Below are 245596 nucleotides of genomic sequence, written 5' to 3'. Positions count from 1 at the left end.
TGCATTTGACCTATATTTCCTGACCAATAATTTGTGGTTAAGACAGTTAAAAGCTTAGTGTTTAGCCCTTTTTATTTTGCCCAGAAGTGTACTTTCTATGTTATCTCTTTTTAAAATTGTCCTTTTTAATGTCATTTCTAGACAATGCCACTTTTCAGGTTATTACTCCCCCCCCCATCCCCCTTTCATGACCCAATTTTACAGAGAGCACAAAGACAATTGTCTCTTAAAAATCCTTAAATATGCTGTGAGTGTTGGAGGTACTGCTGGCAGTTTAACCATTGTGTTGCCATGACAACACCGCATCCATCAAAGTGGTGCACCAGTAAAATTCTTGTTTCCCCCATTACAATCACAGATCATCGTATAGCAGGTGTCTCTGCAGCACAGAGATATAAAACGACTGTAAAACACGTCAGTGCCAATGATCAGGTCATGAGTGTAGCGGAAGAAAGGGAGGATTGAGAGGGTAATGTATGCGTGCTTGTGTGGGTGCGAAGACTCCGTGGGTGACTTTGCATGCCACTAGGAGAAGGTCACTCATGCTGGGCTTCCCAGCTGTACAGCTTTATTATTATGAGCAAACATGAAGCAACTAAATCTATTACGCTCTGCTCTATTTGTTTTTATTGAAAGTAATTGAACTCATGCCTTCCCATAAATGCTATAGAGTGGATGGCTGTTTCATCTAATGTATTGCATCAATGCATTTCATAAATATTCTTGGACTTTTATGGTTTCCATGGTATATATATTAGTTTTTCTTGGTTTCCGTGTGAAATAATGCTTAGATGTAACTTTCTAAATTGTTAGGTTTTCTGGAAATATCCATAAACTTTTTTCGAGTAGTGGGTGCATTAATCACGGTTATTTGTGAGGGAAATACTCTGTTCTTCCCACCCAAAACCCACACAAAGTATTAATTTTCTTATTTTTCTCCCCTCTTAATCATTGCTGCACTTTATAATGTTCCCTCTGTTGGTTTTATTCAAAATCCCTCCAGGTCTTTTTTCTTTTTTGAAGATTCAGACCTCATATTCACCTATCTACTGTTGCATGCAAAACAAACATTTGTTGAGAGAGATCACTTTGTTTATGCACATTTAGAGGGTAAACGTACAACAATGCAAAAAAGGCTGCAAAAAATAATCTCTTGATAAAACAAATTGGCTGGAGGTTATTAATTAAACTATAATTTTATTCAGTTTAACTTTATTTATTATTATCTCAAAGTGGAGACAAGTTTTAGTCTCTGGTGTCCCCAGAATGTGTCTGTGTCTGTGAAGTTTCAGCACAAAATACCCCACTAATCATATATTATAGCTTGTCAAATTTGCCCCTATTTGGGTGCGAGCAAAAACATGCCATTTTTGTGTGTGTCCCTTTAATGATCTACTGGTCCCGGCCCACTTTCCAGAAGAGGGCGGAGCTTTAACAGCTTGCACTTCGGTTGCTCAACAACAACAAAGCTGGAGAATCTCACGCAGCCAAAATGAGGATTGTCAGTAATGGTGTTCAGCCTTACATTGTTCAAACCAGAGTCGACACTGATGGAGAGACTCAGGAAGAAGTTACAATATTTAGAATGAAACTGGATGTTTCTGAACAGTTAGTGGATAAATTTATGTAGTTGCTGTGGAGTTGATTCAACTTATAGGCTAGCATGTGGCGTCATGTTAATCTTTTGCGCAAATCCAGTGTTAAACTGACCCTCGTTTGTGAAGCAGTCCAGCGTAAAATGACGGCATGGCAACAACACTCTACTATAACAGCTCTTCCTCTTCTCTAAAGCAGCCCAACATGGCCTCGCCCCCTGGTTTATATACATTTTAGGTTTAGTGATGTCCCTATGAGTGATGTCACTAACCCGGGAAAAAGCTTGTTGTAGTCCTTAAACAGAGAATTCTTTAAAAGAAAATATCTCCCTTTGCATTGAACTTTGAGCATCACAACTTTCAGATGTTGTTTATGCTCAAACAGCAACATTACACACTAAATAAAGTTAAAAAAGTGAAATCATTATCAACCACCCCTTTTAAGATGCTGTAAATTAAGTGTTATTTTTAACACATAAAATGTCCCTAGTACCTGACAGGACCTTTATGTTCTGAGAAATCACACATTCTTAGGCTCTGTGAACAGCAAAACAGTATTTTTTTCCCATCAAAATGACATATGTGCTATAGGCCTTTTCTAAGTTTTAAATTCAACTTGTTATTCTCTCTACAAAGTTTAATATCCAGCCTTGATCTCAGTGGAACATGGCATTCATTAGAGATCTTGTAGTTCGAATTTGTAACAATTCGTTTGAATCGATTCAAATCGATTGGACCTTTTCAATGAATCAGTTAAAGGATTAATTCACCCAAAAATTTAAATAATGTAATTTATTACTCACCGTCATGCTGTTCCACACCCGTAAGACCTTGTTTATCTTCAGAACACAAATTAAAATATTTTTGTTGAAATCCGATGGCTCAGTGAGGCCTGCATAGCCAGCAATGACACTTCCTCTCTCAAGATCCATTAATGTACTATAAACATATTTAAATCAGTTCATGTGAGCACATGGTTCAATATTAATATTATAAAGCACTGAGAATATTTTTGGTGCGCCAAAAAAACAAAATAACGACTTATATAGTGATGGCCGATTTCAAAACACTGCTTCAGGAAGCTTCGGAACATAATGAATCAGTATGTCGAATCATGATTCGGATCGCGTGTCAAACTGCCAAACTGCTGAAATCACGTGACACGCTGATTCATAACGCTCCGAAACTTCCTGAAGCAGTGTTTTGAAATCGGCCATCACTATATAAGTCGTTATTTAGTTTTTTTTTGGCGCACCAAAAATATTCTCATTGCTTTATAATATTAATATTGAACCACTGTACTCACATTAACTGATTTAAATATGTTTTTAGTACCTTTATTGATCTTGAGAGAGGAAATGTCATTGCTCCCCACGCAGGCCTCACGGAGCCATCGGATTTTCAACAAAAATAATATTTGTTTTCCGAAGATTAATGAAGGTCTTATGGGTGTGGAACGGCATGAGGGTAAGTAATAAATGACAGAATTTACATTTTTGGGTGAACTAACCCTTTAATCCCATTCACAAACACAATCGGTTCTAAAGTTTAATTCACTCTGTATAACACTGTATAAAAATCAGTGAATAATTACTTAGTTTCTGTTCCTCACAACAACACTGTTGTGTGGATATAATAACCACTGAGTTTTACACATTGTGAACTACTACTACTATTACTACTGGTCTATATTTTGTGGAAAAATTGAATAGCATAACTAAACAAAAAGCATTTATTTATAGTTTTATAGTTAGGTTTTATTTCACACATTATTATTATATTATTATTATTAGAGTTATAGAGCGCTATTTTAATGGTTCATTTCGCCACATATGTCACAAATTGCTTTCACTTGTTATTTATTAATTATCATTATTATTTCTGTGTTGCCAGGTTCGCACTAAGGCAGCAGTGACGCCCAGTTTGTTGGCTGCGGGGTGCGTGAGCGCTTGGAGACGTAGCGCTGCGCGTGGGTCGCTACGAGGGGTGTGTGCGCGCGTGACACTATACTCCTCAACACTGATTAGACATCACATATCAACCTACGGCGGGTCACGGAGCATCGCATCACTCACCCTGGAAACCAACGCTATTAAACGGCATCCTCGCAGTTGTGCCAGTCAATCCGTTTGAACAGCGCTCATTCGCGAATACACCCTGCTCCGGAGGTGGCTTCTAATACCGGACAATGAAACTGACCCATAGCCGCAGATAGGGATGGATCCAAGAGTGTGGAGGATGCTCGCCCTGCTCGGTGTGTTTGCAGTCTTGCTGGAGGTAAGACGCGCCTTTAGTGCTATTCAAATACAACTAAATGGCTTTGTTACATTTGCTACGACCATGTGTGCTTTTACCTTTTTTGTATTGCTTTGAGCCGGTAACATTAATGCAGCATGATTTCAAAGTGCACCTTTTTTGGTCAAATCTAGCTCAGCATCTAATATCTGTCATTGTGCAATATAACACTCACATGCTGTTTAATGGATTCAAGCAAAGCCACCTCCCTCTAATAGAGGATCTGACATGCTGTAGAGAGGAAATGTCGCTTAAATGATACACACATGGAGACTTAATTCAGTTTTCATTTGAGATCTTCATTTTTTTGGTCTACTTTATCCTTTTTAAATGCATACAAACCAGTGCTTGCAATCCACAATGATTCCTTGGCAAAAATACAACACATTGACCCATATTCTGCTGTAAAACTAATGAGTTTGGTGAGTGTGCTAGAACAAAATTATTGACCCACACACACATAATGGTATTTCACGGGATGTGGAGAAGAATTCAGTATCAAAATTTTTTGAAAAGAATGGTTGATTTTTGGGTATACTAGAGAGGATATCTACACATAGGAGTCTCAAAACTCAGCACAGAAGACAAAGAAACATCCAGTTGTGAAAGATTGAACAGAAATGCTTTGAACAAGATTTAAGTCTCTTTTTTTTGTACTAATATCTGCTAAACCATTCCTAAATGGCTCGTTTTTTAGCATAACATAAAGAAATGGGCATCGGCATTATTCAACAGCTAGATAACTGATCTCATTTCACATTCACTACAGAGCTGGAGTATCTTAACATCTGTTTGGGCGGTGAAACAACAGCACTATGGGAAGGAATTAATGAGTAATATGACTGCCGTGCTCCATTAGAGACTTTATGCACCTCTTGATTATGAAAATTTTACAGCACCAACAAATCTGTTGAAAGGCTTTGCTTCTGAGATCGTGTAATAACACCGGAATGATTTTATATATCCGCTTGCATTTTGCAATTGTGTGCAATTGCAATTAGACTCCTGAGATACAGAGCAGCAGCACTGGATATGTGCTGTAGGCTAGACATCAAGGTTGTTGTGTGCCTTCCTCTGTTTCCAGCTGTCAGTAAGACACACCTGGTCATATGTTCATTCATCTGTGCTATACTCCATTACCACAGTCTGTTCCTTGTATAGGTGTCATTTAAGATGCAAAGCCAATAGGATGTAAAAAACAAAGATGCTGCTTTAAATCAAGGGCTTTTTGATGTGTATTTTGCTATTTCAGGGAAAGGAACATAATCAAGGACAGCGTAAGTCTGGCCTCAGTTGCTGCTGTGGAATGAGAATGACAGATGCAATTATGGCCGTAACTGACCAGAGTGTGTTGATATGAGCATAAATATCAGAGTGCATAACTGGAGCTTGTTATCTATAATGCAATTATCCCTGCTGGTGGTGCTAAACCCCCAGATCAGTTTATTGGTCGTAAATTAATGAAGTAAATCAATACCATGTTTTCATCTACAGATGTGTTTGATAAAATGACTCTGCAGTGCAGCATAGAAGCAAAAAGGTTTCAAAGGAATAGTTTCTTTCAAAATTGAGAATATTGTTATTATTTACTCACCCTAATGTCTTTCTATACCTGTATGGAACACAAAAGAAGTTTAACAGAATGACTGATCTGCTCTTTTCCGTGCAACGAAAGGGCTGTCAAGCTCCAAAAAGCATCATAAAAGTGGTCCATATGACTCATGCTGTATATTGTATACATCTTCTGAAGCCATTTGTTAGCTTTGTGTTTGGAATTTAAGTGACTGAAAATCTTGCGTTGAAAGTATTGCTTGAAAGCCATCAACATTCACTGTCGTTGTATGGAAAAAAAGAACCTTGGGCTTTATGCTATAAATAACTCCTTTTGTGTTCCACAGATAAAAGAAAATCATACTAGTTTTGAAAGACATGAGGGTGGATAATTGATGATTATTTATAGATGAACTACTCTATTATATATTTTTGAAGACCTGGTAAACCTAAAAGAAGTTTAAATATTCTTAAGGGTCAGTGATGAATGCTAGGTCAAATGTAGGATTACAAGCTGCATGGTTTCTAATGCTCTGTGAGAAATCAGTTGGGAGAACAGAGTCCAATTGGTTCTGGAAAAACTCAACCCTTTATAGCTGTTTTCCTGCTTCACTGAAATCTCTCATTGAGTTTCAAGTCACAGAAGCAGCTTGAGTTCTTTCTTACTGCCACAATGACACTCTATCAGCAACCCTCAGATTTCTAGGGTGAACTCAACCTTGACAGGTGCCCAAATTTTAGCTGAATGGTTTGAAAACCCAGTGCCAGATTTCATCACCAAATTAGTAGCTTGATTTTCAACTGAATATTGAGAAGTTAATATATATCAGGACAATTAAGTTCACCCAAAAATGAAAGTTCTATCATTAATTACTCACCCTCATGTTGTTCCAAACCTGTAAGTCTTCCGTTCATATTCGGAACACAAATAAAGGTATTTTTTAATAAAATCTGAGCAATTTCTGTCCCTCCATTGACAGCTACGCAACTACCACTTTGATGCTTCAAAACGTTCATAAAGAAATTGTAAAAATAATCCATATGAATATAACGGTTTAATCCAATTTTTCTGAACTTATTGGTTCTTGCGGAAGCTCAAACGTGCTGCGTAACACGCGGGAATAAACCTCATTGGTTCTCACGCATCAAGCAAGCATGCTTGAGCTTCCGTTTACCATTTTTGATCTGTATGTTCATGAATGTTTATAGGCCTATGTGAATAAAAGCCTAAATTCAATCTGTTCAGCATATAAAGCAATCATGTCTCTTAAGAAAAATTGGACTAAACCACTTGGATACACATATGGATTAATTTTACGATCACTTTATGAACTTTTTGAAGCATTAAAGTGGTAGTTGCATAGCTGTCTATGGAGGGACAGAAATCGGTCAGATTTTCTTAAAAAAATCTTAATTTGTGTTTCACGATTTGTGTTTCGAGATGAACGAAAGTCTTACAGGTTTGTAACGACATGAGGGTGAGTAAGTGATGACAGAATTTTCATTTTTGGGTGAACCCTTTAAAGCATAGTCAATTGAGTATTCACCAAGATTTTAATGTGCATTTTATTTGATATTAGGTTTCCTAAAGAGTGTATAATCAGACTAGTTTCATGATTCTTCTTGGTCTCATGTTCAAATGTTAAAATAATTCAAATTAAATGTACATTTTGCTGTTTATCGCTGTGTTATATTGATAAAAAATATAAATGAACATGATTAAATAGCAGTTTTGTGTTTAGTGGAAAACATGCGTTGATTATTTTTAAGAAAATTTTTACAGACTTTATATTAAAGCCACCTAAATATAGGGCCCTATAATACACCCGGTGCAATGCGACGCAAGGCGCAGCGCAAATGTGTTTGCTAGTTTGCTCCCGGCGCCTTTTGCATTTTCCCGTTCAGCGCCACGTCCTTTAATTAGTAAATGCATTTGTGCCAGTTAGTGCGCCCATGGGTGTGCTGGTCTAAAAAAGAGGTGTGTTCAGGCGCATTGCTATTTTAAGGAGCTGAAAATAGACTGCGCCATAGACCAACTCAATCCTGGTCTAAAGTCTAAAGTCAATGGCGCAATATTTTTTTGTTAGAGCGCGTTGGTAGAAACTGCACCTCTGGGCGCGTCCACAGTGCGCGTTGACTTTGCTTATTACACACAGGGATGCGCATCACACAAACATGCCAAATATTAAAAACAAAAGGATTACAGTGTAAAAGAATATTATTGTGTAGGCTACATAAATATAAAAATGTAATGATGAATAGTCATTGTGTGTATTAGAATTAGGCTACCTATTTTCAATTCAGCCTATTACTACTTATAATGAGGAACGAAATTGGCTAATTAATTGAACAATTGTGCCAATACACACATATATATATATATATTAACTGACTCATCGCCAACAAATTCCGCCATGTAAATAGCAATCCGCCATGGCGCGAGCGCATCTCACTCTTAAAGGGAATGGGAGATGACACTCTGATTGGTTTATTGAACGTTACGCCCATTACTCATTAAGAGAATAGGGACAACCCATTTCAAAAACAGACCGTTTTTCCGTCGTTAAAATAGCAAAAGTGGATTTGGACACGCCCTGAGTGCACCTGCGCCGTGCGCTTTACACTTTGCGTTTAGATCGTTAAAATAGGGCCCATAGTGTGTAAAGGCCATTTTCCCCATTTACCCATTTTTTCTTCCATTGTAAGACAGCAGTTACCTTTAAATATTAAGATGATAACTCATGTCCTAATTGCTCTTCAGTCACAGTGCAGTACGAGAAAATGCAGCAATAAAATGTCAGTTAAAATATTAACCGATATTATCTTGGTTCCCTGTCAGGAGTGACTCTCACAGCATCCTCTGAGCCAGGCAGAAACGGAATGTACCGCTGTTCAAATGTGTGTCACGTCTAAGAAGATAAAACTTCACTTTTCCAGACAAACAGACACTTTAGTGTTCCGAACAAATCAATTCATAATTCTGTCAGCTTTCTGCATTTGAACTCAGTTTCATTTTTTCTTCCCTTCAGGTGAATGGTGAAGACAGCTACCTGAATGCAGTGCAGAATACAGGTGAGCCAATATATGTCCTCTCTGTTTTAGACCCCATGTACACCTGCTATTAACATTCTTTTCAGAAGATCCAATACATGTAAAGAGAGTTTTGTTATGATCACTCAAACCACATTCAGAGGTGGTCAAAAATGCATGTGACCCAACTGCATTTGTTGTGTAAATGCTAATCCGTCCAAATGTGTCCCAGACAACATTAAAGACCTTCCTATTCATCACCACTGTGCTAACATAAGAGATTTAAACTTTGTTTCGGACTTAAAGGAAAAAATTGGAAAAGCCTAAATTGACTGTTGTATGCAATGACGGATAGTTTGATTTGCATAAATGCTAAAAGAAAATAAATATATCGATCATATAAAGCACCATTATTTCATTTAGTACAGGTATAGTATTAAAATAACTGTGCATTTTGCTTTTGCGACAATAATTAAATTCAAGTGTATTTGAGAATATGGTGTGCAAACATTGCTGCACTTCATCAACATGCAGTACCATACTGAAACCGTAAGTGATTTGTTCGTGATATCATTTGTCATAAAATCAGAGACCCTCCATTCAAAATCACAAGTAGTCACACATTTGAGATGCATGTAAAAACCAGGGATAAATAGTAATGTGTATCACCTGGAAACTCGTAATTGGATCACTCTAAACGGATGTTAATTCCTGGTGTAAACGCTATTAAATTCTCCATTAAATTTCATTTATTTTTTTGCAAAAGAATATATTTATTGAAGAGATTGCAGATTTGCTCCTTGTTTGATGGTTCAGGTGGTATTAGTGGAGAAACATCCTCATTCTAGAAAGCGTTTGATTGCGCAAAAATCTGTGTAGTGCAAGATGAGTCATCAATATTTTTGGTTGATTTTCCCAGAAGATTTTTCATTTTAAATGTGAATATCTGCTTAAAGTTACACTTTTATCATATATACTGTAGATGGCTTCAAAGTACTAAAAGCCACAGAACGCAATTTTCATTTCATGGTCTATAAAGAAGACACAGTCTCACTTTCATCTTTCATGCATTTACAGATGTATGAACAATTAAAAACAAATGCTTGTTTAGAGTTACATTCCACTATATCTCATTCAATCAGTTCTGGCTGTATTAGTAATGAGCCGATGAAGATGAATTTGCAATGGGTTGTCTTGTATAAATAATTCATCAATTCCTCTCCAAAATGTGACATTTACACCACATCACCGTGTGCTGGTCGCTATATATCGCCAGTGTGGATGCTTAATAAGGGCATCCACCCTGTGATGGTGTCCCATCTTTCTGAGCCGTGTCAGATTTTCTCCCTCATCTCGAACTCATATACTTTGACAGCGTGAAATTCCCCAGTACCAATCCCGAAGTGCTAATGACTGTCAGTGCTTTGATGTCACTGCATCAAGACAGATAAACAGCTCGCCCCGGACCAGCCAATCAGACAGCTTTATGGTGCCGGGAAAACGGAAAGGGCTCAGATTGAGCGATTTGGTTTTCTTTTCTCATTGAAAACATAAACCGTGCCCGAAGCATCCCTTATACATCAAAAGAAATGGGTCAGCCTATGATTTTATAGTTCCCTTGAAAGTTGCATGGTTAGATTGCTTCCTATATATCTAGGTAGCATGCCACAGTGGACCAAAAAAAAAAGTTATTTTGATATGAGATATGTCCTTTGAAACAATGTGCAAAGTCTTTGTTGTGCAACACAGAATGTCTTGCACTGAAGATTTGTACATGAAACAGTTGCCATAAGAGAACTCATTTCTGGTTTATTTTGCAAAAAAAAGAAAAGTCAATGCCCTGAATTCCCTGATGTTCTTATGTTGTTTCCTGTCACCCATTGGTGCCCCACCATGCATCTGCTCCCACATTCGCTTAACACGCCAAAGCACGTTATGTGAACCGTATCAAATATTCATTGTGGTGGGGAAATGGATTATTTGGGGAGGGAGAATGAGCTCTCCTATGGCGCAGAGAGAGCGTGTGTGTCCAAGTACGCCATACGGATGCTTTGCGTAAATGACTTGATTTCTGCTGCCATTCGTTCTGCCAGTGTGCTTCCATTAGTTTGGAGCGGCACAGAGGGTGTCAGTGGCTGAAGGTGAATGAATTCCAGCCAAAGAGCTCTAATACAATGCTCTGCATTATTTATTTGTCTTTTGTTTTTTCTTATTATTTTTAATGATTGTTTTGCTTATTTTTTGCACTCACTGTTAACTGCATATTGTCTAGAAGTTCTATTATATCTAAGCTATTTTATCTGATTGTTCTGATTTGATTGCCTGTAGATTTTTTTTTGTGCAACAAAATTTAAATTCTATGTGTTTGTTAGCTTTGTCTGTATTGCCCATGCTTTGATTGAATTACTTATGTCCTCCAATTTTGATAGTTGACACATAAGGTAATTTTTTAAATAATTCTTTTTGGAATACAACATCAAAACCTCGCAGAAAAGACTCTCTCAGCTTCGCTCCCTCTTCTGTGCCAGTCTTTGCTTTCTCAAACAGCTTTGATGTTTCATCCCCCACCTTATGTGTCAGATCCTCGCGTGTTTGCTTCAGAATGGAGAAGAATGTCAGTATAAGATGATTTCACAAGAATTTTTTGTTTCTTGTTTTCAAAGAGCGTGATGTGTTCATTTATCAGATCCATGGTAGAGCATGCATCCTACATGCATCTCTCTCTCTCTGTTTCCCCATAGCGTCCCCTCCCCCGACCTTTTCCATGTCTTTGGAGTCATTAACACCTGGAGATCAGCCATTTTTTTCTTGCACTGTAATGGAATTGGATCGAAATGTCTGAGCCTGTGTTGAATAAGCATGGCCGACTCTTGGTGCTGGTCCTGATGCCCGGGCGCCTCTGTTTTACACTCTTTTATTACCTGACCTTCCCTGTGATTCCTGTTAAAATCTCTGCTTCTTTTTATCATCATATGTACTATTCCATCACACAGAAGATGTCTGTCTCCTCTGTTCTCTTTTATAAAAGGATCCAAACATCAGCCTAATGTATCAGTCTTAAAGACATAGTTCACACTGTGCTTAACCCCGGGATATTGTCTTTCTAAACACTGCATTTAACCCCGGGTAAAGGAACATTTCACACTTGTAATTTAGAAGCAGAGTTAGTTTTACCCGGGGTTATGACACCTTGCTCCGGAGCAGGGTTGACACTTTTGCTGTGTTTACCCCGCATTGAGGTGCCAAACTTGCACAATGTGAAACAATGCGGTGTTAGAATGTTACAGCCAGATGCTTAGCAACAGACAACCAATCACATACTTGTATTTGCCTGCTTTGGACAGTCACAGAAACACTGCGCATTGTATATAAATAGTAAATTCAGAGTTTGAGAGGAAAAATGTCAAATGCTGCCAGAAAACACAACAATTTGAGTGAAGAAGAGACCTTTTCATAGTCCTTACATTTAGTGTTGGGCGATATTACCAAAAATTTGTATCACGGTATTTTTCAAAATTATATCGGTTTCACGGTATATGACAGTATTTTTTTCCCCTATGCATGAATGGGCATTAACCACATTTTCTACTGATTGAGAGAGGAAGTACTGCAGTAGATTGACTACTCTGCCCTGTTTTACTGTCATGATGAGTGAATATTGTAGAAAAAATCCACACTAGAGTTAATACAGGTTTACAAAGCCCTACAAAATGATGCTGTGAGGAGACAACAACCATTAAAACACAGACCTGCAACACAATCATTACAGACACATGAATATTTAAGCAGAACTAAGTAACTTTTTTTTACCTTCATAAATAGTTTTCTAAGTCCTTACGATAGTTAATTGACTTGTAGTGGTGTGTTTGAGGCGAGCACTAACCCCCTCTGGCACGTCTAAGCCAGAATACAGCACTTGCAACTTGAGCTGCACCGACCTGAAACAATCTCGCCTCACGTTCACGCGAGAGTGACAAAATGCTTTACGGTAATTCAAAAGCAATGTATATATTATGACTTTATAAGACAATTTCGAAAATTACCCACCTCCATCGAGTGTACTGTATTTGCAAATTACCCACCTCCTCTTTCTTGTACTGTATTTGCAAAACTACTGCGCTGGCGAGTGTTGTAGTCGTTGTAGTCCAGAGCTGCGCTTGGAGTATTTATGACAGTGTCATTCACTGAAGGAAACTGTAGGGGGAGCTTCGCGAATCTTGCTTAGTTCTGCTTTAAAATATGACCATGGAGATAGAATAAAAAAAAGAGTTGAGGGCACCTTAAGCATTTTAAAAATCTAACCCTAAATAACAACAATCTGCCAAAATGAGGGAGAAACACGGAAGAACATTTTAATTGTCTAAGGATATTTTCAGTACATTTAAGAGCACTACAGTCTCTGAACAAATGACACACGTAAGTTTAACACAGAAAGAATCAAGCAGTTAAATTTTTGCCCATTCTTCTTTGAATTGTCAGTCTATTTCTGTGTAGCAGAATAACCCATCGTGTCATCGCGGTCGTGATCAGACGTACAGTTCAGTGTCGTTTGCATAACGTTACATTTCATTTAAAGAATGGTTCATGTTTAGAGCACCAGAGTATATGAAATTGGTCCATAAAAAACTTAAACATGCTCGCTCCAGTCTATATAATATGATCCATTTGTTAATCTCATCACGGCGCTCCATGCAGAAACCGCTCTCTCTCGCGCGCCACATGTTGGTTGAATTCTCCTCTGTAATCAAGGGCTGAATCCGAAATCGCCCCCTATAACCTCAAATAGGGCATTATTTGAGGGGACAGCCATTTGTAGTGGTGTCCGAAACCATAGTGGACGTTATTGAGTGCACTCATTCAATCTCACATTGCACCTCAATAACGAGTGTACACACAACGGCTGTCCGAATTCAGTCACCCGTTTTCATTCACTCTTTGAAGTGAGCAATATAAGTGGATAACGTAGGGAATAGTGAATGAGGCTTTAGGGGGTGATTTCGGACTTACCATAGGCTGTGATGTGATCTCAGCTGTGCTCTCACTACAGTGCAGCAGTGAAACGGGACCCCCCCCCCTCAAACAGTGACGCTGCGCCGCGTTCCGAACGTTGGTTAACCGACACATACCAGTATTGCGTTATCATCAAAATTCATATCATAACAAAAATAAATATCGTATTCAGTATGAACCGGTATACCGCCCAGTACTACTTACATTTATAGTCCGAAATGTCCATACAGTATAGTACAGTCGGCAATGCAGGATGCACAATGCTAGAGCTATGTAAGCAGGTTGCATGCTGCGTTTATCCGATCAGTGACACTGACACCACAAATATGCAAATAAGAATGTTAACCCAGGGTTTAGGAATGTACAATGTGAAACATCAGCTTATGAATACCCAGGATTAATTGTTAACCCCAGGTAAATAATGAGCAGTGTGAAATGTGAAGCAAGATAACCCAGGATTCCATTTATCCAGTGCTTTAGAATGACTATAACTATTTAAGGTGTGAAAAGCCCTCAAGAATGGAAATTATATCATTATTTATTTACCCTTATGTGATTCCAGTTGTGTGGAACACAATTGTTTTTTAAAGAATCTTCCATATAATGTCAGTTTATCATGACCAAGGGCTGTAAAATTCCAAAAAGCGTAATAAATTCACCATAAATTCTAAAAGCAATATCAAATATAGCACCTATTGTGCAGGATGGATGTTGGTTACATCAAATGTCAATGATAATGTGATAATGAGACTGCAACATAAGTTTGTTTCAAGAGCTGCAGTGAATAATGAATAAATACTTTTATATATTACATTTATGGTTTATTATCTGATTACTATATAAAAATTAATGGGGTGTTGATGTGCGGTTGGTGTCCTGGGTGGTTACAAAGTGGTTAGTAAGTCAAACAATCCACACTAAGCTTCTATGATATTCTGTTCTATAGATTAGACTCAAATTCTTCCTTCAATATTCACTACCTTTAAAAAGTACTAAAAAGTCTGTAAGAATTGTTTTTGAAAGAAATTACTTTTATTCAGCAAGGGGGCATTAAATGAATCAAACGTAGCAGTAAAGACATGTATAATGTTATAAAAGATTTCTATTTCAAATAAATGCTGAACTTTCCATTCATCAGAAAAAAAATTAAGCAGCAACATTGATAATAATAAGAAATGTTTCTTGCAAATCAGCATATCAGAATGATTTCTGAAGAATCATGTGACACTGAAGACTGTAGTAATAATGCTGAAAATTCAGCTTTGCCATCACAGGAATAAATGACATTTTAAAACATTTAAAATAGACAACTGGTCTTTTAAATTGTAATATTGTTTCAAAATATTACTGTCTTCATTTTTTCAAATACATGCAGCCTTTCAAAAAATCTCACAGATCCCAAACCTTTGAACAGTAAGTCTGTTTTTTAGAGCATAAACACTTTATTAGCTTAATGCTTAAAACAAGATAGCTACTTTGCCAATGGTGTAAGATAACCTTAATTAAAGAAATATTCTCTTAAAGCAAGTCTTACTGTCTGACACAATTTTGCTTCTCAAGTAAATTAATCTTGTTTTAAGGATGCTTAGATATTTTACTGTAAAGCAAGACAAAATACTAATTAGGATAAAAATGAATGTAAAAAGCAATCAAAAGCTATTTATTCTGTGTCACTCTCTAGGGATGAAATATTTTTCGGTTTGTTCCAGACACTTTATCGACAGCATTATGGCGTTTCCTGCCCACACATCTTTATGCATCCAATTAAGCAAAAAACGCAGTCAACGATTTCCCTGAGGTTGGCACAACTCTTTCTGAGAGCGCTCTCTGTCATCCTGTTTTAATATGTCTAATTCAGCTCTGCCCTGATTGCAGTGAGTCTGTCTGAGCTTGCAGATGGAGACATTAATCTACTGCTGCTCTTTACACACACACACACACACACACACACACACACTGTTCCTCTGTAATATATGTTTTTCTGATATCACTTGAATACAGACAGCCTGGCTCAGAAATTGCAGTCGCATGAGTATGCAGACAAAGAAGACTGCAGACGTGCCATTCGTGACTGTGATTAACAGCCTGTTCTTCCCACTGCCAGTGATGTGTTTTCAAAGGCAAATGGAAGGTGGAGGAGCCTTCATATCTACAGAGCTTTCTAGTGACAGGCTGGGAATGACATTCTGCTGAGTCATGTAGTGCTGGATTCTGGAACTTAAGAAATTGTGGGTTAACGGAGGATTATGGGAAGTGAAAGATCACAGCCTCTCCATCCTTCTCTGACTGTCTTTGGGTCCAACTCATAACAAAGTTCCTCAAAAACTGCAGACAAACATGGAAAATCTGCTGACATCTCTTGGAGGCTTTTTTTGTGTAATATCTGCAGCATTTCACAGTCCATATGGACCTCACCATCTAAACTCTCCATGAGTTCTTCCCATAGTTCTGCTCTCCTCCCCACCATGTGTTCAGTTATCCGGCAAGAGAGGCATTTGTGTCAAAAACTCAAGCCCTTTAGCGAAGTAAAGTTGTGTTCAAACTGTTTGAAAGTTTAGAACAGCACCACTAATAATCTTTCCTTCACATTATCTAGCCATTCACAGTGTGTGTAATGTTGTTTTGTGCGAAATGCAATTTGGTCTTGATTTTCACAGCACTACAACACTAAAATTGAGTTAACATAATCGGGTTTGAGTTCTGAAAAAAAAAAAAAAAGGCTATGATTTCCCATCCAGCTTGCTATGATCCAGCCATAATCATGTGAGGACTTTTTTCAATCATTTCTTCGTTTCTTTGTTTTTTCCCTCTAAGTTTTTTTCCTCATTGTTCCGAATGAACTCTTTGTAAAGCTGCTTTGGAACAATGTGCACTGTGAAAAGGAACAGCTGTGTAAAAAAACAATTGAATTATGTTTCGCATTTTTGTCCCTTCACTTACTTTGTTTTCGTTGTGTTGCATTGGGTATCCCCACCCACAGAGAAATCTCATTGGTCCAAAATCCTGGTCTATATTAAACATCAGATACACTCAGTTTGGCTGTGAATGTGTCACATCATGCAGATTTTTTTCTTTCAGTTTGGACAGACAAATTACTTGTCACTGGAAGCTTGTCAGTTCGTACCTGCTGGGATACATTGTAAGTGACAGTATAATTGCTAGGCATGGCAGATGTCTATCCATGAATAAAGCTTTGTGATAATTTCAGATTCATTGACTTCTTGTTCCTTATACTTTGTCAAAATGGATATTGTAGCTCGATTTTACTCCAGAAATATCACATTTAGATGGCATATGGTGTGAAGATTCACATTTTGAGTTTGTCAAAATTGCGACATTTATAGTATAAATGCTAATCCACACTGATGCATCCATCAAAGAACTGTATTCTCAGACCGCCTACTCATCTGTCAATCAAAAGCTGCTTTGAAACGAGGTTTTGTTCTTAAAAGAAAATAACTATCTGATCTAAAAAAATAGTGATTGATATGTGTGTAGTCTTAGAAAACCGAGCCTTAGAAACCACAACCACCTGAGTCCATAACAATAATTGTGCCTTTAAATCTAGTACGGGTGGTGTAGCTCTTGCTGGTGAGTCTCAAGTAGGGCAGGTCAGTGAGAGTTCGGCTCCCTGCCGCTTTATTGGCTGCTCATCTTGGCTTCTCAGCACCTGCTTAGAGCACAGCCTTGTCTAATCCCTCGTCCTTTATGCTGGAAAAGGAGGCTGTATAAGGGATCCAGATGCCCAACTTCTCCCTCTTTTCAATCTCCAGCCCAGGGGCTGAGGATTCATTGGCTTGGAGGCCAAGGTGGGTGTTCTAGAGAGATAAACAAAAGGGCTGCTGTTAAAATATAAAACATGGGCAGAAAAGCCATATTGAAAGGCCACATGTGCAGAGCTCTACATATTGGCAATTTATACAACAAGGATTAATATTTTGGACTCTAATGACAGAAGGGGATTTTGCTGGATAGCAAGCACTCTTGGAACTAAACCTGAAACTTTTTTTTTTTTTTTTTTGCATGCAGATCAATAGTTCCTTCTTCAAATCTTAGAAAACTCACAATAAATCACTGACAGAATTTTCTGATTAATTTTTGACACATCTTTACAGCCTATATTTTTCAGGAGTCATGTTTAAATGAAAATTACATTTCTTTGTGTGCTTTTCAACCCCTTAAATATAAGGTATGTCACTGTATTCTGTGCCATGCTGCCTATTAGCACATGTAAAAAATAAAATCAATATTTTATATTTTTAGTTTATTTCCTCCCCTATTTCTCCTGCTATTATGTTTTGTTACTTTGGCTTTGTTCAGACAGACAGGAAACATATTATTTTTGTTTGTTTGTTGTTGTCTGAACAGTAAAATACACATGAAATGCAAAGTTATAATGTTTAAAATCTGATTAAAATATATATTGGAATATGGAATAAGTTTTTCAGAATGTCAGGTCATTTTTTTCATTAAAAGTTCAATATTGTCTGGAGACATGTCCAAAGATGCTCATTTTGCTCACTTCTTCCTAAAAAAAAGGGTAAAATAATTATATTTTATTCATATTAATATTTATATGTATTAATAATATATCATGAATAATAGTAATAATAATGTATTTAATAATACAAACCCGATTGCAAAAAAGTTGGGACGCTGTACAAATTGTGAATCAATTGTGAATGCAATAATTTACAAATCTCATAGGCCGCATTTACACTGCAAGTCTTAATGCACAGATCCTATCTTTTGACCATATCCGATTTTTTTTGGATGACGTGCTTACATTTCTTTTAAAAGTGACCTGTATCGGATGTGTCCTTTTTACACTGCACTTGGCGAAACGTACCAAAAATAGCCTATTTGACATCACAAATCAATTTCAATGGTACATTGAGCTTAATTTATTGACATGAATTCATATAGAAACCCTTTTAATGCAATAGTTACATCCCTGCATAAAAATAATACAAATTCTTCACAACACTATACGTACGCAGCTCCGCTGGAAGCGTGCGAGTTGAAGAATACTCGGGCACGGGTAGATATTCACAGCTTCATGGGCTCGAATCCGCCATTCTATACTAGTTTAGTTTTACTAGTTTTTTTTTTAATTTTTTTATATCATTAAAACAAATGCATTCATCAGTGATTGTATATCAAGGGCAATTGCAAGTTTGTGTGCTTTTTATTTTGTGGTTTCAATGGAACGAATAGGGACTGAAGCGCACGTCTGTGCACGAGCCGTCGTCACTGACAACAGTGACAACGAACACTCAGTGTGATTTCAAGAGTCAGATCGCCTTTTATTTAACACAAACAAATGCAATTAATAATCTGCCAGTCAACTAGAGATGTTCCGTTTGTTATAGGTATGTCTGTACCACGAAATATTAAAAAATGGGAGGAAAAAATCGGAATTGGGTCACTTGAGCCGTGCAGTGTAAATGGGGCCATAAACTTATATTTTATTCACAATAGAATATAGATAACATATCAAATGTTGAAAAGTGAGACATTTTGAAATGTCATGCCAAATTTTGGCTCATTTTGGATTTCATGAGAGCTACACATTCCAAAAAAGTTGGGACAGGTAGCAATAAGAGGCCAGAAAAGTTAAATGTACATATAAGGAACAGCTGGAGGACCAATTTGCAACTTATTAGGTCAATTGACAACATGATTGGGTATAAAAAGATCTCTCAGAAATCAAGATGGGCAGAGGATCACCAATTCCCCCAATGCTGTGGCGAAGTGAAGCAATATCAGAAAGGAGTTTCTCAGAGAAAAATTGCAAAGAGTTTGAAGTTATCATCATCTACAGTGCACAATATCATCCAAAGATTCAGAGAATCTGGAACAATCTCTGTGCGTAAGGGTCAAGGCCGGAAAACCATACTGGATGCCCATGATCTTCGAGCCCGGCACTGCATCACATACAGGAATGCTACTGTAATGGAAATCACAACATGGGCTCAGGAATACTTCCAGAAACACAATCCACAATCCACCGTGCCATTCGCTGTTGCCAGCTAAAACTCTATAAGTCAAAAAAGAAGCCATATCTAAACATGATCCAGAAGCGCAGGCATTTTCTCTGGGCCAAGGCTCATTTAAAATGGACTGTGGCAAAGTGGAAAACTGTTCTGTGGTCAGACGAATCAAAATTTGAAGTTCTTAAGGGAAAACTGGGACGCCATGTCATCCGGACTAAAGAGGACAAGGACAACCCAAGTTGTTATGAGCGCTCAGTTCAGAAGCCTGCATCTCTGATGGTATGGGGTTGCATGAGTGTGTGTGGCATGGGCAGCTTACACATCTGGAAAGGCACCATCAATGCTGAAAGGTATATCCAAGTTCTAGAACAACATATGCTCCCATCCAGACGTCGTCTCTTTCAGGGAAGACCTTGCATTTTCCAACATGACAATGCCAGACCACATACTGCATCAATTACAACATCATGGCTGCGTAGAAGAAGGATCTGGGTACTGAAATGGCCAGCCTGCAGTCCAGATCTTTCACCCATAGAAAACATTTGGCGTATCATAAAGAGGAAGATGCAACAAAGAAGACGTAAGACAGTTGAGCAACTAGAAGCCTGTATTAGACAAGAATGGGACAACATTCCTATTCCTAAACTTGAGCAACTTGTGTCCTCAGTCCCCAGACGTTTGCAGACTGTTATAAAAAGAAGAGGGGATGCCACACAGTGGTAAACATGGCCTTGTCCCAACTTTTTTGAGATGTGTGGATGCCATGAAATTTAATATCAACTTATTTTTCCATTAAAATTATACATTTTCTCAGTTTAAACATTTGATATGTCATCTATGTTGTATTCTGAATAAAATATTGAAATTTGAAACTTCCACATCATTGCATTCTGTTTTTATTCACAATTTGTACAGTGTCCCAACTTATTTGGAATCGGGTTTGTAATAATAATAATGATAATATATTGTTAATATTTTATCTTTATAAATATTCCTAAAATTTCACTGAATTGTGAGTAGTGAATGAGTGAACAAGTCAGTGGTTTTGAATACAAATTCGGTGCGTCATACATTAAACTGACATTAATTTTCTCTTGTGCACCTCATGTGTCAAGCATCGCAGCAAGATGTCATGATGGACATAAGCGTAGATTAAATTTCCATTTTTCTGGCCTTTCTTTCAACACCGATTGTTTTGAATGAGAAATTCTCTTGGTATCATGTTCATATTATGTACAGTAGATATACCAGATATTGACTACTCTCTGAACAAACAGATCAGATTTCATCACTTGCAAAATGCAAGTGCGAACAGTCAGCCTTGAAGATGGGATTTGAAAACTAAATCGGATTTGTCTACAGTATAAAATCCTTTTTCTCTGTTTTTTTCCAGTTCCTCTGTCCTGCTCTGAGGGCTTCACTGAGCTGGGTTATTACAACGGCACCGTTTCTCAGACTGACTCAGGTTCACCCTGTCTGAAGTGGACTGAATTCCCAGATTACGTGCAGCAGTATCCGGGCAGGGGTCTGGGAGAGCACAATTTTTGTCGAAATCCTGACCGTGAGTCCAACCCATGGTGCTTTTTCAGACAGAGCTCAGGGGCCATTGGTTGGGCCTACTGCGATTGCCACCAAGGTGCGTACTATTGTACAGTATTTTCAATTAAAGTTCTGCTATGTGAGTTTATAATATTATATTTATATATTATATACTTATAATATTCCTTAAGGAGGTGTTCCACTAGCCAAATCGAAACAACCCATTGTTGCTTTTTCTAAAATCTCATGCTCTCAGTCATGCTCACTGATTACTGTAAGTACAATTTTAAGAACAATCTTAAAATTGCAATAATGTGTTTTGGCAAATCGATTTGAAATTTGTCATAATAACAACAGAAATACCAGCAATTCAGAGTACTTTTACCCCATGAATCCCTTTGGATTTTGCTGTGGAATATTCAGCGCTGTTTTATTTTATTCATTTTAGAATCTCAGAAAAACACAATCAGTGTATGTGGTTTTGCGACTGCTGAGGAAAATGTTTGTGTCAGATCCATTAACTCTTCAGGGAGTTTAGTCACTGTTAAAGCTTCCCCGCGGAGAGAAACATGGGCGCTTATGACTGAAAATCAGCTAGTGAGACGTCAGCCTTTGAAGTTAGAAACTTCTAACATTCTTCAGCTGATAAATATGTGTTTTTAGTACGTCTTTGTGTACTGTTGTCTTACTTCCCTTTCTGTCTCTCTTGGAGGATTGTTGTGTTTTGCATCGACTGTATATTTAGAAATCAATGGTTGATATTCTTGACTTGACAATACTCTATGTATCTCAGGAAAATTAGATGGTAAAAAAACATCATCGTTCTGTGTGCAGTGGAGACAAATGGTGGCTGTGACTTTGCCAAGTACGATGTGTTCCTGGATCAACATTCTGTTCCTGTTATCAAGCAATCAAATATTACTGTTAGGTTTAGGGCTGGGATTAGAGGCATGAATACTTTGATAAGAACAAAAAAGCCTTTTTATAAGTCACATCTGATTTTAGGAGTTTATGCTGAGCGATCTGAATAAACTATTGGCACCACTAATACTCTGCACGTCTCTGTAAAGAACTGTTAATTTCCATGTACAAATTCAGTTCTATAAAAGATAAAATGCTATTTTGGGCAGTTTTTTGAAGAATTTTTTTTTTATCCTCCCTGTAAGGAATAAAATGGCCTTGATTGTTTTTCAGTAAGATTTTTAACTTACTGTTAATTCTTATTAAATTCTACAAAATAGTCAGGAATGAGAATACTGGTTGTAAATAGGTTTATTTACAGGTTTACAGACTTGGACATGGTCACTTTCTAACAATTCCCTAGAAACCACCCAGAACACCCTAACCATTTCATATCAATATGCTAAAAAATAGTTTTGCATGGGTTATGTTCAGAATCTTTCTATGCTTATTTCCTTTAATCTTTTTTATTATTATTTCTTATATATATGTGTATGTATGTATATATCTTACCTGTTCAGGAGCGGTCAGGTTAGCGGGAGGTTCGTCCTTAAAGAGTGGCCGACTGGAGGTCTACCTGAACGGCCAGTGGGGGTCAGTTTGTGACACGCATTGGACAGACCGAGATGCCAGTGTGGTTTGCCGACAGCTTGGACTGGGGTATGGGAATTTATCTTTACTTCTATTTAGGGCTGTCAATTTAACTATATGTAGAATTCAGAAAACCTTGTTATCAGTGACACCAGTGGCTGGTAAGTGAACTGCAGCCAGCAACTTATTGCTCGTGCTCGCGATTGCACTTGTACACATGACATGCAAGTCACTGAATGTGATTCAGTGCCCCGATGTACTCACGTTGAAGTTCTTTTTTGTTCTTTGCTGTTGCTGTTTTCATATCATTGCATCCTGTTCATATCGTTGCATCCAGACACCGTCCATGCTGCTGAGAGTGGCATTTACATGAATGTAATATATACTGCATGCTTTCTTCAGTAACAAAATAAACATACAACATAAATGACAACTGTGAGAAAACAGCAGTTAAGAAAGCATCTGATCATGGCGATGTGGATATGTTAATTGCAATTCATCGGCATCATGTCTACAGATGAGGTAATTAAAATTACACTGTTGTGATAGTTTGAATATAAAGTATGTTTGAGACTACAGACTATATTGATCTGGCTATATGAGACTATACTTTGAATTAATACCTTTTCTTTTCATGACACATTGACATTACAGTACAGGGGTGTGTTTCCCGAAAGCATTGTTAGTCAACTGTGGTCATAAGTCCCATTGAACTCTATTGGTAACGACGGAACTTGCGACCATAGTTCGCTTTGGGAAACGCACCCCAGAATAGTGTTTTTGACATTATCCTCCTGAGCATTGTATAAGCACTCATTTCATGTGTCATTGAACAGAAGAGAGGCTCTCGGGAGTGCGCATAAAGGTTACATCCTTTGGATTTTCCCAGAAAAACTGACCTGAGACCTTCACTGGCTTTCATAAACAACCTACTGTAGGAATTCGGGGAAGGTCTAATTTTTTAAGTTTCATTTACAAGCTGTTCACACATTGGCAATACAAAAAGCAATGAATACATGAAAATTCTTACATGTAGCCCCTTTAATTTGCTGTGTACAATTAAGTACAATTAATTAAAGATAATGTGAAAAATGATGCGTTCACTGCCACAGTAAGGTAATATCTTTGAATATACTAATTGTTTTTTCCTCAACAAATATTGAAATATGTGATTATTTGCAGATAATTTGATTAATTAGTCATGCAATTAATTCAATCCTACTTTATTTGAAAACCTGTGACTGTCAGATCTGATTTACCCATATAATAATGGATCTGTGCTCCTCAGTGTGGTCAAAGTATGGATACTTATATTTAAATTTAAATGATTTATTAAAATTTACATGTCTTTGTCTTTACTATATCTATTTTTGATTTAGCCTTTATAAAATTAGCTAAAAGTGGGTGGAAAGCCTTATGTCTCTGAACAGTAGAGAAGATAATTGGTGCTTCTTTCTTTCTTTCTCTCTTCATAATTCCTTTTGTTTGTTGTAGTGAGATTGGCACAGCTCTCCAGCATTCATATTTTGGCCCCGGCTCTGGGCTTTTTCACTATGCCCGCCTTGGCTGCCGTGGTGATGAGAAATCCCTGCTGGAGTGCAGAAGCAGGAAGTTTGTTACTAGTGACTGTAACCATGGAAACGAGGCTGGAGTTGTGTGCGCACCACCTGAAGGTCAGTGTGCTTTCTGTGAGAGTGAAGCTAATGACCTTTTAAGTGACAAGTGCTGTAAACATCCCTGCATCTAGATGCCCTTGCAAAACCTTAAAGCTGCCGTGAAACAGAAAAAGTGTTTAAACAGCTCACAAAGATCATCAGGGTTACTCAATGTCTGGTTCTGAGAATTCAGTTTCTGCCTCCATGTCTGCTCTGTAAGTGTATAAAGAAGATTGCTCCCATTATAATGAACAAAGCGGTCTGCAATTGCTTATAATGCAAGTATTTTTTTTTTATGTTGTGTCGTGCTTCACCTCGTTGTTTGCTTCCAGTCCAGACCGGGTGTAAAGCTTGCTAATTAAATTACATTCAGTTGCAGATTAATTCACTAAAGTTTTTGCACTACTACTACTTTATTATGCTTTCATCTACCGATAACTATTCTCAGCTATTCCACCTTTAATTTTCATTCCACGGATTTTGCTCTAAAATGTGAAAAAAGTCTTTGACACTATGATTTTTGTTGAAGTGTGTGATATAAATATGAGGTTGGTCTGGGACATTGCTGTAATTGTTGGTTAATGCACATTTTAACTCAACTGCTCTCAATCACATCATTATCTATAGGACACAGATGTTCCTGCTGTATTTGTAGCCAATGAGCGTGCATGCTCAGTCTTCAAACACATGAGTAGTATTTGCCTTAGCAGTGCAGCACTCTTTCAGAAACCCTCCACCTTCCCCAGCTCCACCTGTATAGATCTGCTATGGGTAATTCATGTACGCTATATTGTACAGCAGCAGCATGTCTTACTTGCTCACAGCAGCGTGTCGCGTATGTATTGGCAGTAGCAAATCCCGTACTTGCTCTGCAGCAACAGCAGCAGCAGCAATAATCAACAGCAGCAGCAGCGTAGCAGATGTATTCCGCCAAGACCAAACATATCAACATTGTCATACCCATTACCATGCCAAACACTCAGAGAGTTGTCATGACAGAACTTTTATTCAGCAAACGTCAAATCAATAATACAAATGTAAATAAAATCAAAAATGCACCTATTCTGATTGAGAACAAAGATCAATGGCTGTCTGGCCCTTCTGGCATCCCATACCTCCATGTCTGTCTGGAGCTGACTGGAGATTGTTCTTTATGTATTTGATGATGTCAGCCTCAGACGATTCTGGATTTGACTGCTGTACAGCACCTGTATGAAGATGGAACAAATGTATCACTCATTTTAAGACATTATAAACTACAGCATTAATTAGAAGATTTTCAGCCACCATCACTCATACTAACATACTGTAGCAATCCACAAAATAATTAAAGCTCTCTAAACAAGCATGGATAACCACCTAGATCAGTAATCCTCACTATTTCTTCCAAGTAAGCCACACCAGCGGGATAAAGTCAACAAGCAAGTCGCCACAATAAAAAAACATGCATGGAAATACATATCTGCCTAGTACAATATGCAATGCATTTAGCCACTGCCATTCTAATAATACAAAACTGTTAAGGTGTACAAGTTAATTTGAAGGTGGGGTAAGTAGATTTTCAAAACTGCTGTTGGACATAAACATAAAAAAAAAACCCATCAAATTGATGTAAAAAAAAAAATTGGTGTCAATTTAACATCCACACACTGATGTCCAATTGATGTCGGAAAAAAAACATCAAATTGGCGTCAAAAAATTGGTGTCAATTTGACGTCCACACACTGATGTCCAATTGATGTCGAAAAAAAAAAAATTTACGTCAATTTTTTTATGTCAATTTGACGTCCATACACTGATGTCCAATTGATGTCGGAAAAAAAAACATCAAATTGGCGTCAAAAAAATTAGTGTCAATTTGACGTCCACACACTGATGTCCAATTGATGTAAAAAAAAAAAAAATCAAATTGACATCAATTTGACGTCCACACACTGATGTCCAATTGATGTCGGAAAAAAAAACATCAAATTGACGTCAATTTGACGTCCACACACTGATGTCCAATTGATGTACGAAAAAAACATCAAATTGACGTCAATTTGACATCCACACACTGATGTCCAATTGATGTCGGAAAAAATACCCATCAAATTGGCTTCAAAAAATTAGTCTCAATTTGACGTCCACACACTGATGTCCAATTGATGTCGAAAAAAAAAAAATTTACGTCAATTTTTTTATGTCAATTTGACGTCCATACACTGATGTCCAATTGATGTCGGAAAAAAAAACATCAAATTGGCGTCAAAAAAATTAGTGTCAATTTGACGTCCACACACTGATGTCCAATTGATGTAAAAAAAAAAAAAATCAAATTGACATCAATTTGACGTCCACACACTGATGTCCAATTGATGTCGGAAAAAAAAACATCAAATTGACGTCAATTTGACGTCCACACACTGATGTCCAATTGATGTACGAAAAAAACATCAAATTGACGTCAATTTGACATCCACACACTGATGTCCAATTGATGTCGGAAAAAATACCCATCAAATTGGCTTCAAAAAATTAGTCTCAATTTGACGTCCACACACTGATGTCCAATTGATGTAGAAAAAAAAATCAAATTGACATCAATTTGACGTCCACACACTGATGTCCAATTGATGTCGAAAAAAAAAAAAATTACGTCAATTTTTTGATGTCAATTTGACGTCCACACACTCATGTCCAATTGATGTCGGAAAAAAAACATCAAATTGGCGTCAAAAAAATTGGTGTCAATTTGACGTCCACACACTGATGTCCAAGTGATGTTAAAAAAAACCCATCAAATTGACGTCAATTTTTTTATGTCAATTTGACGTCCACACACTGATGTCCAATTGATGTTGAAAAAAAAAACATCAAATTGGCATAAAAAAAATTGATTAATAAAAAAAATACATAAAAAATATGCTAATTAGCCCCGCCTCCATTCACTCACACAAGCTCAGAGATCCACTCGGTGAACTTAACGCTCAATGATTTTGCTTTTTACAACACTGGACACATAACGGTAATTAATATGATTAGCCTTTTGCTTGACTATGTTATAAAACAGCTAATAATGTGCTAATGGTACACAAACCATGTTCCCGTTCGTGAATCAGCTGTCTTCCAAATATCAGTATCGTTAGAAATGCTTTGAACAAATCAAAACGTCAGTGGAGAAAAGAATATTCATCATAACATTGTAATATACATCATATGCCCAATATATTGCTTAATTCACCCCCATTTTTCATATCAACAGAAAATATACCGGGATAACCTGGCTTCTCGAGACTCCCTTGCTTCAGAGCGGTCAAAGTTAATGATATGCTAAAGCCCACCGGCACATTTACGTGATTGGTTACAAGGTAGATTGTGAAGTCAGAAACACCAGTGATTTCAAGCGTGTTTTCGAAACTGTCTTTAGATCACTGCAGTTTTAAAGAGAAAATACTTTGCAATGGTGTTGACAAATGAATTTGCAAATGGTTTGTATAGACCCCTTAAAAGTCTGTAAACATTGCAACGTTTCCTGGTGGGCGGGGCTTAGCTGGAGGCAAAAAGAGGCGCTGGATGCAATGTTGACAAGCATAAGCTAGCATGTTTTAGGAGGGATTTATTAAACATGGATGCAGAAGAAGGTTCAGAACTGTCCGAATATGTACAGTCACTTACTCTGCGGGACCGTGACAGCTGTTAAGTTTTGGATATTTCCAAGACAACATATGAATTACTTTCGGGTGGTTCGGGGAATTTTTTCAAGGCTTATTGTCTAATGTAACCTAACGTTGGGCTAACTATGTTTATGGCTAGCAATGTGGATTATTTTAAGAGACCATTCAAAGGATGGCACACACATCTATCGCTGTATGTTTGTTTAACATTTAAGCTAGCTAGTGCGCTGAAGGTCGGCGACTTTTCACCTATAAAACAGAAACTTGCTGATTTGTACTGATAAAACCAACACATCTTTACATATGCATCGATTATTTTACCTGATATGAAGTGTGCACTGCAAACACGAGTATTATTTATGATCGTCTCCGTCCAGTCTGTATGCCGTATTGCATTCAACCACAATTATCTTCTTGATTTCTATGAAGGAATGTCTGCTGGGATCTGGTAAAACTTTAGTTTTGAACCAAAAGTGCTGTTCCTTCTATTCTGGCTGCCAAAAACACAACAATACGACATTTTAAAGTCAAAACCTCAAACTTTTAGCGCGCCTGCTATTAGTTCTTCCTTATGTTTTGCCTCCAGCTAGAGCGGTGACGTCACAGTGACGTAGGCGATTAAGGGGTCATTAAAGCATATTAAAAACACTACATAGACATATAACAATATTAAAAACTTGCTTTTCACCGCAGGGGGACTTTAATATAAAAACAAATGAAAAATTACTATATCCACTGGCTACCCTGCATTTTCTAAAAGTGGCCCTCGAGCAACATCATTTGAGTATCTCTGATCTACATGAATACTAAGACAAAAACAGCAGGGTGTGTGATGGAACATCATAAGGACTATTATGTTATTTTTGAATTCCCGCTATTGCAGCTTCTCTGTCCATTCATATTGACTTACTAAATCGTCGCTCTCTGAAATTAGAAATTTTAATGAAACATTTCAGTGGGGGCTTATACTTTCTTTGATGGAATCAAAAGAGCCATACTGTCTTTTGTAGAAAGGAACAAAAGGGAAGAAAAAAAAGAGAAAATAGGTTGGAAAGCAAATCAATGGCATCTGAACTCATGATTGCCTGCTGAGAGCTTTATTGAAGACACAGTCTGAGGACACACGGACAGATGTGCACTGTGCTGGGTTACCAGGGCAGCAAAAGATGTGATTTAGCCCTTAAATGGGAAAAAAATGGCTGCATATAATGTTTTCCTGATATGAATTATTATTATATCTGAAATATTACTGGCAACTGTGCATATATCTAACTGTAGTGGTTCTGGTTTTGCTTCAGGACCCAGATTTTACATTGGAACAAAAATACAGTAAAAAGATTATTATATTATATTATATTATATTTTAAAGTATAATTAATTCCTGTGATGTCAAAGCTGAATTTTCAGCATCATTATTCCAGTCTTCAGTGTCACGTGATCCTTCAGAATTCATTCTAATATGCTGATTTGCTGCTTAAGAAACTTTTTTTTCAGGATTCTTTGATGAATAGAAAATGTAAAAGAACAGCATTTTTTTGTGATAGAAATATTTGTATCATTATAAATGTCTTTACTGTCATTTTTGAACTGTTTAATGCACCCTTGCTTAATAAAAGTTTTAATTTCTTGAAAAAACAAATCTTACTAACCCATAATTTTAATACATATACAAATAAAGTACTTATATCAACAGCAGATTTCTCCATGAACCAGTATTTAATGTAACCTAGGTAATATTCCTTTTATTTTTTATGTTTTACCTAAAAGTTCATACTTTATTTTGCATTATTATGGTTAGTTGTATTTAGCATAATTTTTTTTCACTGTCTTTTGCGACCCTATTAGAAAACACCTGCTCTGTGCACCTTATTGCACAGAGAGAGAGAGTGTTACATGCAGAGCATTCTGGGTGTCACTACATATATTGATGTGTTTGTGGCTTTGGGTCATGATTCTTGGTTTGCTCGCTCAGGTAATGGACCGCCACTGCGGTTGGTTGGTGGGGAGGAGGACTTTGAGGGACGAGTTGAGGTCTTCCATGATGGGCACTGGGGGACCATTTGCGATGATCAGTGGGATGACATGGATGCTGAGGTGGTCTGCAGGCAGCTCGGACTGGGGTGAGTTCAATGCACAACTTCACAGGCTTCACAGAGACAAGAACTAAACAGAGCGTTACTGACAGACTGGGAAGAGAGGTGCTGTAACAGTGAAAAATATGTGAAAAATATTGTTTTTTCAACTTTCAAGCGTGAAAACCTATTCAATTAGTCCCCCAAAACAAAATCAACACTATAAAAGGGCATTATATGGCCTCTTTAAAGAGTCAGTAGTACATGTTCATCTTCACAACACACACAAAACTTAGGAGCTCTTGTGAGGTATTTTCTTCCCTGTGTGCTCTTATCTCGATGAGAGAAAGATTGAATTATTTATTTTGCGCTGTTGTATTTTTTGCTCTCTTAAACCATCTCCATCATGTTGTTCTAGCAGTTGTAGAGAATAAAGACTGTGAGATGGCACATGATATGAGCACAGACTCGCACTGCTGCTGCAGAGATGATACGCACAACTTCAGTTACTACAGCATTTGTATGATCACTTTGTCAGTTATAGTTACAACAAAAAATATGTTAGCTTTCAAACTGAATGTGTAGTAAGAAGCAGTTTAAAGGTTTAAAATGCTATACTTAGTGCTTCTCAGGGCCTCTTGGTTTCCCACTGAAGCTAAGCAGGGTTAAGCCTGGTCAGCACCTGGATGGGCGACCACTGAAGAGGTGTTAGTGAGGCCAGCAGGGGGTGCTCACCCTGAGCTCTGTGTTGCTCCTAATGTTCCAGTATAGTAGTGCAGAAAGTCTTCAGCAAAAAGGCACCATCCTTCTGATAAGATGTTAAATTAAGGGTCCTAAGTGTCTGTAGTCAGTAAAAATCCCCATGGCGTTTCTTGAAAAAAAAAAAAGAGTTAGGCTGTAACTCTGGCATCAGCCTCTATCCATCATGGCTTCTTAATCAACCCCATATATACACACACACACACACACACACACACACACACACACACACACACACACACACACACACACACACACACACACACACACACACACACACACACACACACAGGCTGACTACATCACTCTGTCTTATCTCTTCTGATAAAGCACTTTTATTCATTTATTTATATATTTATTAAAATTGAGTCCTGCATATTAGAGGAGTAGTATTTGACATAAAAAACACCAGCAAAATAAGAAAACAGCTTCATCAGTTTTACAACACATGCTGCAAATACTCACAACACAACCAAATACCAGTCTGCAAATAGCACAAAGCTCAACATGCTGCAACTGAAGAAAAGACATGTAAATGGAAAAAAGAACCAGGGAATTAAGAAAATGTCTTCATCAGGTTGACAACACATGTGCTGCAAATACTCACAACATAACCAAATACAGAAACATGCTGCAAATACTCACAAAGCAACCAAATACAGAAACGCACTGCAAATACTCACAACTCAACCAAATACAGAAACACGCTGCAAATACTCACAACGCAACCAAATACAGAAACGCACTGCAAAAACAGAAATGCATGGCAAATACTCACAAAGCAACCAAATACAGAAACATGCTGAAAATTCTCAAAAAGCAACCAAATACAGAAACGCACTGCAAATACTCACTACGCGACCAAATACAGAAACGCACTGCAAATACTCACTACGCGACCAAATACAGAAACGCACTGCAAATACTCAAAGCAACCAAATACAGAAACGCACTGCAAATACTCACTACGCGACCAAATACAGAAACACGCTGCAAATACTCACTACGCGACCAAATACAGAAACACGCTGCAAATACTCACAAAGCAACCAAATACAGAAACGCACTGCAAATACTCACAAAGCAACCAAATACAGAAACACGCTGCAAATACTCACAAAGCAACAAAATACAGAAACGCACTGCAAATACTCACAACGCAACCAAATACAGAAACACGCTGCAAATACTCAAAGCAACCAAATACAGAAACGCACTGCAAATACTCACTACGCGACCAAATACAGAAACACGCTGCAAATACTCACTACGCGACCAAATACAGAAACACGCTGCAAATACTCACTACGCGACCAAATACAGAAACACGCTGCAAATACTCACAAAGCAACCAAATACAGAAACGCACTGCAAATACTCACAAAGCAACCAAATACAGAAAAATGCTGCAAATACTCACAAAGCAACAAAATACAGAAACGCACTGCAAATACTCACAAAGCAACAAAATACAGAAACGCACTGCAAATACTCACAAAGCAACAAAATACAGAAACGCACTGCAAATACTCACAAAGCAACCAAATACAGAAACATGCTGAAAATTCTCAAAAAGCAACCAAATACAGAAACGCACTGCAAATACTCACTACGCGACCAAATACAGAAACACGCTGCAAATACTCACTACGCGACCAAATACAGAAACACGCTGCAAATACTCACAAAGCAACCAAATACAGAAACGCACTGCAAATACTCACAAAGCAACCAAATACAGAAACACGCTGCAAATACTCACAAAGCAACAAAATACAGAAACGCACTGCAAATACTCACAATGCAACCAAATACAGAAACACGCTGCAAATACTCACAAAGCAACCAAATACAGAAACACGCTGCAAATACTCACAAAGCAACCAAATACAGAAACGCACTGCAAATACAACTCAACCAAATACAGAAACACGCTGCAAATACTCACAAAGCAACCAAATACAGAAACGCACTGCAAATACTCAAAGCAACCAAATACAGAAACGCACTGCAAATACTCAAAGCAACCAAATACAGAAACGCACTGCAAATACTCAAAGCAACCAAATACAGAAACGCACTGCAAATACTCAAAGCAACCAAATACAGAAACGCACTGCAAATACTCAAAGCAACCAAATACAGAAACACGCTGCAAATACTCACAAAGCAACCAAATACAGAAACGCACTGCAAATACAACTCAACCAAATACAGAAACGCGCTGCAAATACTCACAAAGCAACCAAATACAGAAACATGCTGCAAATACTCACAAAGCAACCAAATACAGAAACGTGCTGCAAATTCTCACAAAGCAACCAAATACAGAAACGCACTGCAAATACTCACAAAGCAACCAAATACAGAAACGCACTGCAAATACTCACAAAGCAACCAAATACAGAAACATGCTGCAAATACTCACAATGCAACCAAATACAGAAACGCACTGCAAATACTCACAGCGCAACCAAATACAGAAACAAATGCCCTGCAAATAGTCACAACACAACCAAATACAGAAACATGCTGTAAATACTCACAACGCAACCAAATACAGAAATGCGCTGCAAATACTCACAGCACAACCAAATACAGAAGCAAATGCCCTGCAAATAGTCACAACGCAACCAAATACAGAAACGCGCTGCAAATACTCACAACACAACTAAATACAGAAACGTGCTGTAAATACTCACAGCGCAACTAAATACAGAAATGTGCTGCATATAGCACAAAGCTCAATGTGCTGAAATTGAAGAAAACGCATGCAAATAGAAAAGCCAACAGCAAATTAAGAACAAGTGTTGTCTATGACCTAAAAGGTGAATTTTTTTCCTGATCGTATGTGCGTTGCGAGTATTTGCAGCATTGAGCTTTCTTGGCCATTGTACAAATAACCTGTAAAGTCTACTTCTTTTTTGACCATTTATATGTCTTTGTGTGTGTGTGTCTAGGGGCATCCCCAAAGCCTGGTCATGGGCTCATTTCGGGCAGGGCAGTGGGCCGATCCAACTGGATGCAGTACAGTGCACAGGCAATGAGCTCTCTTTGGATGAGTGCCGTCACAGCGGATGGGAACAACACAACTGTGACCATATGGAAGATGCTGGGGTGTCATGCAACCCATATACAGGTCTCGTCCTATACATAGACACACACATACAAACACTTACCGGATTCTGATTGGTCAACCGCAATATTCTTTACAATTGACCCTAGTAAACTTAGTTTTCCCTAGTTTAATAGCTCTTGTATCACTCCATGCTTTCTTTCTTCTCTCATTAAAAAATAATTTCAGCTCAACTCAATATTTTATGTCTGCTTATTTATTTTTCTGTTAAGTAGTTGTGTAAATGGAATAATGTACAGCAAACAAAATAAACCCTTTCAGGATGACACAAGACTCATGTATGTTGTAATTTCCCACTGGCAATACAGAAACTGTCCAGAGAGGAAATGTTTTTTTGCATATGTATTCAGATGGCGTGGTGAGACTGGTAGACGGTGATAACCCATGGGAAGGTCGTCTGGAAGTATATCACTCCGGGGACTGGGGCACAGTGTGTGATGACAGCTGGACAGAGCAGCATGCACAGGTGGTCTGCAGACAGCTGGGATTCAGGTGCTATTCTTTAATCCTCCAGTAGCTGTGAATATACAGTAGCTATATTGCTTAAAACTGAGGAATGATATACTGTCAGATGAATTTGAACAGTTGGGCCTTGATTTACTGATTTCATATGAAGGACATAAAATAATGCACTTAATTTTAAATATACAGTATGTTCACAAGTTTGGGGTGAGTTAAGATTTTTTGGTGTTGTTGAAAATTGTCTCTTTTGCTCACCAAACCTGCATTTGTTGTAATAAAAAACACAGTAAAAACACAATTTTGTGAAATATTATTACAATTTTTGCTATGTTATTACTATTTGAATATTTTAAAATGTAATTTATTCCTGTGATGGCAAAATCATAGGAATAAATTTTCAGCATCATTACGCCAGTCAACAATGTCACATGATCCTTCAGAAATCATTCTAATATGCTTATTTGGTTCTCAAGAAACATTTCTTATTATTATCAATGTTCTAAAACAGTTGTGCTGATTAATATTTTTGTGGGAACTATGCCATTGTTTTTAGGATTATTTGATGAATAGAAAGTTCAAAAGATACAAAATAGATTTTTTTGTAACATTGTAAAAGTCTTTGCTGTCAATTTAATGCATCCTTGCTGAATAAAAATATAAATAAGGTAACACGTTATTTTAAGGTGATGTAGTTACACGTTACTACATGTACTTACAAGTAACTAACCCTAAACCAAACCCTAACCATAACTCTATAGTACATGTAGTTAATATTACTCATTACTTATTTAAATAAGTACAATGTAACTACATTTTCTTAATTTTGTGGAATTCTAAGTGGACTATGGCTGCGTCTGAAATTGCGTACTTTTCTACTTTATAATTTATATTACTCATAAAAGAGTAGGCAAATAGTATCTGGATAACCTGCTACAATGGACCCTTTACTATCCCATGAGGCCACGGGAAATGATTTGTGAATGGCAGAGAAGCGAGGCAACTGACGCTGGTAGATCACTTGATAATGACAACATGGCAAATGTAATATGTCCAAAACACGTTCATACTACATACATTCATGGCGTTCGCAAAGCAAGTGCTTATTCAATTAGAGTATGCGATTTAAATAGATTAACAATCTGGTAATCTGTTAGTACATTAACTTGTGCATGCAATTAAGTTTGCATGTTTTTTATAGACACAAACCTTCAGTAAATCCGTGCCCAGTTACAGCAAACTCCTTAAGTTAGGAAATCCTCAGTCATAATTTTAAGAATATTATCACTATTAACTTCTTAACTTAAGCGGTTTGTTTTGCAAATGGCTGCAGAGGATTAGTAATTAAATTCTCTTAGAAGTGTCCTACTCAACAATAGTGAGTGTTCAATGTGGGTGTCCATATTCTCTATATGTTCTATATGCATACATAGAGTATTTTGTGGGAGATTTTCAAGTGGCTTTATGTTATTGGGAATTTATCATGAGTGTGTGTGTGTGTCCACGTAGGGGCGGTGCGGAGGTCGCCCCCGCTGGTGCGTTTGGAGAAGGAACGGGGCTGATTCTGCTGGACGATGTGGAGTGTGAGGGGAGTGAGAGCTCTTTACTGGAGTGTAAACATAGTGTGTGGGGTCGACACGATTGTTCTCATAGCGAAGATGTTGGAATACTCTGCCACAGGGTAGAAAACAATGAGGTCCCACTGGCTCCTGAAAGTACTGGTAAGTTATCTTGAACACACACCAACATACGCATCAGTGTGCGTGAGTAAGGCTTTGTGTGAGGTATAGATACATTTTGCTGATAGACTTCTCTGTCTGTGCCACTTTGACCCTTTCTGAAATTCAGAGGGGTTTTAAATGTCATTTGTTGACAGAGGCCGGAAATAAATGCAGCCATTGTAGTTTCCCCAGCTCTCGCTTTTATTGATAAAAACTTCCATTTGAATTTCAATAAAGTATTGTGTAGCCCTTGGCGACCACAACACTACCTTTGACATTTGACGGTGTAACATTAGACAAACATGATTTTTTTTTCCCCAGCCAAACAAACACCATTTCAATTTAAACTCCATTATCATATAACAACACTGCTCTTTTTGCTTCCAGCCTGTGACATTTTGGATTTGTTTGAATAGGTATGTTTGAAATAATAGGTTCAATAGACAAGATTTTATAAAGATGTGTGTTGCTGTGGAGGAGTTATAGTTGCTTATACAGCTGTTGTTAGGACAATGTTGAATGTTCCGTCAGTGTTGCTGTGATTGAAAGATGACAAAGTACATCAGAATGAGAAAATTCATGATTTTATTGGATCTAAAAAAGGTAGCCTTTTGTTTAAATCTTACAATGTCTCTTTGTATAATAAAAAAAATCTGAGTTTCCACCTTAGAGGGAAAAATAAAATGGTATACTGTAATTGACTATTTCTCATAAATTCAGAATTTTATTTCTCATTATTATGACTTTTTACACTACCGTTCAAAATTTGGGGCTCAGTATTTTTTTTTTTTTTTAAAGAAATTAATACTGGTATTCAGCAAGAACACATTAAATTGATCAGATGCGACAGTAATAATATTTATAATGTTATAACTTATCATTTATAATGTTAAAAGATATAAATTTCAAATAAATGTTATTCATTTGAGCTGTCTTTTAAGAATCCTGGAAAATCCTGTTATGCAGAAAATAATAAGAGATGTTTCTTTAGCAGCAAATCAGCATATTAGAAAGATTTCTCAAGGATCGTGTGACACTGAAGACTAAGTAATGATGCTGAATATTCAGCTTTGCCATCAGAGGAATAAATTCAAATATAATTTTAAATTGTAACATGAAAAAATCTTACTGCCTCCAAACTTTTGAATGATAATGTATATAACAATGTATTTTTTAAATTAATTACAATTTCATCTTTATTTTTTCATAATTGATTATATATCTCATAATAATCGCCTTATGCTGTAATTATGGCTTAATGTAACTTAATATCTCAATATGTGACTTTATCCCTTTTAATGTTATTGTAAACTTTATCTCACAATTAACAGAAGGTAGAAACAGACATACAGGTTAAAGGTTTACTCAGAATAAAATGTAAACCATAAAAGCAGACATGCTAATCCTCAAATCTCTTCCTTTTTATCTTTTCATTTTTACAGATATTAACTGTACACAATGCTATAATATATAATATACCTGTTGTTAGGTTTTGGAACCAACACAAGGGGGAGCAAACACATTGTTTACTAGCTGGTATTAGTTACTAGCTTGTGCACTACAACCCTTCCATCTCCTTAAACCATTTACTAATGACTTAAGTGCTACACGTAGCTCACGGCAGCGCAGGGTGTATAGCAATGGGTTGATGCCTGAGTTCAGCAGACATAGAGTACTGCAGAAAGCAAATGCTCTTTTTTGTGGTTTTGAAAGCTCGGCCATAACTACATCTGTCATCATGAAGGAAAGGACAGGCAGCCAACACACTAACAGAATCACAATTATACAGCTAAAAGTCTTTGCCAAATGGATGTCCATGCGCATACGTGCAAGCCCTGGATGTTCAGCATTCATGTTGGCTTCATGTTGGTGGGCCCACCACACTATCAGGGCATAGGCTATCAGTATGAGGACGATCACCACCAACACAAGACTGGCAAAGAATGCCAGGTAGGAACGATCCACGTATGGAAAGAGATTGGAGCACGATAGAGAAGTATTACAACTCCAGCCCATCAGAGGAAGGAAGGAAATGAGGAAAGCCACGGCCCATAATATCACAATACCCACCAAGGCTCTTTTACGTGTCAGTTGCATCTTGTAGGTGATAGGCTTGTAGATTGCATAATAGCGGTCAACTGCCATCAAAAGCAGACTTCCAACTGAGCCCGTAAATGCTATGGTCACACCACTCAGCCTAAGCAGATACTTTGTTCTCTGAAAAGAGTCGTCCGATTTAAAAAGGTGGAAATCCAGGAAGGCGATGGTGAAACAGCAGCATGCAATAGTGTCAGCCAGTGCCAAGCTGGCCATAAACTGGTATGACGGATGTCGCTGCAGGTTCCCAGAGCTGGCTATGACAACCAGAACAAGCACATTGACCAGGAGGCTGAAGGGTGCGATCATGAGACAGATTGTGCCGATGGCCGTCTTCTCTGCGCTGTTTAGCACCATGTAGACATTTGTGCAGTTTTCCATTTTAGTGATAAATCTGTTTGCTTGCAGTCAAATCTGTGAAAAAAAGTGTATTTTATTATTTTAGATTTCCACAATTTGCTATTGTAATTATTTTCTAGTTTTACTTACCCGTATGAATCAGTTATGAAATGCTTGTTCCTTATTGTGTTTTGTGGTCTTTGTCAATTCTAACCTTGTATACGCATGTTGTACAGGGGAAAAAAAACCCTACATGTTGCCATTTCCTTTGTGGTTTTTAAAAAAATAGAAGCTAAGCATCTGCAAAGTTTAATCTCTTAACTAACTGCCTTAGGCACATTAATAATAATAATAATAATAATAATAATAATTAAAAATGTGTGTATGTGTATTTATAGCTAGACAAATTGACAGACAGACAGACAGTTTCAAGTCCTTTTTAAAGGAACACTCCACTTTTTTTGAAAATAGGCTCATTTTCCAACTCCCCTAGAGTTAAACAGTTGAGTTTTACCGTTTTCGAATCCATTCAGCCGATCTCCGGTTGTACTAAGACCGACAGAAAATAAAAAGTTGCGATTTTCTGGGCTGATATGGCTAGGAACTATACTCTCTTACGGCAGCAAAGTTCCTTGATTATTACGCCTGAATGAGAGTATAGTTCCTAGCCATATCAGCCTAGAAAATCGCAACTTTTTATTTTCTGTCGGTCTTAGTACACGATTTAACTACAGAAGAGTCAAGTTTTAAATACGAAAAATATCAAAACTCTTTGGTCATTTTTAAGCGCGATGCTAACGGTCTAATCAGATTCAATGAACTATGCTAAGCTATGCTAAAAGTGGTACCGCCAGAACCGGAGATCGGCTGAATGGATTCGAAAACGGTAAAACTCAACTGTTTAACTCTAGGGGAGTTGGAAAATGAGCCTATTTTCAAAAAAAGTGGAGTGTTCCTTTAAGACTGCGCTTATGGGATGTAGTGGATAGGTTATTGTGGTTGTCAATATAAAGGCTTACACTTTCACACACTGAAACTGTATTTATATGTGTGTGCAGGTAGGGGTGTTAAACATTACAGATTAAAAGGAGAGGTTGATAAATTAGAGATATTCAAGACGTTATATTCAATTCACTGATGAATTGTATACAGTAAGACCATGAATGTGTATTAAGAAAGTAATTAATGCCCATTTTGATGTCATGAGGACACTATGAATTGCTTGCATTTAGTTTTTCTAAAAACAGAAACACTATTACTAGGTATTTCACTGACATAAATTTACGTGCCTGCACATCATGTTTTTTTTAAGCTAAACCGCTAGTAACAGATCCTTTTAATGATGACATTACAAAAAAAGATTAAGACGGATGTGGTTTTTCCATCTAAAACCGAATATGGTCTGCAGTCACACGAAATGTACTAAATCATTTCAGTTCATTCCATATACATATATATATACATACATATATATATATATATATATATATATATATATATATATATATATATGTATATATATATATATATATGTATATACATAAACACCCATCAGGCATAACATTATGACCACTTACAGATGAAGTAAATAACACTGATTATCTCTTCATCACGGCACCTGTTAGTGGGTGGGATATATTAGGCAGCAAGTGAACATTTTGTCCTCAAAGATGATGTGTTAGAAGCCATAAAAATGGGCAAGCGAAAGGATTTGAGCGAGTTTGACAAGGGCCACATTGTGATGGCTAGACAACTGGGTCAGAGCATCTCCAAAACTGCAGCTCTTGTGGGGTGTTCCTGGTCTGCAGTGATCAGTAGCTTCAGTAGCTATTAAAAGTGGTCCAAGGAAGGAGCAGTGGTGAACCGGCGACAGTGTCATGGGCGGCCAAGACTCACTGATGCACGTGGGGAGCGAAGGCTGGCCCGTGTGGTCCGATCCAACAGACGAGCTACTGTAGCTCAAATTGCTCAAGAAGTTAATGCTGGTTCTGATAGAAAGGTGTCAGAATACACAGTGTATCGCAGTTTGTTGTGTATGGGGCTGCATAGCCGCAGACCAGTCAGGGTGCCCATGCTGACCCTAGTCCACCGTGAAAGTGCCAACAGTGGGCATGTGAGCATCAGAACTGGACCACGGAGCAATGGAAGAAGGTGGCTGGTCTGATGAACCACGTTTTCTTTTACATCACGTGGATGGCCGGGTGTTACCTGGGGAACACATGGCACCAGGATGCACTATGGGAAGAAGGCAAGCTGGCGGATGCAGTGCAGTGTGATGCTTTGGGCAATGTTCTGGTGGGAAACCTTGAGTCCTGCCATCCATGTGGATGTTATTTTGACACGTACCACCTTGCTAAGCATTGTTGCAGACCATGTACACCCTTTCATGGAAACAGTATTCCCTGATGGCTTTGGCCTCTTTCAGCAGGATAATGTGACAAAGCAAAAATGGTTCAGGAATGGTTTGAGGAGCACAACAATAAGTTTGAGGTGTTGACATGGCCTCCAAATTCCCCAGATCTCAATCCAATCGAACGTCTGTGGGATGTGCTGAACAAAGAAGTCCGATCCATGGAGGCTCCACCTCGCAACTTACAGGACTTAAAGGATCTGCTGATAACATCTTGGTGCAGATACCACAGAACACCTTCAGGGGTCTAGTGAAGTCCATGCCTTGACAGCTCAGGGCTGTTTTGGCAGTAGAAGTGGGACCAACACAATATTAGGAAGGTGGTCATAATGTTACGCCTGATTGGTGTGTGTGTAATATATATATACATACTTCACATACTAAGTCACCAAATATAAGGTCTAATAGCTCTTTTGCTTTCTTTTCTGTGGTTTCAGGTCCTCTGGTACGATTGGCAGGTGGCGACGATAGAAAAGAGGGCAGAGTGGAGGTGTTTCTTAATGGAGAGTGGGGCAGTGTCTGTGATCATGGCTGGAATGATGTCAGTGCTGCTGTTGTCTGCAGACAGCTTGGATTCACGTAGGGAACAATTTGCAACACCTTAGCTCAAAATCATCTCATAATAGTACTGTGATATATGATTTATTATATCTTCTCAGGCATGATGAATGGAGATAGCTTGGTAAAGAAAAAGAGAAAAGTCTTTAAATGTTTTTTTTTTTTTTTTACTCTCTATGGCAGTGGGGTGTCAAAAGCGCGACCTATGGGTTATTTCGGAGCAGGGAAGGGGACCATCCATCTGACCAATGTGAGGTGCACTGGGAAAGAGTCGTTCCTCGGAGAGTGCCCTTCTAAAGGAAAAGACAGCCACACTTGTAAGCACGGACAGGATGCAGGTGTAGTGTGTGATTATTTGCCAGAGCCAGAGGCTGACATAGCAGTGGTGGGCACACACACCTGCGGTTTGAGAGCTGGCGCTGAGAGACGCAGCAAGAGGATTGTGGGAGGATACAAATCTCTCAGGTAAGCAGTCATCTAAATTTTACTGCTGTGGAATCAGTTCTAGAACACATGTTGTGCATATTTGTTCAAAATGGATTGCAAATACAAGTTGTTTTAAGATGCACTAGTACCCTCTTACGCCTGTTTCACACATAATCTGTCTGCAGTGTGTATGCGTTGCGTATTTTTTTACGCACCCATTAACGGATTAGAGCGTTCACACTGCACGTGGTTGCGGTCCGTCATTGCGTTCCAGGAGCGGTGCGTCTGCAGCAGTGCAGCGATCGTTTACGTACCGAGTCTATTTTTGTGTGTGGGCAAAATGAACATGGATTGACCTGAAATTGTAAAAAAAAATAAAAAAGAAGAAATTATGCACATTTAAACTACTTTGTACATTTAGTACATTACATGAAGATTTTTTTTTTTTTAATGATTTAACGTCATGCCAGCAACAAGCTATATTGATGCCAAAAGGAAACATTTCAATTTCACAGTTCAGTTGTATCATTTCAAATCGTCACTTTGCAGCTAAATGTCATTAGCATGTAGGTGTATACATTTAAGTTTACGCATTAAATAGCTCGTTGTACATACATTTGTATGTCTAATTAGTATGCTACATGTCATTTATATAGGGCAGACCGTGAAGTAGTTATAAAACGTCTTTATGTATCAATGTACATCTAAATAAGTATGTTGAAAGTGTACATAATGTATAAATCTGGAGTATGCGTTACAATTTTGATGAATTTCGCCGAAACTCGGAACAGTCTCATAGCGCACTGCAAACGTGTGCTGTGTGAAAGCACAATGGCTGCTTCCTGCTTCAGCAACACATACGCACTGCATACGGACCGCACACGCACTGCATATGGATAATGTGTGAAACAGGCGTTAGAAAAAGGTTCAGTGGAGTTCCATACAGAACTCTAGGGACTCGATTTTAAAGAACGCATAATGTCCAAAAGGTTCTATATAGGAGAAATGTCTCAAATTATTGCATACTTTAATGTTTAACAGGTATTTCATTTTTTTTTCTAGTGATGAAGTATGTTTACAAGTTGTTTTGTTCATAAAATTTAAAATGAATCAAAACTAAATTAATTCATTAAAACTAAATCCATTAAATGGTCCCATGATGGGAACCCCTAAAAGGTTGTGTATATACTGGTATGAAGTGCCAGACAGAACCCTTTAAAGGTGACCTATTGTGCAAAATTAACTTTTATGTGTGTCCACAGTGTGTGTAAGCAACCACCATATAATGGTAAAAACCTACCCGCTCCCCATAAATCATAAACAGTCTCTCCAAACGAGTGGTTCCAGATTTCCCCCTGCAGAAGACGAACTGCAATGTCATGTGAGCGTGCTGCGATAGAGATGATAACCAAAACCAAACAAGTGTTTTGTTAGTAGCCGACCGAGTTGTACAGGCTCCAACCTCTTCTGAATAGGGGGTGAGGAGCAGCAGCTCATTTGCATTTAAAGATACCTGCACAAAAATAGCATGTTTTACCTTCAACTCAAAAATGAGCATTTACAACATGGTATAATAAATTATCTTCACAGACACATTCTGGGGACACCTGAGACTTATATTACATCTTGTAAAATGGGGCTTAATAGGTCCCCTTTAAAGGGTTAGTTCACCCAAAAATGATAATTCTGTCATTTATTACTCACCCTCATGCCGTTCCACACCCGTAAGACCTTCGTTAATCTTCATAATACAAATTAAGATATTTTAGTTGAAATCCGATGGCTCCGTGAGGCCTTCATAGGGAGCAATGACATTTCCTCTGTCAAGATCATAAAGGTACTAAAAACATATTTAAATCAGTTCATGTGAGTACAGTGGTTCAATATTAATATTATAAAGCAACGAGAATATTTTTGGTGCACCAAAAAAAAAAAAAAAAAAACGACTTATAAAGTGATAGCCGAAAACACTGCTTCAGGAAGCATCTGAGCATAATGAATCAGTGTATCGAATCTGCTGTTCGGAGCGCCAAAGTCACATGATTTCAGCCGTTGGCAGTTTGACATGCGATCTGAATCATGATTCGACATACTGATTCATTTACGCTCCGAAGCTTCCTGAAGCAGTTTTTTTAAATCGGCCATCACTAAATAAGTCGTTATTTTTTTTTTTTTTTTTGGTGCACTTTGGTCGCTTTATAATATTAAAATTGAACCACTGTGCTCACATGAACTGATTTAAATATGTTTTTAGTACATTAATGGATCTTGAGAGAGGAAGTGTCATTGCTCCCTATGGAGGCCTCACGGAGCCATCGGATTTCAACAAAAATATCTTAATTTGTGTTCTGAAGATTAACGAAGGTCTTACTGGTGTGGAACGGCATGACGGTAAGTAATAAATGACAGAATTTTCATTTTTGGGTGAATTAACCCTTTAAGGTTCTATATAGAACCTTTTCTTAAATTAAATTTTAAAAATGATAATTGTTTTCTCTCAGCTTTCCAAATGCCCTCATCTGCAATTGGTCAATTAAACAGATTGTCTCACGCTAAACTCATGACATTGCAGTGTTATAGATAACTAAAATTTAAACTATTTAAAAAAACACTTTTGGTCATTGAAATAAAGCTGAAATATATTAAAACTTTAATATTGCAATAAGCTGAAATAAATTCTTTTAAGTCTTGATCATTTCTTTTTATTGAAAAAATAAAATTCTGGCACTCTACTGTTCCCTCCCAAATGAATATGATTGTCTATTTCTTGTACATATGATATCCAACAGGGGTGACTGGCCCTGGCAGGCGTCCCTGTGGCTCAGATCTCAGTCTAAAGGGATTCAGCCTCTGTGTGGAGCCACTCTCATCAACTCCTGCTGGCTGCTCACTGCAGCTCACTGCTTCAAACGGTAAGAGAGACACCTGCTGGACATCAGTGGTATTAGCTGCCCAGGTTCCTTAACTATAGCCTCAAGGGCCAAATTCGACGCCATAATAATTTTTCAACTCAATGATTTTGATTAAGTCACTGAGAGTGCAAAAATAAAAAGCACTCTGCAATCTTGAAAATTATATCAAGCACAAATATCTGCACTGCGAAGTACAAAATAATTTTTTTTCACTGGCTTACTTAATGATTTATTGTACATTTCTAAATGTATTGTTTTTCCTATGTGGGTTGAATATATAGGTTTTAACAGTTTAATTTTCTTCAGTTACCTCATTTGTCCTTAAATTGCTAAAACCTGATAATTATTCTGATAATTATTTCTGGTCCTCAATAAAAGTAGTTGAAGAACACTGGCATATGTATTTCAGATGTCATCTGGCACAAATACATTTGAAAAACTTTTCATTTAAATATAAAAATTTGTAAAGCTTAAATTTACCAAGATTCCAATAGTATTTACATTACTGTTTAAACGTTTTGGGTCAAATGTAAAAAATAATACTTTATATTATAAATTAATACTTTTATCTTAGCAAGGATGCATAAAATCAATCAGTAAAAAAATTATAATGTCAAAAAAGATTTATGTAAAAAAAAGAAAATCTTCAAAGAATCCTGAAAAAAATCAGTTTCCACAAAAATATTAGGCAGCACAACATTGATAATGATAAATGCTTCTTGGGCACCAAATCAGCATATTAGAATGATTTCTGAAGGATCATGTGACATTGAAGACTGCAGTAACAATGCTGAAAATTCAGCTTTGTCATCTCAGGAATAAATTACATTTTAAAACATTAAAATAGAAAACAGTTATTTTAAATTCTAGAATATTTCACAATATTACAGTGTTCAAATTATTAATCTAATAAATGTAGCCTTGATGAGCATAAGAAACTTCCTTCAGAAACAATAAACAAATCTTACCGACCACAAACCTTTGAGTGATAGTGCATGAATTTATGTAGCAGTGGAATGATTGAAATAGCAGTGAATCATCTGTAATATGAATGAATGTCTTGATTCTACAGGTTTGGCAGTGATGCTTCACGGTACGTAGTGAAGCTTGGGGATTATCACACACGGGAGCAGGATGATTTTGAACGTGTGCTCTCTCCAGAGCGCATAGAGGTGCACAGGAAGTACCGAACAGAGAGCTGGGAGCATGACGTGGCTCTGATCCGGCTGAAGGGCGCCGAGGGGAAGTGCGTGGCCTTTAACCCTCATACTAACGCCGCCTGCCTGCCTGCACCTGGCAGCAAGTGGGGCAAGAGACCTGCGTCTTGTGTCATCACTGGCTGGGGAATGACAGGTAATGTTGAGTTGTTCTTAAATTGACACAATACTGGCATGTCATAACATATTTATTTTTTATATATATTTTTTATTTGTTTTATATACACTACCATTCAAAAGTTTGTAATCTTTAAGATTTTTTTTTTGTTACATTTTTGAAAGATGTCTCTTATGCACACCATATTTATTTGATTAAAAAACAGTAATTACAGTAATATTGTGAAATATTATTACAATTTAAAACAATTGTTTTCTATTTTAATATATTTAATTTTATGCAATTTATTCCTAAGATGACAAAGCTGATTTTTCAGCAGACAGTTCTCCAGTGTCACATGATCCTACAGAAATCATTCTAATAAGCTGATTTGCTGCTTAAGAAAAATTTCTTATAATTATCAATGTTGAAAACAATTTTTTGCTCACTAGCCACTGTGGCTGGTGGTTTCCCAAAGTTACTAGCCACTCAGCATTTTCACTGGCCACAATTTTGACATTAATACCTGCTGAAAAACTGCCATATAGACATTTTTAATATTATTTCATAATTTGGCAGCAGATATATTAGGCTGCTGTCACTTTAAGACCTGATGCACGGATCCATTATACTGTTACACGTGTTTTCTTTCTCAACTGTTTACGTTCACTTAAACATATACTGACTATATTATGTGAATACTAGCCAAGACCGGCATTTTGACATTATTTTGTGTGTATTTGACTGTTTAAGCACAATAAGCAGCGAATACAACTCAATTTAGTACTGAGAGGCTGCTTTGTGTGTGCACTTTGGGTGTTAGCACAAAATTTGCGTGAATGACTAATATTGTGCGCAAAACACGCAATCCCATGCGAAAATGAAAGCCCTGTAGCATGAGGGCAGCTGGTATTGTGTATCTATTCTGCGGAAAATTAGTATTGGAAGCGTTTCGGATATTTCAGTATCTCGATATGCATCGAAAAATAGATATTTTTGACAACACTACATTGCACTTAGTTGATTATTTCAGATGCCTTTTTAATTAAAAGGCTACATTTGAAAAAAAAAAAGTATATTATTTATAAAATTCAACCCGACAATGTGGCTAGTAGGAGTGATGATGCTGAAATCTGCTGAAATCCACCTGCATTTGGCGGGTGTTAATGTCAAGCCTTGTTTCTGGATGTATTATTTTGTATAACAAATAAAAAATCTTTAGTTTGGAATGACATGAAGGACATAAATGTCATTTTGACATAACTGTCCCTTTAAATGTGTTGCAAATGGTGTTTCACCATTTGTTTTCCCCTTATTTTTCAGACACCGAGCATCCCAGCACTCTTCTTCAGGCCTGGGTTCCTCTTCTGCCCTCCTGGCAATGTAAGAAACGCTATGGCGAGCGTTTCACTAGCCACGACATGCTGTGTGCTGGAAGCATGACGTCTGACCTCAGAAAGCATGCTGACAGCTGCCAGGGCGACAGCGGGGGTCCGCTAGTGTGTCAGGGCGAGGCAGGGCGCTGGGTACTGACAGGGGTCATTTCCTGGGGTCACGGATGCGGTGACCCCTCGTACCCAGGTGTGTATTCACGGGTCAGCCGTTACCTGTCCTGGATCGAACAGGTGACGCACAGCACCGCCCCTCTCCAGCACTGAAGCACCACTCTCTCAGAAAACCACCCTCCCGTCACACTTCGGAGAACCAGGACTCTATGAAAGGAAAAACAAGAGCCTGAGAGAGTTTAACACCTGCTATATGCTTTGAACACCCTGGATCTTAATTCCTCTGTATTCTATCTGTACAATTCAATTTTATGTCATTAGCATTTAGAGATTAGGATCTTTCTTTGCTCACAGACTGAGTCTGGGAAGGTTTTCATTCATCTAGGACACTGTAGAATGACCAGTGTGACGTTAAAGAGACAGTTCACCTCAGAAATAATGGTTGGTCATCATTTAATCACCTTCTAGTTTTAAACCCGTATTTGGGGTTAGTAAATCATGATAGAATTAAAATTTTTGGGCGAACTGTTCCTTTAAAAGAGTGTGCGACATGTGATTCTACTGTGCATTTAAAATGTTTCTAGAGCCATCCAGAGGCTGCAGTGCATGTTAATGTATGTATTGTATTTAAAAGCCATTTGATGCAGCTGCCCAGACCTTCCGCATGGTATAGAATGGTAGCATAAGCTCTGCAAAAGCAGGTTTATTTTTTATTCTGTGGGGTGGAAGAGAACGAAATGGATTCTTCTACTATTCTTATTTAACAGAAGGCTTGAACTGCACCTCTAATCTTCATGGAAACATTTTCAGTGTTGTGGATTAGACAAGTAAAATGAATCATGTAAGCATTTTTAGATAGCGACATTCGAAGTGATCTTTAAAGCCATGTGTCTTCTATATGTGTCATACATTTAATACAGTTTTAAAATCATGTACAGTAAATCATGATATTTAACTTTTCAAATTGGCATTCATTTACCAAGTATGCTCTGTGTCAGTATTGAGGCATTAACATAAGGCTCTTTAAGACAAATGACAAAATATGTTGTTTTGTTTTGTCTCAGTCCAAGTAGAAGTTTTAGGGCATAGTTGGCATTTTAGTATCATAATAGCGAATAACCTAAAGTGACTTTTCTCTTATTTGTCATGGTGATTTATTCAATGTGTGTCATTATGTAAAAGTAGTACGGCAATTGATAATGGGGTTTGTCCATTCAAAGGGTGAAATCAAGAGGATTTTCTTTAGGACTGACCATATTTTGGTTGACAGTCAGTATAATGAGATTTTATTTTGTAGCATATCTTAACAGTTCCTGTACTTTGTTCTGTGAACTGTGTGTTTTCATCCAGTGGGTGGCGATATTGTGTTTTTTACTCAATTCTGTTTTGTGCTGATTCTAGATTGAAGATTCTTCAGTCTGTTTCTTATTTTAAAACCCCCTTTTGACTGTTTCTTCACAAATTCCATCAAAATGACTGAATAGAATTCATGCGAAGAATGACAGATTTTTGTATTTCATTTGAAGAGAAAAATGTAAGCAACAAGGGCTCTTTAAAATTGGTCATAAAGAGAGGCAATGGGCAAATGTATAGGAAGTGACATCACAGATGATGGCTGAGAATGTAAAAGCCAAGAGCTTCATATACATCCAAATTTGTAAGGTCAGTTTTATTGTGTATTTGTGGTGATTGCACATTTAGACATGATGCAAATCGGAATAGCTATTTCCAGTTGTGCAAAATACAGGCTGGGTGAAAATAATATGATATTTAAAGTTTTCAAAATTGTAAGGAAGTCTAAATCATGCTTTATTCATGCAACAAATATTAACAGAATCTCACTCTAAAACACTGACTCAATTTACTACGAGATCTGAAATTACTTTTAAAAAGATAGTTCTTAAGATTAAAAAGTTATATTCAGCCTGCTTCATAATTAATGCATATTGTCGCACAAATTCTTCTAATAATCTGATATTGCCTGCTAAATTAGTTAACAGGCATATATTATTCATGTATTCTTAATGTAAGTGGAGCAATGCCTTCCAATATGCCCGAATATTTTTATGGCATTATATATTGCTATAAAAACCAGGACTACACATTAAATGGTGGATTTTCAAGAAACAGGAACAGTTTAGATCTCAAAGCACTACTGTTTTTTTGCTTAGTAGGTCTCGTAGGTACATTCTGGAGATGTATTAAATAGAAACTGGACTGTATCAAGTGCTTCTTCTCTCTGAAGACTAACTTCGTTTTGTGTTTTGGATGGTGCCTGCTTAGATCTTCAAAAGCCATTTCAGAAGTAAACTATGCTGGCCTCTCAGAAGACTGCTTAATCACTGCATCAGAGCTTTGGGACTCTTCATCAAGGGCCGTGATAAGGAGCTCATCTCCCTGACACTAGAGAGGGTTGATGTCTGTTGCATGTCATGCAAGCATCTGTTTGTATGTTGATGATGTTCTCAGTCATTACTAAGTCTTTGACTTTCTGTAAAAAAAAATAAAAAAAAATGCTTTGAATATTTTAATGTGTGACAAGTGCCAAAATAAAGTGACCTCTTCTTGTGGCATTGGCATTGTATTGTTTCACATGGTTTAATTATTTATTTATATTTATTAAAATACATTTTTCTTGAATTTAATATGAATTTTAATTAGATTGTAACAGGACCTGCCACTGCAACAAATGTTCTTGCACTTCAAAAATAACATGTCATTAAAACAATGGCACAAAATAAATAAATGAAAGAATCTTTGCCTCAAAGCAATAAATAACCTAACTTTCATAGTTTAATAGTCATATATATATATATATATATATATATATGTATATACTTTTTGTGTTTTTTGCATGAGAACCCTGATGGCTCGTTCACACCAAGAACAATAACTATAACGTTAACTATATTTGCGTCCACACAAGCAAATTATTTTAAGCTCATGCTGCAGTTTCAAGGTGTGCAGTACATGTTCTTGATGCCGTTCTTGATGCTTTTACACGTCTTTAACCAGCAGATGTCCTCAGCATGCTATGTTTCGAGTGAATAGCTAGTGTAATCGATCTAATTTAATAGTGAATTTAGTTAATGAAGTCAATATAAAAACAACGGCTAGTCATTGTCACTGCAACTTCAAAGGAAGCTAGGCTGTCAGTGTTTTATCATTGAACAGCTGGAAAAAAATCATTCTGAAAGTGATCCCAACGATATCGTTTCTCTGTCGTCGACATAGAGTGGTGTAGTGTGGTCAGTGCTTAATAATGAATAGTTGATGCCAACTTAAATACATATCACTATATGTTCTAGACAGCATCTGATTGGACAAATATCTTTCTCGTGCAGTATGAGTCATCAATATTTTTGGTCTTTTCTGGGAAGACTACTATGGTTTTTGTCAAATTGTAAGAATTCACACACACACACACACACACACACACACACACACACACACACACACACACACACACACACACACACACACACACACACACACACATGTAAACTTTCACTAAAAGACTTCCTTCCGCCGTAAAAAAAATAGTCCCTGACCGTGAACAGCAACATAAGTTACATTAATACGCCATTAGATGGCGGCAAACACTGTCTTTGAGTGTTTCAGTCAGCAGCAAAGACTTTTACATTGAAAAGACTGAATTGTTGTGAACACGGAACAAGACACAACTGACAAATGCTTTGACTAGCGCTGTCAGTCATGGAAAACCCCTTAACTGTTGAAAGGACAAGATAATACATCGGACATATAAACAGATTTTGTATTATGAACATAGGACTGACTGACCTGAAGGAAAATGCTAAATCTGAATGCAGGTAATAAACTCGCTCACTCGATCTCTTCTACATAATACAGTAAGCTTAAATGAACAATATCAATTGAGAACATAAAGTTTACGTTGCTAAAAGTGGTTGCTAAGGGTGTAAGAACCGTTGGGTGAAACGGTCATAACCGTGTTTTATCGTGAATAAAACACAGCTATTGACCAATCAGAATCAAGGACAGGAACTAACCGTTTATATATAACGTTATATAGTTCCTGTCCATAAATGATGTGTTTAAGTGATAAATTAAAAACCAAAATTAATATATATATATTAATTTTGGTTTTTAATTTATCACTTAAACACATCATTTAACTGATATATCTAGCTTATCATCCTGTAAAAGGAACCTAGTATAGGTACCATAACATGACAGGGGTGTAGTGTATGGATGGAGGAGCTCAAACTTCGGGCTGTTTTGTAAAGAACCCTCCCCGCGCGCCCGTCAGCTGCTCTGCTCCTGCTCATTCCGTGCGGGCTGAAGATGGCGGAGCAGCGCGAGCGGCGCAGGATGCGCTCACGAGACATCAAAGTTCTTTCTGTGGCGTCCAGTTGATTCGGATTCTCGCGACCGCTCTCAAAGCGGGCATTTAAAACGGTAAGGGGATGCGTTATGAGTGCTGTGTTCCAAGGGGCTGTTTCTGGAAACGCACACACTGGTTTGGCATTGACTTCAGTTGCAATGTGGCAGTCCGATAGATGCAGGAACATCTCGCTTTCAGCCTAGCAATGCGTGAGGACCAGAGTGTTGCGTGACATGCTCGATGAACTGGGTATGTACTACTACGCGATTGTTTGTAGACTGAACACAAATCAGTGCTATTGTTTGCAAAGTTGCAATGTTTACAGTTAGCTTGAGACTATCAAATTCTAATCACCCAATACAATAGGTGCAGGAGAGACCTGTCAAAATGTTTGTCTCTAGAAAGGGTTTTTGTAGTTTGTGTTGAGCTTTTATAACTTAGTAATGGAAATCTAGGGGCTGTTGATATATGTTAAAATGTTTTTTTTTTTTTTTGTAGCAGAGATTGACCGATATTGCCTTTTTATGACCGATAACAATTATTTTTGTTTAAGTGTCTGATAAATTATATAAATAACCGTTTTTTAATTGTTGACAATAATAATGATTAGACTACAAAAATGGATATTGGATTATAAATAATTGATAAATAATAAAAATAGTCCTATTGTCTTGTGATCTAGATGTTCGCAATTTATTTTCATTGTTGTTTTACACTTGTCTTTTTACATTTTTCTTACTTGAGAATAATTGGCTGTTGTCATTGTGTAATGTTCCAAAAATCATACATTAAGTTGTTGAGAGACTCAACAAATGGTGGGATTTATCAGTAGCCGACTAAAAAGAACCAATAACCGATTAATTGTAAAAGCGTGAGTATCGGTATTGTAAATTAAAATATTGTTTAAACCAGTTATTAGTCTACCTCTATTATAAATGATCTTTTGTCGCAGTTATCCCCATGTAATTCAAAGCACAAAAAAACCTGTTGATGTATATTTGTGGTGAAACATACAACCTGGAATTGTTTGCTGTGGCCATTTGGGGTGTTGCCAGCGGTTGCAGTCTGATATTCTGCCAAGGTATGCGTGTGAAGTTTTCTCTTGATGTGTTTATTTTGTCTGTGTTTTGCACATCAAAAAATGTTTTAGGGAAAAAAGCCAAGTTGATAATATTTGTTGTCATTCTAACATAAGAATATCACTTAAATGACATATTTCAAAGCACAAGGGTCTGTTTGCTTTTGAGATGCTTGTCAAATTTCTACGTTTTGAGGGAATAACTGGACTGTATGATTAGGAAGGCATCTGTTTTCTTACCTGTGAAGGCTCACGGCAAGATAGTTTCACTGGCTGTGCATCTGAACACGTCCATTTCTGTGATTTTATGCCATTGATTCTGAGATGTATAAAAATTAAGTGTCATTTAATGTGCTACTGATAAGATGTTTGCGGTTTCACATAAAATGAATCTAGAGTGGAAAGACACAAAAGACTATTGAAGTTTTGAAAGAAATGACTACTGTTGCTGGTGGAGTGATGGCACATTTGAAATGAAATTATGAAAATCGTTTTTTAGACATTTTAGCTTCGACTCGGTAATTACATTCGGCAGCTATTGAAGTAGGAGAAGAGAGAAATAAAAGAGCTTCCGCCTCCTTTGAAATGAACCTATTAATGCCTCTCATTCGACTGAGGAACCCAATGAGTGCTGGTCAGAGAGCTGAAGATGAATACTAGTCATTGAGTGCCTCATTGATGTCCTTGATGAGTCAGATATAATTAAACATTGTTGCTCGTGGGCTTCATTCTCCAGACTGTAATTTGCTTCATGAAGAGCTTAATCAGTGCTCAATAAAAGTGGAGCCAAACCTGTGTAGGTGCCTACTGTGTAAATAGATCTACCTTGTCTACACATGACAGCAACCTCCTTTAATCTGTCATACCCTCGATGCACATTAAACATATGCACACACTCTTCTCAATTAATTTCCTTTTTTGGAATGCACCGCCATGCACAATTAATATGAATGCTAGTCATAAGCTTACTTGTGTCCAGTCGACATCAAGTGGAATGTCACAATAGGTAAGTCAACAAAGATGTTTTTTTTCGTTGTAAATAGAGCAAAACCTTTAGTATATGAAAGCTAATCCTTACTACAAGCCCTCAGGTTGTAGTCATTCATTGTTTGATTTGGCTCTTGGCTTTTAAGAGACACATTCCCATGATTAGTGGCTGATAACGACATGATAATGTCAGTTCTGTTTTTGTGATGTAACCTTAAAAATTGGCCAGTGTTGTTTAGAGCATGCATAATTGCTATATTTAATGGAACTAAACAAAGTGAGGTGTGTTTGTATGTGTTCAATTAATTCAAATTCAATAGTGTAGTACCCACAGTGCACCCATTGTCTGATAATAATTAATTTGTTGACTATTGTTCCATAGTTTGAAAATTTTCATTGATGTTTCGGAGTTTGTTTTGTAAGTGTGTTTGTGTGGTGGTATTGTTTGTGGTGTGGAATGCTGCAATGCCTGGTTTCAGTCCTAACCAATATCCATAAAAGGTTCCTCCTTCAGTTCCCAAAGACTGAGTTGCTCAATGAGGTGCTGAATTCTCAGAACGTTGATTTCCATTTGAATTTATTAACTATTTTGTTGGATTCAGTTTCTGTGTTCTTAAAGGCAGTTGAATTCACGATTGCAGTAATTAGTTCAAAAATGTGCATATGTAAACGTCACAGATATGCCTCTGACACAAAGGCTGTTTCAAAATGTAGGCTACATGATTATGCTGTTTACTTAAGATTTCTTTTGGTAAAATTGCAACAAAGAGTTTCATGTGTCCTTCACAGATAAGACTAACTCACAATTCAAATGCTGATTATAAACATACTTGTATATAAAGTTATTGATATTAAGTAGTTGGGTTTAATTAAAAATGCACTGTTTTACCTATAGTAATGTTTGGCTATGTATTTTATGCTATCATGTTGTTAGCTTAGCAGCATGCTAATGCCTAAAGATGCATTCACACCATGTCGGAATTAGATTACGACTTGTAAAAAGCGTTCACATCCTAGTAGAACTTGTACTTACAACTTGTAAACCTGACTTGTACCTCCTGGCTGCTGCAGATTCACCTTTAATAGTTTTAGATTTAGATTTTACCATTAATAGTTTTGCCATACACCTAATTATGTTGTCATCACATAATCACGATATTTACGACATGGCGTGAATGCAGCATAACTCCTGGGTGTTTAGGTTCTATTGTGCGCACAAAGCAGTTAAACACACTGGAGTTAGACATTAGCACGTTGCTAAGCTAACAACATATTACTATAAAAACACATAGCACACACAAATATTGGATAAAATAGTAAATTTAATCTGAACACTTTCGTATCAACAATGCCCAAGTGAAGTCTTGTTTAAAAATGTGGAAAGTATGAATTCTTGAATGATACATGGGTTGTGACATTGGAAGTGGCGTGTTGATTTAAACCATGGCGGAAACAGTGATTCATAATATAATATATAATATAAAGCAACAATATTTATAAATAGTGATCAGTGAGCAGAAAGTCTGTGTTGAATGGTGTAAAGTTAAAGGGATAGTTCACCCAAAAATAAAAATTTGATGTTTATCTGCTTACCCCCCCCCCGGGCATCCAAGATGCAGGTGACTTTGTTTCTTCAGTAGAACACAAATGATGATTTTTAACTCCAACCCCTGCAGTCTGTGAGTCATATAATGCATTGAAACAGTAACACCATCTATGAGAATAAAAAAACATGCACAGACAAATCCAACAAGTCCACAACACATTGAGGTCCTAAGACATGAAACGATCAGTTTGTGTGAGAAACCGAACAGTATTTATATATATATTTTTTTAACCTCTAATACACCACTATGTCCAACTGCCTTGAACATCCGGTGTGTGAGGTCTGAATGCACTCTGACACCGGAAATGATCTCTCGCACTCATTGACGTATACGACATCAGAGCGCGTTTTCAGACCTCACACACCGGATGCTCAAGGCAGTTGGACATTGTGGGTGAACTATCCCTTTAATCGCTCAAATTTTACGGTTTGCTCTATGTAACAAAGACCAGTTGTAATACAGTACTATTTATAAATAATCATTTTTATTATTTTGAATTTAGATGTAGTTATTTGTGTAATTGGTCACAATTTAGTTGCTTCAGTGTTCTGTTTTGGACTCGAATACGTGACATCCTAATAGTGAAGGTCTGACTCAGTGGAATGAGCTTCCCACATGCACTTGAAAAGCAGCATCTGATGCACAGTTCCATTTCAGTAAGGATGCTGCCTTAGAAGGCAGCTCGAACAGAGCCTGTGTCTTATATCCAGTTATTAAGACTAAACATCCTTATGGCTTGAGTGTCAGCATGATATGTTTAGTAAAATGCCAAACATTGGGGAAAATAACCCAGAAGGTCTAGACTAGTATTTTAGCTGCCTGTTGTTTTCTGTAGGATATGACATTTTACTGTAAATCTGACTATAGAGGTTTCCATTTAAATTTGGATCTCTTGGTAGTACGGATGATGACTCTTTCTTCATTTTAAATAGTCCAAAGATTTCCATTGCCTTATTCACTTAAAGTTAATGTTTTGTAATTATAGCCATTATTTTGTGTTCTGTAAATGGCTGAGAGTTAGGGTTGGGCGATATATCGCATGCGATTGTCACGCGCATTTCATCAGTAAAGCCGGTTCCCTGATTGCCGCTAAATCGCCATTACTTGCTTTCAAATGGAGCGCCATTTAATAGACAGAGCCGTAGTTCACTGACAAGCTACGCAATATCGCGTTCATTATCGAAGGCAATTCATCTGCGATATGAACGCAATATTGCGTAGCTTGTCAGTGATCTACTAATTGTAAATAATCCTTTTGTTTTCTTATCAGAGCTGCAAACCCCTCATGATGGAGCCATCATGAGCATCTAGTGGAACATTCACATTTAAACCAACAGGTGAAAATGTCAGTTCAGTTTTGAGGATCAAGAGGCTAACAATAGAATGCATGCAGGAAGGCAGAGGTAGCGTCTTGAAGTCTACTAGACGAGTGCGTCCTGTCCCCAGGCAGTAGTCTCCAAGCATTGCTAGCTGACTGTTTCAGCTCTCCGAGAAGGAAGTTAGGAATGGTTGGTAGCAATGTTGAAAAACCCGGTGGGGGGGAGGGTGGCGGGCTGCTCCATGGGGAGCCAAGAGCTGTCTGGTCAGGGATCAAATTCTCGCACTGTTGGCTTGCTCGCATCCATAATTCATGTGCTTTTTTACTTGCCGAGGAAAATGGAAAATGTGCTGTGCTTTTTCCTCCAACTCTCTCCCACTCTCTTGCTCTTGTATTTGCTTTTGTCCTTTCATTTAATCAGCCCGTTCCAACTATTCTCTCTGACATGAAAGAGTCCGCTTGAAAGCAGGCATTATTTGCTGGGAAATCCATAGATTTTTGGGTTTGTTGGATTTTCATTTTTCTGCCCATACTCATTCCTGTGGCTCTCTGCTGACTTATTTTCCTTCACATTGCTCACTAACATGCTTTCATATAGGTCAGGGATGTGCAAAACGATGTATTTTCAAAATAGGCTAGCCTGTGAGTTGCACGAGTGACCAGTCGACTAATGACCTGACCCTTATCGCACGGGTAATAATTTCTTAGGATGTGTTTTTGTGTTCAAACACAACTAGACTTGGACTGTTTTTAACTTTGCATGGTGCTTAAAAATGCAATGTTTGTGGTGGGATGTTCAAAAAAAGCGTGAGCACAAATAGCTCAGTTGTGTTCACTTTACACCATGTCAGAATTACCGGAAATATGCAATTCCGATTTGTTAGTGTTCACATCAAAGTAACGCACAATATGGCGGAATAAGTCCCACCTTCTAAATAAGAGCCAATCGCCGATTGGTAAAGTCATTGCGTCACTGCAGTGGTCGTTAGAAGCACCGGTTTCTATAGAAACAGACGCTAGCCTCCGAAATGAGGCACGAGATGCGCATTTAGGTCTGCGCATGCGCATTAGCTTGATCCAACCTAAAAATACTTTTTTTTTTTTTTGTCATGATTTGAGCATTTGGAAAAAAAAATTATGAGACAGTTGTTTTCAGATTTCATTGGTGATTTCAAATATGAAATTTAATTGAAAGCTTGGCAAACAGCTTTGGAGAATTTTATGTTTCCCCATTCAAAGAGATAGGAGTTGCACTTGGATGCCCGAGAGGCGTTTCAAAGATGGCCGCCGAGTGACTTGTCTTAAAGGGACTTTGGTTCACATCCTTGTACAACTTGTAAACTTTCAATTTTCTGAGAGCTCTGCACTCAAAATGGCATGGCTTCAGCATTAAAATGTAATTAAGCAATTATTTCATAATATTTCTGTCTAATATTTCCTATAATTGACTATTGTTAATGCCTTAATAATGCAAGAATAATCTGAAAATAACAAATGACAAAAAATACTGTTGAATGACAATCTAGTGTGCTCTATAAATAAACTATTTACCAGCCAAGTTTATTAATAAAGCATTTGCAAAACATCTATTACATTTTATATTGTGGTTTTGTCAATTGATTACACATACTACTCAGATTCAAACATTAATAGTGTTGCCATAGAAATGCATAATTCCAAGGACGTGAACAGATCCGAGTAGAATACTCCGGTTGTCATCTATTAATTACAATCTAGCATGAATGGAGCATTTGGCATTAGCATGTTGCTAAGCTAACAATGTGATAATCTGAACATTAAAATACACACACAAAAATCCCTCCACCAGCCAAACTCCTCACTATCGGTTGCTTCTTATCCCAGCCAGGGATAAGGGGGAGTACCAAATTCCTGGGTTCGGACCAAATTCCGAGCACAGAGCCCTCCCCTTGGACAGCACGCTAAACACACATACTCTGATTATTTGTAAGTGTGAACTTGTGAAGTACATCACGGAGACATCTATTTGATGTCTGCATTTACATCTGCAAGATGTATTTGCACATTTGCAACATGTCTCTAAGAGGTTTCCTGTCAGACGTTAAATAGACATTTAGAAAACGTCTTTAAGATGTTTATGTTTTAGAATGTATTTAATACTGCTTTTTCTGAGGCGTTTATCAGATGTTTGAACACAACAGATGTTTTCCAGATGAAGTTCTCTTTAGCATACATCTTAGAAGCGTGCATGTGCTATCTGGGACATACATCTGTAATAGAGTTATAGTTTTACACACAGATGAAAGCCAGGGCCCTTTTTGCATCACTTTTCTTTTTTTGAGAGGGCTTTATGGAATAAAGATGTTTACGCTCCCTCAAAATGAGATATTCTGTGTCCTAGAAACCTCCATCTTGTCAGATACGGAGTCTGCATTAAGCACAGCAGGGAGTGTATTTTTCTCTCCAAAATCTGTTAACTCAGATAAATCCATTTTCATTCAGTTCAATGGTTTTATGTTGGCAGAGAAATCATTTTTTCTGCTTTTTATCAAATCGATTACCCATTCAGGCTTGTTTGACCATCTGCAAAAGCTAACATGGCCATCTGCTGATATCGTCATAATAAGATCCACACACAGAATGTTAGAACTCTGTTTCTGTCACACTTAGGGATGTGCGAGACTAGTCAATTAAACGATACTGCTGCGGCTAGTCGACTTTGAAATACTTGTCATTTTACCTCAGATTTTGTATGCGTTTGTTTTCTTTATGGCTCTCGTAGTGGGTTCAGTTAGCCCAAGATTTACTCACCCTAAGCCTAGGTGTATAGGACTTTCTTCTTTCTGATGAACACAATCGGAGATATTTTAATAAATATCCTGACGCATCTGAGCTTTATAATGGCAGTGAACGGGACCAACAAGTATGAGCTGAAGAAAGTGTCTCCATCCACATCCATCAATCATAAACATACTCCACATGGCTCCGGGGGGTTAATAAAGGCCTTCTGAAGCGAAGCGATGCATTTGTGTAAAAAACATATTCATATTTAACAAGTTATGAAGTAAAATATCTAGCTTTCACCAGACCGCCTTCCATGTTCAAGTTAGAAAATAGTCATTGTGCACATAATCTCACGGCAGGTAAACCCCAGCAGCGTTTCATAATCAGATCAGACTGTGTTGTGATTGCTTATGGAGACCGTATGTTATTGACTCAAAATGTTTTCCTCATAGTCTCAAAGTTTAATGAAATCAGAATGATCATCTCCTTGGCCCAGTGGGTGAGTAAAACTCTATAGGTCAAAAAAGAAGCCATATCTAAACATTATCCAGAAGCACAGGCGTTTTCTCTGGGCCAAGGCTAATTTAAAATGGACTGTTGCAAAGTGGAAAACTGTTCTGTGGTCAGACAAATCAAAATTTGAAGTTCTTTTTGGAAAACTGGGACGCCATGCCATCCGGACTAAAGAGGACAAGGACAACCCAAGTTGTTATCAGCGCTCAGTTCAGAAGCCTGCATCTCTGATGGTATGGGGTTGCATGAGTGCATGTGGCATGAGCAGCTTACACATCTGGAAAGGCACCATCAATGCTGAAAGGTATATCCAAGTTCTAGAACAACATATGCTCCCATCCAGACGTTGTCTCTTTCAGGGAAGACCTTGCATTTTCCAACATGACAGTGCCAGACCACATATAATCAATTACAACATCATGGCTGCGTAGAAGAAGGATCCGGGCACTGAAATGGCCAGCCTGCAGTCCAGATCTTTCACCCATAGAAAACATTTGGCGTATCATAAAGAGGAAGTTTATCAGCGAATAGATCTACTGTAGAACAGAATTCCCTTTTCCTCTAACCCAGGGGAGTGGATTGATCTGTCACCCTGGGTTACCTGTGAATGTTCAACTTCCAGTGCTCTTGGAAGGCAAGGAGGCAAAAATTGTTCCTGTTTACAGTTAGTACACACTTACACATTCATTTAAACAGTGTTGGGAAGCTAATTTGAAACAAGCTGCAAGTTTCTCAGAATTTAAAGTACTACAATCAAACTACCATGTAACATTATAAAAAGTACTAACAAAACCAACCTGGACTCATCAGAAAACGAGATGGCGAATTTGTACTATGTAAAATCTTACAATTTTAATTTTAAATTACTTGAAGGTCTGGTCTACCCCTAAACCTAACATCCAGTGGGGCGTAAGCAGATCATACAAAATTATATGAATACGAATTCATGCATATTAGCCACTAATTTGCCAAAACATAAATCTAGAAACGATTTGCCATGATAGTGTTGAACAAAACATACTAACTATTGTACATTGAAGCATTTTAGAGGGCAATATTTTTTTGAATATATAAAAATTGGATGATAAAATTTAGCAAATTAGGTAATTGCATTCAATTTGAACTGATAAATGTACACCACTGTAAATATACAAACCCGATTCCAAAAAAGTTGACACTGTACACATTGTGAATAAAAAAGGAATGCAATAATTTACAAATCTCATGAACTTATATTTTATTCACAATAGAATATAGATAACATATCAAATGTTGAAAGTGAGACATTTTGAAATGTCATGCCAAATATTGGCTCATTTTGGATTTCATGAGAGCTACACATTCCAAAAAAGTTTGGACAGGTAGCAATAAGAGGCTGGAAAAGTTAAATGTACATATAAGGAACAGCTGGAGGACCAATTTGCAACTTATTAGGTCAATTGGCAACATGATTGGGTATAAAAAGATCTCTCAGAAATCAAGATGGGCAGAGGATCACCAATTCCCCCAATGCTGTGGCGAAAAATAGTGGAGCAATATCAGAAAGGAGTTTCTCAGAGAAAAATTGCAAAGAGTTTGAAGTTATCATTATCTGCAGTGCATAATATCATCCAAAGATTCACAGAATCTGGAACAATCTCTGTGCGTAAGCGTCAAGGCTGGAAAACCAAACTGGATGCCCGTGATCTTTGGGCCATTAGACGGCACTGCATCACATACAGGAATGCTACTGTAATGGAAATCACAACATTGGGCTCAGGAATACTTCCAGAAAACATTGTCGGTGAACACAATCCACCGTGCCATTCGCCGTTGCCGACTAAAACTCTATAGGTCAAAAAAGAAGCCATATCTAAACATTATCCAGAAGCACAGGCGTTTTCTCTGGGCCAAGGCTAATTTAAAATGGACTGTTGCAAAGTGGAAAACTGTTCTGTGGTCAGACAAATCAAAATTTGAAGTTCTTTTGGAAAACTGGGACGCCATGCCATCCGGACTAAAGAGGACAAGGACAACCCAAGTTGTTATCAGCGCTCAGTTCAGAAGCCTGCATCTCTGATGGTATGGGGTTGCATGAGTGCATGTGGCATGAGCAGCTTACACATCTGGAAAGGCACCATCAATGCTGAAAGGTATATCCAAGTTCTAGAACAACATATGCTCCCATCCAGACGTTGTCTCTTTCAGGGAAGACCTTGCATTTTCCAACATGACAGTGCCAGACCACATATAATCAATTACAACATCATGGCTGCGTAGAAGAAGGATCCGGGCACTGAAATGGCCAGCCTGCAGTCCAGATCTTTCACCCATAGAAAACATTTGGCGTATCATAAAGAGGAAGTTTATCAGCGAATAGATCTACTGTAGAACAGAATTCCCTTTTCCTCTAACCCAGGGGAGTGGATTGATCTGTCACCCTGGGTTACCTGTGAATGTTCAACTTCCAGTGCTCTTGGAAGGCAAGGAGGCAAAAATTGTTCCTGTTTACAGTTAGTACACACTTACACATTCATTTAAACAGTGTTGGGAAGCTAATTTGAAACAAGCTGCAAGTTTCTCAGAATTTAAAGTACTACAATCAAACTACCATGTAACATTATAAAAAGTACTAACAAAACCAACCTGGACTCATCAGAAAACGAGATGGCGAATTTGTACTATGTAAAATCTTACAATTTTAATTTTAAATTACTTGAAGGTCTGGTCTACCCCTAAACCTAACATCCAGTGGGGCGTAAGCAGATCATACAAAATTATATGAATACGAATTCATGCATATTAGCCACTAATTTGCCAAAACATAAATCTAGAAACGATTTGCCATGATAGTGTTGAACAAAACATACTAACTATTGTACATTGAAGCATTTTAGAGGGCAATATTTTTTTGAATATATAAAAATTGGATGATAAAATTTAGCAAATTAGGTAATTGCATTCAATTTGAACTGATAAATGTACACCACTGTAAATATACAAACCCGATTCCAAAAAAGTTGACACTGTACACATTGTGAATAAAAAAGGAATGCAATAATTTACAAATCTCATGAACTTATATTTTATTCACAATAGAATATAGATAACATATCAAATGTTGAAAGTGAGACATTTTGAAATGTCATGCCAAATATTGGCTCATTTTGGATTTCATGAGAGCTACACATTCCAAAAAAGTTTGGACAGGTAGCAATAAGAGGCTGGAAAAGTTAAATGTACATATAAGGAACAGCTGGAGGACCAATTTGCAACTTATTAGGTCAATTGGCAACATGATTGGGTATAAAAAGATCTCTCAGAAATCAAGATGGGCAGAGGATCACCAATTCCCCCAATGCTGTGGCGAAAAATAGTGGAGCAATATCAGAAAGGAGTTTCTCAGAGAAAAATTGCAAAGAGTTTGAAGTTATCATTATCTGCAGTGCATAATATCATCCAAAGATTCACAGAATCTGGAACAATCTCTGTGCGTAAGGGTCAAGGCTGGAAAACCAAACTGGATGCCCGTGATCTTTGGGCCATTAGACGGCACTGCATCACATACAGGAATGCTACTGTAATGGAAATCACAACATTGGGCTCAGGAATACTTCCAGAAAACATTGTCGGTGAACACAATCCACCGTGCCATTCGCCGTTGCCGACTAAAACTCTATAGGTCAAAAAAGAAGCCATATCTAAACATTATCCAGAAGCACAGGCGTTTTCTCTGGGCCAAGGCTAATTTAAAATGGACTGTTGCAAAGTGGAAAACTGTTCTGTGGTCAGACAAATCAAAATTTGAAGTTCTTTTTGGAAAACTGGGACGCCATGCCATCCGGACTAAAGAGGACAAGGACAACCCAAGTTGTTATCAGCGCTCAGTTCAGAAGCCTGCATCTCTGATGGTATGGGGTTGCATGAGTGCATGTGGCATGAGCAGCTTACACATCTGGAAAGGCACCATCAATGCTGAAAGGTATATCCAAGTTCTAGAACAACATATGCTCCCATCCAGACGTTGTCTCTTTCAGGGAAGACCTTGCATTTTCCAACATGACAGTGCCAGACCACATATAATCAATTACAACATCATGGCTGCGTAGAAGAAGGATCCGGGCACTGAAATGGCCAGCCTGCAGTCCAGATCTTTCACCCATAGAAAACATTTGGCGTATCATAAAGAGGAAGATGCAACAAAGAAGACCTAAGACAGTTGAGCAATTTGTACAGTGTCTGAATTTTTTTGGAATCAGGTTTGTATCTAGGAAACCTAGAAAGCACCTAACTAATGTAATAGAATCAAAAACAGCAAATAACAGTTTTTGACTCAATATTTTGGTACCAAAAACAAGACAGCTCAACCAGTAAATCGATTATTTGAACCTGTTCATTTAAATGAACCATCTGAACAAAGGCATTATAAAGCCTCGTTTACACTCAAAGGGAGCAAATAGGATGATGCTAATGTTTATGCTATTGTTTGCTAGTAGACGTTGATAATTGACTGTAACTGTATCAGGTTAGATAGTCAGCACATCACGTCACTGCTCATTTGCTTGGGTATGAATACTGCTTATCTTGTTTTATGATTTATCTTTTGTTTTATTTTGTTTTATGACCTGTGGTCAATTCGCCAGCTCTTATTGAACTGAATGACTTCCAGTTGCTTTGTGGACACAATCGCTGTCAGTGTAAACACCCCTTGACGTGGATATATTCAGATGCTCTCCACATTTGTTATTTCATTACCATTGGGTATGTCATCTTTTGTTTAAAGTGCCCATTAGGACAACCCATTTAGAACTGCTTTTCATTAACCAAAGGGCCTTTCTGCATTCATCACTGAATGACACTCCACCTTCTACAAAACCATTAGTTTATTTGTTTGGTGGGTCTGTATGTATCTTCATTCCCTTAAAATGTCTGGGATTTAAATGACTGGAGGTTTTCTTCATGCTGGATTGCTTTCAGTCCTGCATCATTTCCTTGTTATGTACTTTGGACTGAAGGCACTTCAAAGACTGTCATCTTCATGCCATAAATGGAAATCCCTCATTATGGTCTCTCATGTTTCTCGGCCATCATTTATCACTCTGTTTTCTGTCAGAGAAATCTGAAAACATTAATGCAGGATATATTGCAAAGCATGAAGCATTTGTTGTTGATTTCTGTTTTTCCACAGTTAATCCAAATCGCTTTTATAAACCAAGATAGATACATGCACCCAGCCTCATGGTCTGTCAGTGCCAGTCACGTAGTTCATTTATTCTCTGTTAGCCAGCACACGAATCATAATTATCTCAGTATTTATGCATCAAGGGAGCTTAATCTTTGATGTTGTTTCTACATCATGGGATAGACTGATAACTTTTCCGGAATTCTTAAAAAAAATGTTATGAATGCACCATCTCCCATTTGTCTGATGTAACTAGAAGTGAATCTTTCTAAATGTTCTTGAAATAACACACTAAGAATTTTAGTTCTGGAGCTCCAAAAAATATTAGGGTCAGTCAGTTCTCCCACGGTAGCAAATCCTGTTTTACTGTTCCAGCTGCACTTTTGCACGTCTTCAGCTGTGATGTCTTCATCTTAAAGGGATAGTTGACCCAAAAATTGATATCCTCTCATCACTTACTCAACCTCATGTCATTCCAGATCAGTATGTTTTTCTTTTTTCTGTGGACCACAAAACAAGATGTTTTTTATGTTTCCTTTTGTTCATACAATTATGTTGTTTGAAGCAGTTTTTAAAATATATTTTGTGCTTCAAAGAAATCATACAGGTTTGTATGGAAGCTTGTTTCTTCCACTGAATTAACAAAAAGGTAATTACGGCTTTTTATCTCGCAATTCAGAATTTTTTATCGCAATTGCGAGTTTATATCTAGCAATTCTGACTTTTTTCTCAGAATTGTGTGATTATAAAGTCGCAATTAGTGTTGTCACGATACCAAAATTTAGACTTCGATACGATACCCAACTTAAATATCATGATACCAATACTTAAAAGATACTACTGCAAAAACCTAAAACAGCAGGAAAAGTGTGCTGGCTGATACTTCTGGATTTGAGCTTCATTTCCATGAAGTTAGAGTTAGATTTAATATTTTTTAAATTATTTTTGACAGTAAGATTATTGTAAAAATTGTATTACTGTAAATAAAGCAATGTTATTAAAGCATAAATTGGTTTAAAATAACTGTATATACCCTTCACATATTTGAAGACACATATCTCGCAATCCTGACTTTATAACTCGCAATTGCGAGTTTATATCTCACAATTCTGAGAAAAGAAGTCAGAATCGAGAAAAATATGAGAAAAAAGTCAGAATTGTGAGTTTACATCTCACAAATCACAATTTTGACATAACTCGCAATTCTGACTTTATTTCTAGCAATAGTTTATATTTTGTGTTTATGACATTATAACTCACAATTGCAAGTATATATCTTGCAATATTGAGAAAAGGATTTAGTATTGTGTGATGTAAACTCACAATTGTGAGAAAAAAAGTCCGAATTGTAAGATTAATAAATTGGAATTACCTTTTTTATTTTTTATTTAGTGCCAGGAACAAGCTTCCATAGGTTTGGAATGACATGAGTTTCAGTAAATTTCATAGAATTTTCACTTTTGGGTGAGCTGTCTTTTTAATTATTAGGGTTTGCCACTTAATAACATACAGAATTGTTGTTTTCTCAGTACTCTAATGGATCTCTTTCATGCAAACAGATGATATTTTGTTTTGTCTTGATCTGGAACATGTGCCTATGGGGCTGACCTCTGCACAGAGAGCAAACACTGATTATTGTGCTGCACAATACCGCTTCGACTTGTTTTGAAGCAGTACTAGCCATTAATTATAAAGATGGAGTGTATGAGGTGCACAAATTTGCATAAATTTGCATCTTTAATCCCATGGCTAACTTTTTTTTATACATGTAATTTGATGGATTGTTAAGTGTGCACACAGACCTTGGTTACAGTGTAGTTCATTCTAAAATGGCACAAAAGATTTATACTCTGTGCAAGGAACAACATTCGGCGGCTCACGGGTGCCCACTACGATCTTGTAGCACATCATATTTTTTTTAATCATCTGGCGCAACATTTGAACTGGACAATTTGTCCTCTGTGCCATTTATCTGGTGAAAAATTAGAAAGAAACACACACAAAAAAGACTCCCTCCATTTTCTCATTCAGTGTAATAGGATACTCCACTTTTCTTTAGTCTTTCTGCATCCACAATGAGATTCCCTCTCTCATGCTGCCTTTTGAGTAGCGGCATTAGCCGAGGGCTCTGTCACTGCAGGATTGTGTGAAATGATATGCTTTGAATTTGAAGCAGGTGCTTTAGATTTTAATAAAAGGTCGGATGAGGATAAATGCATTGTGGTCAACAGTTAGGTTAAAGGTTGTGGCTGTCGAGTAACAGTTGGAATGATTGCTTGTTTTAAATTCTTCGGTCACAATGGTGCCCCTATCATAATGGTTAAATGTGGAGGTTTGCAGCTGCGGGGCGTCCCACAGGGCCTCTAAATCCCCCTGCCTGTGCTTAGACTGAGCCGAGCATCTCTCCGAATACCCGTAATGCTCTGCCTGTCTCCTGGGGCGCAATCAACTGCAACTGGCCCATAATCTCATAAAGAGAGTGAGAGAGAGAGTGCTTCAAACCCAGCGTCATATTATGAAAATCTTCACCTGTGGTTTTTGGCATGGAGTCTCGCAGCCACGCTGTGCATGTGTCATAACAGCGGATACACCTTGTCATTCAGAGTTTTCAGCACTGTGAGAACATAGAGTTCACTAGATAAATTATGTATGAGTTATGAACATACTTTGAGAGTGAAGCTGTACTTTCGAAGGAGATGTCTTGATCGTGTACTTCTAAACATTAAAGATGTTGTCTAGGTCTTGCGGAGCTCTACTCTGACTTTGCCGCATCTGCTCTGGTTTGCTGTCTTTAGCTGTGTCCTCCTGTGCCCCACAGTAGTAATAACTCTTCGGCGAGCTATAGTTGCTGTCAGTGACAGGATGGAAAGCTTGCCAGATTCAACCTCAGGCCTGGGTTATGGGAGGTCGTCCAACAACCGGTTTTCTATGGCATATTTCCATAGGGCCTCCACAAAGAAACTGATTAAAGGTGTTCTGCTGCGCTTTGAGAAACAGGCGACAGGACTTGAGCTCAGGCCCGACAGCTGTTGTCAGCTGCTTTAATGAATTTCTTCAAGGCACAGAGGATAACTTTCTATGTTCTCTTTACTTTCAGTTTTTTTCATGCGTATTTGAAGTCGATAATAAGGAAGCATCTGTTGTCCTTGTAAAACAAAGAAGTGGTCTTCTTTAAGCTAAGGACCCCAGAGAGATGGAGCAGGGATCCCACATTTGTTATTGTAATGCATAAAATTGCATGCATGTTATTACCATATTAATGTATTATATCATACTTTATGATTTTGACATTGCACATCATTAATGATCATTTTAATGGATTGCAGAGTCATTCACTTGCACATTATATTTTAAATTTGCTTAATACATTTTAATTTGGGTGGGCCAATGAAATAGCTTTTAAAGTTACTTTAACATTGTATTATATATACATACACTACTTTTCAAAACTTTGAGGTCTGTAAGATTTTTAAAAACATTTTTTGAAAGAAGTCTCTTATATGCTCACTGGCTGCATTTAAGTGATCAAAAATACAAAAAAACCCAGTAATATTGTGAAATATTTTTACAATTAAAAATAATGGTTTTCTATTTGAATATATTTTTAAATGTAATTCATTCCTTTGATGCAAAGCTGAATTTTCAGCATCATTACTCCAGTCTTGGAGTAATGATTCATACAGTGATACATGATAAAAATCATTTTAATATGCTGATTTGGTGCTTTATAAAATCTTTTTTTATTTTCAGTGTTTAAAACAGTTGTGCTGGTTTCTTTGATGAATAGACACAGTGAACTGTAGTGTATATGAATAATGTTTTGTCTAAAATATTTAAAATTTCAAGAATCTCATTTATTTACTTATTAGTTTATATATATATATGTATACACTGCTCAAAACAATTAAAGGAACACTTTTTTAATCAGAGAATAGCATCAAGTCAGTTAAACTCCTAGGATATTGATCTGGTCAAGTAGCAGAGGGGGTTGTTAATCAGTTTCAGCTGCTTTGGTGTTAAAGGTGCCCTCGAACGAAAAATTGAATTTATCTTGGCATAGTCAAATAACAAGAGTTCAGTACATGGAAATGACATACAGTGAGTCTCAAACTCCATTGTTTCCTCCTCCTTATATAAATCTCATTTGTTTAAAAGACCTCCGGAAAACAGGCGAATCTCAACATAACACCGACTGTTACATAACAGTCGGGGTGTACGCCCCCAATATTTGCATATGCCAGCCCATGATCCCAACATTATGAAAGGCATTAGACAAGGGCAGCCAGTAACATCTGGATCTGCACAGGTGAATCATCAGACCAGGTAAGCAAGCAAGGACAATAGCAAAAAATGGCAGATGGAGTAATAATAACTGACATGATCCATGATATCATGATATTTTTAGTGATATTTGTAAATTGTCTTTCTAAATGTTTCGTTAGCATGTTGCTAATGTACCGTTAAATGTGGTTAAAGGTACCATCGTTTATTACTGTATTCACGGAGACGAGAGCCGTTGCTATTTTCATTATTAAACTCTTGCAGTCTGTATAATTCATAAACACAACTTCATTCTTTATAAATCTCTCCAACAGTGTAGCATTAGCCATTAGCCACGGAGCATAGCCTCAAACTCATTCAGAATCAAATGTAAATATAACAGTATGAGACGACCCCCAAAACAGGAATGGTTTTACAAGTGGAGCCCACTGACATTTTTTCCCCTGCTCAACTTTTCCGACTATTTTTCACTAGTTTTGCATTTGGCTCGGGTCAGTGTCCCTACTGGTAGCATGAGGCGATACCTGTACCCTACAGAGGTTGCACAGGCAGGCCAACTCTTCCAGGATGGCACATCAATACGTACCATTGCCAGATGGTTTGCTGTGTCTCCATTGGTGGTGGGTCAGTGATGGTCTGGGAAGACATATTCATGGAGGGACGCATAGACCTCTACAGGCTAGACAATGGCACCCTGACTGCCATTAGGTATCGGGATGAAATCCTTGGACCCATTGTCAGACCCTACTCTGGTGCAGTGGGTCCTGGGTTCCTCCTGGTGCATGACAATGGCCGGCTTCATGTGGCGAGAGTATGCAGGCAGTTCCTGGAGGATGGAGCCTCCACGCTCGCCTGACCTAAATCCAATAGAACACCTTTGGAACATTATGTTTTGGTCCATCCGACGACGTTAGGTTGCACCTCAGACTGTCCAGGAGCTGTTAGGAGCATGCCCCGACATTGTCAGACATGCATACAAGCACCTACAAACTACTGAGTACCATTTTGAGTTGCTGCTATGAAATTTCAGCAAAATTGACTAGCCTGCTGTATTATTTTTCCCCATTGAGATCTGATGTGTTTTCAAAGTGTTCCTTTAATTTTTTTTGAGCAGTGTATAAAAGATTCAATCCCTCTCTTCCAATCACCTGTCATATAGAGACCACTTTTCATGATCCATTCAATTTCGGATGACTTCAGTCAAGTCCCGCCCTATATTTTTTGCTTGTTGAATATCTAGGAATTCTTCTTCCTCTCCATTACAGAAGTAAAATAAGTTGCAAATGCTGTTTCCTGTTGACTGCAGTTGAAAATGCTGCTAGCATTATTGTGAATGTGACACTGCATAATAAGTATCATAACCGATACTGCCCAGTTCCTGAATAAAAACAGTTGATTTCCTCAACGTTATTTTTAGATAGAGATGTTTTAAAATTCATGAAACGCTGTTCACTGAACCCTCCCAGGACTTAATTAACTTCATTCCATTGTTTGAGACTTGGAGACTGAATCAGCAAAGCCATGGTTAACCATCAACTTGGCCCTTCATGTGCCACAATCTTGTGTGTCCTTTCACATGCTAACAAATTTAACACATGCCACCAGCTCTGGTTAATCTATTCAGCCCTCTCTTGCTTGGATCTCTTGCTCGGAGCGTGGATCTTTTTCCTTCATGAATCGGAATGCTAAACGCTTTACCCCGGAGTTCAGCAGAGGTGCCTCGTATAGGATTTCCGCCAGGCTGCTTGACCCCATTAGGTTTCATTTCTGGTGCCTAAGCTCACAAGGGAACACTAGCCACATTGATGCATACAGCGTACATTGACTTATTGTTCACAGAGACTCAGAGATTAACCTCTCAGTCCAACACGCCTGAGGGGGGGGGGGTCTTATCTGAACCGTGAGAAAACTGGAAGCCATTGTTGGCTTCTCTTTAGTGGAGCTATGTCTGCGGTTAAATGCCTTTTTTATTTTGTCCCTTTTACCTTTTTATTTATCTGCACAAGGCTCCGTAATTCTTCTGTAGGACTATTAAAAAATGCAGTGGGCAAGACCACAATGTGTATTTAATTTAATTGAATGTGGAATTTCTCCAGACCCTGCAGTGAATTATTAAATTATAGCAGTCTGTTGTCTGGAGATCTTCTGATATGTTATGTAGGTTATATGTCTGGATGTTTAGTGAACTTGATGGTTAATGTTTCATTTTTGATGGCTCAGCCAATTAAAAAAATCATTGAATGCTTGCTATCTTATATATAGCTGTTCCCCAAAATGATATTGTTAATGTGTAGCTAGTAGTCTTTCTTATGTGTAATTTATCTCAAAGATCTGAGAAGTTGTAGGTAACTATCTTGTTTTACTGGATATTGCACCATTTATCAAGATGAAAAGTCTCTAGTTGTTAGCAAGATGAAGTGGAAATCTGCTTCCAGCTCTTAATGTATCCATCGGCTTTCTTTAAATGTAAACCTGTCTGGATATAGGAATGGGCATAAAATGGCTTATTAGTCCACATTACTGTCATCTGTTGCTCACAGGTCTGGGTTTTATGTTCTTAACACAGGATAATGGTTTTCAGTGCATTGGCCTTGGATATAAGTGGGTTCCAAATGACAAGCCTGCTGTAAATTCCAGGTTTGCACTTCTCGTGTTGCTTAGGAGCTGAATCGATACTAAAACAGTTAGCTACTATTCTGAGAAATGTCTGTTTATTCCTGTCAGTGAGATATAACTTGCTGTTACTTTGTGTATTTAGAGATTCCGATCATTTTTGTTGTATGGGTGGTTGACAGTTAAGCATGAATCAGATCATAGATAATATAAAAACAAGAAATGTTGCATTCTCATTTCCAGTCATTATTCAACTGAAATCAAGGCTCTAAGCATACTAATTAGGGATTTTTTTTTAATCACTATTCCTATTTTTTGTTCATTTGACAGGTCAAACTATAATTAAAATTCAATTGACAGTTTTTTTTTATTTATTTTTCCATAATAATACCCCCCCCCCCCATACTTTTCGGTTTGTTCTGTACTTTTCTTTTTTATAGTATATCACTACAGAAAAAGGAGGTTGAATTGTGGATTGATGAGAGATGTTTATGCACTCTATTAGAAAAATGTGTGAGTGATGAGCAGTAGGTGTGTTCTTGCTCTTTACTGCCATTTATGGTCGAAGGATCCTATCTGAGAAAACACATTGCTGAATTTGAACTTGAATATAGAAAGTGGATCACTGAACAGTTGCGTGTTCAGTCAGTGACAGATTGCTCTATTCAGTGTCCACTAATGAGAAATCATGTATTGTACCTTGCTATAATGCAACATGGTTTTTTTTTGTGCCTTTTGTTTTGATCTCAAGGGTTTTTTTTGTGTCCTGTTTTATTTGACGCCTGTTTAATACACACACATGTCTAATAATAAAAGTTTTTCATGGCATAGACCCAATAGTCTTATATTCGGCCATTTAAAAAAAAAAAAAAAAAAAATTTGATTGACATGATTGTTGTGTTTTCTATTTGAGAGGTTTTTGATTAAATGTTATATGAATATATAAGAGAATTATTTATAATAATATTTTTTATATTTTATATAAACATATTTCTTAATATAATTAATTCTATAGACATATTAGCAGTCGGTAAGATTTTTTTTTTTTTTAAAGGTTAAAAAAATACAAAAAACAAACAAACAAAAAAACACTTCTCTCATGCTTACCAAAGGCTACATTTATTAGTTTAAAATGCCATAAGAACAGTAATATTTTGAAATATTATTAAAATTTCAAATATTTTCTATATTTTTATATATAAAATATATATATATATATATATATATATATATATATAATATAGAGAATTGCATGAATAGAAAGTTCAAAAGAAAAGCATTTATTTGAAATACATATATTTTGTAACATTATACAGTAAATGTATTTTACTGCCACTTTTGATCAAAATCCTTGCAGAATTAATTATAAATCTTTAAAAAAAAAAAAAAAAAAAAAATTGTACTGACCTCAAACTTTTGAAAGGTAATGTATATGTATTGTGTATATAAGTGGCAGTGGAAAAGTTAGGAAAAACACAAGCATCATATCTTCTTCCACTGTCACTTTAAACTCACTTTTGACCTTAGTCTTATAATTGTTACTATTCTCACTTTTGACATCAGTCTCAGCATCTCTCTTTGTCATTGCATGTTTCCTACTTCTTTCTGCATGGGTGGAAACTTGACATGGAGATGAAATTCATTGGTGCCAGCTGCCAAACTCTTAAATGCCCTCCAGTCCAGACAGCTGCCTCTAACCCACTGACTACACTGATGTCCTCAAAACCTCTTAAACTCAGAGAATCCTCAGTGTTCATATCCGTCTCCATAATATCGCATCAGACTGACGGAACCACCAACCTGAACATCAAAGAGTGGAGGGGAGAGTATTATTAAATTTGATGACTGCATATGATGACAACCCACTCTTGTTTGAGTCCTTTTAAATTGAAGAATCTCTTTCCTGGAAAATATTATAAGCAGAACTGGAATTTTAAATTTGCCCTCAGCATTTAGCTGCACCATTTTAAGAAATACCATAAAAAATCTCTCATGTCCTCGATTCCATACATCAAAAACATGTTTTCTAGACACCATGCAGAGAAACAGTGTGTCAAATGGCATATCAGAGCAGCTATTATTCCATCTCTCCACCTCCTTCCTACACAGTTCACAAAGAAACACCCCCCCCACCCCCACCCCCCCCTCCTTCGTATTTCTGTATATTAAAATAAAGTATCACGCAATACGATCTCAGACTAGATAGCTGCAGGGTTGTTTTGTCAAAGTTTGCCATGATAGATGCTGAAAACTGGGCTTTAGGCCATCAGGGAGATAGGGAACTTGTCAATAAAAGCTCTTCCCTGCTGTGAACCTTGTCAGTGTTTTGACACTCTGTTGCAATATTCAGATTCTTGCACTGCAACAGTTTTACTTCTGTCATCGACCATAGATTTGTTTTGCATGTTGTCCCACATACATAACACAATATTTGCCCAAAATTTGCCTTTTTTTTTTGCACAAAGGATGTTTGAATATTTGTTGTACACTTGGTCTAGACTTGTGTATGTGTGTGTGGTGTAGGGAGAAGTTATGGCATCATTGCACAATGCTTTATTGCAAAGCGTCCCACTCCTATAGTTGCTATTATTTCAAAATGTTGTCATTTTGACAAACTTTCAGAAAGAGGTAAAATGATAAGCCTGCCTTTTGCAAGAACATGGCATGTGGGAGTCGGCCTGCCACCATTAGGATTTTGTTAGTGGTTTCCTGCAATTCAGTGTGTGAAACACTTTGATTTGTATGAAATGGCTCCCATTCATTCTGTAATTCTTGGTTTGTCTCTCCTAAAATCATGCTTAGAATATTAGAAAATCGAAAGAATATTTCACCCAAAAAAAGGAAAGTTCTATCATCATACTCCACCGTCATGTCATTCCAAACCTGCATGACATTTTCTTCTGCTGAACACAAAATAAATAATTTTGTTCATACAATTAAAGTCAATAGGGTCCAAACAACAACAGTGTTGTTGTTATTGTTTAAATTAAAACTAAATCTTTTAAAAGTAGTTTTTGTTATTTGAAATAAAGCTAAAATAAAATATTATATATATATATTTATATATATATATATATATATATGTGTGTGTGTGTATATATATAATACAAAAATTAAAGCACATAATAAACTTAAATTAAAAATGAACTGAAAATATAAAAATAAAAGCTAATTCAAAATAAAAATAAATACTATAATAGTATATAAACTGAAATAGCACTGATGGGCAAAAAAAAAAAAGAGAGACAGAGACAGACATATTTTCAAAATATCTTTTGTGTTCCACAGAAGAAACGAAGTCAAACAGGATTGTAACCGCATGAAGGTGAGTAAATAATATTTATTTTTGGGTGAACTATCCCTTTAAGCTCATGCAATGTAGCATGATTTAGCACATAAAACCATTACTGTCACCGCTATCCATATTTCAAGTCTACAGTGGCTCTGTAGCTGTTGACTCTGTCGTGTTAATATGAAATTCAGTCTTGGGCTGTCTTTCTCTGTCCATCTTCCTCTAGTGTCTCTTCTTCATCCAGCTGTTGAGTTAATTGGTTTTCCCTCCAGCCTATGAAGGAAAGTAATGAGACTGTGGTTGGTACGACAGGACCCTCCGGCAGCAATCTACTGGGGAAAAACTTAATTTTTCAGTGCTGTTCCTTCTCATTCCTCAGCTCACCGATTCCATCACGAAACCAATTCACACTGTTTCCCGTCCCCTCCCTACCTCATTACTCTCCCCTCTTCGCCTGACGTGTATTTTCACATTTCACGTCAACTTTTTTCCTTTGTCGCTTCCGTTAGCAATCAGAGCTGGGCTTTAATTAGAAGTACACAGTGTTTGATTGCTTGAACATGCACAGAACCGTTCGAAGTGCTGTAATAATGATGCTCTGTCGCTGCTTGCCAACACCTACAACAGATGTTATCACCCCCTGTTCCGGAGGCTGTTTTTTTTTCCCCAAGCGCAAACTTAAAAGGAAGAAAAATTAGATGAGCACCTCTTAACCCGGCAGAACACCTAAGGGTCTTTCTCAATTCACGGCTTGCACCGCCCTCTGCTTTGCCCAACTGCGTTGATGGCGAAACGTCCTTCCTTAGGAACTCAATGGGATTACATGCCTGCCAGTGTCGACAGGTCTCACATCAGTGGTAAACTGTTTCCTAATGAGACGCTAATTACAGCCTGATAAGGTCAAAGCCGCAAGGTCTCGTCGTAATTAGCAAAATATTCAGCATTTGAGTTCTCAGTGTAGTTGAAGATAAATGAGAATATTAATATGGGCATTGAAGGGTATGATTTGCTCAAGGTGAGCTCAGCCTTTGACAGGACCAGCATACGAAATTGCGCTCGTAAAAATGCTCTGGTCGCATTCGCCACAATAGCTGTTGACAAGCTGACAAATTAGATCTTTACATTGTAGGCCTTTCTTGAAAAAACAACTTTTTGGAACCGTAAATCATTGTAATGCCTGCCCAATTGTTTGTACCTGCTTAGCAGTCTGTCTTGAATTAACATTGTGTCTGAAAGAAACTGTAAAATGCTTTGTTCATTTTGATGAGTGTATTTGAAGTGTTCACAGGATGACCAGCAAAATTTGTCTAGGTGCTGTTCTTAAATTAATAGGTGTTTTGGAATAAAGAAACAGTTTGACATTTAGATTTATGAATTTAAGGGATAGTTTACCCAATAAAATTTGTCACATTTACCCTGATGTCATTACAAACCATTTTGACAGACATTTTGAAAAAGTCTTTTGACCATATGTTTTGGACTGCATTGATTTTCATTGATTGACGAAAACTGTTAAAATAATTGAAATAACTAAATATAGTCTATCTTGTATGCAGTTAAAATATCTGATTTTGTGTTTCGCAGAAGAAAGAAAGGCCCTGTTTACAATAGTGTGTTTATTTTAAAACGCCATTTTAAAATAAAAACAATCCTCATTTATACTGGTGTTTCCACTGCGTTTCAGAAACAATCTCCATCCACACTACATGACGCATAAAAAAACGCATGTCACATGACCATTCATGCACACTATGTGTTTACAAGTGTAAATGGTTACCTTTTGCGCATGAAGGCAGCTACCATATTATAAAATTCAGAGTTTACCTGCACAATAGCTGCTAAAAAGGACCACAAAGTCAGCAATGCATTCCAGTTCCGTCTCCATGTTATTGTTTACATGGTCGTCGAGACTGGTATGTTACAGAGCCGTTGAGAGAGACGGCTCTGGCCTGTGCTTCCAAAAAACATTGTAAGCCTAAGTTGATCATATAGCCACCAATGGTCTCTATGATTAACTCAGGCTTACAATGCTTTTGGGTAATGTAGCCCTGATTTGTTATTGTTGTGTTCTGGTAGCGTAATGTGCCACGCCTTTGTTTTCTAAAGTTTTCGTTTTGGTCCGATTACACTGAAACTCAACCCCAGAGTTTTCAAACTAAAACTGGGTCAGCAGCATTTTTGAAAGTCTCCATTTTTGAGGGTTGAAAATGCCGTAGTAGTGTAGACGACAGGCGACAAAAGCTATGTGTTTTAAAACGTAAACACACTAGTGTAAACAGGGGCTAAATGATGACAGAATTTAATTTTTTATGTAAACAATTCTTGTAAATTACTTTTTATATTACTTACTTGGTATATATTTCTCAAAAATAGTAGAAATTTGATGTAAAGGCTCTTTCATACCGAACACTAAAAAATAAAGCGAGGCGTATTTCTGACGAACAGAGCTTTCACAACGAATGCGAAACGATAGATCTTCTTCGCGCTAGTTCACGCCTGCATGCTAGGTGGCGCTGACCGGCAATGCTTTTTTCCTCATGTATGTATCTTGTAGGTTTTCCTGTTTGCCTTTAACATCATCTGCTGCACCACATGCAGCATTAAATTAAGATAAATAAAGCTTGGTACTTCACCAGAAACATAAAATATCTAAAATGCTTATGAGAATACCTCATAAAATGTAATGAGACGTATAATTAGCAGATCTAGAGTGAATGTGCTTTCTGACTCATAACACTTGCGCATGTGGAAAAAAACTGACAGTGCTCTTCAGGTTGCATAATTCAGTGGAAAATGAATAGAAATTATATTCCGTTTACAGAAATATACAAGTAAACAGACACCATTGATAACAAGAACTCAACATCCATTCTCTTCTCTCTTCTTGGATACTTTTCTTCTGTGTTTACCAGTGTTCACCGGTTTTCAAAACCGCGCCACCAATCTTGCCCTTTTGTGCAACAACAAGCTGAGCAGGTATGTGATCTAAGCTCAAATCTAATTGGTCGGCCTGGTTTTGCAACAGGGAAAAATTTTCGGGGAAAAAGAGCACTTTTTCACACTGTGATTGTTTGCATCCGGTGTGAATAGCCTCATAAAGATCCATTGTTTTGATTCAAGAGCGCCATCGCGCCGAACATGTGCGCCGAATTATCGCGTTCAGTGTGAAAGGCCCTTAACATGATGTGGTTTGTTCTGAGAAAAGTTTGCAGATTTCACTAGATCACAATGCAGCTCCTGTATATAAAATTACATTCCATCTTCTAAACTTCACCAGACAAGGAAACATCTCATTTCCTTTGGCCTGCATACTGTAGCAGTGCTGGAAAAATCACATACAAGTGCTGCTGAGCATCTTTTCCTTTTTTTTTCTCCTCCCCCCTTTCCATCCCTCCTTCCTTTTCTTTTCCCCTTGGTTTAATGCGTTAAAAAGCAAGAGACTTTGGCACCGCTTTGACAGGCCGACAAGTGCAATACCTTCATTGGAGGAGATAAAAGGAGTCTGGTGTCCAGCTTGTACGGAGGAGGCACGGATGAGCTTGTTTCTGAGCACTTCAGCTTACAGTCATGATGTGGGAGAAAAAAAAGAGACACATTGAGCTTCTTGTGTTGAGTTTCAGGCCAAGCCTGGGAGGGTACCGTCTCTGGCAGCGCTTAATTTTCGCACCATTGCATCCAAGGTTGTGCGTGAGAGAGTTTGTGGGAGAGTGTGTGCCAATGTGAAAATCAAATGGGAATCCAGACCTCTCTAGTCTTCCTCCCGGGCCCTGACAGCGCTCTGCAGGGCAGTTTCGACTCACACATCAAAAGCGCTCCAACCAGACGGAAATGACTGAAGCAATTTCTGTTGCGAGAAAATTACACAAGGACGAAATGTTTACTCAGACGTGGAGCGGAATAGAGATAAAATGAAGCCGAATGACTCCTCGTACCTGTTTCGGGAGCTGATTGCAGCCTGTTCTGTTTAGGTAGGGCTTTATGGATCTCACTGGGATCTGACAGTATGACCTTCAGTGAAGTGAATAGTCTAATGGCCTGTGAAGGACAGTGGACTGAAATGGGAGGCAAGAAAGTGTGAACCTGGTGGGACAGCGCATTTATCAAAAGCCCTAAACCTTGAATCTAAACGTAGTCTGCTCTGCAGAGAGCTTGTGCCCTGAGGCCTATCACAGCATCAGCCATAACTGTCTAGAAAAGATGGATAGAGAAGATCAGCCTGTCGTAGGGTCTGTGAAATAGGAAACATCTTCAGTAATATATTGATTGAATGTCAGATTTCACTTTGTAATCTAATGAAATGCTTTGTGATGTGTTTTCTAAATTATCAATGCATAAAATTAGATATTTTAAGTTAGACATTTTGAGGGATTGTATGTTGAGATCATAGACTGTAAAAATAGATGGATGACGTCAAGGGCTTAGATTTGGTTTCAACTTTGGGGGGGTTGAACGTTGGTATGGTTGTATTGTATTTGGGGGTTGTAACTGATGGCTTTGAATATTGGGGGGGTTACCTCCCCCCATCCCCCCCCACAAACTACACCCCTGGATGACGTACCTTTAGACTCTTCCATTATGGAAAAGTGAAGCTGCCAAGGTCCCAATATGGCGCTGACATCTTGGAGCCCAAGTCTGCGCAGTAGTGAGAGTGAAGTGGAGCCCTGCCCACACTCCTGCAGAATCTGTTAGTACAGTTCAACTCATTATGTCGGCGTGAAATAAACAATTGTGGAAATGTAGAAATTAAAGTTAAAGTTCCAATCTCCTCCCAAAGATCCCAAAAAAGCCAGTTGGTGCCTCAGAGACTACTTTGCTCAGAGAAGCAGCCAATCTCAGCTGTCAATCAATCAATTGAAATAACCAAAACCAAACTTGTTTTAAAAACGAACACTTGGACTTATATCAACGTGATAAAAACTACCTAAAATGACAGAAACCATCTTTTAAAAAAAATGTAAAATCTGATTGTTTCATTTTTCTCACATCCCATTTGATTACATGGAGAGGGCGGGGTTACCTATACTGCATCCAGTCACGTGGGGGTGATCGAAATGTTTTGGCTTCACTTTTCAGGACTTGTGTGGCACACTTGGCTCAGATGTGTTCATAATATATAAAAGTTTTTATTGTTAGTATTGTTTAAGTTGTTGGTTGGAATAAGAAGTAAATGGATGTCTTTGACCATTGCACCACATTTTAAGATGTCAAGGTAAAAAAAAATGCATCTTAAGATGCCTATTGAGGGTAAAAAAAAAAAGGGTGAACTTTTAAAAACGTATGTCCGGTAAGCACCTATAGCCTGGGGCACACCAAGATGAAGTCAAAGAGCTAGCGGCAATGAAAGCCAACTGTGTTGTCGCCTCTCGTTGGCTTCATCTTAGGCAAAAAGCTACACTTGAACACACCAAAAGGACAAAAGGCGACTGTCAACTAGCATGTGCGTTCTGTGCCTGCGTGCAAGTAAATATCTGTCTATATAAGTAAAGTAAATATCTGTCTATTTCTGGAGACCGAAACTAGGACTGCAGAAATACAAACCATAAACAAAGCAGTGCTTGCTTACCGTTTTAAATATCAATCACGCTGATCACTTTCTTCATTCCAGCCGGCTCATGGTATTATGAAAATATTTGTGCATTCGAATGCTCAGGTAAGATGATGTAAAATTATAATAGCCTTCTGTCTGTAACATCTTGAATTCTTTGCTCACTTTCAGCACTTTTGCTTATTCTCTAGCACTGACTCGTTTGCTAAGCTAAACAGCCAATCAGAGTTCTCTCTCTCAACGATGGCCGGACGGCAAGGTGTATCCTTGCCTTCAGTCTTTGAATTTGCTCAAATTATTTGAAGATTAGTTGCATACAATAGACAATGCATTTAAATATTGTTACATATTTGTAAACCTATCTCTTGGAGGGATGCTTGATTCTGGGATTTCTAACTTTGCAGTGTAGGAACAGATTCTATTGCTGATATATGTTGCTAAATAAAGTGCTTTAGGAATGATGGGGTCCTTGTTTTCACTGCATTCACAAACCTTGTATGTGTAGAGAATATAAACCTCTTCATGCAAAATTCAAAAGCATGCTTAGCTCTAGATCTGAGATAATAATTGCACATTCAATTATTTAACGGTCTCTGGAAATGTATTTGTTTCTCTGGGAAAACAGAACCACTCAGAAAGAATATGTCTCATCAGTTAGGCATCAAAGTCTACCGCAGGTCAATGTAATTAAACTGATTTTATGTGTGTGCGTTAGATTTATTACCTAAGGTTGTGGTCTTCCACTTAATTGACACCTAATCTAAAATGCAAACAGCAAGTTGGGTGAAGCCACCAATTAAGAATCAGAGGTTTGATGTCAAGAATGAGATCCACTGACTGAACGGCTGCCATATGGAGGCACCATTTTGAAGTCACATTAGCCTTGAGCTCATTCAAGCCATCTTGTGTTTACGTCAAATTTAGCAGTCGAAGAGATTCTCTCACAGCTTCAGTCTGAGTGCTTTAGTTTAATGGTCCTTGCGAAATATTGCTAACTTAACTTAGTTAAACAGACAGAAATACAGAAATACCCCAGCTGGTGGGTTGTGACCCTCCTGAAAGTCCTGAACTTTTCCAGCAAAATTTCCATCACATTTTAATCTATGCATTGTGTGTTCCATGGTGGAAACTATATTATGAACATTTATGGAATAAAATTGCAACATTTGACTCATTTCATAGCATTTTTTAAATATTTTTACACTTTTTGCATAATTTGACAGAAATAGAAAATGATACAATGTTTTTATATTTATTAAATGTATTTATTTTATAATGTTTATTAATTTATTAATTTTTAATAAATGAATAATTATTAATAATACAACAATTTTGTATGGAAATGATGACTGTGGGACTCTACCTTTTTAAATATCAATGTTTTGATTTTATTTTTATTAAACTTAAAATTCTTTCAAGTCTAGAATAATGGCAAAACAAAATCAATACACAAGTGGCATTTGAAAAGTAGCGTAAATAAATAATGATGGCATGGAAAACACTGACGAATCTATTAACCACACAAATACATTAAACCAGCTCAAACACAGGCAATCTGTACTTCTCACGCTTACAACAGGCCTTTGATAATATTTAAAAGACTTGGTCCATTCTCATGGCACCCACTGCTTGGTGAAAGTGCGTTACACACAGATTGGACCAGTGCTCTGCAATAAGGGGCCCATTCAGACGCCAGCTTTGCCGTTGTGCCTCTCTGCTCTCATTAAGCGACCTGTCAGTCACGGCACCGCTGGAACTCCACACGTCGGCGTGGGATACCTCGCCCCTCATACCGCTGGCCGGAACGACACTCGGCATCATGAAGTGGGAAGCAGAATTAATGAATCGCAAACGTCTTTGAATTATAATGTTTAAAGGGGGTGGCCTTCTCTAATAAATCTTATGCTTCTGTGGCGGCAGGTAATTGAACCTCCCCTGGCCCCATTACCTGAGGTCGCATGAATATGAGGGCATGAATATGGATCAAATTGGAGAAATGGTTGCAGCGTGTGCTCGTCTGACTGACAGGCGAGGATGGTGTCTTGAGATGCCGCCCTTGACCTGCATTTGCATTCTCATTTGACAGAGCGCGACAGGCGATGAAGGACGCTTGTGTTTTGAGTGCCGTGATTTCTGTCCATAATGAAGTGACTGATTTGTGTGGGTGTTTCTTCAAGTATGAGCACTTTTCTTTGTCCCAGGAGTTGATTTTTATTAAAAGTGAAGGTTACATTAAAACTGTCATGCAAAGTTTTATTTTCACTACTTTTCAAATACCTTTTATGTATAAATATTATGATTTACTCTTCTTATAGATCTAAAGTATTCAATTTCACACACAGTAAAATACCATTTCAATATTTATTGTGTGAAAATGATTACACTGTCATTCAAACTTTTGTACTGGCTTCATTTATTTGATCAAAAAAAGTTATATTTTAAAATATCTTTTATAATACAACTGTATTACTGTATTTTCATATGCAATTTATTCATGTGCTCAAGAAATAATTCTTATTGCTATCAACAGTTGTGCTGCTTAATATTTATTTGCAAACCATGATTTTCTTCAGGACTCTTTAATGAATAGAAGGTTCAAAAGAACATTTATTTGAGATATACTCAGAAAAAAAGAAACGTCCTCCCACTTTCAACTACTTTTTTTCCCAGCAAATTTCTTATTATTGGTAAATAATTATATGAACATAAAAAGATTCAACAATTGAGACATAAACGAGACAGGTTCAAATGTTTCCACCAGCTGGACTGAGAAAGATTTGTCAGTTCTCGTGAGATGTTACTCCACTCCTCCACCAAGATGCTTGCAAGTTTTCGAACACATCACACGTGGTTTGGCACTGTAAGGATGATCAGCTGTCCTTCCTGCCTCCCTGTATCACTGTCTTAGGTGTCTTACATTGCGGTCATTGCAGTTTATTGCTCTGTCCACATCTGTTGTCCTCATGCCTCCCTGCAGAAGGACTATGGCACGTTAACGCAGATGATCAGGAACCCTGGGCATCTTTCTTCTGGTGTTTTTCAGTGTCAGAAGAAAGGTCTCTTTAATGTAAAGTTATTGGAACTTTGACAAATTTTCTTCCGCCTGTAAACTGTTAGTGCCTTAAGGATTGTTCCACAGGTGCATGTGCAAAAATTAAAATACAGTATCCTAAAAAAGGGACGTTTATTTTTTGCCGATTTTAGATTTTTTTTTTTTTTTTTTTTTTTTGTAACCATGTACAAGACTTTGTCACTTTTGATCAATTTGTTGAATTAAATTATTAATTTCTTTGAAAACAGAAATCTTACTAACCCCAAACTTTTTAACAGTTTCAATTCTGGTGCCTTTTCCACCATAACCAACAATTTTGCTACTAATAAGATTTTATCAAAAGCTAGTGTACAAGGCATGTTTGAAGAGCTATTAGACATACGAGGAAAGTAAAGGTAAATATGACTGTAATTTTATCAAATTATGTTAAAAGTTTGTTCTAAAAGTTCAAGGGCTAAAAATATCCATAGTTAAAGAAACATAAGTAAATTAACAGATTTGAGGCGGTTAGTTATGAGGACAATGTCGTTATGACGGATTGATCGTTTTACTCTTACCGAGCCTTTAAAGGGATAGTTCACTCAAAAATGAAAATTCTGTCCTAATTTACTCACCCTCATGTCTTTCCAAACCCGTAAGACTTTCATTCATCTTTGGAACACAAATGAAGATCTTTTTGATGAAATCTGAGCAATTTCTGTCCCTCTGTTGACAGCTTTGCATTTGCATTTTAACGCTTCAAAAAGATCATAAAGAAAACAAATCCACATGAATCGAGCAGTTTAGTCCAAATTTTCTGAAGGGACAAAATCACTTTATATGATTTATATTTATATGATGAATTTTAGGCTTTTATTCACATATAAACATTCATCAACTCAAACATCAGTTTTGGTAAATGCAGCATGTTTCAGCTTCTGCAAGAACCAATAAGGTTTGATCTCGCGCATCAAGCAAGTACGGTTGAGCTTCTGTTTGTGTTCGCATTCAATCCGAATCTCAGAAATCTCTCAAGTTTCATTAAAATATCTTCATTTTAGTTCTGAAGATGAACAAAAGTCTTACAGGTTTGAATCCACATGAGGGTGAGTAAATAATGACAAACTTTCATTTTTGGATGAACTATCCCTTTACAAGTACAGCTAAAATTGGTTTTGTTTTCTAGGTAGTTGAGATCTGTTCCTAATTTTTTCCTTTTAATTATAAAGCCAGAAAAGGACAGTCTTTTTCACGTACACTCATTTACTCTGAGCTTAAGTGGTTTCTTGACTTTTCTTTTTTTATTTTACACCTCACAGAATGTGATCAACTTTTTTTTTTTTAAAAGTTTTAAAGTCATTTCTCACTTTTCAATGAGATGTCTTGTCAGTGTCTTTAAATTCAATTGCTCTGCTGCATTGTGAGAATCAGTATGTTTTTTTTTTTTTCTTATTACTGAAGCTAATAGATTCTCTAGGTCATTCTCAAGGTGAATTTCTGTTTATCTGCTGGAGGCACATCTACTCAATTGGAATTGGCTGAGTGCTCGAACTCAAGTGATTAATAATGTGTGCATATAGCAGGCACTTGATGTAATGACACAATATCAAGTACAATATAAGGCCAAATAATTTCACAGAATATAAAGCCAAATACATTCACAGTCAGTGTAAACCTTAGTAGCTTAAAAAGATATCATCTGCACAAAATAATAAATGATAGATTTATAACGGTATATACTAAAGCCCTATTCGGACAGAAGTAGTTTTCATGTAGGATGTTAGAGAAATTCCTGTTCCACAGGCGTACTTTGTGATTTTTCCATGTCTTTGTTTTTCTCACACAACTGTTTTTCGGCAAACTCAATGGTCCTCTGAGAAATCTAGTCTAAATGTGAAAGTCTGTGATTGACAATATCGTATTATACTAACGCTTGTTTTTGACCTATCTGAGCTACGGTTTACATACCAATCTTCATGCATTTCAATATATATGGTATCCGATGAAAAAATACAATTATAAAATTAATTATTATTAGTGTCAGCTAAGATACTTGTCTAGATGTCTGTGCTCACTTACAGTATGTGGGTTTATTATAAACATCCACTTCTATAAACTCATGTAAAGTTTATTTAAATAGTTTTAATAATCAATTAAAGTTATATCAATAAAATATATGCCTCATAAATGATGCATGCGAGCACAGCAGATGATTTTTGTAGCGCCCATGTCTAGAATACACACACTCCCACCTCTGTAATAAACACAGAGATGTTTAGTCCCATCCAAATCGGTATATGAAATCACAGACATTTGGTGATAAGAATTGTAACTCAAACATTGTTTAAAAAACTAGTCCCATCCGTATAGGGCTTTGAGTTATATTTGAGGTTTTTGTTCACTTCAGTTACAAGCACTAATATACACACTGCATACCTTGCTGGTAATGGAGGCATTCTCTAATTAATTCCCTCATGATTTTTTCACATCAATACGCTCAGTATTAAGAGCTACTTAGCTTGAGTGTCTGCAAACAGTTCTGCTAACTGGAGATTCATGATTGGGGTACAGATATATTATAGAGTGAATATTATAAGCCCGCAATGCTGTCACCTAAATGTTTCTCTTGGATAAGGACCAATCATATTTAGTTAGTGGTCAAATTGAAATGCCTTATATACTTATTTTTTTACATGACAAACATACAATTCACTCCAAAATGAAACTCACTATCTCAACCTCATGTGTTTTTTTTTTTCTTTTTCTTCTATTTTTTTTGCACAGAAAAACAAAACAAAAACAAATATATATGAAGATAAACGATTATTTCAGCCTTCATTCTGACCCTCTGTCTGAAATTATCCTTCTTTTAAGGGGGCGGCTCCTTCAAAGCTTGTCAGTAAACGGCCATTCGCTAAAGTCATTACATAGAAAACAGTATCAATGGCAACTCGCTATTGCATGTGTCAAAGCGAATATTCTTTCCCTCTTCCATTTGTCCTGTTGACAGACTCAAGCTGAATGCCCATCAGCATACTGTAGTCAGTGTAGACGGCATCAGTGATTATAATGGGTTGGATGTGATGCAACGCTCACATCCAGTGTAGGCAAGTCAACATTAAAGGTGCCATCGAATTGAAAATTGAATTTACCTCGGCAAAGTTGAATAACAAGAGTTCAGTACATGGAAATGACATACAGTGAGTCTCAAACACCATTGTTTCCTCCTCCTTATGTAAATCTCATTTGTTTAAAAGACCTCCGAAGAACAGGCGAATCTCAACATAACACCGACTGTTACGTAACAGTCGGGGTGTACGCCCCCAATATTTGCATATGCCAGACCATGATCCCAACATTATGAAAGGCATTAGACAAGGGCAGCCAGTAACATCTGGATCTGCACAGGTGAATCATCAGACTAGGTAAGCAAGCAACGACAACAGCGAAAAATGGCAGATGGAGTAATAATAACTGACATGATCCATGATATCATGATATTTTTAGTGATCTTTGTAAATTGTCTTTCTAAATGTTTCGTTAGCATGTTCCTAATGTACTGTTAAATGTGGTTAAAGTTACCATTGTTTCTTACTGTATTCACGGAGACAAGAGCTGTCGCTATTTTCATTTTTAAACACTTGCAGTCTGTATAATTCATAAACACAACTACATTCTTTATAAATCTCTCCAACAGTGTAGCATTAGCCGTTAGCCACGGAGCATAGCCTCAAACTCATTCAGAATCAAATGTAAACATCCAAATAAATACAATACTCACATAATCCGACGCATGCATGACGAACACTTTGTAAAGATCCATTTTGAGGGTTATATTAGCTGTGTGAACTTTATGCAATGGTAGAGTCGAGAGCTCGGGAGGGGGCGGAGAGCGCGAGCAATTAAAGGGGCCGCAGCCTAAAAAATTAATTTAAAAAAAATCTATGGGGTATTTTGAGCTGCAACTTCACAGACATATTCAGGGGACACCTTAGACTTATATTACATCTTGTAAAAAAAACGTTCGATGGCACCTTTAAAGTGACTGAATGACAGTGGGCGAGGCCTATAGTGAGATGATGTATAACTATCCAACGATGTCTTGCTCTGGAGGCAGTCATATGCAAATGTACTGTATTTGCCCAAATGACATCACGTCACCCAGTATCAGAATGCGCGTTTTTGAAGCTTGATTAAATTTTGTTGTACATCATGATGATTTATATAAGGACTGTTTAGTCAATAATGTCGTTACATGCTGTGGTTGATCAGAATTTATTTGAAATCATTAATCTTTTTATTTACATTTTTTAAATTTCTTAATCATCATTAAGAAATGTCTTGCTTTGTTCATGAAACACAAGCAGAACGACTATTTTGTACCTGCGGATACTTAAGCAATTATTTCTAACATTAGTGGCTCCTTTTTTCCCCCACCCTGCAGAAACAATGGTAGAGATTTGAACGTCAGCAGGTTAAAAATAGCTCGGTGTAAAAGTGGTTTGCTGTAAGAACATATCCTCCACCACCGGGAGATGCGGCTAATGGAACACATGCTAAAGCCGTCATGTTGGCATATTGGCGCTAATGGACTCTCTGTGTGTTCTGGTCTCCTTTGTTTGAGTGTCCCGCAATCTCTCATGACATTCAGAGATTTAGCCTTCAACAAATCATTACACACCACCTGTGCACATCAGTCGGTCTAGTTTCATCCTGCTCCAGCTAAATTTTTCACTAATATTTAATAGAACAAAACCAGCACATGATGTACTCTACTTTTATCTTTGTATTTCGTCTTTTCGAAGAATATTTAATCAGACTTAAATATTAAAATTCCAAGAGTGTGCCTGGTAGTGTGTGTGTGGTTGTTCCTCTGTATTTTGTCTGTGATTGCATGCTGCTGAATGGACTCATTATCTTCATTACAGTGTGCATTGCAAAATAGTGCTGTCTTCATATTTGTTAGTCAGATTTGTGGCCATTAGATATTTATACATTATTCAGACAGTACAAAGTTGCACAGAACAATTTGTCAAAGCACACAAAAAACTCCCATTATGATAAACACCACTGTGGATTTTCATTTACTGTATCTTGGATGTTGAAGAGATGCATTTGAGTAGTTTATTTTAGGAAGATGATGCAAATTAAGACACATATAAGCACAAATAACACAATAAGCACAGAGGTTGACTTGACCTTCCATTTCCTGTCTGGACCAGAAGAATTCAGTGAGGTTTAACATTTCTTCCTTGATTAAAATAACCATATTTATTTCAGATATCATTATTGGATACTATATCTGAAATGTAAAGAAGTGCAACAGTGTAGCAATGTTTCGAATGTTTATTGTTGCATAATGAATTTTACACACCAATTTTAACTGTAAAATACTACGCAGTATATAGTATACTGCACAGTATGCAGTAGGCTTGTATTCCAGCCTTTGACAGTGAAAGCGATATGGCTCAGTGGTTTCTGAGAGACGGCTTGTCAAGCTGTTAGCTGTTTTTATAATTGCTTCATAAGACTTACTTCCAGTGCTCTTTAAAGGAATAGTTCACCCGAAAATGAACATTTTGTCATCATTTACTCACCCTCATGTCATTCAAACTCCATATTATTATCTTTCTTCAATGAACCATAGAATGTCTGTACTTCTGTCTGCAGAGTGGACAAAAGCACCATAGAAGTACTATATGACTTTTGCATTATATTACATTATATGTTTGTTGTCCCAGGTTTGACATCATATGTCAGAAATTTGAGAACTAAAACAAAGTGGTCATAAGGGGGTCATCATGACATAAAGATGAGTAAAAGGACTATTGTAGTTGTTTTATGGAACAATCAGACTGTTTATGAGTCTGTCTGAAGCTCTAGTCTGGCCTGATAATGAGGGATGAATAAGGAGAGAGGGAGGTAAAGAAAGTTTAGAGTATGTAGTGTTGTTTTACTGCATGTTACGGCTGATTCAGGCTGACAAGCCAGTACATGTTATTTTTATCTGGTCTTTTCCTTTCACTCTGTCTGTCGTATGTGCTCACACACACACACACACACTCTCTGCAGTGCGCACACAACATACAAACCGCCTGTGCCGTTCTTTATGGGTTTAATTTGCTTTTGCTTTACATCAGAGGTCTAATGTGTAATAATGTTTGTGTCTGTAAAATGAAGGGAAGAGAAAACCAGAGAAAAAAAGAGGAACATATATGCATATATACATTTTCCACTGAGCTGCTTTGTCTACTGCTATAAACTGGTCTGACCTATAGTAATGCATCCCTCCACAACTACACAGTTCTGTTATGGATTTTATAATCAGATCCAGCCCAAACATTTCCCCAGATTCTGTTACCATGAGCCTAGTTGAAGTATGCTGTGAGGGATTATGGGTAAAGAAGTAATGGCCAATTGAATTCCTTACGTTTTCAGCATTTCTCAGCACTGGATGTCCCTCAGGTTGTGTGCTCTGTTTCAAAACTTTATATACACTGGACTTGAGGTGAAAGTGCCACCTGGGAAGCTTCTATAAGGACTGTCACATCTGTCAGTCTTCAGCTCTGACTATTTCCTGTGGCGGCACAGGGAAAATGTAACCTATTCCTCTTAGAGCGCTAGTGGTGATTTGTAATGTTTCTATAATTCATTCTTTTCCCTAAAACGTAGAGTATGTGATTTTATTCAGGATTAATTATACATGCTTGGTGTTCTCCTGCTGTGTCTCGGCTTAAAGCTGGCTAAAACGAAATGATGGTTTTTCTCTTTTCTTGAGCTGAACTCTGTTCAATAGCTTTTTAGTCAAAAATAGAAACACTCACTCTGCATTTAAAAGACAAGCTGATAGTGAATATAAGGTTTTGTGATACTTATTGGCTTAAAGGCAGCCGTTTTACATCAGTTGTCACTCTTTATTTCAATTTTATTTATAAGAAGTTCTATTGGTGCAAATGAAGGGGCTGTCAAGATTGATGTTCGACTTCCTCTGAGGCTTCTGGAAAGCCATATGTTCTCCTTCAGTTGACACAGACAACCCCACAGTTTGCGGCTTTCCCCTCCGTCCTGCTAATTAAAGGGATGGCTCACCCAAAAATGAAAATTCTTTCATTTGCTCAACCTCGTATTGTTCTTAACCTGTTAGACCTTCATTCTTCTGTGAGATATTTTGAAAGTGTTTTCTCGTCTGTAATATGAAAGTCAGTGGGATTAAATGTTGTTTTGAAACCCAAGGGCTTCATTGTGTGGACAAATTCAGCATTATTCAAAATATCTTTTGTTTTATAAGGGGAAGGGTTACCATAATGTGTTGCTATTTCTTTAACTTAATATTGCTGTAGATGGTGACACAATGACTCAAAATCTTAAAATAGGTTAAAAAAATGGCAGAGACTGATAAGTACCAGAAACAATTTATGGTGCGTTCCATTTTTCCTTGGAAGTGGGAAATTCATATTTCCCAGTAGGAACTTTTAACTGGAATACCCCCTTAAGTCAGACTTGTGACTGGGAAACTCGGGGGAACTGCAACAAATCCAACTTCAGAATCCAAAATGGCTGCTCAGTGCATCAACTGTACTGAAACGATAGTAATATGTTGTTTATTATCATGTCTGTTTGTCTGTGTCTTTATGGACATGATACTTCAGCATTATCAGTGCAAAATATTGCTTTTTTTTGTTTGTATTTCGACAAACAAAAGTTTGCCTGGACGTGTCCATCTTAGATTTCTGACCTGTGTACTGGAACGCGGTCAACTCTACTCTGACACCATTCCCAAATCCGACATCCGATCTTGGAACACAGCATCACACTAGTGTTCAACAGTTTTGGGGTCAGCATAAACATTTTGAAAGAAGACTCTTATGCTGACAGATGCTGCATTTTTTTTTTTTTTTCAAATCAAAATACACTAATATTCTCAAATATTATGACAATATAAAATATACTGTTTTCTATTTTAATATATTTTAAATTAAAATATTCCTGTGATGGCAAAGCTGGCCTTTCAGCAGCCATTACTCTAGACTTCAGTGTCACATGATCCTTTAGAAATCATTCTAATATGCTGATGTGGTGTTCAAGAAACATTTCATATTATTATCAGTGTTGAAAACAATTGTGCTGCTTAATATTTTTGTGAAAATGCTGACATAAGTATTCTTTAGAACTGTTTCCTTTTACGTTTGTACAAGTTTAGCTACATCTCTGGAATTTTAGTCCCCCTCACTGGCCTTTTTCACACATTCTCAGCTGAATATAAGGCTCTTGTGCCAGTTTGTTTTTTGTTCCATGTTTACAGATTTCAGAGGGCTATTAGATGTTTAGAGCTGTTAGTCTAACGTAAAACCATTACCTCAGCTAACATCACTGCCCTGCTTACATACAGCCTGAGGTTAACCTATGGCCAAAGCCCAAGTACTGTTTACATCACTCTGTGGTCTGTGAGCTAAACTTAGCCTGCACAATCCATTGATTTCACCCCCAAAATCCTTCCAAATATTTGTATAACTATCACCGCCGTTTTATAGTTGTTAAGTAGAGTGAAGGCAGAGTAAGATGTGCACACAGCTATGTATAAAACCTCTCTGACTGCCTTTTTTTTTTCTTTTCTTTCTCAATATCTCCCGGTAGCAAAGGTTTGGCCATTTTGTTAACCTTGACCTGTTTCATGTTTCCTTCTGGTGGGTATTATTAGCCACATGTATGTTCCTTTGGTGGTACTGATGTGTTTTGCGGTAGTTGGTTGATTCACACATCACACAGACAGGTCTGTGCTAAACATCTGTTTGAGTTATATTTAGTGAGATATCCAAATTTGAAGAGCTTGAAGGACATAAAAGGTCATTTGTTGCTCCATGTGTTTCTTCTTGAAGTAAGCACCTTGATCTCCTTTAAAAGACCACACATGCACAGCCATCGTTACTTGGTTTGATTTGCTGATCAAACCTTGTGTTCAAATCAAAATTGGTTGACCTGTGGTCATATTTATTTTAATATGTATATTATTACATGTATTTTTATTGTATTTATGTAAATTAAATATTTTTATACAATATTTTCTGCATTTGTTGGTTGCTTTTGACTCTTGTAAGAGAACCATCAACAGTCTTGGAAATTACACAAACCTGGCTAGATAAAAGTAATTATTTTGTCTCTCCCAGATGACCTCTCTGCGTAAAGCAGCAGAAGTTACTGGTTCTAATGATTATCCGGTTTCCTGGGCTGAGTGAAGTGGAGAAGAGTGAGAGTGTATTTTGGGCAGAGCCCAACAGGTGAACTTGATTTTCAAAAGCCCCAGATTACGTGGATCTGTCTCGAGAGCATCCACTTCAAAGACACACCAGCAGACTTTATTAAAGACTAATGTGCATGCATCGGCTCTGAGACGTCAACAGACTGGAAGTGATTTTTCTGTTTACCTTCAAGCTGGATTCCCCAGTAGACTTGATCTTGAAATGCTTAAAGAGCAGTTCAGCCAGAAAATGAAAATTCTGTCATCATTTGCTCATCCTAATATTACTTGAAACCCATGTGAACCCATGAAAACTGTTTTTTTTTTCTCCCCATGAAAGCGTAGTGGTTATGTGAATCTGAGTGAAAGATTGTGAAAAAGAACACACCCCTCTCAATATGATATGTGCACTATATTACACGTCTTCTGAAGATATACACTAAAAAAGATTAGTAATATGCATACCCAAATAAGAATTGAACACTGTGGCGCAGAGGGCAACACTTATATTTTACTATATTCATCTTCATAAGACTTGGAATATAGCGCACAAGTCATTAGTAACTACTTTTATGGTAGTTTTTGTCCTTGAAAGGCCCTGCAGGACAACTTATGACTTAATTGTGTGGAAGGAAGCAAAAAGATTTTTTTCATTTTGTGTTCCATGGAAGAAAGAATGTAATGAATTAGTAATTGAATCATTTTAAAACTGATGTAATTTTCTTTAAACCCTTAAAGGGGTCATGACATCAAATTTGCCTTTATCTTTTGACATATAAGAAGTCTTTGAACCATTAAAACATCCTGCAAGGTTCATAGCTTAAAACATCCTCCTCATTATAAACAAAGCATTTATTTAATCAAGCTCCAAAAACAGGATATCTGATGTCACACTGGCAAATACATTTGCATATTACTGCCTCTAAAGCAAGACAATGACTGATAGTTATACATCATATGCCCCGCCCACTGGCGTTCAGTCGCTTAACGCATTTCTCTACATTGGATGCTAGCATTGTTGCTTCAAAAAGCAAATAGAACCCATTATAATCATTGACGCTGTCTACACTGGATACAGTATGCAGATGCACGTTCAGTTGAGTCTGACAGCAGGACAAATAGAAGAATGAAAGATCATTCGCTTTGACACATCCAGTTTAAACAGCTCCTTTGCGTCTCTGTATAGAATTTAGAAAGATCCCAGAAAGAAATAAGTGGATGTGTTATTTTAATGGCGTCCTAGAGCTTGTCAGATGATTATGTTTGTTCGGAGCATTTGTTTTGTAAATGAGGCACTGTATAATGGAGTAAGTAAATTATATCATAATGCTTTGTCTGTAAATTGTGGTTTTATATAATGTTTTCAAAACACTTACTCACGTGCAATAGTGAATGGGCGTTGATACTGTTTCCTGCTCATTGACGTTAGCCAATCATAACAGTGGCTGTTTACTGACCGCCCCTTAAAAACTGCTTATTTCAGTCAGAGGATCAGAATGAAGGTTGAAAATAATAGTTTCCCTGCATATATTTGTTTTTTTGGGCAAACATCATGTTAAATGAACATATTAAAATATTGAAAAAAAAAATCCATGTCATGACCCCTTTAAAGATGTGCAATTAGTTTGTATTTAATTAATGCAGTTAAAAAGGAAACTGCATTTTGAGTGTGTAATGCAACAGCACTGAAACATGACGGATTATACTCAAGGTGTCATAACAGATGGTTGCAGCTTTCTTGCATGTTCTGAGCAGAAGGAAACTCGCACCTTAGACCAAAGGATAATGGAATGCCAGTTGCACCAGCTCGCTGTAGGTCCTCCTGCTGTGAATATGGAGATGGCAGGCAGCCTTGGGCACCCCTCATTTACACACACACACCCCGCTAGATAATCTCATGGGAGAGCCGGGGCCTGTTTGATCCCATCCAACAAGGCGCAGCAGGCAGGGGGTATAATCAACCAGCTCAGCTATCCCTCCATTTCCTACCTCTCCCTCTCTTCCTCCTTTCATCCCTCTTCTTTTGTCAGTGCATAGTGATGGATAGGGCGCTCGTGGCAGAGTTCTAGCGATTTCTGTTTTTTTGATCAAGACTTGGTGCTGGAGATGCATCACAAAAAAAAGAGTGATTTTATGTGGAATGATGCCTTGATAGTCTTGTTATTTCGGGAAGCTAAAAATGTCTGCTGTAGGTAAATTAAATGTTGTATCTGTTGGGTGAGAATGTCTTTGCTCCAGGTTTTATAGATTAAAGAGCTTATTTTAGGTATAACAAAATGTATAACAGTGTTGAAAGCATATTTAATGTTTGAATTATATACTCATATGTTTGCATATACTGTTATTTACATAACTGCCATTTATTCTCAAGTGAGAAATGTGTAGCATTTTAAACCGTTAGATAGGCCAAAATAGATAGGGATTCATAATTATTAATTTATTATAAAATTATGATTGTTGTTTTAATAAAATAAAAAGATAAAAGATTCATAAAAAAGATAATAAATAAAAATGTTTGCAACCATGTACAGTAGTTATGTTTGCAACAAATTATTATTACTAATACTACTACTTATATCTTATTGTTATTAATCTTTATGAAATTAAGAGCGTTGTTATTATAAGTGTTGTTATTAAAACAATAATGCATATTTTATTTATATTGTATTGTCAAAAAGCAGAAATAATCTAAATAAAAATTAGTTCTGTAAATGCTTATTGGACACTTAAAGATAAAATTAAATGATATTGGGGTGAACTGTATAAAAATATATATAAACTGGCCACTCTCTACCATTATTGGTTATGTTTTTCAGTCTCTTTCAGTCTCTTGACTTTCATTTGGCTTTTCTCTGAAACGTAAAATTTACAGCCACCTTTTAAATATTTACTGATGCCTCTTAAAGAAGAAACTGGTTATTTTCAAGTCCATTTCCTCTCTATAACAGCCACTAATGTTCTGCCAGTGGGAGAAAGCCGACAGAATGCTTTGAGTCTATCAGCCTGTCATGAATATTTCAGCGTTTCATCCAGTTCTAGAATGGCCCGATAGCCTTTCAGGGGAGCCGTTGTCTGCTGCTCACCATCCAAATTATGAAGCGCTGATTACAGTAGATGTTTTTGAATGAAAGTCAGCTGTAGAAGTCAAAGAAGTCATTGAGTAAGTTTTTCAAGGAATAGAAATCATTTTGAGCTAGGCTATTCCCGTAGCGATGCTTCAAAACTGACATTCACACTTTGGCATATGTTCATTTACAGTTTCTGTTAAGGTTCTCAGTTAAAATTTCTCTCAATGAGTGTTATTGTGAAAATATTATGAGTGTCACCATCTTATTCAAATCTTTAAGTTGACTTGTCTTTTGTGATCTTTGAATAATGCTTTTGGATATTTGTTGCAGGTTAGCAGGTCATTTGTTTTGTCAGGTTATATCTTGCACACAGTATTAGCCTTTATCTCACAAATTACTGAACCTTAATGAAGAGAACGTAACGGATACACTTTCCATAAAGCAAAATGTCAGATTTTGCCTTAAAGATATTGAATTCATTCATCCATGATGCTGAAGTACTGTTCTGTGTTGTCATGGCGACAGATTTAACACTTGTTCCCATGACTCTAATAATGTGTTAGTAACCTAGCACTCATCCCCCATGCCCAAGTGGTTAGAATTTAAGAAATCAATATTTTTTTTATTTTCTATAAGTATTCAAGCATTTGAATGTGTCTGATGTCATGTGTAACATTTATTTTTAAGGCTCGCTATTTGATCTGGTCAAATTATATAAAGCATTCCTGAAGCTTTCAATGCTTTTGTATATTGTTGGGTAATTATAATATATATAATTTGCTGGCATCAGGGAGCTGCTGTCAGTATGCAGGGTATTGAAATCGCTTTTGAATGCGTGCTCGTGATTTAGACCCTGATTACACTAGTGCGTTTTTAATAAACATGATTGGGCTAGTTTGAGTAGCAATTGGGTGAGTTTTGTTGTGAAAACCTGGCAACCCTGGTGCCACGCCTTCATTTTCAAAAGTGTCTGTTTTGGTCCGTTTATACTGAAACACAACCCCGGAGTTTTTAAACTAAAATGGGGTCTGCAGCGTTTTCGAAAGCCTCAGTTTTCAATGGCTGAAAATGCCAGAGTAGTGTAAATAACAGGTGTAACCATAGCAAAAGTTGTGTGTTTTAAAGGTGCCCTAGAAATAAAAATTGAATTTATCTTGGCATAGTTAAATAACAAGAGTTCAGTACATGGAAATTACATACAGTGAGTCTAAAACTCCATTGTTTCCTCCTTCTTATAGAAATCTCATTTGTTTAAAAGACCTCTGAAAAACAGGCGAATCTCAACATAACACCGGGGTGTACGCCCCCAATATTTGCATATGCCAGCCCATGATCGAGGAATTACACTAGCGCAGAACGTCTGGATGTGCACAGCTGAATCGTCAGACTAGGTAAGCAAACAAGAACAACAGCAAAAAATGGCAGATGGAGCAATAATAACTGACATGATCCATGATATCATGATAGTGATATTTGTAAACTGTCTTTCTAAATGTTTCGTTAACATGTTGCTAATGTACTGTTAAATGTGGTTAAAGTTACCATTGTTTCTTACTGTATTCACGGAGACAAGAGCCGTCGTTATTTTCATTATTAAACACTTACAGTCTGTATAATTCATAAACAACTTAATTCTTTATAAATCTCTCCAACAGTGTAGCATTAGCCGTTAGCCACGGATCACAGCCTCAAATTCATTCAGAATCAAATGTTAACATCCAAATAAATACAATACTCACATAATCCGATGCATGCATGCAGTATGCATGACAAACACTTTGTAAAGATCCATTTTGAGGGTTAAATTAGCTGTGTAAACTTTGTTTATGCACTGTTTAAGGCAAGCGCGAGCTCCGTGGGTGGGGAGCGTGAGCATTTAAAGGGGCCGCAACCTGAATCGGCGCATTTCTAATTATGCCTCAAAATAGGCAGTTAAAAAAATTAATTGAAAAAAAATCTATGGGGTATTTTGAGCTGAAACTTCAGACACATTCAGGGGACACCTTAGACTTATATTACATCTTGTAAAAAAATGTTCGATGGCACCTTTAAAACAAAAACACACAGGGCCTTAGTGTAAACAGGGCCTTACTTTCGCTTAGAGATAAGATATTTGTCAATAATGCTGAGGATTTGTTGTGCACCAAATCCTCCGACATCATCCTGTCAGTCATCTTTCCTTCAATCTTCACGTTCAAGATAATGAAATCTGATGTACTGTAATGTCACCGACTACCTACAAGTTTAACCATGTCCGCTGTAGAATGCATTAGTAATTTTCTGTGCCTTTCCACAGTTGGATTTAGGCTTCAGGCACATCCATAATTCTAATTCTAATGTAAAGCTTTGAATACACTGTAAGTCGCCTTGAATAAAAGCGCCTGCCAGCGCCAAATCCATGAATGTAAATGTAAATGTTGTACCAATACAGTGTTCATTTATTGATCTCATGCAGTAGAATCAATTGTGAAAGTCTATTTCTAAATGAATATGTGAAATCTGATTCTCCAACCTAGACAATAATGGATGAGTCACTAAATATTTATGAGTGGAAAGGAATTCTATGCATTTGCTAAGGTGTTCTTAGCAGTTTTAAACCTATTTTTATGCTGTTGCTAGGGTATTGATAGGTAGTTTCTTACTGGCCTAAAATAGACCACTCTCAGTTCTTTGTGATGCTCTTGTCCCATATATGTGGCTAGGTTCGAGTTGGGTCAGTGGGATTGTTTTCACCAGTTTTAACATCTGCCAGGAAAAATTGAAGTCTTCACTTTACTTCAGTAAATAAATAAAAATAATTGCACAAATCACTGAGCTGAAGTTTAAGTTATAATAACAATATGGTCCACTTCATTCTACTTAAATTCTACTAACTATAAGTAACTTTTTTTTAAGAACATGTCAACTAACTCTCATTTGAGTATTAGTAGACTGACTGATTAGGGTTCAGGTTAGTATAATAAGTTGACTTATAGTCAGTTGGGGGTATGTTAGCAGATATTAAGCAGACAGTCTACTAATACTCTAATGAGAGTTAGTTGACGTGTAGCTGCAAAGTTAATTATAGTTAGTAGAATGTCTAAAGTGGACCATCGAAATAGTGTTACCAGAATCTAATGCCAATTATGTTAAGATATTATCCATAATGGGAAAACATCCTCTCTTGGAAAGCCTCTCCTGTAGAAGTGGGCCAAAGGCAGAGCAAGAGATCTACCATACATTCATGCTGTGTTTGGATAGGAACTGGACAGGAGTGGGAGGACAGATTTATGTGGCCTTTTACACAGTACTCTGTGTGCTTGTGTTAATAAACACCCTCAGAACACTGGTGATTGTCAGAGAGGAGGACAGAGGTGGGGTGTATTTTGTTGTTTTGTTCCAGTTTGTCAACAGTCTTCGCTAGTTTTCATTTAGAAAGGCAGAGTATTACTAATACGTTCATTTTGTGGGTGGATGGTACATGCAAATTTAGTTACAAAACAAGTCCAGCAACGTTTATTACTGCTGTAGCTGAGAAACAGAGAATTAGAATGGCTATTCCTGGACTGACATGGATTTGTTTGACTCAAGGGGTCAAGGTTTGGTTGGTTAGCATGTAAGATTAACACCTACTGTAAAAACATATATTTATATATAAATTGTAGCATATACAGTGGCATGAAAAAGTATGTGAACCCCTTGCAGAATCTGTGAAAATGAGAATTATTTTAATAAAATAAGAGGGATAATAAAAAAATGCATGTTATTTTTTGTTTAGTACTGTCCTGAGTAAGATATTTTACATAAAAGATGTTTGCATTTAGTTTAGTTGCATTCACAAGACAAAACAATAGCTGAATTTATTAAAATAACCCCATTCATAAGTATGTGAACCATTGATTCTCAATACTGTGTGTGGTTACCTGATGATCCACGACTGTTTTTGTGTTTTGTGATGGTTGTTCGTGAAACTCTTGTTTGTCCTGAGCAGTTAAACTGAGCTCCGTTCTTCAGAAAAATCCTCTAGCTGAAAAACAATGATATTTAAACAAAATAAGAAAAATTGTGACATCTTCATCCTGTTCAAAAGTTTTCACACCCCGACTCTTAATGCATCGTGTTTCCTTCTGGAGCATCAGTGAACCTTTTTTGAACCTTTTTAATAGTTGAGTTTGAGTCCTTCAGTTGTCCTCAGTATGAAAACACAGATCTCAAAATCCTACAGTCACTGCTGGAAAGGGTTCAAATATGCAAAAATGCTTGAAAACTGATGAATCTGCAGGACCTGGAGGATTTTTCTGAAGAATGGGGCTCAGTTTAACTGCTCAGGACAAACAAGAGACTCATGAACAACCATCACAAAACATAAAAACAGTTGTGGATCATCAGGTAACCAGAATCAATGGTTCACATACTTATGAATGGGGTTATTTTAATAAATTCAGCTATTGTTTTGTCTTGTGAACTAAATGCAAACATCTTTTATGTAAAATATCTTACTCAGGAACATATATTATCCCTCTTATTTTATTAAAATAATATTATCCCTCTTATTTTATTAAAATAATTTTCATTTTCACAGATTCTGCAAGGGGTTCACATACTTTTTCATGCCACTGTATATAGTTTTTGTACATTTGTTAAAAGTCTCATATGTTCCCTGCATTTATTTGATCAAAAACAGTAATATTATGAAATATTATTACAGCTTAAAATAGCTGATTTTTATTTTAATGTTTTAAAATGCAATTTATTTCTGTGATGGCAAAGCTACATACAAAGCATCATTACTCCAGTCTTCAGTGTCACACTTTATTTTTCAGAAATTATTATAAATTATGCTGATTTGAAGAAAAAAATACATATTTCTTATCATATTTTATTTCTTTTTTGATTTGATATTCTTTTTTGAAAGTTTTTTTTTTTTTGATGAATTAAAAGTTCAAGAACAGCATTTATTTGAAATACATTTTTTGTAACAATGTAAAAGTCTTTACTGTCACGTTTGATCAATTTAATGCATCCTTGCTAAATAAAAGTATAATAATAAAAAAAAAAAAACTTTCTGACACCAGTCTTTGTGTATATATAAATATGTGTTTACATTGTGTTGCTAACAGAGTTATACTTAATTTAGGCAAACTCTGAGAGAGAGAAAGTCTTAATTTCTCTAGTTTTTATTGATAAAATGCGCCCCCTGTCCACCTTCTTTACAGGAAGCTGTTGAGATTGTCCTAACCTCGGTGCCGTCTGCTTACAGATTGAAGATGACAGCAGTGGGATGCGTCTGCTCTTTGTTCTGTCACCTCTCATGGCTGCTTCAGGAAGCTGCCTGTGTCTTTTTGTCATCCGCACTCTGATGTGGGTATACAAAGGTGTTGAGGATCACATTTGTCTGAGGAGTTATGTGAAAATGAAAGTGGTCACACAAGGTCTCCCTGGGAGTGCGTGTCTCAGGGCAAACAGGTCTGGAATCAGACTGTTACTGTACTTGCAACACAATAGATATTCCTTGTACTTTTTTGGATTAAAATATCCAAAAAACACTAGAACAATGTTATATTTTGATGACTTGTGTACTTACATGATCCTAAATGTTTCCAAGAATATGTAAATTCAGAGAAAAAAGCAATTTTAACCAGCACTGTGTTTGTGGGTCGCCTATCAATAACATCATACCCGCAATACCCTCAGTTCAGGGGCGTTTCCTCCGAGTAGGCAAGGGAGGCAGTGCCTCCTCAAAAAAAAAAAAAAAAATGAGAAAATAATCCATATTACATATAAAACAACACAAATATTACAAATTATGACATTAAAAAGAGCGCAAGTCACGTGTATTTCTTAAGGAGCACAGCCCAACAGCGACACCCGCAGGTAAAGTTACACAGAGGAGTCATGCCGTACTCGGTTACTAACGTAACCTCGGTTCCCTGAGATACGGAACGAGTACTGCGTATGGGGAAAGGTCTCCCTTTTTCCCCGCTGCTGAAGCCTTTTTCAATAACGCAGTGTAACTGCACCGTCATTGGTTCACTCATAGACAAGTTGTTGAACCAATGGCGGCGCGGCATAGCTGCGCGGCCTATGGCGACAAAGCGCGCGAATATTCCCGCCGAAATGGGCGGGGTATAGGGCTATATAAGCAGGCGTTTCGCCATAGGATTTCAGTGTCAATCGACTGAAGCGACGACCCTGAGCCGCAGCCTCGTGGCACGGCAAGTGACGCAGTACTCGTTCCGTATCTCAGGGAACCGAGGTTACGTTAGTAACCGAGTACGTTCCCTTTCGATACTTCACTCGTACTGCGTATGGGGAACGAATTCAACCACGCCGTGCCACGGCTGGGAACGATATAGCTTGCATTTGGCCACCCAGAGGGGGTAAAAAGGACAAGCGGAGGCAAAGCCTAACCGAACCCATGGTTACACTGAAGGAAGATACTTCCTATGGTGGCGTGAAGCGGGACCTGTTGGAAGCCGCTAATCACACCGACAGGACCCGAGCTTGTAAGGTCGGGACATCGAGGTGATAGAACCTGACAAAGGTGGACGGCGAAGACCAGCCGGCCGCCTCACAGATGTCTTGGATGGAAACTCCGTTGGACCAAGCCCACGAGGAAGCCATTCCTCTAGTGGAGTGGGCCCTGACTCCTATGGGGCAATTAGTGCCCAGTGAGGAGTAGCACAGGTTAATAGCATCCACTATCCAACGGGAAATGCGTTGTTTCGAGACCGGAGACCCTTTGGTGCGGCCGCCAAAACAAACAAAGAGCTGATCCGACAGTCTGAAAGACTGTGATCGGTCTATGTAGGTCCTCAATGCCCTGACTGGGCAGAGTAGCTGCAGCTCTGGTTCGTCCGCCGAGGGAGGAAGAGCAGAGAGCGAGATGACCTGAGCTCTAAACGGAGTTGAGAGCACTTTAGGGACGTAGCCATGCCTAGGTTTCAGAACGACCTTAGAGTCACCAGGCCCGAATTCGAGGCATGCAGGGTTCACAGAGAGGGCCTGCAAATCGCCAACACGCTTTACCGATGCTAGTGCTAGTAGCAGAGCGGTTTTTAGTGTTAGGGGCCTGAGGTCGGCTGAACCCATTGGTTCAAATGGGGCTCCTTTCAAGGCCCTGAGGACCAACGAGAGGTCCCAGGAGGGAATAGTGAGAGGGCGAGGAGGATTCAAACGCCTAGCACCTCTCAAAAAACGGATCACGAGCCCGTTTCGTCCCACCGATTGGCCAGCAATAGGAGCGTGGAACGCTGCAATGGCTGCTACGTAAACCTTAAGCGTGGAAGGGGAGCGCCCCATTTCCAAGCGTTCTTGGAGGAAAGACAGTATGGAAGATACGTCACTCTCCACAGGGTCTATGTTGCGTGTTGAACACCAATCAACAAAGACTGACCACTTCTGGTCGTAGAGGCGCCTCGTAGATGGGGCTCTAGCCTGAGAAATGGTATTTAGGACGTCCTCGGGAGGCTAGTCGGCTCCCATCGAGGGACCAGAGGTGCAGAGCCCAGAGCTGCGGCTGTGGGTGCCAGATTGTTCTGTTTGCCTGAGAGAGGAGGTCCCGTCTCAGGGGAATCGGCCACGGGGCTCTTAGAGAGAGCCTGAATAGCTCTGAGGACCAAACCTGGTTCCTCCAGAGCGGGGCCACCAGAAGGACTCTGTGCTGGTCTTCTCTGATACGCCTGATGACCTGGGGGATCAGTGCGATCGGAGGGAAAGCATAAAGGAGCGTGCTGGGCCATGTGTGGGCCAGAGCATCTACTTCCTTCGAGAAAAATGTTGGGCAATGAGAGTTGTCTTCTGAGGCGAAGAGGTCTACCTCTGCCTTCCCGAAGAACTCCCAGATCGTGAGGACCACTTGGGGGTGGAGCATCCACTCGTCGGAGGGGATGTTGCTCCGTGACAACATGTCCGCACCCAGATTGTTCCTGCCAGGAACATGAGTCGCTCTGAGCGACTGAAGCCTCGGAAGAGCCCATTCCAGCAGTCGTTTCGCCAGAGCGCATAAGCGGCTGGACGAAAGACCGCCTTGGTGGTTCAGGTATGACACCACCGTCATACTGTCTGACCGAACTAGAACATGACGTCCCGTCAAGTAAGCCTGAAAGAACTGAAGGGCTTTCATCACTGCTAGCATCTCTAGACAGTTGATGTGTAGATGGCTTTCCTCGTGGCTCCACGAGCCGAAGGCCGGTCTGCCCTCGCACACAGCGCCCCAGCCCAAGTTGGAGGCGTCTGTTGAGAGCACCGTCCTCCGTGAGACCGCCTGTAAGGGGACTCCGCGTTGGAACCATACTGGATCCATCCAAGGTTTCAGGGCTAGAAGACAGGCCCGATTGACCTTGAGACATAGGCGGCCGTGCCGCCATGCGCTGGGAGGAACCCGGAACTTCAACCAGTACTGAAGAGGCCGCATCCGAAGAAGGCCTAGCTGCAGCACCGGGGAGGCGGAAGCCATCAGCCCTAGCAGCCTCTGGAAAAACTTCAGAGGGAGATAGGCTTTGTTCGTGACAGATGCCGTGAGCTGCTGAATTGCCAGGGCGCGCTCTGGCGAGACTACTGCCGTCATACGGACCGAGTCGAAAACTGCTCCCAGAAACGAAATTCGTTGAGTGGGGCATAGCGAGCTCTTGGCTAAGTTGACCCTGAGACCCAGGCATTGTAGATGGCTGAGGAGCACGGATCTGTGGCGTTCCAGCTCGTCTCGCGAACGGGCTAAGATGAGCCAGTCGTCGAGGTAATTCAGAACCCGGATTCCCATCTGTCTCAGAGGGGAAAGCGCCGCGTCCATGCACTTGGTGAAAGTGCGGGGAGCCAGAGACAGCCCGAAGGGCAGGGACCGTATATTGGTATGCCACCCCTTCGTATGCGAATCTCAAGAATCGTCTGTGACGGGGGCTATCTGGATGTGAAAATACGCATCCTTCAGGTCCAGCGAGCAGAACCAGTCCTCGGGGCAAATGTGCGCGAGGATCTGCTTCAGCGTCAGCATTTTGAACTTCCGTCTCATGAGGGAGTGATTCAAAAGCCTGAGGTCTAGGATGGGTCTGAGACCGCCATCCTTTTTGGGGACCAGAAAGTAGCGGCTGTAAAAGCCTGTCTCGCTCTCTGACGGAGGAACCATTTCCACAGCTCCTTTTTCCAGCAACGACATGACTTCAGCCCGGAGGACATGAGCGTCGTCCGGATTGACCGATGTTTGAAGCACCCCGGCGAAGCGGGGGGGCCGTCGTGCAAACTGGAGCGAGTAGCCCTGGTTTACGATCCCCATGACCCATTCTGACACATCGGGGATGGCCTGCCAGGCCTCGGCCCGAGTGGCTAGGGGTTGAATAATGTTGGGTGACAGACCGCCGTTGAGAGGGTCGTACACCGCGAGGGGTGGAAGAGGAAATTTGCTCTTTTTGTGATGAGGTAAAAATTTGTCCGCCGTGAAAACGGCGTTTAGGTGGGCGCAACAGGTGTGGGCCCAGCTGTCACCTGGAGTATGTTTCCCACGCCCGGAAATAAACGAGGCGGAGGGGAAATTACCCGTGGGAGCTTTTGGGGTGGTCCGGTCGTAACGGGACGGTCCCCCATCCTCTTCCTGTCCGACGAATCAGGACGACTTCGGAGGCACCGGGTCCAGCACAATCCTGGGCCGGGGTCCCTGGCGCCTCGGGAAGGGAGGGCGCTTCGCAGGGCGCGAGCGCTGGCGATGCTCCTGGGGCGGCGCTGCCTGTGTTGCAGGTGGGGCTGGTTTTGTTCTGCTGAGCCGGCGCAGTCCTGGGGCGGCTAGACGCAGAAGCGGAGCTGGAGCGCTTGGGCAAGAAATGCCTCATAGCCTGAGACGATTTCTGCGCGGCAGTAAAGCGCTCAGTGAAGCCATCCACTGCAGGCCCGAAGAGACCAGAAGGCGAGACCGGGGCGTCTAAGAAGGCCGTCTTGTCTAGGTCTTTGATCTCCGTTAGGTTGAGCCACAGGTGGCGCTCCAACACGACCAGGCTGGCCATGGAACGACCGATGGCCTGGGCCGTAGCCTTCGTAGCTCGCAGGGCAAGATCCGTGGCGCTGCGGAGATCTTTGAAGGCTGGCGCGTCGATTCCAGACTCATCCAGAGAGCGGAGGAGTTTGGCCTGGAATGCTTGAAATATGGCCATGGTGTGGAGCGCAGAGGCAGCTTGGCCCGCCGAGTGTAAGCCCGTCCAGCCAGAGTAGAGGTGGTCCGACAGGGCTTGGAAGGAAGGGCCCTCTTCGTCTTCCAACCCACAGCCGCGGGAGGACAGAGGTGAGGCAGCCACCGCTTCATCTAGGGGTGGCAAGCGCTCGTATCCCTTCTCCTCGGCGCCGTCGACGGCGGTGAGGGCGGAGCGGTGCGTAGTGTGGAGGCGGGCAGAGTAAGGAGCGCGCCACGACTTCGTCAGCTCTTCGTGGACCTCAGGAAAGAAGGGCGCTGAACGCTGGCGAGGTGCTTGGCGGCGGCCTGGCAGAAACCATTCGTCCAGGCGGCTGCGGGACGGCTCCTCTGGAGGGGCCCACTCGAGGTCCAGCTCTTCAACGGCTCTGAACAGGATGCGGAAGAGCTCGGCATCCATGCCCTGGCCATGCTCGATGGGTTCCAAGGGAGGCGGTGGAGCGGGGTCTTCCGGCTCGCCAGCCCATCCTTCCGCTTCGGAAGCCGCAAGAGACATGGAGTCGTCTTGTTCGTCGTCTGTTCCCCCGAATGAGACGAGGTCACTCGCTTCTGCGGAGGGACGCTGCTCAGGGCGAGAGAACAGAACTGGAGAGAGTTCCCTGGGAGGAGAGGGCGAGGCACGCGGGGGCTGGGCCGGCGTGAGCTCGCTCAACTCCTGGCGCTGAGTCGCTCTACCCCGCTGTCTTTTCCTCGCCGGACCGCGGGAGGAAGGAGACGGGAGGGCGCGAGCGGCGAGATCGCCCTCAGTGAAGAAGGCGACCCGCGAGCGCAGGGAAGCGAGACTCATACACTCGCAGTGCGGGCATGAGTCTCCAGCGAGCGCGCCGTCTGCGTGGGGCTTGCCCAGGCAAGCGACACACTCGCTGTGTCCATCGTCGTCGTGCAGGGGGGCCCTGCAAGTACCACATGAGTGGCGGGGCATCGTGAGACGCCGCTGCCGTGAAAACGGCAATTGGGTGGCTCTTTTTAGAGCGGCGAGGGCCGCGGAAGCTCTTAAAGCGGTGAAAAACCGCTGGAAATCGCTCTTTTAGAGCGGCGTTTAAGCCGCGGATGAAGCTCTCAGGCGGCGCGCCGGATGGCGGCAGGGGACGCACAGGAAGCGGCCGGAAGCGGGAAGCGGGAGGCGGCGGCTCGGCGACGGCGCTAGAAGCTGCAGTCCGCGAGGGCGCCGGCGCTTTCTTCCACCGGCGAGTCCAGGCGAGTCCGCTGCGGGAGCCTCTTCAGACGGCGGCGAGAGCAGAAGGCGGCGAGCTTCTTCGGCTTCAGGCGGAGATCAGCGAAGAGAAGTAGATGTCGTCGCTGAAGGAGAAAACACTGAAATCCTATGGCGAAACGCCTGCTTATATAGCCCTATACCCCGCCCATTTCGGCGGGAATATTCGCGCGCTTTGTCGCCATAGGCCGCGCAGCTATGCCGCGCCGCCATTGGTTCAACAACTTGTCTATGAGTGAACCAATGACGGTGCAGTTACACTGCGTTATTGAAAAAGGCTTCAGCAGCGGGGAAAAAGGGAGACCTTTCCCCATACGCAGTACGAGTGAAGTATCGAAAGGGAACTCCCTTTCCTCTCATAGGAATCTATAGAAAATCATCAGAACCCCGGCGTGTGGTGGGTTTTGTGGGGGGGTAATTGACAATGAATGGGGGAAAGTCACGTGAGAGGAGGCAATGTCTCCATCGCGCTATGATTGGATGTAATTGGTTATGATTGGTTTGTGCGATAAATCCCGCCTCTCGTTGACGTGCGCTTTCCGCGCGTAGGTTTGTTTGACTGAACAAATAATGGCGTCAATCGGAAGACTAACTGAAAAGTAAGTAAACATATCACCCAGTTAAATGTCACGTCAAAATCAAACTTGAAATGGACTGAAAGCATGATGACTGCGGGGGTTTTTAGTGCAATCAGCTTGGTGAAATAAAAAATGCAATTTGTGTCTGTGACAGACGGTGTTAATGGAGCATGACTGACGATCCAAAATATTCTAGGTTGATAAAAGGCTTGGACCCGGACACTGCGTTCCTTACGTCACGACTTAACACGCGGATAACTTTCAACAAACAAATGTATCTAATATGATCAAAGAGCACCGCTTTACCCCACATACGCTTGACCGGAAAGGGAAGAACTTGACTGCAGCATAATAAAAGCTCCGCTGCTCTCATTAGCAATCGCTCCATGAGAAACGCTCCTCGTTTCTGCTCACACAGCACTCGGCTCTGCTCTGCTTCAAGCTACAGTAACGTTAATAATCTCATCCATGAACATGATTTCTGCCCGAGTCCCAATTCTTTTCCACCGATTGTAGACGTGGAGACAACACCTCCCATGATTCCGCAAAATCAAGGTATCATCAAGCTACGCCTTTGTTTTGAATAAGCGACCTCTAGCGGCTTTTTTTTTTTTTTTAAATTCCATTGACTTATATTGATATATTCGCCATTCAAAAGTAACTGACAGCGATTGTCGTTGCAACATTTGCATACTGTATTGAAATCATAAGTCACATTGATTCTCATGCACATTTATAAGGAAAACAGGACAGATGAGCCTTAACAATTACAAAATTCAGTGCAGCATTTTCATTTATTCTCTTAAAACATAAGCTTACCTAAAAATTTTAACATATTAATTTTAATATATGTCTTTTGCTTTATTTGAGGAAATGCAAACTTAGTTACTTCTGCTCAAGTGGCACTGAGCACAAGCAGTATAACAATTTGTTCCCAGGGCTTGCATGCATACATCTACAAGCATATATATATATATATATATATATAATATATATATACAGCAGTAAGCCACTTGAGGCACTTTATTACAGCGATTTTACCAAGGCAAGGGGATGTTCCCCCCCCTTAAAACTCCATCTGAAATGTGGTAAAAGCACAGTCATAAACTTATTTTACTTTGTTTTCTTTCATAAAATGACTGAAAAAGCAATATGACTAAGACGTCAGAGTTTAATAAATAATACGATATTGTAGACTGGATTAATATAAATTCAGCTGATGCGCAGTCAGTTTGAACTGAATTCACTCAATGAGATTCTAGAGACAGAACTGTTTTATAATTTGCATTATGAGCAGCACGATTTGCTCTTTGGCTCCATCAATCACAGTTATGACTCCTCTGTACCCTGTGGTCAGAGATTTTTTCCTCTGTATATGAAGAGATGGAATCGTAGCTCAAGTTCATTAGAGCAGATCCTGTGTCCGATGATTGCCTCCGACATGGGACGAGTAGTTTTCTGTGAGTGGAAAACACCTTTGGTAGATAAAAATCATATCCTCCTCTGACCCTGTCCAGGAGCCTGTCTTTTCCTTTGTCCGGGCATTTTAATTGACAGCATCTGGCTGTAGTCCCATTCCACCACTGCAGGAGTCTTCAGCCCAACCTCACACTGTCACATTGTTTCACAGGGACGTAATTAAGGCTTATCCTTTGCAATGATGGCAGAGAACCTTTTACTCCATCTCATCAGTCTCTTATACCACAAAGAGGGGTGTTTTTAAGATGCAGGATATGAAATTCCTATAACTTCCAGTGGACATCAAGTTGTCATAAATGTGATCAAAATGGCCAGACTTTGCAAGCAGATGCTAGATTTCTCTTTAAGGTTGTTGAAAGTACCCATAAGTCTGATATATTGTTTTGTGAGTTTGTCAGTTGTGCATACTTGCCTTTAAATTTCAAATGAGTTTCACCGTTGGGTAAACAACACCGTATAATAGAGCGGCTTTCTTTTGGTAACACTGCTTATATTTTGTATGAAGACATTTTCCTTGGAATATTGTTGAATATATGAATATAAGATTTTGGGGCTTTTCACACTGAACTTAACCCTGGGTTACCATCTTTCTAAACCCTGAGCAAAGGCCACTTGTGGTGGCAAATGCTGTAACTGGAATTTGTTTTTGTTTTTCCAGTGACTTAAAAACAGCCACAAGCAGTTATTAAAAGGATCCTGTGTAAACTGTATTCCTCCAATCAGTGTAACTGACAATATGCAAATAAGAATGTTAAACTGGGGTTTACAAATGCACAGTGTGAAATCTTGAAACCTGAATATCTAGGATTAATTACTAACCCAGGGGAGAATATAACTGTGTGAAACAACACATGATTATGTATGCATTACATTTTTAGCTTTTTATTTACAGGCAGACAGGAAAGTGGGGTAGGAAAGTGACGTGACCCGTGAGATTGAACCTGTGAGACTGAACCAACAGTTTTTACAATATACACTATCATTCAAAAGTGGAAGAACTGTAAGATTTTTTTGATTGCACTTTATTTTGAATGTCCACTTTAGACATTCTACTAACTAAAAGTCATTTTGTACGTACATGTCAACTAACTCTCATTAGAGTATTAGTAGACTGTTTTGTTTAGGGTTTGGGTTAGTAGAATAAGTTGACACAAATTCACTTATAGTCAGTACAATGTCTGTTGAGGGACCATCAAAAGAAAGTGTTCGCAGCAGAAAGTCTAATGACTGGCAGATGACATAGTTGCAAAGTTACTTATAGTTAGTCGAATGTCTAAAGTGGACATTCGAAATAAAGTGATACCGAGTTTTAAAGTCTTCTATGCTTACCAAGGCAGTTGTGCTGCTTAGTATTTTTGTGGGAACCCTGACATATTTTTCTTTTTTTTCAAGAGTCTTTAGTGAATAGAAATTTCAAAAGTTTATTTGAAATAAAATCGATAACAGTGCTTATATTTTGTAAGAAGACATATTTTCTTTGGAATACTGTTGCAGTTCATCATGAATAATAATATTTTGGTTCTTTTCACACTGAATTTAACCCTGGGATAGCATCTTTCTAAACCCTTAACAAGCATAACATACCCTTAACATATAAGTCCATATGGTGGCGACAAATGCTCTAACTGAAATTTGTTTTTGGTTTTGTACATTTAATTTTTAAACAATTTAATGCAAGTATTAAGTTCCTTCAAAAAACAAAATCCAACTGACTCAAAACATTTGAACTGTAGTATATATCCTTTTGCATTACCTTACACCACAACTACGACAAGGTAAACGGTTTCATGCGTGAAAAGCCCGTTTTAGTCAATTACTGTCTTGAATGATCTGCATTTCCCAGCTGTGTAACCCATGATAGGCTGTCCGACCCTTAGATAAGCTCCAGTACCTGTCTGGCTTGAGCAATTCACTCATAGCATGCTAGAAAAGCAGTGAGTTGGCCTTTCCTCTGTCGCTTTGTCTTTTAAAGGAAATCAGTTTCCCTCAACAGAAGCCTTGATATCTGGAAATACAGAGAAAATCACCCCATGACTGCATGATCTTCCTATATAATCCAGCCTTTTTTGGGGAAAAAAGTGAACTTGTAAAAAAAAGTTTGAAAAAAGTGTCGGGATGTTTTCATATGCCCATGGTGGTTGATTGAAATTCTCAGATCGGGGTTTAAAATGGATGCCATTAAAATCCTTTGTAGGAGATTGATGTCTTGCTGTTGTTGGTGTGTGTTTTTGCTGTCTTTTGCACTTTTATTTTTAGTGCATTCAAAGGGACGAGGAGATAGTGCTTGCCGCCCCTAAAGGTTTAATCACAGATAGCATTTGATTTTGAATGGTGGGTGAGAGGATATCATTTTCTCTTCTCAGAGGTTCAGCTCTTAGCTTTGGGCTCTTAGAAGTGGTTCATGGATTTTGTCAAAAGAGAGGCTCTTTGAGCACATTTTATGCCTTTGTTCTCAAGGCTGCTCACATTGCCACTAACACTTGACATTTTGAATGTTAACCAGTTCCAGTGAAAACACTTCAGATCTGACAAAATTATTATCAGCTTCTCCAAGCGTGTGTGCAGAGATTTACACAGTGTCACATATGCAAATGTTGGCATAGACTCTCATGTTACTGTTGATGTATTTGTTATTTGTGGCAGCAAATTATTTTGAGACTTGTTGAACAGTTGTCTCCTAGATGTTTCCATTGTTGTGACGATTACAGCTGAAGTAATCTGTGAATTAGATGGACTTTTAGGGATGTTGACTCTTTTTAATGAGCCCACCCAAGCTGTCTTTTAACTTTCTAATCTGGGTGGTGCATATTAGGAAAAAAAAAGAAAAATAAAATTTTATTTTAGCCAATAGGTTTCAGCTACGTCAGGAACGTTAAGTAATACCAAAGTCCCTTTAAGACAAGTCATTTCACTCGGCGGCCATCTTTGAAACGCCTCTCGGGCATCCTGGGCATCATGCAATCTCTTTGAATGGGGAAACATCAAATTCTCCAAAACTGTTCGCCAACCTTACGATTAAATTTCATATTTGAAATCACCAATGAAATCTAACAACAACCGGCTCATAAATTTAGTTTCTAAACGCTCGAATCATGACCAAAAAACTGTATTTTTCAGGCTGGATCAAGCTAATGCGCATGCGCAGACCTAAATGCGCGTCTCTTCGGAGGCGCGCGTCTGACTGTTTCTATAGTAACCGGTGATTCTAACGGCCGCTGAAGTGATGCGATGACTTTACCAGTTGGCGATTGGCTCTTATTTAGAAGGCGGGACTTATTCCGCCATATTGCGCGTTACACTTTCTCCCATTCAAAACAATACGAGTGACACGTCTTGTGTTATTCTATAGTCTTTGGTAATACTAGGGGTGGCATTCTCATCAAGAAAGCAACTGATTGGGCACTGCAAAATGAGTCATCTGTGTGTGTATATGTACACATATGTACTAAAACTGTTTCTTTGGGTTCCACCTCAATTAAACACACAATGTCTGTCCGTGTGCATCTATTTAATGCCAAGTGAAAATGACTAATCTTGTAAGACTAACTTGACTAACTTGTGGCTACTGAAATGTTTGAAAACCATGTTGACAAGTATAGCATTTTTATATTTTAAAAGAATTTGAAGATTCCCTCTGACCGTCTGTTTTGACTTTCTTTTTTGGGGAATTGGGTTGAAGCCTTAATTAAGGGGATCAAACCTTAATCCTTCTCATAATTTGTACCCTTCTCAGAAGAGATTTACAAGTAGCTGTAAATCTTTGATTTACAATGCAAATTTACTAGCGGCCCATCTGTGCTTTATCTTTTCTAATATGTCTGTTGCCATGGAGGATTTATGAACTGTGTACTTTAATTTCCTTTTTTCCCTTTCATCAAGTTTGTCCAGCTTCTTTTGTCCTTCGGCACAATATTCATGGCGTTTGACCACAGAAAATTACTTTTGTATTAGTATTTGCTCTTGTTATGAGACATTCATAAATGGAAAGGCTTTTACTCTGATATCATTCAAGACAAAAAATAAAAAATTTGCTTTCTGTTGAGAATCCTTTTTTTCAGTTCTTTAATCAATTCATTTTCTTTGTTGAACTCTAAAATTCTATTTAAAACCTTCATTTTGGACGATGTCTTTTATGAAAAATTCCATGCATTGCATGACTGAGTTTAGCATTTAAGATTTGATTAACACACATACTGGTAATCAGCATGGGACTTTTTCAAGCAGTTAGCCATGAAATGTTATATAGTCTCAGGCGTACATACAGAGCTGCTAATCTTGTTCTTCTTATAAGCGTGATTTCATATTTTCCCCCAATTATCCGTCTTCACTCTAGCTCTGTTTGAGAACCTTGAGCTGTCTCGATGTCTAGCACCTACTGTACATAGGCAGAATCTTAACTATGATGGAACCTGATATAATTGGCTGATTTAAAACACCCTGCATAGGCAGCAACTCTCTTAAGTCACTCAGCTCAAATAACGCTAGTAAAGAGCATAAGATTAATCTAAACCTTTCTGTTGATTCCTAGAGTTTGACATTAACATTTTACTGTACTTCTGGCAGGACACACAGTCAGGCAGCTATTTTCCATGTAGGTAACAGGCAAATTCTGCTTATACTGTCTCTAGTAATTCTATAAGCAGAAAAATACATAATACACACATACAGTAGTATTGGGTGAAATAGTCCAGTTTGATAGTATTAAAGGGGTCATGAACTGCATTTTTTTATTTTATATTGTTTCCTGGGGTGCACTTCACATCAAAAATGGTCATGATTTAGAAATTAAAGGCCATTTTTTTTAACCTGATTTTAGCCCTCTGATTTGAACGCTCTGTTGGAAGGGGCGTGTCTGCTGTGAGACTTAAATGAAAACGCCCACTTCTGTGATTGGCTAACACCTTTGCATAAGAAATAAGTATTACTCATGGAACTCTCTCAAAATCTTTTCTACATTTTTACTATTACAGCTGTTGAGATTAACTAATCGTGAAAAGTGTTTGTTAAAGCATTATATTTAGATCTCCTCCCATGGCATGAAAGGTTGCAGCGATGAGTACTGTAGCTGATGACAGACGTGTCTGTTGAGCGCATTAATGCAGTGATCTTGTCATTTCAACTTGATTTCTGCACTCTCACAAATTATTTCATCATAACTAACATTACAAACACTATGTAAATAAGAGATTCTTTGTGCAGTTTAGAGAGCGTTATTGATTATAATGGGAGTTTTGGAAAGAGTCCAGAGCTCAGTCGCTAATAAACTCGATCTGTGTGATTGACAGCTTCAGCGATTATAAAAGAAGGGTTCTTTGATTGCTTTCTGTATATAATTTCATCTCAATTTAAATAACAGATTATTTTCATGCTACTAAGAGAAACAATATGAAGTTGATTTAGTCACTGACTTGATTTACTGACGCGTAAACAGCAATAAACGATTTTGAGACAAAGAATGTCTGTCTGTACATGAATCATTCAGTGCTTCCCACACATAGACTTTACTTGGGCGGACACCCACGTATAATAACGGCCGCCCAATTATATTCGGAGACACAGTTTTGCTTTTATTATTTTTATCCTCTTATACTTTTATATCCACGCAAGATAATGAAACCATCCGCGATCGATTAACTAGTCGTTTCGTACCTGCTCGTTATGTGTGCGTCAGAACTGTTTACTCCCGCTGACATTCAAACGGGCGCTGAATTTTGCAAAGTCACAAGGGGGCGCTGTTGCGCTTTCTACAGGCTCGCACAACAGCGCTTCAGACTGCTTCCAAGTGATTCTCAATCAATGAAAAGTGCAGATTTATTCCAAGCGATTGCTAATGAACTCAAGTTGATGAATTATTACAATGTCTACTTTATGGCCTTTACATAAAATGTTTTAGACGATTGTAAGAATCTGAAGGATCAGCCTGCAATAGTACAGACATTTCAAAATAAGAGTCCCGGTGTATTTCGGGCTTGTTTATAATTAAAAGTCACACGCTAAGTTTTTTCTTTTGGGCATTATTGGTATTTTGGTTACACTATAAATTGTATTTAATTTGATTTACATTTAATTCATAGTAAATTATTGTAGTCTCACCTACAGAAAGAAAAGACTAAGAACATTATTTGACACATATATTATTCATTTTATAAATTTTACTAGTAAAATCTGTGTCCCATTCACTGAAAGAGACACTGTATGACAGCAAGGAGAACATAGGAAAATGTGAACCATTTAAATACTGTAATTTTGCATAATTTACAATGCATAATAATGCATAATATTAGTATGTAATTAAATGTAATATGTTATTTAATTAAAACTAATTTCATAAATTTCATAAATAAAAATACTGTTAAAAATCACACATTGTTTGTTTGTCACATGTAGTAGACCATTTTTGTGCCGTGGGTAATAAGAGGATTTTTCGCCCGGCTACCACCGCAAGTATATTTCAAACCTGTGGGAAGCACTGATCATTACATATCAGAAATCACTGATCACAGATTAGGCATAAGAATTAACACGGTCACGTGTTGTGGCATTACTGCATCGAAAATTGTGACTAATTTACCAAAAAAATACATAGTGAAATGTACTGAACAAACAAATAATGCTCTACGGAGACATTTTGAAAATAAATAAGCACTTTCCTAGCATTAGGATCCTTTGGAAGGTAATGTTATTTCAAGTCCAATGATCCTGTATCTCTCTTCTCATCTCACTAATGCGGCAGTGGGCGGGGCCAAAGACGCATTGATCTAATTCTGTAGAGGAGGTCTTTCGTCGCTCCATTACATCATAATGTGACAAAATCCGAAATGAGACGTTTTTCGAAGATTGGTTTCAATAAAAACTAAAAACTACAGGATGTTTTAATACTACAATGACCTCTTACATGTCAAAAGATCATGGGAATTTTGATTTCTCATTTCATGACCCCTTTAAACTATTGTTAGCAATGCTTTGCAGTATTGAATGAATAAAGTATGTTTTACAATAGCATTCTGGGATTGCCTTATTTGTGAAGGATTCATACAATATGGCATTTTTGCCAAAAGAATGTTTCTTGGAAAGTATCATAATAATATAACATTTTTGTTAATTTAAATAAAGCTAAAATAAAATATAAATAATATAAAATTAATAAATTTATAAATAAAATAACAAATAAATAATAACAAAATTACTAAAATTAAAATAAAAAGGTAAAAATAAAAGCTAATTCAAAATATTAATAAAAACTATAAGTTAGCTTGTCTCTCTTTCATACTCTCCCTCTTCTTCTCTTTCTTTCTTCTCTCACTTTCCCTAAATCATTAAGCCTGATTATACTGGGTCGATGACTTGAATTGATTAACTGCTGATTTCTAACAGCTCCCCCTGGCTGTGAGGTGGACACGTGCTATAAATCAGAAAACTCAAGCCATTCTAGCTAATAGAATATCCAACTCGGGCCTGGCATTAAAAGGATTACTGTTCTTCATCTGCCCGCTCCTGAGAGCCCGAACCAAACCACCGAGAGGCCGTTAGCATCCAACCTTGGAGAAATCCAGCTCTTAATACAATATCCCAGAGATGGAGGGTGTAGAGGAGGGGTGGAGTGATTGATCCTTCACCATGGAGATTTTGTAAAGGAGGAAGGGAAGCTTAAAGCAAGAAGATTGGAATTGATTTTAGTTCTTAATGCTGCGCTGAGTTTGATTTATATTCCTCTGATGGAATGATTACCTGCTTCACTTGTCTTTTGTTTGTCTGCATTAATGTGTTTATGAGGGACTGTTGAGAGGAGGGAGAGATACTGTCAGTTGCTCCGTCTGTGAATGGAGGCTGACAGCTCTAATAGCTGTTTGTGTTTTTGTGTCTGTCTGAGGGAGTGTTCTCTAAAATGGATTTGACAGCCGTTACGGGTGTGTACGCCACTGTGGTCATCTTTTATTTGACTGACAGCTGTATCAGGGTGGGGAGGTAGAGATGGGCAGGTGAATCATTGTGGGCTTTGACTCCTATATGTTCCACAGAAATATCCATGACCTTGTAGCTACATATCCACCGCAGGCTTGTTCTAACGTAGACCCAGGGAGGAAGATGTCCACCATCATGCCTGAGCTAGTATTGATTTGGATGCAATGTCTCGCACAAATATGAAACAGTGTTCCATTCTCTGCACAGTTAGACAGGTCTTCCTGAGCATGATGTGCCATGTGATTGCATCCATTAGGGATGTCAAAATACACTTATTTTGGTCAATACTGAAATAAAAAATGTAAGTATTTCTACAGTAAAGAGACTCATTTTGGCACTCAAGGACAGTCACAGCAGTCAAGTCTAGTTTTGAATATGTGCTGTCAAACCAGCTATACTATACATAAAGTTTTAATATATATATATATATATATATATATATATATATATATATATATATATATATATATATATATATATATATATATATATATATATTATACCATTCAAGATTTTGAAGTCTGTAAGATTTTTTCACACAAGTTTCGTATGGTCACCAAGGCTCAAAATGTATAGCAAAATGATTTGCTTGAAAATACAGCAATATTGTGAAATATTATTACAATTTAAAATTACTTTAATATATTTTAAAAATCAATTTATTCCTGTGATGGCAAAGCTGAATTTTCAGCTTCATTACTCCAGTTTTCAGTGTCACGTGATCCTTCAGAAATCATTGTAATATACTGATTTGCTGCTCAAGAAATGTTTCTTATTAATCATCAACATTGATAAAAGTTGTGCTCAATGTTTGTTTTTTGTTTTTTTGTTGTTTTTTTTCAGAATTCTTTGAGGAATAGAAAGTTCAAAATAACAGCATTTATTTGAAATATATTCATAATAAACATAAATGTCTTTACTGTCACTTTTGATTCATTACTGACCCCAGACTTTTGAATGGTAGTGTATATAATTTTTTGTATTTTATATTGGATGTATATCTAATATTTTTTTGTTGGGATGCACGATATATCGGCCATCATATCGTTATCGGCCAATATATGTTCATTTTTAATGTTAATGTTTTAATGTTAAGAAAATTTGGCCGATATATTAAAATTATGGTTTTAAATTGCTTGAAATATGATTGGAGTCATTTCAAAAAGGAAAATACATTTAAGTGCAATATGTGCAGTGCAAGTCTGTCATATAGGCAACTTAAAATTATAATAAGAACATTATAATTGTGTGCTTGGGACATGGCTTTTAATGTGAAATTTTTGTCTTTGTAATCAGGCTCTCATTACATAAAATTTGGATTTAGATTCATTGGTCAATATATCGGTTATCGGCTTTCAAATATAAAGAATTATCGGTTTTCGTATCGGCCAAAATTTTCATATTTGTTGCATCCATAATTTTTGGTAATTCAAGAGATTTCCAGTGAGTTTCTTATATATTAGTATAACAGACCAGGACTGGGCTCCCAGTTTATAACCTGTAAATTAATAGCATAATTTCATTAGCTTTAATTTATGGTTTTCAATTTTTTTCAAATTGGTATTGTGAATCACTGCTCATGCCATTGTGACATCCCTATTTTCCTTGCAATAGACCAAAATGCCCATTTCGGTCAGAATAATATATTGCCATTGTTTTATGTAAGTGAAGTTGTTATGCTCGTGTTTTTTTTTTTTTTGTCTGGGTTTGGTTTTACTTCACAGTGTTCTCAAGAGCCTGGCAAATGACCTCAGGGCAAGCAAAGCGCATTCCAGTGTTATGTTAAAAGTGCTACAATTACGAATACATCATGTACAAACCAGCTTTGAGCTATTACAAGCTATTTTCTTGTACGGACATGCTGACACATGTTCTTTCCTAAAAAACCCAAACATGCACACTGTCTCCTCTACAGCCCTCCTACTACTTCCACTCTTTCACCATCATTTATTTTCACCTTCTCTCAGCTCTCTGCAGCTCATCGTTTCAAAAAGAAGCCGTTCATAATGTTAAGAGTGTGTGTGAGTGTCTGTCTGTGTGTGTACTGGCAGTATTAGGCAGCATTAACTTCGGCCCGGATGAAAACACTCTTGACAGGGGATTGGTGAATATCAGTTCTTGAGGTGCCAGCAGATTTTTTTTATTTTTTTTTTATGTGGCGGTCAGATTACTGTGTGTGTGAAGAAAATCTGACTGAGCCAGGATGACTCCTGCAAAAGCCAGGTTAATGTCAACATCAAACAGCACCCCATTTTACTACAGAAATATATTTCAGGGTGAAATTGAAAATTGAAATTGAAAATGTAGAGTTGATTTAATGTTGACTTCCAATACATTTGACTCTTTATTTACCCACGTCACTCTCTTTCATGCACTGTTACACACTCATTCCTTCTGTTGGGCATATTAATCTTATCTGTACCATGCTACTCTTTCCCATAAACTCTTCAGAGTTGTCTAACAGAGGTGTCTTACTTAGATTACCTAATTATACTTCCTCACTTTCATATTAGCACCTTATCTCTCACTGAATCTTTTCCTTTCTCACACTTTTGGAAGTCTTTTGATGAATAATCTGAGTAATGGAGACCTATTTAACTCTAATCTTCCACTGTTAAATATTTATTAATGGTTAATGAGAGCGGTTATCTTGGCTTTTTAGAAGATAGAGAGATGGAAGATTAAACTCCTTATTCTGTAACATTTGCCATCTGCTCTTTTTTTTACATTCTGTCCATCATACATGCTCAACATAAACAGTGTTTTTTCTTTTTTTTTTTGCAAATGAAATGTACAACCATGTATCCCACTTTATTCAACAGCCATATTTTTATTTAGGGTCTCTGAAGTCTAGAACCAGCAGAACCTCTATAAAATGGCTTTTTATTTCTTTCGGTGAGTGCACTGACTCCTGTGCCTCCAAATTATGTAGTGATTTAGTGGTTAGCACATTAAACGGTACATTGAGCTATGGTGCTCACATGTACAATAAGAGTTTGAATCTGGCTTGCAACATTTTGCTTTTTTTTTGCCATCTTTTTATTTTTTGTCCTTTCACTTTTGTGAATAAAAAATCCTGCATATAGTTGTAATAGCGTATAATATTACAATAATATTTTAACACACTATATATACTGTATATATATTATATATACAGTATATATATATATATATATATATATATATATATATATATATATATATATATATATATATATATATATATATATATATATATATATATATATATATATATATATATATATATATATATATATATATATATATATATATATATATATATATATATATATATATATATATATATATATATATATATATATATATATATATATATATATATAATATATATATACTGTATATATAGTATATACATAAATATATGTATATATATATATGTGTGTGTGTATAATATATATATATATATATATATATATATATACACACACACACATATATTATTATATTATATATTAATAATATATATTTACAACATTTTTAGTGGAGGCATAGCACTGAATATGAATAAATTGTAAATATGAATATAAAATTGAACAAAATGGAATAAAAATATTACATTAACATTACTGCAATGTATTTTAAAACACAAGATGTTCACAATATATATGGAGGCATTTTGCAAAAGGGAATTTGCTAAATTGTATCATGTAAGAGTATGTAGTATGTGATTTTATGAATGGCTTTTCTTCATCAGTTAAATGACAGGCATAATTGTTTGAATCACAGCTCTCACGGCTCCTGCTGAATTCATTATCATCATATTACCTGTGGATCAAATAGCAGCCAGAGGGCATGTGACACTTTGTCTTTATATAAAGCCAATAAGACATTCTACAGAGCTGTTGGCTTCCAGCAGTCATAAGGAACAGTGTCCCATAGAGCTGTTCTCCTGTTGGCCAGACACACTAGCAAAGCAGAAACCCTATACCGACCGGGATAATGATTTCCTAGTGGAAGGAAAGGAGCCATAAGTCAACACTGAAGTCAAACGGAATATGTGTGCTGAATCACTCAAAGTGTTTCTGAGTGCCGTGGGAAGAGAGCACGCTAAGGACTCTTGAAGAATGTCATCTGCTTATGCGTGTCGTGACGCTGGCGGCCCTCAGGCACCCCTCTGGCTGAACTGATTCTGCCCTTCTGCGTTAAACTCTGTAGAGCTGCACTACAAAGCTCTCGCTCCACGCTGTGGTCACAGGCTGCACTGCTTCTGCATCTCCAAAAGCCTCTTTGACTAGACCATTTGCAGCAAAAGCTTACATATGAAGTAAAGAAACATCCTCAGATGTTAAGGCACCAGCATTGTGGTGCATTTTGTTCCTGTCATAGAGTTTGTTCTGTATCAAAGATATTCTTGGCAACTGGAAAGATCCATTTTCATGGTACAGTATAATATAATATTAAACTGCTAAGTCAGCTTATGTTTTATCTCTGAAATTCTTCATGCTCAGCCATTCTGCTTTTTTTTCGGAGATTAATCATTGAAATGTGCCACATTAATGGAACTGGATCTCTGGTGCAGAAACTACTTCACGTCCAAAGCTTGTTCTGCACTTTTTAACTAATAAAGGCATTGAGAAAATTTTAAGCCATTACTTAATGGAAGCTTAATGCAGTGTGTCAAACATAATGATTTTTTTCCTGTGCCCTTTGAATGCACCTGCCCTTAAATTACATTTCATGTGTTCTTAATTTATTCAAATAAAGGCAATGCTAGCAAAGGCTAATATTGCAGCGTTAAAGGCGATAATGCCATTGGCAGGGCGACTTGTTTGGGTCGTCGCTTGGCCTACTTAACTAGAACTCTATTTCTCATGGCATCAGGTTTCTCTGCAGTATCTACAGGTATGTGTTGGATCTACCAAACTTAATCACATTTGATATCGAGGACGACAGCTTGTGATAAACAGACTATGCACCATACTGACATTTCATACTCGACGCCCTCTTCTTTTGTATACACGTAGCACATGCACTAGCACTCTCACACATTTCCAGTCACACCTGAAAGCCTATATCGGGGGATGGTATGGGGTGGAGTTATTTTGGGATCCCTGGGAAAAGGTCTCATGTAGACAGTAAGGGAGATTTGATGATGGGTACACTGAGTGTTAATAGGGCAGGGGTGTGTTTTTGTGAGTATGTGTTTATGTGTGTCATCTAATGGAAAAATCAGCAGATGGTTTGTCTACATTACTCTCTCTGTGGAGATACTGTGTGGCCTCTTCTTGTCTGTGTTGGCCCCTCAGATGGGGAAAAGCTCTTCGACCTGAAGTTTTAAAGGTTAAGAAAGTGCACGGTACAGTTCAGATAGCAGCACAACTCCATTCTGAAATCCCACATTTATTTTGTGACTCTTTTTGTGAGTGTTTAAGTACAGGGTGGATTTCCTGTATATGCTATGACCATGAGTATATACCTAGAGCTTATCTAGAGTCTAGACATCGTAAAAAGTCTCCTCGTAATATCATTAAAGGATTAGTTTACCCAAAAGGAATATTGTCATTAATGAGTGTGTTTACATACACATCTGAACACCGGCTAATAATCTGACAGCTTGTAAAGTCACTCATGGTTTAAATGCATTAAACAATTTAAGAAAATGGATCGTGCACCAAGATTTTTACACTGATTTTGATCTGCATATATATTTTACCAATGATCTGATGTGTTTCGGTTTCATGCATTGTCTAGTTTAAATAATAAATAGATTTTTTTATGGTTATGAGCATATTGTTGTGCATGTAAATTCTTTTTTTTTTTTTTCCATTCTAAATGCCATTCTAAAGTTGCATGAATAATGTATTGATCACTCTTGCAGTGAATGGGGACTGGAACATCACAGTACTTTTGTTTCCTTTTTGAAGCTGTAAAACTTCAGTCATCACTTATTGTAACTGCATTGAAAAGAGCAAACAGTATATTTCTCCCTTTGTTTCCCTCCCTCCCAAAATGGACAAAAGTCAAACAGGTGCTTTCAGAATGATATCAGGGTGACAGAATTTTCATTTTTGGATAAATATATCTTTAAATGCTGGGATGCACTACATGACTTTTACACTCCACGGTTTTCTGCAAATCTGTCAACCTAGACTGTCCAAAATCTGCAGAATGGCTCTCACAGTCAGCAAGTAGCTTCGACCTCTTCATACTGAAAATCGTGGCAAAAATCATAGAAAAAGTTGTGTAGCGTATTCTAGCCTTAAAGTAAACAGACTTAGTTCTAATCCTTCTAACCTTTTCATTTTTTGTTTTTCCCCCATTCTCATTTTTCTTTCAGGATGAACAGGTGGTTCTGCTAGATGACGTTTCCCTAACGCCTTGTTTGTTCAGTCAGATGCATGAAGTGGCAGAAGGCTTTAAGCCAAAGCAACAACACTCTAAAGAACAAACAGATGAGCTGTGTTTTCACATGATGCCTCCAGCTTTTTACGAGTAGGGTCATTATATGGACGGGAAGAATACGATACAAAAAGAGAGACACCGGAGCGGCGAATCCGTCGCAGGCTATGGGGGCCATGGTGACCTAGATTCAATGGTTGTTTCCTGGCAGGGAAAATTCATTGCCGTCTAATCCCTGCCCTCTTTTTATTCTACCTCCCTACCAGAGTGAGGCGCCACCCTCTCTCTGTCCCTGCCACCCACTTGGCCAAGACAGCTATGGCTGGAGTGAGGAAGTTGGCACGAGTATTCAGGCATCAAGGTCTCCACCGCCTGATCCTTGCTCTCATTCTTTTCTGTCTGCTCTCCATGGCCTACCTGGCTTATCACGTCAGTGCTGGACCCAAGATCAAGGAGGCCCCTCTGCCGCTACCACTGGGGGACTGTGTAGCTACATCGGTTGTTGGTGGCGGACAAAGGGCTCCACTGTTCCTGCCATCTCAGATCAGCCAACGGCGACACTCACCGAGGACAGCAGACACCTCTCGGACGGAGCCTGTGGTGTTACTCTTCGTGGAAAGCATCTATTCCCAACTCGGACAAGAGATCGTTGCCATTTTAGAGTCAAGTCGCTTTCACTACCGCACTGAAATTGCACCGGGGAAGGGCGACATGCCTTCTCTGGCTTGGCGAGGTCGTGGCCGATACACACTCATCGTCTATGAGAATCTGCTCAAGTACGTCAACTTGGACTCATGGAATCGCCAGTTACTGGATAAATACTGCCAAGACTATGGAGTGGGAATCATTGGCTTCTACCGGGCAAATGAAAACTCACCATCCAGCGCTCAGCTCAGAGGCTTCCCTCTGTTTTTGCGTTCAAACCTGCCACTTTGGGATTACAGAGTCAACCCTGCTGCTCCCCTACTCTACATCACCAAACCTAATGAGCTGGAACCTGGCCCTCTACCTGCAGACAACTGGACCACTTTCCTGTCCAACCACAGCACCTATGAGCCTGTGCTGTTAGCTAGCCCCAGACCAGCAGAACCTAATCAGCTCCCAACACACTCACACCAACAGAGAGTGCTGCTAGCTACTGTTGTGCAGGACCTAGGTCTTCATGATGGCATCCAGCGGGTGTTTTTTGGTGGAAGCTTGTCTTTTTGGCTGCACAAGCTGCTGTTTGTGGATGCTGTGGGTTATTTAACTGGCAGGAGGCTCAGCCTCTCACTGGACAGATTTTTGCTGGTGGATGTGGATGACATCTTTGTTGGGAAGGAGGGCACACGCATGAAAGTGGCGGATGTTGAGGTAAGAAACTAGCATCATTGTTACTATTGCTCGTACTTTCAGCTGATTTATACTTTCGCCTGGCTCAGCAGCACGAGTCTCCCTTGACTGCGCGCACCTCCCCATATGGACAATTCGTTTATATTTGACGTACTCGCCATTGTACTGTTCTTTGAAATGACAAGGGGCGACTCCGTAATTGTCCTCTAAACCTTCAGAAATCAGTGGTGAGAAGTAGTATGGTGTTTAATGATGTTTGTTTTAGTACACTTCAACAAAACCACACATAAGAATCATGTAAAACCCAGTAAACCTTGAGATTATTACTTGTGACATTAGAACAAAATAAATGGATATGAGAACATTAAACAATGATCTCTTTAATATTTTGTAATTTCACTAAACATTTTCATTTTATTTTGTGAACATTTTTATTAAACATTTACCTTTATTTATTTTCTTCTATTGTAGACTCATTTTGTAAATGGTGAAGAATTAATTTAGATGTGCAAACTGGGTGCCGGTACAGATGACATGCACACTCGCCAGATTCACCCCAAAGTCATGCATCTTCGGAAGAGGAGCTGTGCACAAAGTTACAAAAAAACCCATGCACACTGCCATGCAAAATCGGTTCGCGTGCAAAAAGCCACGAACTTGCGGAAGCGTCGAGTATAAATCAGGCTTTAGTAGTAGGGCTGCATGATTTGGGGGGAAAATTGATTTGCAATTTAAATGTAATTAAGATATAAAATTTGAAAAATGCTCCAGGTTTGCTGTAATGCACAATTTGGTCAATAATTTTTTGATTACATATTGGTATGACTGTAAAATTACAATACTAATATTTATTACAGTCTTAATTTTTTAATTTTCAAACGTTCAACCATTGAGTTGTGATTTCAGTGGCTTGTTGAGGTGTGCTATTTCAAACAAACAGCTGAGAAAAAAACGTTTTTGTCAATACTTCATCCGGATCGGATTCAGAACAATGATAAAAATATAGATTTGAATAGATCATCAATACCCCAAAAGCTTGCACAGCTGTATATTTTCCTCTGCGTGGGATTGTCTTTTTTTTTCTCAGTAACTTTAGGCAGTTTCGATTTATATGCTGTTGAATGTGCGATGATCACATTAGCTTGCTTGTGCATTAGCAACTTCTATCCGCTCCTTCTGATTTGCACAGATCATCTTCTTAGCTTGTTTTTGGATCCGGCAGGATTTAAGATTATGATTTTTTTTTTTTTTTTTCCCATGGTGAGTGAAAACAATCCCATAGAGTGGCATTGAGCCAAAGAATTCAACAATATCTAGTGACCGGAACATCATAGAGACTTGGGGGTGGGCAGATTTGACTTTAGTCAGTATGCAACCTCTCAGACACCCTAGAAACCACCCAGATCACCCTAGCAAAATCATCTAAGCAACCATATAGGAAAACCCTGGCAACCACCAGTCTTATTGTTGTGAGAAAATGAAAAAAGAAAATCTAGTTTGTTGATACGAAATTGTCTGTTTGTGATAGGGTTGATAGGAAATCAGACATCAATCAGACCTGACCCAGTTTGTCTTCCATCAAAGGTATCTTTTGTTTGAATAATCCAAGCTCTTTACTCTCTGAGCTTCTCTCTGACTGCCGTCACACTCCCAGAGCTCCTCCATGACTGAATTGAAGCTAATGAATTAGCACGCTTAATACGGATCAGGGAGATGTATTCTCTCTGCCGTTGTTTGTAGAGAGCTGTGATTATTGTGCGAGAGGGAGAGGTTGTTTGTAATGCAGTGGAGCATGGTATTCTTTTTCTTTCTTTCTCTCTCTCTCTCTCTCTCTCTCTCTCTCTCTCTCTCTCTCTCTCTCTCTCTCTCTCTCTCTCTCTCTCTCTCTCTCTCTCTCTCTCTCTCTCTCTCTCTCTCTCATCTCCTCAGAGTGAAAGAAGGCTCTTGCTGAAGGCTAGCATGGGGCTAATTAGACTGGCTCACTTTTTAATTTGAGCAGATAAGTTCTCATAGGGGTTCTGTGTGGCCCACCACACCAAAAGCAATGTCATGCCTGAGGTTTTCAGTTTCACATTCCTCTCTCATTTTTCTCTTTCCCTTGCTTTCACCTCAAGTAAAAGCAAATTTTTTCATCTTTTGTTCTATCCTTATTATTTCTTCTCACCCTTTATCTTCATTGCCTTTCTTGTCCCTGCAAGATCTGTCCTCTTTTATCCACTTATAACATAATAATATACTTGATATTACTAGGACTGCCAGTATAGACTATGTAATGGTAGAAATGTGTCAGCCTGAGACTTTTATACTATGCTAGATATATTTGTGTGGCTGTTAATGCTGCTTTATGTTATTTACACTTGAAAACGACAAAACAAATATTGAGTAATGCAAAAATAATGATAAAATATGTCCCAAGGAGTCAGGGTGAGGAAAATCCTGAATTTAAAGTTTAGCTGTTTATGGTTGTTTGCCACAGTAATATACAGTAGAACTGAAATGTGCGGTCACAGTTTCAAATGTGACTCATCCAGTCAGAACGGAATACAAAACTTTTTTTTGTTTTATTTCAAAATTAATATTGAATCTTACTATTAACTTTTTTGTTGTTGTTGAATTCCAGCAAATATAACTGTTTTGCAAGTTATGATCACTGTGACTCACATTGTGATACATTCATAACTCCCACCATTAATTGTAACCTACAGTAGCTTCATATACCCCAAAACAAAAATCTTAACCCACAATAACTGCTCATTGTGTGTCATATAAACTCTATAAAATTATATATACTGAACATGTTGAATTTTTTTCTTCATCTTTTCTCTAGGCGCTGCTTCACACACAAAATAAACTTCGTTCTCTTGTACCTAATTTCACCTTCAATCTGGGATTCTCTGGAAAGTTCTTTCATACAGGTATGATAAAGTTGTTGTTGCATAAGTTAAACTGATAAAATCTATCTCCACCTCTACACATGTATTCATTGTCTCTTTCTGGTCTCGCTCTTTAGGTACAGATGAGGAAGATGAGGGTGACGACACACTGCTCCGACACCGGCAGGAGTTCTGGTGGTTCCCGCACATGTGGAGTCACATGCAGCCTCATCTCTTCCACAACGTCAGCGTGCTTGCAGAACAGATGAGACTTAATAGACAGTTTGCACAGGTCAGAATCTGCCCTGATACATGCCAAATAAAATGTTGCTGAATTCTTGATTCTCATTGGTGTATACAGGACTTGACATTAAAGGTGCCCTAGAATCAAATATTGAATTTACCTTGGCATAGTTAAATAACAAGAGTTCAGTACATGGAAATGTCATACAGTGAGTCTCAAACTCCATTGTTTCCTGCTTCTTATATAAATCTCATTTGTTTAAAAGACCTCCGAAGAACAGGCGAATCTCAACATAACACCGACTGTTACGCAACATAACTCTGTTATGTGCGATTTAAAGGGGCCGCAGCCTGAATCGGTGCATAGTTAATGATGCCCCAAAAATTAATTAAAAAAAATCTATGGGGTATTTTGAGCTGAAACTTCACAGACATCTTGTAAAAACTGGTTCTAGGGCACCTTTAACACCCGCCAACCCGCCAAATGAGGGTGGATTTCAGCAGTGTGTAACGCAGTCACTCTTGCCAGGTTGAATTTTATATATAAAATATATAATTTTTTTAATTGTAGTCTTTTAAAAATGCATCTGAAATAATAAATAAAGTGCAATGTAGTGGTCAAAAATATTTTTTTCAATACATATCCATACTGAAACATCTGAAATGCTTCCAATACTAATTTTCCACAGAATAGATACACGATACCAGCTGCGCAACAGTGAGTTGACACGCAAACCCGCCTCCCCTCACTCACTTGTTTCATTTGCTTCGGATGAATATTGTTGGTGTTACAGGGCTTGAATTTCGGCATGGTATTGCATGTTTTGCGCATAATTTTACTCATTCCCGCAGATTTTGTGTGCACATCTAAAATGTGCGCACATAAAGCCGCCTCTTAGTACTAAATTGAGTTCTTTTCGCTGCTTATTGCGCTAAAACAGTCAAATACACAAAAAACAATGTCAAAATGGCAGTCTTGGCGAGTATTTATGTAAACACAGTCAGATATGTTTTAAGTGAACGTAAACAGTTGAGAAACAAAACTTATGTGTAACAGTATAATGGATCTGTGCATCAGGTCTTAAAGTGACAGCAGCCTAATATACCTGCTGCCAAATTATGAGACGATATTAAAAATATCTATATGGCAGTTTTTCCCCATGGTATCAATGTTAAAATTGTGGCCAGTGAAAATGCTGAGTGGCTAGTAACTTTGGAAAACCACTATCCACAGTGGCTAGTGAGCAAAAAAGTTCATGTCAAGCCCTGAGTGTGTATATATTGCACAAGAATTTGTTTGATTTTGCATGGCTACAAAGTAATTCCAGGTTGTCTCTTTTAGGAGCATGGGATCCCCACAGACATGGGTTACGCTGTAGCCCCCCATCACTCAGGTGTGTACCCCGTGCACAGTCAGCTTTATGAGGCCTGGAAGAGTGTATGGAGCATCAAGGTGACCAGCACAGAGGAGTATCCTCATCTCAGGCCTGCCCGTTACCGCAGGGGATTCATACACAACGGCATACAGGTAGAAACCTGTTCACCTAACCTCAAAATTGTTTCTCAGGGGTGTTTACATAACATGTTTGGTTGCATCTAGTAAAAACAGCTAGACTGAATTCAAAAGAATGCAGGGATACATTTTTTTACTTGATGCCAAAAACGTCCATCTGAATGTTTGTGACTTCAAAAGTGGTGCTTTAAAGGGGATGAATTTAAATACGTGGCTCATGATAGCTGTCTAACAGCTAACGCTGTCAACAATGGCAGGTATTAATGTGTCAATCATAAACTATGACAGAGTTTTGCCTTTTGGGTATGCTGGCACAGCTTAAACTCACAGAAAATGGGCTTGGTATCTAGCAGTGGAATATCTTTTTAAAAATAGCGATAACACATTAAGGTTCTGCTTATCAAAATGAGTTAATGCAGTAAACTAATAACAATACTTTTACAGCATATATTAATCAAGAGTAATGCTAAATTCTATACACTAAAGTTTGGAATAATTAAGATTTTTTTAATGTTTTTGTAAGAAGTCTCTTATGCTGACCAAGGTTAAATTTATTTGATCAGAAATACAGTAAAAATGTTATTACAGTTTAAATGAACTGTTTTTTATTTTAATATATTTTAAAATATAATTTGTTCCTGTGATGGCAAAGCTGAATTTCCAGCATCATTACTCCAGTCTACAGCGTCACATGATATTTCAAAAAGCGTTGTAATTATGCTGATTTGCTGCTCAATTATTAATAATGGTTCTAATGGCTCTTATTATTATCAGTTATTCTCTCTCTCTTTATTTCTTTTTTAAATCTTATTTACCCCAAACTTTTGAATGGTAGGGGATCATGCTTTCCACACATTAAGCAGCAAAAAAAAAAAAAAAGAAAGAAAAAAAAAGGCCAGTAATGCATTTTGCTCTTTTTAATTTTTAATATGCATTTTTAGTTTCAAGATAGTTAAAAATAATTAAATACTAATTATATTATAAATAATAAATATATATTATAAGTAATAAATAATTATAATAGTTAATAAAAATTAACAAACATGAAGTAACAATATTCTATTGTTTAGGTACTAAAAATCTGTTTATTTTTTAGTACCCGATACCTACTGCATTAACTAATATTAACAAAACAGATTTAAAATAAATTATATATAAGAAAATATTTCCTAAGATTATATTCATTTCTGTTAGTGTGATTTGACTAATAAGTTGTGTGTGGTTTTGTGTATCAGGTTCTCCCCCGGCAGACGTGTGGACTTTTCACGCACACCATCTTCTATAAAGATTATCCAGGAGGCCCTCAGGAGCTGGACAAAAGCATCCGTGGCGGAGAGCTGTTTCTTACAGTGCTGCTCAATCCGGTTAGTGTCACACCCACAAAGACACTCTAACCCAAATAATTATGTATTACGACAAATGTTTCTTTTTTTGACCCACTTGTCCCCGTCCTCTCCCATGGGTAGGTTAGTATATTCATGACTCACTTGTCAAACTACGGCAACGACCGGCTGGGCCTGTACACCTTTGAGTCATTGGTGAGGTTTGTGCAGTGCTGGACTCACCTGCGCCTGCAGACGCTGCCTCCCATCAGACTCGCTCACAAATACTTCCAGATTTTCCCAGATGAGAGAGACCCCTTGTGGCAGGTTTGTGCCCTTACATTTTCTTGGTTATTACTGAGCCTCTTCTTATGTTATGAAGGCTGTGTGCCAAGGAAATCATATTTCACAAAATCAATAATAACGTGAACAATATAAAAAATATATATACAGCAATATTTTATACATTATAATATGTAATTCTCAGTTAATTTAGTTTCATTGCACATATATATACATATATATATGTGTATATATATATATATATATATGTATATATATATATATATGTATATATATGTATATGAAGTTTCGATGTTTTGTTTGAAATTGCATATTTTCTTTTTTCTCAATAACAAACATTAATTACCTGTGGATCCTCTGTTAAAGACCCTTGAATTAAAATGTTGTTTACATAATGAACAGGAAAAACTACTTGTTACAAGTGATTTGTAATTTGTATTAGTCTCATATTAATTTATGCTCACATTATACTTACAAATACTCCCCCCTGATAAACAGAACCCATGTCATGACAAGAGACACAAAGACATCTGGTCCAAAGAGAAGACCTGTGACAGATTGCCGAAATTTCTAGTGATTGGCCCTCAGAAGACAGGTAACACAAAACAGCTAAATCTTTTTTTTTTTTTTGGTTAGATATGCATTCCATTTTGAACATAAATGTGAGGTCATTTGCAGTAACAGAAGCATGAACCCATGTTGTTTGTCAGTAATTTAAACCAAAGAAACTAAACATAAGAAACTAAAATACAATTCAACAATTAGCCAGGCTTTATGATGTAGAACACATTTGGCATACAGGAGTCACGGAACACAGAACGTTCCCAAGAAATGTGATTAATATTTGATTAAAACAGTTTGATGCAGAACTGTGTTCTGGTATCATGACCTTTCCGTAGGAACTACTGCACTGCACTCGTTTCTTGCCCTTCATCCTGCCATTACCAGCAGTTTCTCCAGCACCGTCACCTTTGAGGAGGTGCAGTTCTTCAGCGGACCAAACTACCAGCGTGGCATTGACTGGTAACCATGGAAACTCCATCCATGCCTCATGTTCTTTGTTTCATTTGCAAAGCCTCGCTCACTCACATCACACTGCCAGAAATTTGTGGATAACATGTGTCATACATTTTTATATTTTTGTGAGTATATTGTGCCTTAGAAAGCATGACTATTGTTATTAATGCTCATATTTTGGTTAAAGTATTACATTTGTCCTTGAAAAGTAATAGCATGCCTCTTCTGAACCAAAGTAATCAGACATGTGCTTTTGCATTGTAGACCAAACAATGGTCAAATAATTTCAGGAAACTTTTATTGAAGGAAAGGCCCATCTTTTTTTGATTTGGACCACCAAGCACATGCATACAAACAACAGACAATGCATCAAAATAAACAACATAATAATTCTCTTAGTGAATTTCCCTCTTAAAGGGTTAGTTCACCCAAAAAGGAAAATTCTGTCATTAATTACTCACTCTCATGTCGTTCTACACCCATAAGACCTTCGTTCCTCTTCGGAACACAAATTAAGATATTTTTGATGAAATCCGATAGTTCAGTGAGGCTTCTATTCCCAGCAAGTTAGCACTTTCAGATGCCCAGAAAAATACTCAAAACATATTTAAAACAGTTTTTACAGTTTTTACCTTAATATTATAATGTGATGAGAATACTTTTTGTGCACCAAAACGACTTTTCAACAATATCTAGTGATGGCCATTTTCAAAACACTTTGAATCTTTTGTTTCGAATCAGTGGTTCGGAGCACCAAAGTCACGTGATTTCAGCAGTCTGACACATGATCCGAATCACTGATTCAAAACAAAAGCATTCGAAGCAGTGATTTGAAATCAGCCATCACTATATGAAGGTGAGTCATAAATGACATTAATTTCATTTTTGGGTGAACTAACCCTTTAATATTTTATTGGTATACGATCTGCCATTTGCTTCATTCTGCAGGCTAATTCTGTCCCTCTGTCTTGTCTCAGGTATATGGATTTTTTCCCCATACCCTCGAATGTGAGCACAGACTTCCTGTTTGAGAAGAGTGCAAACTACTTTGACACTGAAACTGCTCCAAAGAGAGCAGCCGCCCTGTTACCAAGAGCCAAAATCATCTCAATACTGATCAACCCCGCTGACCGGGCATATTCCTGGTACCAGGTGCGTATGTACTGTATACATAAGAAACAGAAGGATCAAGGTTTAAGTGGTTAGTTAGGATAACTCGGTTAGCCCCTGCTGGTAAATGTCTGATGTCAAATTGACTTTGGAGTGGAAATGTTTCCATCTGCTGCCTTTGATGGGACTCTTGTCTCTAGAGTCATTATTTACATGACATTTAAGGCTCAGATGATTAGTTCAAAAAAACACCTCGCAACAGAACTTAATGCCCATAAGAAATGATGGCAGATTCCACATCACATGCAACTGCCAGTGATAGAGATAGGAATGCTAAAGACCCCAATATACCCAAAAATGAAAATTATCCCATAATTTACTCACCCTCAAGCCATCCTAGGTGTATATTAAATGATATCCTGGCTCTTCCCTGCTTTGTAATGGCATTGATTAGTTGATTAGTTGGCATTGAGTTTTTGAAGCTCCAAAAAGCGCATCCATTTATCATAAAAGTGATCCATATGACTCCAGTGGGTTAATAAATGCCTTCTTAAGCGAAGCGATGGGTTTTTTGTAAGAGAAATATGCAAATTTAAAACTATAATGTTTGGCTTCAGGCATCGGCCGTATGTGCGATCACAAGAGAGTCCAGTTCCAGAGGAAGGGCGACCTCTGACCCGACGTATGACGTAGGCGTAGCATACACTAAGGTGAGAATGGACAAATGCGGAAGCACAGAGGATAGAGCAAAACAAAATGCTGGTCATGAATTAGAAGTCTAAAATGAGAATATTTAAAGAAAAATATTTGATTTCGATGAGGTGCCCTAGATTCAAAAATTGAATTTACCTCGGCATAGTTAAATAACAAGAGTTCAGTACATGGAAAAGACATACAGTGAGTCTCAAGCTCCATTGTCTCCTCCTTCTTATATAAATCTCATTTGTTTAAAAGACCTCCAAAGAACAGGCGAATCTCAACATAATACCGACTGTTACGTAACAGTTGGGGTGTGCACCCCCAATATTTGCATATGCCAGCTCATGATTGAGGCATTACAGAAGGGCAGCCAGTATTAAAGTCTGGATGAAAGGCATTAGACAAGGGCAGAACGTCTGGATGTGCACAGATGAATAAACAGACTAGGTAAGCAAGCAAGGACAATAGCAAAAAATGGCAGATGGAGCAATAATAACTGACATGATTCATGATAACATGATATTTTTAGTGATATTTGTAAATTGTCTTTCTAAATGTTTTGTTAGCATGTTGCTAATGTACTGTTAAATGTGGTTAAAGTTACCATCGTTTCTTACTGTATTCACGGAGACAAGAGCCGTCGCTATTTTCATTTTTAAACACTTGCAGTCTGTATAATGCATAAACACTCTCCAAAACTCTCCAAAAGTGTAGCATTAGCCATTAGCCACGGAGCACAGCCTCAAACTCATTCAGAATCAAATGTAAACATCAAAATAAACACTGTACTTACGCGATTAGACATGCTGTATAACAAACACTTTGTAAAGATCCATTTTGAGGGTTATATTAGCTGTGTGAACTTTTTTTTATGTTGTTCAAGGCAAGCGTGAGCTCTTGGGGCGTGGAGCACCAGATTTAAAGGGCCACACACCCGGAATCGGCTCATTTATAATGATGCCCCAAAATAGGCAGATAAAAAATTAATTTAAAAAAAATCTATGGGGTATTTTGAGCTGAAACTTCACAGACACATTCAGGGGACACCTTAGACTTATATTACATCTTTTAAAAAAAAATTCTAGGGCACCTTTAAGAGAAGAGGAACTACGTCATACGTTGGGTCAGAGGTCACCCTTCCGCCGGAACTCGACTCTCTCTTTATTTTATATATCTCAGATTGTGTTTGGCTGAAAGAAGAAAGACATATACACATAGTATGGCTTGAGGGGGAGTAAATTATGGGATAATTTTCATTTCGAAGAACATCAATCATCAATTCATCAATCGAAGAACAAACTGGTGTTATGTAATTTCGAACAAAATCAGGCCAAAACAAAGTTTGCTCGGAGTTCGTTTCAGGAATTTGAAACGGCTTGCAAAGCAAACTTTCCAGAAAAATGTGCGATGGCTGGAAAACACCTTTGTACGATTTTTTTGTCTGTGGCAATACATAACAAGTAGGTGTGCTCTGAGGCTCCGCCTTCTTTGGCATGGAAATCTTCACCAGTTCATTTCTTCTGTTCGGTCCGTCAAGGTCAGACATCTGCATGTAAAAACATGCACACACTAGAGAGCTGCCTTATAGTAGAAAATGAAGTTGTAATTCAAATCGAAAGCAACACACTGTTTTTAACATTTAATACTGTAAAGCTGCTTGCTTTAAAGCAATATATTGTATAAAGTGCTATATAAATAAACGTGAAGTGAGTCGACTACTGTGCAGAATTTCAGGGCTTCTGCAAATACACAGTATCCACGTTGATAGGATCAGTGTGGGTGGTGTTGCGATGTTCGCTAACAGTATACCTCTGGTCACGTATTTCAAACTTTTTTTTTGACCTCCTAAGCAAAGAATGAAAAAGAACATCACTGTGAGTATATCGGGGCCTTAATGGATAGCGTTACCTCCTCGGTAGTGACAGATCAGAAGAAAACTACATCTGTTTAATTTCTCTGCTGTCACTCTCTCTCTAGCATCAAAGGGCTCATCAGGATCCTGTGGCGCTAAACTACACGTTTCATGAGGTGATCTCTGCTGGGCCGTCCTCCCCCGCAGCTCTGCTGTCTCTGCACCGCCGCTGCCTGCAGCCTGGAGCCTACAGCAGCCATCTGGAGCGCTGGTTACATCACTACCAACCCAGTCAGGTGTGTGTACACAAAAACCGACAGCTGACTTCTGGAACTAGTTACACCACTATTAACCTAGCCAGGTGTGAACACAAAAGATTTACCTCTTAAAAGAATTCTTTTCATCTTAGTCAGCAGCTATGTCATGCTATGATGTAACTATCCTTCTTTTCAGTTCTGCATGTCCAAACATGTCTAAATAGACAATGTCACAGCAGCTAAAACACACAACACTGGTTCAGTTAGATAAACATAAAAATTGAAAATTGAAGTTGACACTTGTACCAACAGCTTTACATTATGATGAGAAATAACCTGGAATATTCAGACAAACAAGTATGTTTGAGTCTTCAGTGAACCCACACTCGTTCAAAAATCTCATAGCGTTCCTAAACAGGTGTGTTGAGCTGCATCAGTGTGTGTGATGTGTGTTTTATCCTGTGAACAGCTGTTGATCGTGGATGGTGTGCAGCTGCGTTCCAGTCCTGTTCAGGTGATGGATGGGATTCAGAAGTTCCTTGGAGTCACACCGTACTACAACTACACACAGGCTTTGATGTACGAGCTCTCTTTATTGCACACCCTCTCGCTGGAGTCCAAGAGCATTTAATAAAACTATATTTATTACAAAACTGATACAGTAGCTCCGATTCTAATTTATCACATTTTAATTAAAGGTACACTATGTAACTTTAAAAAAAAAAAAAAAGCATGCTTTTTTGCAAATGAACATTGTTTTGGTTGTGCTTCGGCTATCCTGCTGCTCATAAAACATTCACTACTAGGCTTAAGAGATATAACCAGTTTAGATGGAAAGAATGGTAAGCTGACTAGCTGAAGAAGTTACTGTGGCTTTACCCATTAATAGACACGGTACTTCCTTGAAAATGAATTCCAGCGCAGCGCTACAACAACCTATAATGAAATGACCCTTCACAATAGATAATGCTTACAATTTATCTGTTCAAAAAAAATCCCTTTTTCACCTGTTGAGTCATAAAAACGCCATCTCCGCATCGCTTTTACAACATTTCAAATCGCTCAGTTCTCGCCATCTTCGAAAAGCCAAGCCAATGTTGATTCTTGTTTTATTACGAGCTCTGTCACATTGCCAGCACACTCTCAAGAGCTCCACAAAAGTTGGAAATTCAGCTACTCCATTTCAACCTTTCTCGCTCGTCGTGACAGCTAACCTATTCCACTCCCACACCATACATGCGTCAAAGTAGCCGGAGCAACTTTTCTCTATTTACGGATATGAAGAGACATACGAAACTGTTCCGACAGGTCTAAAACACTTATGATAGGCTTACCATAGTGAATCAGGGTAAGACAAAACACGTTTTTGAAGAAGGATTCATGATGTTTTGACTCATTTAAATGTTAATTTTGATCAACAAAAATGTTACATAGTGTACCTTTCAAATGTGTCCTTAACAAAATTGCTAACAAATGATGCTAAAGCTTTTCTCAGAACTAACATCATTTTCCCATAAACATCATTTATTGCTTAAAGGGTTAGTACACCCAAAAATGAAATGTCTTACATTAATTAATCACCCTCATGTCATTCCACACCCATAAGACCTTCATCTTAAGAACACAAAAAAGTTGAACCACTGTAGTTACATGAACTGTTTTAAATGTTTTTAGTAGCTTTCTGGGCATTGAAAAGGGGAGTGTAATTGCTGTCAATGCAGGCCTCACTGAGCCATCGGATTTTATCAAAAAATATCTTAATTTGTGTTCCAAAGATGAACGAAGGTCTTACGGGTTTGGAACGACATGAGGGTGAGTAATAAATGACAGAATTATCATTTTTGGGTGAACTAACCCTTTAAGTCTAAGAATGTATGTACATTAATGATTAGTTTTATTTATTTATTTTTTTAAAGTAACCAGCTCTTTGCTCTGTTGAAAGGTTTGACGAGAGTAAAGGTTTCTGGTGTCAGAAACTGGAGGCAGGACGCACTCGCTGTCTGGGAAAAAGCAAAGGAAGGAAATATCCAGACATGAGCCTGGAGGTACAACTCACTTCTCAATGTTAGAGCTCCAGATATGGAGATAAGATTTATATTCTCTAACTGAACAAATATAGACATTGCATTTCAATTACAGCCAGTGTTTTCCTCTCTATAATTCAGCTGCACAGTTGAGAAAGATGAAGGAACAGAATGTATAAGATCTATTTTGAGGGTGTAGAAAGAGTCAGTTAGAAATGAAGTGGGAATAGAGCAAGCTGGATTTCAATAGCAGCTTGCATTCGGTTATTGAGTGCTGATCAGAGTGCGTTGCAGTATTTGGTCACATAATTTTCACCTGGAGTTTTCCTCCATTTCCAGTCTATTGTGTAAATGCTCAAAGTTTCTTCTGGGTGATCAGTGAAGTTCAATCAGTGTGTTTTTTTTATTTGAACGTGTTTGTACATTTTGCATGTATAGAAGCACATTTCTGTCACTTAAGAAAAAATGGAAATCATAAATAAACATCTTTGGTAATTATAATTATGAGGAAAAAGTTTAATTATTAGGTAAAAGTCATGAAATAAAAAGTTTTCAGTTTTGACTTTTGATCTCAAATATACGGAAGAGGATTAGGGCAAAGCAATAATAAAAAAAATAAAACCATTTCGAGATTAAAGTTGTTAAATTTTGCGAAAAAACTCGTTAAATTTTGAGAAAAAAGTTGAAATAAAATGTTGAGAATAAACTCGTTAAATTACGAGAACAAATTTGTTAAATTACGACTTTATTCTCATAATTTAATGAGTTTATTCTCAACTTTTTATCTCGACTTTTTTCTCGAAATTTAATCTCAACTTTAATCTCGAAATGTTTTTTTTTTTTTTTTGCTGCACATTGTTTATGCTGTAATTGAAGTCAGTTTCATGATTTAAACCTTTTGTGTCATAATTTTGACTGTCATAATCTCAATTTTTCAACATAATCTCTTTATGACTTAGTATGTCAGTTTCGACTTTGTCATTGTGACTTTTTATAATTTAAACTCAATTTTACTTGTCATACTTGACTTTTTAAATCTCAATTTTGACTGTCATAATTTCTGCTTTAATTGAATTTCAAAATTCTGATTTATCTCATTATGACTTTTTTATATATGTCATAATTAAGACTTAGTATCACATATATCTGACTTTTATCTTATGATTTAGTATCTAATAAATTTGACTTGTAATAATTAAGATTTTATCTCATAATTTAGACTTTTTATTTCATAATTATGACTTAAGGCCTGTTCACACCAAGGACAATGACTTTGACGATAACAATAAAGATATAGTTCTGAAAAACGTTCTAAATATAAAATACTAGCAGCATCCACATCACAACTATCATGATAACGGCACAGAGAAACTGTATTTTTTCCCAGCTGATTAACGATAAAAGACATTGACAGCCAATCAGAATTAGAGCCTGAGCATTTAAAGCAGCAGATGACAAAACTGCAGTGCATGCTTTGAATCAACAGATCGACATCTTCCACTGGTGCAAATACTAATATAGTTATCATTCCTGGTGTGAACAGGCCTTTATTTTCTTATACTTTTGATGTATATGTCATAAATGACTTGTCATAATTTTGATTTACCAAAGCATGATTTTTGTTTCTTCCATATATACGTGTGACTCACATTCTGTTTTCTTCCCATCTCTCCAGTCAAGGGTGTTTCTGTCGGAATATTACCGCGAGCAGAACGTGGAGTTACTCAGGTTGTTGAAACGTCTGGGTCAGCCTCTGCCCATTTGGCTCAGAGACGAACTGCACAACGCCAGCTGGAGCTGACAAGAACCTATATAAAGAGAACCACGGCAGAACCCAGCTCCACATAGGAGAACTCAGGGCCGTGTGCGGCAGGAGCCAAAAGAGGACTGACCCCTCTCGCCCTCCTTACTCCGCACAGGCTCTGACAGCGGAGACGGCCGGATCACGCTGTCAGTCTGAATGAAGCCCTCAGAGTCAGAGGAGTAGCCCTCAACCTCGTTATGGGAACTTGTAGTGGATGTTTATGGATTCACAGATATGGACATGGGAGTGACCTGATTGGACAGCTTTAAAAAGACTTTAAAAAGAGTGGTTTAAAATCCATTGTGAACTTGTTGTTTTGAAATGCAAATATAGTCTTCTAGGAAGAGAGGGAATTGCACAGAACTTCTAGGAGATTGGGAACATTTTGTGGAAATACCCATGAAAAGGAGGGACTATGAGAGGATTATTTAAATTTTATTCTCAAAAGAAAAAACTTTAACTCTGCCAAGCAGAGAAGTATTTAAATATGTGTATCATAAATTTCAGCCATCTTGCTGCCTTTCAAAAAACAGTTACTGTTAAGTGATTTCTGTTTGAGGTCAACCCAAGGAGCTAAAAAGATGATTCCAGGATTATACATGTGGCACCAAATTTTCGACTATCTTCACTTCCTTTCAAAAGTTTGGGGTTGGTAAGATTTTTAAATGTTTATAAAAGAAGTCAAGGCTGCATTTATTTGACCAAGAAATACAGTAAAATATTGCAAAATAATATTACAATTCAAAGAAGTGTTTTCTATTTTTAATATATTTTAAAATGTAATTTATTCTTGTAATAGCAAGCAGCCGTTACTCCAGTCTTCAGTGTCACATGATCATTCTAATGTGCTTATTTAGAGCTAAAAACCAATCTTATTCTTATCAATATTGAAAACAGTTGTGGAAATGGTTTACTTCTGGATTCTTTTGTAATGTATTTAGTGTCACTTGATCAATATAATGCATCCTCGCTGAATAAAAGTGTTAAAAAACCCCTAAATCTTACTGAACCCAAACTTTTGAAAAGTAGTGTAGCCAATCAGTGCAGACCCAAAGCGAAACATTTTTATCTGTGCCAAACTAAACAAGGAAAAAAAATATTTTTTTTTTTACAGTATGCTGCAGACTTTTGCCAGTGAGTGAATGTGAATTTTGTGTATGTGTAGCAACAGTTTGGTATGTAAATGAATTCACAGGAATGTGATCCCACGTCATGTCTGGTGTTTAAGTATACACATATTGGGAAATAAAGGCACAGAATGGAGACGAGCAACTCGGTTTCCTCTTCTTTAAAGAGTAAAGTAGGGTGAACTAGAGGGGTGAGTATCTTATCTCTGTTCCTGCAGTCTGCTTTATCAGATGAAAGGAAGAGTAGAGAGAGTTTGATTAATCACCACCCAGAAACAAGAGACTCGCCCTCCATTTGAGAGCTTTGGGGCCTAGCTGCTTGACTGCAGGAAACAAAGCCCTTAAATAAAACTTGCTCAGGTCCGCTGGGAACCGCCACAGACAGTACACTGCGTGCTGGAGGGTAGAGGAAGGAAAATAAATGATGTGAACTCTAAAGTGCCTATGCATCGGATTGCAGACCCATGCTATTGATGCAGCAAATGCTGCTTGTATTAAAGTATTACTTTGGAGATGTTTATAGCACATCTTTATAGCTGAACACCTACAAAAAAATTGCAGTCCAATTCTCAGTACATTAAACATGGACATATGTGGTAAAGTTTATGGTTGTTGGTTCATAAAGCACTGTGGACTCATAAAGGCAACAACCAGAACATTGAGATGTTAATGCTTCTTTCAAAACTATTATTGCTGTAGCTTTTCCTACATTAATCAGCATTACATTACTGGATTAAAGGTGCATTCGGTTGCAATAGTTTTTTCAACCCTATTGTGAGGTACGAGTGAAACGGCTTCTCAAACAAGAAAAAATGTAGGGCGGAACTTGATTTTGTCCATCGGGAATTGATTGGATCATTGTGGTTTGCCATTGCTGTGATGTCATGTGAGTGACAGGTTGTCCCGCCCTCGTGCCAGTGGTCTTGTCAGAGAAGAGATGATGCTGAGGGAGGGGAAGTTCTTTTAAAGATTAAGAGGGCACATGAATTAAAAATAATGTGCACAGATAAATCATTTCTAAAACTACTGAAATATTCCATAAAAAATATGAGATATCCATTTTGATTTCATGGTGACTTTAAACAGAATGAGATGATCAAGTAAGTGTGCAGGGCTAGATCATAACGGTTTCGGCACTATTAAAAGACTTCATATTAAAGCTCTTTATATTACCTGACTTTCTATTAATGCAATACAGTGATTAAACCATATGTGGTCTTGATTTACAATAAGTGATTATATTATACATTAACCATTGATTAATTTCAACAAAAGAAAACAAAATCTCTGAAATCAAGGATTTTGTCAAACGTTTAGTGAAACATCATGGGTCAAGTCATTTCAACATGTGCAAAAAGGCCTACGGTAGTGGCCAAAAGTGATGTTCGGATGGGATATTTGTTTTTAATGACCCTTACAAGTTCGATTAAACCATCAAAATATGAGGAAAATATTTTAAATATGAGGGAAGAACAAAACACTAAACTTTGTTAAAGGGTTAGTTCACTCAAAAATGAAAAATCATTAAGAGTGAACTTTGAACAGTGGCTCAAAGTATTGATGAACACGGAAGCGCAGAGGATAGAGCAAAACAAAACACCGGTACCCAATTAGAAGTCTAAAACGAGAATTTTTAAAGAGAAATGTTGGAAGATTTCAATATATGAAGAGGAGCTTGTTGCCCAGCCCTACCGCGAGAGGCGTCTAAGCTTACGATACTCCCACATCGGGTCAGAGGTCACTCTTCTTACTTGACTTGCATTACTGGAAGCCAGTGATCATAATTTAAAGTTATAAATACAGATATTTTTCTTACAAAAACGCATCACTTCAGAAGGCCTTTATTAACCCCCTGGAGTCATATGGATTGCTTTTATGATGGATGGATGCTTTTTTTGGGCTTCAAAATCTAGGGTAGCATTCACTCCCATTATAAAGCTTGGAAGAGCCAGGATATTCCTCAATATAACTGTGTTTGGCTGATAGAAGAAAGTCATATACACCGAGGATGCCTTGAAGGTGAGCAAATTATGGGATGATTTTCATTTTTGGGTGAACTAACCCTTTAAGCCTTGTCCCAGATGTTTGCATGTGTTCATAATTTCTTTGTATGACACCATGGCCAAAATTATTTCCACACAATTTGGCATGTTTCATTGCGTTATCTCAAATAAAACAATTGACTCCAAGCACAAGCAATATACTTACAAAAGCATATCTTTTAATATTTAAATAAAGGGTCAATTTTCCTATGTCAGACATCACTTTTGGCCATTACCGTACATTGAGGGAGGGCGACCCGCAACACAGGCTACATAATTAAAACACTTTTTATAGAAAACCATTATGAGTACAGCCTTCATCTCGTCTAAGTATGAACCATTCAGATGACAGTTCACAAAAAACTATTTATTTCTTAATCTGTAAAACTTTTTAAATTCGCACCAAACTACTAAATGTTCCATGAGGCCTGGAAGGAAAGTCATATTGAGGTGAAGTTAATCTTTCACAATAAGACCAGTGACACAAATCAAAGCAGTAATGTTGATTGCACAAACAAAAACACAGAATCTGCTGCAGAAATGCTCTTTTTATTAAATACTTTCCAGATCAAGATTCAATAATAACAAAGCTATGATGAAGACCTACTAACATTCAGACAAACACTTGATAGTTGTCATTTCATGGTTTTATTAAATGTATGATCATGCAAAAATCCAGCATCCATGTTTAAACTCCGAGTATATACGAAGCCCAATAGTATACCATTACAATGCAATAGATTTACTTAGAATGAGGGGAGCATACCAAGCAGAGGCTTTTGTTTTATATATTTTTTCACTATTTTCTACATTTTTTTTTTTTCATTTTTAATATGGTACATCACTTATAATTCCCAATGGAGTGATTTTCATGTCGAGATGCAAATACTATGAGATTTTTTTTCCCTTTTTTTTATTAAGTAAACACAGACAGTGGAAAAAAAAAAAAAAGATTCATCAAGAAAAGTAGACATGCATATTTGCCGGTTTATTTAAACTGCGTTTGATTTCTCCTGTCATTGGACGGGTGGGCCAGAAGACTCATACGTCCGCCGTCTGGCCCAGCTTTCAGGGGTTGGATATTTATTTCGCTAAATCTACCAGCAAGTGACTCCTCATCTCAATCCCTTTCGCTTCATGGAGCTGAAGATGTAAATCATGTACAGTAAAAGGAACTCTTGGATGGGTTTAAATATAAATGAAAAGAATAAAAAGTGTAGATCTAGTTTGGCCAGGCAAGGCAGCAGTTCCCCATAGCACAAACAAAGGAAAAAGAAAAAAACAGCAATAATAATAATAATAACAGTTTAAAAAATGCAGGAAATAAGCGCGAGACACAAAAAGGACGTGAAAACAGCATCATCATCATCATCATCATCATCACATATAATCTGACGGCATCACTACTTACTTAAAAGACATTGTCGTTAAGGTGATAAACGCACACACACACACACGCACACGTGCGGAGGTATAGTCCTGATATGTCACGATGCCCAGCACACATGTATTTACAGACCGATACAAAAGACTGATGTGTTTCAAGGAGACGGGGTGAGGTGAATTGGTAGTTTTTGTTGTTTTTTTTCCACACGTTATATATTGCGTCAAACGAAACTATACTAAAATCTATCTAAAGACAAAACCGTAGCAGTGATGAAAAGCATCCGTGCAACTACAGACGAACTCAACGTATTAATCACTTGTGAAAATCAAACCCTCACTTCTAAGTTAAGTAACAGTAATATTAAAACGGAGTTTAAATAGTCAGTGCCATAAAACCTGCGTAATATAGTTTTGTGGTGAAATCTAACAAACCGCTGTGAATTTGAATCGTACAAACATTTTAAACAACGTAACTGTGGCAACTGGACGCATTGTAAGTGTTTCGATTTCCACACCCGCTCCTTGTGATGGGATGAACTGAATGGCATGTATTTACAGAGCACGCACAGCCCCGTCACCGACATGAACCACGACTACGACAACACTGAGAACAGGGTGAGTTAGACACGTCCAACATTACTAAAACAACAGTACTTTTACAATGCAGCTGTGTGGGTGTTCAGAAGGAACGGTGAGTTTTAAAGGAGTCTTAATCACAACATACTTGAATACTAAAGCTATTTAGTTTGTAAAAATGACTAGTCCTCTTTGAGCTCAGACCTGAAGATTTAGTCATTAAGTTTGGAAGATGGGAATGAAGTTCATGTCTGACTATCACAGTACATTCTGCCTGCGTGTATAAAGGCAGTGGTTTGTCTATGGCCTAACAAAACAGTAAGGACAAATCTACTGGTCAGCGTTTAATTGTGTACTCTGTGCTGTTCATTTGGGCTTTCGTCATATTAAATCTACATGGGGGGTTCAGTTTATACAAGTTCCGATCGCACACACACCCACACGAACATACCGAGCGCGGTCAGGAACGACATCTTTCCCTAAACCTGGATGGCGAGAGTTTATATCTCCTTTAAATATCTCTGTATATCTTTACATGTTTATTTAGATTAACTTAACAATAAAACAGTCTTAAAAATTCAAACTGAACACAAAATACTTGTGTTATGTCAGTCCAAGAAAAAAAAGAAAAAAAAAAAAAGAAGGAAAATCAAGAGTTCCACATTAACACAAGAGATTACTAAAACCTGGGCCGCACAATCCTTCTTCTCAGACCCGGGTTACATAAAAAGCCAACACCGAACTTAAAACACTCCTTAAAAAGACTAAAAACTACACTTTGGTTCTTTTTTGATATGAAGAACTTCTGAACATTTTCAATGCCTCGCTCCTGGATTAGACAACACCTTCCCTTAATTTGCGTAACATTTTGTGTCCAAAAATCTGCAAAGTATACAAGAATGATTGTGATGACAAACCTGTAAACTTTAGAAGCTTTTGGGCGCTAGTCCATTTTGTGATTTTTTTTTTTTTTTTTTTTTTTTTAAGTTTAGCCCCCCCACCCTCCCAACTCCCGTCCTGGTTTACTTACATAAATGCTTTTTCAAACTTGATTGTAGCTTCTGGTTCAGCTAGTGATTTTTACAATAAACAGTATATTTATGAATTCATAGATCAGTACTTACAACACCTTCTGAACATCTTTAACGGGCAAAAAAAAAGATGGTTCCGTGGGAAAAGGACAAAACAGCACCCCCATGTGGGTGTCAGATACATGCACCGTCCCTTGGGCGGGGCCACAGCCGCGGCCAGCTCCCGTTGGTCAAAGATTGGACAGGATAGGTGGTGTTGACAGTTGAACTGGATGTTGTCAGAGTTCCTCACTGGTGTGTCTGTAACTTTAAGAGCTGTCATCCAGCTGGCCTTCACGTGCCCGTCCAGCCACAAAGAAGAAACATTCCCATTATCTCGAGAATCCAGGTAAACTAGAAGAAATAAAGAAAACAAGTTTCTGTGAATGGAAATGTGCATCATTCTTAATGCATGCGGTCAAAACAAATCTGTTTGCGGCAAATTTTACTTCCTTAATCAGGAAGTAAAATTTCTCACATTAGCAACATTTTGGGGGCAAAACTGGTTTACTGTCTATTGTCAATAGTGTAGAAATATACGAAGCACTTTCAAACCAAGCATCTTTCTGCGGCAATTCCACGTGGCCGACTTGAACCCATTTCACAATCTGCAAGGGGAAATCCTTCACCCTCATGTGAAATTCCCAATCATGTGAATTTCTATTAAAATGACAGGCAGAATAATAAATGTGACTGCATCTTTAGAGTAAAGAAAATTTATAACATAATTAGTTAGATACTTTTTAAGGGGTTATACAATATTGTAATGCATTACTTTTAAGGGGGACATATTTTACATCTTGTAAATAGGGGCATAATAAGTCTCCTTTGTCCCCAGAGTGCGTCTGAAGTTTTAGCTCAAAATACCCCACAGATAATTTAATTACAGCATGTTAAAATAAAAAAAAAATGCAAAAATGCTGCGTTTTTGAGTGTGTCCCTTTAAACGCAAATAAGCTGTTGCTCCCGACCGGCCCCCTTTCCAGAAGAGGGCCGTGTTTCAAGAACTGGCAACAACAAAACAGTACAAGCTCACGCACCAAAAATGTCAGAAAGGGTGTTCATGTGTAATTTTTAAAGGGTTAGTTCACCCAAAAATGAAAATTCTGTCATTTATTACTTACCCTCATGTCGTTTCACACCCGCAAGACCTTCGTTAATCTTTGGAACACAAATTAAGATATTTTAGTTACCGATGGCTCCGTGAGGCCTCCATAGGGAGCAATGTCACTTCCTTTGTCAAGATCCATAAAGGTAGTAAAAACATATTTAAATCGGTTCATGTGAGTACAGTGGTTCAATATTAATATTATAAAGCGACAAGAATACTTTTGGTAATCCAAAAAAACAAAATAACGACTTCAGAAAGCATCGGAGCGTTATGAATCAGTGTATCGAACCATGAATCGGATCGCGGGTCAAACCGCCAAACTGCTGAAATCACGTGACTTTGGTGCTCCGAACAGCTGATTCGACACACTGATTCATTTATGCTCCGAAAAAATATTCTTGTCGCTTTATAATATTAATATTGAACCACTGTACTCACATGAACTGATTTAAATATGTTTTTAGTACCTTTATGGATCTTGACAAAGGAAGTGACATTGCTCCCTATGGAGGCCTCACGGAGCCATCGGATTTCAACTAAAATATCTTAATTTGTGTTCCAAAGATTAATGAAGGTCTTACGGGTGTGAAACGACATGTGGGTGAGTAATAAATGACAGAATTTTCATTTTTGGGTGAACGATCCCTTTAACTAGGAAACTCTTGTTTACGATAACAAGTCGGCGTTCTGATGTAGAACCTGGAAGCGCTGCACTATCTACAACGTAAACAGTGTAAGAGAATGACAGGAAAGAGAAGAAATTGTTGAATAAGTCGTTATTTTTGTTTTGTTTTTCTGCACCAAGTATTTTCCTCGTCCCTTCATAAAATTAAGGATGAACCACTGTAGTCACACGGACTATTTTAATGATGCCTTTACTACCTTTGTGGGCCTTGAAAGTGGTAATTAAATTGCTGTCTATGGAGGAGTCAAAGAGCTCTTGGATTTCATCAAAAATATCTCAATTTGTGTTCCGAAGCTGAACTAAGCCCTTACAGGTTTGGAATGACATGAGGGCGAGTAATTAATGACATAATTTACATTTTCGGGTGAATCCACCCTTTAAATGTCAGGAAAAAAATGTAGGATGTTTTTACCTGTCCTGTGCAGTTCACTGTAAGGGGGCGGCTGGTGCCCCTGAGCAGTGGAAGTGGACATTAAGCCACTTGCTATCACGGCGGTGCCACACACGCGTCTCCTCCGACTGGCAGCTACGTGGGCGGCCCTGGCTGTCGATGTACTGCGTCAGCCGGATATAAGCAATGCAGGCAGCGTCCTCCCCGATGAGATGAACGTGAGGATTGAGGATAGTGGTGTGCACGGGCTTGTTGTTCTTACTCAACACTGGAAAAGTTCAAACACATTGATCGTATATCAAATATGGCTAATAGTTATGTCTTACATGAATGATTATTTAGGGTAAAATAACTATACTCATAGTTAGACATGACTCACGGTGCTCAAAGTAAAACTTGTGGAAGTCCATCCCCTCAACCAGGTTCCCCAGAGCTTCAGGCTCAAAAGAGGTCAGACCAGGATCACAGATTCTTCTGTGGTACATAAGAATGTTTACAGTGAAGCAATTTAATTTTGAAGTCCGGATACAACTGGATATTACCAGCATTTCATGGCTAGATACAATATTCTCTCAAAATAACAGGAGCATCTGTTCACAGACTACAGATCAGCCTGGGACTGAGAAATATTGTATAGGCCTGTTTGTTCATTTTTAATATAAAATTCAACTTAAAGCTTTGTATATAAATTCATACGACGACCTACAATTTTCAAAGTATCTTTGTTCCAAAAGTGTAGAGATGCCAGTGTTGCAGTCATGTGCAGGTGGGCTGTACTTACGTGTATGCTTCAAAATCTCCATTGTTGACAGCTTCAATCAACTGCTCCGTGATCTTTATAATCTCCTGCTTACGAGCTACTCGAACAGAACGGGTGAAAGATGAGGGATGATGGAGGGAGAGGAAATTAAATGATGAAAAAAGCAAAAAAAGCAACAAAGGAAAGTTAATAAGCACAACCTACACTGCAGATTCCTGCAAAAATGTCATAATAATGCCTACTGACACCAAGAGTGAAAGTGACATAAAACTGCAAATAAACAATTCATAACTCAAATGTTTTATTCTGTTAAAAAATATACATATGCCTAAATAAAAATAAAATGTGCTGAAAATACTCAGAAACCAGCTTCGCGTTTATCGGGAATGTCAGTACTGGTCACATGACACAAAAGCTTGTACCTTATTGGGTGGCGAGTTTCGGTGCGTTCACGACATGTCGTATTTACTGTAATTACAGACCAACTGGATGTTCTACTCAAAGGTGTTCATCTCCACGCAATTATACATTTCTGTTAATTCCAAAAGGAATCCATTTAATATAGACACAAATGTAATAAAACAAATAAGTCATTATGCAAATGCCTTATTAATAAACTTTTAAAGTTATTTAGCAGGACATTGTTATCCAATTCTGTTCTAGCTATAGTAAACTATTATTGTATGTCTTTTGTTTATTTTCAAATCTTAAATTATTTCATCTTAGGCAATTATTGAAGTGTTTCAGAGTGTCAAAGTCAGAATGTTGTAATTACGGTAATTCTGACATGCCGTGAACTCACCTTTTTTTCCACTGAGGAAAAAAAATGACTAAAAATGTGCAAATTTTCTCACACTCTGTGATGGGGACAGCAGAAATGCATATTTTCAATTTAAATGCTTGAGTTCAATGTAAATAGGCCTTTATAGTGTGTAAATACGCATTTGGATCAACGTGTTCTCCGTTAAACTACTAAAAATCAACCCTCTAAAACACCCGTCACAACCTTGACACACAATACAAACTGCCCACTGTGACATCTGATATGATGTCACTACCTAATTCTATTAGTAAGAAGAATTTGACTTCCTGTTGACATCCTCTGTGTGTGTATGTGTGTGTGTGTGTGTCCTTGTCTACCCCACACACTTACACTGAGCTGCGGACACACTCGCTGTGATACCGCCGACCCCATGGACTGAGGCGCAGGGGCCAGAATGAGTGCGCTCTAACTCTGGACATGAGGCATGTTCTGAACTGTTCCATGCCAAGCGTTTAACGTCATGCACGGGGACGGCTGCAACACACAATGCAGCACACGCAACAGTGAGGTGATGATGCATGCAGAAAGAGAGAGGACGCATGAACACATGAGTATGAAGTACAACATCACATGGGGATGGGTGTTTTGAGCTGTTTCATAAAAGTGGTTAGTATATTCAGCAGGTTTATTCTTTTTTGGAGCAAATCAATCCCTTGTCCTTTTGTATAAAAAGATCAGCATGAACATTTGGCTAAATTTCGCCTTGTGTATTCATATGGGTTTGGAACAACAGGAAAGTGGGTAAATGATGATTTTTGGGTCAACAATTCCTTTAATGCCTTATATAAAAGTATATCTGCAATATAGTCATTTGTTGTACTTCATAAACATGTTAGAATGTACATAAAGGGATAAATAAAAAAGAATGGAAAAGTTCAAAATGGAAATATGACGACAAAATGTAGACAATGAATCTATCACTTATGAAGCAGGTAACAGGAGGAAGAAGGGAGGATGGAGGAAATTGCTGAAGACAGATGGTGACAGATGTTAAAAGGAGAGAGAACAGGTGTGGATGAGGGCCTGTATGATGTGTTGCAGCTGCAGTGTTGCTTGGACACAGAATCAGTCAATTTTTGTTTCTTATACCATAACTCTTATGTTATTTTATCCATGGTCAGCCACCTAACAGAAGCCTTAAAGGGACAGTTCACCCAAAAAAGAAAATTCTGTCATCATTTACTTGTTCTCATGTCGTTCCAAACAAACAAGACTTTCGTTCATCTTCAGAACACAAATTCAGCAATTTCTGTCCCTCCATTGACAGTCTCCGCAACTACCACTTTGACGCATCGTGAAACGAATCCATATGAATTGAGTCGTTTAGTACAAATTTTCTGAAGAGATTGAATTTAGGCTTATATTCACATGTAAACATTGATCAGCGAACATAAACAGACCGAACCTGCGTGACGTGCGAGAACAAGCCTCTTCTGGAAGCTCAAATCTGCTGCATAACATGAGAATTAACTTTATTGGTTCTCGCACACGTCAAACAAATATGCTTGAGCTTCCATTTACCACAACTGATGTGTGTATATGTGCATAAAAGCCTAAATTCAAGCTGTTCAGCGAATAAAGCGTTCGAGTCTCTTCAGAAAATTTGGACTAAACTAGAGCCCTGTGCGGGACTGATTTCCTTAACCCACACCCGGCCGCTCCCGCTGAATATCTGACCAGGACCGCCCGCTCCCGCAACCCGCGTGTTCCACTCCCGCCCACGCCCGCAAAGTTTGTGTCCATTCCCGCCCGCTCCCGCGGACTTTCTCTCAGAGCTTGTAAAAAAAAGGCCTAAACAGATACTCTCAGACTAAATTCGTTCAAGTTATCATCCAGAATAACAGACTTTAAACATGATTGCGTTTAAATAAGATGAAGTAGCCGCAAAACCAAAGCACCACACGTGATAAAAACATTGGGTATTTTTGTATTAGCGTTATAAAACATTAACCGTAACAAAACCACAACTAGCGGCACCTCAGTTTTTAAACGCAGGCTACTGCATACACCGAACGATTAACTAAACAAGCAGTTTAAATAACAGTGTAAGTAAATAAGCCAAAGCGCAATACGAAATAACTTTAACTTATTAAATAAACACATATACTTTAAACAAATTAAATACAAAATGAAATAAATAAAATAAATAGAATGCCTTGCTTAAAAGGCCATTGCAAAGAACATAAATAATACTAATAAATAAATAAATAAAAATAACGTAGCCTACTTAAACGAATGATCACTGGGCCTTGCATTGCTTACTCCATATTACTATGAGGGAAAAGTAGCCTATATTGCTGACTGACTGCGGTCGCAGACTTGTGCGTCTTTCTTCCGCCACTGCATGCCCTCTCTGACGGTGCACTAGATCATGTGAAAATGCTCAAAATAAAACTCGCAAATTTTAAGAATTGTTTCCAAGTGTATTCTTTGTCTTGCTTTGCTTTTGTCAAGTAAAGAGCCGCTTCAATTTTCTTCTCAACTTCATTTGTTGACTCCATTTCTATTACACGCCAAATACCACAAATTGGTAGTTGCGTAGCTGTCAATGGAGGGACAGTCTTTCAGATTTCGCTAAAAATATCTTCATTTGTGTTTCGAAGTTGAACAGAAGTCTTGCAGGTTTGGAACAACATGAGGGTGAGTAAGTGATGACAGAATTTTTACTTTTGGGTGAACTATCCCTTTAACTTATTTGTCAGTTCCATTTTTTTTTTTTTTTTTTAATAGTAAAATAAGTGTTTATTTCAGCAATTTTACTATTTTATGCATGTACAGTACTGTATCTGTGTTCTCTCCACCAGCCTGCTCTCTGGATTTCATTATTATTTTTCTTTCAACTGGATTTAAAATGTTATTGTATATAATAGTTTTGATCATATATGGTACCATTTAATTTTTTTTTAAGAAGTCTCTTACACATCAAAAATTCAGTAAAAATAGTTATATTGTGAAATATTATTACAATTTACAATAACTGTTTTCTATTTTAATGTATTTTAAAATATAATTGTATTCATGTGATGGCAAAGCTGAATTTTCAGCATCATTACTCCAGTTTTCTGTGTCACAGGATCCTTCAGAAATCATTCTAATATGCTGATTTGTAATTTATTAAGAGATCCTTGCTGAATACAAGTCTTACTGACCCCATACAGTACATTTGAAAAGTAGTTTATGTAAATGACTTTGGTCATTTGCCAAACCCAGTTGAAGAAATATAATAAAATAATTGAAAATTGAAAACAAGCATTAGAATTCAACAAGGACTATGAACGATAATAGAACAAAATAAAAGCTCAGATACTCAGAGGCCTATTTCAGGTTTTCCTTAAGGTCAGCAACACATCAGAGACTACGTGGAGTATTGTTACATCAACCAGTGAGAAATTAAATCACAAATATGTAGCTTAGATCTGGGAATCTATTGAAATGTGTGTATGTGCAAAAAAAGCATATTAACATTTACGACTGTTCGAGACTTCAGTCACAAATCAGGGAGAAGAATGTAGGAAAAATCAGGAGCAGAACATCTAAAAGCTACTAAAGGGCATTTTCTGGTCTGTACACGTTACAACAGACAGATCTGTATATAGTACAGTTGAGTAGCATGCATCAGGGGGTGAATACATTTGTGAGCAGAAAAGGGGATCAACAACTGTGACATACTGTTCTACACGGAAAACAAGTGACCCATATATGATAGTATGCTTAAAGGGATAGTTCACCCAAAAATGAAAATTTGATGTTTATCTGCTTACCCCCAGTGCATCCAAGATGTAGGTGACTTTTTTTCTTTAGTCGAATGCAAATTATGATTTTTAACTGCAACCGCTGCCGTCTGTCAGTCAAATAATAGCAGTGATTGGGAACTTCAACTATAACAGTAAATAAAACTTGCTTAGACAAATCCAAATTAAACCCTGCGGCTCGTGACGACACATTAATGTCCTAAGACACGAAACGATCGGTTTGTGCGAGAAACCGAACATTATTTATATAATTTTTACCTTTAATACACCACTTTGTCCAACTTCGTTCAGCTTCCTGTTAGTGAGGTCAAAAAACGCGTTCTGAAGACGGAAGTGATGTTTCGCCCATATACTTCAATGAGATCACTTCCGTTGTCAGAGCGCGATCAGACCTCACTAGCCGAATGCTGAATGAAGTTGGACATAGTGGTGTTTTAGAGGTAAAAAATTATATAAATACTGTTCGGTTTCTCACACAAACCGATCGTTTCGTGTCTTAGGACATCAATGTGCCCTCACGAGCCACAGGGTTTAATTTGGATTTGTCTATGGAAGTTTTTTCGACTCTTATTGTTCAAGATCCCAATCACTGCTATTATTTGACTGACAGACGGCAGCGGTTGCAGTTAAAAATTATAATTTGCGTTCGACTGAAGAAAAAGTCCTCTACATCTTGGATGCCCTGGGGGTAAGCAGATAAACATCAATTTTCATTTTTGGGTGAACTATCCCTTTAAGGGCAGAAAGGCTGGAGTTGTGGGGGGTGGGGGACAAAAAGGTCTCGACTTGAAGGTTTAAGGAGGGATTGAAGGTGCCCAGGTGGTACGAGAGGATCTTGACTTACTGGCAGGAGAGCCCTGTGGTGAAGCCACCAGAGCGGGCGGCTCTTCCCCGGCACTGCACTGACTCATCACGGCACTGTCACTGCTCGCTCCCTGCGCACTCTCGGCTGGCACAGCCCCAAAACCACACGACACCAGGAGGAAAAACACACACATCTCTCATGTCCTTCACCAGCCGAAACAAACTAACATAGACACCACACCAACGCTGACACGCAATCATGACTAAATAGCTTAACGGTCACGAAGACGCTGAATGGGATGCGTTTAGATGAGCTGTTCTCAATAAAAGAAGCACTGTGTTTATGGGAACAGGACTACAGGTGATGATCCTGGATTTTCCAGCAGTTATGAGTGATGGTGTGACGCAGGTCTGTATCTATGGGTGTGGCGAAGCCGAGCCGTGTTTGTTGTGCTTGGACAACAGCGCGCTCAGAGATTGTTTCTCCAGGCTCCGCGCCAATTTCCTGTCCTCATCACCTAACCTCAGACGTGACGGAGCTAATGATAAGGCTCTTTAAACCGCTATTGTCTGTCCAGGCTCGGAGTGAATAAGGAGAGGAAATGAATTCGAGCCTGGCCCTTTTCGTGACAGAAAACTGTAATCGGCGAGAGTCCCTCGGGAAAAACAGTCCGGTTCACAACATGCTAATGAATTTACAAGACACGGCACATCAACAAACATCTAAATAAGTGGGGTGAAAAACACAGGACACACAAACACACAAAATCTACAAGGAAACCTACTGAGACACCGACAGCTTAAAAACAGATGCTGTGTATATATATTTAAATTGGTTTGAATCATTTGAATGCGGCTGGAAATTCATGTGCGTGACAATGACAAATTGTGTGAATGATCTGACAAAGAAATGCTTATTAAAGCCCTATTCGGATGGGACTAGTTTTCCCTGAGGATGTCAGGTAAATTTGTGTTTTGCAATTTTATTTAAGTTTGAATTGAACACGTCTATGTTTTTCCTCACACAGCTATCGCTATCTTAAAGAAATCTAATCCCGTCCGGATAGGAATGTTTGTGAATGTGTTGGGTTTTTTCCCACAATGAATTTGCCCTCATTATATTATAGCTAAATCTCTCTGGTGCACCTTTACTTTGGACCCTTTGCTTATGTTGTATCTCTAAACTAGTAATTTAGCTGTAAACTTTTTAGATGTTTTGTGCCATCATGCATGTTTATGTGTAAAGCACAACCCCGTCTCAATGCCCTCTTACTGTAATTCCCCTCCTGTCCGTCCGGCAGCACGCATTCATGGCCCTGCCTTCAAATTACAAAGTCTCAGCTGTCTCCGCAGCCTCACGTTTCATATTTCAAACGGCTGTTGACTGATGTGAGATGTATATTGTTAAATCAAAGGCTTTTTTGGCACTGCAGTACCGGAAGTGCTCGGAGAGGAGAGGGATTACTCTTCTGACACGAGCACCGGGAGCTGGAACGCCACAGTGCTGAAGGCATGCAGAGAACAGGAGAGAAGATCTGTGTACCTTTCCTACCTTTCATATCCTCTTCCTCAGTGGTATTACAGCTCTCTGTGGAGCCCTGGGGACACAAACAGACAAAAAACATACAAGACAAACAAAACATGAGACGTGAAGGAATAGTAATGAATAGCATTAAGTCTCTGAAAACAGTTTCAGAATTAGGGGTGGGAATCTTCAGGCAACTCGCGATTCGATTCAGTGTTCTTGAATCAGAGAATGATTCTCAAACAGTGCAGGCCCACTAATCTTTTGCAAAATAAAATAAAATAACCAAGATTTAACTTGTTTTTTAATTTAGACAGAGCCATTATAAAATAATTGAGCTTTTTAGCAACAGCACAGTTTCGCAGTCTATTCCAAGTTATACAATTATTATTATCATTATTAATAAAACTCACGATTCAACTGATTATTGATACATCTTTTTTTTTTTGCAAGAGTGAAAACTCTCAAATCTTTTGCAAGTTATTTATTTTACTTCATCATATTAAAGGGATAGTTCACCCAAAAATGAAAATTTGATGTTTATCTGCTTACCCCCAGTGCATCCAAGATGTAGGTGACTTTTTTTCTTCAGTCAAACGCAAATTATGATTTTTAACTGCAACCGCTGCCGTCTGTCAGTCAAATAATAGCAGTAGATGGGAACTTCAACTATAACAGTAAATAAAACTTGCTTAGACAAATCAAAATTAAAACCTGCGGCTCGTGACGACACATTGATGTCCTAAGACACGAAACGATCGGTTTGTGCAAGAAACCGAACATTATTTATATAATTTTTACCTTTAATACACCACTATGTCCAACTTCGTTCAGCTTCCTGTTAGTGAGGTCAAAAAACGCGTTGTGATGACGGAAGTGATGTCTCGCCGATATACTTCAATGAGCACGAGACATCACTAGCCGGAAGCTGAACGAAGTTGGACATAGTGGTGTATTAGAGGTAAAAAATTATATAAATAATGTTCGGTTTCTCGCACAAACCGATCGTTTCGTGTCTTAGGACATCAATGTGCCCTCACGAGCCACAGGGTTTAATTTGGATTTGTCTATGGAAGTTTTTTCGACTCTTATTGTTCAAGATCCCAATCACTGCTATTATTTGACTGACAGACGGCAGCGGTTGCAGTTAAAAACCATAATTTGCGTTCGACTGAAGAAAAAAAGTCATCTACATATTGGATGCCCTGGGGGTAAGCAGATAAACATCACAATTTCATTTTTGGGTGAACTATCCCTTTAATTAATTAAATATTATTATATCTTTTGAAAGTAAAAATAAATATAACAATATATTAAAATCAAGTTAAGAATTTCATTTGATCAGCCTAGATTCATTTAGAAAGAACCACAATAGTGCAATTCGTGAATTGTTCTCCCACCCCTATTCCAAAAGCTCCTGAAAATTGTACCTTGGGGCCATCGGCAGGGTTGTGCACAACTGTAGTTTGCGGCTCCTGTAAAATTGAATAAGATTTCATATTATGATTAAAGTAGGTAAGACTCGCATCCACAACGATCTGGTTAAAGACAACATCCTCCAGGAATACACGCGCATACTTTTAAAGCTATCACAAAATAAGGATTTTGAGATCAAATAAAGAAATAATGATGTAAACAGACAAATACTTTATGTGGAAACGAACACAAGGGTAAGGTACATTATGAGCTTGATGAACGTTCACAGCTCACTACAGAAAATCGACCACATGTGTACACTTATAAAAATAATAAATGGCATGCGTCACATGGATCTAAAGATGCAGTTTCTCAAATTCAACTAAAATATTCTGCCAGAACCACAGGGATAGAGAATCATAAACAAGTTAAAAATAGGCCTTGAAGTAAAGCAATTTCTGGATTATACTGTATGCTTTATATGTTTTCTCAGATTAACTTCCAGTTATTTTTCCCAAATGTTATGACCCATCTGAACCCTCAAAAAAGTGAAAAATACTTCATATTATTCCAATTGCCGCTTCTGTTGTCTTGTATGTTTCAGATAGCCCAGTGGTTGCTAGCTGTCCATCAACACTGTGGAGGCATTTGGAGGCCTCGGGAGGGGTCGGGGGTTAACTTGTGCTCTTAATGGATTGTTTTGGAGGTCCCAGGATGCTCTTTGCTCAGCTATATGGGCAGTCGAGCAAACAAGGCCCATCTGAAGTGTCAATCCACTTTCCTTTTCCTAAATCTCCAAGGGACACTGCTAGTTTCCAACACGGCCAAACGGCAGACAGCCTTCTGTGTGGGACACTGCATCTTTACTGTGACTGGTTTATGCACATAAATGTATGCTGAAATCCATACATTTATGCTACTCTGTATGGTGACTTGGATCAAATTCTTGTCTTTATAGGTTATTTTTAAGCACCATGTATATACAATAAGTGCAATGTCAAAGACATCTTGTCCGATGACTATATTTTGCTTGTACTTGTAATTGCGGTGTGTACGCCTTCAGAGGCAAACTAAGGACAAGAGGAGTGCAGAAGGACATAAACCAGCAGCATACGGACAAGAACAAATCACTCCTAATGATATGTTTATAAAACACCACAATTATGTGTACCAGACGTGCTTTGAAAGGACATGAGAGCACAAAAAAAAAAAAAAAATCAACTCATAAGGGAGGAATGACTAGGACATCTAGTGCACAGCAAACTACAGGTTTGAGTAGGGCTGTAAAATCGATTAATCGCGATTAATCGCATCTAACATAAGTTTGTGCTTATATAATATATGTGTGTGTCTGTGTATATACAGTGTATACACACACACACACACATACATATATATGTGTGTGTACACATGTATGCATATATATAAGCACAAACTTTTATGTTAGATGCGATTAATCGCAATTAAACGATTTCACAGCCCTATAGGTCTGAGGTATTTAGTACATGCAAAAACTGACATGCACCAAGTACTACAGCAAAAATGTATTATGGGATACGGTCAGATGAGTATATGGGTTACAAAGAGTGTTGAATGTAGATGAGGTACCATCGGTGTAGAAGAGGCCGTGTTGCTTTCTTTCATGGCGTTCACTACAGCGCTCACTACACTGTTTTTAGTGTTGTTTGTCTGGGGCTGAAATAGAGAGGACAGATTGAACTTCCTTTTCAGAAGGATGACATCACTATGGAAATGATTGGAGCCGATCCTCCTGTGAGTAAACGATTTTATGCCAGTCACGGCAGTTAAAAAAAAAATAAAAAAAATCACACAACAGATGAATAACATATGCCAGGAAGATGACTGTACAGAGTTATCCATCATTCAGACAGAGGGCGACGATTACTAATGGACATTTCAAGGTACCTTATAGTTGCTGTCAAAATCATTATAATACAGTCTGATAACTAGACCGCTCAGGCAACACATGGGTTGTACTACTACTAATTTGTAAAAATGACTTCAAAGCGCAAGACTTCTATAGCAAAGCTGTACTGCTTAAGTTGCCAATATACTTTTATTAAATTGTGGTGATTAAATTAAAACATCTGTGGATTTACCTTGACTCCATCTGCCTTTTTGTTGAGTAAACTTTTGCATGCTGAAGGGAACAGAGAAAAACCAAATTACTGCATACAGCGTGAGTGACAAAACCAACAGAATGTTCACATCTGCACATATTTCAAATGAATCCCATATAAAACATTTAACAAACTGCTGGCTTGCATTCCGTCATTCATTAGCATACAGGGTTTGGGAGGTAATGCTGACTAGAATCATTTTTCACCACAGGAGAAATTACTCATAGATCTTTATATATCAGTTTAAGCCAAAGATATATGAAGCTTTGGGAGATGAAGATAAAAAGTAACTTATAAATAAATAACTTACTGCAAATGAGAAATTCATTTTGGTGAAATTAACTTTAAAGGGGTCACATCTTGAGGGATCAAAATTTCCCTTGATCTTTAAAGAGAGTTTGCTGAACTACTGTACTGTGTGAAAACATATTGTAACCTCAAACTCAAACTTTTCACCAGTTAGAAACAGTTTCTTAAAACTCAATATTTTAGAAACGATTAGCTGAGTATTTCATTCAACAGTTTGTACAGCACACTTCATTCTTTTGTGAAAGTCACAATTAGAGATATGCAAAAATACATATAAATAAAAATATACTACAGTTCAAGGGTTTGGGGTCAGTAAATAGTTTTTTCGTTGTTACAAAAGAATTCCATTTCAAATAAATCCTGTTCTTTTGAACTTTCAATTAATCAAAAAATCCTAAAAATGTATGTATCATGGTTTCCACAAAAATTTTGAAAATATTGAAAGATTGAATATAGTACGAAACAACCAAATTGGCATATTAGAATGATTTCTAAAAGATCACGTGACACTAAAGTAATGGGTGCTGAAAATTCAGCTTTGCCATAACAAGAATAAAATGTTATAATATATTAAAATACATAATTATTTTAAATTGTAATAATATTTCACAATATTACTGTTTTTACTGTATTTCTGATCAAATAAATACAGCCTTAATGAGCATAAAAGACTTCTTTCAAAAACATTTTACTGACCTCAAACTTTTGAAAAGGTAGCTTATTCATAAATACATATAAAATCATTAAGTAGGTGCAGCGAAATGCTGTTTCACATTTCACATTTGAGCGGGTATTTATGAAAGGTTTAGCTGCAAACAAAAAAAAAAGAAGAAGAAGAAGAAGAAGAAAAAAGGAATTAATTTTAATGGTCAGAGCCAGGGTGGAAAATGGTCCTTATGCCCATTTTGGTAGCAAAAAAACAAACAAACAAAAATAGCACTCCTAATATTTTAAGAGTAGGGATCTCTTATAATATTAGTAGTGATTTTTTTGCCACCAAAATGGGGGGAAAAATAAAAATAAATAAATAAAAATGCATGATATAACCCCTTTAAAATTAACTAACTGCATAGACTTGGAATAAATTACCCATTTTATTCCATTTTTCACCAATCTCAGAGCAGATAGAGAGAATGAATTTGTTTCTCCATTTGCGGCCGCACACATAATGAGGGAAAATCATGGCTAATGTATGCAATTGATTTTTCCTTTAACTGCAACTGTTATTTCCCAGAGGGCATGTTTGAGAGGTCTTGAGTCAGTGTAGGGGAAATGGCCCCCGATATACTTCAGAGTCCCTCAGAGAACAATCAAATGGACTTGCGTAAGGCCTATAAAACCTCAATCATGGAAAAAAACCTAAAAACTCAAGTTTCACATTCGGTATTCCTGGTAAGCGCCTTACCTTCCATAAACAAATGGGAAGAAAAGATGGCAAGGTTAAGAAGACAAAAACCCATTTAGAAGCAGAGGACAAGCTGGAAGATAGCAGGCATTGTTTGCATTGCAGGCCTGCTTTCATGCTTCACTAATCATGAGGTGAGAGGTGCTGGTGGTGGATGCAATTCACCATACGGTCAGCCATGCAGTGTCAACGGGATTAAACCACGAGTCCCATAATGCAATGCACTGATGGAGTCATAAAGCTAGACCTCAACTCATTACCGTTCCACTGTCTCTCATATATCTAACTATGTCTCATAGGATTCACAGACTTTGATTGGGAAAGCTGAGCCAGCAGTCTTCCGTTATACTGCGGAACAATCAGATGGATTTGGGACCCCAGGACGGCCACGCTGCAGTCATACCACTATTAATGCTGAGTAGAAATAAATTATATAAAGGAAGAAGAAATTAACTCATTTTCAAACAGTGCAAAACAAAGTGCAGTAACCTTCCTTAATTAAAAAAAATAAAAATAATACATCGTTATATTGTGCAAAACAGGTTATAAAAGGTTAAAAACGATCATGTGGCATCCTAATGCAGTTTAAATAACAGGGGTGAACAGATACATTTCAATGCACTTGATCACAAAATTTAATAACTACTTATAATTGCATAATGCATTTAATGTTAAAACTTATTTTGCAATTTTTTCAAACTATTTTCCATTATATGCAATCTACATCTTTTGCACGTTTAATTGTCCCTACATGTTTTAAGCATCGGTTTATAATAATAGCAAAATAATTGAATTGTGATTCATTTTCAAATGAAAATAATCAAAGTGAGATCAAATATTCACACCCCTATTATATAATGCTTCAGGCTTGAAAAGAGAAAAAAGGTCTTTAAGGCAGCAGATTGAGCTGGTAAAATCAATTACAACAGCCACTAAACATTCAATACACCTTTAAATCAGACCTGTGCAAGCAACAAATTAAATATTATAGATTTAACAGGAGACATAGCAGACACACTAACATGCCTTATCTTCTTAATCTATTGGTCAGTAAGTCTTAGCTTGGTCATATAATGAAAAGCTCTTAAAAAAAGAATGAAGAAACATTGATGAAATGTCATTACTGGTTATTGGTTAACATTGTACATATTCAACTGGAGAAATGGCTTTAGCAATAACAGAATATAAAGAGTTATAAACACTTACAGTACTAGTTGAAGCCAAGAACTGATGGAGAGCATTGATTGGACGGCTCAAAAGAACATTAAAGGAATATTCCAGGTTAAATACAACTTTAAACTCTTAGGTTTGTCCTTCAGTTTGTAAAAAGAGAATGGAAATGCATTACAAATAAACTGAGATTTGTGGTAATTGAGGCCACAGATGCTGTCCATATAATAAAATAATATAAAGCCAAAAATGAAATTTCTGTTATTAATGACTCACCCTCATGTCGTTCCAAACCCGTAAGACCTTCATTCATCTTCAGAATACAAATTATGATATTTCTGATTAAATCCGAGAGGTTTCTGAGCCACACATAGGCAGCAACGTCATTGTACCTTTCAAGGCTTAAAGACATTGTTAAAATAGTCCACGTGACTACAGTGGTTCGGTCTCCTGTGTTGTTCACGTTGTAAGCACAGTGCGACGCTTCTGTGTTTACGTCAGAACGCCAGTAAAATGTGTGGTTCAGAAACCTCTTGGATTTCATCAAAAATATCATAATTTGCGTTCTGAAGATGAACGAAGGTCTTACGGGTTTGGAACGACATGAGGGTGAGTAATTAATGACAGAAATGTCATTTTTTGGGTGAACTAACCCTTTAAGAATAGTTATTTGTATTTTTACACATTTTATGAATTGTACTTTTCAAACAGTGAGCCAAGAGTGCATTTTCCTGGCAGCATCCAGATCGCATACAACTTTAATGGGAATGCTAATGGATAGCTTTCTATAGGCATTTTAGAGCTCCTTGGGGAATTTTATGGATACAGAAAATCCTGCGGAAAGAGTAAAAAGAAGTACGGTAGAACGCTAATCCTAACACATCATATAACTACTGAAACAACCAAAACAGTACATATTAACAGGTTCAACAAGACAGCAAAGAGCTCTTATTTGTTTTCCATAATCCTGAGGGATCTGCAAGGATCTGATCTTTTCTTAATTGTTCTCCTTTGACCATTTCGTACATATGAAATATTCTCACCATGCTGACAGCTGCTCAGACACAGCTTGTTGAAGATGGCAGCTGGCTGACATTTACTGAATCTGACAGACTGCTGTCCTAGAGAGTGTAACAATTCAATTTGACCAGACAACACAACTGGAACCAGAGACCTCTTCTCCACTTTCTCCTGACTCAGAGACACTGTCAACAGTGTCGTCCATCTGCCCTCCAGGGGGCCTCCTTCCCCGCAGACCACCTGGCGCTCACCGGATACATGCGCCAGCTACATCGGGTCTGACGACTGGCAGCAAGCCAACCCCGCTCCTGCCCGTCCATGTAGTTAAGCCCCTGCGCTCTTGGCGAGGGGAGCAGGAAGAGTTGAGAGGAAGAGTGGTAGGGCAATGGTGGCTTGGCTAGGCTGCACGGGTCTGCTTTAGTTAACAACACAGGACACGGATCTAAGAACCTCCAAAGCTCCATCCCACCCAAACCTCATGATTCTCCATGAGGTGGAGGAGGACAGACACGTGACCGGGGTCCTGTATCTTCAGCTAAAGCAGACTTCACTTAAATGCTATTTAACCCAATAGCACAAAACACCAGAAAGCTGATCAGCAGGGAAGGAGGGGGCCAAAAAGGGCTGAAGCAATTTAACCGAGAGGAGCAGAGCGAGAAAGACAGAGAGAAAAAGAGAAAGTCTAATCAAAGGAGAAGCAGCGGCATTCGCATTTTTTTTTTTTTTTACTCCATGCAGACAATAATGCATGCAAGCCTATAATGGGTCTCGTGGTGGCTGTGGTGTGCTGTGGTATTGATTGGATTGTTTTGCCTAGAGCCGCTATGTGTAAACTGAACTGGGGACAGTTGCAAGATGAAATGAGACATTGTTTGTTCACGCATATAAAAAGAGCCAATCTATGCCGACAGATAAATAGACTTTTTGAAAGCTGAACAAAAGCTAAGATGCTTCAAATGTCAGTATTAGGGTCATTCTCAAAATTTGGTACACTCTCCAAAAATGCTGGGTTAAAAACAAAACCCAAGTTGGGTTGAAAATGGGCAAACCCAGCAATTGTGTTGTTTTAACCCAGTGAATGGGTTATTTTAACCGAGCGGTTGGGTTAAATGTTTACCCAACCTGCTGGGTAGTTTTATTTAACTCAACTATTGTTTAAAAATGACTGTATTGCTTGTTTAAAATGAACCCAATGTATGTTGGACATTAATATCTAGTAATACATTAAATTAATGAACATTTATTATTATGTTTAATGAATAATAATTAAACATTTATTAAATTGCTTGTTAACAAATGTTCACCTTTTTATTGTTGCCTCTAGTAATTATATGTCTGATTTTTAATTTCCAACCTATTTTGGGTTCATTTTAAGCCAGCCATATAGTAATTTTTAAACAATAGTCGAGTTAAATAAAACCGCCCAGCACGTTGGGCAAACATTTAACCCAACCACTGGGTTAAAACAAGACTATCACTGAGTTTGTCCATTTTCAACCCAGCTTGGGTTGTTTTTAACCCAGCATTTTTCAGAGTGTAACAAACATTGATCACAAAGAAAAAGATTTAAAATAATTAAGAAATCCCATACAAAATTAAATCAACTATAACCGAATACTATAAATACTAGAAAATGGTTTTAATTTAGATTTTTTTTTTTTTTAAAGTTGAATTTGCCAGATGCCCAGAACTCAACTTCTATGAACTCTAGTTACAGCAAAAGGTGATTTTTCCACTACGTCGAGCAATTAATTTTAATTATTTATTTCATTGATTAGTGGAGGGAAGATAATTGAACCTGCTCTAACACTTGTAGGATTAAAAGCTAGAGTAGCTAGATGAATGTTAAAGTTACATGGTCATGTAAAAGCAAAGCAGTAAAAAAAACACGGCTGAAAAAATGACATGCTATTTCATAAACTCTTACACATCGCTCAAATGCATGACGTGTATCTGTGAGAGATGATAACTCAGCGGGCCACTATCCTTTTAAATGTGAGAACTTCTCTTAGACTATACAGCAGATGTTGCTAATGAGAGTGGAGACTGAAGTAAACCAAATAATTTATGCAAGTGATGACAAGAGAGGCAGGCTTCTCATTGGATGCATGCTGGTTGGATAGAGCAGAGGGAGGGTGGGGGTTTGAAGGAATTGTGGAGGGGGCTCGCTGGTCCCCCTGGTGGCGAGGTGAGGAGATGCACTCTCACATACCTTCCTGTGCAAGCGCGGCAGTGCTTGTGGTGGGAGCAGCAGGGCTGGTATGCTGCCGGCCCACTATTGGACAGAGAGGCGTTGAGTTGGGAGAAGCTATGGAATTTTTTCAAACCCTCTACTGAACAAGTTACCATTGTTTTTTATAAGGAATTAATGTCTAGAATATCTGTCTCTAAAACAAGCTAAAGCTCTCAAACCTGCATTATCAAAAACAAAAAGATATACCTGCACAAACCATAAACATTGTCTGTTCAGGAAGTAAACTGCAAATGTTAACAATTAAACAAATGAAGAAGAAACTTATTGATATTCCTTTACTGTTATCCTCAAGCCTCAGAGAGAAAACCTTAACAGCTCAAAGAACTCTTGGAGCAGAAAAATCTAAAACTTTATTCTCCTGTAATCCAAAGCTCTAGATGCTAAGTGAATTTTCCCTCAATTAAATTACTGAGCCAGCCTTTAGAGATCTTTTTAATAGTGAAAAACTGGAGCAAGACTTCAAGAGGTGGGCCAAGTTCATCCATGACTTTGCACTTTCCTACCTGATCCCAGGAGAATGAGGAAACTCACCTGAGAAGTTTCTAGAAACCAGCATAGTAGTAAGAATGGCTCCCTGAACAAAGACAGAGAAAAATAGAGTGTTTAGTCCATGGCAACAGGAATTTCAGCACTAATTACCCAAGGGATGAAGACTGGAGTTAGTCTAAGGGCCCTTCAAACCCATGCCGTACCTTGAGTTTTCTGCGGGCGTTGAACTTGCGCAAGCACTCCACAGTCTCTTGGCGATGCATCATGGATGCCACTGTGGACCGTTGCTGAAACAAGCAAATGCAAGAAGAAGAAAAATATTGCACATCAGCGTTATTGAGGTATTTGAACCAATTAAAGGAATAGTTCACCCAAAAAGGAACGTTCTTTCGTTATTTACCCATCCTCATGATTTACCCATCCCGTATGATTTTTGTTCTTCCATGGAACACAAAAGAGGATATTTTAATAATATACTTGTTGCTTTTCCAATTCAATGAATAGTGCACTTTCAGGCTTCAAGAAGAATTCAAAAGTGCCATAAAAGTAGTTCATACAACTGATTGGGGCAGTTGTGGCCTAATGGTTAGAGAGTTGGACTTGGTTGTGGGATCGAGTCTCAGTACCGGCAGGATATGTAGGTAGGGGGGAGTGAATGAGCAGCGCTCTCTTCCACTCTCAATACCCACAACCAAGGTGCCCTTGAGTAATGCAACTAACCCCCAATCACTCCCTGGGCACCGCAGCAAAAATGGCTGCCTACTGCTCCGGGTGTGTGTGCACTTGGATGGGTGAAATGCATTTGGGAAGCACAAATTCCTGTCTGGACTCAGAAAATAGAACAGAGTTGTTTGGACCACATTTATGATGCTTCTTAGGGCTGCACGAAAAACTGATGATCATGATTATTTTGCTCAGAAAATCGACTGTTCAAATCAAGAGAACGTCAACAAGCAAACTGAAGGAATTCAGACTGACTGCTTAAATAATGGAGCAAATACCAGTAAATTGACTAGTGTAGATTGACTATCACCTTGAATGATTCATTTAATTACTCTCCTCATAAATTTTGCATCTGAAAGGGAAACTCCTACAAATGCATATGCAATAAGGTCAGCTTAAAAAAATGGCATGCCTCTTCGGTGCAAATTTTTCACTGCGTGTCTTTAGTAAATCCTGCCAGGAGTTTTTTAACAGCAAAAGAGGGTTTGCGCTGGCGCAAGCTGTTAGTAAATCTGGCCCCATGTTTTCAAATCATCAGCTTTTTTTTTCTTTTTCCAGTGCAAAGATGGCATTGTGCACACTGCTGCCAGTTTAGGAAGATTAAGTAAAACAGTGCGTGAAAAATGTATCCATATAATTAATCGAGAAAAAAAGAAATGGTGATCACGATCAATCATGCAGCCAGAATGCTTTTGCACCATTTTTTGACATTTGAAGTCTCCAGTCCCAATTCATTGTAGTTGCAAAGAAAAGAGCGACAGGCACATTACAAAAAATTTCATGTATGACATACTCAAAAGTCAGATAATGTCAAATAATGACAATTTTCATATATGAGTGAACTATTCCTTTAAGCACCTCAAACGTCAAAACAAACAACCTATTCGCAGAGCTCAAATATGTGGAATGTGACCGCGTGTAAGACTGCACTTCACATTAAACTCTAAAAGAGCTCAGATCATTCCCAACGGATCTTTCTTGCTCGGGGCTTGCGGTAAATGTAGTCTTCGGCAAAGATAACTTACGCAGACCCATGGGTGCTTGAGGGCCTGCTCTGCTGTGATTCTCTTAGCTGGGTTGATGGTCAGCATTTGGTTGATGAGGTTCTTAGCCTCGGGGGTGACCGTGTCCCACTCCGGAGAAGGAAACTGTGGGGGAAAGAATCGTGAGTGAGTGTTAGATATGCAATCTAAATGCAGGAGAATGCCTAGAGTGCTTTTCACACCACAAGACGTACTGACACACATACAGAGCAGTCTGAATCGAGGCCTAATGAAATTAAACCTATCACAAGGCAGCGTACAGGATTCAATGAGTCACGGCAGTCAGGCCTCCTACAGCCGGCCTATTCGGCACGGCTGGTGCACGAAACATGTTGCTTGCGCATTTCACACCTCATGGCTTCATTGCAGCCCATAACTAGAGAAAATTGCAGTTGTAATTAGCCAATAAAAAGCTGTGTCTGTATCAGTGTTGAATGTGTGTCACACCTCCTTTTTCGTACCAGGAGATCTTAATGTGGCCGTTACAAATCCTTTGTCTGTTCCAAGAAAACCCTGGGCAGGTTCCAGGAAGTATAATTTGTTTGCGCATCAAGCTGTGTTGCATCAGCTAAAACGAGCATGTGGATTGTACTTAGAAACACTGCAGGTGCTCATAAGACCTTACACAGAGTGATTTAGCTGCGCTTTTGGCTCAGGACACTGTTAATACATGTCATGGGTGGGGCGTTTTTGCACTGCTGTGCGCTGCTTCAGCAAAGACGGCCACTCAGGACTGCGGACGGCGCATCCAAATGTGACCACAATGCCGGAAGGCGCGGTGACAGAAGCTCGTAATGAATGATGAGGCTCAACTACACCTCATTGATTGTGATCACGTGACAAAGGTTACAAAAGTACAAAACAGAAGCTCATGGTAAGGTTTCCTAATTCAATTCTTAAGGCATATACTGTGTGATAATAGCACTGTGCCAACCTGTAGAGATTTAGAATAAGATTCATGCCATGGCAGATATATAAACATTGTTACCGTTATTTACTTTACACGTGATACCAACAAAGAAAAATGCAAAAAATAAAAAGTGGAGGAATCATCCAATCAGAATTTAGAGCCAGAACTATCTTTATAATATTTATTGCCTTCTGTTACATATGCACTACCATGCAAAAGTTTGCAAAAGTCAGTAAGATTTTTTTTTTGAAAGAAATTAATATAATGTAATATAATTTAATGTTACAAAAATTTATATTTTAAATTAATGCTGTTCTTTTGAACTTTCTATTCATCAAAGAATCAATGTATCACAGTTTCCATAAAAATATTACTATTATTGATATTGATAATGCTTTTGAGCACCAAATCAGCATATTAGAATGATTTCTGAAGGATCATGTGACACTGAAGACCGGAGTAATGATGCTGAAAATTCAGCTTTGCCATCAGAGGAATAAATTATATTTTAATTATTTAATTATTTAAATGAAAAGCAGTACTTTTAAATTGTGACAATATTTCATAATATTACCGTTTTTAATGTATTTTTGATTAAATAAGTGCAGCTGGTGTGAGGATAATAGACTTATTTTAAAAAAAAATTACAAAAAAAAATGTACCGACCCCCAACTTTTGCAACACTTATTTGTCATGATTCACAACAGGTTACGATTCCTGATATAAACCATTTTGTGGTTGGATTGTTTAATATATTTTGTGATAAAAGATTTGTCACATCTCCTCCCCTGACCAGACCTGACACTGTGACCACTAAAACCATCTAACCATCATTTTCACAAAAGGCCACAGTTATAATAATCTCCTCCCTTTTTTATTTTAAACACCCATTTTAACAGAATGAATAATCTCTCTGGGGCAGTCACTCGCTTCATGTCCTGCGACATACATCTGAGGGTGTGACACAGTGATGCAATTGATGAACAATTTAAAAACGCACCACACATATACGCAAACAAACAAGCACATACACTCTAGGACAAGGCAGTTGTTTCTAAGCAAAGCCCATCTCTCTGCAATGCGTCAGGGAGGGCCTGACATAATCAATAACAGCACCAGTAGTTCTAAATCGCACCCAATCAGAAATTAAACAGGCCGTTGGACCACAGTAAGTGTCGCAGAGACCTTGCGACATCTGTTGTAATCAAATAATTGTGGAGCAATTAAGCAATGAGCTGCAATTTAATTGTATTATTTTATATTTCTTTTATTTTTAATAGGATAATTAGAAAAAAAAGAATAATTAATTAAAGGCTGAATTTTATAAAATAAAAGGTTATTTTATAAAAAAAACTTTTTTTTACATAAAATAAAATTCCAGCTCATTGATTAGTTGTTAGATCATTTGTTGATTACATTTTATTTTATTTGTGTCTCTAAGCTTTAATAAATGATTTTATTTCCACCTCTTGGCCCATTATTGCCATAGGTTTAAACATTTCTTGCACAGCTCTCCCTCTTGAATTTTATTCCAAGTGATTTCACAAACGTTCACAGGAAATGTTAACGGTATCCTGCTGGGAAATTCCAGGGATTTTCTGAAAGGATGTAGAGGCCTTGTGATGTGCAGTCTAAAATTAAACAAGCCTCACTAGACTGATTTATGACTTAATAAATTCACATAGATTGGACTAATTAGAAACATCCCAAAATATGATTTAAAAGTAAAACATGGCTTCAAAAATTGATGCAAGTTTGACAGAAATGTGGCCAAAAGAAATATGGAAGGCAAAAACTTCCACATTCACTCCTAGTGAATGCCCCCATTTAAAGACTTGATGGTGCATTCAAAGACCAATCAGATGAAGGGGGTTTTCGAGTGGAACTGCTACAGACAGGGACAGTGAGAGTGTGGCTGCACTGGTGGACAAATGTACTTACATCATAAGCTCCAGCCTTGATCTGTTGGTATAACTTGTGTTGATCTTCATCCCAAAATGGAGGGTAGCCCACTAGTAGAATGTACAAGATTACACCTGTAAAAGAAATGGAAAACAAGAGAGAAAGAAACAATAACCTTATACTGTTAAATATTTGATTGATTGGATGACAGACATTCTGAGGTATTTTCAGCATGGTTATGAAGCTGTTCCACTGATTGCATTACAGTACGTTTATACCATGGTCTGTCAGAATACTCCATTCTGATTGTCTGGAAAGTGTGAGTTCAAACCATGTAATGCACAGGTAGCTCCAGTCAGTTTAATCACGATCTATATCAATGAGCTGCTTTCATTGAAGCACATGCGCGCGCGCACACACAGAGATCAGAGATTGTGATACACACACACAGATACATTCAGGAGCACAGAAACTTGTCGTCAACATTGCCCCAGGACTTTTATTAATAAATTAGCTTCGCTACTGAATTGCTACATTATATTACTCAGCAAAGAAGTGGTAATGTTGCTGATTTTAAAGTAATTAAACTCACAGCTTCATTGTTTATAGAGACACTGCACAGGTCATGCAGGTCATTCATCTCTCTCTCTCTCTCTCTCTCTCTCTCTCTCTCAATAATTCAATCAAATAAATGTAATCTTACCGCAGAATGCTATATCAAATGAGTCGTAGATATAAATTAACTTTCATTTTAACCCTTCCAGTAAAATTTTGTGGTTCAAACATTTAACTAGTCAGTGTTTGCAAGTAACCATGGTATAAGCGGGATAATCCACAGCTAGTTGTGCATTACACAATTTTAATGCACTGCAAGTTAACTATTACAACTGGATTGTAAATGGAATACAATTTATTAGACAAAGGAATACCATATTTACATCCAAATAGTAACATGGTTTTACATGGAACTAAACACTGTTGACTAGTACTTAATAATTTACGTAAAAAGAAAGTGTAGTTTGTGTGCCTTGTTACTGCATGTGTAACCTGCAACATGAACCCCCTTTTTGTTACACTGTAATTATACATTTAAGTACTGAATGATATTAAGTAACTACATGTACTTACAATAAGGTTAGGATTAGGGTTTGGTTTGGTAATTGTGCATAATTTACAGTTATTACAATAGTATCCAGTGTAACATATGTAACAATGACACTGTAAAATAAAGTGTAGCAAATCATATATTGCAAAAGATTGTGTTGACAGACAGGTCTACAGTGCACCTGCACTATATTTTCTGCTGAGTTCAGTATGCGACACACATCAAAAATAGGTTCGGCACTGAAACTCTACTTGCAGTGCTCTGCAGCATTCATGCAGTGTGAATACTGCAACCTGTTAATATAGGAAGCAGTTCAAGCAAACTGAATATGCATGAGGTCTAATGATTAAGGACCCTGTTGAAGACTCACCACAGGCCCAGATGTCCACAGGTTTGCCGTAGGGATCCTTCCTCAACACCTCTGGAGACAGGTAGCCAGGTGTGCCAGCAAAACCTAAGACAAAACAGCAAAGAAGTTGGAAAGTGACCATTCTTCACTCTGAGTATAACATAAAGTGGATGCAAACTGCAGACTCCTGTAGGCGATGTAGTTCAGCCAATTAATATTTACTGAAATGCTAATAATTCCAAGCATGTGTGTGTGCGTGTGGATAGTTTTTCCATTCGCCAGAACCATTCAGATCCAAAATGATGATGTGCTGAGATTGCTACCTCCCTCCAGCACTGGCAAGGCTGAAGAGGGCTGGAAATAGATGGGTTTTAAACAGCTGCCCACTGTGGTAAAATAATTCTGCGCTGTCCAATCATATAGCTTGTATATAACAATTATACCACCCACAGAGCTTTGCTCGTCACAAAGCTTAGGTATACATCAGTCAAAACAAGATGATTACCTATTTAAAACTAAAGAAAGCTGTACTGATACTTGATTGGCATAAAGCAGAATGGAAGCAGAATTAACTAGCTGCCAGTAGGGGGCCACAAGGCCTGAGAGAAGCCTGAATGATGATTTTATCCAGGAAAGGCAGCTGTTGAGGGACATTTTCAGAGCTAAAGGATCTTTCACACACCAACAGAAATGATGTGTGAAAGGGAAACATGAAATGGGCAAAGATTGGCATTTAGCACGGCCAGAAAATGAGCCTTTGTGGCCATTCCAATCCATTTCAGACTGGAGGTAATGGAGCGGGAAATGTCGGAACATCCTTTTAAGATAATCTGAAAGAAGTTTACGAGGGAATCAGCACAGTTGTGTGGGTAAAATGTCTGAAAAGTCCTCACAAACATAGTAAATCCTGTCAAATTTAATAGACTAGTAGTAAACAAGAAGTATACCTGTATACTGCAGAACAGTGGTCGCCAACCCGTCAATCGCAATCGACTGGTCGATCTTTAACACTGTTCCAGTAGCTCGCGAAAATAACAGAAATGCATTAAATTTCTCCAGTCTTTGTACTGTATTTTTGTATTTATTTTTTTGTTATTTTCTGGAGCTACTGGGACAGACAGATAAAGGTAAACAGCCCACATTATGACTGAGTCTGTAAACGGCCGTTAACAGAGACGCTGAAGACGGACACGAAGAGGAGAAAATTCTGTAACTTAGCACGCAGAGCAGCTCACTGTTCACGATGCTCGAAATAGGAAGAAAATATAAATATTGAATTGGGGGTGAGGGAATATGAATTCATCTCTAAAAGGAGATCAGTCTTCAGGAAGATTTCGATGGAAATGGCATTTTATTTTCCTCTTACCTCCGAATAAAGTAGCTAATTATTAGCGCATTCAGCTTTGTTTACAGTGGTAACCAAGGAAACGCTGTATCACTGTTGCTCCATAAGCACCACCTGCTGTCAGAGAGTGAATCTGCGTCTCATTCAGCTTGCTGTTTTTGTTTCATGCTTTTTTTTGTGTCTGTAGCATTTATAATTTCACAAAGATAAAGTCAGACCGTTGTGTTTTTGCTTTAAATCTTGAAATTAAATTTAATTCAAATAAAAAACAACTGCTCATGCAACCCTCGTAGCATCTTTGCTTGCATTGTGATTAAAAATCAGCGATTCCCTCTAATTTGAAATGGCTGTTTTTTTATTTTTTCATAATAATATTAATAATAAATATCTGCACCCAGTATCAGAATTGGCCAATTTGCTTGTAAAAATAAGAAAATAAATCAGAATCTACATTGAGCACGAAAAAAATACTAAATACAATCTAGGCTGTCTTTTTCTGTCAAGAAAAAGGTCTTTCAAAAAGGTCGAGGTCAAGGATCTTGGGCTTAAAAAGGTGACCACTGCTGTAGAAGGTATAAAAAGTATTAATAAATGGGCAAAACAAGAATGCAACAATCTTAATTAGGTGAATGCTAAGGCAAACATTACTATCACTATACTGAATCTAAGGAAATCATTTGGATAGGTGTAATTAGCAACAACTCGTGAGATCCTCACAAGTAAAAGTTTGTGTGAGAAGCAGAATTAGAGCTGAAGTCATAGAGTTATTTACCAAACCAGGCCTGCTGATCTCCCTGCACCTCGATGGCCAGCCCAAAATCAGCCAGTTTCACTGCCGCTCCTTTCATCTTACTGGCCAACAGCAAGTTCTCGGGCTGAGGAGGAAAGCAGATTAAGCTTTTAACACACTAAACACTCACAAACATTTCAAATCGACTCCAAAGGCAGGTTAAAAAGATTCTTTGGGATTGACGGTGCACAGCGTGTGGCCTAAAGCTGGGAGAGTTTACTGGTGTTGAACGTTGAATCTAATGAGATGTTCACACTGACAGAGATTTGCAGCATCAAAGCAACCAGACGTCACTTATTACAATCAGAATTTGGGCATTTTCCATACAATCTAGGTGCATCCAGACAAACTATAAAGCTGAGAAAATTAAACATATGTAAATGAGCAGCATACCAATTTACTTTAATTCTTAATATTCTAAATAATGATTCTCATAACTTCAAGTTATTTTTACTGTATTACTGTAAAAAAAAAGCTACATAATGATTTGTATTCATTAAAATTAAAGACATAATCACCAAAAATAGTCATAATATAGACACTAGTCAATCGCTGTTTTATTGACGACAAAACACGGCTTTGACCGCTTCACCCAACGGTTCTGTGTATCACTACACAACTACCTTAGCAACCACTCTTAGCGACGTAAACTGTTTGTACTCAATGGATATTGTTCATTGAAGCTTACTGTATTATGCAGAAGAGTATTGTGAGAAAGAGATCGAGTGAGCGAGTTTATTACCTTCATTCAGATTTAGCATTTTGCTTCAGGTTAGTCCTATGTTCATAATAAAAAAAATGTTTAAATGTCCAATGTATCATCCTGTCCTTTTACCAGTTAAGGGGTTTTCCATGACTGACAGCGCTAGTCAAAGCATTTGTCAGTTGCGTCTTGTTCCGTGTTCACAACAAAAGGCTTTAGTGAAAGTTTACTTCATGAAAGTTGCATTGATACATATTTTTGGCTTTAATATTTGTATTGTGTGGTAACCGTTTTCTAAAAGCAATAAGGTATTAGAAGCTAGTGCTGTGTCATGAATAAGTCATGGCTTCACGTCATGCATAACAACGCCCTTCAGCCGTGACTTATTCACGGCTCTCGTACCTTATTGCTTACTTAAAATCACTATTTTCTATCACTCCAGTCTTCAGTGTCACATGATCCTTCAGAAATTATACTGATATGCTGATTTGGTGCTCAAAAAACATTATTATTAATGTCGAAAATAGTTATTTTGGGGAAACCATGATACATCTTTTTCAGGATTTGTTGATGAATAGAAATTGCTAAATGTATTCGAAATATAATTATAAATGTCTTTACTGTCACTTTTGATCAAATTAAAAACATCCTTGCTGAATACACAAAGTATTTTTTATTTTTTTTTTAATATCTTGACCCGAAATGTGGGTTTTCTTACTGCTGGATGCCCTAAAAAATATACACTACCAATCTAACAAGACCATCAATACAGCCACTTACTGTCAGTGTGAACAGCCACTAACGTGAAGCACATCACCAGCAGATGTGCAGATGAACAGGTGGTTTCACTATACCAGCCAAACCAGCTCAGCAGGATAAGACAGATTTCAGGGGTCAAAGATCTGTCCATACAGGTAACCGAGTTTATACATGGCTTATAGAGTTTGCTTTACAACCACATTTACGCGCTGAGCAAATATTAGGGTGGATTTCCTGCAGTTTTGTCAGTGCTCCAAATTTGATATCAAACACAAACGTGCATTAATATCCAGGAGCTTCAAGTACACAACTTAGTGAAAAGGCCCAGAAAGATATATTTGGCAGAATGGAAGACTTTCACACTAAAATATAGGCTGGAAAAGTCGATTTCCTCTCCAGGTTCTCAAATACACAACTCAATAGGCTTGATTCATTAGGTGCCGCACATATATCTTCTCAATGCGCAGAGTTCACCCTCTAGTTCTACATTCAAGCACAGAATTTAAATGCATCTGTTATGAGGATGCAGGGAAATTTATGCCCATAGGTGTGAATCTCTCACTCTCCCTCATTAAACGAGCAGACTACAAATGAGGGATGGTGAGACTCGTGGTGACCCCTCCCACATCCCTCCGTCTCTCAGGCAATACCAGCAACAGTTGTCGTATCACTTTCTTCACTATGGCAACCAGCCTGGGCACATCTCTGCTGCTCATCATTGGGCTCACATACACATGGGGGAGGGCAGTGTATGTGACTAATGCACAATAGGAGGACATGATAAAACTGTGTGTGTCTGTTTGCATTATCAAAGACACTGGCACTGTCAAGACAACATATACACGCGCTCATGTCATACATTCGCACGCACTGCAGTGGAGACACAAAGCGTGATGTTTATGAGTGCGCTTGATTCATATGGTAATATAATGAATTGTTTATTTAGCGCTGCTAAAAAAGAGTATTACTTTAAACAAAGATAATCCTCTGTACAAAAAGTCTTAGTAGTACATATTTGAGCATTTGAACAGTAGGGAAAACACCCCAACTACAGATAAGTAGTTCACTTAAAATGAGGGGAATAATAAACAAGAGCAGGAATACTGTTGTGTGTGTGTATATCTGTGTGTTTGTGTTGGGCAGGGCATCGACATGGAAACCCTCAGAGACAGACCGGTTGCCGTGTGTGGGGTTGTCGTGGCGACTGGCTCTCACTCACCTTAAGGTCTCTGTGAACGATGTCATGCTGGTGAATATGATTGACACTCTCCAGGATCTGATTGATGCACTGGCTGAAAAACAGAATAATAAATCAATCAGTGGCAGAGAAAGATCATAAGGATTAGCGAGGGGGTGAGATAAGGCTAAATATAGATTTTAACCTTTTTTTTTTTTTTTTACTGTATTACAAAAGTCAGTATATATACACACAGTCTTTTCCCTTCATTTTTTTCTCTCTTAATAGGTATAATTTTCCAATTTTTCAATTTTTTTTTTTTGAAAACTGAAAAAGTCTTATGAGCTGGTTACAAAAACATAAAAAAAAAAAAAAAAAAGGTACTACAGAAAGTCTGTTGCTTCGGATCATTACATTTTGTAATGAATTAATTAAAGTCCATAATTTCAATCTCTTAATTAAAATAAACCTTTGAAAGTGATTACAGTAAAGTTAATAAACAGCCTCTGCTGGACAATTCAATTAAGCATTTAAATTAAACACCATGAATGTATGATTGATGTTACATACGCACGTACTACTACTACTTTAGTAGAATGAGCCAAGTCATGGGTCAAGTATAATGTGACTGAGGCACATAAGATGAGCAGTGGATTGTGGGATAGCTGTGGTGGGCGTTACTCTTGGAAAAGCACCTCACTCTCAGACAGGTACACACACACATGTACACGTATTATCTCATCCCTCTTAAAGCTGTAATCCTATAACAATGTTATAGAGGCCTAACCAGGACAGATGAACCAGAATGAGCGTGTGTGTGTTGCTTTGGTGTCATGCTGCTATAAATACTTAGTATTAATGTGAAATTATGCATGACTTTCTTTAGATCCTTATTGAATTTGTTCAGAGGAAATGGCATAGATGATGGTACGGTCATGACAGTGTACAATAGACTTCTCTTCAAAGGTAACTTGTAGGTTTTAGCAAAACAGATGGATAGCTTTAATGTAATGTAATGTAATGTAATGTAATATAATTAGGGCTCTCAATTTAACATGTTAATTTAATTAATTAGTTATGGAATTATTAACACAAATGCACCCACACTGCCCCACACCTACATAGGTCTGGGGTCATTTCATATGAACATGATGCACGGCATATATCACTGTGTGATATAGTCTATAGAAGGCAGTTATATGCCCATAAAATTCAAGATATAGGGGCAGTGGTGTTTCTGAATGAACTGGCGATTTGAACAAAACAGGTGAACCAATGATTCAATGGCCCATTCAAAAAAGAGAGCCAATTACTTAATTTCTGAATGAATCAGCCGTTAGAATGAATCAAATGAATGAATGACTCACTCATTTAGACATTTTCCGCCATCTAAAGTTTTTGTTTCTTATTTAGAGTATTATTTCATTAAAGAAATTATTTAATATTCAATATTAATAAATAAAAAAACATTAAAGGTATTGTTCACCCAAAAATGAAAATTCTGTCATCATTTACTCACCCTCATGGCCTCATAGCTGTTGTAGCCTAAAAGGTTATGTGTAATAAATTTTATGTTGAATCAAATAAAATATTTTTTTTCTAAAGCTACCTTTTGTCTATTTGATTATTTTCTCATTTAACACAATAATGACCATAAATTATTTTTTTGTGGGAAATTTCTCAGCCGATTAATCACTGTGTAAAAATAAAATAAAATAAAATAAAATAAAATAAAATAAAATAAAATAAAATAAAATAAAATAAAATAAAATAAAATAAAATAAAATAAAATAAAATAAAATAAAATAAAATAAAATAAAATAAAATAAAATAAAATAAAATAAAATAAAATAAAATAAAATATAAAATATAAAATATAAAATAAAATAAAATAATAAAATAATAAAATAAAATAAAATAAAATAAAATAAAATAAAATATAGATAGTTCTGGTCCTTGATTATGATTGGTTGAGCCGCGTTCAAAGCTGTTGTATATTACTTTACACTTGTGACCGGATTACATCAGTATTACTGCTCCACCGTGTCTGTGCGTTGCTTGGCGGAAGAATAATAATTTTCATAAATAGCATTACATTTTTGTGTCTGTGTGTATTTTATGAAACCTTGCCAGGTATGTGGAATAACAGTTTTATAAAAGCAAGCAATAAGCCCTGTGAAGCAATAAGCTCTGCTCTGCATCAAGCCTAACAACGCCGCTTAGCTGTTCTAAATTCACTGTAAACCATGGCTTCTTGGGGCTTGTTGCTTTAATATAATATAATATAATATAATATAATATAATATAATATAATATAATATAATATAATATAATATAATATAATATAATATAATATAATATAATATAATATAATATAATATAATGTAATGTAATGTAATGTAATGTAATGTAATGTAATGTAATGTAATGTAATGTAATATTTATTATATTATATTCAGAAGTGCAGACTTTTACCATGTCCTAACTAAGTGACAACTTTCCAGTGACAAGAAACATGGAAGACATAGATTTGATCACTTGTCACTTTAGCTTAGTTAGGACATGCCACAAGGAACAAGGGAATAAGAAAACTGGAGTACACAAGATAAGAAAGCAGATTGAAAAAGACTGTTGAGTATATTAATGTTACAAAAGCCCACAGAAGCTATTTGCCCAAATTTGGTTATTTTAAGCCCAGCATTCCATTTTCAGGACAGCACAAATCCCACTGGACACAAAAGACCTGTCTCTCTGTATCTCTCTCTCTGTATCTCTCTCTCTCTCGCTTTCTCACACACACACACACACACACACACACACATACACACAAGACATCTGATCTCTGTATAAAATGTCCCTTTTCTCACCAATTTTCCCATTCACCCTCTTTTTATCTGTCTTTACTTATCTATCTAAAACTATGTTCACACTCCGAGCCTTAGCACTCAATCCTGATCCATGTTTTTTTTTGTATAGCTGTTCACATTGTTGTTTTAAATGTGGCCCATATCAGATCCAGTGTGAACAGATCATGGTCTTGAACTGACCCGCATCTGCAAAAGATCGATAAACAGACATCATGCAGCACGCTGTCATATAGAAGTAAACACGTGATTATGGGATTATTTATTGTGTCATCTGCCACGTAAGCCAGAAAATTTAAAAGTCGCACGAATTCCGATTTGACTGTTCAGATTGAGGTTGCATTGCAAAATGCATGTATCGGATTTAGGACCACTTATGGAAGTGGCCCAAATCAGAATCGAAAAGATCAGAGTCCATGTGGTTTGTGCTGTTCACACTGTAGGATCTGGGCCACATTTACCTGCAGTCTGAACATTGCATAATATCAAACCTTAGAAGCTAAACTGGCATCATGCAACTCTTGTAAACCATATTTACCACAAAGTCCCGTATGAGCGCATTAAAACACAGCTTACTGCTGGAGGGTGTTTGCGTTGGATGCCTGGGGCTTTAACTTGGAATCAGAGTCCCTTAGAGACTTATACACTCACTCCTGGTTCATGAAGACACTGTTCAAAAGTGTGTAATTTTTGTGCCACTAGATCCCCCTCTCTGGGAAACCGGTTTAGACAGAATCTTCATTTTTGCAGTTCAGTGCTGCTGTTGTTAGTGGTGCAGAAATTATGCACTCAAAAGGAGGGGCCAAATGAGGGCAAATGGATGCGTTTTTGTGTGGCACCTGTTGATTGCCAGTTCTGCAACTCCACCATCATTAAAGGCTCTTAGTTTTTCTGCACAAAAGGGATCGTCCTCTTTCTGTGCTTTTGAATCAGATGTAAGTGTGTGTGTGCGTGTAAGTGTGACCTGCTCACAGCAGGCTGCAGCACAGTAACCACAGCAACAGTAAATTGGAGAGCCCACCTTGCGTCAGCTTCACTGTAATACTCTCTGGCGACGATGTCCTCAAACAACTCCCCCCCAGTCACACTGCGGAAATAGAGAGAAAAAAACAAAAAAACAGTGAAACAAGGGATGAGAGAGAGTGGAGAGTGTGCTGGTTTTGGGCTAATTTGGTCAGCAGCAGGAGGCAGAGCCGACATTTTATACTTGCGTAAACATGATCGCAAATGTACGTGAAGCTGCAGTAAAACTCGCATGGCCCGATTATACTTTTTAAAATTTTTTATAGAGGTATATTACTGGATGCAGGGCCGCAATTAGCATTTTAACCATGGTAAATATAGTTTCTAGAGTTTTATTGTAGTAATAATTACTGTAGAAACTGTATACTGTATACAAAACTGGTAAATCTGAGATTAGTTTGATTTTTTTTTCTGTACTTTTAATCAAATAAATGCTTCCTTGGTGAGCATAAAAGCAAAATGTTGAAATTTTTTTTTTCAAAAGTCATACCGACTCCATACTTTTGAACTGTATTTTATATGTATTGAGAATATTATGAAACAAGTTTTGCTTATATTGCCAACTAGCAATGGTTACTATTGTAAATTGTGAGTTGAGTCGAGGTGTGCACGAGACATGTAACAGGAACATTAGTAAAGAGTTCCAAAATGATGCCTGGAAAAATCAAAGTGTGCTGGACACTGGTTAAAACCAGGACACAATCACAGAAACAACAATCTTGACAGCACTAAATCGTATTTATAGGGCCACCTAGAAATGTCTACCCATCAATTCTGCTGGCAGATCCTATCAAATTGAAGGATATATTTCTGACACACGGAGAGATGCATACGAGGTGTTCTTGTCGAACATATTTCAATTGCATTTATCTGCCTGCAGGAATGGGGCTTCAGACATGATTCATTGGAACAAAATGTCTTGGGTTTGATAACTTGTCCATCCTTGTTCAAAAAGCAGGAAGTCTCTCACAGCCATTGAGACTTAAACTTACCTGAAACTTACCTGAAGACACAAACTAGCTGTTATTTTTTGTATTAGTTATTTACTAATACAGTATTTGTTCATATTTTTAACTAAATTAAAATAAAATAGGATTCATTTCAAAATGCTGTCTTAGTAGGCAGTTACCTACATAGGTAGCTCTTTGGATCAGAGCCTATATTATTATCATGTCTCGAGTTACAGTACAACTTGTACTGCTGAGTAAGTGCGTGAGTGAGTGTGTGAATGTGTGAGTGAGTGTGTGAGTGAGGTGTGCATGAGTGATTGAGTGAGTGAGAGCGTGAGTTAGTGAATGTGAGAGTGAGTGGCTGCGTTCCACTCCACATTTAGAAACGCACTTGCAAACTTCCCTAAGCACTTCTCCTCCAGGGGAATCCCTGCTGCCATTTTGAAGTGTGTTCCACTTTGTGAAGTTTATATGGATAGACCCTCGCTCCCTCAATTTTGACCAAGGGAACGAGTCTACTTCATATGTACACTTCAGGCAGCTCCATATCCCACAATGCAACACGATTGTGACATCACCGCATATCGCATTTAATTTAACCCGCAATAAACAACTCTATGATGAATTTTTTTTTTTTTTTAAATATCTAAAACAATGCAAACACACCTATATACATATAGAATGCAGCATTAAACAGTTTAGTAAGGGAAAAAAATGTAAATAATAAATCAACTCCATAGCAGATTCCAAGTGATCAAGGGCTTAGGATGTTCCAATTCAGCCCATTGCAAAGGTTCCGCCAGTAGTGGGCACTCATGCATCGTAAGCACTGACGTACATCCGAGTCAACAAGACTGAGGGAAGTTAACGAGGGAAGGGTATAGAAAAAAAAACTGGAACGCAGCCAGAGAATGTGTGTGTGAGTAAGTGCGCGAGTGAGTGAGTGATTGATAGACAGAGTGAGTGAGTGAGTGAGTGAGTGAGTGAGTGAAGGACCTTCTTCCTCTTTAGTAGCACACCATATTTATAATTGCCACAAACTAAGAGGTACTGAGCGAACACATCCATATTACAATACTATTAATTATATATATATATATATATATATATATATATATATATATATATATATATATATATATATATATATATATATATATATATATATATATATATATATATATAGAATGCATTTTATATATGTTCTTGTTTGTATGTTTGTTTTGCTTTATGCGATGCTTTGGCAGTATGTATGTATGTATGTATGTATGTATGTATGTATGTATGTATGTATGTATGTATGTATGTATGTATGTATGTAGGTATGTATGTATGTAGGTATGTATGTATGTATGTATGTGAGTGAGTGTGAGAGTGTGAGAGTGCGTGATTGAGTAAGTGCGTAAGTACATGAGTCCGAGAGTGATTGAATGTATGAGTGTGTGAGTGTATGAGCGAGTGAGTGAGTAATTGAATGGATGAGTGTGTGAGTGAGCGCGTGAGTGATTGAGTGATTAAGTGTATGAGTGTGTGAGTGAGTGAGTGAGTGAGTGAGTGAGTGAATAGATGAGTGTGTAAGTGAGCACATGACTAAGTGCGTGAGTGATTGAGTGATTAAGTGTGTGAGTGAGTGAGTGAGTGACTGAATGGATGAGTGTGTGTGTGTGTGTGAGTGAGTGTGTGCATGAGTGAGTGAGTGTGTGAGTGAGCGCGGGACTAAGTGCGTGAGTGATTGAGTGATTAAGTGTGTGAGTGTGTGAGTGAGTGATTGAATAGATGAGTGTGTGAGTGAGCGCGTGACTAAGCATGTGAGTGATTAAGTGTATGAGTGTGTGTGAGTGAGTGTGTGATTGAATGGATGAGTGTGTGAGTGACCGTGTGACTGAGTGCGTGAGTGTGTGAATGAGTGCCTGACTAAGTGCGTGAGTGATTGAGTGATTAAGTGTATGAGTGAGTGAGAGTGTGTGAGTGAGGGTGTGAGTGAGTGAGTGTGTGAGTGAGTGAGCATATGACTGAGCACGCGAGTATGCGAGTGAGTGCTTGACTAAGTGCGTGAGTGATTGAGTGATTAAGTGTGTGAGTGTGTGAGTGAGTGATTGAATAGATGAGTGTGTGAGTGAGCGCGTGACTAAGCATGTGAGTGATTAAGTGTATGAGTGTGTGTGAGTGAGTGTGTGATTGAATGGATGAGTGTGTGAGTGACCGTGTGACTGAGTGCGTGAGTGTGTGAATGAGTGCCTGACTAAGTGCGTGAATGATTGAGTGATTAAGTGTATGAGTGAGTGAGAGTGTGTGAGTGAGGGAGTGAGTGAGTGAGTGAGTGTGTGAGTGAGTGAGCGCGTGAGTGAGCATATGACTGAGCACGCGAGTATGCGAGTGAGCGCTTGACTAAGTGCGTGAGTGATTGAGTGATTAAGTGTGTGAGTGAGTGAGTGATTGAATAGATGAGTGTGTGAGTGAGCGCGTGACTAAGCGCGTGAGTGATTAAGTGTATGAGTGTGTGAGTGAGTGTGTGATTGAATGGATGAGTGTGTGAGTGAACGCGTGACTAAGTGCGTGAGTGATTGAGTGATTAAGTGTGTGAGTGTGTGAGTGAGTGATTGAATGGATGAGTGTGTGAGTGTGTGTGTGAGTGAGTGCGTGACCGAGTGCGTGCATTTGAGTGAGTTTTACTCATACTCACAGGTCAAAGACCAGGTAATGGAAACCTTCTTCTGAGATACTGTCATGGAGCCGAACTAGGGTTGAAAAGACACAACAAGAGAATCAGCAATGAACAATGTCAAACACAGAAATAATGCATTATGAAAGCAAATGTTTTTAATGAGCACTATTTGCTCCATCACACAGCGTTCATAACATCTGATGAGAACATACAGCATAAGTCCAATTACACGCTATTATAGCGACGCTTACAATTATGAAGCATGTTTATAGGCTTAAGATAACCATAATGAGCACATGGCGAAATTAAATAACAAAAAGAATCCATTGAAGAGAGAGAGAGTACATGGATGACAAGCTCACTTATGTACACAAGCAGTGTGTCACGTAGACAGTGACACACACAGAGTGTATTGGGGTAGGGGGTGGATGGAGAAAGAGAGAGTGAGAGAGAGAAATAAGGAAAGAGAGTTGAGTAAACATTGCCCAGAATAGCAGGAGCCTTATGAGAGCACTAAGAGAAAGCGCAACATAGCAACTAGCTGGAGGATGGAAAGAAAGATATGGAGGGTAAATAACAGAGAGATTGAGGCAAATCTTATGTTGGAAAATACATAAATTAGATAAATTACTTCTACATTATTAGAGTAATGCAGTGAGTCAATAGTCCTCAGAGTGATTGTTTGACAAGCAAGGCCTTAGCCTGTTGACACTGGTAGTGCAAACACGAGCCGCTAACATGCCAATAATTACAGAAGCTTGAGTTTAATAAAGTCCTAAACATTCAGATAGAGGTTAAATACAATGTAAATTGACATCTGCATACATTTAACTTCTGTAAAATAGGTATACCAATATTCAGCATGAAACAACGTAGGGTGGGATTGGGAGCCACTGAAATTTGAATGGATGGAAAGATGTTAGTCTACAATATTATTAGCTATATTGAAGGTGAGTGCCGTTTTTCTGTTAAAATTCTTTGCTGTTCCCCTTTAATTTTCTCAGAAAGTATAAATATTGTGGTGCTTTCAAAACATTGCTCTGTTTGTTTAAGCATCCTGACCAGCCACATCAGTTCAGCCAATAGCATGAGTCTGGAGGCAGGACTATCTGTTGGTTCAACCAATGGCAGCCAGGGGAAGTGTTTGAAAAGGTGCAGAAATGTGCCGCAGAAATTACATACTTCAACTTTAATATTAGTTTTTGCAGTTTCTTTAATAATAATGATTAGAAATATATGTAATGTAATGTAATGTATATGTAATGTGAAAACTCACAAAAATAATTACTATTTTAATTATAATAATGATGATTGTATGATAATAATCATTACTGTTACTATTTTTTAATTATTTAATATTACAATATTGTCTTTAATGAAGTTAAAGACCATTCTTCAAAAAATAAATAAAAATTTCAATATTTGAGTAAGAGAGAAGAGAGAAGAGAAAGAGATGCACATTAGTATATGCCAAATGTGCCAGCAGCGATGAGCACTCAGTCCTCTCTCCTCTTTAACCTTTCAGACTGTCTCTCTCTCTCCATCTCTCTTCCTTCATTGGCTCTATTGTTCAGCACTTATGTGCAGCCCAAGCAGAAAACATGACAAGCTGTCCACTTGAGGAGAGACAACAGGAGGGAAAGTGTAGGGGAGAGAGACAGATACAGGTGATGGAGCAGGAAAAAGGAGATGGCGTCGCCTGAGGGGGGGAACAGAGATGAGAATACGAAAATACATTGGATGGAAAAATGGCGAGAGAGTGGAAAAAAGACGGAAGAGTGAGAAACAGAATGGCGGAGAAAGGCACTGGACAGAGTGTGAATCTGAGATCAATGTGGGATGAGACTCAAAAGGTGTGGAAGATGCCAGACATTAGAACTACATATCAGTAAAATACAGAAACTAAAATTAGTGTTATATAACCATAAAACTATATACACAAATAATATATAAACTATAGTACAGTATATGCATACACACACACACACACACACACACACACACACAATGTGAAGATTGTTAAGTTCACTTAAATTAAAAGTTGTGTTAAATGATGTTAAATTTGATAGCTTTCAATTATACTGTAATGATGAATGGCTATAATTAATGGCTAAAATTGAGAATAAAATCAATTTCACAGAGACAGCAGTTTGGGTATATCAGTTGCAGGTATTGGTGATACTGGCCGTCATTCATAAGAAGATGCCATTAAACAAACATTTAAAATATACTGTCTTAATGTTGTTTTTACATTAATTTGGAGATTAAATGTGAAATTATTACAAAATAAAAATAAAATAAAAACGTCAATGTTAGGTGCGATTAATCGCGATTAATTACAGATTACAAACGTGTGATTAATTAGTTAAGATTGACATCTTTTTCCACAGAAATATTAAGCAGCACAACTGATTTTCAATGCCAATAAGAATGAGAAATGTTCACTGAGCATCAAATCAGAATATTACAATGATTTCTGAAGGATCATGTGACTCTGAAGACAGGAGTAATGATGCTGAATATATATTAAACTGTAAACTAACAATATATCACAATATTACGTTTTTTTTTTTTATCAAAAAAATGCAGCCTTGATGATCTTAAGATTTTTTTTTTTTTTTTTAAATATTACCAGCATTATAAATTGGCAGCATGACATTTCCATAATGAGATTTCGAAAGGTTTTTGAGTAAGTGTTGTGTAAAATAAATTATTTCAGCAAATTTGTATACAAATTTCACAACAATTATTTCTTTTTACACAACAGTTATTTAAAATCCACTAAAAAATACTGCTCTCCGCTCTCTCCATCCCTCTCCCTTCACCCCTTTATTTGTGTACCTTGACTGAAATATAAATTTATATTTATACTTATATTAATCAAAGAGTCAGGCAAAAGCAATAATCTCAAAACATATATCAGTGATAGTGATACAGAAACTTCTTTTCTCAAGTCCTAAATGAGTTCCGTACTGAAATCACCATGGTTACCAAATAGATAAGACAGGATTCTAGTGTTGGATGTTTCTGTAATACAGCCCCAGGGGTATACATATATAACACGGTACGAGAAATTATCAAAGTTACATAACGGAATATATCACATTTATATATATCACGTTTCGCAGGAAATTTAATAAAGAAAATTGTTTATATGTTAATAACCATGACCCAATAATTCCATTGAGACCATTTCATTTAAATTTTCTCTCTTTGATATTTAATGGACACAAACCAAAAGATAAGATTATTCATAATAAACGAACATCTAATGCATCTTTTGCGGTACTGTATAAACAAATCCTTACACCTGATACACTGTCATAGCGCCTTAACCAGGTTTGTCTTCCTTCATCTTCTTCGTGGTTTTCTTCCACTCTCTCGCCTCTTCTGTTGCCGTCCTCCTGAGCTCATTGGCAATAATGACGGTATTTGGGCTGAACTGCTGCCCACCAGCATCTCCCACCTCAGCACGGTTATTTATAGAGCTCCACTCCTCTTCTATCCCTCTCCATCTCTCTCTGCTACTCTCTCCATCCCTCTCCCTTCACCTCTTTCTTTGTCGCCATCGCCCCCATCTTGATAGCTCTGTTCTTCTTTTTTTTTTTTTTCAGTTGCTCTGCCCTCTCAGGTCTTCTCCTCATTCTATTGATCAGTCTCTCCCAATTTCTGTCTCCACTCCTCCCTCTAATTCCCTCTCTGCCTTAATTTTCATTCTCTTTCTATTGCGTTCTACTAAATTCGGCCCTTTATTAGCTAATTTTTTCCCTCACAATCCTTATTTTGTGTTTGTACGTTCTTTTAGACAATGACTTTTGGGAGAGGCTGTTCCACAGGACACTGTATTTTTGCTGCAAAATACTTCAGCCTAATTCAGTCCTAGTCATCACTGCCACCAGCTAACACACACAAACACACACTCATAAACACTCACAGCTGCAGATGCTCACTGCGACAAACTCACATATACACCACCATTTAAAAGTTTGGACACATTTGACTAAATTTACAGTCACATTCAAAAGTTTGGGGTCAGCAAGATTTTTTTAATATTTTTGAAATAAGTCTCTTATGTTCACCAAGGCTTAATTTATTTGATCTAAAACACAGTAAAAACTAATATTATTAGAGTTTAAAATAACCATTTTTTATTTTAATATATTTTCAAATGTAATTTCTTTCTGTGAATTTTCAGCATCATTACTCCATTCTTCAGTGTCACATGATCCTTCAGAAATCATTCTAATGTGCTGATTTACTGCTCAGAAAACATTTCGTATTATTACCAATGTTGAAAACATCGACTGACGACTGATGTGCTGCTTAATATTTTCGTGGAAACCATGATGCATTTTTTCAGGATTCTTTGATGAATAGAAAGTTCAAAAGAACAACATTTATTTAAAATAAAAATCTTTTCTTTAAAAGTCAAAGTTAAAACTGTCACTTTTAATAAATTTAATGTGTCCTTGCTGAATAAAAGTATTAATTTCATTTAAAAGATATTACTGAACCAAATGTTTTGAATAGTAGTCTATGTTTTGTAACTTTTTGATACTATAAAGATGCAAATGCTTAAAAATTAGATATGTAGACATATATACATTGTGAATAAATATTTCTTAAACTATTTTTAAAGGACGAGATAGACTATAAGAGCAGCTAAAAGTGTCCGGCATACAGTACATATGAATTTCTTTATAAAGCATACATATGAAATATTGTTTAAAAAGCACCCATTGATGTTTATTGAGAGAATGAGCAGAGCTGGAATATAAAGGGGTTGTGAAATTGAAGAAGCTTAAATATAAAATTGTTTTGAAAATTTATTATATATATTTTTATTTTATTTTTTTTAACAATTTTATATTTAAGCTTCTTCAAGTTCACCACCCCTTTATATTCCAGCTCTGAGATATATATATATATATTTATTTATATATATATATATTTATATATTTATATTATATCTTTTTTTTTTTTTTTTTGGACTCCAAAAAAATTCCAATTCTTCAAATTGTCTCATTTAATAGTATTAATAAAGGATTCGGTCTCTCTAAACCCATCCTTTCCGAGAGCCTACTCTGCTCTGATTGGTCAAATGGCCCAGTCTGTTGTGATTGGTCTGCTTCTTACAATGTGTGCCACAAACGAAACACCCATTACCATATCTGAATTTCAGCTCCAGAGGCTTCCTCAGAGCTTGATACACAGTAATATGAACAGTAACGGGGCAGCTGATGAAGATCACAGGCTGACATTATGCAAATTTGTTACAAACCTACGCAAGTTCATGCAGGAAGTTAGATTTGAATTATTGACGATTTGATTCTGGTGGTTCAGCATCGGTTCTTTCTTTTGGGAGACATTAACTACATTTATCGTGCACTTTGATCTTTGAAACTTTGCAGAACTTTTACAATCACAAACTGCCATATTACACACTATGTAAAAGGTAATATGTGAAAAAAGCATAATGGGGCACTAGAAAAATAGTCACAATAAAGATCGAACTCACCGATATTGGGGTGTTTGAGCAGACGACAGATTCGGGCCTCACGCTCCAGTTTCTGATGATCTGCAGAGGACAGAGAGGGAGAAAAGCAGGTTAGATATTTGAGGTGGCTGATGGCTTGTTCTCACAACTATAAAATGAGAAGAACACCTCAGCTGAGGTGCGAGCAGCTCTGTCCTCTCTTCTAAGAGGAGAGAACATTTTTACACAGGTGTCATAGATGTGACCAGCAATGCTGGGGAGGTAAGGGAGGGATAAACAGCTCATTCAACTTTAGGGCATTATTTGAAAAAATAAATAAATAAAATAAAAAAATCAAGATGTGCTATATATGCATGAAAAAGTAATAATATACTGATATATGGTTGTATCAGCATAGCCAATTAAATATACAGAAATATCCAGCGTATGTCTTGTGACTTTGGTCCTGTCATGATAAGATATTGTAAATCGTGTGTTTGTGGGAGTGGGGGTGAGGTTCAAGCTAATCTAGGGCTTATTACTAAAACATGTAATATGCTTGTGTGCGTTTGAAGGATGAATGTTGTTATGTAAAATTAAACAAACAAGCCCGAGGGCTCATTTCCTCACACTTGCAACACACACCACAAGCGTGGGGAGTCTAAATAGCAGCTCAATGTCTTGACTGGGGTTTATTCATCTTCTCAATGTAAAAAAAAAAAAAAATCACCCACTATGCACTGCTGGAGGCCAGTGAAATTGGATGTGATTCATATTTTAGAAAATAATAGGCTTAAAAGTCAAATAAACAATGTTTTGACAGATTACACTCAGACAGGCTAAGCAAGCTTTCATATTTTGCTTATTAGACATTGCAGATCAAATATTAAAACTTTAAACTTATTAGCTGCATTAAATAATGTTCTTAATCAGTCATTTTAAAATTCTAAACATCATTAAAATTATCAATATAACATTTTGTTAAGTTAACATAAGAATTTTCTCTAAAAAAAAAAAAAAAAAAAAAAAATTTTAAACTGATCTTGCCTTTTAACCGGACAAGACAAAAATATATTTTCTAAGGCGGCAATCATAATCATTTAATTGTCAAGTAAATATCAGGGACATCTCAAAGGGCTCAGACAAGACATGCCCTTAAATTAACTTGTGTCAGCTGAAATAATTGCTTTGCAGTCACCATGTACAGTACATGAATCAACATCACATCCAAACCTGCCACTTCTGAACTTTGTCCCTGGAATCACTGTCATTACTTAAGCACTCAGAAGTGGAGTGACAACTGTACTGTGTACGTGGCTAGTATAACAGAAGAGCGAGACGAACATTACAAAATCCATACTTGCATGTTGTGCAACCGGCATGGACGGCATATTTTTCATGGCTTTCATTCACTCAGCTCTCTGCAATAAACACATCAGCTTGAGTCATCCTGCAAATATTAACACTGTCTAAGTTGACATGCTTAAGCAAGAAATTGTGAGAAACGGAGTGTAGCTGGCTTCCTAGCAGGCTCTGGGCCAAAACCTAGTGGGCTGCTTATGTAGGAGGCATTTTAAGGTGTGCTCTTGATAAGAAGACTGTTCCAAAACGTAGGCAGCATAAAAGACATTTTGGTCAAATACTAGGCAGCATTACATGTATTATTCACAGAGAGTTCAATTGCAGAATGCACAGCTTAGTTAAAAAAATTCCAAAATGATGGACAAAGAAATCTTATATATAAATCTAATTCATTCAATACAAAAAAGTATCAATACAATCTCATAAAGAACACTTTTACTCAACATTGTATTTTTATTAGCGTGTTTATTTCTGCAATTAATATTTTCAGTTTAACGTATTAAAAATATTTAACACAGTTAACGCAGCATCCGTTTTTTTCCCTTCCTGAAGTAGCTATGCTAATGTATGCCTACATCCTTTGGCTCGCATTATAGCATATGATCATGTTATCTGGGTTCCACCAAAGACTTTAGACATAAAGGATGCATCCAAAAACTTAAAAATGCTGGCTTCGGAGGACACATTTCAAGACACATCTAAATCCAATGTTAGCTTCACTTCCTGTCTCCTGAGATAACTTCATCTGATCGATTTTTGAAGGGAGCATTGATGTATCCTTCTCTGCAATTGATATCCCACAATCCTATGCGTTCCATTAGGTAACAGCTGAGCTAGAAAGAGAAAGATGGTGTCTGAAAGTGGAGGTTTCTGGTCAGTTTGTGTATAAATGCACATTTTTGACCAACATTTTCCACTTCTGATTTCTGTTATTGCCTATGAGGCATCGATGCAATAAGTCAGCTGCATACGTTTTTGGATGCAGCCAAAAAATTATCAATCATATTACTAATGAATGGGAGAAAGTGCAACGTGCAATATGGCAGAATAAGTCATGGCTTCTAAATAAAAGTGCCAATCGGCGATTGTGTTCTGAGACGCATGCTTAGGACTGCTCATGCGCACTGAAAAAAATAGCTTTTTAATGCTTTTTGAGCATAAGAAACAACATTTATGGGACAGTTCATGTCAGATTTTGATTTAAATCAGAGTTCAGCAGGCAGTTTCTCAGATTTAAGGATTTCCCCATTCAAGTAGATAGGACTTGGTCTTGGATGCCCGAAAAAGCTGCCCGGATCCCTCGCAAATATTGACACCAAGTGAACAAACTTTCCTTGAAAGGGCTTTGGTTCCGTTCACCAGCTCCGTGAAGGGTGGTCCGCATGTAGGCCTATCCTATGATCAATCTCCACGTGTTTCTCTTTGACAAGCTGATGGGTGCGACGCACGAGACCCATAGGACGCTCACGTGTTTCAAGCATCGTTTTTGATTCTGTCATTGGCTTGTCTCAATGATTAAGACATGCAGGTGTAAGTGCGAAAATAATCGTAACGTGATATTGATGTTGTATCAAAAGAATCAATCCTCACATAAAAATATGGATACTAAATGTTTTAACTAATTTTCTCACAGTGAAAATTAATGTGCAAAATGACAAAATTGACAGAGACAGAAACATCACTATATTACTATATACAACACACTATGTTAAAGGCACAGTTAAATGTGACAATTATTATAATGGGTTTATGTGAAGATTGTTGAAGTTCACTTAAATTAAAAGTTAAAATAATTTTTTAAGCTTATTAAATGTGATAAAATGATGGCTTTCAATTATACTATAATGTCGAATGGCTATAATTACTCATTTTATCCCTCGAAATTGAGAAATGAAAATTAATTTAATATAGACATCAGTAGCAGTATTGGTGGCCTTCATTTGTAGAACTTAAATTACAATATAAAAATTACAAATTTTAATGTTAAGTTCAATTAATTATTTTGTATTACTTATTTTTATGCTTATTAGCAAATCACATTGTTAATTTAAGAGAAGGCTAACATCAAAATCTATTGAAATGAATTTCTGAAAAAGAGTTGCTGCCTTTGCTGTCTATGTAGACACTAGGCAAGGTTTCTGAAACAGAGCTATAGAAGCAAACAAAAGAAGATAAAAAATATTTTAGATTAGTAAATGTTAATTTTTGTAAAAATACAATGAAACCATGATTCTGTCCTATTGTTACTTTTTATAAAAGGCACTTTTGAAAAGGACATAATACAAAACACCCCATCCAATCAACTTCACAAGCACATCAACTGAAGCTAAGTGCCTTTTTTGATTCGGTTGTTGGTTTGATTGAATGTGTTATTTGATTGTGCACACATGCATTCATTATAATTTTCCACATATTGTGCTGTCTGTGATTTTTTCATCTTTTTCTCTACCCCATTCTGTCTTGTTGACTGTCTTTTTCTCTGAACTAGATTAGGTGTTAGCCTTTCACACACGCAACCACACACACACGCACACACACACACACACACACACACGCACAGCAGACATGCTCCAAGCTAACAGGATTACATCCTCTCCCATCTTGCCCTGTGACCCAGTGGAAGATTAACCCTTAGCATGCTGCTGGCACAAATACTGTTTTCCTCAACACCCCTTTCACTGCTGGCCAACACTGTCCACACACACTCCAACCGCAGAAGCAGAAGAGTGCCAAGATGGCACCAAATCCCTGTTACTGGATCAGCATGGAGGCACAATGAACCCATGTGATCCTATGAACTGGCAGCTGAAGCAAATAGAAAAGATGTATATTATGAAGAGAGGGCAATATAGCCAAAAATATATAATCTAAAAAATATCTTTTTTATTTTTTTTACACACACACACATATATATAATATATATATATATATAAATATATAATATATAAATATATATATATATATATATTCCTCATTCCAGTTCTTCATGTGTTGTTTATCTCAAAAAACAGCCATAAAGAGAGAATAATTCAGGATGTGAGAATAACATCGCCATACACACACTAACAAAATTTAAAACTACCATCTGTCAGAATGAGCTGGTTAAGTATTAAAAAGGAAGCTTTAAACTTTAGATCCTCTGTGATATTTATATGTTTATGTTCATAGTGGTCTGTGTTTCATACTCAAAAATATAAAAGATACTAGAGCTGCACAATTCTGGATAAAAATAAAGGTGGTTTCAAATAGAGATCACGATTCTGAACAGACAATTAAACAAAGTACAGTCCCTCCAGAAAAACGCAGGATTTTTTTGTGATTGTTGCGGGCTAAAATGCTCGATTATGCGGCACATTTTGTTAAAAAATGCGATGGAATATGCGGGATAATTTTGCAATTGTATGCGATGAAATTGCGGGAACTTGCAAAAACTGCGGTTTGATGAAAAACAGAAAAAAATAAAAGGTGATTCCCCCAACACCCTGTTCTCATAGGCTACTACTTTAATGTAAAGAGTAATTTCCTATTACTTCCTATGATAAGCAAGCATACTAAATCACAGAATATTTAAGTTCTCTAAAATATCTTGAGTTTTATTTCAGACCTTAATTAACACATGGCTCAAACTTAGCATTGAGTCAAACAAGTTCTGTAGCTTTACAAAAGGAATATGAGTTTGTAGAAATGCGCTATATAAAATAAACGTATTATTATTAATATCCAACAACTTCTATAAAAATGAATAAATAAAATATTTTTAAAAATGTGTGCTTCTTCCTGCCTGCTTCCGCTGCTGCTTTAACCATCCTTGGCGGTGGCAAAGTGAAAGTGGTTTTCCAGCGTCAACACTGAGTTGCACGGAGTGCAAAATATTTTGCCCCCACTGTCATGTAACACACCGGGAAACTGCTTTGCGCGGTCTTTTGCACTTATTTTTATTGGCAAATGAGAATGATTTGTGTGCTTCATCATGGTTTCATGGTTTGCAGATGATGTTCACGTCGCGTAATTACGTCACTTCACAAGGTTCCCATGGCAATAGGGGGAAAATAATGGCGCTTTACTAGTGTGAAGTAAACACAACATTTTTCAACTTTCTGCTAAGATATATGTGACTTTTTTGCAACGAAAATGCAGGGATTATGAAATCATGCTAGCCCGCATATATTTTGCTTGCTGAAATCGGCAATTTATGCGGTGAAAGTGCGGCGTATTTGAAAAAATGCGACCCCCGCATAAATATGCGGACTTTGGCTGATTATGCATGAAATCAGGCGATCGCATGATCGCGTTTTTCTGGAGGGACTGAAAGTAACGTAATTTACAAGAGCTTCTGACAAAATGTTAATTGCTGATGTATTTAAAAATAATACATTTGAAAGAATTATTACAAAAAAAAAAATCAGTTTGAATAAATGGTTCAATGACTCAAATACTTGTTTCATTAATGGATGAATCAGCATTTTTGAATAAATCGCTTGAATGAATGATTCAATGACGTGCATATTTTTAACAGTCACTTGTCGCCACCTAGTGGCATAACATCGCGTCTACACCGGATGTGACAGCTGTTGCATTGTCGCATCTAGTGTAGACAGCCTCAAACTGTACTGGTGCGACGCAAAACATTTGCAAAATCCAAATCCATTTGTTTGTGTCAGAAGTAGTGCGAGCGCTTTAAGCAAATCAGAAATCAAACGGTGCATCATATTTTATCGGGATGTGTCGTGATGCATCGCGCTGAGTCCATCGTAAACAGCAACACTGATTGTAATGGGCTCTGTTTATTTTTTGTCACGCCACTCGCATCTGGTGTAGACACACTGTAACAATGTAATCAATATAATCATTATTTGAAGTGCCAAGTTACATTCAAAAGGTGATTTTATCTATTTTATTTAGACATCAGTGTTTATATCCAAACAATAAACTTTTATTCCAGTACTTCTGTGATAATTTGAATATTTGTAACACAGAAATAAAGATACTGTGTGGTTAAAAAAAAAGACTATTTGTGAAGCCGTTTTATACCTTGGAAACTGCTCTCTCTGGGTCAGTGACAGTACCAACGCAGATTTCCAGGGTTATTTTGTCAAAGGTTTAATAGACAGGCAAATCGTTGTCATTTAGGAATGAGATCGTGTGGGTGTTTGAATCATGCAGCTCCACAAGATACAAGCAAAAGATGTGTACCAAGACGAAACCTTAAATTGCTAGTTCAGCATCAATTCAATAGCAATATTCTTGCAATATACTTGTCAGCAGAGTGAAAGAAAACCAAAAAGTTTTCAACCACTCTCCTCAAACCAACTAGCTCTATTCTGGTCTGTTGTGCCCATTTTTCACAATCCAGTCAATTCTAGAGAGAGAAGTCAAATTTTGCCCTACATTCTCTCATTGAAGTTCCTGTAGCTCCAACAGTAGATCATGGTGCCAGCAACACCAAGGTCATGGGTTTTATTATGAAGGAATTCATGAATTTATAAACTGTATACCTTTGGATAAAGTGTCTGCAAAATGTGTAAATGTAAAAATAAATGGAATTTCTCACCGTGTAAAAAGTGCGACCCACTAAATGGACTGAGTTTCCATTTCTCAAAGCCTCATTTATGTTACAACTGAATAGGGTCTGTATTAAGTCTTAATACAGTCAATGACAAATATTCTACTGTTAAGTTAAACAGTCCCAAAAGTAACTAGAGAGGAAACTCCCTTCTATATTACAGAGAGAGAAAGCAGCGTGGTGCTATCAAAACTACTTCAATTTCACTACGGAAGATAACACACTCTCATGCTGCAGTAACTGTATTACAGACACACACAGCCCTCTAATCTGATGCATAATTAAACGCAGGGTAGAGATAGGAAGGGCCCTCTGTCCTGACATTCTGTGTAAAGGGTGAATAAGAGCAGGACAGACAGGAAGACAATGGGGGAAAAGGGAGCCACTGAAAGGTTACTGAGAGGAGGCCAAGCAGTGGAACAAAAACACCAAACTAAGCCCGCACTGGAAGTGAAATAAATCATTTATTGTGAAGTCTATTGATATTTTGCACATAGATATATTCAAAAAACCTTTATGTGATGCGTGTAATGGAAATTAAGATTCATTAAATGACAAAGTCAACCGGAACTGGAATAGAATATAAATTGAAAGAACACTGAATAAGGACTGAAGAAGAATTGAAGAAGGAAAGAGAAATACATGAGATGGAAATGTAACTAAATTATAGTTGAAATTGGAATTAAAACAGAAATAAATATTGAAACTAGTGTTAATTTTGTCAGCTAAGTCCTGTGTCAAACGTACTTTTTAATTTTTATAATATTTAGTCAACTGTTTTTGTTTAGTCAAGTTTAGTTGACAATGTCTGGGAATTTTAGTCTATTTTTAGTCTGAAAACATCACATTTTCGTCATGCTGCATAATTAAACTGATAATTATCATTTTGCTCAAAATTATAAATCGCAATTATTGTTATTTGAGACCTATCACCTTTCATCTATAAGCACAAATCAATACAAAAAAAATGCATGGTTTATTTTACATCATCTAGTTTCCTGATTTATTACAGGCTATTTATTATATAAATGAACACTTTCTACTTTATGAAAACTGGTAAAACAAGAAACCTCACTTAAAAAATGAAAATAGTGAAATTCCTAATAGTAATTCCAATAATTCCAAATTAAATTAATGTTTTTCTATTAAAACAACAGCAAAAAACACTTTGTACTGCTACACAGATGTTGCATAAGTGCATTCATTCAGCAACCCCAATCGCAAACAATATAGTGGAGATCCATGTTTGTATTTATTACAGTTCATAACTGAAAGTTCGATCGCAGATTTAGTAGCAGAAACAGTGCAAGCAGCTCGTGACAGAACTCTAACTGAATGACAATGGAGATCGCTAAACTCCAGCTTACGTCTTGTCGGTGTGCGGTTGCCGGATTGCAAAGAATAAGTAAAACGATGGGCAGAAAATGTATCCTTAACAGAAAAGCTCTGATTGGTGGATTCAAACTCTTGACATCTGGCAACCCCAAACATGAACCTCTTATTTCAACAAAAATAAAGAGATTTTGTTTTTATTATTTTAACTACATTTTAGTCTTATTTCGTCAATGATATTGCGTCTTCATATAGTCACAGTTATCATTTAATGACCTTATTGTCGTCTCATCGTCTAATTTAAAAAAAAATACATGAACTGATAAAGAAAAGACAATGTACACTGCTTTAGAGCAACACAAACTTATTAAATTAAACTATTCTGCTTAGTTTGAGTAATCTCTATGAAATATTTAATTACCTCTTTAAGAAAGGCTGAATTTGTATATATGCATTAGTTTATACATATTTTCCTTAGAGACTACATCATTTAAATGATTCTTTTAATTAAATTATAAATAATTGTAATTTTTTTCCCACATATTCTTATTTATTTCTGTGGTATCATCTATTTTAGATAAACCCACCCCTAAATGGCACATAAAAACAAGTGTTTGTACAGCTCAAACGGTGCTAGCAAAGTCAAAATCAAGGTTTTAGCTCCTAACTGATAAATGTATAAATGTAAATGTGGTTGGTCACTATACATGTCAGACAGACGGTCTCTTCCTATCTAAGTGGGCGGATCTTGACCAGAATAAACTGCAGTACTAGATCTTATGCGGTGCAGTCAAAGGTCTGATTATATGAGACAAAGCAAGCCCGAATGTCATAATGCCATTTTGAATCAATCTATGAAAAAGAATAATCTAAAAAAACAGCATCAAAAAGCATTCTGCTTTCATTTGAGCTGGCAAGGATGTTTCTCGACCAGCAAACACATTGATAAAAGCCAAATTACAGCAGTTTCATGTTCCGTGACTTGTCGAGATAATGCCTTCATTAGGATGCCAGAGGGAAGGAGGAGGAGCTGAGAGGCAGTCGACTGAAGCGAGGGTAACACGCACACAAACGCACACACACAGGTAACCCATCCCCAAAAGAAAATGCTCATTCCTAATATGGATACGGATGGTGCAATGTTTAATTGCTCTATCACCCGTGCCATTTAGAGACAGAGAGTGAGCGCGAGTGTGTGTGTGTGTTTGACTTAGTGTCTGTGTCAGTGTTTTGCTTTATTGTGCTGAAGCTCAGAGATCCGTGGGCTCAATTACTGGCCCACTGAGAGGCACTCCTGTGTTTGTCGCAATCAACAAAACTGCAGCGGCCAACAGAAAAGAGCAGGCGCAGAGAAGCGCAGACCCGCAGGGACACGGGTCTGGACCCAGAGCGCAAATCAGTATGAGCCTGGACAATTAATAGCCTGTCAATATCTGCTAGAAGCAGCTGGTCACTGCAGCTCTTCCATTTTCCAAATGATGAAATGACAATTTTTTTAATGTTAAATATGACGAGAGGCCATTATGTTGAAGGAGCAGCACCAAGCAAATAACATTAGGCAGACTTAACATTTAGAGTTGCAGGATAATGTGCAGTATAATGTTAAACATTTCTGCTTACAAAGAACTGTATTTTTTAAAATCTGATGTTTACAAGCGCTATATTATATTATATTATATTATATTATATTAATTATATTATATTATATTATATTATATTATATTATATTATATTATATTATATTATATTATATTATATTATATTATATTATATTATATTATATTATATTATATTATATTATATTATATTATATTACACACATACATACATACGCAAAGAAAAAAGTCCTGGCCTACATGTTATTTTCTTGTCAAAAATCCTATTTTTCACTTTACACAAATAAAAGCTATTTTCATTCATTGTCTTCCACTGATTATATTACTACAAGCTGCATCGTGATGTCAGCAATTATGTAATACAACTCTAAAAGATCTGAAGAAAGCTGCACCTGGATGTAACAGAGCGGTGTGTCAATAAACTAAAGTCATTTAATGCTCTGTGCTCTGGGAAAGACTTTCTTCACAGGCAGAGGGTGAGGGTTAGGTCAGATGGGTTTACTTTTTAAAAAATCCAGGCCAAATCCATGCTGGGCACAATGCCAGTCTTCACAACACTCACCATACCAACCACAACCACATGGACACACATGCCAAGTCCCCAGACTGAGTGAGTGCCACACAACATGATATGATGTATGTGTTTATCTGATGATTTTATTAGAATGTATAAATAGTGTGAGGAAAAAAAGGCTACAATAGTCTGTTATACTTGGAAGTCTGTCACAATATGTAAGAAAAGATCTGTCACTGCTTCCAAATTCAACATTTTGCTGTCTCTAATCCACTTTAGTTTGCAACGTGGAAGTAAGCTATTTTCTGTGAATCTAAATAAGGTAAATAACTGGAAGAATAACAAAATGCAGTAAACAGTAAAATAATTTGCCCTAGAAACCTGTGTGTTTATGATTACGATAGTAAATTAAAATAATATGATAACAAATAACAGTTTGCAATATCAAGCAGCATAATGGACAGTTAAAAGAGCTTCCGCTAAAAGATACGGAAGCCTCAACACATTCAAGTTACAATGGCTGTGCCCGCTCTTACATTAAAAATAAGCTGAATACATCCCAATAACACCAGAGGTTTAAGAGTTTATACTGACACCTAAAGGCCTGGATGCATTAAAGGGTTAGTTCACCCAAAAATGAAAATTCTGTCAATTTTTAGTTTAGTTTAGTTTATTTCTTTATTTGAAATTATTACTCACCCTCATGCCGTTCCACATCCGTAAGACCTTCGTTAATCTTCAGAACACAAATTAAATTGCTCCATAGGGAGCAATGACACTTCCTCTGTCAAGATCCATAAAGGTACTAAAAACATATTTATATCAGTTCATGTGAGTACAGTGGTTCAATATTAATATTATAAAGCGTCGAGAATATTTTTGGAGCGCCAAAAATAACAAAATAATGACTTATTTAGTGATGGCCAATTTCAAAACAATGCTTCAGGAAACATCGGAGCATAAATGAATCAGTGTATTGAATCTGCTGTTCGGAGCGCCAAAGTCACGTGATTTCAGCCGTTTGACACGCGATCTGAATCATGATTCGATACACTGATTCATAACGCTCCAATGTTTCCTGAAGCAGTGTTTTGAAATCGGCCATCACTAGATAAGTCGTTATTTTGTTATTTTTGGTGCTCCAAAAATATTCTTGTCGCTTTATAATATTAATATTGATCCACTGTGCTCACATGAACCGATTTAAATATGTTTTTACTACCTGGATCTTGAGAGAGGAAATGTCATTGCTCCCTACGAAGGCCTCACGGAGACATCGGATTTCAACTAAGATATCTTAATTTTTGTTCCGAAGATAAACAAAGGTCTTACGGGTGTGAAACAACATGAGGGCAAGTAATACATTTTAATTTTTGGGTGAACTAACCCTTTAGGTTTGTTCAATAACTGCTTCATGCCAAAGCCACACCAAAGAAGAACACAAATGAAAAGAAAACAAAACAAAAGGTAAACATTTTGTTTTGTTTTTTCCTTTTCAATCTCATACTACACATCCATATAATTGGATTGGATTAAATCGGGACTCAATTCTCAAAACTGCAGTGCCCATATGATGCAACTCTTTTAAAAAAAAACAAAACATTGAGTGCACCTCTAAAGGAAAAGTTCACTCACAGCCTGAATGAATACTCATGAAGCAAGCCATCATTTTAGCAACATGATGTCACATAAAACGTCATGAGCACTGAGCAGCAGGCTATCAGAATGTATCTGACCCAGACAGAGCTGTCCCTAGGCACTGGCCGGCAAGGCCACTGCGTCTGCATCTCAAATCTCCCACTGCTACGTCCTCCTCTGTTGCTATTCTGCTCTTCTCGGTTTCAGAATGCCCCTCTTTGACTATTCTGAACTGATATTTTAAACACATGCACCCTCAGTGCCATTCCTCTGTTCTGTTCATGATAACAACACTGAAATACCGCTGTCCTGAGGGAAATATAAAAGTAAAGACTGTGGGAGAGCATATCAACAGAATGTCAATAAACAGGCTATGTGAATACATAAAGAAAACCTTCAAATAGAAAGAAAGAAAGATTAACTTTTAGATTCTGATTCTGATTATACACATGGAAAATGATACTGAACCAGAGGTAAAAAATAAAAGCTAAAGAGCAAGAAATTATTCTGCATTAACTTTTATTAGTTAAAATTAAAATGAATCTGCGAATAAACAATTTAAACTAATTCTCTGACAGTGGTGTAAAGTATTTGAGTTTTAGTTACTGTACTTAAGTATCTTTTTGGCTACTTTGTAGTTGTACTGAGTATCAAAGATATTAGCAACTTTTACTCTCTACTTGACTACATTTTTGAACGAGTAAATGTGCTTTTTACTCCAATACATTTGTGATGAGTAATGCAATTACAAATTACATTTTACAGGGCACCTAACTTTTTCTGCAGCAGTTTATTTCTGCTAATAAAGAAGCAGTGTCACCATCTATCTACTATATCTTGTGCGTTTTGTCTTTACTCACCCAAACTTAGGTAGTTTCTGAATTGCAGGTGTTTGATTTAGGACATGAGGTCATGCAGACCGAAACCAGCTCATCCAGTGCGAGTAGAATTTGACTATTTAATTTTACTGAATTTTATTTTATTTATCCACTGTATTGACAAGACCTTTTTGAAGGATATTGGTTTAATGATGACCTTTTTGTGCACTTGAGCTTAACTGAGACTTGAGAGTTTGTAGACATTTAAGAGGTTGTTGTGCCGACCTTGATTTATTGCAGCATTGAGGTGTTCAGTTTTATTTGGATTTTAGCAAATAATCATGATTTTTTAATCTTACAAATCAACAGTTTCTTATTTTCACTGGCATGTCTCTTAGGTGCCGAGGACTAGTGCTACTTTGAACCTACATTCAGTACGAGTAAAATACTGTTAAAATCAGATACTTTAAGACTTTTACTCAAGTCGTATTGGAATTGGTTACTTATAACTTGTAATAGAGTCATTTTCGATGTAAGGTATCTGTAATTTTACTCAAGTATGGTTTTCAGGTACAATTTACACCTCTGTTCTCTGACCCCTGATTCCTAAGCCAAATTAAGACCAGCTGGAGGACAAAATCTGTCTTCAAGCAAGACATTTGAGGGGAAAACTGGGTTTGTTGCAATCCCATGTGATTACTTCCTAGAAGTCTAACACTGGCACCACAAAAACAAAAAATGGCTGGTTACAAAGACTCGAACTGTATTAGCGTCATGGCTGTAATTGCTAAAGGAATACGAATCACGTGGTACTGTTGAATTAGCACTGCGCTAGGCCAAAATGACTGAAAATGTTCTGATCTGGTCCAGGTCTGCAGGCCTGAAATACGTTACATTTGGCGTCACGACAAAGCTTGTTAATAAGATTGATTCAGCCAAATTTATATGAGAAGCAACAGATGCCACCTCAAGGAACACACACATATAACTCTTAGGCATGAATTTAAGTGTTAGTGTGTGAATGATTATAAAGAGAAAGAACATTGAATCCATCTTTATTAGAGGTGAGTGCTGTTATAGACCTTATGGTGAGTTCAAGTCATGTCGTAAGGTTCATATTTACGAGTTGAACGCACATGAATGCCACCACAAAGTCGTTAATATGAGTGGGAAGCTGGGATTTTCTTTTAGCCCTGATGTTTACGAGTTGGGGGAGTGACAGTGAAAAAAATGGCAGAATACCACAGTACTATATTTTATACTATACGATACTATATAAGGTATTAGCAGTGATATTGTCAAGTTTTTCTATTTACAACCAAGTAAGCTAATTGTCTGCACAAAATATGATAGCATAATATAATATGTAATAGGGTTGTCAAAAGTACAGACTTAGGTAACACATTTTGAAATTACTGAAATTTTAAAAAAAAAAGTGACAATACCAACATTTCCCCCTAGCATTTTGAGCGCTGTTGAGCATGTTTCTGTGTAAGCGCTTGATGAAGAGTGTCAAAGATGCGTTTGAAGCGTTGATCATTGTAGCAATAACAGACCTATCTGTTGAGCACATGAACACATTGGCCAATCAGAAACATTTAAAAATCTGCTCAAATCTTAGCACTCAAAATGTTAAGGGGAAATGTTTTTAAAATTTCAGTACCGACTTAGTATCGGAGTCGATACTTTTGACAATCTTAAAATATAGTGATAAAGTTTACAGTGTTGGCGTGGTATTGTTGATTTATAAATTAAAATTAAAAACATAAAAAGAAGTAGGGCTGCAACGATTAATCGCGATTAATCGTTTGCAAAATAAAAGTCTGTGTTTACGTAATATATATGTGTGTGTTCTGTGTATAATAATTATGTATATATAAATACACCTACATTCATGTAAATATTTATGAAAAATGTTATATTTATATATAAAATATTTATGTTTATATGTAAAATAAAATATATATATAAATATATATATATATTTATAATACATGCATATATTTCTAAACTTTGTACCTGTATGTGTGTGTATTTATATATATATAATTATTATAAACCGAACACACACATATATTACGTAAACACAGACTTTTATTTTGCAAACGATTAATCGCAATTAATCGTTGCAGCCCTAAAAAGAAGCAAAACACACCTGATGCACATTCTTTCTTCTTCATTTTCTAGAATTACAGAGTTAAAAACCTTGCCGTATTTTTGTGTAGTTAACTAAGAGAAGGTATACCACCATCTTGCTCTGACAAAAATTACTTGAACGCACCTGACTTCATAAAAACGACTTCCCACCTCGCAAATACGAATTTCCCAGTAGGACTTAAAAACTCACAAAAGTTTTTGTCTACTGAATTTTTTTTTTTTTTTTTTTTTTGGAAAGACAACAAACTAAAATAAATTTAAAATGAAGTACTAAATTACTAAAACAAAAATGCAGCTATAAACTAATAAAAATACCAAAAGCACAACAAAATTACTAAAACAAACTATTAAAATGAAAACAGAAAATCAAAAAATAAAAGCTAATTTAAAATATTAATAAATACTATAATAGTATACAAATATTGGCTTAAAAAAAATACTAAAATAACATTGCCAATGGTGTTAATAATTGCTTTCACAAGACTTATAACATGAGTTAGCAGGTGTTTACCGATGTCCTTCCTGCCAGTAGCGACACCAAACAGAACTGCAAATCATTCATAATGAACAGATTTTTAACATGTTAGCCCTAACATGGTTGTCTCTGCACATTAAGCTGGAATAAGAAGTATTTTCTAAGTGATTCAGCAGTTAATGGAAATGGTTCGGAAGTGTTTCCCTAGAAACAGCATTTGGACAATAAGCTTCAAAGAATTACGCCATCCACAACAGGAATCAGAATCTCCAGACAGTAGCACCGCATTCAAACTTTCCACAGGGGCTAGCGAAATCATCTGAGAAGGGGATTCTGGGTAATGCGGAACTGAGCTCAATGCTCACTGCACCTGTGGTGCAAAACAACGGTAACCAAGCCACAGGAGGTACGGACATAAACAATACATTCCCAACATACACCTCAGCCCCCGCAATGGCCTGAGGGGGCAAATTAGAGCAGATTATTCCCTTCAGACAGAAACTGAAAGATACGGCTCATCAGAAAGAGCCTCTCAACGAATATTTCAGAGCAGCAGGCAAAGGTGGTGTGCGTCATGTAATAGCTTTTAGCTGCGCATCTCCCTCCCCTCTTCGTGACGTTCCATAACCCCCGGTCATCTCGCACAGGCCATTTAAGCCTCTCTCTCTCTCTCTCTCGCTCTCTCTCTCTCTCTCTGACGTTTATGACAGATCTTCTGTTTTCCAAATGCTGCTGTTATTAGAATCTCGTACAAATGGGGCAGGCCGCACAGGATGGCTTTCTGCATGCACTAATAAAGAGTCCCAGACAAAACACTCACCACAACTCTAATTAACAAACCAGTGACTGAATGAAAAGATGTATCTGGTCGAGCTCTTTTTATGTGATAATGAAGGCCATCAATGCAACCAAACCACTAAGCGGTTCCATTTTCAGAGTTACAGTAGTAAATGTGCATCCACTTCATTAGAAAAACAGATATCTGCATGCACCTAAATGTTCATCTTAAATTAACTTTTTGCCAAAGCTGCCAATGGCTGCAACGGATCAAACTTAACATGCATTACTGTTCAAAGATTTTGAGTCATAAAGATGTTTTAATGTTTTTGATAGAAGTCTCTTGCTCACCAAGGCTGTACTTGTTTAAAAATACCATAAAAATAGCAATGCAGTGAAATATTAATATTTTAAAATAACTTTTTTCTATTTTAATATATTTTAAAACATAATTTCTTTATTTCTTTTTTTTTTCAGCCTCATTACTCCAGTCTTCAGTGTCACATGATCCTTCAGAAATCATTCTAATAAGCTGATTTGCTGCTCAAGATCTTTGGTGCTTATTATAAACAGTTGTGCTCTTTAATATTTTTGTGCAAACCATGACAGCTGTTTTCAGGATTCATTGATGAATAGAAAGTGCAAAAGAACAGCATTTATTTGAAATAGAAATGTTTTATATTATAAATATATTCACTGTCACTTTTGATCAATTTATTGCACCCTTGCTGAAAAAATTAATTTCTTTAAAAAAAAAAAAAAAATCTATATAATATATTTATATATTTAATATATAAATATATTAAAAAACATTACATGTACAGTATCATTCAGTAGTATATATAGTAAATAAAACGCAGCTCAAAGTGATTCTCAAATATATAAAACAAAAAACTTAATAAAATATAAAAAGATTAACAAAATAAATAAAATGACAAAAGTGCCAAGAAAGGTAAAAGATTTAGTAGAAAAGCAAGAATTAAAGCGGAAAAAAAAGAGGAATTTCAATAAAATGGAAAAAAAAAAAAATTAACCTTAAAAGATACCTTGAATTTTTGGAGCATGTCTATATACCTAGTCACTATACTCTCCTTCTCATGAAAAAAAAAAACATTCTTCTCTAACGCATCAGTGTCATGATGTATAACTGTGTCTCGCCATCATAAAAATGAACGTTTATCTCATGTTTATGAATAATGTTGCCCTGAGGTATCATACACAGAGAAAATACAATGAGATGAGCCCGTCTCCACCATTCAATGGAAAATGCAGGTGTCACAAAAGAAAAATCACAATTTTGATCATTAAATTCATGCTTTTGGTGGCTTAATGCAAGGAATATCCTCCATGTGTCACCATATGGAGTTCTAAAAGGGAAAAAAAGTTAACACTAGGCACTGAAGATGTTCTGGTGGCTGAGGGACACACGTCACAGCTGTAAGAATGGGTGATTGCACACGGTGTCAAATAGAAGACAAAACCCCACTTGTGTCCACACACAAGAATGAGTGAAAGAGAGGGAACCGTAAGAGAGCGCAGAGCCCAGAGGCAGAAAGACCACGGGCGTTAAATGGGTCAAGGAGAGAGGGGTCCAAAGAACATCATGCTAACACACAACGACACAGAGAGAGAAAATATAAGCTTCAACAACAAGCTTGGTGAAGCTACAGCTAATGGAGTCAGTCTGGCCCCCGACCTAATAAAAGAAATTAATTTGAACTTTTCATTACAGTATGCATGCCAATTAGATTTGTGAAACTCATTTTTCCTCAGGAACACCTTTAAGAAGGGCCAGGAAAAATCGGGTACATACAGCAATATAGCGGGTGAATTATACAGTACATATGATGCATTACAAATGATGAACTATATGTCTTTCTCCACTGACTCTCTGTGATGTTCAAAGTATTTGTAATGATGCTGATTTTTAGAAGGCAGCTGTCTGAGTCTGAGATGGTGAATGGGAACATGGCTTGTGTAATATTAGCAACACATTTGATAACATAGTCAAGCCAAAGGCTAAATCATAACAGTTGCCGTTATGTGTCCAGTGTTGTAGAGAGCATAGCCTACATAAAACGCATTACCATTCTGATACATCAACTTGATTGATGATGCATCAACAAGATAATCATGTACAATTCGCTCTTCCTCTTTTCCTTCTAAAACACTTTTTGGTTCAAAAATGGCTGAAAATATTTCCACTTGCCATTGTGTAGTGTTTCCTAAAGTTGACTGAACGGAACTGGTAGTCCAAGCTGGTGTGATTAAGTGGAGGCGGGGACTAATTTGCATATTCATGGATCCGCATACACTAAATGAAACAATGAAACAAGGGTGTAGAGTTTCATTTAAGCTATTTTAAGACATGAAGAATTTTTTTTTCACAGGAAGAAACGTTTAAATATGTAATTTTTATAATCAAAGAGGAGTTTTAAAGGATAAAATTATTGACTGTAGGGGGACTTTAAGGTTACGTTTTAGGCTGTATTAATCAAAATTTGGCCTGTACACTTAAATGTGGACTATCGTCTGTGAATATGGAGTAGTGTCTGTGAATATTAAACCACAAAAGACTATTGAAATATGAAGTCTCTATGCTCTGAGTGTTTCAGTGTGAATGAGAACACAAACTGAAGTACACTTGTGGTATTTTCAGCTCCTGCCGTCTCACTATATGAGGACATAAACATGAACATCATCTCCAGAGCTGCTATAAGAGTTCAAATCATGAGCATTTTACCATGTCATTTCATAAAACTATCATCAGATACACACACAGACAAACTCAAGGTTTTCCACAACAACACATCAACATCAAAGTTTGGTTTAATTTGAAGAAATTATGACAGAAATAAATTACCAATGCACAGTTAAATTTACTTCTCAAAGTAATAATAATTATAAAAATACAGGTTTTATTTAATTTAACTTTTTTTTTCTGTACTATCAGTTGTTCTGGATTCTGTGGTTTATATGATTTATTATAAATTTATCATCAGCCAATTAAATGAACGCATAAAACTGAAATTTTGCTTTTAGGTTTTAATATACTTATTTTTAAATCTTAAAACGTGGAGGGAAAATTGTGTGATATTGTTTAAAAAAAAAAAGTTAATAAACTTTTTGTATTAAAACTTAAAACTTCCTTCCATGTTTTAAGATTTTGAAAAAAAAGAAGAAAGGAATATCCAAATTTCAGTTTTATGCGTTAATTTAATTACCGCCGGTTTTGATAAATTTATAATAAATCAAACCACAAAATTCAGAATTTCTGAAGAAGAAAAAAAACATTTTATAGGGCAATATTAGTGTAAAAATGTTAACAGATTACATTTCTTTAGTTTTATTAATACAATTGATATCCTGTATTATTCAAATTTAAATAAACCATTAAACCAGAATAAAAAAAAAGAAAGACAGAATTTAAGAAAAATAAAACTAAATTTAGCTAAAATAAAACATTTCATGGTGTCCAACATAAACTACATCCTAATTCCCGTACTATCAGAGTATGTTCTGAATTTGAAGAGCTTACTTTTTGACTGTTAATAACGTATTTGTTTGTTTAAGTATTATGGTATGTTGTATAAATACATACATACTACAATCTTCATTGTTACATTGCTTGACCCATACGTTTTTGACCTATGACCTAACAACAACAACCACAAAAACTTGTGTAAGCATTGCTAAATTTACAATTTAACCACAGGGAAACGCTTTCTTGGTACACTGCCCAGCCAACAATACTCTCATTATTTTTCAGCTTTTTTAAAATCTGACAGATCCTCAGCTCCTATAGCCTCATGGGACAGCAGTATCCACTTCAGAATCTGAGACGGGGGTAAATGATGAAAGAATTTTCATTTTTAGGTGATCTTAAATTTATTTAAAAGTATCAAATTTATAAAAATCACAATAAGACAGCACAACTAATTTTTTAAAATATCTAAAAGAAAGTTTGAAGGGGATAAATATTAATTGCAGAAGTTTAATACTGAGGGTTAATCAGAATGCTTGAGGAACAATAATACAAAACTGCCTTGCAAGCACTTTCATGACTTGAGCAAACAACTGTAATATCTTCGCAGAGAAACATGCAAATTTGTGTATGATATATAGTCTTTATAACCCGACTGCATCATCTTTCCTCCAACAATCTGAAAGGCGCACCGAGCTGTTGAACACATCACCAAACATAACTTGTATCATGTTTCAAGATGCGCATAATCCAATTCAGCTCATTTCATCTGCATTTTAACTGCATCAGGGAGGCGTGCGGAGACGCATCTGATTACACCTAAACGGCCGGCTCCAGCAGTGCGGCTGTGAATGAGCCACAGCGTTTGTTTGTTCACGCTGTAATAAAAGAGACAGAGCGAGTCACTCTACCTTCCTCAGAAAAAGACGGCCCGTTCTGTAATGTAACAAGACTGAATTATTCACATGTTGCCCTCTGGAGAAAGAAAGAAGAAAGGAGTGAAATGCTGGACAGAGAGAAAGTGGGACAAGCAGGAAGAGGAATGGGAGTGTCAGGCCCGATGAACAGTGAGAGGTGCCGTCAGGGCTGTGAGGAACTCTCAAGGTGAGGCTTCTCTGGACCAGTAGGTTTAAATACAGTTACTGTACTTTGTTTATAAAATAAAGGTCATTTTATGCTATGGTTCCATGAAGAACCTTTAACATCCATGGTACCTTTCCATCATTGCACAAAACGTTCTTTGTAGTGGTGAAAAGTTTTTTAGATTATTAAAATGTTCCGCACAGTGGACACTATGACACAAAAAATGGTTCTTTAACTCTTTCCCTGCCAGCGTTTCCAGCCAGCACTAGCTTTTTTGATCATTTTCACAAAACTTTCAACCAGTCAGCATATTCAGCGCCCAAGTCCAACCCCACGAAAGATCCGGAACTTTAAAAAAGTGCCTCGTGAGCAGGGACTTTCTGAGGGGAACATTTTTACCCGGAACTTCATTTAGACCCTGGTGCTTGTGGTCGAAACACACTGAGTAGCATCCCAAAGTCCCTAGTTCCTGGGGAAAGTTCCTGCGGTGGAAACATGACTAAAGACTGGATCGGATTAAGAATGATGAACAGAATGTGGATTGAGTAAATCGAGTCCATCAGCACCCCCAAAACTTCACAGTCCTATATCACTTAGTGGGTTCGACATTTCATTTGGTAACGTTAAGGAGATTTGGTTAATGTTTTTTAATGTTTTATGATCGCGTTATCTTACATGTGCATAAGCAATGCTTCTATCACTTGTTTCTACTTCTTTTTCACTTGTTTTTGGATCCGGAGATTCTGTACTCTTTCAGAAGATGCGTAATGGTGCCAACTATCGTATAACAGTGAAAGAATGGATTGCCTGAAAATTCCATCAATGGCAGGGAAAGAGTTAAGAACTACTCAATGAATGGTTCCTCTGGAAACCCAAAATGGATCTTCTATGGCATTGTTGTGAAACCTCCTTTTGGAACCTTTGGGAGTAGAGTGGTCAAAAGTACTGACTTCAGTACCTAGTCGGTACTCTAATTTTAAAAATGTGACACTATGAGTGCTGTTGAGCGGATTTGTATACAACCTCTGATTGGCCATTGTGTTCACGGCTCATTGGATATATCTGTGTTTGGCTTCAATGATCAACACTGTAAAAACATTGTAAATAGTCATCATTAAGCTCTTCACCAAGTCACATATACACACGGGAGCGTTTGAAAGCAGGCGTCCATCGTGGACCAGTCCGCTCCGCTGATAGATGCCTGCTTTCAAATGCTCCCACTCCCACTTTCAAAACGCTTTCAAATTCAAACACTTCTGTGTGCTTTCAAATGCTGACATGCGTTGATCATTGTAGCCAATCAGAGACATATCTGATGAGCATGTGAACACAACAGCCAATCAGAGGTGTTTACGAATCCGCTCAACAGCACTCAAAGCGTCACATTTTTAAAATTTCATTACCGATAGTTTTGCATTTTTACACATTTGAGCAAATATTGTGTAAAATATATGATTAAAAAAAAAGTTGATCAGTAGACTGCATTAGAATTTATGGAGCATGATGCAGCTCCAGCAGTGTGTGTCTGACATTTCCACAATGGGATGAACCAACCACAGGACCTGAGAAAGAGAGAGAGAAAGAGAAGGCCTAAGAATAGCCCAGGGAGAAGGTGTGCGTCCCCTCAGACATGAGTACAGATATATTTGGAGAGATGAGGCCCTCTGGGAGTGACCTAAAGCACAAACACAGACAAGCACACATACACAAACTGTTTAGTCCATCGTTTTTCCCTCCTACGCGGTCATTCATACCTGCAGCAGACTTTCCTATGGGGGGAAAAATTGCTTTTTGAATAAATCCAGACAGGGTAACAACATAAGTCCATTGGACTGTAGTATATAAGCTTTTTGATCTTCAGCAAATTAGATGTTCCATCAGGAACAGCTGTTCACAGTAACCAGCAGAGCCATATTTGAAGAATCATGACTGTGCAGAAGAACGGTAGAGAAAAAGCTCACTCCGTGTTTAATGAGGCAGCACAACAAAAGCACGGCAAATGCCCCACGCCAAAGAACAGCAACGCGCATGTGATGCAGTAAGGAGTGTTCATTAAATCGGAGGGATTACATAATGTAAACACCAGAGCAAAACACTCAATGTTTACTACAGAAAGATTCACATTTGACATGAAGTTTTGGGGCAATTTAGGAAATGAAAAAGAGGATCTTCCATTTAATAGACTATTAACTATTTAGCATTTTGCTATACATATAAAAACTGGCAGAGCTTCTTATATAAAAAAGAAGCATATATGCACTGTATATAAGCATGCTGTCAATTTTCTTTTACTAAATCCTAAAGAGATCAGCGCCACGGTTCGCCGTTTTTCATATCTCAAGGCAGAATGTTCATTTCAAAACAAATTTCAAAGAGTCCATGAACACTATCCCCTGCTGAGAGTTAGACTGCCATACTTCACACACACTTTCTTCTGACAAATAACTACATACAAGATAAGATAAGATCGCTGCTAATAGGCCAGTCAAAACCAAACACGCACCGAGTCCTATCAGGTGTGACAGCAAAAACGTGAAAGCTCACCAAGAGAGCACGCCTTATCTTGTTGTTAAAGATGAAGTCCTTTGTTTTACACATGCCTTTTTGCCAATTTGATTTTGAATAATCCAGCACCGATAATAATAATAATCTGTCCCAGTCCTGATAACACTGTATGTGTGAGGCATGACAGGGAACGATATTTTTATCAAAGTATTGTGTTATTTCACCTCACGATTGATATTCTCATGCATGCCATGAATTTATATTTTAGTTGTTTAAGTTAGCACTCTACTTTTATTCAAATCAACCATTGGTCATCCATAGCATCATACATTTAGTTCACGATAACCACAGGTAAAACCACACATATTGTACCTCGCTACAATGGTAAAAAGAAACTATATGGTTTCTATGGTATTTGTTATGAAAAACAAACCTAATACATTTTTTGGTACCAATACAAATGCACAAATGCTATAGCTTAAGGGTGCCCTAGAACTTTTTTTTAAAAGATGTAATATAAGTCTAAAGTGTCCCCTGAAGGTGTCTGTGAAGTTTCAGCTCAAAATACCCCATAGATTTTTTTTTATTCATTTTTTTAACTGCCTATTTTGGGGCATAATTAGAAATGAGCCGATTCAGGGTGTGTGGCCCTTTAAATCTCGTGCTCCACACCCCAAGAGCTCACGCTTGCCTTGAACAACATAAAAAAATTCAAACAGCTAATAGAACCCTCAAAATGGATCTTTACAAAGTGTTCGTCATGCAGCATGTCTAATCGCGTAAGTACAGTGTTTATTTTGATGATTCTGCAATGAGTTTGATAGTGCTCCATGGCTAACGGCTAATGCTACACTTTTGGAAAGATTTATAAAGAATGAAGTTGTGTTTATGAATTATACAGACTGCAAGTGTTTAAAAATGAAAATAGCGAAGGCTCTTGTCTCCGTGAATACAGTAAGAAACTATGGTAACTTTAACCACATTTAACAGTACATTAGCAACATGCTAACGAAACCTTTAGAAAGACAATTCACAAATATCACTAAAAATATCATGTTATCATGAATCATGTCAGTTATTATTGCTCCATCTGCCATTTTTTGCTATTGTTCTTGCTTGCTTACCTAGTCTGATGATTCAGCTCTGCACAGATCCAGACGTTCTGCCCTTGTCTAATGCCTCGATCATGGGCTGGCATATGCAAATATTGGGGGCGTTACGTAACAGTCGGTGTTATGTTGAGATTCGCCTGTTCTTCAGAGGTCTTTTAAACAAATGAGATTTATATATAAAGAAGGAAACAATGGAGTTTGAGACTCACTGTATGTCATTTCCATGTACTGAACTCTTGTTATTTAACTATGCCGAGGTAAATCCAATTTTTGAATCTAGGGCACCTTTAATAACAAAAAAAACCATAATTATATTCCATTACTTTAATACATGTCAACATTAATAATATATTAAAATTCAATATGAATATACCACATTTCGGCCACAATAATACCATATTGCAATTCAGGGGTGGACTGGCCATCTGGAGCACAGGGAGTTTTCCCAGTGGGCCGCTGTACAATGTGGGCAGACCAGTTAGTGTTACTACAGTAAATCCATGGTAAATGATGGTGATTTGTAGACTGAAAAGCCTTCCAACTGGATCGTTCATGGCACAATGCTTCTTGTGTTTCTTAGTGCTGTTGAGAATGTCAGTTGTTTCGTGTGGGAAAAAAATAAAATAAAATATGATAAAAATTTTATAAAACCCCCATCTAATTAAGCAAACAAACACTTTCACAGATACTTCAGCTCCAGATTCAGGTAGAGATTAGCGAGATAATGTTGTAAAAGGAATTCAAATGAACGCTTGAGATGAATGCCATAAATGACACTCAACAAGAAACAATGCACTCTGCTCCTCTCCTTTCTCACTCCTCTCAAGGCAGAAGCAGAGATGTCCACAGATACATCTCATTAAATCAGCCAACGGCAGGTTTTCTTCTCCAAAACCCCTCAGAGACGGTGTGGGCTAAACAAGGTCTTACATTGCCTTGGTTCTACAAGCACTAGTTTTAACTAACCATTTCGATAAAAGACAGGACATAATGTCTTTTTATTGATGGATTACCTGTCCAACATAGGTTCAATTAAACTGAACCCATTTATTTTAATAAATGTTCCAGGCCTTATTGTGCATGATTCATTTATATTACATTCACATTTATGCATTTGACAGAAGCTTTTATAAAAAAAAAAATGACTTGTACTGCATCCTTGGAATCCATTCCTAATTCATTAGTGCACTTTTTTGTACTTGTATAGGTTAAAAAAAATTCTTATTTTTTTCCTAAAATGGCCTATTCTGCTAATGCGACCAAGCTCACACTGGCTGGGAAAATAAAAAAAATACATCCAAACAAGCCACTCATATTCCAAATAAACATCCAATAGTCCTACATTATTTCTCATTGAATTGCAGAAGTTTAACGCACTGTGAATGCAGTGTCATCATGATGTCTATAAAAAAAGACCAGCAAGGCAGCAACAGTCAAATATACCTTTCAAAAAAGCAAAAAGACAAGTGTTGATATTATTTTAGACTGTTAGGTCTCACTGGATCTATCCGAAAGACACAACATACTCCACTTTCAGTGGTGAGAAACAGCAGCCCTTCCTCCTTTCATAGCAGAAAAAAAGTACAGGAAGACTTTCACACTACAGCAGGAAGGAGTTTGGAGCAGGGCTTTTCTCTAACCCCCAGCACCACACTACACAAATGAAGCCATTAAAACCGCTCTGGTGAAAGACATCAATACAGATTTCAGCTTATCAATCAGCTCAAGACTCACTAAGTATCCAATGTCCTTAAGCTTTGCAGTAATACAAGGTAATCGGAGTAGAGAATGCAGTATTCTTTCCGACTCAGTTGTGAGATGATTTTCATGGGGAGCTGAATTCAGCAAAATTCAGGATTTAAATATAGTTAATGGCATTCTGGGAAAGTATATACAGTACATTTCAAAAGACTGGGGTCAGTAATTTGTTTAAATTATTGTATTCAGCAAGGATGCAATAAATTCAAAGCTTACAGTAAAAACATTTATAATGTTACAAATGATTTCTATTTCACATAAATGTTGTTCTTTTGAACTTTCTATTCATCAAAGAATCCTGACACAATCACAAAAAATTAAGCATTAAGTTAATATAAAATTAAGCAGCACAACTGTTTTAACATCGATAATAATAAGAAATGTTTCTTGAGCACCAAATCAGCATATTAGAATCATTTCTGAAGGATCATGTGACACTGAAGACTGGAAAAATTGTATTGACCCCAAACTTTTACTGAACTGTAGTGTTAATAAAAACAAATATACACTCTAAAAAATGCTGGGTTAAAAACAACCCAAGTTGGGTTGAAAATGGACAAACCCAGCGATTGGGTTGTTTTAACCCAGCAGTTGGTTTAAATGTTTGCCCAACCTGCTGGGTAGTTTTACTTAACTCAACTATTAGGGTTAAAAATTACAGTATTGTTTACTTAAAATGAACCCAAATATCATATCTTGAAAATTAACATTTATTAATATGTTTAATAAATGAACATTTTAATTTCATTTTAGATTCATTTTAAGTCAGCCATATAGTCATTTTCAAACAATAGTTGGGTTAAATAAAACTACTCAGCAGGTTGGGCAAACATTTAACCCAACAGTTGGGTTAAAACAACCCAGTCGCTGGGTTTGTCCATTTTCAACCCAACCCAACCCAACCCAGCATTTTTTAGAGTGTATATAAAAACAAATACTTTAATAACATAATATCTGTCTGTAGGGCCGATAACACTTTCAGACTTCATCATTTTAGAATTTCAGACATGATTTTAAACTTTCAGGCAGGTCTATCTTGAGAACTGTCCTTTTCTAGTTAACTGACACGTACTGCTGTTAAGTGAAATACAAAGAAATTCATGTATTTTAATTCTACTAAATTCAAATTAGAATCGCAATTCTGCAAACAGTTTGACTCAAACTTCACTGAAATTCAGGAACTGAACTAGATTTAAAAATAAACTTCTTATTTCGATGCTGAATGGCGCACAGTCCAGGCTAGAAATGGGTCTCTGTGTTCTGGGAGCTCAGACAGTTCTCTGTCTCTAGAGGCAGGACAGATCTTGAGCTTTGTTCTGTGTGAACTGTGAACGACTCAGATAGAGTGATTAAGGGACAGATAGAGGACAACTTCACAGGATACAAAAAAGAGAGCGAGGGAAATGTGTGTGTTTTAGGTCAGCAGTTCATCCTGAGAAAGAGGAGCACTCCATGACATTGCATGCTTCACAAGAGTGTGTGTGTGTGTTAGGCTACCAAAAATGTCTTAAGCTGAATACTAGAGCAGATCAACAACACAACAAACACATAAAAAAAGAGAAATGAAGATGATAGTAAAGAAAAAAAAAACATACATATGTGTAAAAACATTAATAGAGTGTTTCAATTAGATCTAAATAAATTCACTGAAATAGATGTAATGGTAACAAACTGTAAAGGCACAAATTATACTAATCAACAGGAAAAAAAAAAAAAAAAAAAAAAAAATCAAGGTGTGGTGGTATGACCAAAATCTTATATCACATATGAGTCATTTTATATCATTATAAAAGTATCAGATATTGCTAATAATGAGATGATACATGTTTCTTGAGCAGCAAATCAGCATATTAGAATGATTTCTGAAGGATCATTTGGAATAATAAAGCTAAAAATGTAGCTTTGCCTTCAAAGTATATTTAAACAAGCAAATAAATGCAACCTTGGTAAGTACAATGTTCACAAAAACATTAAAAAAATAAATCTTACCCCAAACTTTCCAACAGCAGTGTGTACTATATATATATTATTTTTTTATACATTTTAGGAACTTTATGGATGCAAACCAAAAATTACATTTTCTACCATCACACGAAATACATCACCCAGACCTACAGTTTTAAAAATTTGCAAAACAAAGAGAGACAGAGAACGAGAGAGAAAGGCATGATAGAGATAAAAGCAGCGAGAGGCACCTGTGCCAGATGAGCAGTAAGTCAGCTCACATGACACACTTCAGTACACACACAGTAAAAAGTAAGGGCCCATTACAAGTAAATACACCAGTAGGCAAATATTTATCCACAGGAGGTTGGAGTGTCAGAGGAGTATGTGAGGATTACATGACAAACACTTGAGAGAGAAAGAAATAAAGCTAACATTAGTATGGGGCAGTGCAACAACGGTCTTTACTTCACAATCCCAAAAGGCTAGAGGCACGATCACACTCCAGATTCAACATTACAAGATGGATTTGAATATTCCCTCAGCATCGCTGTCATTTCTGTTATTCCAAGTTGGTTTCAAGCAGCTAAAGTGTGTCACAAGTCATTCTCTATGGGTCCCTCACTCTCTGCTGAACTAGCAAGCTGACTAATTTAGCATTTCCATTGCGTCTGAGTGTGTGGGTAGGCAGAGCTCTCCAATGCAGCATGCCAGGGCCTGTGCGGATCTCCGAGGACCCTGGCTTAACTCAACCGCGCTGGAAGAGAAGATCAATGACTCAATGCCACCCAGAGCGCCAACTCACTAGCTACAGTTTTATCTGGATAACGTGAAATGCAGCCAAGGTCCTAAACGTAACTGTCAGCAAATTACAAAACGATATACTGCTTATAAAATGGCGAGATTTTATGGCTGCATCAGTATGGAATTCAACTGATATGTCCTAACTGCACATGCAACGGCTATTTCACAACACGTACAAACATATCATTCAATGGTTATGAATAATCTTACATTTTGGTTCCAAAAACAAATCATTTTAAAGAGGTTGAACTTTCAGGAAAAACAAATATACTGTGATAAATACCAGCATCGCAATATAAATTACTCATACAGTGATGTAATATTTTGTCATACAACCCACTCTTTTCCCAGCCTCACCTCTAAATACATTTATTATCACCTTTCCATATCTGTAAGAAATGGAATAGAACACATGATATGATAGTGTCTGTGTGATCATCTTCAAGTAATTTAACTATTCCGACCACTATCTGGACAGGAAGTAACCTTCTCAGTTTTGGTTCCTCATGGTTGTGGGTCAGAGCACGTCATCCATTAATTGTGGAATGAACACTTCTCATTAGAGCGGAATCATATCACACTTAGCGACAATCGTATGCAATCAGCTTGGCAGCTACACCATCCATTAACATTTTATTACAGCCCACGTCTTCACCTGATTAGAAAGGGCCATTTGCATGGTAGTCAACATTTCAAAAGATAAACTGACTCACTTTAAGTTTCCTGAGTCACTCTTGCAGGTTCTATTCACTTTTAGAAGAACTTGGCAAAGGTTTCTGCCTGCAATCGCTCTCTTGCTCTTTCCGCCTTATTCTCTCTTTCCTGTCTCTCTCCCTAGAAGGATTTATGCAGTAGGTACTAGATGAGGGTCAGAAATTAACCAGCGCCCGAGGCGAATATATACGCAATCAAAAATTACAAAAATGTCCCAGATATTTATACGGCAAAGGCCAAAAACACCCCATTGGTCAGTCAAACTTCCATTGGTGGGTCAAACAGATGGTTCTGCCCAAATCTCACATCATTTGTTGAGCAAATATTTCTGTGTCAGATGAGTCGGGATTCTCAGGCCCGGTTTACACCTGTTATTAAGATGCGTTTTGGTTGATCATATCACAAGTGGACGAGGGAGACACGTACCCATTTACAACTGGTATTTTAATTTTATTCACTTTCAACCACTTCTGTCCTGATTCTGTCCCGGAGATAACAGAAAAACATATGGAGAGCATTAGCTTTTGTTTCTGCTCTGATAGCCGCAATAACATGGCGAACACTGAAGAAATCAGGAATGGTGAGAGAACATTGTGCTTGGTACATTTTTCATCTTCAAACCAAACTTCGGTCTTCAGCTGCCAACGTTTAAATCCCGTCTGGCTAGCGCATGCTTCCCGTAATGTTTACGCATTACGTCAGTAGGCGGAGAGTAGGCGGCCTTTCCACTACAAAAGAAACAGGGCTTCAAACAAACACAGCAAAGTTGAAAGTGCTTACATTTACAAGAATTACATACTTTCGCAATTACATACTTTAATTTTAACATGCTTAATATATAGTTCATTAAATAAAAGTTAATGCTAAATTGGCAATCCGTTTATATTAAAATTGGCAATCTGTTTATATTGAAATATAGTACCATATATTGACATAATGCACAGGATATCAAAACTCGGATTTAGTTAGGAAATCTTGTGCATTATCTTGCTTATTACTAAAATATAAATAAATGCATTCAACAATAACAAACATGCATATTCATTCAGATTGAGAATTTAGTTAAAATTATTCTATTCTAGATTAAAATAATTAATATTTAGATATTTTATCAATATGAATTAAATTTAAAGATTTACAACATTAAACTGACATTAGATTTTTGAGTTTTTTATTTCATTACAACGCTGGTGGTACACAGTTACTCTAAAAAAAAATTAATAGCTACTAAATTACATCTTCAACAGTGTAATTAGATTACTGTACTAAGTATTGGATTATTACTAATTACTTTATAAATCCCATATAAACCAGTTGAACAAGGATAGACACAAAACTACACTATTAATTCTATCAAATAAACAATATTCAATTGCATAAATTATTCTTGTGTGTAAAGAGAGGGTTACATTAAAAACACATTTTAACATTAATTTTTTATGTTAAATCCACTATTTTATAAAGAATTGTTGTATAGTCTACACAGTATTTGATGCAATTACATCAGAAGTATCTGTAATTAAACTATAGAAAATTTAGGAGTAATCCCTTACTTTACTTTTTCAAGGGAAAAGTAATTGAATCACAGTAATTAGATTACTTAGCAATTAATTACACCCAACACTAGTGGTAAATATGTTAGATGGGAGTGCCTTTGAATACTGTCTTGGAAAAAAAAAGGTTGAGAACCACTGAAATAAATGGATTGTGCATTTTAATGTTTTTTTATTATTATTATTTTTATTAAAAAGACCTTAAAATCAATTCCAGGAAGTAAAAATTGCCTCATAATAGAAGTTAATTTCTCACACTAGGTACCAGAAAGAACTATTCCCACATGCAAGCACTTAAAAGGTGAGTATTCACATTTTTCTAGTTCTACCTCCTAAAGACTTACATCCAATTAATTTTACTGCCCCTATTTTTCATATAGTGTGTGAAAATTGAGCAAAACTTTTTTTCATGAAAACAGCAAAGTGATTGCGCAATAACCTGATTTTAATAAGGCTATCAGTGCCGAAGAAATGAGGAACAGAAGGGACGCAGAGCGAAACAAAATGGGAAAGAGAGCAGGAAGGAACGGGAGGGAGAGCAATCGATGGAAGTTCTACTAAAGGCACAGTACGCAGCAGCTCAGAACAAAGAGTGCAAAATGAGTGTGGCTGGAACACTCACAACTCCCATCACAGAGAGAGATGGATGGAAGAGAAGAGTTGAACAATGCCACTCCGTTCCCTGTAGTGAGGACGTCTTTCTATCAGTCCTTATAGCACCTCTTCTATCGCACAATGGAGTTTAAAATGAGGCAGAACAAAGAGGCCAATGATCCCGGAGGAAAGGGGATTAAGATTTGGGCTGTCCTATACATGCTCGACACACTAGAAAAATTTAATTCAAAGACGCACCGTGTGTTCCGATTTATTCATATCATGTAATACACTGCCTGATAACAACCAATTGTTGAATACTCTCTGTGTGTTTGCACTAGTGGAAGACCAGTTTGGGTTTTTCAATGGCTGATATCTATAGAACATGGAGGCAAATGGCTGATCTAATGTTGGTGTACACAATTAGGGATGGGAATTGTAAATAATGTAAATCTGGTTCCAATTCTGGTTCCACTAATGATTCTTTTAGTACTCTTAGGGATTAAATATCTGGAAAAATGAAATGCAATTCCACGGCCATATATGATCTATTCAATAAATATATTTAAACAATTCTTGAAAAATGATGTACAGATTTTGTAGACACTACATAAATGCAAACCAATGCATTCGGTGGACTTTTGTTTTCAAGCGCTTGAATCATTCGCACATGTGCCGCTGCTCAGACGTGTGCGAACCCACATTATGACAAAAATTACGTCATGCGGACAGTGTACGGACTGTCGTGGAACGCAGATGGCCAAAGTATACTTTGGGCTTAACCAACGATACTAAAAACAAATAAAAAAATGTAGTAACTGATAGGTAAAAACACGACAAAATACAGAACCAAAATGGAAAAAACGGTCAAATGTTTCAAGTCATGCTCATTTTGTTAAGTGAAAACATAAGCCCTTATTTATTACGGCAATGGAAGAGCCCACAAAATCGTACGGACTCCAAACATTTGAACGGTAGCGTATTTCATTCAAAAATCTATTTTTTTAAAACTACTTCAAAAAAAAAAAAAAAAAAATGTTTATTTTTAACTATGTGTCATATAATCAACTAACGACTATTTACACTGAGTTTCACAATCAGCTGAAGATGTAAAAAAAGAACTGAATCTTTAGAATGTTTCGAATTGTTGTACTGTATGTTCACTGAAAAGTCTGGCTCACAAAAATCATTCGATTCCAGTATTTTTTTTTTTTTTTTTTTTAATTGACCTCTTATGAATAAGAAATGGTTCTTGGATCCCAATCCTATACACAATAAAATGATAATGAATGCACAAAATTGGGTTTTAATGGTTTGTTATCCATTAAGAAGGCCATCAATAGATTTTAAAAAGACAAAATCTTAAAAATCTTGAGATTAGACGATATATATCAATAGCACTTCACTGAACCAAATTACTGAACACAAAGAGGCTTTATCTGCAATGTACATGTGCTACACTTCACAGGCCTCATTTGTGTTTTACGCAACATTCTCTTCCAGGGGAACTAGCGGCATGGCAAAAATGTGAACAAGCCAGCTGGAAATGACTACGCCAAATGATGAAGCGCTAGGGAGAGAGCAGTCGGGAAGACGCATGCAGGATAAGTGACAGTGATCTTAATGGCCCACGACATGAAAATGCGTTATAACGCTTCTGGTCAGATCAGTCAGAGCGAGAGTATGATGTTGGAGGGCAGGCAAAACAGTTCACATAGTAGAGGACAAGTCTCCAGACAGGACTATTTGATCATTTTACTGCAGGGGTCACACCCTTTTAAGCCATTTCAGAGCAATAATGCATGTGTACACACAACATGTATGCATTGTAGGTGTATGTTTGTGTGTGCAAACACTAGGAGAGGAGTCGTTCTGCCCTTTGGACAACTGCCAACTGAACTGTGGCATTATCATCCTGAGTATCACAAAAAAAATTCTGAAGTAATTCAGACTCTATGTCGGTTTTCGTCAAGCAAAACAAGCAACTAGTCATTGGGCTCAAGTCGGCCTTAGGGAGGTTAAGTCCTCTCAATAGCAGCTTAAACTGAATCCACTGGATCCGAGGAGCTTCTGTGCCGCTTTCATAACCGTTTAAGGTTACGTTTAAACAACTTGTCTGCAAAGACAGAGAAATTATGACCACATGGACAAAAAACATGCGCAATGTAAGAGATGGTTATGGCATCCCCCTCTGGTCTGAGCCTGTGAAATACAATTAAATAAGTGGATTAACCTCAATACAAAAGCAATCCCCCTTGCAAGGTAAGAGAGAAGAGGACAGATACATAGATGCCAAAGCCAGAGGGAAAAAACAGACTAATTTTCTTGGATTGACCAATAATTTCATAACTTCTTATGAAATTCAGCAACAGAGAGCACACAGTGCATCAAACTACAAATTGAAAATCCCTAAAGCACTTTGAATTATTCTCATCCTTGTATAATTTTATAAATACTAGGGGAAATTAATTGAACTTTGCCTCACTTTTGATCATTTTGAATCTGTTAAATTAATTTTATTTTCCATAATTCATATAAATAATGTATACACTGCTATTCACAAGTTTGGTGCCAGTGCAACATTTTTTTATAGAAATAATACTCAGCAAAAATGCAATGAAGTGATAAAGCGACAGTAAAGACATTTATAATTTTAAAAGAGATTTCAGTTTTAAATAAATTGCTGTTCTTTTGAACTTTATATTCAAAGAAAAAATTATCAGGGATTCCACAAAACTATTAAGTTTTAAATATTTATATACTGACGATAATATGAAATGTTTCTTGAGCAGCAAATCAGCATATTAGAATGATTTCTGAAGGATCATGTGACACTGAAAAAAACTAGTGCATATTTTAACTTAATATATAACATTTTCATTTTGTCTCTATTTTTTTCCAAGTGACACTTATTTTTGATTCATCAATAATAATAATTATTAATAATTATTATTAAATATCCTACACTTTTGACCAATTCTCAAATGAACATGTAATTTGGCCATATTAATTTGTGCACTACCTCTTTATAGAACATGAGTCAGTGAAGACCCTTTGGGAAGTGTTTGCGCCCCAGTGGGGGACACGTGCCTACCAGACCTCTGCTGCCATTTCTATAGCAATTCAACCTTCGTGTTTCCGAATAAGCCAAGCTGCAAGCATTACGCACACAGCTGCTGTCATTACAGCATACATTTCCTTGGCTCAGAAAACCCCTCCCCCACCCGCTAATAAGGTCGTCATATGACCTGGCCAGACCGCTAATCACACAAATATTTATCTAGGCACATAAGATAGGGATTCCTGCATATGGCACGGGGTCTCTGTTTGCCAAGGTCACTATAAAACGAATGAACTAAAATAACCGTAGTTTTTGAAAAACTGTCAGGTTTTTTTCACATATCTGGGCGGTAGGTGTGCGGAGTGTGACTCGTCTACTCTAAGCCTCTGTCACGCTGACGTGTTGCTTCTCTGCAGACGTGTGGTGCACGTCAGGGCACCAGGCAGTAAGGGATTATGGGAGATTTTTGTCCCTTCTCATTTGTTCTCATCCTCAACTCAGACCATTAACACAAGTCTTGAGCTTCTCGTTTGTGGCAACCAATCAAAAACACCCCTACCAAAGCGGTTGCCTAGCTACTGCAACAAGCTCTTGGTCAAAACGGCCAATGAGTGAAGCATTACAGCAACACAACTTTAATCTATCTTTCTGGAGAGTACCAAAATAAGCAGGTTGGAAAAAATACTAAAATCAAATGATTTTCATGATGTTTGGTTCTGTTCGTGTTTTTTTAATCTCTGTATTCTATCAATGTGAATGCAAGAGTAAAAAACTAAAAGCTCTTTATTTCCTTCAGTGGCACAGCAAACTAAATGACGCTTTAGCTGTAGTTGCGAGGTTAAATGTGACGAGAGGGACAGACTGGGTGCCGGTAAATAAATAACACTTCTTTGCAATCTCTCTATCGTATCGTCCAAGCTGTTGAATGCAACAACAAACATTCAAGTAGAGTTTTCTGATTCTTGACTGACTCTCATGAGCTGGTTCTTTTTTCAAAGCCCGTTAAAACTTCAAAATGAAAATTCCAAATTTAGTAGGATTGTAATTTTGTAAATGATATACTTTTTCCTTTCTGGATTTCTGGTAAATTTGATTCTGTTGAATGAAGTATATTTTCACTGATTCTCAATAAATAATCTACGCTCCTGTCCTGGGGTCAGTTAAAGTGTTAGTTCAACCAAAATGAAATTTCTGTCATTAAATATTCACCCTCAACCGATAAGACCTTCAGTCATCTTCAGAACACAAATTAAGATATTTTTGATGAAATCCGAGAGCTTCTGAACCACACATGGGCAGCAACATCATTGCACCTTTTGAGATGCAATGAGTTCAACTGTAGTCACGTGGACTATTTTAACTACGTCTTTACTACCTTTCTGGACCTCAAAAGGTGCAACGATGTTGCTGCATATGTGTAGTTCAGAAACCCTCAGATTTCATCAAAAATATCTTAATTTGTGTTCTGAAGATGAATGAAGGTCTTACAGGTTTGGGATGACATGAGGGTGAGTAATTAATGACAGAAATTTCATTTTTGGTTGAACTAACCCTTTAATGCTTGTGAAAGAAGCATCTTATGCTCACTAAAGGGTCGTTCACACAGAACACATTTTTCCATTCCACTGCCCTACTTTTCCATTATTTTTCTATGTAAACACGCACTAGACGGACATGTTTGACCAATGCGCTCAAGTCTTGAGTCTTTTGCAGCGTCTCGCACATGACAGGGTGTTCTAAAAACATGCCGCTCAAGTTCAAATCAGTTCAACTTTAAAAAAAAAAAAAAACACACAAAAAAGCTTGCATTTTTGTCCCATTCCACTGCCCGCGTCTTGTGTTTTTCAAAGCAAAAACGCATTCTGTGCGAACCGGCCATAAAGCTGCATTCGTCTGATCCAAAATACAGTAAAAACACTAATATTGTAAATTATTATTACAATTTAAAATAACTGATTTCTATTTGAATATATTTTAAAATATAATTTATTCCTGTGATGGCAAAGCTGAATTTTCAGCAACCATTTGTTCCAGTCTTCAGTGTCACAAACAGTACTGTATACTTTGTATTTTTGTCCATAAATATATAACAAAATGTAGTAAATGCTATAATATGTTTAGGATCAATTACTTGGCACTTCCTCCAAAGTACAAGGAATCATTAATGGAATCGCTAAGGAACAAACTTCATTAAGTGTAATCTGAATCAATGCATTAAATTGAATCATTAGATTCCCATCCCTTGTGAATAAAATCTATACGAATTGAACTAGAATTAAAAGCACACACATCAGCAAAAGTTGAGGGAACATTAAACCAATCATCCATCTCAAATGAGACATAGACGAATTGAATATACAGTTATACAACAATGACAAGAACCACACCTTTTCCTGGGCATCTTCCAGAATCTCCATATTAGCAGTTAAAGGGATTCTGTCATGTTCTTTTTCCTCTGCTAACCGGACGGCTGAAGCACAGTCCAGACTTAATTGCCTGGGCTGCTGGAGACAAGCACTCAACAAAGAAAATGGCTGTGCCATAAACAAGACCCTCATTGTCCATGCTCTCCACTTAAATTCACATTAGCTCCATGGAAAACTGCAAATCAGCAAATCGAGGAAGGCAGAAAGACGTACTGCACAAGACACTTTACTTACTAACCTTCCGCCGTTATGACAAACAAGCTTCTCCAACCTGCTGAGGCAGGTACAATTAGATTTAATGCCGCAGACCAAAACTCAACAAGCTAAAGCAGAAAAATGCTTATTTTATTAAAAAATGCAAAATCACTGAACTGATCATCAATGGCTCTAACACAGTCATCATTTCACTCGACAATAAAAAATTTTTAAAAAAAGTTTACTATCAGCTAATTTGACTCACAGGCCTTTCTGACATTCCCATAATACCGCACGTTTTCCCGTTTATCAGGGCAGTAACTGAACATTCAAATGAGAGAAACAAACACACGTCAATATCTATTCTATAGTAACCACAGCTAGCTTTGAAACACACCTTAAATCTGTCTGTTCCTGGAAAAATCCATTCTTCATTCTTCAACTGAACTGACTAAAAAAAGATCCCTTTTTTCCTTTTAAGCGCCATCTCTTTTCTCTCTAATCAAAAGCAGCTTTCGTCTTCAGGAGCTGCACAACAAAGCATGCAAGTTCTGCGACACCACATGGTACTGATAAACACATGCTTGCACAAAACGGTTCACAAAATTATTGCAAAACTGCAGGTGGGACTATTTGCCAGATTTGTGCTGCAGGGCACAGCACGTATTCTCATGCGTCTCTTCAAGTTCTGAGAAAAACAGGGCCGGACAGAGGCAGAGGAAAACACTTCTGCATGCTTCTCCTCTGCAGAAACATGAACACACCAGACTCTATCTGAAGGACTGCGACCATCCCAGCAGGCCAGGTTTCAACACACATCTATTGAGCTAAACAGGTCTGTGCAGAGCGGCCATCAGGGGGAGTTCAGTTTTCTTCTCTACTTCGACTACTTCCTATTGAAACAGGAAGTTAGGACGAGACATACATACCAATGGGCTTGTCATTTTTTTGAATAGCCAACGGCCTTAGTCCACGTCACAGCCATAAGTTATGATCTGACAATAGCTACAGTATAGTTACTGTTAACTAAAACCATTTTCAGCATTTGTAATAAAGCTGAAATACAATAAAATATAAATATTACATGAAAATCCTAAACTTAAAACTTAATTGAAAATTAAAAAACAAGCTTAAATATTAAAATAACTAACCTGAAATAAAAAAAAAAAATGTTAAATGTTTTAAAGAATTAATAAAAATAACAAAATTACTAAAAACAAACTAAATGAATGAATTAACTGAAAATATAAAATATAACATATGTTGCTAGACAGAAGTAGTGGTCGACTAGGTTGTTAAAAGACAATACCGATATCCAGCAAACTATGTGGCTGATGGCCAATTTATTGACAGCAAATAAAACATTTATTTTACTCAATACTTACTCAAAATTCACTAAAAACATTTGTATCCTGTGCCCTGGTGAAATAACTACTTACCAATCGATGTAATAATCTAAAAATGGCCAAATAACAAATGATTAATCGGCCTTATCACTATACTTGTCTAGCGCTAGTCAGAAGTAGGTGAAATTAGGGGGAGGAGATGTTCTCATTCTAAAGAGTTTTCATTGGACAAAAAAATGGATACGCCTGTGAATGCAAGATGAGTCATCAATATTTTTGGTCTGTTTTCCCAGATGACCTAAATGAGTGTATGTGCTATAAGTTAATTGCTGTATGTCAACTTTTACCAGTACGCAACCACAAATAAACAGACATGGAATAAAAGCCACAAAACTCCACGATGTCTTTTCTCTTCGCTTCAGTGAACGCAGAGCGAAATAACACACAAAGCACCTTTATCCCATTCTACCGTACACACTGGAAGAGTGCTGAATCGAATGCTTACCTCTTGCTGACAGCTTCTTTGTGTTAATTATTTTAGCAGCATATTCCTGGCCAGTGGATTTTTTCACACATCTCCGCACCACGGAGAAGGCACCCCTGCAAATGAAGAACACACTGCGTTTGATTTCCCTCGAACGTAAAAGATGCACCTGACTCTTGCAAACAAGGAAGAGCTGTCAGTCAACAATGACGTAACAGCGGTTCCATTATAATTTATTGATGAGAAGTCTGATAGTTTGTTTTAAAGAACTGGTTCCATGTTATATGCTCTAAAATGTATTACTGTTTATTAAGTGTGTTCATACTTACAATCTAAACATAATTTACATTTTCATGAAATATTAAAAATCATTGACTCGAGTACCACTCGGACTGATTCAGTCTGATACTCAGGTTAATGAACGAATCAATTCTGTGAACTGGTTCGACCGATTCACTGAAAAGATCCGACACGAGTCATTTGGACATCGTTAAAACATTTAAGTATGACAAAAAAAGAAGTGTAAAACAGCAAATTAGCTGCACAGAATTGGACTTAACATAATACTATCTAGCCTACAACAATTTTTGACATTTGCCTCTAGAAAAATGGGCGGCGTGCAGAGCATTTCGCATCTGCATGTTAGAAGGCTGTAATGCACTTCCCAAAAGTGAGATTGAATTCTCAGAAAGGCGTCACTGCTCATTTATTGATTTTATAATCCCTCTTTATCGCTCCCCTCCTAAGATATTAAAGTGTGATTAACTGTGTGTGCGACACATTCAATATTTTATTGTAACATCAAGTACACAGCTACATATTCTTTAGTGCACTACATAGTGCACTACGCTGCAATAATGTTAAGTAGCTGCAGTAGAAAATACTGAAATCTCTGGTTACGAGCATAAAACAATCCACAATGTTAATACCAGTAAAAAGTGGCAGCCAAATACCCAAAGTAACCGAGGAAACCTTCCTGCCCATCAGCAAGCCCTTAAAATAAAACAAGGCGTGAACACAAAACACAGTGCATACTATATTCAACATTCTATGCTTACAGATACATTACTCAAAACCACTACAGCCCTTTTAAATCTGACATTTAAAACGTCTAAAGCTTAGATCCGCACAGGGGGCTTGATCGGATCAAGTCCAGAACCGAGTGCTGTACTGTAGTAGCCTACTGTCTTGATCCGATCAAGCCCCCTGTGCGTGGCTTTCGGAGAGGTTTACGAGTCTCTTAGCAAGTCATTTTCCCTGCTGTCAACATCCAAATAAAAGAATGGAACGAAACAAACAAGAGTAACTTGCGCCGATGACGTCACACTGCTACAATGTTGCGCGCACTTACTTTCCCAGCTCTTCGTAAAGCTGATACTCGTCCGTAAACCTGGTCGAGGTTACGATTGTAGCCATGTTGTGTGTGCGTGTGGGGAGGGGGGTCGATGCCTCTGCTGCTGCGGTTCAGGTTTCGGGAGGAGAATCTCATGTGTTCCAGAGAGAGAAAGAAGGGAGATACAGACGGAAAGAGTGGAGGGGAGGGGCTGGTGGTGGGGGTGGAGAGAACATAACGCGAGAAAACGCGAGACTTCCATGCAATCAGCAAAGTCACGGGTAGAGAGAGAGACAGACAGTTCTTTTTCATTAATATGTGTGGTAAGAGTCATTTTTATTCATAGTATACAACGAAAAACATTTCACTGATTAAATTATGTAAACAATAAATAAAGAGGTGGCACAGTATAATACAAATTATTATCGAGTATAATAAAACAACATTGTTTTTTCATCGGTTGCAAATTGCAAATTCCTAAATGGTATTTTTAAGCCTTGTGCGGTCTTCGTTTTTTTTACTCTGTTTATTAATGTTTTTACTCCACATCTGTGCAGTTTTTGGAGGATTTATCATGTTTTTTAAATTTATATAAATACATTTCCAAATATTTTTTTTAAATAGGTTTTTATACAAAAACAGTAGACGGCTGCAGAGCTCCACTATTTGCTATGTGCTATTTCACTAACTGAAAGACGTATTTTTCAGTTGAATTCATATCTAAATATTATGAAATCACAATTATGACAGTAAAAGTTACTTTTTGTCAAAGTATTTTTTGTACTGAATAAAATCAGTTTTTCAAAATTGTTACATTATGATGAGACCCCACTCCAAAATCAACATTATTGAAAAACTTTTTTTTTTTTTTTTTCAGTACAAAAAAAAAAAAGAAAAATACTTGTGAAAAGATGTATTTCAGTTAGTGAAATAGCACATAGCAAATAGAGGAGCTCTGCAGTCGTCTACTGGTAAAAGTGATCTTTTTTTAACTTTTAAAACTGCATTTTCCAAAAGATGGGCAAAAATCTTACAGTAAACCATGTCAAATTATCCATGTTATCCCCATGAATGAAAGTTAGAAATGTGGGTCTTTTATAAAGTGAATTTTACATAAAAAGCTGTTTTTGTATAAAAACCTATTCAACAAAATATTTTTTATTTATTTATATAAATTTAAAAGATATGATAAATCCTCCAAACTACAAATATGAAGTTAAAACATTAATAAACAGAGTAATTACATTTGTTTTTGTTTTTAAAAAATATGTATATATTTTGTTACAAAACTAATTTTTTTTTGCCTGGGGTCTCTGGAGACCCCAAAGACCCTGAGTGTGATTTTTTTTTTTTTTTTTTTTTTTTTTTTTACACTAACATAAAAACAAGATATCACTCCATTTTTGTTCGTAGATCAAGAAAGTATTAACCACTGTACAAAGTTTCATGTCATTTGGACAAAGAGTTTTTTTTTATTGTTTATTTTAGCAAACGTCATTTGGGGTCCAGAAAGACCCCAAAGACCCTATAAGATTTAAAAATGTCATCTCTCTCTCTCTCTCTGAAATTTTTAGTTATGTAGGCCTACTTCGTGTTTATTTTTATAAACAGTCCAGAAACGTTTTACTAGTTCCAGCTTTAATTTGTTTTTAATGTGAGGCATGTCCTCTGGATATCATGACAGAAATGACTTTCATTTCACTTCTTTCTGTCAGTCCAGATATGTCATATTATCCCACTGGATCTCATAAAAAAAATTAAAAGTTTATTTGTAATAATCAGTAGTGTTTCGGATCATAATAACATAAAAATAAACAAAGTTTAATGGATAACTAACAAAACATGTCCAACTTTTTTTATTCAACACTGACATATGTGTAAGGTTTTGTAGTTGGTGACATTATTTAAAAAAATAAATAAATAAATAAACCTTTTGCCACTTTTAATTGTCTCTTAATGAATACAAAGTCATAAAAAGTAGCTTAATTATAGAATAATCAGAAAGATTTTGTGCAAAATGGTTTTAGATGAATAATATCATGTCAGACCACAGGATGCTGCTTAAAGGATTAGTTCACTTTCAAATGAAATTTTTCCTGATAATTTACTCACCCCCATGTCATCCAAGATGTTCATGACTTTCTTTTTTCAGTTGAAAAGAAATTAAGGTTTTTGATGAAAACATTCCAGGATTATTCTCCTTATAGTGGACTTCAATGGCCTCCAGACGGTTGAAGGTCAAAATGACAGTTTCAGTGCAGCTTCAAAGAGCTTTAAACAATACCAGCGTAAGCTTTTTGAAGAATACGAAAATGCGCTTTTGGCGGAAGCACTTTGAAGGCGATCATTTGTTTATATAAAGCAAATACATTTAAAAACTTTTTTTCCAAAATGACGATCGTTTCGCTAGATAAGACCTTTATTCCTCGTTTGGTATTGGCCATTGAAGTCCACTATAAATAATCCTGGAATGTTTTCATCAAAGACCTTCATTTCTTTTCGTCTGACGAAAGAAAGACATAAACATCTTGGATGACATCGGGGTGAGTAAATTATCAGGAAAATTTTATTTGAAAGTGGACTTATCCTTTAAGCAGCTTGAAAATTCATATGAAACCCATTTCGGTTCAACTACATTTTACAAACAATTATTCATCTCTGGATTAAACTCAGTATACATTGCTTTTGCTGCCATTTAAATATCAGAATACTATATCGTCTGTCCATAAAGCTCTTATAAATCCCATTGCACTTTCAAAAAGACTTTGCTTGTCAGGTTATCTCACCTTGTAAGTGCTTCTATTCCTTCGCTCAAGGGACAGTGTGTCTCTCACTCTCGTGCCAGATTGCAAAGATGAACTCCATTTAAAGCGTCAGGCAAAGAGTTTTATCATGAAAACAAATGAGAGAGGACCATTACATCAAAGTAATAAAGTTTGTAATGGCCGCCGAAGATCCATTCTTGTGATTGATTTCCGCAATGATGAAGTCATTATAGTGATGAAACATCATTGAGCACATGCCATGATTAGCATTCTAGTAGTTAGCATTATTTAGCATACTAAATGAAGATTATTTTCATAAAAACAGTTCAGAAATGCTGTGGATCTATGAGTTGTAGTATATTGTTGATGTTACTTAGTGAGCTCACAATCATTGGCCTGTGTAATCACTAAACACAAGCCGTTCATAATTGATGCGGTTTTACTGTTCATCTGAAATATTCAGCACTTTCATCCATTAGTCCGTCATAAACATAAATCCGTTCTGGTCAATGAAAATGTCTCCACTTCATTCAAAAGGGAACTGGAATTCCTGAACTGTGGTTAAGATTTAATTTCAATATATTTCAAATCAACAATAAATTCTGCTATCATAAATTCTACCTGTAGAAAAAATATATCAAATCTGAAGTGAACTGTAAGTGGTCCATCTCTTCCACCTTATACTTGAAACCTTTGCCTTATCAGAATATATGCATAACTGCACAGATATCACACGCAGAAAATTTCCAACCAATGAAATTACAAGCTTGACCTGAACATGCAAAACATGCAAATCATTTGATTATCCATGTTCATAACACATTTGTGCATATCAGAATACGTGGAGGTAGGCACATTACATCACTCAGGATATTTAGCAAATGATATCAGAGGCAGAACTTGACATCAAATCAAATGAATGAACATATGCAAATGAGATTTAGATTTCAAAGCACACACATTATACCATCTAATAGAAAGATGATTTATTAAGGAAATCAGCAGACTCTACATTCACTATGAAAAGAGTTCTCAGATGTTGATCTGAAACGACTGCAGTTGACTTTTTGCGAAGACTCTATATGGCAGCCAAATGAAGTAAACTCCGGACATTGCAACTCATGCTGCAAGACATAACACTCTGGATGGAGGCACATAAATTAGTCATCAGTCAATAGAGATCAATGGGCTTATTTTCACCAGGCTGAAATTAGGAGCACAGGGTTTAGCTCTTGTCTGGGTGATGGAGAAAGGTCTAAACACATGGACACTGAGGAAACGAACATGCCATTCGCTCCATACGTGAATTCATAAACTGCAGAGGATGTGTGATGCCTCTATGAAACATTCAATAATTCTAATGTATGGGTTGAAAGATTTACTTTTGATGAAATATTTATAACCTCAATTTATGAAATCGGGCATCAAATATGAGATTTACGAAAACATCTATGCCGATGAATGCTTTAGGATTTTTGATATTTTATATTTATTTTTCAATTTGTAAATTAACGTATTTACATTGTTTACTTTTAAATGATATACTGCTGCTTGAAAGTTTGTGAACCCCTTGCAGAATCTGTGAAAATGTGAATAATTTTAACAAAATAAGAAGGATCATACAATATGCATGTTAGTTTTTATTTAGTACTGTCCTGAGTAAGATATTTTGCATAAAAAATGTTTACAAATGGTCCACAAGACAAAAAAAGCTGAATTTATAAAAACGACCCGCTCAAAAGTTTGTGAACCATTGATTCTCAATAATGTGTGTGGTTACCTGGATGATCTACGACCGTTTTTATGTTTTGTGATGGTTGTTCATGAGTCCCTTGTTTGTTCAGAGCAGTTAAACTGAGCTCTGTTCTTCAGATTTCCAGCATCTTTTGCATATTTGAATGCTTTCCAGCAGTGACTGTATGATTTTGAGATCCATCTTTTCACACTGAGGACAACTGAGGGACTCAAACTCAACTATTAAAAAAGGTTCAAACATTCACTGATGCTCCAGAAGGAAACACGATGCATTGAGAGTCAGAGGTGAAAACTTTTGAACAGGATAAAGATGTTCAAAAATGTTTTTTCATTTAGTACTGCCCAACGGAAGCAACAGAAGACACTTAAATGTTTGCCAGACAAAAGACAAATTAAGTACAATATTCATTGATCTTCAAATTCAAAAGGTTTTCACCCCCTGGTTCTTAATGCATCATGTTTCCTTCTGGAGCATCAGTGAATGTTTGAACCTTTTTTAATAGTTGTGTTTGAGTCCCTCAGTTGTCCTCAGTATGAAAAGATGGATCTCAAAATCATAGTCACTGCTGGAAATGGTTCAAATACACAAAAGATGCTGGAAATTTTTTTTAAAGAATATTGGGCAGTTTAACTGCTCAGGACAAGCAAGGGACTCATGAACAACCATCACAAAACATAAAAACAGTCGTGGATCATCAGGTAATCACACACAGTATTGAGAATCAAGGGTTCATAAACATTTGAATGGGGTCATATTTATAAATTCAGCAATTTGTTTGTCTTGTTGTCTTTATGTAAACATTGTTTATGTAAAATATCTTATTCAGGACAGTACTAAATAAAAAATGACATGCATTTTGTATGATCCTTCTTATTTTGTTAAAATTATTCACATTTTTACAGATTCTGCAAACTTTCAAGCAACACTGTATATGTCATATTATGACAAAATGAATAAGAAACATTTAAGATTTTTGAAATTCATTTTCATTTTTCAAGTTGATTGTTATACTGATATACAGATATACAATAGAGAATGTGACTGTGTACTACAATATTACTTCACACATATGTGGATCATTTTATAGACCTGTCACTCAGGCCTAAAGGTTTTAACACTGCATCAGTTAGTGTTGCAAACATGTTGGCACATGTTGTTTCTTAAGTTAAATGTCAAGGATACTTGGTATGTGACTTCTACATGTTTTTCAGCAAGAGTGCAGACTGAGTGAGAGAGAAACAGAGTGTAAAAGAGATTGAAAGTGACAGTAAGAGAGAAAGAGATGTTAACAGGTTGAAACAACAGTAGAATGAGCTTTTCTCAGCTGTTAATGTCACTGGCTCTAATTTTCTGACTTGTCATTGGTGAAGACACTGACTGAACTCATCAGTCATTCTTGATGATTGAGTCTCCACATGGTCCCTGCAGAATCACTGTCACTCTTGCACTTACTGTACGCTCACAAGTGCAGCACATTATCACATTTAGCATGGAGTGTTGTCTATTATCATATGCTCAGTTTATCACAAGTCACAACTGTTGTGACTGATCTTGTATCAGTAACTACTGACTATACATGTATATACAAGACGATGAAATATATGACTAGTAATGGTCTTTTATTCAACTGAAAGTCACAAAATGCAAAACAATGCAGGTGCATTTTGAAATGTTTTAACTAATCTATGGCTGTCACTAAATTATTTTGGTAATCGAGTAATCGGTCGATTATTTTGGCGACTAATCGAGTAATCTGATAATATTTTTTGTGGTAATAATAATAGAAATAAGTTAACAATTGTCAGCTTCAGTTGCAAATAAATGAGAACGGATCTATTTGCAGCAGTTTAGATTTTATTAACAAAAGCTACAAAACAGAATATAGAAACACTACAAAACCAGGAACAGAAAAAAAACATAGATACTAACTGAAACACAGAAAACTGAACTAAAACACTTGACGAACCCACCCAAAACAGAAACAAACACAGATAAAATGTTACATATCCTCCTCTTTAAGAAGGCGAATCCTTGCGCCTTATTAATGTCACTAACAGAAGAGGGCAGGAGGTTTTTTAACGCTATTTGAGCATAAAAACCAATATTTATGGGACAGTTCATGTCAGATTTTGTTTCTAATTTGAAATATGTTATTTAATTGTGAGTTTGCCAAGCAGTTTTTGAAATTTTGAGGATTCCCCCATTCAAATAGATAGGACTTGGTCTTGGATGCCTGATATAGCTGCCTGAAGGCGTTGCAAAAATGGCTGCCAATATTGCTGAAAGGGACTTTGGAGGAGTTAGTGGAAGGAGGAGCCAGGGCGGAATCCCAGAACGTAAGAGTTGAAGGAGGGAGGAGACATGGTGGGGTGTGACTGACAGCAGTGGAGACTGATGGCAGTGGAAACCCGGATGGAGCCAAAGAGCAGATGAGACTGAGTGACACTAAAGGTCCTGGAGACAGGCGGAGCCATGGGGATGAGTGGCCAAGGTAGGGTGCCGGAGGACTGAGGTGGAGCCGGTGTGACTGAGGACTAAGGTGGAGCTGGAGAGAAAGGCAGAGAGCGATGACTGACCCAGGCGGAGCCATAGGGACGAAGGTCCCAGATGGAGCAGAGGGGGCGAGGAGCCAAGTTGGAGCCGACTGGTCGACAGTGATGGGCTTAGAGGGTCTGGGTGGAGCTATGGGGTTGACACTCCAGCCCTTAACTGGTGAACTATCAACCCAGAGCTTATCTACAAAGCACCAAATTAAATAGCATAGGAAGAGACTGCTCAGGAAATTTGTATTGAGCAGCAAATCAGCATATTAGAATGATTTCTGAAGGATCATGTGACACTGAAGACTGGAGTAATGATGCTGAAAATTCAGCTTTGCCATCAAAGGAATAAATTACCTTTTTAAATATATTAAAATAGAAAACAGTTATTTTAAATTGTAATAATATTTCATTGTATTACTGTTTTTACTGTATTTTTTATCAGTCATGGTGAGCATAAGAGACTTTATTATTAAAAACAAAACACAAATATACATGAACATAAACATAAACAAATATACATAGTTCTGTCATAAAACTCTAGATTCCTCAGGCTGATGGGTCTTAACGCAAGCTGATGATAATTACAGCGTTAAAGGTACAATTTGTGATTTTTTTCCCCCTAGAGGTCGTTAGAAGCCTATTCAAAACAAAGGCGTAGTTTGATGACGCCAAGTTTTATAGCGGAAACTTGGGACATGTGGTCTCCATCTCAACGGACGGTGCAAAAGAATAGGGATTGGAGTCTGGAAGAACTCATGTTCGTGGATGCGATTATTAACGTTACTGTAGTATGAAGCAGAGCAGGACCGAGTGTTGCAGGAGCTGAACGAGGAGCTGGAGCGATTAATCAACACACGCCTCACGAGCAGCGGGACTTTTATTATGACACAGTCGCCGGCGCTGCTTCCGCTTTTCCGGTCATGAGTTTACGGGAGCTGTACTTGTCGACAGAACCAGCGGCAGATGGTAAACAGTAATTATGTTCCATAAATAAGTAACACAATCCAGCATAAAACGTGCAAGAAGTAAATAAGGAACTGCTTGAAGCAAGCTAGTGGTTTGCTGGACACTAGACACTACTTCCGCATTTGTCCACGGCACTGTTGTCGTGGTTTCTACGTCAGTAAAGGCGGTAACAAAGGTAACTGACGTCATTGACAGGCGACTGCACTGCCCCGTGTCACTGTTTACAATGGGAATTTTCTCATGATTTACAAGTAGTTGAAAACATTAGAGATATTGTAATCAGCTGGACAAAATATATAACACTAGCCTAGTGGTTTTTGGATATTTAACTGCAAAAATTTTACATATTGTACCTTTAATATATATATATATATATATATATATATATATATATATATATATAGATATATATATATAGACATCTCTAGACATAATATTTTTTTCTATTAGATCACTTTTTTCTATAAGTATCGGATATAGACAACAGTCTCCATTTGCTCTCCAGTTAATGTAGTTGGTCTCTATAGATGTAGAATGTTTCAGTTTGTGATTTCCCTTTCCTGCATCCTAAATTCTGTCTGTATAATTCACGTGTCACCTCCGAACAGCCCCTTCGAGGGGTTTGTGTATGGATTTACTTGCATGAATGCATTTTATTCTCTGCTATCATTTCTTAAGCTTTCTTTATAGTTCAGACATGCCCCAGAAGTGACTTAAAGTGACTCAATGTACTGTAAGTGGTGTTCTTTCACATATTTATTGAGCGGAGCCCTTGAGTGACAGGGGTTGTGTGTATCAGTTGAATTAAGCAGGCCGACGGCCTGTGGAGGGGGTGGATGAGGACAGAATGCTACATGATAATAATGTTAGCTTCAGCGTTAGTGAGCCGAGGCCTGTGGGAAGGTGTCCGGAGGTTCTCCCACAGTGTTTATGTAACAGCACACTTCAGCTTGTGTTAGCATCTTCCCCCTCAACGCCCGTTCTCAGCTGACCTGCTTTACACAGCAGACCACGGAGAGAAGAGGAGAGAGGTGAAATATAGCGAGCGGTGAAAGGGAGACAAGAAAGATTGCGCTGTATACCGAGCCTGAGCTCAGCAGAGATAACGCTAGCAACAGAAAGAGCGAGAAGGGACGAAAGCAATGAACAGAGATATTACTAATGTGTTGCGGGGGAACTGAATTCTGGTCATGTAGTTAGTGTGTGGAATTCTGTTCGGAATGGAAAACCAACATATACTGCAACTACTGCTATTGTTTTAATTGAAAGTCACTGTACAATCAAAATTGACTTTTTTTTTTTTTAAATCTATTTATTTTTTTACAATTCAAATGTCATTGTAATCTTTAATAAATGTAATATAAATATAATATAAATATATTTACTGGCTGGAGGGTGGGACAACCTGTCACTCACATGACATCACATGACCAAATCAAAATTGACCCCCCCACCCCCCACCCACACACACACACACACACACACACACACATATAAATATATATTTTTTCTTTTAAAGAAGCAGTTTCACTCATGTATACACCACAATAGGGAAGAAAACTTTATCACAATGTCCGTTTCATGCTGACTTTAAATAGTATATATAACTGTGATGGAATATGCAAATATTCCAAGCTGGTGTATACTATATTTAGTTACACTAAAAATACTGTGACCATCTAATCAAATGATGAGTCAAAGACAATAGCATATGATATATACTTCTGGGGGGTATTCCAGAAAGCAGGTTATGTGACATACCTAGCTATGTTTACGAGTAAGTAAGCGGATAACCTCAACTTTGGGTTCCAAAAACTGAGGTAAATTTCAGGGTATGTAAGTAGCCATAGCAACTGACTTTCTGAACATAACCAATACTATATTATCTACAATATACATATATAAAGCGGTAATGTTTAAATGTTTATTCAATGATAATATACTAATATATGTATTTATTTTATTGTCATCTCACACATGCATCTGCTTTTTTTCCTTTTTATAACAGGACGTTTTCTATGCTATAATTTCTGTAATAAAATACATATGTGATATCTTATTAAACAATTAGCATCAAACAATAAATATAATTCTTATTCTCAGTGAATAAAGATTACATATCAAATGAAAACATTGAAAAAATGATTGCACAACCACCAAATAGTCGCCGATGTGCACTAGGTTATGTAAATCGCCATTAAACAAAAGAAGAAGAAGGAAGTAGAATCAAAGTCCCTTTAAGACTAGTCATTTCACTCAGCGGCCATCTTTGAAATGCCTCTCGGGCATTCAAGTGCAGCTCCTATCGCTTTGAACGGGGAAACATCAAATTCTCCAAAGCTGTTTGCCAAGCTTTCCATTAAATTTCATATTTGTAATCACCAATGAAATCGGACAACAACTGTCTCATAGGCCGCCGAGTGAAATGACTTGTCTTAAAGGGTTAGTTCACCCAAAAATGAAAATTGTGTCACCCTCATGTCGTTCCAAACCCATAAGACCTCCGTTCATCTTCAGAACACAGTTTAAGATATTTTAGATTTAGTCTGAGAGCTTTCTGTCCCTCCATTGAAAATGTATGTACAGTATACTGTCCATGTCCAGAAAGGTAATAAAAACATCATCAAAGTAGTCCATGTGACATCAGTGGGTTAGTTAGAAGTTTTTGAAGCATCAAAAATACATTTTGGTCCAAAAATAACAAAAACTACGACTTTATTCAGCATTGTATTCTCTTCTGGGTCTGTTGTCAATCCGGGTTCACGACTCTGCAGTGGCGCTGCTGATGTAAGACGCTGATGACGTGTTATCTGGTGCGCCCGAGCTTCGTTTACAGTCTGAGGGAGACGCACGCTGTATTCAAGCTATTCTACATTGTTTGTATTTTGGTATCGCTATATTTTTTAAAATGGTGTGTGCATGTCGCGGATGTCCTAATCCCCACGGCGACGTAAAAGTGCATTACCAACGCCGACAGATGAAAGGATTCAATGGAATCAATTAAACGGAATCAATTCAATGGAAAGGATTCCGGAAGAGAAGACAATGCTGAATAAAGTCGTAGTTTTTGATATTTTTGGACCAAAATGTATTTTCGATGCTTCAAAAAATTCTAACTAACCCACTGATGTCACATTGACTACTTTGATGATGTTTTTATTACCTTTCTGGACATGGACAGTATACCGTACATACATTTTCAATGGAGGGACAGAAAGTTCTCGGACTAAATCTAAAATATCCTGTGTTCCGAAGATGAACGGAGGTCTTACAGGTGTGGAACGACATGAGGGTGAGTCATTAATGACATAATTTTCATTTTTGGGTGAACTAACCCTTTAAAGGGACTTTGAACATACTCTGGGTTGGCTGAACTTACTCCAGGATGTGTTTTTGGAACCAGCAAACCTCGAATAAGCAAGGTTTGGTTTAATCAACCGAAAGTTCAGGGTATATGTGACGGTAAGTTAACCTTGCTTTGTGGAATACCCCCAATTCATTCATCAATAATAACAAATAAATGTCTTTGTTACTTGAATCAATTTAAAGGTGCCCTAGATTCAAAAATTGAATTTACGTTGGCATAGTTGAATAACAAGAGTTCAATACATGGAAATGACATACAGTGAGTCTCAAACTCCATTGTTTCCTCCTTCTTATATAAATCTAATTTGTTTAAACGACCTCCAAAGAACAGGTCAATCTCAACATAACACCGACTGTTACGTAACAGTCGGGATCATTAATATGTACGCCCCCAATATTTGCATATGCCAGCTCATGTTCAAGTCATTAGACAAGCCAGTATTAACCTCTGGATCTGTGCACAGCCGAATCATCAGACTAAGTAAGCAAGCAAGAACAATAGCAAAAAATGGCAAATGGAGCAATAAAAACTGACATGATCCATGATAACTTGATACTTTTAGTGATATTTGTAAATTGTCTTTCTAAATGTTTCATTAGCATGTTGCTAATGTACTGTTAAATGTGGTTAAAGTTACCATCGTTTCTTACTGTATTCACGGAGACAAGAGCCGTCGCTGTTTTCATTTTTAAACACTTGCAGTCTGTATAATTCATAAACACAACTTCATTCTTTATAAATCTCTCCAACAGTGTAGCATTAGCCGTTAGCCACGGATCACAGCCTCAAACTCATTCAGAATCAAATATAAACATCCAAATAAATACTATACTCACAGGAATCGATGTATGCATGATGAACACTTTGTAAAGATCCATTTTGAGGGTTATATTATGTACGCAATATCGCGTTCATTATCAAAGGCGATTCATCTGCGATAATGAACGCGATATTGCGTGGTTTGTCAGTGAACTACGGCTCTGTCTATTAAATGCCACTCCATTTGAAAGCAGGTTATGGCGATTTAGCGGTAATCAGGAAACCGGCTTTACTGACAAAATGCGTGTGACAATCGCATGCGATATATCGCCCAGCCCTATTATATTTGTGTGAACTTTGTGTTTGCTGTTTAAGGCAGTTGAGAGCTCTCAGGGGCGGGGGAGCCGGAGATTTAAAGGGGCCGCACGCTTAATCAGTGCATATGTAATAATGGCTCAAAATAGGCAGTTAAAAAAATGAATTAAAAAAATCTATGGGGTATTTTGAGCTGAAACTTCAGACACATTCAGGAGACACCTTAGACTTATATTACATCTTTTGAAAAGGCACCTCTAGGGCACCTTTAATGTGTTCTTGTTGAATAAAAATATTAATCTTTTAACTTTTTTAACTTTTTTTAAGATCTTACCCCAAACTTTTAAATGATAGTGTTCCCACAAAAATATGATGCATCACAACTGCTTTCAACATTGGCAATAATAAGAAGTGTTTCTTGAGCAGAAAATCAGCATTAGAATTATTTCTATAAATAATACACGCACACACACTCACTCACACACACAAACACATGGTATAGATATGTTGATGTGTTATTTTGCTTTTTATATATACACATGTGCAGTATGCTATTCCAAACATAGCTATACATTGCAGAGTATGCATATTGCAGAAATAGTATGTGGCGGCATATATGCGTTTTAGAGATCATCTCAGTGGCTGGAGGAGTGAGCAGGTGGGACTGTCCTCTCAGAACAGAGCAGATGAAGAGCTGGCCACTGTAGCTTTACCACACACACACACACCTCTCCTGCTCTGAATTATTAAAGAGAGAAATGGAAAGAGCAGTGCTGGACAGAAAGAAATGTGTGGAGAGATTATATGAGGCAGAAGAAGAAAGACAGATTTTGATGGAGAGTATGACATGCTGGGAGAAGAGATATAACCATATATAAGTGGATAGGTGCAGAAAGACCAAACGAATGCTATTTTATATGTTGTCTCTAGAGAGCTTTCCCTCTGTCACAGTGCACACTGGGCTGTGTTTCCTGTGTTGTTATTCTGCCATTTTGGTTAATGTGATGAGATGCAAGTGTACAGTGCTCCTCTGATACAGACTGTGTCTCTTCATTTCGTAATACGAGTCTATTTCTTGAAGGAATAGATTCACCCAAAAATGAAAATTCTGTCATCATTTACTCACTTTCATGTCATTCCAAACTTGTTTTACAGAACTCGAAAGAAGATATTTTGATGTACACTGAGGTTCAAACCACAAAAATACAATATTATTTTTTCCTGGCCTTGGTTAAATTAGCAGAAAAAACATCTTTCAGAGGTGGATGAAGTTTTTTTTTTAATTGATACATTTAGCATGTTATTCAAAGAATGTAATATTCAACAAGACCACTTGTAACACTTCTAATCTATTGTTATTCAATATCATTGCCATAATCCATATTTGGACTAAACCGCTCAAAATTTTGGAGTAGGCAAGATTTTTAGTTTTTTTGAATGAAGGCTGCTTTTATCTGATCCAAATACAATAAAATCAATGATATTGTGAAATATTATGACAATTCAAAATAACAGTTTTTATTATTATTTAAATGTCAAAGCTGAATTTTCAGCATCATCTTCAGTGTCACACAATCCTTCAGAAATCATTCTAATATGCTGATTTGCTGCTCAAGAAACATTTCTTATTATCAATGTTGAAAACAGTTATGCTGCTTACTTTTTTTTTTTTTTTGTTTTTTTTTTTTTGTGGGAACCATGATAGAAAGTTCAAAAGAACAGCATTAATGTGATCTTTTTTTTCTTTTTTTTTTTTTGGTAACATTATAAATGTATTTACTGTCCATTTTCATCAATTTAATGCATCTTCACTCACTGTAAACCCTAATACTTAAAATAATTAATTGATTTCAGTTGGGCAAACTCAAATTAAACAAATTA

The 245596-nt window shown here is 37.4% G+C and overlaps 4 protein-coding genes across 22 annotated transcripts; 2 read left to right on the top strand and 2 right to left on the bottom strand.

The window, feature by feature from the left end:
• Positions 1-3601: 3601 nt before the first annotated feature.
• si:ch73-127m5.1 (neurotrypsin) lies at positions 3602-50139 on the top strand. The gene is made up of 14 exons (XM_067368693.1): positions 3602-3872; positions 8471-8513; positions 20871-21113; positions 22498-22636; positions 24062-24240; positions 29851-29998; positions 33670-33848; positions 34196-34337; positions 35814-36025; positions 41309-41450; positions 41613-41894; positions 44645-44767; positions 45840-46120; positions 47405-50139. The coding sequence occupies exons 1-14, from the start codon at positions 3813-3815 to the stop codon at positions 47737-47739; spliced, it is 2508 nt and encodes an 835-aa protein (XP_067224794.1). The 5' UTR covers positions 3602-3812; the 3' UTR covers positions 47740-50139.
• On the bottom strand, positions 36219-38637 carry LOC137007351 (cannabinoid receptor 2). Its single transcript, XM_067368725.1, has 2 exons — positions 38612-38637; positions 36219-38536 (listed from the first exon to the last, which is right to left on the bottom strand). Exon 2 carries the CDS (start codon positions 38501-38503, stop codon positions 37565-37567), a length of 939 nt encoding a protein of 312 aa, XP_067224826.1. The 5' UTR covers positions 38504-38536; positions 38612-38637; the 3' UTR covers positions 36219-37564.
• A 1763-nt stretch (positions 50140-51902) lies between the features above and the next one.
• On the top strand, positions 51903-141819 carry ndst2b (N-deacetylase/N-sulfotransferase (heparan glucosaminyl) 2b). 6 transcript variants are annotated; one of them, XM_067368690.1, is made up of 15 exons: positions 51923-52023; positions 75559-75595; positions 124146-125560; positions 128367-128454; positions 128550-128704; positions 129998-130183; positions 131404-131532; positions 131635-131817; positions 132292-132388; positions 132693-132816; positions 133788-133962; positions 136597-136767; positions 137198-137307; positions 138671-138773; positions 140428-141819. In XM_067368690.1, the coding sequence occupies exons 3-15, from the start codon at positions 124526-124528 to the stop codon at positions 140551-140553; spliced, it is 2682 nt and encodes an 893-aa protein (XP_067224791.1). In that variant the 5' UTR covers positions 51923-52023; positions 75559-75595; positions 124146-124525; the 3' UTR covers positions 140554-141819. The 6 variants fall into 6 exon arrangements, with proteins under 6 accessions (XP_067224788.1, XP_067224793.1, XP_067224791.1 ...); XM_067368688.1 differs by lacking the exons at positions 51923-52023; positions 75559-75595 and adding exons at positions 52128-52198; positions 97680-97832; XM_067368687.1 differs by lacking the exon at positions 75559-75595 and having other exon boundaries at positions 51903-52023.
• Positions 141820-144261: 2442 nt separating this feature from the next.
• Positions 144262-231452, bottom strand: camk2g1 (calcium/calmodulin-dependent protein kinase (CaM kinase) II gamma 1). 14 transcript variants are annotated; one of them, XM_067368695.1, is made up of 23 exons: positions 231263-231452; positions 229933-230027; positions 190639-190698; positions 185139-185193; positions 181504-181569; positions 177661-177733; positions 174962-175064; positions 172866-172949; positions 171430-171524; positions 168561-168683; positions 167016-167099; positions 166855-166897; positions 166282-166344; positions 160145-160185; positions 159633-159719; positions 158039-158083; positions 156627-156681; positions 155124-155228; positions 150858-151001; positions 149726-149801; positions 149324-149418; positions 148966-149212; positions 144262-147111 (listed from the first exon to the last, which is right to left on the bottom strand). In XM_067368695.1, exons 1-22 carry the CDS (start codon positions 231325-231327, stop codon positions 148980-148982), a joined length of 1890 nt encoding a protein of 629 aa, XP_067224796.1. In that variant the 5' UTR covers positions 231328-231452; the 3' UTR covers positions 144262-147111; positions 148966-148979. The 14 variants fall into 14 exon arrangements, with proteins under 14 accessions (XP_067224796.1, XP_067224797.1, XP_067224801.1 ...); XM_067368696.1 differs by having other exon boundaries at positions 156636-156681; XM_067368700.1 differs by lacking the exon at positions 150858-151001.
• Positions 231453-245596: the final 14144 nt, after the last annotated feature.

The sequence above is a fragment of the Chanodichthys erythropterus genome, chromosome 19 (assembly GCF_024489055.1).
Source record: "Chanodichthys erythropterus isolate Z2021 chromosome 19, ASM2448905v1, whole genome shotgun sequence".
NCBI classification, from domain to species: Eukaryota; Metazoa; Chordata; class Actinopteri; order Cypriniformes; family Xenocyprididae; genus Chanodichthys; species Chanodichthys erythropterus.
This window is presented reverse-complemented; position numbering and strand designations above follow the sequence as displayed.

Coding starts and splice junctions, on each gene's coding strand:
- si:ch73-127m5.1 (XM_067368693.1), top strand. CDS start 3,813: ATGGATCCAAGAGTGTGGAGGATGCTCGCCCTGCTCGGTGTGTTTGCA. Junction 8,514..20,870: donor GAATGCAGTGCAGAATACAG/GTGAGCCAATAT, acceptor GTTTTTTTCCAG/TTCCTCTGTCCTGCTCTGAG. Junction 33,849..34,195: donor GTCATGCAACCCATATACAG/GTCTCGTCCTAT, acceptor ATATGTATTCAG/ATGGCGTGGTGAGACTGGTA.
- LOC137007351 (XM_067368725.1), bottom strand. CDS start 38,503: ATGGAAAACTGCACAAATGTCTACATGGTGCTAAACAGCGCAGAGAAG.
- ndst2b (XM_067368687.1), top strand. CDS start 124,526: ATGGCTGGAGTGAGGAAGTTGGCACGAGTATTCAGGCATCAAGGTCTC. Junction 130,184..131,403: donor TCATACACAACGGCATACAG/GTAGAAACCTGT, acceptor TTTGTGTATCAG/GTTCTCCCCCGGCAGACGTG. Junction 136,768..137,197: donor ATCACTACCAACCCAGTCAG/GTGTGTGTACAC, acceptor TCCTGTGAACAG/CTGTTGATCGTGGATGGTGT.
- camk2g1 (XM_067368695.1), bottom strand. CDS start 231,327: ATGGCTACAATCGTAACCTCGACCAGGTTTACGGACGAGTATCAGCTT. Junction 175,065..177,660: donor TCGTTCACAGAGACCTTAAG/GTGAGTGAGAGC, acceptor TTTCCTCCTCAG/CCCGAGAACTTGCTGTTGGC. Junction 172,950..174,961: donor AGATCAGCAGGCCTGGTTTG/GTAAATAACTCT, acceptor GTTTTGTCTTAG/GTTTTGCTGGCACACCTGGC.